This window comes from Anomaloglossus baeobatrachus, chromosome 5 (assembly GCF_048569485.1).
Source record: "Anomaloglossus baeobatrachus isolate aAnoBae1 chromosome 5, aAnoBae1.hap1, whole genome shotgun sequence".
In the NCBI taxonomy this organism is placed as follows: Eukaryota; Metazoa; Chordata; class Amphibia; order Anura; family Aromobatidae; genus Anomaloglossus; species Anomaloglossus baeobatrachus.
In genome coordinates, this window is record NC_134357.1 from 443,253,599 (window position 1) to 443,541,956 (window position 288,358).

The following is a 288,358-nucleotide window of genomic DNA, read 5'->3' on the forward strand; positions in this document are numbered from 1 at the left end:
ATACACCTACTTCACTGAGAGTGTTCTGGACTTCAGTTGATGTTGTGAACGGGTTCTTCTTCACCAAAGAAAGTATGCGGCGATCATCCACCACTGTTGTCATCCGTGGACGCCCAGGCCTTTTTGAGTTCCCAAGCTCACCAGTCAATTCCTTTTTTCTTAGAATGTACCCGACTGTTGATTTTGCTACTCCAAGCATGTCTGCTATCTCTCTGATGGATTTTTTCTTTTTTTTTCAGCCTCAGGATGTTCTGCTTCACCTCATTTGAGAGTTCCTTAGACCGCATGTTGTCTGGTCACAGCAACAGCTTCCAAATGCAAAACCACACACCTGTAATCAACCCCAGACCTTTTAACTACTTCATTGATTACACGTTAACGAAGGAGACACCTTCAGAGTTAATTGCAGCCCTTAGAGTCCCTTGTCCAATTACTTTTGGTCCCTTGAAAAAGAGAAGGCTATGCATTACAGAGCTATGATTCCTAAACCCTTTATCCGATTTGGATGTGAAAACTCTCATATTGCAGCTGGGAGTGAGCACTTTCAGCCCATATTATATATATAATTGTATTTCTGAACATGTTTTTGTAAACAGCTAAAATAACAAAACTTGTGTCACTGTCCAAATATTTCTGGCCCTGACTGTATATAAGAATATACCAGTCTAATATATAAAGCTGTGTATGTATGTCTGCTAAAGGAATACGCACAATCGCATTTACAATCACAAAGATTTTCACAGACACCCCATGTGACTCAGGGAATGTCATAGACTATGTTTTGAGAGGAAAATTTAACCCCACGCTTTACAGTTATTTGCCAAAAAACTTGTCTGCATTAAAGTTAATGGAGCTGGCCACAATACAGCCAGAACTTTAGAAGAATGTTGGCATGTCACAATGCGCAGCCAAGGAAAGAGACAGACAGACAGAAACAGACAGACAGACAAAGAGACAGACAGACACAGACAGGGAATGAGACAGACAGCGACAGACAAGAAAAGAGACAGACAGGGAAAGAGACAGACAGAGACAGACAGGGAAATATAGACAGACAGAGACAGAAACAGTCAAAGAGACAGACTCAGACCAAGTGACAGACAGGGAAAGAGACAGAGAGAGAGAGAGACATACGGAAAGAGACAGACCGACCCAGACAGAGAGAGAGAGAGAGAGACAGACAGAGGCTGGGAGAGAGACAGAGAGACAGTTACTATACCGGGCAATGCCGGGTACTACAGCTAGTATTAAATAATAATGATTGGGCTAATTTTAGGGTCCACCTTAGCTGCCTGCTATGTTGTAGAATATACGGGTTTCTCTCTCCAGGGCAGATTTATCTATATACAGTGATCTCTATAATACATGATGCCGTTTTCCTTGTATTTCTATCTCTCGGTACAATTACTGTTATGTTCTTCTCAGTCGACAGTGGAATTATCATTATGAATAGAGTGTATGGAGACACCATCCTTCTCTCCACCCTTCATTGCCCTTCATGGGGACACATTTTGGCCCCTTGCCTGGTTTTCGCTTTGTCTGGGGAGGTAGCGACTGCTGTTCGTGCTGCTCAGTCTCCACACGAGCTCTGTGTTCTTAATGCAGATGTTCTTGAGGAGATCTTTAAATATGTAGGAGCCAAAGTGTGTCTAGGCCGGGCGACTCTCTCAGCTCTATGGGCATTTAACCCATCAGTTTCCACATCCCATGGAGCCAGCTAGGAGTTAAACTCTGGAGCCGCCTGGGACTGTACAGCCTTCATTAAATAGATCCTGTGACAGTGATGGATGGGACGCCGCCTCAGCTCTGCTATATGTTTATCTGCTAAGGATTGTTCCTTTCTAATGTCCTATATTGTGAGAAGCCATTTCCATATCCGCTATTAGAAGTTGTAAGGCAGCGCCGTATTCCCAGGCAGAAGCTTTCAGCTGTAAAGTCATACAGGAATACTCTGTAGTTCAGCTGAGCAAAGGAGAATTTCCATTTGGGATCAGGCTGCCATTTTTAGATAAGCCCTTAGGTTTTGCTGACCATAGCAGTAAATGATCAACTTCTTATTTTCTCCAGTTTACAGCCGTCTGTTGTCAGGCGGTAACTTTGGGTATCAAAAACTTGGGCTTGATGCATAAAATCTGCATATTAGGGATATTATGGGCTCCGCTGAGCCGTTTAATAAATGTCAACCGAGTCTATAATTCTGCTCTAATTAATTTCTTAATATATTTATATAAGGTGTGGAGATCTGTGTTCAGATTTATGTTAAATTATTACATCCTTGCTTCCTGGAGCCACCACTAGGGGCAGCTCCCTACAGTACTAGACATAGGGGGCTTCCAGTTATGGAAAAACTAACTATGATTTTCTCACCCTTCCCAGGTCCAAGTCTCTCTCTGAAGTTCTGCACAAGTTGACAATACAAGTGGAGGTGAGTAAACTTGCAAAGGTTCGGTTTGGTTCATGTTCTTGAATTTACCTGTGCTCGCCAAAGATATTTGAACACCATTGAATTCAATGGGAGGCAAAAAATGTGTTAGTAAGAGCTAGGAGGGCTGCATAAGCAAGAAAATAAGGAATAAAGCAGGACCGACCGGGCAGATGTTAGTAAGCGCTAGGGGGCTGCATAAGGAATAAAGGAGGACCGTTATACTTACCGACCTTCCCCGCAGCTGTAACACTACTTTCCGGCCTGCTCATTAAATTCATACATATTCACGGCTTCCCTCGCCCTCCGACAGTTCAGATTTTTGTGATTGGTTGTAGTCAGATCGCGTCTCCACCCTGTGTGATTAGTTGGAACTGCAAACGCTGAGTCCATATAGCACTGTAAAAATAAATAAAACTGATGTAGGACCCCTATAATTGTGATACCCAGCAAAGATAAAGCATACAGCTACAGGCTGCAGTCCATAGCCACATGCGTTCTCTTGGCTGTGTATCAAAATATGACGGACCCCATGCGGCTTTTCTTAATTATTTAAATAAATAATTAAAAAATGAAATGCGGTCTCTCGCCCCCCAGTTTTGATACTCAGCAATAATAAATCTGGCTCGTATTTTCAGGCTAGGGAGGCCCATGGTTATTGAGCCCCCCAGCCTAAAAATAGCATCCTGCAGCCACCCAGATTTATCGCACCCATTAGATGCAATAATCCAGGTGCTTTACTTGGCTCATCCCAATTTCCCCGGTGTGATGGCATTCGGGGTAATATAATGGTTAATATAAGGGGACAGCTGTCATCAAGTCCTAGGTTAGTGATTGGATGTGTCTATGAAACCCCCCATAATTAATAATGTAAGTAAAAAGAAATAAAACACAAACATCGAAAAATCCTTTATTTGAAATAAAATACAAAACAAGCACCCTCTTTGTTCAATTTATTAATCCACCAAACACCCAGGTCCACCGTAATCCACACAAGCTTCCACAACAATCTTGGTTCTGCTACATACTGAAGTCACAGCGCACTGGCACAGTACAAAACATGACCGCCCACAGCAGCTTCAGGCAGAGACTAACTGAGCAGCAACTGTGAGCAGTGACGTCACTAGGTTTATCTACGGTCATCGATGGAGGTTCCCTCGGTACTCCACCTGTGACTGCAAGTAAACTGACCTCAGGTGAACTGATTGAACTCAATGACCTCAACTCAGGTGAACTGAATTCCATCAGATCTGCATCTCCTGCAGATGCAGATTTGGTGCAGGAATTTAGCGTATAAATTTATTGCATTTGGTGTATGAATATAAGAAAAGCAGCATGGGCTCACTTATTTTGATACACAGCCAAGATAAAGCGGATGGCTGGGGCTGCAACCTGCAGACGTATGCTTTATTTGCGCTGGGTATCAATATACTTTGAACTCAACGCTATTGATTTTATTTACTTTTACACTCCATTAGGGGACCCAGACAGCCTCAGTGAGGGCAAACAATCAGAAACGCCGCAGTCTGACTACAACCAAACCACAGTCCCTGTCACAGTGGGCAGGGGAGGCAGTGCATATGTATAAGATGTAATTTAACTTAACTTAATTGAACAGAGATTGGTAAGTAATCCCCTCATCAAACACCCAACACCCACCTCCCTCCCACTCATCATATAGCACCAATATCTTAGCCAAAGTCATAATAATGTAGAAGAAAAGCATTAATGCAACCACGAACAGTTACCGAACATTGCCAATTTTTGAGAAACGTGCTCGGGCTTCCGAACACAAATTTGAATGGGCAAGGCTCATGCCGAAATTTGAGATTGGGGAACTTTTTTCCGAACAAGTTCGCTCATCTCTAAATACAAGCTGATCAGTGCTGCTAAGCTCACTGATCAGCTTCAGTGCTATTGATGTGATGTCAGCACTGCAGACAATTTCAGACAGCGGGGGCAGTGGTGGAGACTCAGTGCTGGACCCAGCGAAGGTGAATAAAGGAATGTTTTTTCTTTTAAATTGATAGTGATTTGCAAGTATATTTGGCACTATTTGTTACTTGCATGAATATTAAGGTATTTGGTATATTTGTTACGCATCGAGTAGTTTGTTGGTTGCCTCGAGAGTTTCAAGTCCCCTTCCTGCATATTTGCTGCCTGATTTTCAGCCACTAAACATGCGGGCTGAATGCGTGACCCGATGAATAAATAATGAGGTCCAGATTTTCCCCTTTTTTTGTGACTAAACATGCGGGATTGCCTGCCAATCACCATAATACCATAGTCATTTTGAAAAAAATAACATGCTGTCCCCGGCTATTTGTGGTAACCAGCGCAGGAAAAGTAGATAACTGTGGGCTGCAGCCCCCCCCCATCTCTGTATTTTATCTTAGCTGTTTATCAAAAATAGAGGCTCCCACACAACTTTTTTTTATTATTATTATTTAAATAAATAATTAAAAAAAACATGACGTGGGTTCCTGCTCATTTTGGACAACCAACTCAGATAAAGCAGACAGCTGGAGCCTGTTCTTCTCAGGCTGGGAAGACCCATTGTTATTGGGCCCTCCCCAGCATAAAAATAGCAGTCCACAGCCACCCCACAATTGGCACATTCATTAGAGGCACCAATTGTGGCGCCTTACCCAGCTCATCCCAATTGCCCTGGTGCTGTGGCAATCAGGGTAAGATATGGGTAATGTCATCTGTGATTTGTTAAAAATCAGATCTGCCATCAAACCCTAGGTTGGAATTGGAGAGGTGTCTTTGAGTCCCCCCATTAGTAACCCTGAAAGTAAAAAGAAAGATAAACACAAAAATCATTTATTTTAAATATTATTAAAAAAAAACCTCTTTCACAAATTTATTAACCCCCCAAAACACCAATGCAAGTCTGACGTTATCCTCAACAATTCCGGCTTTGTTACATCCAGAAGCTGCAATGATGGAAAACCGATCACTGCAGCTCCTGGAACACACTGAGGGAAGTGTGGAACCCGCTGTGAGAAGCGGTGACATCAGTCAGGTAACCAAAGTTCACAGTCGCGTTCCTACAAATTGTGTGAAGACCAGTGAACCAGCTGCTGGATTGCCGGACTGCCAGATTGTGGGACATGGCAGCACAGCAGACCGGTCTCCGGAGTGCACACTCATGGACTCCCCAGCTGCCCTCAGTGAACTCAATTGAACCAGCTGCCAGATTGAGGGACTGCTGTGCGGCTGTGTCCCACAATCTGACAGTCTGGCAGCGGGTACAACTGGGGGGGGGGGAGTCCACAAGTGTGAACTCCAGTGACCTGACTGCTAGATTGCTGGACTGTCTGATTGCGGGACAAGGCAGCACAGCATTTCAACAGTTCGGTAGCTGTAAGACTCTTTAACCATAAAGGAACCGTTAAGGTACCTGGAGTTCCCAGCTGCTGGGACATCTTGAGGTTGTGAACTCTAGTAAGACTAGTGAACTCTAGTAACACTTTGGCGAGACCCGGTGGCTCTAAGCTCTAGTAACCTAATAGATTTCCAGGCCTCACAGCTACCAATCTGTCAGACTGCTTCCGCTGTGTCATGCAGACCGACAGTCCAGCACTTTGTTACCTGATGTCACATGGAGTTTTGCACAAACTTTGATGAGTGGTACGCCGGCGTCGAGCTCTGTTCACATTGCAGATTCTGACACTCTACCAGATGGTTTCTCTGGTGTCTGGGAACAACACAGGCAGACTTGGGCATCGACCTGCTGTGTGATGAATCATAGGCAGGCTAGCAAGAGTTAAGCGGGGTTTACACGCTGCGACATCGCTAGCATCGGCTAGCGATGTCGAGCACGATAACATCCGCCCCCGTCGTACGTGCGATATTGTGTGATCGCTGCCGTAGTGAACATTATCGCTATGGCAGCGTCACGCGCACATACCTGCTCTGCGACGTTGCTCTGGCCGCCGAACCGCCTCCTTTCTAAGGGGGCGGTTCGTGCGGCGTCACAGCGACGTCACACAGCAGGCGTCCAATAGAAGTGGAGGGGAGGAGATGAGCGGGACGTAACATCCCGCCCAACTCCTTCCTTCCGCATTGCCGGTGGAGGCAGGTAAGGAGATGTTCCTCGCTCCTGCGGTGTCACACACAGCGATGTTTGGTGCCACAGGAATGTAGAACAACATCGCTAATAAAAAGAAAATGATTTTTTTGTGTCAGGATGATCTCTCCGCGGCAAACGATTTTGACCACTTTTGCGATCGTTTAAGGTCGCTCATAAGTGTCACACATTGCGATATTGTTAATGACGCCGGATGTGCGTCACAAACAACGTGACCCCGACGATAAATCATTAACGATATCGTAGTGTGTAAACCCCGCTTTAATCTCTGCTAGTCTGCTTGTTTAATTCCTTTAATCACATGTGTTGGGGAGGCCAATCATATCTGCTCGCCTTCTATTTAAGCTTGATGAAATCTTCTACCCATGCCAGCTATAGTTTCCATGTTGGTCTGTGAGGTGTGTTGTCCCAGATTCTCTGGTGAAAATTGTGCTATTTGCTTTTTGCAGTTGTGAACATTTAAACCTGTTGTTTTGTAACTACCTTCCTTCACTTGTGTTTTCTCCTGAATCTCTTATTCTTTTTACCTAGGTGTGTGCGCACTGTGTGAGTTTTGGTTTTTCCCTTGTCTCTCTATATTGTGAGTCTCATTAAACTCCTGTCCCGTCCCTCACTGAATAGAGGGGGAAACAGATACCTTGCTCTCCCAGTCATCATGACACCTGAGGTCACTTCTTGTAGTTCTCTCTGTACACTCTGTGTTAGCCACCAGCTGTGATATCAGGTAAACTGAGTTCCGGATTGTCGGATTGCACTGCCGCCATGACACACAGTCTGACAGTCTGGCATTGAGTTCACCTGAGGTCACTTCTGGCGGTTCTCATGATACTCTCCGTGTAATCCGCCTACTGTGACCTCAGGAGAACTCCGTGCCAGACTGATCTGTCGTGAGACGTAATCCAACAGTCCGGCACTGACTTCACCTGAAGTCACAGTTGACAGCTCACACAGAGGATACCTTGAGAATCACCAGAAGTGACCTCAGGTGAACTCCGTGCCGGACTGTCAGACTGCACTGATGCTGTGAAACGCAATCAGACAGTCCACCACTAAGTTCACCTGAGGTCCCTTCTGGCAGCTACTATGCTGCTCTCAGAATAATCTGAACTCAAATATTTTAGTATTCGCCCGTCACTATAAATTGGTCCTTTAAAAGATAAAGTGGCTCCTCCCAATTGCCCTGCTGTAGTGGCAATCAGGGTAATATAAGGAGTTAATGACAGCTCACAGCTGCCACTAAACCCTAGATTAGTAATGGAAGGCATCTATGAGATCCCCCATTACTAATACTGTAAGTGAAAAGAAAGAAACACAAACACCGAAAAAAATCCTTTATTTGAGATAAAATACAAAAAAAGCAACCTCTTTTTCCAATTTATTGACCACAAACACCCAGTTTGTAATAATTATAATGGAATACTCAGGAATCTTTTTGTGTGGAGCAAAGACACAACTGAACCCAGTTAATAGGTGATAAAGTTTGTATTGTAACACACGGTGATAATAAGCTAAGTGCAGAGGAAAACAAACAAATCCATAAACACACGGTGAAAATATCAAATGAACCCTTTAAGGAAAGTCTCTTGAAAACCTCACAGTATTATGCAATTTAGCAGTGCCGTCTTTTAGGCTCCATAAGGAAGTCTCTGAAAGTCCAGAACAAGATGCAGAGCAGTTTATTAAAGTCCAGAACAGTCCTATGCTCTGCTACAGCATCTATTCAAATATGGAAGTGACAGACCATTTATTTAAGCAAACCAGCTTAGGCTCTGTGCGCACTGGGAAATGGAATTTTCTTGTGAAAATTCCGCATGCTCTCAAAGATTACCGCACCCGCGGTAAAAAAACGCAGGAAACCGCACCCGAAAACCGCATGCGGTTTGCCGCGGTTTGCCGTGGTTTTACCGCGGTATTATTCGCGGTATTGCCGCGGTTTTGCCGCGTGCGGGTTGGGATGTGCTTTATTGCATTCAATGCAATAAAGCACATTGAAGGAAAAAAAAAAAAAAAGTCATTTAATTCTGAGATAGTAGATAGACAGAAGAATAGATAGAGGGATAGATAGATAGACAGATAGAGGGATAGATAGAGGACAGATAGATAGAGGGATAGATAGATGACAGATCGCTGCATTTCCCACGGTCGGCAGTGAGTTCACATTACCGGCCGTGGGAAATGACCGTTAATTACCTCTGCTGTCTGCTGCATTCAGCCTGTGTCTGTGACAGTCGCGGCTGGATGTCAGCAGTGCAGGACGCAGGAGCCGGAGCTGTGGATTATGCCGGAGCTTTGCTTGGGGGGGTTAATAAAATGGTGAACGAGGCTTGTTGGTTTTATTTACAATAAAGGATTTTTCGGTGTCTGTGTTTTTTTCACTTTACTTACGGGTTGATCATGTCAGCTGTCACATAGACGCTGCCATGATCAAGCCTGGGGTTAATGGCGGTGGTCCCCCATCACCATTAACCCCTTGTATTACCTTGCCACCACTGCTACACGGTGGCAAGAAGAGCCGAGGACACGCCGGTAGTGCCGCATAATGCATGCGACAGTGCCGGGGCAGCTGCGGCTGATATTCTCGGCTGCCGGAGGGGGAGTGAGGCGGGGGACATTATCCCTGCCCCTCTCCCTCCCCAGCCTGAGAATACCGGGCCGCCGCTGTGTGCTTACCTCGGCTGGATGGTAAATATGCAGCGGAGCCCACGTTCTTTGTTTTCTATATTTCCGTTTTCTTTCTATGTGTGTTCTATGTGTCTGTGTCTATGTGTTCTATGTCTGTGATGTCTGTGTGTGTCTGTGATGTGTTTGTGTTTACTCTGCAGGGCTTCCTCTTCCTGTAATGACATCACTTCCCTGCAAAACCGCAGACAGGCGATGCACATTACCGGAGGTAAACCGCGAAATACCGCAGGGAATACCGCAGGAAAACGCAGTGAACCGCACAGAATTTGCTGCCTGCGTTATTCCCTGCGGGATTTCATGATTAACATTGAGTCAATGGAGGGAAATCCCGCAGCGATGTGCGGAAAAGAAGTGACATGCACTTGTTTTTGCTGCGGGATTCCCGCAGCAAAACATGCAGCTGTCAAATTCCGCCCAGTGCGCACAGGATTTTTTTTTCCATAGGATTTGCTGGTGATTCACTGCAGAGATGTTATGAACATTTTCTGCAGCGAAACATGCAGCAAATCCGCGGAAAATCCGCGGCAAAATCCGGTAAGTGCGCACATAGCCTTATGTGTCAGCAAAGGCAGGTCAGGCAAGAGCCGCAGCAGAGGGCAACGCAACATCAGCTGGAAACAGCAGGCAAGCTGGCAACAGGTGAAGGTAGCAGAAACTCTGCTGAGCAGCAACGGGAGCATCACACAGGAATTGTAGGAGCACAGAGAGGAACTTGAGATATCACTAGGAGCAGGACACCAGGCAGAGAACTCAAGCAGAGGACAAGAAGCAGACTGGGGTTTATAAAAGCAGGAGGGCAAAAAACACATGGAGAAAAATGAAGCAGAGAACGCCATCTTGAAAAAGGGCAAAAACGCCCTAAAGGTAGTCATAATAGTCTGAGTCCTGACACAGTTTCACTTAGGTCCAACGACGATTCCAGCGTTGCTACTTACTGAAGTTACAGTGCGTGGGCACAGAACATGACCAAACGCTGTGGCTTCAGGCAAAGACTGACTGAGCCGCAGCTGTGAGCGGTGACGTCACTCAGATTATCTGCAGTCACAGATGGACGTTCCCATGGTACCCCACCTGTGACCGCAGGTAAACTGACCTCAGGTGACCTCACTGAAATCAGTGACCTCATTTCATGTGAACTGAGTCCACAGACATGCATCTCCTGGCAGAAAATGGCTTTTTTTTTCCCAAGAGAGGCAGATTTGGTGCTGACATTTTTATACCATATTGCTGCACCAAATCTTCATCTTCTGGCAAAAAATGCAATGCGGTTTTGATGCGATTTTTTTTTTTTTTGCCAAGAGGTGCGGATTTGGTGCTGAAATTTATACATTATATTCATGCACCAAATCTGCATGTTCTAGAAAATAAAATCACATCAATACTGCATCAAAACCGCATCACATTTTGATGAGGGTTTTCTGCCAGAAGCTTCAGATTTTGTGCAGGAATATGATGTATAAATTTAAGCACCAAATCTGCATCTCTTGGCAAAAAAAACATAATTTTCTGTCAGGAGAGTCAGGTCTGATTGAACTCCGTTCGTCTGAGGTAAGGTTACGGAGTTCAATGAGGTCACCTGAGGTCAGTTTACCTGTGGCCACAGATGGGGTACCATGGGGACCTCCAGCTGTGATCGCACATAAACTAAGTGACGTCACCGCTCACAGCTGCAGCTAAGTTAGTCTCTGCCTTGAGCCGCTGCGGGCGGTCATCTTCTTTGCCCACACACTGCAACTGCAGAATGTAGCAGAGCCGGGATTTTCATGGGACCTTGTGTGGTTGTGTGATTGGACCTGGGTGTATTGGGGGTTAATAAAGGGGTGAAAGAGCATGTTTTTTTTGTATTTTATTTCATATAAAGGGTTTTGTAGGTGTTTGTGTGCTTATTTCTTATCACTTGAAGATTAGTTCACCTCCCATTACTGATCTAGGGCTTAGTGGCAGCTGTGAGCTGTCTTTAACTCCTTATATTGCACCGATTGTCACCACACCAGGGCAATTGGGATGAGCTGGAAAAAGTGTTGGGATTGTCGAATATAATGCATCAGTCAATTCTGGTTGCAGCAGGCTGCTATTTTTAGGGTGGGAGGAGCCCAAGCCATCACGCACATTGTCACACAGGGTGGGGGCATGGTCTGACTGCAACCAGAGACGTCAGGACTGCCGGTGGGTGGGGGAAGCAGTGAATATGTATGTGTGGCGTCCCTGAGGCTTCAGTCGCCTCAGGGTACTGCATCTCTTTTAAGATGTAGTACTCATCCCGGTTAAGGAGAGGTTAATTGCTGGTGATTCTCACATTTACACACCACAAACAGTTAGGTGCCTTCCCACTGAGGGAAAGGCCTGGGGTAGGCAGGGGGTTGGCCATCACGAAGCATGGGACTTTCCCGGTCACTGAGCCAGCCACCTGGGGGGCGGGCACCACTTGGGGAAAAGGGAAGGAGCATCTTCACACATAGTCAGTTAGCCCCAGGCACAGCTTGGGGTGAGACGCACACTGGGACCTCGGTCCACTCTCTTCTACCTTACATTTCTGGGAGTGACATAGGACCCGTGGCTTGGAGCATCCATCTCAGCTCGGGTTCTCTACGGGTACACGGGATTCCAGGGTCTGTGGTGACTGCAGGAAACACCCGCGACTTGTCCCATATTCCAAATACACCGGGATTGGAGAGACCCCGACCAGAAAGGACTCCCAGTGGGAACACCAACGGTGACCTTGAATTGCTCAGGATCGGCTGGGGCCCATCACAGCGGTGACCAGTACTTCTGAAGCGGCAATCGGGTTACTTAAAGAACTGTGAATAAAACACTTGGAACCCGCAGAGACTGTGTCCGCCTGTCATTCCTAGTGCGGCCGCCCTGCGACTCGGCGCCCGCTGTGGCGCCCCTGACCTGGTCAGGCACCACTGAGTACTGCACCCATGCTGGGGGCAGTACAAAACAGGTAATCCAGAAGGTTGACCGAGGTGTGACTACACAGGCGCATAGTAATCAGGTCTCACACATCCACCTTTGGGAGGACCCCTGAGAGATTCCAGGAGGGGGCGTGGCCTCCATGTCCACTCAAGGGGTGTGGTAGAGAGCCTGGTTGCTAGGTTGCGTAGGCAGGCACAGTGGGGAAAGAGGAAGAAGGAGGAACAAGAGTCTGGAGCAGAGTGTTGAGGAGTGAGGAGTCTGGAAGTGGAGCTCAGAGAGAGCAGACGTGCAGAACCCACGAGTGAGCCAGTTAGTGAGTGCAGCTCAGGGAGAGCAGTCGCATGCAGCAGACCCTGGAGTCTGTCACAAGCTGACAGCGTACACGCAGTGACTACCGTCGGGGGAGATCGGTCACCTGGTAGTGCCACCTAAAATCCACCCAAGGCTAGAGAGAGCAAAGGGGTGGCAGAGTAAGGGGACTGCCAGGGAGGTACTAGGCCCGCAGTGGTAACAGGTCCCAGTGCAGAGCTAGATTCACCTTTCTTCTGCCTTTCTTCTGCCCTTAAAGCCCACACCATACCACCACAGAGTCCGCAGCCACGTAGCAAAGAGAGGGCCCATAGTTCACAGGAGGCAAGCAGCCGGAGTGACCTGGTCCAGGCTACAAGCAAACGGGACGAAACGAGGGGAGAACAGGCAGCAGCAACTTCCCTTGGTGACCCCCGTAGGGACTTCAAGTCGGGGTCACCACAAACACAAAAGGGCTAAAGAAGGCGAGTTGGTAGTCACCCTCATCAGCCAGCCGGAAGGATTCCTGATTTCAGCCTGGTTCATCCCAGCTACGCCCGGGTTACTCACTCTGCCACCTAATGTGAGTAAAAACCCTGAAAGACATTCTGCTTGTGCGTGTGAGTCATTCTGCGACTTGTGGTTCCACACACATACACAGGGCCCTGGGGCTTGCCTCACTCTCGGGAGGCCACTACAACTGACTGCACCCACCATCAGTCCCAGGCACCCCTTAATCTGCAGTGGCGGTCACCCTGACCGCAATACCGAGAGTGGCGTCACAACAATCCTAAGAGAAGATTCCTTACCTGTGACCAGACTGTTCCATCCACGTGGAGTCCCTGAAGGTAATGCACCGACACAACAGCACCTGTGGGGCTTCACATCCATTACTACTCCCCTCATCATCCTCCCCGGGGCCCGCTCCACTTTTGGGGAGCAGAAGCACCTTGGCTGCTACTATCATCCGTCCCGGAGGACAGTGGCAGCAGCAGCGGCTAATTCCCTGGCCACATACTGCAGGTGTGTCACGAAATCAACCTCCTCCATCATCCATCACCACCCCCTCTCCCTCCATGTACACCTCGGGGTCACAAAACTGGGCAGGGCCACCCGTGACACAGGTACGTGCTGTGCAGTCCTATTTTTGCATATGTGAGGCCGCATGGCACACTTTAAATAAAAATATTGTAGTGTAGGACTGCCTCAAGAGATTTGCCGTGACGTGGGGAGGTAGCTCGAAAAATTGCAATTTTTTGCCAAAAATCTCATTTTTCAATAGTACAGTTTGGAATGTTGGTACTGTGCACACTTTGCAAAACACAATATTTTGAGTAGAGGTTGTTTTTATGCTGTTTTTCATTGTTATATAGGTTTTTGGTTGGCCACCCGTGACATCCCCTGATCCTCACCAGCCTGGTGACGAGTATTTTCCCTCGACCCCCTGGGGTGCTACATATGAGGATGAGGATAATGAGCTGACCCTGAAGTAGTGTTACAACCATGTGGGAGACTCGGTAAGTAGAACGCTTCTGCTGAACTCCCTATTTTCTTTCTTTTATCTAAAAAAAATATCTGGGTGGCCGAATCGGAATAGTTACATGGAATTCCCTGAAAACTCCATGTTTGGGGTCAGTGCACGAATACTAAATATCCAGTACGTATCCCGAATTTTACAGTCATGTTTCGTCCATCATGACTTGTGGGTACTCATGCAGTGAAGGAATATAGTGACCTAATAATAGCTCCTGCACATGCGCACTTTGATCTGCTCTGCTGAGGGCAGAGCAAAGTACTGTAATGTGCAGGTGATGAGAAAGGTCAAAGACCACCCACGCATGCGCATTACAATACTTTGATCTTCCGCATGGCAGATCAAAGTGCACTTGAGCAGGAGTACAATAGAGACCTCTTTGTCATCAACATGGAGTAGGGAAGGAGGATGTCGATGGAAGGAAGTGAGGCGGTCCCGGGCCGAGAGCAGCAACGCTCATAGGACCCAACCACCCCGCAGGTTAGTATATTAAAATCTAGGCGTTTTTTTTACATTTTACAGCGTGGCTGGGCACTTATATACAGTATTCTGGATTGCTGTGTATAAGTGCTTACTGTTGGTGGCTGCAGTTTATAAGGGACAAAACTGGTGACAGGTTCCCTTTGTCTTATTAAAGTGATCTGAAGTTTCTGGGTGGCAGTGTAACCTGTGACAGTTGGGTAAGGAGCTTTGGCTGAAGGTGATGAGCTTTTGAGTGGCCCATTACTATGAATGAGTGGTCATCTAGTGAGATAGCAAGTACTTTCACCTGTTATTCCAACAAAAGACTATGCCTTTTACACTGCAACCACAGAGCACTGTGCCTCTTCACTGAAGTGTAACCACCATGTGAGTTGTCTGCTCTTGTACCAAAATCACCAAGCTCAGTGCCTTAATTGTGACATGTAACTATCAAGATCTGTACCTGTGTAATGCTGTGTAACCATCAAGCTTGTGCCTCAAAGAGCGGTTGTAGCCGTTGTATCTGCATTCCTCAGCCTAAGTTGCTCTAGTCAACCCAACTGGTCTGCTTTTATCACTGCACCATTCTCAAACTGGGAGCCATCGTGAGAGTCCAAGGACCATACATAAATGTTAGCTTATTTACTGGCACCAGCGCTCTACACCCATAATATAGCCCCCTCGCTCTGCTTTGCGGTATTAGTAGATCATTTTATTTCTAATCTACTTATATAAGCATTGAAGCTTTGTACACAAAATGGTAGTAAATATGTGGTTTTAATTATTTGTAGAATTACATCACATTTCACGTTATATGGAGTGGAACAATTAATAAATTGCATAAGTCTACACTGCCCTTCATTAACCTTCCTTCCATCCTGTTTTGATTATTGCTTTCTTTCCCTCCCTCTTACATTGCCAATACATTCAATAGTGACGTACCAAGCATCTCATAATTAAAACAAAAATTGCTGAAAATTGCAAAGATAAACAAAGTATAATTATTGTATTTTTTTGCAATTTCCAAGTTCAATCAATCGCAAAAATATGAATCACTTTTGCCACCTAATGGACAAACAGAGAATTACATTTAATGGTCTGTCTTAGGCCCCATTCACACGTGCTGCACGGTTTGTTTTGTCCATCCGTGTGTGTTATCTGTGTGTACGTGTGTCATATCCATGTGCTATCCATGTATGTGTGTATGTCATCCATGTGCTATACATGTGCACATGTGTCATCCGTGTGTGTCATCCAAGTGCTATCCATGTGTATGTGTGTGTCATCCATGTGCTCTCTGTGTGTAATCCGTGTGCTATACATGTGTGTCATTCATGTGTACATGTGTGTCATCCGTGTGCTATCCATGTGTACGTGTCATCCATGTGCTAGCCGTGTGTGCGTGTGTGTTATCTGTATGCCATCCGTGTGACACGTAGAAGAAAATAAACAATACACGTGACACTGAAATTAATGGTTTGGATGTGCAAAAGTTGTGCATAGATAGATACATAGAGAGAGAGAGAGAGAGATAGATATACATTTTTAACCAAATAAATAAGTAATTCAAAGAAAAAAAACGATCTGGGCTTCCCCATTTTTTATGACCAGCAAAAGTACTGCAGACAGCTGCTGGCTGATATTATCAGGTTCGGAAGGTCCATAGTTACTGGGCCCTTCCCATACTAAAAATACCAGCCCGCAGCTGCCCCAGAAGTGACGCATCACATTACATGAGCCAGTTCTGAAACGTCACTTCAGCTCTTCCCAATTGTCCTGAAACGGTAACAATCAGGTTAGTACTTTTGGGATTGATGCCAGCTGTAAATTGTCTGAAAACACAGCCTGCATCAAGCCCTGGTATCACTGTGTCCATCTATCTATCCCTCTCTCTATCTATCTATCTATCCATCCCTCTATCTATCAATCTATCCCTCTATCTACCTCATATCTACCTATCCCTCTATCTCATATCTATCCCTCTATCTATCTATCTATCTATCCCTCTATATATCTATCTATCTATCTATCTATGATCTATCTATCTCATATCTTTCTATCTATCTATTATCTATCTATCTCATATCTATCTATCCCTCTATCTATCTATCCCTCTATCTCATATCTATCTATCCCTCTATATATCTATCTATCTATCATCTATCTATCTCATATCTATCTCTCTATCTCATATCTATCCCTCTATCTATCTATCTATCTATCATCTCTCTATCTCATATCTATCTATATATCTATCTATCCCTCTATCTATCTATCTAATCATCTTTGGACATCTTTAAAACATAAACTTTAATGTCTTGAATGCACTTAATTCTAGAACACGTCACACAGATGCCATCCGTGTGCTGTACGTGTTTTTCCCGGACCGATATATTTTAATTAAAAAATGGACATGTCTGTGCGGAGATCATGGACACATGGTCTGTGTGAAGGTGTGAAGATCAACAGAGATTTTAATGAGTATGCATGTGAATGTGTCACCAGTAAGTATGCTCATTCTGCCTAGTAGTAGGTTATTAAAAAAAAAAAAAAAACTTGACATAACCTGTAACAATTTTGATTACAACCAACACTCACTATTCTGCTAGTAGAGAAATTACATTACTTATCCTGTACTGATCCTGAGTTACGTCCTGTATTATACTCCAGAGCTGCGCTCATTATTCTGCTGGTGGAATCACTGTGTACATACATACATTACTTATACTGTACTGATCCTGAGTTACGTCCTGTATTATACTCCAGAGCTGCACTCACTATTCTGCTGGTGCAGTCACTGTGCACATGTGTCGCCCCCGTGCCAGCAGCCGATGCTGCTCGGATCCGGGCCTTCAGGGGTGGTGGCTCGAGGGTCTCAAGACCCGCGGGCCTCGCGGACGCGCCGAATAAAATTGGGGACGTAGATGGACGTGCCAGGCCGCAATGAGTTTGTGACGCTACCCACAGTGTGTGGTGAGGTGGGACACCACCGCTGCTGTTACGGGGCACCCAGGGGGAGATGTTGTACAGCAAGTTGTTAACCCCTCCGTGGGCAGGGATGGTAGCCCCGGTGGCTCTGGTGCAGGGGGGATGACGACTGCAGGGGGAGCTGGTGTACTCACTGTTAGTAAAACACACAAGTCTCTGGTAAACCAAGGTGGTGGTGGCCGGTGCCGCAGCTGGTTGCGTTCGGAATCCCCCACCCGGCTGGTGGTCTCTATCCTTTTCCTGCACTGTTGTGTAAGGTGGACTTTCCCAGTATAAAACTCAGGAGTCTGCTCCCGGCTGGATGTGGCCTAAGGAGCCGTGCCCACAGACTCTGGCCCGTGGGATCTATGGGCCTTGGCGGTGACCTCTTATCCCTAATCGGTGGGCTGTTGTCTTCTATGAGGGACTTTGGGTGGGACAGGACCTCTAGTCCTGGCCTCAATCGGTTAATTAACCAGTTCCACTTGTTTCTGATTCCTGGCTTCAGGGTCCGAGTACCCCCCTTTGTGCTACGGTTTCCGGGTCGGTTTCCCGTGTCGGTACCGGCGGGCTCCAACCCTGGCCCGATCCACCTCGGTTCCACCGAGCCGTCTTCCCGTCTCCTGTTGACGGAGACCACCGTCTGCCTCCTAGCCAAGGCACCAGGGCTCCTACCCTGGCACTGTTCAACTTGGACTTCACTGCTGGAGCTACCCCTAGCTCCAGCCCACACTCCTCTCCAAACTGAACTTTCAGCTTAACTAACTGTTTTTCCCGCCCCGGGCTGTCTGGACCCCTGGGTGGGCGTGTCCCAACCGCCTGGTCACGCCCACTGGTGTGTCTATCTTTCCCTAAGGGGGGTGACTAGGGTTTTCTGGTTGGCTGTTTGTTTCCTAGTGAGGGAAGGTGTTATGCAGGGGCCTATTTGTGACTACCTGGTTTTCCAGGGCGTCACACTCCCCCTTGGTTAAACACAGCCTATCCGCGGGCTGTCCGACCACCACCGGTTTATTTTTACTGCAAAGAGTTAAAACGGGTAAAACATTTTACAAATATAATAACATATTTACACTTCAAGAATATTTTTGTTTTTCTTCCCTTACGGGTGGCAGGTTGCTTAAACGTTGCACATGCATAACCGGGATGGGACGGACCAGGTCCTTTTCACTTCACCCACCCAAAATAACCTAGCCCTGGTGCTGGTGTACTCACTGTTAGTAAAACACACAAGTCTCTGGTAAACCAAGGTGGTGGTGGCTGGTGCCGCAGCCGGTTGCGTTCGGAATCCCCCACCCGGCTGGTGGTCTCTATCCTTTTCCTGCACTGTTGTGTAAGGTGGACTTTCCCAGTATAAAACTCAGGAGTCCGCTCCCGGCTGGATGTGGCCTAAGGAGCCATGCCCACAGACTCTGGCTCGTGGGATCTATGGGCCTTGGCGGTGACCTCTTATCCCTAATTGGTGGGCTGTTGTCTTTTATGAATGACTTTGGGTGGGACAGGACCTCTAGTCCTGGCCTCAATCGGTTAATTAACCAGTTCCACTTGTTTCTGGTTCCTGGCTTCAGGGTCCGAGTACCCCCCCTTTGTGCTACTGTTTCCGGGTCGGTTCCCCGTGTTGATACAGGCGGATTCCAACCCTGGCCTGATCCACCACGGTTCCACCGAGCCGTCTTCCCGTCTCCTATTGACGGAGACCACCGTCTGCCTCCTAGCCAAGGCACCAGGGCTCCTACCCTGGCACTGTTCAACTTGGACTTCACTGCTGGAGCTACCCCTAGCTCCAGCCCACACTCCTCTCCAAACTGAACTTTCAGCTTAACTGTTTTTCCCGCCCCGGGTTGTCTGGACCCCTGGGTGGGCGTGTCCCAACCGCCTGGTCACGCCCACTGGTGTGTCTATCTTTCCCTAAGGGGGAGTGACTAGGGTTTTCTGGTTGGCTGTTTGTTTCCTAGTGAGGGAAGGTGTTATGCAGGGGCCTATTTGTGACTACCTGGTTTTCCAGGGCGTCACACTCCCCCTTGGTTAAACACAGACCGTCCGCGGGCTGTCCGACCACCACCAGTTTATTTTTACTGCAAAGAGATAAAACGGGTAAAACATTTTACAAATGTAATAACATATTTACACTTCAAGAATATTTTTGTTTTTCTTCCCTTACGGGAGGCAGGTTGCTTAAACGTTGCACATACATAACCGGGATTGGACGGACCAGGTCCTTTTCACTTCACCCACCCAAAACAACCTAGCCCTGGTGCCACCACTAAAACACAGGTTGCCACCCCTTGCCGTAGTCCAGGGTAGGTCCGGGTGTTGCCCAAACGAGCCGGGTAAAAAGTTCCTTACCCGGCAGTCCTTTTTCAAGGGCCCCACATCCTGGGGACTCCTGACCCGGAGGTTAGTCACCGTTTTTTCTGGTGACAGGGCCTCGGCCGACTCTACCGCAGGCCCATCCTCCAATCAGCCTCTCCACAGACTGCGGCTTGGTGAAAAGGTTGGTCTGGGACTATTTACAAGGCCCAATAGTTTATGGGTTGGCCTGCAAGTTCTCAGCCATTGTCCTTGTTTTTAACTTTTTAACTGCAGAAACGGGAAACAGACGGTCCCAACGGGGACTGAACTTGTGGGTAGCCAGGAACCACTACCACTGCTGCATGGGCCCGCGCGGCTCCCCCAGCTGCCTGGAGATGGGCTTTCCGAACCCAGTGCAGTACATCCTGGGGCTGTAGACTTCCAAGGGGAACGGAGTTTGCGCTGCAGGGGGCACCATTTCTTCCTGGGGCCGAGCCATCCGGGGCTCCCCAGCCTCATCGGGGATAGGCTCTGTCCCCGAATGGATCAGCGGAACCAGGAGGGTCTGGGTTGCTTTATCCTGACGGGTGCTGCTGACGAAGCTGGTTTCTCGTGGGCCAACACCACCGCTATCATCCTCTGCATCTCCTCCTTCCAACCCAGCGACTGCTGCATCGATTCGACCTGCACCTGGACACAGAACCGCGCCAACTTCCGTTCTAACCAGGCAGCGGTCCACGGGGGCAAATGGTTCCACTCTGGCTCTTCCACTCCTTCGGCCGGAGCGGGAGCTGCCGCTGTCTCCTCACCTGCCACTGTCTCCTCACATGCCACATCCACGGGCGCCATTCCCGTCGTGGCCGGGCGGGCTGCCGGAGCCGACATCCTTCCTGTTGCAGGCGGGTCACCGCCAGCTGCTACACGGGGAGTCACCACCGGAGTCTCGGGGTCCGCCGCTCCTGCGACCGGAGCGGGAGCTGCAGCTTCACCAACTGCTTCATTCGAAAGCGCCGCCGCTCCCGCGGCGGGCGTTGCACCACCGTCCATATGTGGCACCGACAGCTTCCCCCTTCTCCCCCTCGGTCTGTTGCCGGCACCTCTTCATGCGGCCTGCTAGTTTCGTTTTGCGACTTCCGGCTTCACTTTCCGGCTGTGTTCCCAGGGGGCGGGGCTTTGGCTTTCGCGCCCTTTTTGTGGGGAAGAAGACGCTGAGCTGTAGTTTTTTGCACCAAAATGGCGACCAAAATGGCGATTTCTGAAAATTTGGCAAAGGTTCACCGCTGACTGTCCAATACAAGGCGTACTTCCACAAGGTAAGTGGATGGGTAAGTATCCTGTTTGTGACGCCAAGTTTCGGGGTGTGCCGCCCCCGTGCCAGCAGCCGACGCTGCTCGGATCCGGGCCTTCAGGGGCGGTGGCTCGAGGGTCTCTAGACCCGGGAGTCTCGCGGACGTGCCGAATAAAATGGGGGACGTAGATGGACGGGCCAGGCCGCAATGAGTTTGTGACGCCACCCATGGTGTGTGGTGAGGTGGGACACCACCGCTGCTGTTACGGGGCACCCGGGGGGAGATGTTGTGCAGCAAGTTGTTAACCCCTCCGTGGGCAGGGATGGTAGCCCCAGTGGCTCTGGTGCAGGGGGGGATGACGACCGCAGGGGAAGCTGATGTACTCACTGTTAGTAAAACACACAAGTCTCTGGTAAACCAAGGTGGTGGTGGCCGATGCCGCGGCCGGTTGCGTTCGGAAACCCGGCTGGTGGTCTCTATCCTTTTCCTGCACTGTTATGTATGTATGGTGGACTTTCCCGGTATAAAACTTAGGAGTCCGCTCCCGGCTGGATGTGGCCTAAGGAGCCGTGCCCGCAGACGCTGGCCTGTGGGATCTATGGGCCTTGGCGGTGACCTCTTATCCCTAATCGGTGGGCTGTTGTCTTCTATGAGGGATTTTGGGTGGGACAGGACCTCTAGTCCTGGCCTCAATCAGTTAATTAACCAGTTCCACTTGTTTCTGGTTCCTGGCTTCAGGGTCCGAGTACCCCCCCTTGTGCTACGGTTTCCGGGTTGGTTCCCAGTGTCGGTACCAGCGGGCTCCAACCCTGGCCTGGTCCACCTCGGTTCCACCGAGCCGTCTTCCCGTCTCCTGTTGAAGGAGACCACCGTCTGCCTCCTCGTCAAGGCACCAGGGCTCCTACCCTGGCACTGTTCAACTTGGACTTCACTGCTGGAGCTACCTCTAGCTCCAGCCCACACTCCTCTCCAAACTGAACTCTCAGCTTAACTGTTTTTCTCGCCCCGGGCTGTCTGGACCCCTGGGTGGGCGTGTCCCAACCGCCTGGTCACGCCCACTGGTGTGTCTATCTTTCCCTAAGGGGGGGTGACTAGGGTTTTCTGGTTGGCTGTTTGTTTCCTAGTGAGGGAAGGTGTTATGCAGGGGCCTATTTGTGACTACCTGGTTTTGCCAGGGCATCACACACATACATTACATTTCTTGTGATCCTTTCCTCTGAGGGAGAATACCGCGTAGTGAAGTCCCGTGATGCAAGTGGAATAGTGCCTGAAGTTGAGTGACCTAAGATGGTGGCCAAAAGCATGGACTGTAAAATGGTGACGGCTCGTTGATTGCAGAAGACTACACACCGTGGGTGTGAATAGCACCCGAGAGCGCTAAAGTGTGTCCAGCCCAATGGTGTGTCAGCCTGGAAGAGGGTAAGCTTTGCATCTAGGACCCGGCAACCTATTTTCAACCTATGTTACTATGTGATATCATGGCGCATGCAAACTGTGAGGCCGCAGAACTTTCTGAGTGGCCGATGGAGATTAGTGAGAACTAGGAGAAGACTGAGGAGATGACCCACCAGGAGCCGAGGTGGGAAGCTACCACCTGGAGGACACTACACAGGGTTAATCAGCGCCTGGCCAGCTTGTAGTACAATGGATCACTACTCCACAGCCAGAGGCGAGTCTGGTCATGCACGAACTCCGCATATGGTGCTGGTGCCAGAATCCAGAAGAGGAGCGGGATGGGGAGCCATTGACCATCGTATGCTGCAGAGGCAGAGATCCCGTCATCCCCAGCAAAATTAAGTGAAGTGCTTGTTGGGGAAGAAGGGGAAGTTGTCGCCCCAGAGAGAGAAGGTAATGGGAAAACTGAACTTGTCCCACCAGTAGTGCTGGATACTCCAGAGGAGCCATGGGCCATGGAGATTAATTGGGGTCGGGAATAATGGTCTCACTGCCTGAACCATTGACCAGAAGGGGGTTTTGTCGTCCATGTGGGGAGTGGGATGTGGTGGAAAAAAGGAAACTAGCTGACTCCCTGGCTTAGGAGTGCCTGGCAGACTCCAAAAGGCAGTATTTTGATGACGAGTGCATGGAAGGGCATGAGATAGATTTCAAAGTTGTCCGTGGCTTAGATTTATTGAAGAACTTGGGACTAAGCATGTGGTCTATTTTAATCTTCCAGGCTTCATAGTCTATATGTGGGAGAAACAGTGACTTCTGTGTGGTGCTGCAAGGGGTGGTTTAAGGTATGTGTGACTCGCCCCGCCACAGTGGGTGAGATGGAAGAGTGGATGAGAAAGGGGGGAGTGAGAAGGGCTACCTCACCAGTGACACTCATGGGAAGCAGGATCCCAGACACATACTTGGGCCAATCCAGCCACAAGGGAGAATTCTACCCCATCCCCACCAGTAACTGATGGGACTACTATCCACATCTCGGACAAATGGAATCCCCAAGGTATTGTGGGAGGATTCACCCAACCTCCTGATGACTCAACCCAGATTAGGTACCCTGACCAGTCCTGAAGGTGGAGAAGTCCGCTATCTCCCTAAATTGGAGCGCTGAACGGAAGCCAAATGCATGGTGGAGAAAACCCAGTTCCATTCCTGCTTTTGTCCATTTGGTCATGTTAAAAAAGGGGTTAAGTTCCGGTACACCCCTGAAGAGAGAGGCTGGGACCAGACAGGTCCGTTTGTTTTGAGTTAAAGGCGTGGGAGCCTTTGTTGGGAGGGACCGTTCATGAAAACTCTGTAGGCCGGAACAGGCCTATGTTGAATGTGGGTACTGTTTTAAGGAAGGGACTGTTTTTATGCGCCTTCTGGCCTGTTGGGCCTTTTATTTTTGTTGCGCCTGTTGCACCTTCTTCTGGCTTTAAGGTCGCGGTTATAACTGAAGGACTTTGCTCCCATAAAAGGACTTTCCCCCATATAAGTTCATGGACTATGTCCCTGTCCAGAGTACTACTGTTGGGGGGGAAATGGGGATGGAGACCCTCTGTTCCAACTGGATTAAAGAAAAGAATTAAACCTTTTGACTGAGAGGGATACTTGCTGTGTTGGCCTAAGGGCCCCTTGTTTTAAATACTTGAATTTTTGGGTTCCAGATTCCTAACCTAGTAGGACTGGGGTCCTGCTACCCAAAGAAGAAGAGGACATCACTTGCCTTCCGGAAGAAAAGACTGTTGTTTTAAGTGTGTTTTTTCATTTTGTGTGCAATGGTGTCTTGCAGGTTTCATAGATTCTCAAGAACGACCATCATTAAAGAGGGGAGGAATGTAAGGAGGTGGAGAGGCTGTTACATTCCTCCCTGAAGACATCAATTGTATTAATATAATGTTTTATGCTTGTTATGGTTGCTAGTAGTTTTAGCATGTTCATTTCTCCTATAGGCTACAGTTCCTGTTAGGTCAGGTATGACAGGGATAACTGTACGGCTGGCCATGGTGGGGAGAGGTGAGAAAGACCTGAGCAGGGAGTTCTGCGTTCAATTATTATTATGGTGAAGTGAGTGAGCAATAAAGGAGTAAAGGACACCATAAGAGAAAGAATAACAGGCGTTGGTGTGTTGGAGAATAACCAGGAAGCAATATACTACCAGTAATCTAGAGTGTGGGCTTTTCTCTTAAACAGGTGAGTGGGGGTATGCTGGGACTGAAACAGCTGTAGTGCAGCAGTAGTGTACTGGACTCTGGGGAACAGCCTTGAAGAGAAGGTGGATTCAGTTAGACCAGTGGTGCGTAGATTGCCAGCTACCAAGAGCCCCCTTATGTTAGTTTCTTAAGAATGGAATCACCACTGTAGCCAAGCTGATCATCAGTAATTTTCCTTGCAAAATCTGTTTCATTGTCAGTCACTGTTGGAAATATGCCTCTTCCTTGTGAATGGCAAGCTCACTACATGTTACTCCCTGTATTTAAGTGTGGTTATAAGTAAAAAGAACTTTGTTTTGAAAAGATGGTGTGGTTTCCTTATGTTTGGGTCCAAAGGAGTTGGCGCCGCACAAAACATGGCTGAATTGAATATTGAGGTATCCTCAACCGCAACACCAAAACACACACAGGACCAACATCTTTCTGTAGCATGATTGGGCGTAGAAGACAAGTACCCCGGCCATAGTTGCCCCCCAGAGCCACGTTACACTGATCCTTAGTTATATAACTTATTATACTCCAGAGCTAAACTCACTATTCTGCTGGTGTAGTCACTGTGTACATACATTACTCATTCTGTACTGATCTTGAATTACATCCTGTATTATACAACAAAAATGCACTCACTTTTCTGCTGGTGGAGTCACTGTGTACATACATCACATTAGGCTGCTTTCACACATTCGGTTTTTGAAGTGCGGCTCAATCCGGCTCAAAAACCTTTGCAACGGATGCGGCGAAAAAAACATCCGTTGCATAAGTTTTGCCATGCGGCCCGTCCGTTTTTTTACGGATGCAGCTTGATACTGAGCATGCGCAGTGCAAAAAACCGCATCCGGCCGCCGGATGCAGTTCTTGCCGCAGGACGCCGCATCTGGCGTCCATAGGCTTGCATTGTAAATCGCGCCGCGTCACGGCGGATCCAGTGCGATGAGGTTTTTTCGCCGCGCAAAAGAAAGTGCCAGGCAACGTTCCATCTGGCCGCCACATGGGCTAAATATGCCGCATCCGTCAAAAAACGGACGCAACGCAAGGCCATGCGGCACAATACGGCGCTAATGTAAGTCTATGCAGAAAAAAACGCAACCGGCGGCAAAAAAAAAAACGGTTGCGTTTTTTCTGCAAAGCGCCGTATTGTGCCGCTCAGCAAAAAACGGATTTGTGAAAGCAGCTTTACTTATCCTTTCTTAATCCCGAGTTACATCCTGTATTATACTCTAGAGCTGCACTCACTGTTCTGCTGATGGAGTCAGTGTGTACATATATTTATCCTGTACTGATCCTGAGTTACATCCTGTATTATACTCCAGAGCTGTATTCTCTGTTTTGTTGGTGGATTCACTATGTACTGTACATACATAACATTACTTATCCTGCACTGATCAGGTGTTACATCCTGTATTATACTCCAGAGCTGCACTCTATGTTTTGCTGGTGGGTCACTGTGTAGATAGATTACATTACTTATCCTGCACTGATCAGGTGTTACATGCTGTCTTATACTCCAGAGCTGCATTCCCTACTCTGCAGGTGGAGTCACTGTGTACACACATTACTTATCCTGCATTGATCCTGAGTCGTGTCCTGTCCATTTTCTATTTTAAAAATGAAAAACAACAATATGCTAAAAGAACAACAGACACATTATAAAACTCTCAATCAGATAAGTAAACGTCAATAAGCAAAAAAATTAAAATTGGTCCAGCCATTCCTTCTATCAGAATACACATATTTTTAATATATATTCCCATAGTATACCCTAAAAAAATATATTCAATAAAACAAATGCTACAGAATCATAAAACTACTGATGACTGCAATATGTTTCAGACTATATGGCACACCGCACTATAAGGTGCACCCGAGGTTTAGACAGAATGTTATACTTACTAATTGAAACTTTCCTGGCGGTGTAATGAAGCAGAGGGGTTAATATCTATAGTTTTGTTTTAATGCACTGGGATAGAATATAGAGGTATTAGACTTCTGTGGAGGGATCAATACAATTAACGGAAGAAAAAGGATATATATTTCTCAGAGTTTACTGCTACAGTTTTTATACTGTACTGGAAAATATAAAAGAAAACAGCGCTATATGGTGTGCGATCTCAAAAGCAAAGAGCACAAAAGACACAATGGTACTACTAACCTGAGGATGTTGCTCTATGGGGACAACACCAACTACCACGTAAAATATATACACCGCTGCCTTTTTCCAAATGTTAGGGCATCAACATAGCAGCAAAGAACATAAAAATGGCTCTAGGAACCGCGACCAAGTAAGTAACTGGCCTCTGTATTTGTCAGAGATTCGTCGAGGTTCCTTCACCATGCATTACTTAAAGAGAATCTGTCACGAGGTTTTTGCTATCTAATCTGACAGCAGCATATCGTAGGGGCAGAGACCTCGATTATAGTGATGTGTCACTTCCTGGGCTGCTCCTGCTGTTTTGATAAAATCGCTGTTTAATCAGCAGGAGATTATCATTAGAGGACTACTTGTCGTGCTGCCAGGTAATCTGGCATATTTATGAGCTCCGTGTACTACTGCAGCAGAGAAAACATTGATTTTATGAACATGACAGCAAACAGCTCAGTAAGTGACACATCGCTGGAATCAGGGTCTCTGCCCCTACATTATGCTGCTCTCAGATGACGCACCTTACTGACGGCGCGCTGTATTGCTGTTGCACAGCGCATGCACCGCTTACGGTTTCCCCACTGCTCTTATTATTGACCAGGACATCGTATTTAAGGGCACCTCCTGCCAGTGTGACGCCACGCCCCCTAACGAAGGCTGTTTGCTGAAATGTGCGTTGGGTGCGGCTGGTGCCATTCCAGCAGGAGGAGATGTTAACAGTTTAGTCTCACTATCTATTTATTGCTCTCTATTGTTGTATTAGCACATCCACTCATTTACGTTTAAACCATATATAATTGTGTTAGGCACTATTACACTGGAATTTGGATCTGGCTTTATATTTATGTTTGTACACAGTTTTTCAGTTTGGTGATTCCCCTTTTCTCCTTCCGTTGATGGGTGCTGCCATCTAATGTATCATTCTGTAATGACACTCTTTTTGCTTTGATTTACTTTAATAAAGATTATTTCTATACTATTGTTTCTGGTTCCATTTTTAAGCACTGCGGAGGGGTGGGCCGGCACGGAGGAGGGGAGGGAGGGATTTCTCTCCTCCGTAGCCGGGTATTGCGATTCTTGCTCTGCACGCGCGGTACACCAGTGTACCGCGAGTGCAGTGCGATTTTTCTCTCGCCCCATACATTTGAATGGGTGCGAGAGAAAAGAGTCTCGCATTGCACCCGCAGCATGCTGTGATAGTTTTCTCGGTCCGATTAGGGCTGAGAAAATAATCGCTCATGTGTGCTGACACACAGGCTAGAATTGGTCCGAGTGGAGTGCGATGTTTTATCGCACTCCACTCTCACCGATTTTCTCCCCGTGTGGCTTAGGCCTAACTAGTAGTGCTACATGTGAATAACATAATGTACTTAGTGCACACTATTTTGATCAAAGAGCGTAAAAGCCATTGCACTGTGACAAGGTGTACCCAGTTAGGATAGTACCTAATTCTGTTTAGGACCCAGACCCAGGGCAGGTGTAAAACAATCACCTCCAGGTCCTGCTTTGCCCCACATCCATTTTGAGGCCTGCTGGCAAGTAGCAAGGTGAATTACAATAGTTTGGGTCCATCCTGATTGGGTACACCTTGTCACGGTGGGATGGCTTTTACACTGTTTTGATCACAATAGTGTCAACTAAGTACCCTATGTTATTACTGGTAGTATTTTTATTTATTGTAGGGTATTTGCTCACTTGCTTTGATCCTAGCTTCTGTCTGGTAATTGCCCCAGTGTGAATGTGCACCTATACATTGCACTTATACCAGCATATGTGCATGCCCAGTTCTTAGGTTTTGGATGTCATTGTCGCTTGCCCTGAAGGGAACACGCTGTAAGGTAGGTCTTTTTGTTGGGCATAATCCTCCTGGCGCTTATGTAGTAGCCCCATCATTCTTTGTTCTCTGTTATCAGTAATTTCTCTAAATGTGTCCACATTTATGTTTTCCCATAAAAGGACCATTTTTGCCTTTGACAAATGTCTTTCCCTCTAGTTCTTCAATTTTACTTTTTATCCTCTTTACCTGTGCAAGGAATTGAATCTTCCTTGGCTTGGATGCTCTATTAGTTTTGGTACATCAGAGCCCGATGGACTTTCTTAATTCTTCATATTCATGGAGGTGGCTCATGACCCAGGAGCCATAGGTGGAAATTAGATTGTTAGGAGATCTACAATATCCAGGCCTCCTCAGAGAGGTCAGTCTCGATCCCATGCACATTTAGTTTTCCTCTGGACGGACTAATATCACGTGCACTTGCTGGCTTTATCTCCAAGTTAAAAGCCTTGTGACTCCTCTGAGTCTCCACAGACCCAGAACAAATAGATGCCGTGGTGGAAAGTCTCAGCCCCGAATCTTCCAGTGTGCAGATTGGTTGCTGGCTTCTCTTGCCCCCGCCAGCCTGGGTCTTCTCTCCTTTACTCTTGCCTAGAGACTCAATCCCTGCCTGGGATGGCGAGAGAGGTGGACCTTAGGTGGATAGATCTTGCTTCTCAGCAGTCAGAAGCTTCAGAAGAGGACACACTCACTATGCTGCTACTGGAATCACTGTGTACATACACTCCTCAACATTGAAATTGCAACAACAACAAGAAAAAGTCATGTAATTCTGAACATCAAAGGAACCATCACAGCATAATTCCAGAACTTTTTCTTCTTGGTGGTGCAATTTTAATGTTGAAGAGTATATATTACTTATTCTGTAGTGATCCTTAATTACATCCTGTATATACTCCGGAGCTGCACTCACTATTCTGCTGGTTGAGTCACTGTGTAAATATATTACATTATTTACCCTATACTGATCCTAAGTTAGATAATGTGTTATACTCCAGAGCTGTACTCACAAATCTGCTGGTAGAGTGTACATACATTACTTATTCTGTACAGGATGCAAAATACAGTATAAAAATTAGTATTAATATGTGACAGATGTAACAAACTAACCAATTAGTTGGCTTACTTTGTGGCAAAAATTTGTGCCAACATAGATAAAGGGAGAGTAGAGTCCAAATGAATCTGTAAGAGGTAAAGTCTACTCTCGTGTCCATGTGGGTCGAGGCAGGAGGGGGTTCTCCGAGATGTGTGATTCTGATTATAATACAAGTTTATCGACCTGTAAACTATTATTTCTTTATCGTTCCTTTGGGAGACCCAGACCATGGGTGTTTAGCTTCTGCCTCCGGAGGACACACAAAGTACTACACTTAAAAGTGTAGCTCCTCCCTCTGAGCTTATACACCCCCTGGTAGCCAGTCCTAGCCAGTTTATTGCTTTGTGTCAGGAGGCATACATCCACACATGCATTCTCATCTGATTTGTTTGACTTTTGGAAAGAGTTTGAAGAAAAGCGGGTCCATGTCTGGACTCCCGGCATGTCCCTTCTCACCCCACTGTGTCGGCGGTGTTGTTAAGGTTGATTTACAAGGCTGCAGCCTTACATGCCGCGCTCCTTCACCATCCCTTCTGGGCTCTGGCTTGAAGTGAGAGCCAGCACGGTCTCCATGCCTAGCAGGAGTCCGGTCTCCATCCACAGCCCCTTGAGGATTCTGTTGGACCGGAGCACTCATCCCCAGGGACATGGCCCTGCGTCTCAGCAGCTAAGTACCTGAGACGTTTATGTTGGGGGTCCCGGTTCTTTATTGTAAGGGGAGAGTATGCTGTATGTGATTGTTTTAACTTTTCCGGCGGGTTCTCTAGCTTTTGCCTGAGAACCGCGCCGATGGTGCCTGCTTGTCGGCCTCGCCGCTTAAATTTAGGCCCTGGCTTCGCCGGAGGCCTAGTTTCATTTTCCTGCCCTCGCATGTCACTCATGCAGAGGGACAGGTTTGGCTCCTCCCGGCGGCCGTTCTACACAGGGGAGGGACACTCCCCACTGCTGGGGCATCCCTCCTTCCCTGCAGGTCTCTATAGCCCTCCAGTTCCCGCTCTTTTATAGGAACGCCCTCTTCTCAGGCAGAGTTCACTCTGCTCTGGGACATCCTGCATTCTGCTGAGGTGCTGCGACTGGGGACCGGGCTTCGGGATCTGGAGGGCACACAACACCGCGCTCAGCGGTCTGGTAAGCCACAGCCGGTCTCCGGTTGTGGACCTCTGTATATTCTCCCTGGGGTTCATTCTCTGCAAGGCCCCCACTCCAGCAGCATGTCTCACACAAGGAGCAAGGCTCCAAAGCTTTATTCTGCATGCACTGAATGTAAGCTCCTGCTGCCTGAACCGAGCATTTATCCACATTGTGACGTCTGCTCTAACTTGGCGGTGCCACAGCCTGGAGTCTCACCCCCAGTGGTCTCTCAGGCTGCTGCTGCACCTGTGATTGAACCCCCGGCCTGGGTAGAGTCCTTTTCTAGGTCCATATCCCAGTCATTTGCTGAGTCCATGGGACTTTTGTCCAGGACTTTGATGAATATGCATCAGCCCCCCTCACAGGGTGCCTCTAATACTCTTGACAGAGGATTCCTATCCTCTGACCTCCGTCCATCGGAGCTCACGGAGGATTCATCATCTGATCCCAGACCACGTCCTTCTAAGAGAAGGCGCAGGGTTTCCTCCCCCTCCCCATCCCACGGCTCTGTCTCAAGAGCTGACTCTCAAGATGAGGAGGATGCCCTCACTGGGGGCTCGGAGGCTATGTATCCCATCGATTTCTCTGAGGGTGACTCAGATCTTAGTGATTTGATTGCTTCTATTAATTCTGTGCTGGATCTCAATCCACCAGTGTCAGAGGAGCAACTCTCTTTGGCAGAAAAACATCAGTTTACCTCGCCTAAGAGAGTGAAGAGTGTGTTCTTTAACCACTCCAGTTTTCAGGCCGCTGTGACCAAGCCCAGGGCCTGCCCTGACAAACGCTTTCCAAAGCGTGGTTCTGATGACCGGTTTCCATTTCCACCTGAGGTGGTCAAGGAGTGGTCTCACTCCCCAAAGGTAGACCCTCCGGTGTCTAGGCTATCAGCCCGGACCGTTGTGTCGGTGGCTGACGGCACCTCACTTAAGGATTCCACTGACCGTCAGATTGACCTTCTGGCCAAATCTGTGTATGAAGCTGCGGGGGCCGCGTTTTCCCCGACTTTTGCAGCAGTGTGGGCTCTCAAAGCCATCTCTGCTTCTCTAGAGGAGATGCATTCCCTCACCAAGGAATCTATGCCTGAGATGGTTACCTTAACTGCTCAGGCTTCAGCCTTTTCATCTTATGCCATGTCTGCCATGCTAGAGGCTGCTCACCGCACTGCGGTGGCTTCAGCTAATTCTCTTGTTATCCGCAGGATTTTGTGGCTTCGAGAGTGGAAGGCAGATGCTTCTTCCAAGAAGTTTCTTGCTGGGCTCCCTTTTGCTGGTTCACGGCTGTTTGGTGAACAGCTGGATGAAATCATTAAAGAAGCTACTGGCGGGAAGAGCACTTCCATGCCACAAACCAAGACCAGGAATCCCGCCCAGGGTAGGAATCAATCGAGGTTTCGTTCCTTTCGTTCCTCCAACTGGTCATCCTCTAAGCCTTCCGCCTCGTCCGCTAACTCCAAGGATCAGAAATCCAACTGGCGCCCAAAAGCGCGTCCGCAGAAGACCGCAGGAGGTTCTGCCACTAAGGCAGCTTCCTCATGACTCTCGGCCCGCTCCAGCCACGTCCTTAGTCGGTTGCAGGCTCACCCACTTTGGCGACGCTTGGTTAAAGCAAGTCTCCGATCAGTGGGTGAGAGACATCATATCTCACGGCTACAGGATAGAATTCTCTTCCAGCCCTCCAAACAGATTTTTTCTCTCAACTCCCCCTGCTCCAAGGACGCCGCCTTCTCGCAGGCCGTGGCGTCCTTGCAGGCAAACGGAGTGATTGTCCCAGTTCCCGCTCAGGAACGGTTCAGAGGTTTTTACTCAAATCTCTTCCTAGTTCCAAAAAAGGACGGTACCTTCCGGCCCATCCTGGATCTCAAGCTTCTCAACAAGCATGTCCGGGTGTGGCATTTTCGCATGGAGTCTCTGCGATCAGTCATTGCCTCTATGACCCAAGGGGAGTTCCTGGCGTCCATCGACATCAGAGATGCCTATCTACATGTGCCAATCGCAGTGTCACATCAGCGTTGGTTACGTTTTGCGATAGGAGAGGATCATTTCCAATTCGTGGCTCTCCCCTTCGGGTTAGCCACGGCCCCTTGGGTATTCACCAAGGTCATGGCGGCAGTGATTGCGATCCTGCACCTCCAGGGGTTAGCAGTGCTTCCTTATCTGGACGACCTTCTGGTCAAGGGTACATCCAGCGCAGACTGTCAGCGGAGTGTTTTGCTCACTCTCGCCACCCTGGCCCAATTCGGGTGGATTGTCAATCTTCCCAAATCCACTCTGACTCCGACCCAGAGTCTCACGTACCTAGGGATGCAGTTCGAGACTTTGACGGCACTTGTGAAGTTGCCCTTAGACAAACAGCTGTCACTCCGGTTGGCGGTGCGCTCTCTCCTGAGGCCCCGCCGTTATACCCTCAGGCGTCTGATGCAGGTGCTGGGTCAAATGGTGGCCTCCATGGAGGCGGTTCCCTTTGCCCAGTTCCATCTGCGTCCTCTGCAGCTGGACATTCTCCGCTGTTGGGACAAGCGGCCTTCCTCCTTACAGAGGTTAGTGGCTCTGTCGCCACGGACCAGGAGCTCTCTTCAGTGGTGGCTTCGACCCCTCTCCCTGTCCCAAGGGCGCTCCTTCCTGACTCCGTCCTGGGTGATTCTCACCACGGATGCCAGCCTATCCGGCTGGGGAGCGGTACATCTCCACCACAGAGCACAGGGCACTTGGACTCCGTCCGAGTCAGCCCTTTCAATCAATGTGCTGGAAACCAGAGCTGTGCTTCTAGCTCTCCTAGCCTTTCACCACCTGTTGGCGGGCAGGCACATTCGAGTCCAGTCAGACAACGCGACAGCGGTTGCCTACATCAATCACCAAGGCGGGACACGCAGCCGCCTGGCAATGTTGGAGGTCCAACGCATTCTTCAATGGGCGGAGGACTCCAAGTCCACCATATCCGCAGTCCACATCCCTGGCGTAGAAAACTGGGAGGCAGATTATCTCAGCCGTCAATCCGTGGACGGTGGCGAGTGGTCCCTGCACCCGGCAGTGTTTCAGTCAATCTGCCACAAGTGGGGCACTCCGGACGTGGACCTAATGGCATCCCATCACAACAACAAGGTTCCGGTTTACGTGGCTCGCTCCCACGATCCTAAGGCCTTCGCCGCGGACACTCTGGTTCAAGACTGGTCCCAGTTTCGTCTGTCCTACGTGTTTCCCCCTCTAGCTCTCTTGCCCAGAGTCCTGCGCAAGATCAGAATGGAGGGCCGTCGAGTCATCCTCATTGCACCGGACTGGCCCAGGCGAGCTTGGTATCCGGACCTGCTCCAACTGTCCGTGGAGATGCCGTGGCATCTTCCGGACCGTCCAGACCTGCTCTCGCAAGGTCCGTTTTTCCGCCCGAATTCTGCAGCACTCAAATTGACGGCGTGGCTCTTGAGTCCTGGATTTTGACGGCTTCTGGTATTCCTCCTGAAGTCATCTCCACTATGACTCGGGCCCGTAAGTCTTCCTCCGTCAAGATCTATTACAGGACTTGGAAAATTTTCCTGTCCTGGTGTCGCTCTTCCGGCCATTCTCCTTGGCCATTCTCGTTGCCGACCCTTCTGTCTTTTTTACAGTCCGGTCTGCAGCTAGGACTGTCCCTCAACTCTCTCAAGGGACAAGTCTCAGCTCTATCAGTGCTGTTCCAGCGGCGTCTCGCCCGGCTGGCTCAGGTCCGCACCTTCATGCAAGGTGCGTCTCACATCATTCCGCCTTATCGGCGGCCCTTGGATCCCTGGGACCTTAACTTGGTCCTCACGGTATTGCAGAAACCCCCTTTCGAGCCCCTTAGGGAGGTTTCTTTGTATCATCTTTCTCAAAAGGTGGCCTTTCTAGTTGCCATAACTTCTCTCAGGAGAGTCTCTGATTTGGCTGCGCTCTCCTCGGAGTCACCTTTTTTGGTTTTTCACCAAGACAAGGTAGTTCACCGTCCGACCCCGGACTTTATTCCTAAGGTGGTCTCTCCCTTCCACCTTAACCAGGATATTTCCTTGCCTTCCTTCTGTCCGGCCCCTGTTCATCGCTTTGAGAAAGCGCTGCATACTTTAGATCTGGTGCGTGCTCTCCGGATCTATGTGTCTCGCACCGCTGCGCTTAGGCGGTGCACCTCTTTTTTTGTGCTAACCACAGGGCGGCGCAAGGGTCTCTCTGCTTTTAAGCCGACCTTGGCCCGTTGGATTAGATCGACCATTTCGGACGCCTACCAGAGTACTCAGGTGCCTCCCCCGCCGGGGATCAAAGCACACTCGACCAGAGCTGTCGGTGCCTCTTGGGCTTTTAGGCACCAGGCTACGGCTCAACAAGTCTGTCAGGCTGCCACTTGGACTAGCCTGCATACCTTTTCGAAGCACTACCAAGTGAATGCTCATGCTTCGGCAGATGCGAGCTTGGGCAGACGCATCCTTCAGGCGGCTGTCGCCCACTTGTGAAGTTAGGCTCCGCCTACTTCTTAGTTTTTTTCTGTTTATTCCCACCCAGGGACAGCTTTGGAACGTCCCATGGTCTGGGTCTCCCAAAGGAACGATAAAGAAAAAGAGAATTTTGTTACTTACCGTAAATTCTTTTTCTTATAGTTCCGTATTGGGAGACCCAGCTCCCTCCCTGTTGGCAATTTTCTTGTTCCGTGTGTTATCACCGGCTGTTGTCGTGGACAGAGTCTCCGGTTGTTCCGGTTCTTACTCGGTTCTACTTGTGGGTGGCTATTCTCCTTCAGCTTTTGCACTAAACTGGCTAGGACTGGCTACCAGGGGGTGTATAAGCTCAGAGGGAGGAGCTACACTTTTAAGTGTAGTACTTTGTGTGTCCTCCGGAGGCAGAAGCTAAACACCCATGGTCTGGGTCTCCCAATACGGAACTATAAGAAAAAGAATTTACGGTAAGTAACAAAATTCTCTTTTTTATTTAGCCATTGTGTGTGAATCCATCCACTTTGCATTTTTCAATCCATAATGAGACAGACACAATTTTAGGCAAAACCACGTCCCACAAAGCAGTCTCTAAAATGCATAACAACAAGTCATGAATAACAATTTTTGGCTTAAATTTCACCAGAAATCTGACCCATTGGGCTTGATACTCTATTGTCACAGGAAGCATGATCTCAATCTCATGTCCTTCTGCAATCTTGCATCTTGTGGGAACACTTGGACTTACTAACCACGGTTTGGACAAAGAACTGAGAAGTTTCGAATTATTAAACTAAATTAGTAATTGGGGCTTTTGTTCTGGCCATGGCTATCAAAGTTCTTGATGTCAAAATGAATATAATTATGGGATATATGGGAGCCCCCAACTTGTAGCCATGATCCTTATCATTAAGAAGGTTTATGAGATATTTCATGACCTTAGGCTGGGGTCTTGGATGATGAGTAACCTCTTGAAGAACATCAGCTTACTCTTTTGAAAAAGTAGTTGATTACGTAGCGAATAAAGGCAAAACACAATTTCAAATGTTTTTTTTCTCCGTTCCTGACAATGTATCTCCATAGCAGACTCTCTTTTCACGGAAAGGCACTTAAGACTGTAAAATATTCCAACTGTTTTGAGGAAACCTGAAAACAAAGATCATTATGGAACTGATGGAAAGTCTGGTGCCACCAGTGGTGACTTTGTCTCTGGTCAGGAAGGGTTTAGCACTCCACCCTTTGGCATCTACCTAAGCACTCCACTCATTGTGTTGATAGTATAACATTGGTGGGACTAAATAGGTGCTATACTATAATAATGAGCAGTCTAGAGACACATTTACACTATGGTGTGCAATCTAACTAAAAGGGTGGTCCAGTTAAAATGATCGGGGAGTAAGAAATAACTTCTAGATCAGTGGTAGTCTGACCGCTGAGACTAAAGGCCCAGTCACACACAACGACTTACCAGCGATCCCGAAAACGATGCGACCTGATAGGGATCGCTGGTAAGTCGCTGGGAGGTTGCTGGTGAGATGTCACACAGTCAGACCTTACCAACGATGCAGGAACGATACAGGTCGCAGTAGCGACCTGTATAACGATCTCAGCAGTCACTCTGACCCTGTCACACAGTGTCAAACACAGCGATGTGTCCTGCCCAGCAGGACTTCGCCTTTGAAGAAAATGGCCCGGACCATTCTGCAACGACTAGAGATCTCACAGCAGGGGCCTGATCGCTGGTAGGTGTCACACATAACGAGATCGCTAACGGGATCGCTACTGCGTCACAGAAACCGTGACACAGTATCGATCTCGCTAGCGATCTCGTTATGTGTGACGGTACCTTAACATCAATCAGCAGGACGGGTTACTTTTATCCCCATTAGAATGGAACAACAGTGAGTATGCCCGAGGGCCAGTCCATTTACTCTCTAAGGGATTACCAGAGGGATGTGCTTGGTCTTCTCCGATAGCCTCGTAGGAAATAGGTGTGAAGCAGCGATCAGGCTAATGGGTATAAAAGTGCCCAGTTCGGTTTATCAGCCCAAGTCATGAGAATAACAGATCAGATAAGTAAATGTGTTTCTGAGCCAGTAATAGGATTAACACAATGTTGATATGCAGATAAGTAATATCTCCTCTTCACTGGACAACCCCTTTAGCTCAACCAGTGTAAAATAACCTCCTACAATTCTGGACACAAGTCCCAAATTTGCCAGGACTGTCTTGATTTTTCAGATACAACCAAGGCAAATTCAGGGCTCTCCAGGACTGAAGAGTGGCTGGGTTTATATAAACCCCACCTATAATTTGGTGGTGCTGCTTGTTTCGGGGCAGTCTCGGCCAGGCTGGGGAGGGACAAAAAATGCTTATTCTAGCAAATGTTGTAAAGAATGTGGTTTTATATGTATCTCTATTGGAAAAAAGTACATACGTTCTAATATTTCACAAGCTCAGATACAGAATTTGTTGTTGATGTCTGTGTATTGGAAGAGTGCGTTTCTCCTCCGGAGAGTGAAGTTTGGCACCATGTACAAGGATGGCATAGTACAGGTCTTTGTTCCCCATGTTTTCACGGTTCAGCATGCCATTACATGCCATTATCACGACTTGCTTCTTGTATCATTTCCAAGAGATAGTTTTGATATAAAAATGTAACTAGAGTTTCTTCTCTCACGATATCCATTCTATAGAATCCTATGGAGGGTATATGTTATGCTACTGACTTTTCAATAAATTGGTGTGTGTGTAAATGAGGAATAACAATATATCTAGCCAATATAGACTCGTGTACTGCATATTTTACCCATTTTCTGCTCTGCAAGTTCATATCCAATTTTCAGTTGTCCTTGAACTAGTTGGAATAGACTCGATACTATGGTATCTCCCAAAAAGAGTACACGCAGACATGAAGGATGAGGTGAGATAAAACACTTACTAGAAGCTACAACTCTTTCACAGTGCTCATCGCTCCTCCTTCACCATCCTTCATAGGGAGCTGCAATCTGACTCCTCAGTGAGCTGGTAGGTTCACATAATGAATTATGAGTAATTTGCTCATACAATTGATTTATGCCAAGTGTGTTACAAGGCTATGAACTATATAAGCAATGATGAACCGTTACTATAGACTACAGTCACCTACAACAGCTCTGGGGCTAAATAGGAGACTGTGAGTGGTTTCTGTATTGGCCCCTGGTACTTTATTGAACATTACAGCACACAAACTTTCCATGATTAACCCATCATAGTTTCATATAGGAAGAGAATGATCTGCATTTACGTCCAGGGCAGAGTCACGCATGACTGCCAGTTCTGTAAATCCCATGGCTGTCTGTCACCGATAACCTCCCTGGCCATGCGCTGTATGTCGATGAAGCCAGAATGCATATCTAATTTGGCCAGAGATATGCAAATCAGTGGATGATTTTCTCAGGGAGGGGGTTCTTCCCCTAAACTAATCATGTAGGCATACCCCTGTGGGCATGAGTAACATTTGCAAGAGCTTTTCCAAATCTCTGCTTCCCTAAAAATACACAGTAAACTGTATGTGCGCACCTAGGCTTTATCACTGCAAGCCCAAGCCGACGATAACAGCTGACTGTGTCACCGCTTCCACCCTGGCCATATTAAGTACTCCAATACAGCGGCAGTGCGTACTCCCAGCTTACTGCGCATTGTCAGGGAGGCATATATTTCCAAAGAGCTGATGTTCACTACTTTTGCAAATCCTGTTACTCACACTCACAGGGGCATGCCTACATGATTAATATGATGACTAATCCAAGCAAAAAAAGTCACCTCGACTTGTCGCCCACTGATTTGCATATCTCCAGCCAAATTAAATAAACAATGTTATGGAAGTTAAAGGGAACATGTCATGTGAAAAAAACTATACTAACATGCCGAACCTCCCCGGCACCTACACTTAAAGCCCTGCTGCTGGGGGGAAATTAACTTTATGCCTCCAGGCAGCATTCAGCATCCAGTCATAGGGATGGCACCAGTCAATCACCACTCAGTGTATAGTGAGTGGTGGCTGTAACCGCATACCCGGCATTGACTGACAGCCGGGTCTTATGCTCTCTATACACCGAGCTGTGACTGAACCCACAATGACGCCTCCCCTATGACTGGAAGCCGAATGCTGCCGGAGGAATAAAGTTACTGTATTTTTCGCTTTATAAGACGCACTTTTGTTCCCCCAAATTTTGGGGGAAAGTAGGGGGTTCGTCTTATCCGAATATACAGGGGGGGTGAGGCAGCGGCGTATATTATATCTGCCTGCGCCCTCCTTTGATCGCACATGCCCCCCTGTGTTAGATATGGCCCCCATACTGCTGCCCATAGTAAAATAAAACACTCTTTACTTACCCCCTCCAGCGCTGATCTCCCGGTCTCTTCCCTGCCGCTGTGATCATGCACGCAGAGATGATATCACTCTCCCGTGCCGATTACATGACCGGCCGAGAACCAGGAAATGCAGGAGGCAGGAGCTCAACCCCAAGGAGGGAGTCACGAGACAGGACAGTGCTGGAGAAGGTAAGGAAAGAGTTTATTTTACTAAAAACAGCAGCATGGGGCGATATCTAACACAGGGTGCTGTGTGCCAGCCACAGGGGGCCATGTGCAGCCACAGGGTGGTGTGTGCCAGCCACAGGGGGCCTTGTGCCAGCCATAGAGTACTTGTGCCAGCCATAGGGGACATGTGCATCCACAGGGGGCCATGTGCAGCCACAGTGGGCCATGTGCAGCCACAGTGGGCCGTGTGCAGCCACAGTGGGCCGTGTGCAGCCACAGTGGGCCGTGTGCCAGCCACAGGGTGCCATGTGCCAGCCACAGGGGGCCGTGTGCCAGCCACAGGGGGCCGTGTGCCGCCACAGGGGGCCGTGTGCAGCCACAGGGGGCCGTGTGCAGCCACAGTAGGCCGTGTGCAGCCACAGTGGGCCGTGGGCCAGCCACAGTGGGCCAGCCAAAGTGGGCCGTGGGCCAGCCACAGGGACCGTGTGCCAGCCACAGGGGCCGTGTGCCAGCCATAGAGGACATGTGCCAGCCATAGAGGATGTGTGCCAGCTATAGGGGACATGTGGCATCACTGGGGGACATGTGCCAGCACAAGAGGGCTATATTCAATATAAGGTGGCCATATCCAGATTAAGGGGGCTAATTTTAGGATGGGGTGCTATGAGGGACATATACCCTATATGACTTGTTAGACGGACACTGGCATTATAAGACGGACCCCATTTATTAAAAAATTCTCTATTCCTTCACCAAATTTGGGGGTGCGTCTTATAATAAGGTGCTAAATGGAAAGACAAGGCTGCACTGCTAATAGTAACAACAATTTAACACAACAATGAGGGTGCAAAGCCTACAAGGGTAATGTAAGGGAGAAAAAGAGTAGGCAAAAAAGCACTCAACTCATCAAATAGAATCAAAATATATATACAATTATTTATTGAGAACATGAAAGTGCATTGCAATGCTCCTTTAGGAGATCTATTTAGGTTACTCCAGGCCTTGTTATCCTCATTTGCCCTTCAGATTTTTGTAACATCCTGTATTATCATGTATGGATGTACCTTTTGTATGCATTAGTGCCGTATTATTGGGTCCATGGAACAGGTGTCCATGTGTTTTTAAGTGGTTTTAATGGTGTTTTGCACTTTCATGTTCTCAATAAATAATTGTATATATATTTTGATTCTATTTGATGAGTTGAGTGCTTTTTTGCCTACTCTTTTTCTCCCTTACATTATAATAAGGTGCGTCTTATAAAGCGAAAAATACGGTAATTTCCTCTTAGCAGCGGGGCTCTAAGTGTGGGCACCAGGCAGTTTCAGGACACTATTAACTTGCAGACTAACCTTATAGCTGCAGGTTAATAGCGTTTTTTTCACATGACAGGTTCCCCTTAAACAGGAAACTAAAGAAAAGGGCTTGTTGGTAAAAATATAGAGTGGGATAAAGATATGGGGCTGGTTTGTTGGATTTGGGAAAGCTGTCAGGTTCCCTTTACGTTGCACCACTTCCACCAGGTGGTCTAGATTACCCATGGACACTATAGAGATCAAAGTTCAATTTAGTAGAATCATAGCGGGTGTAACAGTACGTAAATGTGGCTATTTTATGGCCGTTCATAACCAAATTAGTAGGTAAGAATGATAGTGATTTAATACTCCCCTAGAGCTATGAGGATCGACCCATTAAAATATGCAGATATTTCAAGGAAAGTATCAAAGAGTAAAGCTTATCTTTAGATATGTCGGAGAAGTACGTTTAGAACTTTAATCATTGACAACCTGTTTCAGATCACATAATTCACGTAAATCCAGAAGTACTGAATTCAATTTATTCTTTAACAGCATACAACCCTTTTGCACAAAAGGAACCTTGCAGCAAATTGCACAGCAATGAGCAGCTGCACTCTATCTGCAAAAGGGGTTTACTTATTAATTCTCCAGCCTTTAACCACTTCCCTGCCATTGAAGCCTGCAAGGAGCTGCGTAGATGTTGCATGCATACTGGCAGTTGTAGGGTTAAGGCCGATTACTCACAAAGCATAACATAAAGGGGAGCATAGCATTAAGCCATCTCTTGCAGGCTGCAGAACATCGCAAAGGATAGCCATGCACAAGATGCAGAAAACCCAAGATGCAGGCAGTGTGGTGAAGCTAGCATGGCCCCCCTGCCCCTACGAAACCCAGAGTGGACCATATACAGTACACAGGTCTGGTGACCGGCCCAATACAGAACTGAGATTTGGAAATAAAGAAAAGAAAAGGCAATAATGTAAAAAGTTTCTTTGGAAGAGAACAAGTGCAACAAAAAGCCAAGGCAGAACTGCAAATCAATCCAGGCCAAGCCTACGTGCTAGTAGTTGTTTGGGGCAGCCACAGCAGTGGTGGCTAGTGAAAGGAGCCAGGGAGTCCCAATATAAAATAGTAGTAGAATAATTTTTCTCCTAGCTGGTCCCGACAGTCCAATTGCCAGAGACACAAGTGCATAATATGCATTCTCTCGCCCAACATAACCCTTCCTGAGCTTAATATGTGAAAGGTTCCTTTAAAGTCATCTGAAGTTCTTCCTCCAAAAAGTCGTGGAAAGGTGCAACCACATTATAAAACCGTTCTGCAATGTTCTTTATATATGGCTACAACCACAGCAACAAGTGTGGAAAGAAAATGGATTCAATTATCTCTATATAAAAAACAGCCATATTTACGAAAACATCACCCTTTTTGCCCCCTTACGGGCAAGTTGTAACATCTTCATCAACTCAACAATAGCATTCAGGTAAAACTTCTTTAATTAGGTGGGACCTAAACATTAGGAAGTTTAAATAACCTTTCAAGAAAATTTCTACCAACAAGGGATCTCCAGTTTAGAGATAGCTCTAGCTTTCTTCTATCCATGGCCTTCAAGATTTTAATGAATTGCCAAGTCTTGTTATGCACTATGTAGGAGCCTTGGGACACCACAAAAGCCAAGAAATGAACAAATGTTGAAGATGGAAATTCCCTTTAAAATAAGCCTACCTTTTGCCTACTATGTTGGCTAGATGGAACTCCATAGAAGCTAAATTTTGCCTGATTGCAGCATGAACCAACTTACAGTTGGTTGTCACCTCACTATCATTACATAGTTGTGATGGCACAATATGATTTGGGTCATCATTCCCAGATTGTGGTTCACCATGATTTGCTAAAGCCAAAGTACATACAGATTACTTGCATATCACTATAATCAGCCCTCGTTAGAAAAAGAGGTTTGCGTTTGAGATATCGTGGTCGGGTTAATTAACTGAATATAATATCAGAATTTCAAACGTAAAAACTCACTAGCGCCCCTCTAGACCACATAAAAGTGTAAGGCATCGCAATTGTACATGTATTTACATTAGATTAGGTACATTGGGGGCTGTAGTAACTAAATCTAGCCCTTTTCATGCAGGAGGTGGTGGGAATTTTAATAACTGACCTAATATAACTATCAACAGCACCAGATGAGACATCAATGTCTGTAAACTGGATGAGGCTCATTAGAAAGAAGGGAATTTTGTTTACTTACCGTAAATTCCTTTTCTTCTAGCTCCAATTGGGAGACCCAGACAATTGGGTGTATAGCTATTGCCTCTGGAGGCCACACAAAGTATTACACTTAAAAGTGTAAGGCCCCTCCCCTTCTGGCTATACACCCCCAGTGGGATCACTGGCTCACCAGTTTTAGTGCCAAAGCAAGAAGGAGGAAAGCCAATAACTGGTTTAAAGACCAATTCAATCCGAGGAAACATCGGAGAACTGAACCATACCACATGAACAACATGTGTACCCGAAAAAACAGAAAAACCCCGAGAAAACAGGGCGGGTGCTGGGTCTCCCAATTGGAGCTAGAAGAAAAGGAATTTACGGTAAGTAAACAAAATTCCCTTCTTCTTTGTCGCTCCATTGGGAGACCCAGACAATTGGGATGTCCAAAAGCAATCCCTGGGTGGGTAAAAGAATACCTCATGATAGGGCCGTCAAACGGCCCTCTCCTACAGGTGGCCAACCGCCGCCTGAATGACTTATCTACCTAGGCTGGCGTCTGCCGAAGCGTAGGTATGCATCTGATAATGCTTGGTAAAAGTAAGTAGACTCGACCAGGTGGGTGCCTGACACACCTGCTGAGCCGTAGCCTGGTGCCGTAATGCCCAGGATGCACCCACGGCTCTGGTAGAATGGGCCTTCGGCCTTGAGAGAACCAGAAGCCCAGTAGAACTGTAGGTTTCAAGAATTGGTTCCTCGATCCCCCGAGCAAGGGTGGATCTGGAAGCTTGCGACTGTTTACGCCGACCAGCGACAAGGACAAAGAGTGCATCCGGGTGGCGCAGGAGCGCCATGCGGGAAGTAGAACCTGAGTGCTCTCACCAGAACCAACAGATGCAAATCTTTCTGAAATTGATGGACTGGACGAGGACACAAAGAAGGTGAGGTGATATCCTGATTGATATGAAAATGGGATACCACCTTAGGGAGAAATTCCGGAACCGGACGCAGAACTACCCTGTCCTGGTGAAGGACCAGGAAGGGAGTTTGTATGAGAGCGTTGCTAGCTCGGAAACTCTCCTAAGAGACGAGACCGTTACTAGAAGGCCACTTCCCGTGAAAAACGGGAAGGGAGACATCCTTCAAAGGCTCGAAAGGCGGCATCTGGAGAGCAATTAGAACCTTGTTCAGATCTCAGGGCTCTAACGGCCGCTTGTACGGAGTGCTGAGAAGACAAACTCCCCGTAGGAACGTGCGTACCTGAGGAAGTCGTCGTTTCTGAAAAAATACAGATAGCGCTGAGACTTGTCCCTAAAGGGAACTGAGCGACAACCCATTTTCCTACCTAGATTGCAGGAAGGAAGGAAACATAGACGATGCAACCGGCCAGGGAGAAACACCCTGCGCCGAGCACCGAGATAAGAACATCTTCCACGTCCTGTGGTCAATCTTGGCGGACGTTGGTATGCTAGCCTGTCTCATGGTGGCAACCACGTCCAGAGGTAATCCTGACGACACTAGGTTCCAGGACTCAATGCCACACCATCCGGTTGAGGGCCGTAGAATTCAAATGGAAGAATGGCCCTTGAGACAGCCAGTCTGATTGGTCTGGTAGTGCCCCCGGTTAGCCTACCGTGAGGCACCACAGAACCGAGTACCACAACATCCTCGGCCAATTTGTAGCGACGAGGATGGCGCGGCCGCAGTCGGTCTTGATCTAGCGCAGTACTCTGGGCAACAATGCCAGAGGTGGCACCTAAGGTAGCTGGAACTGCGACCAATGCTGAACTAAGGCGTTTGCCGCCAGAGCTCGATGATTGTGAAACCGTGCCATGAAGCTGGCACATTGTTGTTGTGCCGTGACGCCATTAGATCGACGTCCGGCCTCTGTCAGCGGCGCCAGATCTCCTGAAACCCGTCCGGGTGAGGAGACCATACTCTTTCGGCCACACCTCAGCGACTTAGGAAGTCAGCTTCCTAGTTTCCACACTTGGGATGTGAATTGTGGATATGGTGGATGCCGTGTCTTCCACCCACATCAGAACCTGCCGGACTTCCTGGAAGGCTTGCCGGTTGCGCGTTCTTCCTTGGTGGTTGATGTATGCCACCGCTGTGGAGCTGTCCGACTGAAGTCGGATATGCTTGCTTTCCAGCCGCTGTTGGAAGGTTTGTAGGGCAAGATACACTGCTCTGTGTTCAAGAACATTGATCTGAAGAGTGGACTCTTGCTGAGTCCACGTACCCTGAGCGCTGTAGTGGAGAAAAACTGCTCCCCACCCTGATAGACTCGCGTCTGTCGTAACTATCGCCCAGGACGGGGATAGGAAGGACCTTCTTTTTGACCAAGAGGTGAGAAGAAGCCACCACCGTAGAGATTCCTTGGCCGCCTGAGAAAGAACGACGACTCTGTTGAGGGACGTCGACTCCTCGTCCCATTGGCGGAGAATGTCCCATTGTAGTGGACGCAGTAAAACTGCGCGAAAGGAACTGCCTCCATTGCTACCATCTTACGTAGGAAGTGCATGAGGCGTCTCAATGTGTGCGACTGGTTCTTAAAGAAGAGCTTGCAGCCCGTAGTGAATGCTGTTTGTCTAGCGGCAGCTTCACTATCGCTGAGAGAGTAAGAAACTCTATGCCTAGATATGTTATCGATAGGGTCGGGGTCGGATCTGACTTTAAAAAGTTGATGATCCACCCAAAACTCTAGAGAGTCTCCAGCGCAACGTTCGGGCAGTGTTGGCATGTTTCCTAAGAGAGTGCCTTGACAAGTAGATCGTCTAAATACGGGACCACAGAGTGACCCTGAGAGTGCAGGACTGTGACTACTGCTGCCCTGACCTTGGCGAAGACCAGTTGGACTGTCGCTAGCCGGAAGGTAGAGCTACGAACAGAAGGTGTTCGTCTCCTATAACGAAGCGTAGAAACGCTAGTGCTCTGGATCAATCGGCACGTGTGGATAAGCATCCTTGATGCCTAATGATGCTAGGAAATATCCTTGGGACCTTGAGGCGATGACATGGCGGAGGGATTCCATCCGGAACCGCCTGGTGTCCACGAGCTTGCTGAGCATTTTTAGATCCAGAACGGGACGGAACGGCCCGTTGTTATAGGTACCGCAAAGAATTTGGGGTAAACCGTGACCTTGTTCCTGAAGAGGAACGGGGGTCATCACTCTTTCTGCCTATAGAGTGCACCCTGTTTGCAGAAGAGCAGCGGCCCGGCCGGGAGGTGGAGAAATTCTGAAGAATCGAGTTGGGGGACGAGAAGTGAGCTCTATCCTGTACCCGTGAGACAGAATGTCTCACACTCAATGGTCATTGACCTATGGCAGCTAAATATCGCCAAGGCGGGAGAGCCTGCTACCGACCGAGGCCGCAAGTCATGAGGAAGCCGCCTTGGAAGCGGGTTTTCAGACTGTCGCTTTTTTGGGCGAGACTGAGCCCGCTAAGAATCTTAGCTCCTCTGATCCTTTTGAGTCCACATTGGACGAGGAAAAATGGGACCTGCCCGAGCCTCGAAAAGGCCGAAAACCCCGACTGCCTCTTGCTCTGTTGGGGTTTGTTGTGTCCGGGCTGAGGAAAGGATGAATCCTTACCCCTGGACTGTTTAATGGTTACATCCAACGCTCACCAAACAGTCGGTCAGCAGAAAAAGGCAACTGGTTAGGCAACCTTTTTTGGAAGCAGAATCTGCCTTCCATTCACTTAACGAGCAGACCAGGCTCTGCTTAAAAACACGGAGTAGTGGAGGCTACCGCCGCACGGTTCGCAGAGTCCAGGACAACCTGAATCGCGTAAGAAACAAATGCAGACATTTGAGAGGTTAAGGATGCCACCTGCGGCACAGATGTACGTGTAACCGTGTCAATCTGTGTAAGACAAGCTGAAATAGCTTGGAGTGCCCCAAGGGAGAGAATGCCGGAGCCAACGCCGACAGCCTCATAGATGGCTTTCGACCAGAGATCCATCTGTCTGTCAGTGGCATCTTTGAGTTTGCAGTTCCATCTCCCACTGCAACTATGGATCTAGCTACAAGCCTGGAGATTGGAGGATGCCGCTCGGGACACTGGGTCCAGTCCTTGACACGTCAGGGGGCAGGGATAACGTGTATCCTAAGCCGTTTGGAGAAGCGCATATCTGGATAAGCGTGGTGTTCCTGGACTGCCTCTCTGAAGGCAGAGTGGTCCAGAAAAATACGTGAAGCTGACTCCTCCACTGGAGGAGCTGTGAGAAATAACCCACATTCTATAGATGGACGCTATAAGATTATTTACTATGGCGTCACAATCAGGTGTATCCAGATTGAGAGCGGTCTCAGGATCAGAATCCTGAGCCGCTACTTCCGCCTCATTACACAGCGAGTCCTTCTGTTAGGACCCTGATGAAACCGAGGCCGCTCATAGCGAGCCCACTTAGGCTGTCTGGGACTGACGTCCGTGCAGAGCCGTGACTCTGGGATGCGTGTGACATTCCCGGAGCTGTTAGTTATTCACACTGAGGGGGGCCATGGATCAATGATTCAACAGTGCCCATATTGTGAGAGACATGTCCGGACTGCTAGGCTTCTAGTATCATAGCCATAGTCTCAGAAAAACTGTCAGTAAATACTGCAGACACCGTCCTCATCCCCTGGCCATTAGTGCATATAATGGGAGTCTATGTAACCTGCCGGCCGTATAGCCGTACATGCTGTACCAGCTGTATAGAAAAACATGTGGTTCTGCACCTTTGTTTTACACAGAGAATATGCTGATAACTCCTCCGCATAATCCAGGAGGGTATATACAACGTGCGACCAAACAGTGCAATGTATATAGTACAAGCATATCTATAAGTGCACTTCTGCACTAGTGGGGTTAGCACCACAGGTGCTGCTTAACGCCTGTTACAGCGATTGTGTGACTATCAGAATGCCAGGGTCTTCCACACTTGTCTCTGTATCGTACAGAAACTGACACTAATGGCTGCCGGCGTCCTTGTAGAGAAGGAAGCCGTGGGCGTGCCTGAGAAAGTGCGGGAATCCGGTTTCACAGTGCACACAGTGAGAGGGGTGGAGTATGCAAAACATACTCCAGCTCTCAGCGCTGCTGTGCTATGCAGCGTCACGCCCCTACCCTGACTGTCAGGCCTGTGGGCGGTAACGAAGGGAGACTAGGCCCAGAAGCCGGGGACTCGAGTTAACAGCGCGGCCGCCGTAAAAGCGCGGGCCGCGCTGAAGTCCCCGGCTGCCAGCGGCCGGCGCGACCGATTCCTGGAAGTGGCCAGCGTCCCGCCCCTCTCCTGACTGGCAGGTCTGGGGGCGGGAACGAACGGAAGCAGGCCGCAAAAGCCGGGGACTCTAGTTATCAGCGCGGCCGCCGTAAAAGCGCAGGCCGCGCTGAAGTCCCCGGCGCACTACAAGTGCCAGCCGCGCCGCAGTCCCAGCGGCCGGCGCGACCAGTTCCCATAAGTGAGCCTGCTTCAGCGAAGCTGAATGAGGCCATGGCACAGGCGCCGCAGCGCTGATGTCCCCCGGCGCACTACAACACCCAGCATGCTGCGGTGTGAGCGCCAAATGCACGGGGACACAGAGTACCTTGAGGAAGCAGGGCCATGTCCCTGATGTACTCCGCTCCATCCAGCATCTTCTCCAGGGGCTGTAGATGGAGCACGGTCTCAGTGCCTGAAGACCGGTAAATCCCACTTCACCCAGAGCCCTGTAAAAAGGGATGGGGAAGGAATCAGCATGTGGGCTCCTGCCGCCGTACCCGCAATGGGTACCTCAACCTTACAAACACCTCCGACATACAGTGGGGTGAGAAGGGAGCATGCTGGGGACACTATATGTGTCCTCTTTTCTTCCATCCGACATAGTCAGCAGCTGCTGCTGACTAAAAAGTGGAGCTATGCGTGGATGTGTTGCCTCCTTCGCACAAAGCACAAAACTGGTGAGCCAGTGATCCCACTGGGGGTGTATAGCCAGAAGGGGAGGGGCCTTACACTTTTAAGTGTAATACTTTGTGTGGCCTCCAGAGGCAATAGCTATACACCCAATTGTCTGGGTCTCCCAATGGAGCGACAAAGAAATACTGTTGTCTGACCTGTGGCTTGGCAGCTTTATTGGCAAACAGTTTGGTTAGTGAGAAAAATGGACAATTTTTAAGTTTTTTTTGACACATGCAGAAAGGAATATTAAAAAATTTGGGGATAAACAAGATGTACTAGGAGTCTATAATTTGGACGTATCATTGTTACATGCAGAAGAGACCAATGTAGATTATATGTCTCTACCAATAATTACAGTAATCCATGGTAAACAAAATTCTATCCAATGTATAATGGATCACTGTTCTACTAATGTACATCTGAAGAAAACTCCGAATGGGGGTCTTAAATATCCTGTACAGCTATATACACTGGCATTGAAAACGTGAGGTCTATAAAACTCTACAATTGAAGGAGACTTGTAATGGCAAGAGTGTGAAAATAGATGGAATAGATTTGTAATGTTCTATAAAAAACACTGTACAGTGAAGAAGATGCATGAGAGTAAGAAAACAGTCTATAAGTAGCCCAGGGGGCTTACGAAGATGTCCTATCTTCCGACAAGTCAACAGTTGTGAAGAGATGATAAACCTCGCAAGATCAACCAGTTCCAACTTATCTGCAAACTCAACAGCTAGTGAAAAATGGCCAATGAACGTAACATTCAACTATGTCAAACAGAAACATAAGGTAATAGGATTCCTGCCCCAGAATACTGGGCTGATCAACCAAACCTAAATTACCGTTAGAGGCAGCCTAACACAAGATGTCGCCATCAAAAATTCTTTGCCACATTTGCTAGTAAATACTTTTATGTGGTTGCACCTTCGGAGGAAAATGTAGATGTGGAGACCCTTTATTCTGGGCGCATTACATTAATAGCTGGTTGGTAATATCTACACATGTCCAAAAGAGCCCTAGGCAACCGTTTATTTGCTAGTTGGCCATCCCATATCACCAAATGGTCCCTCACCGGTGGCTGACCTTGGCGGTGGTCCGCAAGGAGTGCAGAGATCTGAATCTGTGTCTGACTCTCCCTCTGCAATGTAAGGACGAACTTTGTTGCTGGGACCAGGACCCGCCACTGCCCCATTGTTCAAAACGTCTAGGTTCTCCTTGGACTGAGAAATGCTGAAGCCACTGAAGGAACGCTCCAACTCTTCATGATCCACTGAAGGAATGGATATGGAGGTGTCACTATCTCTCAAGGCTGCTGTGTCTCGATGTTTGGTAGACCCTTCTTCGCCTGTCCCCATCCTGCTTCCTCCAAATGCAGAAAGTGAGCGCTCATGTGATGGGGGTGGAGGAATCCTCACCATGGAATTAGGATCACCTACTGGCGAAGAACCATGGCTATGGCGGTGGCTTGGCGGCTGTTGCTGCTGCTGCCATGATGTAGATGGAGGGCAATAAGTTGTAGTTGTTCCCTGTGTAGGAGGAGCACTATAGTTTTTTTGGCCCATGGAGCTTGTGGATCGAATAATTTTAGTGATGCAGGTGTTTCTTTCTACGGGATCTCGACTATCCTCTGGACTGTGATATGGAGGAGCAGGCTCACGGTCTTTGGTACTGAAGTAAGCCTCTGTTTCAGAGGGAGGGATTCCCATTCTTTGCATGTAGATGTTGACCAAGAAGTCAAGTTTCTTCTCCATTGACAACACCTGAAAAGACCATAGTGGTTACCACCATCATCTACACCAGGCTGAAACATATTAAAATGCCTATTGTGCAATTACTGATACGCGACAGCATCTGAGACATGTGGTGATCCTAACTCAACATAAACAAGTGTGAATGTGTTGTAAGGTTTGACAGTATATTTTAAGATTCAATCTGATATTTTAAGATTCGATACAAGACCTTAATATACATAAGCTAAATTTAACATTGTAAAATTTCTCACATACGTGTTGTCAAATTACTTACCTGTTTCTCCACTTTGCCCAAACGACCCATCATACTTGGGTCCTCAGGAATCTCAGGTTCGGATGCTCCCTTACTCCTATCCTTTTCATTAATGGAACCTCCTCTTCCAACAATCTGGTCCACTCTACCAGAAACATAAATATACCCCAGAATGCCCAAAGATTAGTCAAATGTCACAACAAATTTCCATTGTTAGTTTTCCAGTAAGCGATCCAGAAACAAACTAATTCTAGCACTGTAGCCCAGTCTACATTAGAAGCAATTTCAGCATCTAATGACTTCAATCTTTTTAGTACTCATTGGAAGCCATTAACCTAAGAAAACCAAGAATATGCCCCAGGCACTCGTGAAAAGTCTTACAAGAGTGCAATATTCACATTTCCGTTAGATTAAATTTATTATTTTGGCCTTTTGATGGTAGTAAGTACAGTTCTACATCCTTTGAACAATTGCATTGTAGTTTTTTGAGCCCCTATAAGTTCATCTTGGAAATGTAAGGGCTATAAGGTGGAAATGTCAGTGGTGTGAGTGAACATTCGCTCTTGTATAACCTTTCCAAAAGCTGATCTGGGGTGCAACATCTACAGAAACCTCCCCCGTTCTCTTTGTACTGTTCAATATGCCTGTGTCACACTTGAATGCTGAGTGGCTCCCACCAGCTGGCATGAGATGTGATGGGGACACGTGCACTAAATGAGGGTGGTGGGGGCAAAGATGGAGAGGACACAGACAAACACAGTGACAGCAGAGAAGATGGAGGGGCCAGGATACTGCAAGACAGAAAGCAACAGTCTACAAAAACTGCCTGGGATCCAGGCTTTTTTTTTTTTTTTTTGCTTTACCAACTGGGTCCCATGATTTTGGCTAGAATACATCTAGGTAATGTTTTGGATATGCTAAATTATACATGATTTTGGCTCATAAAGTATGTCATCCAAATGAAGACTGCTGAAAATGTTCATCTACAGCTTGAATTGCCAGTTTACAACAGTAGGGCTCTCCTAATGTACAGTGAAGAAGGTGTCAGTAACTTTAGATAGTCTTGTATGAGCTGAGAACTTTTATAAACCCCAATTACTTAGTTGGAAATATCTTGCTGCTCCCTACTTTAATAGTACCACCATTGATAGTCACAACAATGGGTAATTTGGCTCATACGTTCTCACTCGGTGCCACATTATGGCTCTCTACTTTGAAGAATTGCTCAGAAGATGGCCATTGTAATCATTGGTAATCCAGGTCATCTAAAGGAAAACTACAATTTTGAGAGTGGTTGTGGGCATGGCTCTCACCTGTAGCTAAAATGTCCTAAGCAGGGAAACCCCCTCTAACCAACAGCGTATGGAAAAGCCAGACAAGATGCCCATGGTTACATACCCTCAACATCTATTCAACATTGGATCCTCCCATCTAAGATCCTAATCTTTGGTGGGATCTTAAGATTATTTATTTAGAAAAAAAATACATTAAAAGAAACATAAAACTGCTGCTCATTTTCAGCCACGATGCCATCTTTGTCATGCTCCATTAGAACACATGCGTGCATGCAAAAAACAAGGTAGAACCCAGAGCAGAAAAGAAAGACTAGCAACAGATAAAACATAGGAAGATGCTTGTCTTCTCAACCTCGTTGCAGCTCAAAAATAAAAAAAGAAGAGAAATGATACCAGCAAACCCCTTTCACCCATTTATGTGATGGACACTTACCTTCTGCATGGGTCACCTCGACAACTTTGTGTCTCCCTAATCAGTGGGCACTAAGCTTCTCTAGATCTCTTCCTATAAAATCACTTTTTAATATGATAATCAAGCTATAGAACCTATATCTTAGGAACACTAAACCCAAAATAGATCCCGTCTGATACCATTTAGTACCGTAGACAGAAGTTAGCTTTATTTTCCCTTTAAAAGGACTCACACTGTTGACCCTATACCAAGTTTTAGAGGTCACTGACAATTCTGAAGCTTCTCTGAATTGAATAAATACTTATCAAGTTATCACTAAAATACAGAAACTTATGTTAAGCTCTTATACTATATTCAATACTTTGTCAACTGTGGATTAGGGCAGTTTTGGACCTTACGTATGTCTATATAAGCCAATGATCTCACAAGAATGATGGAGGTGGTTACTAAAATCCTACATAAAATATCTTGTCATTGCCCAAGGTTTTCCCAGCATCTACATGCCATCACAAACCATGGACTGGAAGAGGTTCGCCTTCAAGAAAGGAAAAAAAATGAAAGCAGTCCATACAAAGAGGCATTTTGGTGAATCCTAACCTAGGAGAGTACAAGGGAGATTCTTTGGTAGATTGCACTGATCCTTTGGTAGGGTACTTCTTATGCCGGGGTGTAGAAGGGGGTGGGGGACCCACAATCATATCTATCCTGGCAAAGTAAATAGAAAAACAAAACACCAGCAAAGATGCATAATGAAGCAACGTTGGGAAAAATTCAAAAGGGAAAATTTTTCAATAGACTGGAAATATATTCCATTCGGCTGAATTTCAGCTGTATCAATGTGTAGGTTGCTGCAAAGCCACCAGTCAAAATCTAGGATGGCTGGAATATATTTGCATGTATATATGTAGCAATATCCTGGTTGGAATACTGGATATAGATCAACATATATTCCTATGGTTCAAGGTGACAGACACAGTGTGAAAGTATAGAGAGGGTTTGTGCGTCATGATGGAGTGAAAAAAATACACAATATGAAACAAGACACATAACTGGTCACAGGAGTAGTCATCATACGTATGCAGGCCAGAGTGTAATTGGTGGTGAAATTGGAACTTATCAAAAGCTAATGCCAACCATCACCCAACTAATCAAGAGTTGACGTGATTATTGATGACCTTATATAACATCATCTCAAACTTGGCTAAGTTATCTTCAGTATCCTTGGACAAAAGTCAGGTCAACTTTTTCTTCTGATTGTCTAGAACAAGAACGGACAACTTTTTTTTACATATTTTTTGAGGATCCCACATTACGTGGTCTACTGAGAGAACATGGAAAGATTCGAGGCTCAGAGGAAGCTGTCCGAATACTGTCAATAACTGTGCACACCATTAACAATGATATTAACTGCCTGATAGTCCAACATTGAAATCTACTTGTCCCTAACCTAATATCTGCTCCACGCAGGTCTAAAAACGTGGACTCCTGATGAACGCCAAAAAGATGGCAGCTAGAATTAACTCTTTACAAGTGATTTTTACATTTTCACACATACAAATTCTTCTCATTTGCAAGGTCAAATGTTTCTAATGGTTTAATTTTTGATTAGAAAATATCAGGGGCGGAACGATCTCAGGGAATGCAACTGCGACTGGGGGTGCAGGGGGCCCGCCGGCCCCAGTTTCAGCTGGATGTGCGTCCGATGTTGCATATCCAGCTGAAATGCAACAAGGTGCAGACACCTGTCGGGTCCCTATACACAGAAGCCGGAAGCTTTCATCTATGTCACAGTGACTGAGGGCGGCACATGGAAATGACGTCATGCGTTCCAATAGCACCAACACCGATGAAAGCTGCTGGCCACTTTACACTGGCTACACAGGAGGACGCTGCGCGACATGGGAGCCAGGGACGGTGAGTACAATGTTGTTTTTTGCATTAGACAGAACGGAGACATATTTACCAGGATGGGGACATAAATATAGCAGGAGAAGGACAATAGATACCAGGAAGGGGACAGTAGATACCAGGAAGGACAGTTTATACCAGGAGGGTGACAGTATATACTAACAGGGGGACAGTATACACCAGGACGGGGACAGTAGATACCAGGAGAGGCCCAGGAAGGGGATATATACCAGGATGGTGACATATATACCAGGATGGTGTTATATATACACCAGGATGTGGGCTAGAATGGGGAACATACATTTGTGCTCAAAAGTTTACATACCCCGGCAGATTTTTTGCTTTCTTGGCCTTTTTTCAGAGAATATGAATGATAACACAAAATCTTTTTTTCCACTCATGGTTAGTGGTTGGGTGATGCCATTTATTGTCAAACTACTATGTGTTATCTTTTTAAAATCATATGACAACCAAAAACATTCAAATGACCCTGATTAAAAGTTCACATACCCCAGTTCTTAATACCATGTATTGCCCCCTCTAACATCAATGACAACTTGAAGTCTATTGTGGTAGTTGTGGATGAGGCTCTTTATTTTCTCAGATGGTAAAGCTGCCCATTCTTCTTGGCAAAAAGCCTCGAGTTCCTCTAAATACCTGGGCTTTCATGAACTGCATGCTTGAGTTCTCTCTAGAATGGCTCAATGATATTGAGGTTAGGAGACTGAGATGGCTACTCCAGAACCTTCACTTTGTTCTGATGTAGCCAATGACAGGTCGACTTGGCCTTGTGTTTTGGATCGTTTTCATGTTGGAATGTCCAAGTACGTCCCATGCACAGCTTCCGGGCTGATGAGTGCAAGTTTGCCTCCAGTATGTGCTGATAACATGCTGCATTCATCTTTCCTTCAACTTTGACTAAGTTTCCTGTGAATTGTAGCTCACACAACACCACATCATCAGCGATACACCTCCATGCTTCACAGTAGGAATGGTGCTCCTTTCATCCTAGGCCTTGTTGACGCTTCTCCAAATGTAACATGTATTGTTGTGGCCAAAAAGTCTCATCACTCCAAATTACCTTGTTCCAAAAGTTTAGAGGCTTGTCTCTGTGCTGTTTGGCATATTGTAGGCAAGATACTTTGTGGCATTTGCGCAGTAATGGCTTTCTTCTGACGACTCGACCATGCAGCCTGTTTTCTTCAAGTGCCTCCTTATTGTGCATCTTGAAACAGCCACACCGCTAGTTTTCAATGAGTCCTGTATTTCAGCTGATGTTATTTGTGGGTTTTTCTTTCATCCTGAACAATTTTCCTCGCAGTTGTGGCCGATATTTTTGTTGGTCTACCTGACCATAATTTGGTTGTTACAGAGCCCTTGACTTTCTATTTATTAATCACAGTTGAACACTGTTGACTTGCATTATCAATTCATGGATGTATTTTTGTATCCTTTTCCTGTTTTATACAGTTCAACTATCTTTTCCCGTAGATCCACTGACAATTCTTTTGCCATGACTCACAACCCAGAACCATCAGTGGCTGGATGAAAGATGCAAAGGGCTGTCTGGATCCCAGAAACTAACTCAGCTTTTATGCACACACACTGAGCAAATACGTCACTGGTGAGGATGTTACCTTTATTAGCCATTCAAACCCATTTGTGTCAACTTCTGTGCGAAAATCACCAGAGTATGTGAACTTTTGATGATGGTCATTTGGATGTTTTTGGTTGTCATTATGATTTAAAAAGAGAAAACATATATATATATATATAATATATATATATATATATATATATATATATATATATATATATAAAACCGTAAATGGCTTCACCCAACCACTAACCAAGAGTGGAAAAAAATATTTTGTGTTATCATTAATATTCTCTGAAAAAAAGGCCAAGAAAGCTAAAAATCTGCCGGGGTATGTAAACTTTTGAACACAACTGTATATACTAGGATGGGGGACATATATGTCAGGATGGGGGACACACTTACCAGGCTGGGTGGCATAAATATCAGGATGGAGAATATATTTACAAGGAAGGAGGACAGGATGGGGGACATTAGAACAGGTTGGGGGACATTACTACATAATGGGGGAGGGAGGGCAACTCGTATGTCTTTATAGGATTTAGAATGCTAAATGTATACATACATATACTGTACATACAGTTGACCAACATAAAAGAGGGAACCCAGGTCCAAATTTTGCACCAGGGCCCTTCGAACTCTAGTTATGCCACTGGAAAACATCACTGAATCTCAAGAACGAAGGCACTAGTAGGGAAGGAACCTCCTCCATGGTAACACGCATCTTTAGATGAAATCCACCTATTTTTGTTCTCAAGTGTTAACATAAGCAACAACTTTGTATTTGACTTTTAAAGGGAGTAAGTTGCTCTCTAAATAAATTTTAATTGAGCTATACAAATACTTGGCCCCTATAAAATTCATACTAACAGTATACCTGTTACTGGTACAGTATAAAGGAGAGAAGCTCCGCGTCACCGATAAAGTAGGTGCTCTAGGGTAAAAAATAGCACATGAGAAAAGAGTAACCCCGGCACACTACAACTCCCAGAAAAAAGGCAAAATGCAAAAAGTTGTATACAATATTTTTATTAACACAATAGTTCCTTGAATGCTTTTTTTCAGAAAAAATGAATATGGTCCAACAAACTGGACGTTTCGGCCGAAACGTCCAGTTTGTTGGACCATATTCATTTTTTCTGAAAAAAAGCATTCAAGGAACTATTGTGTTAATAAAAATATTGTATACAACTTTTTGCATTTTGCCTTTTTTCTGGGAGTTGTAGTGTGCCGGGGTTACTCTTTTCTCATGTTACTGGTACAGAACCTGAGAAAATAAGTTGTAATTCAAATGCAAATGCGGGGACTTAAGTGTACGCTTGAAGTGGCCAATAACTTGGTGATCATCAACTGATCCAGTGCGCTTACTAAATATTTTTGGATGCGCAGTTCATGCCTTTTTGTATAGCAGTCACAATTTTTCATAGTTAGCCTTCACTATATTTTCCAAGATATGTTACCATGAGTTTGGCCATCCAACTTTGGTCATGTATTTGATCCTAATAACCAATCAGGTGAGTTTAGAATAACTAATTTGACTATATGTCCTACCTATATCAAGGTACTTAGCATAACTCCATTCTTCATCATCCTGTTTTCATCAAAGCCACCTTCATGATCTCAGAATAACTTGGACTAATTTTCTTCCTTCTTCTTCAATCCATGTAGCTATTTCAGTTCAGAAAGCTAGTGACACCCAGGGCTTTTATCAGAGGTAATAACATCTGTGGTCAACTAAACCAATGACCAAAAATGTTATCCCCAATAACGAGCATAAAGCAGCTCTGCACCCGCCATGTTTCACCACTCGAATACACTCTGGGTTGCATGGATACACATCAGACAATGTGATAACCGTAATCTGACAATGATATCAACATTTCTACATACAAGTTCTGGAATATTTTGAGTCAATCAATGTAATATATATACTATAACTGAAGGATGAACATACTGGTGTAGTCCATATTCTCTACATGGCTCACCACATTTGACATACAATTGACTTCAGATTCTGCAGAATTTTTAAGGATCTGCTCATTAACGTGTATAATACGGTGTATATGGCAAGAAGAGAAGTTGAGAAGATTCCTTGCCTGGATTGCAGATTTTTGATACGTGCAAGCATGTCAAGGTGACCAGCTGAATACTGCTCAATCACATCCATCACGTCATATGGTCGGAGACTTTCCTTGAATTTTCGCTTTGATACCATAAATTTCATTATGCTAAGGAAACAACAGTACATAGGTCAGTCATTGAGTGATCTAGCTCCTGTTTGGGGATATATATCGGCTAAATTTGGAAAACTTACCACACGGCTCGAATTGAAGCCTTGAGACCAGGAGTCAGGTCTTCCGCGAGAAATTCACAGTTGCAGCTCCGGTTGTCCTCAGGAATTTCCTCCCCTGGGAGGCTGGCTGCTAGGTGGAGAACCCTCCAATGAATTACATCATTTATGAAAGGAGATCTTTTATTTACTTATTTTAGATAACTACGAATATAAGAACAGGTCACATAACCGAGAACAAAGATAGAAGAGTAGGGGGAGGAAATGAAGATAAACTAGTATACTATTCTTAAACATCAGTGGTCTAAATGACCTACATCTCCAGCTGCCATATTACAGCACGTAGTGGATTAAAATACAGTATATGATGTGCCTTTTTGTATACATTATCTTGTTTAAAAAAAATACCGTAATTAAACCTAGAAACAAGTATTCATGGCCAACATGGCAGCATAAATTTACCCGTTTGACAAGAGGTCACCAGGGAAGCTTGCTGTAACACTACTATTCTGTACAACCAGGAATAATGGTATTAAAGGGTTGTCCGGTTGCACATAATGCTGACCTATCCATAGCATAGCGCATCAATATGAGATCGGTGGGGGCCCGACCTTCATCAAATGCTGGATCCAAATACTTTCATCTCCATTCAATGTGTAGGTGCCGCTGCCAGGTACTGCAGAGCAGGTCTTATATGAGCTCCGTACAAAGTGTTTATATCCAGTGGCTGCCGGAGTTTGTAACAGCTGATCAGTGCCAGTGTCGGACCCCGACGATCTGATATGGATACGTCATCAATATGTGTGATCGGATGGCCCCTGTACGTCCTACACTACCTTGTACCACCGGATAAGCAGGGATATTCCCTCCACTATCATTGACCACTAGTAAAGTATGTATTGAACCTTCCTCTACTCTAAACTCCCAGAGATGTCGGCAGTCATTTCTACATTATCCTGGACCACAAGGTCATCTGCAAAGCTTAAAGGGAATATCATCACTGTTTATATCAAGTTTTTACATGACATGTTTTAAAACTTGAGTGGTTTTTTTTTTACTTTTGATAACGCAATCTATATATAATAATTTTAAAAAAGGTTTTAGAAATCTTGATATTTTTTTTATACTGGCAACTCACCAAGACTGTCCTTTGAATTGAAGCATCTAATGAGCAAAAATCAACTTGAAAGCATTAAGATTTTCCCTAGAAACTATCAGCTGATTAGTGAAAATGGCATTACACTCTTTACTACCCGTGAAGCGGGAATTACCCGTCTGATTAACCAATGGTACTGGTCCATCAATAAACGCACCTTCAGAGTTCTGCCGGGATGCTGACCCCTTGATGCGGAAAGCCTGTCTAGTCCTTCCTCGATCTCCGAAGCTCCAGCTCTTGGGCACCTTACTCGGGCTCTCCTCCATGCTTTGGTCAGCACTGGGGGAACGACGAACCCCTTGAGATTGTGGAGAACCTTTTCCTTTTGTAGCAACATTTCTTGGGCTAGAAAACACCCTCTCTTTCAAGCTCACTTTCTGGCTGCTGGATTAAAAATAAAGACGCTGACCATTAATCCACAACACTTGTAAAGAAAGAATCATAGGATGCAAAAGTTAAATATGGATGAGTAGTGCAAGATGTGCAATAAACCTCCTAGACAAGTGCAATGCAATATAAGGCACTATAAGGCCCAGCACAACTCCTTTGCCCAATGCCAACTGAGAATATATCCGTAGCAATTTTTAATCCCAGCCTGTAAATGACTCCACTGCTAAGAACTAAATCTTGTGCTTCCTGGTGCCCACCACTGATTGGCAACTTTCTGTCTACATTGTATATTGACAGAAAGATGCTAATCAGTGGTGTGGTCAGGACTCCACATTCCAAGCTCTGCTAGATCTGCCGTGGAGAAAACTGTGATTAAATCACAACTGCTACACTCAGTAAACTAAGGCTAGTTTCACCCATCCGGCATTTCGCCGGATTGCCGGATACGGCACACTCCAGTACAGTATTAATACTGTACAATGGCATCATGGCAAGCTCCGGTCACATGACAGCGTGTGACTGGAGATGCCGCAATACCATTGTACTGTATTACACTGTACTGGAGTGTGCCGGATCCAGCAAAATGCCGGATGGGTGAAACTAGCCTAAGTGATACATGGTTGGAATCAAGAACTTTGTATCTACATCATGCTGTTGTCAGGTTACATAGCAAAAACCTGTTGGCAGATTCCTTTTACATGACTACATGTGCTAAGATTATTGAAGATAAACGTTTATATAAGGTGAGTGACTGCTGTTTAACTTGTTATATGGGCCACTGGCACTTGAAATGGACAGGAATCTGCCCATGTAAACACATAGCAGATGGAATTATGAAAGCAGTCGTCTTCACTATGTGTATCCAGTCTAAAGCCCCCGTCACATTTAACGACTTACCAGCGATCCTGAAAACGATGTGACCTGATAAGGATCGCTGGTAAGTCGCTGGGAGGTCGCTGGTGAGATGTCACACAGTCAGATCTGTATAGTAGTAGCGATCAGCGACCTGTATAACGATCTCGGCGGACGTTGGGACTGTGTTAGGAGGTCGTTGGTAGGCGTCAAACACAGCGATGCGTCCTGCCCAGCAGGACATCGCCTTTGAAGAAAATGGTCCGGACCATTCGGCAACGACTAGTGATCTCACCGCAGGGGCCTGATCGCTGGTAGGTGTCACATATAATGGTTGCTGCTGCGTCACAAAATAATGGTGACGCAGCAACGATCTCGTTAGCGATCTCGATAGCGATCTCGTTGTGTGTGACGGGGCCTTAAGGCTGTCAGGATATGCATTGTTGAAGACTGATCATTAACAAATGTAAAGTGGTCAAACTCTCCCTTTAAAAGTGAAGGCTAAAGGCCCAGTCACACACAACGACTTACCAGCGATCCCGAAAACGATCTGAGCTGATAAGGATCGCAGGTAAGTCGCTGGGAGGTCGCAGGTGAGATGTCACACAGTCAGACCTTACCAACGATGCAGGAACAATACAGGTCGCAGTAGCGACCTGTATAACGATCTCAGCAGTCACTGTGACCCTGTCACACAGTGTCAAACACAGCGATGTGTCCTGCTCAGCAGGACATCGCCTTTGAAGAAAATGGCCTGGACCATTCTGCAACGACCGGCGACCTCACAGCAGGGGCCTGATCGCTGGTAGGTGTCACACATAACAAGATCGCTAACGGGATCGCTACTGCGTCACCAAAACGGTGACTCAGCAGCGATCTCGCTAGCGATCTCGTTATGTGTGACGGTACCTTAAGAATGGGTTACTTTTAAAGTGCAAAGCTGGTCATAAAGACAATTAAAGGAGTGTTCCAATATTTGTGGATTATTGGAACATTTGACAATCGTGCATTCATTGTTGTGATGATTAAAATAATGCATCATGGAAAAAAAAAAAATCACATACAAGATTGTATTTTCATGCAGGTAGCAAATAAGTGTTTGAAATACCAAAGCGTAATGTATAGGTAAGGAAGACAGAGAAGAGCGGCAAGCAGACAACTCAAGACACATGGGAATCGAGACACGATGGTGGAATGAAGAATTGTTTAGGAGGGATTAAATAATTAGTTGATGAATGAAGGTAAATTACAGGCAATGTGTATGAATTATCCTTCAGGTGCTATGTCTAAATCAGTGTATACTTTACTCAGAATGAATATTGTAAATCTCCATTACAATACATTAGCATACAAAAATATAACACTGCTCTCTATGGGCAAAAATAAAAACTACTACATTACTAGTTACAGGTACAAGAATATAACTTCTATATGCCTGCCTCCTATTTAGAAGAATTTAACTAATATTATACTGCCCCTATATACAAGAATATAACTACTATAATACTGCCCCTTATGTACAAGAATTCAGCTACTGTAATACTGCCCTCTGTATACAAGGATATAACTACTATAATACTGCCCTCTATATACAAGAACATAACAACTGTAATACTGTCTCCATAAACAAAAATATAACTACTATAATACTGCCCCTTATGTACAAGAATATTATTACTATAATACTGCACCCTATGTACAAGAATATAACTACTGCAATACTGTCCTCTATATACAAGAATATAACTACTATAATACTGTCCCCATATACAAAAATATAACTACTATAATACTGTACCTTATGTACAAGACTATAACTACTATAAGACTGCACCCTATGTACAAGAATATAACTACTATAATACTGCCCCTATGTACAAGAATATAACTACTGCAATACTGCCCTCTATATACAAGAATATAACTACTATAATACTGTCCCCATATACAAAAATATAACTACTATAATACTGTACCTTATGTACAAGACTATAACTACTATAAGACTGCACCCTAGGTACAAGAATATAACTACTATAATACTGCCCCCTATGTACAAGAATATGACTACTATAATACTGTCCCCATATACAAAAATATAACTACTATAATACTGTACCTTATGTACAAGACTATAACTACGGTACTATAAGACTGCACCCTATGTACAAGAGTACAGCTACTATAATACTGCCCCTATGTACAAGAATATGACTACTATAATACTACCCCTATGTTCAAGAATATGACCCAGTAGATTGTAATCCCGTGAAGCAGGGTTCTCTCCTCCTCTGTACCAGTCTGTCACCATTTTTTGATTCTAATTTATATATGTATTTTGCATGTAAACCCTCTTCACATGTACAGCACACTGGAATCAGTAGTGCTTTAAAAATAAATAATAATAATAACCACTATAATACTGTCTCTAAGTAAAACTTATGTAACTACTATATTACTGCATCCATGTTGAAAAATATATAGTATGGACAAACGTTTTGAGACTGACACTAATTTTTATTTTTAATTTGCTTCTTCAGTGTTTTTAGATTTCTAACTCAGATGTTTCTATGATTACTGAAGTACAATTATCAGCATTTCATAACTTTTCAAACGTTTATTAAAAACATCACGTTTCTGCATAGAATCAGTATTTACAGTTTTGACCCTTATTTTTAAAGGCTCCGGCCCTTTACCCCAAAATACTGGATATCAGCTTCTGGGCCAAATCCTGACTGATGACAGCCAATTCTTAGGGGTACTTTACACGCTGAGACATCGCTGCCGATATATCATCGGGGTCACGTCATTAGTGACGCACATCCAGCGCCGGTAGCGACATCGCAGCGTGTAGAACAAATGAGCGACGATCAACGAGCACAAAAACGTGCAAAATCGTTGCTCGTTGACACGTTCATTTCCATAATATCGGTGCTGCTGCAGGTACGATGTAGTTTGTCGTTCCTGCGGCAGCACACATCGCTATGTGTGACACCGCAGGAATGACGAACATCTCCTTACCTGCGTCCACCGGCAATGCGGAAGATAGGAGGTGGACGGCATGTTCCGGCCGCTCATCTCCTCCCCTCCTTTTCTATTTGGCGGCGGTTCAGTGATGCTGTTGTGACGTCGCTATGACGCTGAACGAACCACCCCCTTAAAAAAAGAGGCGGTTTGCCGGTCACAGCGATGTCGCAGAGCAGGTATGTGCATGTGACGCTGCCGTAGCGATAATGTTCGCTACGGCAGCAATCACCACCTATCGGCCGTGCGACGGGGGCGGGTGCTATCGCGCTCCACATCGCTAGCAATTGCTAGCGATGTCACAGCGTGTAAAGCCCACCTTACCTAATCAGTGCTTTGAGATTATCACAATTTCTGTACTTTGTTTGTAGGACACTGTTTAAAAAGGTCTGTGGCTTCTTTAATGAGGTTGTCCCAGAAAGTACATTTTAATCAATAGATGTTGGAATAATAATAAGTTCCATAATTGGATGTGGTAAATTTTTTTGCCTGTGCTGAGATATCTTATATATGTGCACCTGATTCTTTCTGTGTGGTAAAACATGTTTAAAAACAGGCATAGAAATGTTTTTCCTCACAGAAAGAAGCTGTGATCCCATGATGTACTACTCTTTTACTTCCTCCCCTGTGCAGGAGATGTGGTATGATCAGACTATGGTCAGACACAGCACATAGCAGGAACACATAAATACAGTATAAGATTATCTCAGCACAGGAACAGGTTTTTGTAACTTTATCTCATTAATTTTCATTTAAATAGTTCTAATTAAAGATAGAGCCACTACTCAAATGGCCTATAGTCAAAATCGGATATTATTTTGTGTATACAGCACCTATGTAAACTTATGGGTCCACATCGCTACATTACAGACTTTATACCCTGTGCTTTCTGATCCTGTGGTTATAGGGTAGCCCATTTTCTCTCCCATTCTTTCTTCCGTAAATAGCGTAGCAAAATGACAGAGCACAGTGAATGTCTTACCAGGAAAGTGAACACTTAGGCTACACATCCGGCTGTAGCAGTGCGGCACAATCCGGCGCTCTGCTGAAAAAAACGAAACCGTTTTTTTTTTTGCCGCCGGTTTCGTTTTTTCCAGCATTGACTTGCATTGGCGCCGCATTGTGCCGCATGGGCTTGCGTTCCGTCCGGTTTTTGCCGCATGCGGCAGATTTAGCCGATGCGACGGCCGGATGAAACGTTCCCTGGCACGTTTTTTGCTCCGGCAAAAAAAACGCATCGTGCCGCATCTGGCCGCTGCGGCGCAATTTTCAATGCATGTTTATGGACGCCGGATGTGGCGCGATGCGGCAAAAACCGCATCCGGCCGCCGCATTCGGTTTCTTCCACTGCGCATGCTCAGTAGCGTGCCGCAACCGGAAAAAAACAGACGGGCCGCATGTAAAAACTTATGCAAAGGATGCGGTGTTTTCGCCGCATCCGTTGCATAGGTTTCACAGCCAGATTGAGCCGCAGAGCTCAAACCGGATGTGTGAAAGTAGCCTTAGATTAATTGTCTCCAAATACGCACGAGTACAGACATGAACGGTTACAAATATGCAGCACAATGCAACTGGGTGAGAGTATCGACATCTTGCTACATACAACACACGGACCCTTGACCTCTTAAGGGAGCCCTCTCCAAGGCCACGTGCACACCTGGAGTATTTGGTGAGTTTTTTTATCTTAGTATTTGTAGTCAATACCAGGAGTTGGTAATAATACAGAAGTGGTGACTTGTTTCTATTTATACTTTTCCTCTGATTGTTCCACTCCTGTCAGGGCCCCCCATAGCTATGTAGCATGGGGGACACATGGTCGCACAGACCCCCTCATTTAGCTTTAGTTTATAGGTTACTTATATTTATTGCTTGGCTATGGGTTTGTCAGGGTTAATAATTTTTAGTCAGCTGTGGTATTTTTTTCCACGAGCAGGTTTTATCCAGTTTATGCCGGTTTGAATTGAGCGGGCTTTTCTGGGCTTTTCATTGGCTGTCAGTAAAAAGTGCGGGAAAGAAGACACTATTTAAATAGCTGCTTTGCGGCGTCAGCTGTTATGCGGGCGTCACACGGTACGATCTATCGTGCGATTGCACGAGCTATCGTACCCGCCCCCGTCGTTTGTGCGTCACGGTCAAATCGCTGCCCGTGTCGCATAAAGTTGTCAAACCGCCGTCACACGCACTTACCTGCTGAGCGACCTCGCTGTGGGCGGCGAACATCCTCTTCCTGAAGGGGGAGGGACATTCGGCGTCACAGCGACGTCACACGGCAGGCGGCCAATAGAAGCGGAGGGGCGGAGATGAGCGGGACGTAAACATCCCACCTCCTTCCTTCCGCATAGCCGGCGGGTGCCGCAGGACGCAGGTAAGCTGTATTCATTGTTCCCGGGGTGTCACACGGAGCGATGTGTGCTGCTCCGGGTACGATGAACAACCGGCGCAAAGAAAAATAAACGATTTTTTAAAAATGAGCGACGAGTGACAGATAAACGATTTGCACATGATTTGCAAACGTTTAGCGTCGCTCGTAGGTGTCACACGAGACGATGTCGCAAACTATGCCGGATGTGCGTCACAAAAACCGTGACCCCGACAATGCATCGCACGATAGATCGTCTCGTGTGACGCCCGCATTAGTTGCCGCAAGATCAAGAAGGAAGAAACACTCGCCCTCCCGCCCTTTGGATTGGACTGTTAGGTGTTTTCGTGTTGTTAATAAGTAATAATAATCGCCCAGCTAGTTGCTGGGTGGATTTGGTCAACATTTATGGTAATGGTCATTGTTTTATATGGAAATATTTATTTTTTTAATTAGATTTATTGGAATTTTTAGTAATCCCTTAATAAACACCACGGCCTATTTCTTCCAACATTATTCTGTGTTTTGTGTCATTTTTAGATAAATGGGAGTAGGTCTTGTGCTACCATGGTTTTGTCTACAAATACTGAGGTAAAGAACTCACCAAATACTTACCGTGTGCACGTGGTCGATTACTTTGAGGCCACGTACACACGTTGAGTATTTGGTGAGTTTTTTGTACCCCAGTATTTGTAGCCAAAGCAAGGAGTGGAACAACCAGAGGAAAAGTACAATAGAAATACGAGCACCACGTCTGCATTTTTTGCCCACTCCTGGTTTTAGCTACATATACTGAGGAAAAAAACTCACCAAATACTCAATGTGTACACGTGGCCACAAAGCTATCAGGTATGATGGCATAGCCATAGGGCCACGTGCACATGTTTAGTATTTGATGAGTTTTTTTACCTCAGTATTTGTGGCCAAAGCAAAAAAAAAAAAGTGGTGCCGTTTCTATTATATGTTTCCGCTGATCGTTCCACTCCTGGTTTTGGCTACAAATACTGAGGTATAAAGGTCACCAATACTCAACATGTACATGTGGCCTAACGAAGAATGCAAGACTTATCAGGCAGTATCTGGTGAACGGTTAGAAAATGATAGATATTAGATGACTTACAGTATATCACAATCTGTAATAAAGCTAAAAAATTAGAAATCCTGCAATTTTCACACAGGCCACTGGGCCCTTTCTAAATTCATAGGCCCAGATTTATCAAAACTGGCGATTTTCCCACTGGTCTTGATGAGGTAATGTGTTGGAGACAGACACTTCTGATTTATTAAGAGGCACAAGATTTTGTACACCTCACCACAAAACTTACTCCAGTCAGAGACTAGAGTAAGATCTGTCACGTAAGGAATGACATAGATATGATGAGCTAGGATTGTCATGACGCCATCCCAGTGCTGTCCACTTTGTTAGAGTTGGTCAAAATTAATGTGAAAATGCCAATAGCTACAAAATTTTGGGGCAGCCTTTTGGTGTAAAAGATTTGATAAAGTGTGGCCATAGTTCCTGTGTCAGGTAATCCATATGTACATTAGCAGCAATAGACTAATTTAGATTCTATCTTGTGTATAAAATCATCTAATGCACAAGTACCAAGGTCATTGTGAAGGGAAGGGAAGGAGGGTCAGTTGTGGCTATTGTGATTAGTGGATCCTGTGTTATCAACTATGTAAAAGCGACTACCTGTCATTGTAATGATGCCTCTGATGATAAGGAGTCTGCAGAAAATTCAGGCCCCAATGACAAGTGTAAATTTTGCAAGAGTTCTAATTTATTTTTTTTTTTTAATACAGATTATGATATTTATTAAAAAAAACACTACTAAAGTGTTTTAAACAAATACATGCAACATTATGTTAACTATAGAAAACTATATTATATAGTACACGTCTGATGACACAGCTGCGTACACTGTGCAGCTCAGTTCCTTTTCACTTGAATAGGTCATCAATATCATTTGGCCTGACAACACCTTTAACAGAAGAGCAGTCCGCACTTCTCACACACACGTCCTATACTAATGGACTGGACAGGTAAATAATAGCTGCTGATCATGCACGTGTCCTGGCAGAAGAGCAGTCCGCACTTCTCACACACAGGTCCTATACTAATGGACTGGACAGGTGAATAATAGATTCTGATCATGCACGTGTCCTGGCAGAAGAGCAGTCCACACTTCTCACACGCACGTCCTATACTAATGGACTGGACAGGTGAATAATAGCTGCTGATCATGCATGTGTCCTGACAGAAGAGCAGTCCCCACTTCTCACACACACATCCTATACTAATGGACTGGACAGGTGAATAATAGCTGCTGATCCTGCACGTGTCCTGGCAGAAGAGCAGTCCGCACTTCTCACACACAGGTCCTATACTAATGGACCGGACAGGTGAATAATAGCTACTGATCATGCATGTGTCCTGGCAGAAGAGCAGTCCGCACTTCTCACACACACATCCTATACTAATGGACTGGACAGGTGAATAATAGCTACTGATCATGCATGTGTCCTGGCAGAAGAGGAGTCCGCACTTCTCACACACACATCCTATACTAATGGACTGGACAGGTGAATAATAGCTACTGATCATGCATGTGTCCTGGCAGAAGAGCAGTCCGCACTTCTCACACACACATCCTATACTAATGGACTGGACAGGTGAATAATAGCTGCTGATCCTGCACGTGTCCTGGCAGAAGAGCAGTCCGCACTTCTCACACACAGGTCCTATACTAATTGACCGGACAGGTGAATAATAGCTACTAATCATGCATGTGTCCTGGCAGAAGAGGAGTCCGCTCTTCTCACGCACACATCCTATACTAATGGACTGAACAGGTGAATAATAGCTGCTGATCCTGCACGTGTCCTGGCAGAAGAGGAGTCCGCACTTCTCACACACACATCCTATACTAATGGACTGGACAGGTGAATAATAGCTACTGATCATGCATGTGTCCTGGCAGAAGAGGAGTCCGCACTTCTCACACACAGGTCCTATACTAATGGACTGGACAGGTGAATAATAGCTACTGATCATGCATGTGTCCTGGCAGAAGAGCAGTCCGCACTTCTCACACACACATCCTATACTAATGGACTGGACAGGTGAATAATAGCTACTGATCATGCATGTGTCCTGGCAGAAGAGCAGTCCGCACTTCTCACACACACATCCTATACTAATGGACTGAACAGGTGAATAATAGCTGCTGATCCTGCACGTGTCCTGGCAGAAGAGCAGTCCGCACTTCTCACACACACTGATCATGCTCGTGCCCTGGCAGCAATGTGCTGACGCTCATCAGCATCACTCACCATCTGTAGAAGTGAGTGGCAGCAGACAACTTTTTAAGACCCCCATATACATTAGATTAAAGAGTTGCAAAATTGCTGATTTCAGCAGAACTGCCCAACATCTAATGTCTAATACTGGAAAAGTGCAGTGTTTTACAACAGCAGCAAAATAAATGAGATGTCTAAAATCCTATTCACAAAGCGCATTTTCTTCCCTTGCGTTTTATCGAGCAGCATTGTGTTTTGTTCTTTTTCTAAACCACAGCATATAAATATTTTCAGCGTTCTTGCTGGTTTTACCCATTCAGCTGAATACATAAAAATAACATATAAAAAAACGAGTAATGTAGACGAAGGGAATTTTGTTACTTACCGTAAATTCCTTTTCTTCTAGCTCTTATTGGGAGACCCAGACGATTGGGGTATAGCTACTGCCCTCTGGAGGCCACACAAAGCACTACATTAAAAGTGCAAGGCCCCTCCCCCTCTGGCTATACCCCCCCCGTGGTATCACGGGTTCTCCAGTTTTAGTGCCAAAGCAAGAAGGAGGAAGCCAATAACTGGTTTAAACAAATTAACTCCGAATAACATCGGAGAACTGAAAAACCGTTCAACATGAACAACATGTGTACCCGCAAACAACAAAAAAACATCCCGAAGGACAACAGGGCGGGTGCTGGGTCTCCCAATAAGAGCTAGAAGAAAAGGAATTTACGGTAAGTAACAAAATTCCCTTCTTCTTCAGCGCTCTATTGGGAGACCCAGACGATTGGGACGTCCAAAAGCTGTCCCTGGGTGGGTAAATAAATACCTCATGTTAGAGCTGCAAAACAGCCCTCCCCTACGGGGGTGTCACTGCCGCCTGCAGGACTCTTCTACCTAAGCTGGCATCCGCCGAAGCATAGGTATGCACCTGATAATGCTTGGTGAAAGTGTGCAGACTGGACCAGGTAGCCGCCTGGCACACCTGTTGAGCCGAAGCCTGGTGACGTAATGCCCAGGACGCACCCACGGCTCTGGTGGAGTGGGCTTTTAGCCCTGAAGGAACCGGAAGCCCCGCAGAACGGTAGGCCTCTAGAATTGGTTCTTTGATCCATCGAGCCAGGGTGGCTTTAGAAGCCTGCAACCCCTTGCGCGGACCAGCGACAAGGACGAAAAGTGCATCGGCACGGCGTATGGGCGCCGTGCGGGAAATGTAGATTCTGAGTGCTCTCACCAGATCTAGCAAACGTAAGGCCTTTTCATACCGGTGAACCGGATGAGGGCAAAAAGAAGGCAAGGAAATATCCTGATTAAGATGAAAAGAGGATACGACCTTAGGAAGAAACTCCGGAATGGGGCGCAGCACAACCTTGTCCTGGTGGAACACCAGGAAGGGAGCCTTAGATGACAGAGCTGCCAGCTCAGACACTCGCCGAAGCGATGTGATCGCAACAAGAAACGCCACTTTCTGCGACAGCCGAGAAAAGGAAACTTCCTTCAGAGGCTCGAAGGGCGGCTTCTGGAGAGCAACTAGTACCCTGTTCAGATCCCATGGATCTAACGGTCGCTTGTACGGGGGCACAATATGACAGACCCCCTGCAGGAACGTGCGCACCTTAGGAAGACGTGCTAGACGCTTCTGAAAAAACACGGATAGTGCCGAAACTTGCCCTTTAAGGGAGCTGAGCGACAAGCCCTTTTCTAACCCCGATTGCAGGAAGGAAAGAAACTTGGGCAATGCAAATGGCCAGGGAGACACTCCCTGAGCAGAGCACCAGGACAAGAAAATCTTCCACGTTCTGTGGTAGATCTTAGCCGAATTCGACTTTCTAGCTTGTCTCATTGTGGCAACGACTCCCTGAGATAATCCAGCAGATGCTAGGATCCAGGACTCAATGGCCACACAGTCAGGTTCAGGGCCGCAGAATTCTGATGGAAAAACGGCCCTTGGGACAGTAAGTCTGGTCGGTCTGGCAGTGACCACGGTCGACCGATCGTGAGATGCCACAGATCCGGATACCACGACCTCCTCGGCCAGTCTGGAGCGACGAGTATGACGCGGCTGCACTCGGATCTGATCTTGCGTAGCACTCTGGGCAAGAGCGCCAGAGGCGGAAACACGTATGGGAGCTGAAACTGCGACCAATCTTGAACCAAGGCGTCTGCCGCCAGAGCTCTTTGATCGCGCGACCTCGCCATGAATGCCGGGACCTTGTTGTTGTGCCGGGATGCCATTAGGTCGACGTCCGGCACTCCCCAGCGGCGACAGATTTCCTGAAACACGTCCGGGTGAAGGGACCATTCCCCTGCGTCCATGCCCTGGCGACTGAGGAAGTCTGCTTCCCAGTTTTCTACGCCTGGGATGTGAACCGCGGATATGGTGGATGCTCTGTCCTCCACCCACATTAGAATGCGCCGGACTTCTTGGAAGGCTTGCCGACTGCGCGTCCCTCCTTGGTGGTTGATGTATGCCACCGCTGTGGAGTTGTCCGATTGGATTCGGATCTGCTTTCCTTCCAGCCACTGTTGGAAGGCCAGTAGAGCAAGATACACTGCTCTGATCTCCAGAACATTGATCTGAAGGGTGGACTCCTGCGGAGTCCACGTCCCCTGAGCCCTGTGGTGGAGAAATACTGCTCCCCACCCTGACAGACTCGCATCTGTCGTGACTACTGCCCAGGATGGGGGCAGGAAGGATCTTCCCTGAGACAATGAGGTGGGAAGGAGCCACCATTGTAGAGAGTCCTTGGCCGTCTGGGAAAGCGAGACTTTCCTGTCCAGGGACGTTGACTTCCCGTCCCATTGGCGGAGAATGTCCCATTGAAGTGGACGCAGATGAAACTGCGCAAAGGGAACTGCTTCCATGGCTGCCACCATCTTCCCTAGGAAATGCATGAGGCGCCGCAAGGGATGCAACTGGCCCTGCAGAAGAGATTGCACCCCTGTCTGTAGTGACCGCTGCTTGTCCAGCGGAAGCTTCACTATCGCTGCTAGAGTATGAAACTCCATGCCAAGATACGTTAGTGACTGAGTCGGTGATAGGATCGACTTTGGAAAGTTGATGATCCATCCGAAAGACTGTAGAGTCTCCAGCGTAGCATTCAGGCTGTGCTGACATGCCTCCTGAGAGGGAGCTTTGACCAATAAGTCGTCTAGGTAAGGGATCACCGAGTGTCCCTGAGAGTGCAAGACTGCTACCACCGCCGCCATGACCTTGGTGAAGACCCGTGGGGCTGTCGCCAGACCAAATGGAAGAGCTACGAACTGAAAATGGTCGTCTCCTATCACAAAACGTAGAAAACGTTGATGTTCTGTAGCAATTGGCACGTGGAGATAAGCATCTTTGATGTCTATTGAGGCAAGGAAGTCTCCTCTGGACATTGAGGCAATGACAGAGCGGAGGGTTTCCATCCGGAACCTCCTGGCGTGCACATGTTTGTTGAGCCGTTTTAGGTCCAGAACAGGACGGAACGAGCCGTCCTTTTTTGGAACCACAAAGAGATTGGAGTAAAACCCTTGCCCTTGTTCCTGAGGAGGGACTGGGATAACCACTCCTTCCGCTTTTAGGGAATCCACCGCCTGCAGCAGAGCATCTGCTCGGTCTGGACGTGGGGAGGTTCTGAAGAACCGAGCTGGAGGACGAGAATTGAACTCGATTCTGTACCCGCGAGACAAAATGTCCGTCACCCACCGGTCTTTGACCTGTGACATCCAAATGCCGGAAAAGCGGGAGAGCCTGCCCCCGACCGGCGATGCGGAGGGGGGGGGCTGGAAGTCATGAGGTAGCCGCTTTGGAAGCGGTACCTCCATTTGCTTTTTTGGGACGTGTGTGAGTCCGCCACGAATCTGAGTTTCTTTGCGTCCTCTGAGTCCCTTTGGACGAGGTAAATGGTGTCTTGCCCGAACCTCGAAAGGACTGAAACCTCTGCTGCCACTTTTTCTGCTGAGGTTTGGATGTTCTGGGTTGTGGTAAAGAGGAGTCTTTACCCTTGGACTGCTTAATGATGTCAGCCAATGGCTCGCCAAACAGTCTATCTCTAGACAAAGGCAAACTGGTTAAACATTTTTTGGAACCAGCATCTGCTTTCCAGTCCTTTAACCACAAGGCTCTGCGCAAAACTACCGAATTGGCGGACGCCATTGAGGTGCGACTGGTAGATTCTAGGACCGCATTGATAGCGTAAGACGCAAACGCCGACATCTGCGTGGTAAGGTGCGCCACTTGCGGCACTGCTGGATGCATGATAGCATCCACTTTTGCTAAGCCAGCTGAAATAGCCTGGAGTGCCCATACGGCTGCGAATGCCGGAGCAAACGACGCGCCGATAGCTTCATAGACAGATTTTAACCAAAGGTCCATCTGTCTGTCATTGGCATCTTTAAGTGAAGCGCCATCCTCCACTGCAACTATGGATCTAGCTGCAAGTTTGGAAATCGGGGGGTCTACCTTTGGACACTGTGTCCAGCGCTTGACCACCTCAGGGGGGAAAGGGAAACGCGTATCTTTAGATCGTTTAGAGAAACGCCTTTCTGGGTGAGCGTCGTGCTTCTGGATTGATTCTCTGAAGTCAGAGTGATCTAACAAAGCACTCAATTTACGCTTGGGATAAAGGAAACGAAACTTTTCCTGCTCCGCAGCCGCCTCTTCTGCTGAAGGGGCTGGGGGAGAAATATCCAACAGCCTATTGATGGCTGAGATAAGGTCGTTTACCATGGCATCCCCATCCGGGGTATCCAGGTTGAGAGGGGTTCCAGGAGTGGATTCCTGATCACTCTCATCAGACACATCACAGGGAGACTGATTGCGCTGAGACCCTGAGCAGTGTGAAGACGTCGAGGGTCTTTCCCAGCGAGCTCGCTTAGGGTGGCTGGGGCCATCATCTGAGTCATAATCCTCGGCCTGTGAAGCCGGGGACCCCCCTGTGGGCTGGATACATTCCAAGTAAGGGGGACCTGAGGACAGAGGCCTCGCCGTGCCCAGGGACTGAGCCCCATGCATAGATTGCAAGGTTTCAAGGATTTTTGCCATAGATACAGACATGTTATCTGCAAAAACTGCAAAGTCCGTCCCTGTCACCGGGGCAGAACTTACAAGCGTCTCAGCCTGGGTCGCTACCTCTCCCGACTCCGGCTGGCGAAGCAGCACCGGGTCGGAGCATTGCACACAATGGGGGTCATCGGAGCCTGCTGGTAGATTAGCCCCACATGCAGCACACGCAGTATACACAGCCCTTTTTGCCTTGGCCGCCTTGCGTTTTGAGGATGACATGTTGCTGCTTCCACAGAGCGATCTGGGATATGCAGCCAGAAGCGCACCTCACAGTGCAAGAAATACAATATCTATATATCTGTACCCAGTACACTGATACACAGTGAGGCACTAGAGGGACCAGCACAGAAAAATCGCTTACCGCCCGCTTAAAAAGCGGGTGTGTGGTCGCCAGATAGCCCCTAGTCCAGGTCTCCCAGAGCCTTGCGTCCTTCCTCCAGCCAGGCATGCATGTAATGGCTGCCGGCGTCTCGAGAGAGGAAGGGGGGCGGGCCCTGGGCGTTCCTGGCCAAGAGCGGGAAGCCTGCTTCCCTCTGTGCCAAGTGAGAGGGCTGGAGCATGTAAAACAGGCTCCAGCCCTCGTCGCTGCTAGCGAACAGCGTCTCTCCCCTACCCTGAATGACAGGGTGGGGGCGGGAACGAAACGGAGCTGCCGGCGTCCTAGGCCCAAAAAGCCGGGGACTAAATTTATAACCGCCGCCGCCGTAAAAGCGCGGACGGCGGATCCCCGGCGCACCACAAGTCACAGCAGCGCCGCCCGGTCCAGAGGGGGTCGGCGCTGCGTTCCCAAACACAAACAATCCCCCAGTAATCTGTAGGGACACCAACTCCACGTTGCGGTCCCCGGCGCACTACAACACCCAGCCAGCCCGGAGTGTGTCTGTGCCTGCCGGGGACACAGAGTACCTGTATGATGCAGGGCCTGTCCCTGATCGTACTCCTGCTCCGTCTCCATCAGGTTCTAATGGGTCTGTGGATGGAGCCCGGCATCAGAGCTGAGAGGCCGGCAGGATCCCACTTCCACAGAGCCCTACCAGGGGATGTGGAAGGAAAACAGCATGTCAGGCTCCAGCCCTGTACCAGCAATAGGTACCTCAACCTTACAACACCATCCAGGGGTGAGAAGGGAGCATGCTGGGGACACTATATGTGTCCTCTTTTCTTCCATCCGAAACAGTCAGCAGCTACTGCTGACTAAAATCTGTGGAGCTATGCATGGAATGTCTGACCTCCTTCGCACACAAAGCTAAAACTGGAGAACCCGTGATACCACGGGGGGGGTATAGCCAGAGGGGGAGGGGCCTTGCACTTTTAATGTAGTGCTTTGTGTGGCCTCCAGAGGGCAGTAGCTATACCCCAATCGTCTGGGTCTCCCAATAGAGCGCTGAAGAAAGTGTTTTTCCTGCCAAGGTCTCCTTCACACGTCAGTGATTCTGGTACGTATGACGTCTGTTTTAATACGTATCGGTGACACCGTCTGTGCACACCTCTGTGTCTTCACAAAGACTGTGCGTCCATATGGCGCACACTTCTGTCCGTGTGTTCCGCAAGGAGACAAGTCCGTTTTTCTCTGGCAGCACGGGTGTTACACGGAGCACACACTGATGTGATCCGTGTGACGTCAGTGTGACATGTACCGAAGAAAATACGGGTCTTTGAAAGAAAATGATTTTCTATACTCACCTGTCTCCAGCAATGCTGACTTTGGCGCTCTTGTCACTTGCTTTTGGGCCCGCTCATTATGTTCATGAATAGTCACTGCACTGTGGACCCAGAAGCAGTAGCAGCACTGGAGACATCAGTGCCAGGGACAGCAGCACCGGGAACAGGTGAGTATAGAAGTTCCTGCTGTCCATTTGCTATCACAGATGGCACACGGACAGCACATGCTGAACACACATGCTGAATGCAGATTTAGTGCAGAAATAACAGCAACCAAATACTCAACGTGCATAAAGCCAAAGTGTCCTAAGTATAGTCTTCCGATATCACAATCCCAGAAAAAAACCTTTAAATTAGTGATCCACTTTTTCTTTTTACATCATTTAAGGAAAAGTGTATGGAACCATGAAAAGTCCAGAAAAAAATTGCATACATGGAATAATTAGATGGATAAATGTAGTTTCAGCATTTTAGCCGGGTTACTGTAGGTCTAGGCTGCAAAAGGAGGAGAAGCGGAAACATCAAGGTTAGAGGGTTGCCATGTTAGTTTAAAGCTCAGCAGAGTTTCCACAAGTCACCTGTGGCCAAGATGAACATTTTGGGCTAATGGAGTGAGTACACTCATTCATGAGTCCTATCTACACGTACAAATGCTATCTGTGATTTTCATGGATGGTACTCGCACCTGTGATAGTCTATGAAGTCATTCATACAACCGTGATTTTTCATGGACCGATAGGTCAGCGAAAAGTCGCGGCGACTTCGATCCGACAGTGGTATCAAAATCGGCAATGGAACTCTATGCGTCCCCGAATAAATCGGGCTGCACTCAGACGACATCCGAGTGTGGTCCGATTTTGACAGACAGTCAGAATAGAGGTGGTGGAGAATTGTTGTATTATTATTTCTCCACGTACAAGAAAATCCGATGGCACTCGGCCCACACTCTGATCCAAGTCTGATCAGAAAAATGAGTCAATTTTTCTCGTATGTCCGAACTAGCACTAATTCTGTTTGACCGTAGATGATCCAGAGAGCTGGGACTTGTGGAAACTACTGAGATATTAGATGGTTAGAAAACCGATCACAGGGGCAGGACGTGCAGCTCGGAGGGTCCTAGTGGTGGTTTCTCACGGTACCTATTTTCCCCCGTGCAGCAGCTGCAGAGAGTTTTGCCTTTACTGAAAATCAGGGGAAAGTAAAAAATTAGTCTCAAAGACATGCAATGTTATGGAACAAAGACAAGACTCTGAGGAACCTCCAAGATCTCCCTGGGACTATGAAAAATAGGGCATTAGGCACAAGTAATGAGCAAAATTCACACATCCATCGAGGAAGGTCCACTTTTAAAGAATCTTGCACTTAAAAGATTGATTCATCTTGTAATAATCTAGGGCTAGGTCTTACTCCTGTTATATGCAGAGCTGAATTCAAAATTCTGCTGTCACATGGAATCCTATGTGCCCACGCTAGAATGTCCCTGCGGATTTTTTTGCCTGAAAATCCGCGACTTTCGCGGCAAATCCGCACCCGCGGATTTGCCGCGGATTTACCGCGGATTTGCCGCGGATTTTGATGCGGATTTTTTTTTCCCCATTCAAAGCCAAAAATCCGCACCAAATCTGCACCAAACAATTGACATGCTGCAGATTTTTCCGGATCAAAATCCGCGGCAAATCCGCCGCGGAAAAATCCGCAGCATGGGCACAGCATTTCCAAAATGCCATTGAAATGGCTTGGAAGTGCTGCTGCTGCAGATTTTCGGCAAATCCGTGGTAAATCCGCGGCAAAATCCGCGGTAAATCCTGTAGCGTGGGCACATAGCCTTAATATATTGCAGGAGGGCAATCAACAAGGTGAAAACCTAACCCAAGACCTGAAACCTGGCAGCTCTACAACCACTATCATCCTGATGGAGCGGGGAGATGTTTGCTCCATTAATTTGGCCTTGTAGGAATTATTGCAGACGGGTGAGTGGAGGATACGCCGTATACTGAATTGACATGAAGCTAACGATGAGGTTGGAGAATTCTGAAGCCCTTTGTACACAGCAGCGTATACCCTAAGGCTGCTTTACATGGTACGACCGATTGTACGATCTCACAATCGATTGTACCCGCCCCCGTCCTTTTTGCGTCACGGGCAAATCGCTGCCCGTGGCGCACAAAGTCGGTAACCCCCATCACACATACTTACCTCTCGTGCGACCACGCTGTGGGCGGCAAACGTCCACTTCCTGGAGTGGGAGGGACATTCGGCGTCACAGCGACGTCACACGGCCGCTGACCAATAGAAGCGGAGGGGCGGAGATGAGCAGGATGTAAACATCCCGCCCACCTCCTTCCTTCCACATAGAGCCGGCGGCTGACGCGGGAGGCAGGTACGCGATGTTCATCGCTCCCGTGGTGTCACACAGAGCGTCGTGTGATGCCACGGGAACGATGAACAACCGGCGCCCGATTTCAGAACCGATATTATGGAACCTAGCGACCAGTACACGACTCACGATTTGTGAGCGATACTGCGTCGCTAGGAGGTGTCACACAGGCCGGCATCGCCAGCGATGCCGGATGTGCGTCACAAAAACCGTGACCCCGACGATCTATCGCACGATAGATTGTCTTGTGTAAAGCAGCCTCTACAGTAAAGGCAACACCACACCACAATGTGCCTCACCAGGACATGTGCAGACGCTGAACCAGCAGGGGAGGAGAATTTTGAATATAGCTTTACTGTATAAAAGGATAAGATGCTACCAAGATCAGCACAAGACGAGTGAAGCATACTGTATCCACAGTAACATGGACATTCGCTTGTGAAATGTTTAGAAGTAGAGTGTTATCGGAGTATAAACATGAGGAGAAAAGGATTCTTCAGAAAGACTGAACATATCTAATTGCACCTCTAATCTGAAAATTAAACACTGACGCCCCCTCCTTGTCAGGGTATACAATTTGCCTTTCCCATGGTGAGGGCTTATTGTCCCGCGATTCCGTGCCATATCCATTGATCCACTACCTTATTACATATGCTATAAGTGTACAGGTTCATTGCCAATCTGCGTTATTTTCTCCATTAGAAGTGTCACCTTAGAGGGGTCTCCTCTGTAATTAGTGGTGTCGGGCTCAGACTGGACATATTCACATATACAATGGGTCATTCATTAATAGGACTAGAAGACAGTGTCAAAAAAATCGCAAGTCAGACATTATAGTTTAGAAAAGGAAATAATTCTTATACAGGTCACTATCTTCCACAAGATCAACACACTAATCTTCTGCAGTGTTCAGCTTCATTACTGAGCATTCTGTGCCTGGCAAACACCGCTATATTTCTACTATGTAAGGAGTAGACAGGTCACTTACTCGTGCAAGATCAGCACGCTCATCTTCTCCTATAGTATACAAATTAAATACTGAGAGTTATTCTTATTCCCAATGTCTAACACTGCCCCTGTCTTAGGCCTCTTTCACACGTCAGTGATTCTGGTATGTATGCAGCGTCGGACTGGCTACCGGAGGAATCTCCAGTAATGCCAGGCCTGGATTCAGGTACCTGCATTGCACTCCGGAGCTCTCACCTGGGCTCCAGAGTGCAGCCTAGACTGTACCGAAAGCGCCGAGTGATTGATTCTCTGGCGCTTGCGGTTCAGTTCATGACAGCTGCAGACAGGCCGGGCTGCTCTCCGGAGTTCAGGTGAGAGCACCGGAGATCAGCCCGGCCTGTCTGCAGCTGACATGAACCGCAAGAGCCGGGGAATCAATCACTCGGCGCTCGCGGTACAGTCTAGGCTGCACTCTGGAGCTCAGGTGAAAGCTCCGGAGTGCAATGTGGGTACCTGAATCCAGGCCTGGCATTACTGGAGATTCCTCCGGTAGCCAGTCCGACGTTGTATGTATGTGACAGTTTTTATACATACCAGAATCATGGACATACGCAGACCCATTAAAATCAATGGGTCTGCTCACATATCAGTGATTTTTCACTGACCGTGTTTCCGTGTGGTGTACACGCGTGTCCGTGTTTCCGCACAGGGAGACATGTCCGTTTTTTTCTGGCATCCCTGATGTACCACAGACCACACTATGGTGTGATCAGTGAAACACGTACCATAAAATAAACATCTTTGAAATAAAAAGCTTTTTATACTCTTCTCCAGCAACGCTGCTATCTGCTGCTTCCTAGCCAGCTATTACTCTCATTAATATCCACTGCACAGCCGACCTGGAAGTAGCAGCAGCAGTGACACAGCAGAGTGTGTCAGCACCACGGACAGCAGGAGCGGGACAGTTGAGTTTGGAGTACCTGATCTACATGTGCTATCACTGATCATGAATAGCACATGGAGAACACACATGCCATGACTCACGGCACACGGAGGGACATATGCGTTTTTAACACGTCAGTGAAAAATGTCTGTGTTTTTCACGGACGTGTGAAACAGGCCTTATACAGCTATATTCCTTCTAGCATAAGAAGAAGCCACTTTACATTCTCCTGAAGGATCAATATGTTCGTCTTCTATTGCTATATTTAGATTAACTACTGAGAGTTCTGCTCCTGCCAACTTATAACACTGACCCTTCCTTATAAAGCTATGTCCTTATCAGTATAAGGAGTAGATAGGTCACTTTCTTGTACAAGATCAACACGCTGATGATCTGCTATAGTATTCAGATAAACTAATGAGAGTTCTTCTTGTGCCCCTGCCTCTTACAGCTACGTTCCTGCTAGCATACATAGTAGCCACTTCACTTTCTCCTGTAAGATAAATATGTTCATTCACTATTGCAGTATTAATATTACAAAAATTCTGCTCCAGCTAATTCTACAGTATAACACTGCCCCTGCTTTATACAGCTATGTTCTTGCTAGCATAAGGAGTGGAAAATTCACTTTCTTCTGCAAGATCAACACGTTCATCTTCTGCTGCTGTATACGGATTAGTTACTGAGAGTTCTACTTTATCCAACTGTACAGTATAACACTGCCCCTGCCTTATACACCTATGTTTTTGCTAGCATAAGGAGTAGAAAAGTCACTTTCTCCTGTAAAATCAACATGTTTATCTTCTGCTGCTGTATTCACATTAACTACTGAGAGGTCTGCTCCTGCCAACTGGACAGCACTATCCATGCTACCTACAGCTATGTCCTTACCAGCATAGGAAGCATACAGGCCAATGCTTCTACAAGGTTTGCACAATACTTTCCTAAAATACTTGAAACAATGACTTTGAACCCCCTTCAGATCAAGAACACGCTTCATCACATTTAACATGGTAACTGCAAATATCATCAAATTACTGCCTTACATTAGTAGTGCCTTTAATGTAGTAAGTAGGGGAAAGACTCCTCACCGGCACTAAGTATTTCAGGGGCTGCAGACAGTGACATGTCCAAATATGTAGTAGTATTATAATGGACACTGCAGTATGTGACAGGGAATAGAATAAAGACCAGCTGGAGCCCATAGACTAAGAGTGAAATAGTGAAAGGACATATTTCCAGCGGCACAGAGTATTTCAGGAGAGCAAGCCACAGGCCTTTTTACAAGATGTATGACAATCAAAAAGACTGCTGGAACACCATTGCAAATGTGAACAGGGTGCTAGCTAAAACATACACAATTTATATACAGTGGAACCTCGCTTAATGAGTAACCCACTTAACGAGAATTTCGCTTAACAAGCAAAGCTTTCTGTAAATTTGTAACCCGCTTTACGAGAAAGCTTTGTTGTGCGAGCGAAATCCTCACCGCACACACTTCCGGTTCCGTCCATCCACCGTGCACTGACCTGCACTTGCAGTCCACACAAACACACACATGTACGCACAAACACACACAAACACACACACACGCACGCACACACATACAGTATTATGCTCACCTTACCTTCCGTTCCACCGCTGGGCTCATGGTTCTTGTAGTTCCCGGGTACATCGCGGCGAACTACAAGTACCATGAGGCCGGCGGGGAAACGGAAGGTAAGGTGAGCATATAATATCTGTACCTTCCGTTTCATTGCCGGCCTCCTGGGTCCTGTAGTGCGCCGCTCCGCTCCACTCCAGGCATCTGCATCCATAGCAACGAAGCAGGAACTGCCTGGTTCCTGTCACCGCTTGTCAAAGGCAGCGCGCTGGCCAATCAGAGGCAAGCGGCTCTGCCTTTGACGTCAGCGCTCTGGCAGGAAGTTCCGCCCTTGTTGTTATAGTTACCTGATACACAGCTCGCACCGGAGAACAGCAAGTCCCAGGAGACCGGCGATGGAACGGAAGGTAAGGTGAGCATATAATATGTGCGTGCGTGTGCGTGCGTGCTTGTGTGTGTTTGTGTGAGTTTGTGTATGTTTGTACGTGTTTGTGTGTGTTTGTGCATGTGTGCAATGATAGAATAGGGGACCAGGATGGGACATTTAACACGTTGTGGAAGGAATTGTCAGCATTGCAATGATTTCCTATGGGAAATCTTGCTTTGCTGAACGAGTAACTTGGTTAACAAGATCACTCCCAGAACGGATTGTTCTCGTTAAGCAAGGTACCACTGTAAAGTGAAAGCTGCACACCAAATTCAGAGAAATATGGACAAGCATAACTGCTTTATAATACATAAAGAAATAAAAAATACAACTAGCTATATGAGAAATTGAAAAAAATGAAAATGTGACATTGCATAACTGCTGAGGATTTTTGGAAAAAAAGAGATATTTTGCTAATTTATTGATCAATTCATTACTGCCCCATGACCACGTCATGGTTATGGGTATGGTCATGGACGTGGTTATGGGGCAGTAATGAATTGATCAATACATTAGCAAAATATCTCTTTTTTTTTTTCAAATAATCCCCAGCAGTCATGCAATGTCACATTTTCAATGTTTCATATGGCTAGTTGTATTTTTCATTCCTTATGTATTATAAAGCAGTTATGCTTGTCCATATTTCTCTGAATTTGGTGTGCAGCTTTCACTTCATATAGATTGTGTATTTTTTGGCTAGCACCCTGTTCACATTTACAATGGTATTCCAGCAGTCTTTTTGATTGTTATGCAGTTTTTTTCTGTCTGGGAACCCAGTCCCGCGCTTCAGCCATGTTTATTCAATTTCCTATATAGCCAGGTCCCTGGCTTCCCATACACAAGCAGGTTTTAACCGCACATAGAGGTAATATTTGGTTAGGGATCCGATAAATAAGAGATTACTGTGACGTGGTTATCGGGCAGTAATGAATTGATCAATATATTAGCAAAATCGCTCTTTTTTTTTTAAATAATCCTTAGCACTGATGCAATGTCACATTTTCCATTTTTCCAATTTCTCATATGGCTAATTGTATTTTGAATTTCTTTATGTATTATAGAGCAGTTATACTTATTCATATTTCTCTGAATTTGGTGTGCAGCTTTCACTTTATATACATTTTTACAAGATGTAACCTGTATATATCTACATTAAAGTTAGTGAAAACAGAGTTGCTAGTGATGGGGCAATCTCATAATACAGTGACGGCCTTATCCTTAGTAACACCATTATATACGTGGACAGGTTACTGCCTTCCACAAAATCAACACATTCCTCAACTGAAATTCTCTGCTCTGCTGATGATTCTACCCTTCACATGAGATGGAGACAAGTGGGAGACCACAGACTGAAAAATTCCTGTGAATTGTAGTCCTTTTCCACTATCATCCCGTAAGGTCACTGCCGCCACATGATCAGCACACTCTTCCTCATCTGCTATATACTGTATGTGAAATAATTGGCTACAGTGCAATTACTCACACATAATGAACCCTTTATACAAAGTCTTTTCAAAGGAGCACATTTATCCATTTGTCCTGCAGACTGGGTGAACATTCATCTCTGGCCATGAAGACTGCAATGTGGACACCTCAGCCATAAAACAGTCTCCTGATATCACCTCCCTGGTAGAAATTTGCCGGTTAAAGACATCACTGCACCGTGGCGTTCTGCCATAATTAGATGATTTACAGAGGCTCAGAGCTGCCCTTGTCCAGTAAAATTATCAGGACATTTCCGTATTACAGAGGCGGATATACCGCCTTATGGAGGGGTGGCTCCACGACTGGAAACTTCTATGCCAGCCCAGATTGAGGAGACATAATCTGGCCAGAAGGTGGCAACATCACAAAGTAATAGCTCTTAAAGGGAATCTGTCAGATGATTTTGCAGTACAATACTAATGTTATCTTTACATAGGGCTTAAGGAGACCTTTCAGGATCAGTAAGTTTTATAGCTCAATGTTATCTTGTTATCCTGTTTTAAGCTCTGTAGAATTCAGTGTGATGTAGTAACTAGTTAAGCATATGTAAAAACAAACTGCATATTCACTGCTCTCCCTCCCACCTCTTAAGGTACCTTCACACTTAGCGATGCAGCAGCGATCCGACCAGCGATCTGACCTGGTCAGGATCGCTGCTGCATCGCTACATGGTCGCTGGTGAGCTGTCAAACAGGCAGATCTCACCAGCGACCAGTGAACAGCCCCCAGCCAGCAGCGACGTGTAAGCGACGCTGCGCTTGCACGGAGCCGCCGTCTGGAAGCTGCGGAGACTGGTAACTAAGGTAAACATCGGGTATGGTTACCCGATGTTTACATTAGTTACCAGTGTGAGCAGGGAGCAGGGAGCCGCGCACACTGAGCGCTGGCGCCTTGCTCTCCTAGCTACAGTACACATCGGGTTAATTAACCCGATGTGTAATGCAGCTACATGTGCAGAGAGCAGGGAGCCGCGCACACTGAGCGCTGGCTCCTTGCTCTCCTAGCTGCTGTACACATCGGGTTAATTAACCCGATGTGTACAGCAGCTACATGTGCAGAGAGCCGGAGCCGGCAGCACAGGCAGCGTGAGAGCTGCAGAGGCTGGTAACTAAGGTAAATATCGGGTAACCACCTTGGTTACCCGATGTTTATCTTGGATACAGCTTACCTCAGCTGTCAGACGCCGGCTCCTGCTCCCTGCTCGCTTCATTTGTCGCTCTCTTGCTGTCACACACAGCGATCTGTGTGTCACAGCAGGAGAGCGGCTTTGAAGAAAACGAACCAGGGCTGTGTGTAACGAGCAGCGATCTCGCAGCAGGGGCCAGATCGCTGCTCATTGTCACACACAGCGAGATCGCTAATGATGTCACTGCTGCGTCACAAAAAGCGTGACTCAGCAGCGATCTCGGCAGCGAGCTCGCTGTGTGTGAAGCACCCCTTAGTGCTGGAGGGAAGGAAGAAAGGATGCAAGGAAGGAAGGAAGGATGATGAGAGGTAGGAGTAACTGTAAACTGAATTTGCAAGGCTGCCCCCACCCATACTCCCTCCCACCTCTCAGCAGTGACAGTGAGTGCACTGGGAGGGGGAGCAGTGAATATGCAGTTTGTATTTACATATGCTTGACTAGCTACTCCATTACACTGAATACTATGGAGCTTCCAACAAGACAACAGGAAGAGGCAGAGCAATAAAAAAGTTACTGATTCTGAAAGGTCTCCTATTGAAAGATAATTATAATTATTAATCATATAATTATGATTAGTATTGTACTACAAAATCACCTGACAGATTCCCTTTAAAGGAGTTGCCTACTTTAAAAATACTTAAAGGGGTTGGCTACTTTGCAAATATGAATGTGATATGGCCTTATAAGAAAAATAAAAAAAATACATAACTTCTAGGATGTCTGCAGAAATGGTCTGATACTGACTTATGGACAATGTAAGGAATAGCCGCACGATGACCGTACATGTCATGTAATTTCTAGTGTCCTTAAATTCAGATAATGTAAATGAACGGTCACATCACGTGGGTCTATAAATGAGCAACATAACAGAAGCTCTTTAGGTACCATAGAAACAAATCCAAAACAGAGGTGCCGATCACAATGGGCTGCACTGCCAACTGATATTGGGGATGTAACAGAGACCAATCTAACGTCACCGTTATGGGACTTTGTCATCATATTACCCATAACACTAGATTAAAGATGCATATAACAGAACTGCAGTGTAAAGCATGGGGGGGTGACAGAGCAGCAGGTGGGTTTTGGATTTCAAATAATACAGTTAAATATAGCTATGAGAGTAGAAGGCAGGTAAGAAAGCCATGGAGCTAGCGTGCCCAAACTGCAACAGACTGGTACCACCACTCCTAACTGGAGGTATGTAGGTTTCCCCTCTGACAATTATCCAGGAACAGTAAAAGAAAAAAAAAATCTACGGGTTGAGATTCGAGAAGATACATTATCTGTAATTTTGTAGTTTAACATAATCATAATGTATTGTATTATATGATTATTGATTATATGTTTTTGTTATTAAAATCTAATAAAAAGAAGGTTAAAAAAAAAATAAAAAAATCCAAAACTTGAAAAACAAACCTCAGTCCCCAAGAGTGTTAGGGAATATAAACATGAGCAGTGCTGCCATCATGTGGCCGGTCTGATGAACTACATAAACAGAATATAATTGCACACACAAATCAAGTTTTGTAGTACCTGAGGCACCCATATGCTACAATATAAAATCCAAATAATCCAGCTGCAATATAATCACACATGGCACGGTCAATTATTCACTTTTATTTCTAAGCCACAGATAATTGTTAGTACCCTGTATACTGCAGGCCAAATACATAGCTCTTTATAGCCAAGTAATACTCTATATGGGGATTGAGAGAAGGAAAGGAAATAGGAAGGAAGGAAAGATGGAGGGAAGGAAGGAAGAAAAGAATAAAGGATTGAAGGAAGGGAAGAAGAAGGCAAGGAAGGAAGTATGATGAGAGGTAGGAATATATACAGAACAAAAATATAAACACTAGTTTTTGCTCCTATTTTTCATGTGCTGGACTCAAAGGTCTAAGACTTTTTCTTGGTACAAAAGGCCTTTTTCTCTCAAATATTGTTCACAAATTTGTCTAAATCTGTTAGTGAGCACCTCTCCTTTGCCGAGGTAATCGATTCACCTCACAGGTGTGACATATCAAGATGCTGACTAGACAGCATGATTATCGCACAGGTGTGCCTTAGGCTGGCCACAATAACAGGTCACTCTAAAATGTGCAGTTTTACAGTATTGGGAGGGTCCGGTGGGGTGTCATAAAACCAGTCAGCATCTGGGGGGACCACTGCTTGCCAGTCTGCCCTGTACAGTGAAAGCCGGGATTCATCCGTTAAGAGAGCACCTCTCCAAAGTTCTAGACACCATCAAACGTGAGCATTTGCCCACTTAAGTAGGTGACGATGATGAACTGCAGTCAGGTGTAGACCCTAATGAGGTTGACAAGCAGCAGATACGCTTCCCTGAGACGCTTTCTGATAGTTCGTGCAGAAATTGCAGCCATTGTCCGGGTGGCTGATCTCAGACGATCCTGGAGGTGAAGATGCTGGATGTTGAGATCCTGGGCTGGTGTGGTTACACCAGGTCTGTGGGTGTGAGAAGCCGGTTGGATGTACTGCCCAATTCTCTGAAATACCTTTGGAGCTGACGTATGGTAGAGAAATGGACATTCAATTTATGGACAACTGTTCTGGAGGACATTCCTGTAGTCAGCATGCCAATTGCACGCTCCCTCAAAACTTGTGCCATCTGTGGCATTGTGCTGTGTAATAAAACTGCACATTTTAAAGTGGCCAGCCTAAGGCACACCTGTGCAATAATCATGGTGTCTAATCAGCATACTGTAATGCCTCACATGTGAGGTGGATGGATTATTTCAGCAATGGAGAAGTGCTCACTAAAAGATTTAGACAAATTTGTGAACAATATTTGACAGAAAAAGGTGTTTTGTGTTAATAGAAAAAGTCTTAGATGTTTGAAAAAAAGGGAGCAAAACAAAAATGTTGTGTTTATATTTTTGTTCAGTATAATAACAGATAATAATTAGAGATGAGCAGACCCATTGAAGTTTGGACTTTAAGTAAAGTTCGGTGTGTGACCCAGACTTGACTTGAACCCCAATAGAAGTCATTAATTGGGCAGTTCAGGTCTTTGCCCCAATACAGTCAGGCATAAACAGATCACTTTTGGGGGCAGGTTGGGCGGGGTTTTTCCATTTTTCTTTGGTGCACACTCCCTCTGATCGCGTTGTTGTTACCCCCAATGTGAGTCGTTTAAACACTGCTAGTGGCTCACTCTGGGCTGAGCACCGAGTGTACCAGAGCACAGTGAAAGCACCCCAACTCCGAACCTGAACTCATTTTTCTTTATTTTTTTTTTAAAGTCTGTGCTTGGTACAAACACCGAACCTCGGGTTCAGTCATCTCTAACAAATTAAAATGTTCCAGTTAATTTCTTCCCAACCACCAACTAACTGTAGATGTCACAGCGTAGCCTGTCAGGAAGGCGGTGTCCATGCAGGGTGACAGCCTGTGTTAGTATGGACATGACTTTATAATGATAAATCTTTATTATGTATGGAGTGATCACAGGGGAGCGTTACCTCTGCACCTGCTACTTACAGGACAGGCAGTCACAACGCAGAAAGAAACAAAATGTCACCTATTAATTCACTACTAAACAATGTTATTACTAGGGCGAACTTTTTTCAATAATATATTACTGTAAGGCTTGGTTCCACTTGCGCAGAGCTTCTGATGCGAGAGCATTGTAAGCGATATGCTAATGACCCTCTGCTGTGAGCGTCAGCCGAGGGTCATGTGACTGTGATCCGATCTTGAGATCGGATCACAGCTGCGGAGAAGAGGGAGCACTTTCTCCCCATCTCCTCTCCCTGACCTGTCTCTGCGTATATTGCACTGTACTCGGATGACATGCGAGTGCAGTGCAATGTTTCACATGAATCCATAGACTTGTATAGGAGCATGTGAGCCAATACTCACTGCCAAATGCAGCATGCTGTGATTCATTTCTCATGCCAATATGGTATAAGAAATCAATTGCAAATGGACGCTGCCCCATGGTTTTGCACTAGAGTGACAGCAATCCACTGTTTTATCAGATTGCACTCGTCCGTACAAAATGCAAGTGGAACAGAGGCCTAAAGCGTAGCCTGTATATTCTTTGCTATTAGAGACCTGGTTCTAAGAAGTGGTGACATCAAGAATCCATCTTGTGATGTCAACGGCTCCTAGTGAATACCATGGCTGCCTTCAGAGGAGCCTATATACAAATGCCTGTATACAAACGCACGTATATAACTAGCCTAAAGGCGACCCATGACTACCAAAGGCTTTCACTAAATCTATAGAATCCTAAATCCTTATAGAATGAGATATTTATAGATCCCAGTAGGCCAAAATCTTTGAGCCAAACAGGAATGCTGTAGTTTTAGACAGGAGGATTAAATAGTAGGTGGCCACCTTAGCAACATCGATTTCTAGGGAGCACAAAACAAGATGAGCCGAATACTGGCATTCTTCTCATGCCCCAAAAACGGAGGCCTTTCAGCTGTTTAAACTAGTAGAAAGGACCCCTAGTCGGAATATATGTGGTAATCTATTCCCAGCCTATGACTGCCACTTCTATCCCATCCCTTTACGAAGGGAAGAGAGGTCTTATGGGATTAAACCCTTCCTCTATGCACAGTCCAAAATGTTGAAGCAGAATTATGTGGTTTGAGTAGGTTCATGGGTGGTCTCATAACTCAGACCCTAGAGACAATGAACCAAAAAAGGCCCAATTTTTTTTTTATTTTTTTTTTTAAATCAGTTTTTTCTCACTTTTTGTTGAAAAGCCCCATGCTGTATGTAGGCGACAGGTGCAGTGAGCGGTTAGTGACATTAGTGAGTCCACGTATCGCAGGATGGTGCGGGCACTGGAGAATACATGAGGAAGGTAATGAGGCCACAGAAGCTGGAGGTTGCGTGTCAGTAAGGGTTACCATGAATGAGGGGGACACACAGTATGGCGACATGACACGTCTGGGTACCAACCTGGGTGGCGGCTCAGCCTGCTGCTCTTTCCTTAAAACAAGAAGCAATATTATGTTAGCCGTAATGCAATGATAAAATGAGGCATTCTCTGTTAATTCTCAGCTACCATCTGCCTGGGACACAAGCGAGACACAAGCAAGCGAAGGACATGGCTGCAGACGGGAAGGGAATGAGGAGAAATTTAAAATAAATGTCTTCTCTACCACAAATAATGAAGACTAAACCAAAATCCAGAAAATTCTATCTTTGCTATGTCATAATGATAAATGTTCTGTTGTGACATTGTGTGGTATCACTAGGGGGCACTATCCCATTTAACCCATAAGGTAAAACACGTCTAAACACTATTCCATAGTATATCCAATGGCTTGGAAACATTTTTGGACACTTCTCCTTACAGATAACTTTTAACAATAAGATCCCTTTGCTGTGTTGTAAGCTGTTTACAGACTTGTGCTGGAAAATGCGACTAAGAAAATGTGATGAAAATCCTACTAGAACAGCTAAACTGTATATGGGGTTAATCCCAATCCCTGTAAATATGTCAGCTGTGTACAGACTACTATGTAACATGAGGTTAAATCTCAACATAGAACAGCGCAGATATAAATGATTCTATCACCTGCTAGGGCCCTGGGGTATTTCGAGACCTATCCATCTGTCCTGCACATGCGCAGTGGCAAGTCTACACAACAAAATACTGGAGTAATAATTTGTTTCTCTGTATGTAGGACCCGATATATGTCAATGGGTGCCATGCTGGGACTTTGTACAACTGAGAACTTGTACAACAATGTAATATGACCATTAGTTGCTATACTTGCTAAGGTCTAAAGGGGGCTTTACACGCTACGATATCGTTAATGTTTTATCGTCGGGGTCACGTCGTTAGTGACGCACATCCGGCGTCATTAACGATATCGTAGCGTGTAACAGTTTTGTGCAATCTAAAACGATCGCAAAAGCGGCACAAATCGTTTCCTGCGGAGAGCTCGTCCTAAAACCAAAAATCGTTCTCTGCTTATTAGCGATGTTATTCCTCGTTCCTGCGGCACCACACATCGCTGTGTGTGACACCGCAGGAGCGAGGAACATCTCATTACCTGCCTGCACCGCTAATGCAGAATGAAGGAGGTGGGCGGGATGTTTACGTCCTGCTCATCTCAGCCCCTCCGCTTCTATTGGATGGCTGCCGTGTGACGTCGCTGTGACGCCGTACGACCCGCCCCCTTAGAAAGGAGCGATATGCCCATGACGCACAAACGAAGGGGTGGGTACGCACAATAGCGATATCGTCACCGATATCACTACCGTGTAAAGCCCCCTTTAGTCAAAGGTCAGCATAACCAAAGTCAAATAAATTACTTTGCAAATGTTTTAGGCTAATGTGGAAGAAAATGCTGCAAATTAAGAATGCTTTCACAAATAGCAGTAGTAATAGTTTCTTTTTAGCAATTAAAATGCAAAGTTTCAAAATACACAGTTTTTGAAGGAACTTGGCAGAGAGATTGTTCCAAACATCATGGAGAACTAACCACAAGTCCTCTATGGATGTAGAATTGTACAAATCTTTTTGTCTCTTTGTGTAACATGCATATCTCTACTCGATCCTTCCACTTCTATATGTAGCCAGGCCGTGCTGCAACTTCATTGAGACAGAAGCGGGGTAATAACGGAGTAGTTCTTTTTAGCATCCTGGGACTTGTGGTATCATGCATACAGGAAGCTTCTGGATTAATTCCTCCACCCTATTATATAGTTAACTCCCTGCCATAAGCCTTGTGGGGGACTTTCAGTTGCCAGTTATAGGTATTTCTGACCCTGGTTCACTTCTGATGTAGTTTGCTATTCCTCTCCTTGACTTTGGCTTGTGTTTTGACTAACCTACTACCTTACATTTTTGTTGCTAATCCTGACCTCTTGGTATTGATCTGGATTCCTGACTATCCTCTGCCAATCCACTCGCCAATCTGTGAACTCAACCCATGGGGCCATATTAATTGTAGATGCCTGTATAGAAGTTAAAGGATGAAGGCTATGGTTCCCCTGGGACTTGCTGGACAGACTGGTTTACGCAAAGCAGGTCCGTGGAAACCCTTTTCAGAGCTGCCAGGGTTCCACTGACAGTGCTCTCTTACACCCCGACAGCCTTGAAAGTGTTGAGATCAGGACTCTTTGATGCTATAACATGACTTGTTCTTCTTTCATATTAATGGTCATCACCATGACAAGATTGAGCACAACAACAAGTCACAAAGTAGTTACAGTATACTGTATTAGTAAAGTCTCGTGTAGGCATATATTTTCAAGCAGCCTGGGGTTTCAAGATGTGATATTCAATCTCTTGTGAAGAAGCACCAAGAAGAAGGGAATTTTGTTTACTTACCGTAAATTCCTTTTCTTCTAGCTCCAATTGGGAGACCCAGACAATTGGGTGTATAGGCTATGCCTCCGGAGGCCGCACAAAGTATTACACTAAAAGTGTAAAGCCCCTCCCCTTCTGCCTATACACCCCCCGTGCTCCCACGGGCTCCTCAGTTTTGGTGCAAAAGCAAGAAGGAGGAAAAAAATTATAAACTGGTTTAAAGTAAATTCAATCCGAAGGAATATCGGAGAACTGAAACCATTCAACATGAACAACATGTGTACACAAAAAAACAGGGGCGGGTGCTGGGTCTCCCAATTGGAGCTAGAAGAAAAGGAATTTACGGTAAGTAAACAAAATTCCCTTCTTCTTTGTCGCTCCATGGGGAGACCCAGACAATTGGGACGTCCAAAAGCAGTCCCTGGGTGGGTAAAATAATACCTCGTAATAGAGCCATAAAACGGCCCCTTCCTACAGGTGGGCAACCGCCGCCTGAAGGACTCGTCTACCTAGGCTGGCATCCGCCGAAGCATAGGTATGCACCTGATAGTGTTTCGTGAAAGTGTGCAGGCTCGACCAGGTAGCCGCCTGACACACCTGCTGAGCCGTAGCCTGGTGCCTCAAAGCCCAGGACGCGCCCACGGCTCTGGTAGAATGGGCCTTCAGCCCTGAGGGAACCGGAAGCCCGGCAGAACGGTAAGCTTCGAGAATTGGCTCCTTGATCCACCGAGCCAGGGTTGATTTGGAAGCCTGTGACCCTTTACGCTGGCCAGCGACAAGGACAAAGAGTGCATCCGAGCGGCGCAGGGGCGCCGTACGAGAAATGTAGAGTCTGAGTGCTCTCACCAGATCTAACAAGTGCAAATCCTTTTCACATTGGTGAACTGGATGAGGACAAAAAGAGGGTAAGGAGATATCCGGATTGAGATGAAAGGGGGATACCACCTTGGGGAGAAATTCCGGAACCGGACGCAGAACCACCTTGTCCTGGTGAAACACCAGGAAAGGGGCCTTGCACGACAACGCTGCTAGCTCAGACACTCTCCGAAGAGAAGTGACTGCTACTAGGAAAACCACTTTCTGCGAAAGGCGTGAGAGAGAAATATCCCTCATTGGCTCGAATGGTGGTTTCTGAAGAACCATCAGCACCCTGTTCAGATCCCAGGGTTCTAACGGCCGCTTGTAAGGAGGAACAATGTGACAAACCCCCTGCAGGAACGTGCGTACCTGTGGAAGTCTGGCTAGGCGCTTCTGGAAAAACACAGAGAGCGCTGAGACTTGTCCCTTAAGTGAGCCGAGCGACAAACCCTTTTCCAGTCCAGATTGAAGGAAGGACAGAAAAGTGGGCAAGGCAAAAGGCCAGGGAGAAAAACCCTGAGCAGAGCACCATGACAGGAAAATTTTCCATGTCCTGTGGTAGATCTTGGCGGATGTTGGTTTCCTAGCCTGTCTCATAGTGGCAATGACCTCTTGAGATAATCCTGAAGACGCTAGGATCTAGGACTCAATGGCCACACAGTCAGGTTGAGGGCCGCAGAATTCAGATGGAAAAACGGCCCTTTTGACAGCAAGTCTGGTCGGTCTGGTAGTGCCCACGGTTGGCCGACCGTGAGATGCCACAGATCCGGGTACCACGACCTCCTCGGCCAGTCTGGAGCGACGAGGATGACGCGGCGGCAGTCGGCCCTGATCTTGCGTAACACTCTGGGCAACAGTGCCAGCGGAGGAAACACATAAGGGAGCTGAAACTGCGACCAATCCTGAACTAAGGCGTCTGCCGCCATAGCTCTGGGATCTTGAGACCGTGCCATGAACGTCAGTACCTTGTTATTGTGCCGGGACGCCATGAGGTCGACGTCCGGCACCCCCCAGCGGCAACAGATCTCCTGAAACACGTCCGGGTGAAGGGACCATTCCCCTGCGTCCATGCCCTGGCGACTGAGATAATCTGCTTCCCAGTTTTCCACGCCTGGGATGTGAACTGCAGAGATGGTGGAAGCCGTGGCTTCCACCCACATCAAAATCCGCCGGACTTCCTGGAAGGCTTGCCGACTGCGTGTGCCGCCTTGGTGGTTGATGTATGCCACCGCTGTGGAATTGTCCGACTGAATTCGGATCTGCTTGCCTTCCAGCCACTGCTGGAACGCTTTCAGGGCAAGGTACACTGCCCGTATTTCCAGAACATTGATCTGAAGTGAGGACTCTTGCTGGGTCCACGTACCCTGAGCCCTGTGGTGGAGAAAAACCGCTCCCCACCCTGACAGACTCGCGTCCGTCGTGACCACCTCCCAGGATGGGGGCAGGAAGGATTTCCCCTTCGATAATGAAGTGGGAAGAAGCCACCACCGAAGGGAAGCTTTGGTCGCCTGAGAGAGAGAGACGTTCCTGTCGAGGGACGTCGGCTTCCTGTCCCATTTGCGTAGGATGTCCCATTGAAGAGGACGCAGGTGAAACTGCGCGAAAGGGACTGCCTCCATTGCTGCCACCATCTTCCCCAGGAAGTGCATGAGGCGCCTCAAGGGGTGTGCCTGACCTTGAAGGAGAGATTGTACCCCTTTCTGTAGTGAACGCTGCTTGATCAGCGGAAGCTTCACTATCGCTGAGAGGGTATGAAACTCCATGCCAAGATATGTCAGCGATTGGGCCGGTGTCAGATTTGACTTTGGAAAATTGATGAGCCACCCGAAACTCTGGAGAGTCTCCAGAGTAGCGTCGAGGCTGTGTTGGCATGCCTCTTGAGAGGGTGCCTTGATCAGCAGATCGTCCAAGTAAGGGATCACCGAGTGACCCTGAGAGTGGAGGACCGCTACTACAGTAGCCATAACCTTGGTGAAAACCCGTGGGGCTGTTGCCAGGCCGAACGGCAGTGCCACGAACTGCAGGTGTTCGTCTCCTATGGCGAAGCGCAAGAAGCGCTGGTGCTCTGGAGCAATCGGTACGTGGAGATAAGCATCTTTGATATCGATCGATGCAAGGAAATCTCCTTGGGACATTGAGGCGATGACGGAGCGGAGGGATTCCATCCGGAACCGCCTGGTCTTTACATGGTTGTTGAGCAGTTTCAGGTCCAGGACAGGACGGAAAGACCCGTCCTTCTTTGGGACCACAAACAGGTTGGAGTAAAAACCGTGACCCTGTTGCTGAAGAGGAACAGGGACCACCACTCCTTCTGCCTTCAGAGTGCTCAGCGCCTGCAGAAGAGCCACGGCTCGCTCGGGAGGCGGAGATGACCTGAAGAATCGAGTCGGGGGACGAGAGGTGAACTCTATCTTGTAACCGTGAGACAGAATGTCTCTCACCCAACGGTCTTTTACCCGTGGCAGCCAGGTGTCGCAAAAGCGGGAGAGCCTGCCACCGACCGAGGATGCGGATTGAGGAGGCCGAAAGTCATGAGGAAGCCGCTTTGGTAGCGGCACCTCCGGTGGTCTTTTTAGGACGTGACTTAGACCGCCATGAATCAGAGTTCCTTTGATCTTTCTGAGGCCTTTTGGACGAGGAGAATTGGGACCTGCCCGCGCCCCGAAAGGACCGAAACCTCGACTGCCCCCTCCTCTGTTGGGGTATCTTCGGTTTGGGCTGGGGTAAGGATGTATCCTTTCCCTTGGATTGTTTGATGATTTCATCCAAACGCTCGCCAAACAATCGGTCGCCAGAAATTGGCAAACTGGTTAAGCGCTTTTTGGAAGCAGAATCTGCCTTCGATTCCCGTAGCCACAAGGCCCTGCGGAGTACCACCGAATTGGCGGATGCAACCGCCGTACGGCTCGCAGAGTCCAGGACAGCATTAATAGCGTAAGACGCAAATGCCGACGTCTGAGCGGTTATGGACGCCACCTGCGGCGCGGAAGTGCGTGTGGCTGCGTCAATTTGCGCTTGACCTGCCGATATAGCTTGTAGCGCCCATACGGCTGCGAATGCTGGGGCAAAAGAAGCGCCGATAGCTTCATAGATGGATTTCAACCAGAGCTCCATCTGCCTGTCAGTGGCATCTTTGAGTGAAGCCCCATCTTCCACTGCAAGTATGGATCTAGCCGCCAGTCTGGAGATTGGAGGATCCACCTTGGGACACTGAGTCCAACCTTTGACCACGTCAGGGGGAAAGGGATAACGTGTATCCTTAAGGTGCTTAGAAAAACGCTTATCTGGACAATCGTGGTGACTGCCTCTCTGAAATCAGAGTGGTCCAGAAACATACTCGGTGTACGCTTGGGAAACCTGAAACGGAATTTCTCCTGCTGAGAAGCTGACTCCTCCACCGGAGGAGCTGAGGGAGAAATATCCAACATTTGATTGATGGACGCAATAAGATCGTTCACTATGGCGTCCCCGTCCGGAGTATTTAGATTGAGAGTGGCCTCAGGATCAGAATCCTGATCAGCTGTCTCCGCGTCATCAACCAGAGATTCCCCCCGCTGAGACCCTGAACAATATGATGATGTCGAGGGAATTTCCAAGCGAGCTCGCTTAATCAGTCTGGGGCTGGGGTCCGTGTCAGAGCCCCCAGCCTGGGATCTATGAGATACCCCGGGGGGACATTGTTGGTCCAAATGAGGGGGGCCAGGGAACAATGATTCAACAGTGTCCCTGTGCTGAGATACCGGTCTGGACTGCAAGGCTTCTAGTATCTTAGCCATAGTTTCAGAGAGTTTATCCTTAAAGACTGCAAACTCCGTCCCTGTCACCTGGATAGTGTCAGCAGGTGGCTCCCCCTGGGCCCCTCTTAGCAGAGGCTCCAGCTGAGCAAGTGCAGCAGGGGCCGAGCAGAGCACACAATGAGGGTCAGTGGAACCTGCCGGTAGCGGCGTCGTACATGCGGCGCAGGCAGCATAGTAAGCCTGTGTTTTGGCACCCCTGCCTTTTGTGGGCGCCATGCTATTGTCTTCCCTGAGCAACACAATAGGGTATATAGCCAGAATCAACTGTGCACCATACAGTGTAAAGTATATACTATAAACATATAATTTATAATTACACTTCTGCCCAATGGGGCTAGCACCACAGGTGCTGCTTACCACCCGCTTAAAGCGGTTGTGAGGCCACCAGAATCCCTGCCTGGGTCTCCCAGAATTTGTCCCCCTCTGCAGCGTCCGAGGAGCTGACAGGAATGGCTGCCGGCGTCCTGAGGAGAGGAGGGAGCCGTGGGCGTGACCCAGAAAGTGCGGGAACTGGTGCCCCACTGTGCACAGTGAGGGGGATGGAGTATGCAAAGCATGCTCCAGCCCTCATTGCTGCTCGTCTGTACAGCGTCCCGCCCTTCCCCTGCCTGTCAGGGCTGGGGGCGGGAGGAAAAAAGACTAGGCCGCAAAAGCCGGGGACTCGAGTAATAAGCGCGGCCGCCGTATAAGCGCGGCCGGCGCGGAAGTCCACGGCGCACTACAAGTCCCAGCCGCGCCGCAGTGTTAACCATGGCAGCGGCGGTCAGCGCGGTAGTCCCCATACACAAACACACTCAGCGACGCTGAGTGTGTAATGGCACATTTAACCCGGTCAGCGCCGCGGTCCCCGGTGCACTAGCACACCCAGCAATGCTGGAGTGTTGCTGTGCGCGGTCCCTACGGGGACACAGAGTACCTCCAAGTAGCAGGGCCATGTCCCTGAACGATACCCGGCTCCTATCCAGCAGGCTCCTCTGGAGTTGTGGATGAAGCACGGTCTCAGTGCCTGGAGACCGATAGGATCCCACTTCACCCAGAGCCCTAAGGGGGATGGGGAAGGAAAACAGCATGTGGGCTCCAGCCTCCGTACCCGCAATGGATACCTCAACCTTAACAACACCGCCAACAAGAGTGGGGTGAGAAGGGAGCATGCTGGGGGCCCTATATGGGCCCACTTTTCTTCCATCCGACATAGTCAGCAGCTGCTGCTGACCAATCTGTGGAGCTGTGCGTGCATGTCTGCCTCCTTCGCACAAAGCATAAAAACTGAGGAGCCCGTGGGAGCACGGGGGGTGTATAGGCAGAAGGGGAGGGGCTTTACACTTTTAGTGTAATACTTTGTGCGGCCTCCGGAGGCATAGCCTATACACCCAATTGTCTGGGTCTCCCAATGGAGCGACAAAGAAATAAGCAATACTGAGGAGGACTGTAGACACGGTGGTCGGCCAAGGAAACTTCGTACAATAGATGAAAGACACATTATGCTTAATTCCCTTCGAAATCAGAAGATGTCCAGCAGCACCATTAAGCTCAGAACTGGCAGCAACCAGTGGGACCCAGCTATACTCATCTACTGTTTGGACAACTCTGGTCAGAAGCGGTCTTCAAAAATCCATACGTTTGACATGGAAACAAGGCCACGTGACTCGACTATGCTATGCATGAAAACAGAGGAACTAGGGTGCAGCAGAAAAATGGCCGCGGGTGCTCAGGACTGACGAGTCAAAATGTAAAATATTTGGCTATAACAAAAAAGAGTTCACCAAAGGGTTGGACAGCAGTACAATGAGTGTCTCCAGGAACAGTGCAGCATGGTGGAGGGTGCTTGCAAATATGGGGCTGCATTTCAGCAAATGGAGTTGGAAATTTGGTCAGGATTAATGGTGTCCTCAAAACTGCAAAATACGTAGCTAATTAAACATCTGGCAATACAATCCGGGAGGCGTCTGATTCGATCCAAATTTATTCTGCAGTAGAACCACTTCAAACGTCATTCAGAACAATCTTCTGTGTAAAGAAGAACAAGGAGTCCAGGAGGTGATGATATGGCCCACACAGAGCACTGATCTCAATATCATCAGGTATGGTGGGCGGCACGGTGGCTCAGTGGTTAGCACTGCAGTCTTGCAGCACTGGATTCAAATGCCCCCAAGGACAACATCTGCAAGGAGTTTGTATGTTCTCCTTGTGTTTGTGTGGGTTTCCTCCGGGTACTCCGGTTTCCTCCCACACTCCAAAAACATACCGATAGGGAATTTAGATTGTGAGCCCAATGGGGACAGTGTTGCCAATGTATGTAAAGCGCTGTGGAACTAATGGTGCTATATAAGTGAATAAATATTATTATGTCTAGGATTACATGAAGAAATAAGGACAGGCCACAGCTACAGAAGATCTGAGGTTGGTTCTCCAAGATGTTTGTAAAAACCTCCGAGTTCCTTCAGTATCTGTGTAAGTGACCGGAGGAGAACTGATGGTGTTTTCAAGGCAAAATGCGGTCACAGCAAATAGAGATGGGATGTACATTTCTCTTTTGTTCATTCACTTTGTATTCTATTTATTGCTAAAGATAAACTAATTAACACTTCTATTTTTGAAAGCATTGTTAATTTGGAATATTTTCACCACACCTACCTAAAAGTTCTGCACAGTACTGTATATGTAAAAAAAAAAGTTAATACAAAGAAAACAAAAATGTGTAAAGGTATATTAAATTGTGATCATATTTTCGGCAGTCTCGCTTTATTACGATAAGGGGGGAGGTGGGGTAAGAAAACAGCAGGGGGTTACATGTGCAAAATGTTCCAATTCCTCAACAACCACTGACACTTAAACAAGAGAGGGGTGAGAGGGGACCCTATATCTGCGTTTTCCTGGGTCATCGGGGAGTCCTGGTGCCGTTCTCCTCGCATGCATCGAATGTGAGGATGACTCACAGGAGGAGAGGGAGATGTTGGCATGGTAACCGCACTCGCCCGTAGCCATGGAAACCGCATACTGATCGCCTTGGAAGCTGAACACAAACTTGGCCGTGCTTTAAGAAGAAAAAAAAAAAGCTAAAACTGACCCGATGTCACCCAGTAAATAATTCACCAAAAAATTCTCAGCATGATCGAGCCTGGACGCAGGGCATCAAAAGCAAATCCGGGATGGTTCTTGCTGAATATTTCAGGATGAATTAATATTTATACCCCAATTCTTCTTCGTTTTTGTCGGCACATTGTAATTCATGTCACGGCCGTTAATGGGTTAAACTGGATTCACACACACGGCTTTGTCAGTCTGACCTCCGAGGTGATTCTTGCAGTCGTTGGATGTCCCCATGCAATAAATGAGGAAACCGGCATGCAAAAGGCTCCTAACACAAAGTGCAAAAGAACCCCTGACCCATCTGGGACATTTACGGTATACCAATGTATCCATCTGGAAAACAGCGACCCGGAGTCATCTCAAGGAACAAGTCGGTGGCCGCGTGTGCAGAATTTTCTCCATTCATGTGTATGGGAGCAGTAAAGAGCTGATCCCCACGCCCCATAGCCAGATGTGTTTTGTTTGTTTTTTAAAATTGCCACAAGGTTTTGCAATCAACTTTTTTGATGGTGCAGATTACTGTATATAAGAGCCCAGGACGCTCTGTATAATGTAAAAAACACTGTTATAATACTCACCTGGTGGTGGGCCGGTCCCATGGGTGTCGTTGCTCTCCGGTACGGCGCCTCCTCTCTCCAGTTTGGTGCCTCCTCTCTGCTGTGATTTCTGTCCTCCTTCTATCCAGCCCAGGCTGACACTGTGTCCTGCGCAGGCACATTTTGATCTGCCCTGCAGAGAGCAGATCAAAGTACTGTAATGCGCAAACGCGAGAAAAGGTTAAAGACCGCACATGTGCACTACAATACTATGATTTGCCCTGAAAATGGCAGATCAAAGTGTGCCTGCACAGAACCTCAATGCCTGCTCTTGTGCGTTACGTAGGATGGGTCATGCACATGGGCCTCAGAAGAAGGAGGATGGCGATCGTGGCACAGAGAAGGCACCGGACCGGAGAGCAGGGACACCCATCAGACCGGACCCCCCCCCAGGTATTATAAAAAATGGGGGGCTTTTTACGTTCTACAGCGAGGCCTGGGCTCTTATATACAGTATTCTGGAATGCCGTATATAAGAGCTCAGTGGTGGTGGCGCCAAATCTGGCGACAGGTTCCTTTTAAGTGATAAAACTGGACTCTGATATGACACGTCACATGTAGACGGACGGAATGCAAAGCTAGACTACCGCAACCAACATTGGTAATGTCACTATGACGATGACCCTAACATAGATACACAATCATTGCAGGATAGGTAATCGAGTTTGGGCACAACTGGTTAGACATGACCATGGTTGGGGGTGTTAAGGCACCACATAGCTCAGACCCTCATTAAAATTATCAGACTTTGTAAAAAAAATGCTTAGATTTATTGACCAACCCCCATGAAAACTCCCCACTGGCACATCTGACCTGAATGTTAGTCCCGATTTGCTCTTCAGGTTCCTTAGAAGGTCCAGTTGATTCAGTGGTGGGATCAGCCTTAAAAGGGATACAGAAGGTAGGATGTCAGTAAAGTATAATAATCAAAAAGTTTTATTACTGTTGTTGAGTTGTTAATTTTTTGTTTCGCTCTTTTTTGACGTTGTCTGTACAGATGAGTTTTCAAAGAGTTAAATGATTCCTACTGATTATTATTATTACCAATGAAATATGATGATGTATGGCAACCTTCCATTATGGTGGGGCAGAGCGGTAAATATTTTTCAAAATGTTACATGAACAAGTAGGAATGAATGGGCTAGAGGCACAATCTTTCTATGGGTCACCAACTGGCTAAAGGATTTCACTGAATGGTGAACATCTTAAAATCTGGTTTACTAAGTTCATGAAGATGTATAAAAAAATTCACAGAACATATAAAATGTATTCTGGCTGGGAACATATTGTCAAAATGGCAGCATGATCCCCCTCTACAGTATATAAAGATGGGCCAAAGTAGTCAAAGAATGAACTCCTACAAGAGAATGACCTGAGTGTCAACACAAAATGGTTAACTATCAAATTTTCCGGCATCTAAGACGACCCCCAACTTTTCCAGTTAAAATCTAGAGTTTGTGATATACCGCATATAAGCCTACCCGAGTAATGTGCCCATTGTTTAGTAATGTCCCCTGCAGTAATGGGCCCATTGTTTAGTAATGTGCTCATCCTTGTCCCCAATTATAGTAATGAGCCCATGCTTTAGTAATGCCCACCTACCTTCTTGTCCCCTATTATGCCGTTGTTTACACACAAAAAACATTATTCTCACCTCTCCTCCATTCCCGCAGTGACCTCAGCTGCTTCTTGGAGACCGCAAGGCACATAGACCCCTCCGTGATAGCGCCTGATGCACGGGGCTGCTGTCTGCCGTCATGGCTTTACTGCAGTTGAATGCTTTGTGGTGCCATAAAGCATTCATGTGCAGTAAAGCACTGACAGCAGCAGCCCCGTGTATGGGATGCGATCATGGAGGAGTGCTTCTTGCGGACCGCAGTCCCATAGACCCCTCCATGATCGTATCCTGTACACAGGGCCGCCACTACTGTCAGTGCTTTACTGCAGTTGAATGTCTTATGGCACTGCAAAGCATTCAACTGCAGTAAATCCATGATGGCAGCGGCGGAAGCCCCGTGTACAGGACACGATCGCGGAGAGGTCTATGGGCCTGCAGTCTGCAAGAAGAAGCTGAAGGCACCGTGGGAAGGGAGGACAGGTGAGAATAATGTTTATTGTGTGTAAGAAGGGGACCGGTAGAAGGGCATTACCAATCAATGGGCTCATGCAGCACCGTACACCGTCGTGTAAGACGACACTCGGCATATAAGACGACCCTCTACTTTTGAGAGGACTTTCAGGGGTTAAAAAGTCGTCTTATACGCCGGAAAATAATGTATATTCTAAATAGTTCTTGGATTCTGATCCTCTGAATTGTAAAGCACTGCGGAATATGTTGGGGATATAGAAATAAAGATTAGTGAAAATACAAAATAGTATTGCTTTAAATACACAATATAGAATAACAATGAGCAATGAACCTCTTTTGGATTTGCTTTCACTCCCCTTGATGAAGCAAATGCGAAACGCGCATTGAAATTCTTCCCTGGTCTTGGCATCAGCATTTTTTCCACTATGGGTAAGCTATTTCATTGATTTACTGTACTTGTATTCAGGTTTTCCTCTATTTGGATTGATTGAGGACTTTCCCAGCCTTATCTGTAACTACATATTACCATTGAAGCTGCCCTTACATGGTTATTCTATTCTATTGTTTATTTAATCACACTGTCATCTACTTTGAATGGTCTTTATGTTTCATGTATAGCTACTTCCACACATTACATGGTGTGTTTCATCTACTTTGACTACTAGCTATCGTGTTGAAATCAATTATTTTAATGCCTAAGACACACAACGAGAAAAACGGTGCGAGTGGAGTACGATAAAAAATTGTATTCAACTCGGACCAATATTAGCCAGTGTATCAGCGCACAGGAGCGATTATTTTCTCAGCCCTAATCAGACTGATGCTGCGATTGTAATGCGATCATTGTTTCTCTCGCACCCATTCAAGTCAATGGGGCGAGAGAAAAATCGCACTGTATTCGCGGTACACCGGTGTACCGTGAATGCAGTGCAAGAATGGCAGGCAATAGCCGGCAACTGAGGAGAGAGGGAGCTAAATCCCTCCCTCCCCTCCTCAGTGCCGGCCCTCCCCCTGCAGCTGGGGTCCTCTCACACAATCAGACCTCAGTCCCAGGGACACTCGCATGACACTCGGCTATGCTGTACTGCCAGCACGAGCCGAGTGTCATGCGAGGGGATCGCAGTAATCTCCGTGTGGCCCCAGCCTAATCATATAACTCTGAACCTGCATTATATATGTGTTCATATACATCTCAATAAATTAGAATATCAAAACGTTAATTTATTTCAGTAATTCAATACAAAAGTGAAACACATATATTATATAGAGTCATTACACACAGAGTGATCTATTCTATATATTATATAGTGTCATTACACACAGAGTGATCTATTCTATATATTATATAGAGTCATTACACACATAGTGATCTATTCTATATATTATGTAGTGTCATTACACACAGAGTGATCTATTCATATATATGTTATATAGAGTCATTACACACAGAGTGATCTATTCATATATATATTATATAGAGTCATTACACACAGAGTGATCTATTCTATATATTATATAGAGTCATTACACACAGAGTGATCTATTCTATATATTATATAGTGTCATTACACACAGAATGATCTATTCATATATATATTATATAGAGTCATTACACACAGAGTGATCTATTCTATATATTATATAGTGTCATTACACACAGAGTGATCTATTCTATATATTATATAGAGTCATTATACACAGAGTGATCTATTCTATATATTATATAGTGTCATTACGCACAGAGTGATCTATTCATATATATATATATTATATAGAGTCATTACACACAGAGTGATCTATTCTATATATTATATAGTGTCATTACACAGAGAGTGATCTATTCATATATATATTATATAGAGTCATTACACACAGAGTGATCTATTCTATATATTATATAGTGTCATTACACACAGAGTGATCTATTCTATATATTATATAGAGTCATTACACACAGAGTGATCTATTCTATATTATAGTGTCATTACACACAAAGTGATCTATTCTATATATTATATAGAGTCATTATACATAGAGTGATCTATTCTATATATTATATAGTGTCATTACACACAGAGTGATCTAGTCATATATATATTATATAGAGTCATTACACACAGAGTGATCTATTCTATATATTATATAGTGTTATTACACACAGAGTGATCTATTCCTATTTATTATTTAGTCATTACACACAGAGTGATCTATTCTATATATTATATAGTGTCATTACACACAGAGTTATCTATTCCTGATCTATTCCTATATCTTATATAGAGTCATTACACACAGAGTGATCTATTTCACGTGTTTATTTCTGTTAATGTTGATGACTATGGCTTACAGCCAATGAAAACCCAAAAGTCATTATCTCAGAAAATTAGAATATTGTATAACACCAACTGAAAAAAATTATTTAAACTCATAAATGTTGGAGCCTACAGAAAGGTATGTACAGTAAATGCCTCAATACTTGGTCAGGGCTCCTTTTGCAAGAATTACTCCATCAATGCGGCGTGGTATGGAGGTGATCAGCCTGTGGCACTGCTGAGGTGATATGGAAGTCCTAGTTGCTTTAATAGTGGCCTTCAGCTTGTCTGTATTGTTGGGTCTGGTGTCTCTCATCTTCCGCTTGACGATACACCATAGGTCTATGAGGTTTAGGTCAGGCGAGTTTGCTGGCCTATCAAGCACAGTGATACTGTGGTTAGTAAACCAGGTATTGGTACTTTTAGCAGAGTGGACAGGTGCCAAGTGCTGCTGGAAAATGAAATTTCCATATCCAAAAAGCTTGTCGGCATAGGGAAGCATGAAGTGATGTAAAGTTTCCTGGTAGAAGGCTGTGCTGACTTGGTCTTGTGGACCTACACCAGCAGATGACATGGCTCCCCAAACCATCACTGATTGTGGAAACTTCACACCAGACCTCAAGCAGCTTGGATTGTGGCCTCTCCACTCTTCCTCCAGACTCTGGGACTTAGATTTCCAAATTAAATGCAAAATTTACTTTCATCTGAAAACAACACCTTGGACCACTGAGCAACAGTCCACTTCTTTTTCCACTTGGCCCAGGTAAGACGCTTCTGGCGTTGTCTATTGGTCATGAGTGGCTTGACAAACTGAATGTGACAGTTGTAGCCCATGTCCTGGATACGTCTGTGTGTGGTGGCACTTGAAGCACTGACTCCAGCAGCAGTCCACTCCTTGTGAATCTCCCCCAATTTTTTGAATGGCCTTTTCTTAACAATCCTATCAATGTTGCAGTTGTCCTGGTTGCTTGTGCACCTTTTTCTACCACGCTTTTTCCTTCCACTCAACTTTCCATTAATATGCAAGCACTGTGTAAACAGCCAGTTTCTTTAACAATGACCTTTTGTGGCTTACCCTCCTTGTGGAGTGTGTCAATGACTGCCTTCTGGACATCTGTCAAGTCAGCAGTCTTGCCCATGATTATGTAGCCTACTGAACCAGACCATTGTAAACGCTTAGGAAGCCTTTGCAGGTGTTTTGTGGTAATTATTCTAATTTTCTGACATAATGACTTACAGTTTTTATTGACATCAACATTAACAGAAATAAACACTAGAAATATACTGTTTGTAGTGACTCTAAATAATTTATGCATTTCCCTTGTTGTATTGAATTACTGAAATATATTAACTTTTTGATGATATTCTAATTTATTGAGATGCACCTGTACATCTTTGAACGTTGAGTGATACATCTCCATATTGAAATATATTAACTTTTTGATGATATTCTAATTTATTGAGATGCACCTGTACATCTTTGAACGTTGAGTGATACATCTCCATATATATATTATATAGAGTCATTACACACAGAGTGATCTATTCTATATATTATATAGAGTCATTACACACAGAGTGATCTATTCTATATATTATATAGTGTCATTACACACAGAATGATCTATTCATATATATATTATATAGAGTCATTACACACAGAGTGATCTATTCTATATATTATATAGTGTCATTACACACAGAGTGATCTATTCTATATATTATATAGAGTCAGATGTTTACCCAGATGTTTTGGATTTCTCCTTGGTATTCCTCTTTTTGAATCATTTTTATTGCTCATTGTCATTCTATATTGTGCATTTATAAAATTTTGAACATGTCAAAGAAAACAATTCAAGATATCCCAGAGAAAATTCCTTATTTTTAGGATACAAAGCTTGTTTGTTGTGCCCTCCCGCTTTTTCATCTTTAGTATGATACACTTTAATACTCAATGGACAGAGCCATCATAAACGAATCCCAGAATGTTCAATGACTATTAGCAAAAATATCTCTCAGGGTATCCAAGCCCCCAATAGTTGAGGGCTACTATTCCAATGTGTTAAATTGAGTAGTGCATTAGGGATGGTAACACAGAACTAAAAGAACCAGACTACATGGGTCATCAACTGGAAAAGTCCTTGACTAATTCACCAGAAGTTGTGAAATGGAAGAACATTCCAAAATTTGGCCTATCAAGACATGAGATTTGCTTTGTGATGAATAGTGAACATCTGCCAACCTCAGTCTAGAGGAAAGAGGATGTGCCAGTTATACCAGGTCTAATACAGTTGACTCCTAGGGCTAGACCAAATTCAGACATCAATGAACTATGGCCTTTGTATAGACCGTGCTGCACAGACTGCCCACGGGTCTACTGACCTGAACTAGCAGTCAAGTTTTTGTCAGGACACCTATGACCAGACCATGCATCGCAGTCTGTACCAACCCAAGTGAGGCTTAAGGCTGAGGACAGTGTCCAATCACACAAGGCAAAAAGGTGCCTGTTCAGTTGTTCCATCTCAAATGAATTCAACTCAATGCCAATGATTAGGCTGGCAAATTGGCCATCTCATCCTGGGCTAATACTACTGATCGACACATCACCATATCTTGGGGTGTTGAATTTTCTTTGGCTACATTTTTTGTTCCACTATGTTGAGTTGTTTGTAACGATCGGTCCTTGCCTCCCTCCCCACCCAAGAAATGGTAACTGTAAGACAAAGCATGACAGATCTGGCACCCAAAAGAGGCATAATTATGGAAAGACAACCTGCAAGCCACAAACACAAAGCAACAAATGGGTAAAAATATTGCACAATCACAAGATATCTCATGACTGATGTAGACACAACAAAAATTTACGGGAATAGAGAAGAGTGCCAGGTTATGCTTAAAAAGGAGAACTCTTCCCCCAGTGGCATATGGTATGGAGCTAGAGTCTAAGTGAATAATGGTTTAGTCTACAAAATGGCACTTTTTTTTTTTAAACGGCTTTCAGTTCGATCTCAAGCCATGGCGACTCGATAGATGAACGATCTGTAGGAAGATAGATCTTGTGCAGCCTAGATAGGTCCACCAGGGTCTTCTCTGTCATTATCTTGATAGTATCAAGCTATCGGGATGCTGGTCTTCCTCTTCGCCTTGTTCCTTCTTTTCCCCCGACCATGATGTCCTTCTCCAGTGATTGATCTCTTCATATGATGTGTCCAAAGTAGACAAGTCGTAGCTTAGTGATCCTTGCTTCGAGTGATATGTCTGGCTTGATTTATTCCAAGATTGATTTGTTTGTTCTTCTTACCATCCATGGTATTGATAACATCCTTCTCCAGCACCACATTTCAAAGGCGTTGATTCTTCTTCTGTCTTGGTTCTTTATCATCCATGTTTTGCATCCATAGGTTACTACAGAAAAGACCAGACTATGTACGGTCTGTGTCTTCGTCAACAGTGAACTGTTCCTCGATTTGAGGATCTTGTCTAGTGACTTCATTGTTTATTTGCCCATAGCTATTCTCCTATTGACTTTCACTGTTGCTGCTGTATCTTAAGTGATTATTGATCCAAATAGGTTGAAGTCCTTTACAACTTCCATTTTGTCTCTGTCCATCTTGAATTTGTCCCAATTGTACGTGGTAGTAGTCAACATCTTTGTCTTCTTTGTATTGAGTAGGAGTCCCAAGTTTGAGCTTTCCATCTTGACACTCGGTAATAAGTCCTTCATTCCATTTACACTTGTTGCTATCAATGTTGTATTGTCTGTTTATTTAACATTTTTGATGGTTCGTAGAGCAATTTTAACTTCTTCATTTTCGGAAAGTCAAGACTCCCTGGCAATAGCGTCTGCATATAAATTGAAGAGAAATAGTGACAAGATGCAGCCTTGTCCGACGCCTCGCTCTACTTTGAACCATGCTGTGTCACCATATTCCATCATTCAACCTTCATGGTATTCCAAATTGGTATTACAAAATGGCACTAAACAGCCATATTGCAGCCTGAACCAGCACATCTTATTACCTTAGGGGACATTAGGATGTGCTCTCATATGGCACAACCTGGCCACCTTCAGGAAGGTAAGATGTATTGTAACCATTAAACAAATTTAGATAAAAATACTCCCTCATTCCCGTGAGAGTCACCAAAACCAATTTTTTTAATGCACACACAAGGTCACCACAAAACGGTCACAGAGATTTCACAGTCACTGGGGTACACAAACCACAGCTAAAATGGCAAACCAACAGCACAATGCCAAGGGAAGGGTGGAAGACAGTACGCTCCACATATATCTTTGCCATACCTGGAAGCGCCGTATGATTGAGAGCTGCTCGTCAAACAGCAAAGAAGGGGAGAAAAGCAAAAAAGATCAAGTATTTTGCTGGTGTGCTAGAACCGAGGGGGAAATATGTGGGCAAAACACTTTAGGGATTGCCAGAGTGTAGCAAGCACTATATTCATACTGTATGGATGGGATCTTTACTATACATAGTCTAGGCTCTCATAATTTTGGTAAATAACTAAAGACCCCCAATACCCGGACCAATGGGATCAAGTTTTCATATTAACAACCTGCTTGTCTAAGGGAACTCTAATTTCTATCCAATTAATACCTGATTAATCTGCCAAAAATGGGCAGCACTGCTTCTATTTTTGAGCAATGTATGGAGTACCATCACGGGCAAGCACAGATGTAACTAGTCTATATACCATTTTATGGCCATGCTGGAATTTGCAGTCCTGCACACCTGAATTTAGAATCCCTACCATGATATGTTAGTCTCCTATTTCAGGTTTTACCCACACCCGTACCCCAGAACATGGTGAAGAGTTACCTAGTGTCTTCGGATGCAAGAGCCGTCTTCATACGTTCATATGACACAACAAAAGTCTACTGATAATGGAAGGGGTGAGGGGATCAAATGAGAAAACAAAAAAAAACAAACTAAAATTAAAAAAATGCACAAAAACAAAGAGAAGAATAAAATTAATAATCCCAACAAAATCATAAAGATACAAAAATGTGAAATATAAATAAAAATCAAACCCAAAAATACTCGGAACATGTGAGGGGGAGGGGGATGAGCCTTGTTTGGGGGTGGCACATGGCTAGAACTTCTACCTGTACATTGGCACGGACACAGTGCGTTCATAATAATGCCACGTGGAGTGCAGGTCTATGCGGGATAGATTTGTGGCGTAGAATCTCCAGGACGCCTAGAGAAAAGGAAAGGTGGGTTACAAATTTGTGTTGGACATGTCTTTTCGGACAGGAATGTATCAACAATCTTGTTAATGATTCATAGGAGGGATACAACTTTTGGGCTCCATGTTCCAGCTGAGTCACCACTAAAGTGATTGTCCCACATTAAAGGGAAGAGTACCACACTAACCCTCCCTGTCCCCTTACAAGTAATTTTATGTGTAATAGTGAATCATGTAGGGTTTTTGCACGTGTGGCAGAACCGCCAGATCCTGACGGTGTTTTTCCTGGATGCCAGGTTGTAGGAGTAGGTGTCAGTCGGAGGGGGCGATGTCCTTTGAGCGCCCTGCTGACGTGACTAACAAAAGCTGCCCCAATCCTGAAGACAGTAGGTGCATTTTTAATAGCGGGTGCTTGTTGTCAAATATGGGAGCCTTGAGGCACCTGGCAAATAAAAAGACCCGCTGTGAGCACAAACAAGTCTACTACTGAGACAGCCATCAAAGATGGCGTCTGAAAGAGTGTGACGAAGCAGAGTCATGGTCCAGACCGGTGGCTATAAGAGGACCCGGTGTATCATGGACCTGATGGATCATGGGTGAGAGTGGGTGAATACGTGCCAACAGTCTACAGATCAGGAATGGATTCCTTGTAGGTCAGCGGTGTATAATGGACCTGATGGATCATGTGTGGGTGTGGGTGCATACTTGCCAACAGCCTACAGATCAGGAAAAGATTCCTTGTAGGGGACCGCTGACAATTCATTTTATTAGAGGACTGCTGATTTTGTTGAGCTCCACAGACAGGTGACAGCGGAGGATACTCCCTAATAGGCCATCATCTCTGCTTACCGCCAATAGACAGGAAAGTTCTCTATAATGCACAGAAAATCTAGAAAAAAACCATGGATCCAACATATTTTTTTTTTCCACGGTGCAAGATTTTTCATGTCACGACTTACTGGGATTTGTGGTTCCAGATTAGTTCTAGGGAAACAGCTTGTTCCATTATGGCTCTGCCTCAGTTCGTAAGCTTTACTTCACCCAGGAGAGATTTACATGTGGATGTTCATTCTACATTTAGTTATTCCTCACCTTTCCCTAAAAACTCCCTTGGTGCCATCTGTTCCAGCGCTGGAGCTGGCTGCCGCACAGGATGACGTCTGTGCTTTGACAACAATGGGCAGATTTATGATGCAGAGATTACACCTCCCACACACGATCTAAAACTGGTCCCAGCGCTGGGACTAGGGGAACCGAGGACAGTCATGGGTTACCTGAATCAGTCCGGCCGCAGGATTACGCCGCTTCTCAAAGTGCTTCTGTCTGTGCTGTTCTTGGACTTTCAAGGCAAATCCAGATCCGAGGATCCCCTGAAGACAAGACATTACTTTAACATACCTGAACTGTGGAAACCCCCTTTATGTGCTCACCAGCACTCAGCAGTGATCTGCAGAGGAACCTGGCATCAGATGCTTGATTTTACTACAGCACCCCCATATTAGAAATAAAGTATTGCATGGTGCCCAATTATATCATTCTGCTGTATGTGTCATGCATGGGAATCCAGAGAGAAAAGATGGTGCTTGGAAATACTTACTGGGCAACATCCTACTCTTCAATTGGGTATTTGAAATTCGACTGCCTAAACTAATCAACACATTTCATTAGTCATGTACTTACAGCAGGAAGGGCGAAGAATGAGACTCCAATCAGAGTAAAGGTGGCAGCGAGGAGACGACCGTTCCAGGTTTGTGGATACTTATCTCCATAACCGATGGTGGTCAGAGTGATCTGAGGAAAGACAAGAAAATCCCTACAGGTAAATCACTGCCACTTCATAATGAGTTCAAGGGTATGCCAAACATTATAAATGGGTATTGTTAGATGGTGCTTGTAAACACCTGCAATTTACTGCTTATTAATACTTGTTCTTCTTGCACTTTTCTTTTGGAGACCGACTCTTGCTAGCCAGCAGAACATGAAAAGTGTGTTACGATTCCTCTGTGCGGAGCATCTTGCAAACAGATGATGCTCTGCTGCACTACAGAGCCGGCAGTGATATTACTCCTTTGTGCAGAGCATTGTGCACACAGGTGATGTTCTCATAAGCTTTCCTGAACTACAGAGACAGCAGTGACATGTTTCCTTTGTGCAGAGCATTTTGCATATTTGGAGATGCTCTGCTGTGTTTCTCTGAGTACTTGCTGGCGGGTTGATTCCATGCAGGTTCTCGGAGGTGCTGATTACTCAGGTGTTCCACCGTTCTGGTAATTGCTCTATTTCATTACTGATCATGCTCTCCCAGAACCTCGCCAGTCGTACTTTCTGGTTCTGCAGTTGTGCTCTTGCCTTGTGTTTGTGCTCGTGTTCTGATCTAAGTTTCTTGACCCCAGACCGTTGACTGACCCCTCTCTGTTTTTGTCGTTACATCCTGGCTTTCGACCTTGGACCGCTCCCTGACCACGTCTCTGTCTGCTCCCTGAATCTATATGTACTCTCCTGGAATTCTGACCCTTGGCCTATGACTTGACTGCGCTTCTGTTTACTCCCTGTGTCCTGACATGTCCTTCTTACTACTACTGTCCTAGCTGTCCCCGGCTATTTGACTCCTCTTCCGTCTATAGTATCCGTAAGTAGTGACTAGTGTAGCGCCCCACGGGGCAGGTGTTTTAACTTACTCGTTGTGGTGCCCGCACCAGTGGTTGTCTTAGCAACTGGGGAAGTCCCATGCTTCGTGATGGCTGGCTCCCCTGTCTGCCCTAGTCCAATCCCCTGTGAGTAAGAACCTGCTGTTGTGTGTGTGTGTGTGTTTTGTGGTGAAGGCACTGGCAGGTTAACCCCCTCCTGACCCGGGATAGATATTACCCCTGAAAAGTGGTGTAATACCCTGTGGTGCCTGAAGCCCAGGGGCACCATACTAGCATCACAATGTGCTTACAAACTCTTCTCTATGGAGCTTATAAAAACATTTCAAGCTGGACAAGATTGCTGGAGCGCGTTGTTACCTCCTAATTCTGACCACAAGCTTACAAGCTAGACAGCAGTGGTGGTCAGTTTCCTAGGTAACAAGTTGTAAACAAAACAATAGTAATAATATTTTATGAACGGATGCAAACTTTAATAAGCTGTAAATTGAAAAAGTGTGTGTTTTTAGAAGTACTGTCCATCAATATCTGTCTAATTAGATTGGAAATAACCCTTGAAGTACCATGTGACTCAATCAGCACATACAAATGTCATAAAAGAGCCATTAAGAGGGACAATAGAGTATGAGACAATTGCTTCCACAAATCTGTTATTTTAGTGACTGGTCATACATGTGATTTTCTGCTATAAAAATTATAGCAATTATGTCCTCAATATTCAGAATAATCATTTAGAAGGATGAAGAAAATGAATAATACCAGGATCTGTGACTTTCTGTGGATGTCAAACCAAATTAAATAAAGGCCGCTTTACACGCTGCGATATCGGTACCGATATCGCTAGCGTGGGTACCCGCCCCCATCTGTTGTGCGACACGGGCAAATCGCTGCCCGTGCCGCACAACATCGCCCAGACCTGTCACACATACTTACCTGCCTGGCGACGTCGCTGTGACCGGCGAACCGCCTCCTTACTAAGGGGGCGGTTCTTTCAGCGTCACAGCGACGTCACAGCTGCGTCACTGAACCGCCGCCCAATAGAAACGGAGGGGCAGAGATGAGTGGGACGTAACATCCCGCCCACCTCCTTCCTTCGCATAGCGGCCGGGAGGCAGGTAAGGAGAGCTTCCTCGTTCCTGCGGTGTCACACGGAGCGATGTGTGCTGCCGCAGGAACGACGAACTACATTGTTACTGCTGCAGTAACAAAAATTGAGAATGGACCCCCATGTCACCGATGAGCGATTTTGCACGTATTTGCGACGTTGCAAAATCGCTCATAGGTGTCACACGAAACCAGGGCTGTGGAGTCGGAGTCGGAGTCGTGGAGTCGGAGTCGGAGTCGGAGCTCATTTTGGTGGAGTCGGAGTCAGAGTCGGAGTCGGTATAAAATGCACCGACTCCGACTCCTAAAATATATAATAAAGTGGGGACAGGAGTGCAATGCAGAATGTGCTGAATATTTTACTAAATAACAACATTTAGTATAATGCTTATATTTAAGTGAAAAATTTATTGTAGTACAATGTGAACATCAGACATTTAATTGTTTTTATGATACAATAATCAAGATATTTGGATAGAACATAAAATATTTATTGGAATACAACTTTAGAACACAAAAAAACTAATAAATTGTAAATATGTAATATATATAATATATATATATATACAGTGTATATACACACACACAAGATATATATGTAATCTACTGTATATTACATAGTGTATTACATATTTACAATTTATTACAGTTTTTTGTGTTCTAAAGTTGTATTCCAATAAATATATTTTATGTTCTATCCAAATATCTTGATTATTGTATCATAAAAATTATTAAATGTCTGATGTTCACATACACATATTCATGTACTACAATAAATTTTTCACCTAACTATAAGCAATATATGTAGGAGTCGGAGTCGGAGTCGGAGTCGGAGTCGGAGCCGGAGCCGGAGCCGGAGTCGGAGCCGGAGTCGGAGTCGGTGCAAGAGAATTTGAGGAGTCGGAGTCGGAGTCGAAGGTTTGGCTTACCGACTCCACAGCCCTGCACGAAACACCATCGCTAAAGCGACCGGATGTGCGTCACAAATTCCGTGACCCCAACAACTTCACATTAGCGATATCGTAGCGTGTAAAGCCCCCTTTACTCATAATTATATTTGGAGCAAAGCAGAACATGAACTGCACGTGTGCCTTATCAATCCAAAGGGCAAGCACATTTATTAGTAATGGTTGTCCACATCTACAGGAAAACACTTAGGGGATTCATCAAGACATTTTCACCATTCTGTCTAATAGAAAACAGTTGGAAATGTTGCAAATTGTTTGCGCAACTCTGCACAAAAATTATGCAACTTGTTTTTACACAAGACCTGACCAACTCAGCCAACTTTCTGAAAAGTGATCAGACCTTGGCCAAGAAGCGGCATCGCAGAGCGCATGACAAAGTCATCATTAATTATGTCCAAAAAGTAGCAAGTAGCATACATTACACCGTGTGCAGAATTATTAGGCAAGTTGTATTTTAGAGGATTTTTTTTCATTATTGATCAGCAACTATGTTCTCAATCAACCCAAAAGACTCATAAATATCAAAGCTTAATATTTTTGGAAGTTGGAGTGTATTTTTTTTAGACTTGGCTACAGTAGGAGGATATCTGTTTGTGCAGGTAACCATTACTGTGCAGAATTATTAGGCAACTTAATAAAAATCAAATATATTCCCATGACACTTGTTTATTTTCACCAGGTAAACCAATATAACTACACAACATTTAGAAATAAACATTTCTGACATGCAAAAATAAAACCCCAAAAAATTAGTGACCAATATAGCCACCTTTCTTTATGATGTCACTCAACAGCCTACCATCCATAGATTCTGTCAGTTGCTTGATCTGTTTGCGATCAACATTGCATGCAGCAGCCACCACAGTCTCCCTGACACTGTTCCGAGAGGTGTACTGTTTCCCTCCCTGTAGATCTTACATTTTATGAGGAACCACAGGTTCTCTATGGGGTTCAGATCAGGTGAACAAGGGGGCCATGTCATTATTTTTTCATCTTTTAGACCTTTACTGGCCAGCCACGCTGTGGAGTAGTTGGATGCATGTGACAAAGCATTGTCCTGCATGAAAATCATGTTTTTCTTGAACGATACCGACTTCTTCCTGTACCACTGCTTGAAGAAGTTGTCTTCCAGAAACTGGCAGTAGGTCTGGGAGTTGAGCTTCACTCCACCCTCAACCCGAAAATGTCCCACAAGTTCATCTTTGATGATACCAGCCCATACCAGTACCCCACCTCCACCTTGCTGGTGTCGGAGTGGAGCTCTCTGCCCTTTTACTGATCCAGCCTCTCCCCCATCCATCTGGCCCATCAAGAGTCACTCTCATTTCATAAGTCCATAAAACCTTTGAAAAATCAGTCTTCAGATATCTCTTGGCCCAATCTTGATGTTTTATCTTATGTTTCTTGTTCAAAGGTGGTCGTTTTTCAGCCTCTCTTACCTTGGCCATGTCCCTGAGTATGGCACACCTTGTTCTTTTTGATACTCCAGTAACGTTGCAGCTCTGAAATATGGCCAAACTGATGGCAAATGGCATCTTGGCAGCTTCACGCTTGATTTTCCTCAATTCATGGGCAGTTATTTTGCGCCTTTTTTGGCCAACATGCTTCTTGTGACCCTGTTGGCTATTTGGCATGAAACGCTTGATTGTTCGGTGATCACGCTTCAAAACTTTGGCAATTTCAAGACTGCTGCATCCCTCTGCAAGACATCTCACAATTTTGGACTTTTCAGAGCCCGTCAAATCTCTCTTCTGACCCATTTTGCCAAATGAAAGGAAGTTGCCTAATAATTAAGCACACCTTATATAGGGTGTTTGTCATTACACCACACCCCTCCTCATTACAGAGATGCACATCACCTGATTTACTTAATTGCTAGTTGGCTCTCAAGCCTATACAGCTTGGAGTAGGACAACATGTATAAAAAGTATCATGTGATCAAAATACTCATTTGCCTAATAATTCTGCACACAGTGTACATAAAAAAAAAACCTTGCTAAAAAAACGGGCTTCAAAAGACTCTTCCTATTCATTTCAGTGTTTTTAGCATTTTTTTCCCCTTCAGGGTAAATTGCTTGGGAACTTTGAGGAGGTTCTTAATGGACTCCACACCAAAATAGGGATTGACCATTTGGAAGGCTGCAAAAAAGCAGGAAGAAAACTCTCCCAAAAAGTTTGAAAAACTTTGCAGACCTGCTCCAGGAAACTAAAAACCTTCAAAGTCTCCCCCAAAAAGCTTTTCCCACTGGAAAACTCATTGTTTTTCACCGACACAAAAAATGCTGTGAATTTAAAAAAATACTTGTCACTCCCAAGGAAGAAAAAATGTTCACATTTTATTGTAAAGCAATCCAAATAGTATAGTGACAATTCGGTCCTGTATATTGCACCTTCATCAGTCACAGATTGCTGTCTTCCATGTAGAATATGACTATAATAATACTGTATTCATGTACAAACATATAACTATAATAATGCTGCCCCCTATGTATTAGAATATAAATACTGTAATTCTGCCAATAAATACTGTACAAGAATATACCTACTATAATGCTGCTCCTATGTACAAGAATATACCTACTATAATGCTGCTCCTATGTACAAGAATATACCTACTATAATGCTGCTCCTATGTACAAGAATATACCTACTATAATGCTGCTCCTATGTACAAGAATATACCTACTATAATGCTGCTCCTAAGGAACAAGAATATACCTACTATAATGCTGCTGCTATGTACAAGAATATACCTACTATAATACTGCCTTCTATGTACAAGAATATACCTACTATAATGATGCTCCAATGTACAACAATATACCTACTATAATACTGCCCCCTATGTACAAGAATATACCTACTATAATGCTGCTGCTATGTACAAGAATATAACTACTATAATGCTGCTCCTATGTACAAGAATATACCAACTATAATAATACTGCCCCCTACGTATTAGAATATAAATACTGTAATTCTGCCAATAAATACTGTACAAGAATATACCTACTATAATGCTGCCCCTATGTACAAGAATATACCTACTATAATGCTGCTCCTATGTACAAGAATATACCTACTATAATGCTGCCCCTATGTACAAGAATATACCTACTATAATGCTGCTCCTATGTACAAGAATATACCTACTATAATGCTGCTGCTATGTACAAGAATATACCTACTATAATACTGCCTTCTATGTACAAGAATATACCTAGTATAATGATGCTCCAATGTACAAGAATATACCTACTATAATACTGCCCCCTATGTATAAGAATATACCTACTATAATGCTGCTCCTATGTACAAGAATATACCTACTATAATGCTGCTCCTATGTACAAGAATATAACTACTATAATACTGCCCCTATGTCCAAGAATATACCTACTATAATACTGCCCCCTATGTACAAGAATACAACTACTATAATGCTGCCCCCTATGTACAAGAATATACCTACTATAATACTGCCCCCTATGTACAAGAATACAACTACTATAATGCTGCTCCTATGTACAAGAATATACCTACTATAATGCTGCTGCTATGTACAAGAATATACCTACTATAATACTGCCCCCTATGTACAAGAATACAACTACTATAATGCTGCTCCTATGTACAAGAATATACCTACTATAATGCTGCTGCTATGTACAAGAATATACCTACTATAATGCTGCTCCTATGTACAAGAATATACCTAGTATAATGCTGCTGCTATGTACAAGAATATACCTACTATAATGCTGCTCCTATGTACAAAAATATACCTACTATAATGCTGCCCCCTATGTACAAGAATATACCTACTATAATGCTGCTCCTATGTACAAGAATATACCTACTATAATGCTGCTCCTATGTACAAGACTATACCTACTATAATGCTGCTCCTATGTACAAGAATATACCTACTATAATGCTGCTCCTATGTACAAGAATATAACTACTATAATACTGCTCCTATGTATAAGAATATAACTACTATAATACTTCTCCTATGTAGAAGAATATACCTACTATAATACTGCCCCTATGTACAAGAATATAACTACTATAATGCTGCTCCTATGTACAAGAATATAACTACTATAATGCGGCCCCTATGTACAAGAATATAACTACTACAATACTGCTTCTATGTACAAGAATATAACTACTATAATACTGCCCCTATGTACAAGAATATAACTACTATAATGCTGCCCCTATGTACAAGAATATACCTACTATAATACTGCTCCTATGTACAAGAATATAGCTACTATAATACTGCCCCTATGTACAAGACTATAACTACTACAATACTGCTTCTATGTACAAGAATATAACTACTATAATACTGCCCCTATGTACAAGAATATAACTACTATAATGCTGCCCCTATGTACAAGAATATACCTACTATAATACTGCTCCTATGTACAAGAATATAGCTACTATAATACTGCCCCTATGTACAAGACTATAACTACTACAATACAGCTTCTATGTACAAGAATATAACTACTATAATACTGCCCCTATGTACAAGAATATAACTACTATAATGCTGCTCCTATGTACAAGAATATACCTACTATAACACTGCCCCTATGTTCAAGAATATAACTACTATAATACTGCCCCTATGTACAAGAATATTAGTATAATACTAAAGAATATAACCCGGGGTGTAACAATCACAGAGGTCGCTCTCCGACGCCAGTGTGTGCTTCAGTTGGATGTGCTTCGGTGAGAGCAAATCCAGCTGAAATGCAGCACGGCAAAGAGAGCGGTAGGGTCACTGCGCTGCAATATCATCTGTTGACTGGCACCTGATGTCAGTGGTATTTTGACTGGGGGCGCAAGACAGTGATGTCATGTGCCATGGCGCACAGTCCAGTGTCAGCTGCCTGCCACTACTCGCTGGCTACAGAGGACGCTGTGCAATGTGGGAGCAGAGAGAGGTGAGTAGGGGTTTGAGTTTTGGGGTTTTTTTATGCGTTAAAGACAGAACTGGCACTGTATATACCAGGAAGGGGCCAAGGATAATGTCATATATACCAGGATGGGCTCACAATGGGGACCATATTTACCAGGATGGGAACATATATAGCAGGATAGGCCCAGGATGGGGGACATATATACCAGAATGGGGGACCTATATACCAGGATTAAACATAAATACCAGGATGGGGACCAGAATGAGGACATATACACCAGGATGGGCCCAGAATAAGAACATACAGTCAGGGCCAGAAATATTTGGACAGTGACACAAGTTTTGTTATTTTAGCTGTTTACAAAAACATGTTCAGAAATACAATTATATATATAATATGGGCTGAAAGTGCACACTCCCAGCTGCAATATGAGAGTTTTCACATCCAAATCGGAGAAAGGGTTTAGGAATCATAGCTCTGTAATGCATAGCCTCCTCTTTTTCAAGGGACCAAAAGTAATTGGACAAGGGACTCTAAGGGCTGCAATTAACTCTGAAGGCGTCTCCCTCGTTAACCTGTAATCAATGAAGTAGTTAAAAGGTCTGGGGTTGATTACAGGTGTGTGGTTTTGCATTTGGAAGCTGTTGCTGTGACCAGACAACATGCGGTCTAAGGAACTCTCAATTGAGGTGAAGCAGAACATCCTGAGGCTGAAAAAAAAGAAAAAATCCATCAGAGAGATAGCAGACATGCTTGGAGCAGCAAAATCAACAGTCGGGTACATTCTGAGAAAAAAGGAATTGACTGGTGAGCTTGGGAACTCAAAAGAGGCCTGGGCGTCCACGGATGACAACAGTGGTGGATGATCGCCGCATACTTTCTTTGGTGAAGAAGAACCCATTCACAACATCAACTGAAGTCCAGAACACTCTCAGTGAAGTAGGTGTATCTGTCTCTAAGTCAACAGTAAAGAGAAGACTCCATGAAAGTAAATACAAAGGGTTCACATCTAGATGCAAACCATTCATCAATTCCAAAAATAGACAGGCCAGAGTTAAATTTGCTGAAAAACACCTCATGAAGCCAGCTCAGTTCTGGAAAAGTATTCTATGGACAGATGAGACCAAGATCAACCTGTACCAGAATGATGGGAAGAAAAAAGTTTGGAGAAGAAAGGGAACGGCACATGATCCAAGGCACACCACATCCTCTGTAAAACATGGTGGAGGCAACGTGATGGCATGGGCATGCATGGCTTTCAATGGCACTGGGTCACTTGTGTTTATTGATGACATAACAGCAGACAAGAGTAGTCGGATGAATTCTGAAGTGTACAGGGATATACTTTCAGCCCAGATTCAGCCAAATGCCGCAAAGTTGATCGGACGGCGCTTCATAGTACAGATGGACAATGACCCCAAGCATACAGCCAAACCTACCCAGGAGTTCATGAGTGCAAAAAAGTGGAACATTCTGCAATGGCCAAGTCAATCACCAGATCTTAACCCAATTGAGCATGCATTTCACTTGCTCAAATCCAGACTTAAGACGGAAAGACCCACAAACAAGCAAGACCTAAAGGCTGCGGCTGTAAAGGCCTGGCAAAGCATTAAGAAGGAGGAAACCCAGCGTTTGGTGATGTCCATGGGTTCCAGACTTAAGGCAGTGATTGCCTCCAAAGGATTCGCAACAAAATATTGAAAATAAAAATATTTTGTTTGGGTTTGGTTTATTTGTCCAATTACTTTTGACCTCCTAAAATGTGGAGTGTTTGTAAAGAAATGTGTACAATTCCTACAATTTCTATCAAATATTTTTGTTCAAACCTTCAAATTAAACGTTACAATCTGCACTTGAATTCTGTTGTAGAGGTTTCATTTCAAATCCAATGTGGTGGCATGCAGAGCCCAACTCGCGAAAATTGTGTCACTGTCCAAATATTTCTGGACCTAACTATACACACCAGAATAGAGACCAGAATGGGGACACATATACCAGGATAGGAAACTTATATATCAGAAAGGAGGACATATATACCTACTATGATACTGTCCCTTTGTACAAAAATAACTAATTTTACAGCTATTATAATACTATTATACTATAATTATTAATTATTTGGAATTTCTATTATAATACTGTATGTACAATAATATCGCTACAATAATAAATCCCCTTATATACAAGAATATACTATAATACTTTCCTGTATATGCAAGAATAAAATTAAGCATAATACTGCTTCTATATACAACAATATATACAGAAGGACGAGAACAGATTGGAGAACCTTCATCTGAAATTTGAGTATCTCTTTATTGCCTTTAACAGCATTATTCTTGGAAGGAGGATTTCACTTTGTCGTCAAATATTAATGAACTGCATGTTCCATCCGAGCTGTGAAGCCGCTTCTCGTATTGTCGGTACTTTACATAGCAGGTAAGATTTCAGACCAATTTTGGCTCTTAGTTTATTCAAATTGATCCGAGTATTCCTTTTTTTTCTGTTGTTTATTTTTTAAATCAACCATACAGTTCAGAGATTTGGGCTTTTATTGTTTGGTGCTAGACCTTGGTTAATGTCCATTTAGAGAATAAAGGGGGCTTTACACGTTGCGACATCGCTTCCGAAATATCGTCGGGGTCACGTCGTTAGTGACGCACATCCGGCGCCGGTAACGACATCGCAACGTGTAAATCCTAGATGCGCCGATAAACGATCGCAAAAGCGTCGAACATCGGTGATCTGTGTAGCGTCGGTCATTTTCATAATGTTGGGTCGACCGCAGGTACGATGTTGTTTGTCGTTCCTGTAGCTCCACACATCGCTGTGTGTGACACCGCAGGAGCGACAAACATCACCTTACCTGCGTCCCGACGGCAATGCGGAAGGGAGAAGGTGGGCAGGATGTTATGTTCCGCTTATCTCCGCCTCTCCGCTTCTATTGGCCGGCCGATTAGTGACGTCGCTGTGACGCCGAACACACCTCCTCCTTGAAGGAGGGATATTTCGGCAGTCACAGCGACGTTGCCGACCAGGTATGTGCATGTGAAGCTGCCGCAATTGCGGCAGCAATCACCACATATTGCCTGTGCGACAGGGGCGGGTACTATCGTGCTGGACTTCGCTAGCCGATGCTAGCGATGTCGCAACGTGTAAAGTACCCCTAAGGGGTGCACAGCCACTTAATAATCATAAATGGGAGTGCAGGCTCCTGTGTAGAGAGTTAAATGTCAATTGGGGGGAGAAAGACTACACAAAGTAGAGGCGCACATCCAAAATATATGTCTAGACAGCGTAACACGTTGGGCTTCCCAATGACCTCTCTTACTGAGGTACATTTTGCCTCCCTCCATGGCTGCAATTTTCTTTTACTCTTTTTTCACCATCTAATCCAGTTCACATACTTGCCTTAAGCCCGCTGTACACGTGTCCATATGTCGTGCAATCGCATTTGCGATCACACCCGCCCCCATCGTTTGTGCGGCACGGGCAATTTTTTGGCCGTGGCGCACAAAGTCATAATCCCCCGTCACACGTACTTACCTTCCAAAAGACCTCGCTGTGGGCGGCGAACATCCACTTCCTGAAGGGGGAGGGATGTTTGGTGTCACAGCGACGTCACACAGCGGCCGGCCAATAGAAGCGGAGGGGCGGAGATGAGCGGGACGTAACATCCCGCCCACCTCCTTCCTTCCGCATTGCCGGCGGGACACAGGTAAATTTCAGTTCATTGTTCCCGGGGTGTCACACGGAGCGATGTGTGCTGCCCCGGGAACGATGAACAACCGGCACGCAGAAGGACGGTCGATTTTTAGAAAATGAGCAACATGTCAACGAGCAACGATAAGGTGAGTATTTTTGCTCGATTACGGACACTCATAGCTGTCACACGCTACGATATGTATAACTGAATCCGTGACCTCGATGACATATCGTTAGATATATCATAGCGTGTAGCGTGCCCTTTACAGCTGTCCACTGCTGAGAAACCGGGCCCGGTTGGTAAATATGTGCAAACGGGGTGTATAGGAGAATTTATACCCTGGCTGAATTGCCTTAACCCTTTAACCCTTTCCTATATTCTGCTTCAGTGATAACCCTAATCTTGGTATCTAAGGCTGCTTTCACACTACGTCTTTTTAACATGCGTCCTGAACGTTTTTTAACGCAGAAACGGATCCAGTACAAATGCGTTTTCATTTCAATGCATTTGCAATGGACTCGCGTTAACATGCATTCACCTGCGTTTGCGTGCGTTATAGTAAGGATCCAGCGACTTGCAGTTTTTAAACATCTTTCAAAAACGCTACTTGTAGCGTTTTTGAGCTGCGTCCAACTTCTGCAAATTGCTGGATCCTGACTAAACAGCATGCAAAAGCATGTGAACGCTGGCGTGCTGATAGACAGGATCCTGCTTGCTCTACTGAGCATGCCCAGAAGCCAGCCTCTGTGATCAGTCTATCTCTCTCCTCCCTCTGTCTCTCTCCCCCTCTCTCTCCTCCCTCTCTCTCTGTCTCTCCTCCCTCCCTCTCCCCCACCTGAGAGCTGCGGACACTCGTAACCAAGGTAAATATCGGGTAACCACTTATCTTAGTTACCCGATGTTTACGTTGGTAACGTGTGCAGGGAGCCCGGCTCCTAGCAGATGCAGACGCTTGTAACCAAAGTAAATATCGGGTATCCAAGCAAGTATACCCGATGTTTACCTTGGTTACGAGGCTCGCAGCTGTCAGATGCCGGCTCCCAGTCTGGCACGTTTAGTTCCCATCACTCCCGATCACATGACTCCAATGCCCGCCCCTAAACATCCAGTGACAGGATCCTGCAAAGTAACACATGCGTTTGCATGCGTTTTTTGCTGTAAAAGCAGGATCCCCTTTTGCAGCAAAAAAACGTTCAGGACGCATGTTAAAAAGACGTAGTGTGAAAGCAGCCTTAGCATTCAGTATATATGTACTGTGTATTATAATTCTATCTGGGTGACTAAATCATTCTGCTTTGTAGTATAATATGATTATAGGATTGGGCTTTCTATGAAAACTTACAGCATTAATTTCAATTTATTGTGGGCTGATGATCTTCTATTTTTGAATTGATCATAAGTGATATGTGATAATTATGTGGGTTGGAACTTCCATTATTGAAATGTATGTATATTTATACATGTATGGATAGTTAATGTTGGAAAATATCACATGAGGAAACTTTGCACTTATGGTGCTCTCAGGTTATATCCCGCTATTACTATGAACTAGGTTATTATTAACTACCCGTGATTGAATTGTACCATTTATTTGTTCCTACCACATTTATTCTATGCATTGGTACTTGTTTATTCAAGCCATGGTTATATTATATGGAGGTCGTTTTGTATCTTGTGTGTGTTTTTAATGTTTTTAATTGTTTGGTGTCTCATGGATTTAATAAAATTCTAGTACTTTTTCATATATTTTGGATGTGCACCTCTACTTGGTGTAGTCTTTCTCCTGCCAATGGACCCTCGTTAATGTGACCACAATCTTAGGCTATGTTCACACAGGGTGTTTTTGCAGTGTTTTTTAGCTGCAGATTTGCCTTGGTTTTATGCAAATCCATGCTAATAAAACGCTGCTTTTTACATTCCCAGCAAAGTCTGAGATTTCTGAAATCTCATGCACACACACACACACACACACAGACACACACAAACACACACACACACATGCACACACACATGCACACACACACATACACACACACACACACACACACACACCTGCAGAATTTTCCTGACTGTTTTGTCAAATACCTGCGTTTTTGCGGCAAATTTCAAAGAATGAGCATGTCAATTCTTTGCAACGTTTTTCCATTGATACAACCCATTTTTTGGAAAAAAACACACCAAAAATGCACCAAAAGCGCAGATGACTCAAAGGAGATTTCCTGCCACAAGATCAGGTTTTTGTTAGGAAAAAAAACCTACCAAAAAAAGCCCTATGTGAACATAGCCTAATACTAGACTGTATCTAATTATTCAAATACCATAGCCGCAGCAAATTCGCAACAGGGTAAGTATAGACAAATAACCTCAAAAGCACCCAAAAAAACCCCTGTTAAAAATTAACTTAATTTAAAAAGCCCACAAAAAGGACACACATAAGTTTAAAAATAGATAGTAGGTACCTAAATAGGTCTGGGGGCCGTCACTTATGATATAGTAAATACTATCAACAAGGCGGTAACAGGGGAAGGACACTAATAATCAAGTACACGAGTCCATCCCTGTAGTGCCACTGAGAAAAGTAGTTTTGCTGAACAGTTTTCAAATTTGGTGATACCACTCATAAGATAGGTACTCAAAAATAAATCCTCAAGAAACTGACCCTGATAGGCCCTAGAGGTCCCTACCTATCAATGGAGGGTATGACACCATAACTGTTTTGGGCGCCCCCATTCACCGTCATGAAGCCCTAGAGCAACCCTATGATGACCCTACTAAATCAAACCACCAAAAACCAGACAAAATAACAGGTACTTAGCTAATTGGTCGCATACAAGATGTCACTGGGCGACCAGTCGTGCAGCGTCCCAATGCGTTTCTCCCAAGTAATCCTCATGGGTTCATCAGGGGACATACACCACAAGGGTCCCAGGTCCACGGACTCCCAAGAGAAGGCTGTACCAACGTTTGAGGATGATACAAGTATGTGGTGTATGTCCCCTGATGAACCCGGAAGGATTACTTGGGAGAAACGTGTCGGGACGCTGCATGACTGGTGACATCTTGGATGCGACCAATTAGCTACCGTAAGTACCTGTTATTTTGTTTGGTGGTTTGATTTAGTAGGGACATCATAGTGTTGCTCTAGGGATTCCCAACGGTGAATGGGGGCGCCCAAACCAGTTCCGGTATCATACCCTCCATTGATAGGTAGGGACCTCTAGGGCCTGTCAGGGTCAGTTTCTCGAGGACTCATTTTTGAGTACCTATCTTATGAGTGGTATCACCAAATTTGAAAACTGTTCAGCAAAACTACTTTTTTCAGTGGCACTACAGGGATGGACTCGTGTATTTGATTATTAGTGTCCTTCCCCTGTTACCGCCTTATTGATAGTATTTACTATATCATAAGCGACGGCCCACGGACCTATTTAGGTACCTACTATCTATTTTTAAACTTATGTGTGTCCTTTTTTTTTAAAGTAAATTTTTAACAGGTTTTTTTGGGTGCTTTTGAGGTTTTTTGACTGTATCTAACTATACATAAAGAATAAAAACGAAAGAATTTCCTAAACGTTTCCCACGATTCTTCAGTATGCCTTGTGGATGATGCCAGTTTCAGAGCTCAGACACTCACCAGTCCCCACCACAAGGCGTCGGCATAAGTTTTAAACATTTCGCTGTTGTTATCTTTCTCTGCCAGATATACCAGGAACGATGCCAAGATGAGGCACAGGAAGCCGATGTACCAGGCTGTTATCAGTTCCTAAAAGTAAAAACAGTTACAGTCAAAAATATTCTCCTTAAAGGGATCCTGCACATAAAGTATTTGCCAGCCCCATTTATTGTACAGCATAATGCAAGCTATTACTCTCTGCTATCAGTCATTTCTTGTATCGGTTACAATATGGTCCAGTATTTGGTATTGCTTATCATCCAGACTTCCCAGAAATAAATAGGATGACTCTAAATTCAGCGATTGTTTAAGGGGATAACACTCTCACCTATGTTGTGCAGTAATTGCTTGTAGCCTGTAGGTGGCATCACTTCTATAGGAAGTCATTTATTTATAATAACTGAGATCATAAATACACTGAGCGGGGGCTTAAATTCTCCAAAGGTACAGTAATCAGTAAGTATGGGGTGGGGCGTGTTATAGGATACCATATAAGATATATAGTGTGTCCACCCATATCCTGTCTACCGCCATTAACTTGAGAACGGTGGCAGCTATAGGCATAGAAGTGGTGTCTAGGTATAGTAAAGTAGCCATGCGCTACACAATGAAACCACCTATAGCGCCACCTGGTGGAAAACAACGGAGTTACATTTTTATCTCGAAAACGGAACGAGATAGAGAAAAAAAGTGAATTAAAAAATTGTAGGGCATCATCAATTCAATACGAATCGACACCTTGCATACAGAAATGCTATGATATGAAACCCATGACCCCCCCAAAAACATTGAATGCTGGTCACGCATATGGCGCTCATTTAACTTTGATGCTCAAAGTGGCCACCGTCAGCTGCAATGCGCATCTGGACTCTGGACAGCATACTGTATCTTGCTGCACATTGTGCAATATGGTAGGTGACACGTTTCCACAAGCATCTGTGATACATCGTTGTAGCTCCTGCAATGTTGGTGGAGGGGTCGCATACACCTGCTGTTTGATGTGACCTCACAGAAATAAGTCCAATGGGGTCAGGGCAGATGAGCGTGGAGGCCACTCCATGCAGCCACCATACCCAATGACTTGTAGGAAGGTCTCCATGAGGTATCGCTTCACGTCCGCAGCCTTGTGAGTTTTACACGTTCTAATCATAGCATTTCTGTATGCAAGGTGTCGATTCGTATTGAATTGATGATGTCCTACAACTTTGTAATTCACTTTTTTTCTCTATCTCATTCTGTTTTCGAGATAAAAATGCTAACTCCGTTATTTAACACCAGGTGGCGCTATAGGTGTTTTCATTGCGTAGCGCATGGATACTTTACTATACCTAGACACCACTTCTATGCCTATAGCTGCCGCCGTTCTCAAGTTAATGGCGGTGGACAGGATATGGGTGGACACACTGTATATGGATATGTCTAATAAGGAGGTGATCAGTACAACACAGTCATAATGTACAGTCAAATACCTTGCTGTGCGCGTATACCACAGAACCAAGTAGTTTCCATGTTCCTCCTCTCCGGTCCATACGGATCATACGCAGAATCTGCAAGAATCTCAAGCTTCTGAGAGCTGAGGTAGCAAACACATTACCCTGCGATCCGGCGGACAGGACCGCTATGGACGCTATCAACACCAGGATGTCTGGAAGGAGAAGAAAGAAAAGGGGATGATCTTCTCAGCTGAGGGCCAAAGGATCTGTACCCCCAAAATATTCCAGCTATGCAGGCAATGCAGCGGCTACAACCAATACTAGAAATGAGCTCATTAAAGATCTAAAAAAAAACACATCTTTAATGTTATAGGGTCCCTATGCTATATAATTATAAAGACCAACATGTTAGTGGGGACTGTTGTGTCATCACATCTAGGGGCAACGACAACCTCTGCACCAGCAATTGTTATGGCATTATGATAGAGCACCTTGGCGATTAAGATTGTGTGGTTCCAACCTGGGTACTGAACGTTTTGTATACTTATATAAGTATTACTTTTCTATATCTCACCCTTATATCTTATCTACACAGTGACAGAATGTAAATCCGGGAAGGGGTACATTTTAGTGACAAAGTACCAGCTGATTATTATAGATAATGAGCAGGTGACTATTGAGGTCCTTTACTTATTATCCTTTAAAAAAAAAAAAGAATATCCCCTTAAGGAAAGAATAAGCGAAACGTACGTCGGGGAGCCGTGAAACGTACGTTGGGGAGCCGTGAAACGTACGTTGGGGAGAAGTCATTCCTGTGGTATCTAGTGTAGTTATATAATATTCATCATATTTGTGATCATGTCATGGTTATTATGCTTGATGTATGGAGTTCTATTTTTGCACATGCACTTTCAGTAGATGGACATTGTCACGTCCCTTGTACATATTGAATTAATTATTGACGTTCTATTGTGAACACGTATTATGCTCTCATCTCAGTATGTCCATTCTTTTTGTATTTCCTTGATATCTTCTAATTGATATTTTTATGTAATATTTTTAAATAATTCCAATAAATTACTACATTTTATTCATTTAAGCGTGACATTAATTTAGTAGGGAAAGTTGAGGGAAAAGAAAAAAAAAAAAGGTTTGCTGGAATGGTCTCACCAATGACACAGAATGGCTTGCGAGCAAACTTCAGCCGTCCTCTCCATCCTCTGTAACGGCAGCAGCACCCAGCAGCCCAAATCCGAACAAAATACTCCACTCCGAAGACAACAATGGTGACAATTTCCTGCAGGAAAGAAAACAATTCTGATTTTAAAGCAAACAACAATAGAATAGAAAGAAGAGATTAAAAGGGATATTCTAAACATCAGAGTTTACTAAATGAAGCATGGAAAGAATTAAATAGAAAAACTGATTGAGATGAGAACTCTGGAAGCCCAGGTTAGCATCACTTTAAGGCCCTGTCCACACACTGCGTTTTTACCCGCTTTTTTTGTGTTTTTGCTGCAGAATTTCTTGAGAAAATGGTTGCAACCTTTCTGTAGACATTCCCCAGCAAAACCTATGGAAAAAAAAATAGCTGTGCGCACCCTGCGTTTTTTTCTCAAGAACATTCTTTCTGCAGAATTTCTTGAGAAAAAGAATGAGCATGTCACTTCTTTTCTGCAGGTACCTGTGTTTTTTGCCATAGATAATAGTAAAAAAATTCAGGGACCAACCTGCGGGAAAAACGCATCAAAAACGCACAAAAGCACGGTAAAAACGCATGCATTTTTCGGTGCGTTATTGGTGCGTTCTTTTTACCGCAAGTGTGCTAATCTTTCAGACGCTCAAGAATTTTCTTGAGGAAAATCCTTTTTCTAGTGTGAACAGAGCCTTAAAGCGGATCTTACAGTAGGTACATTTTCTAGTATTATATACAGTGCCTACAAGTAGTATTCAACCCCCTGCAGATTTAGCAGGTTTACACATTCGGAATTAACTTGGCATTGTGACATTGGGACTGTAGATCAGCCTGGAAGTGTGAAATGCACTGCAGCAAAAAAGAATGTTATTTCTTTTTTTATTTTTTTTTTTTTAAATTGTGAAAAGTTTATTCAGAGGGTCATTTATTATTCAACCCCTCAAACCACAAGAATTCTGTTTGGTTCCCCTAAAGAGTATTAAGAAGTATTTCAGGCACAAAGACCGATGAGCTTCACATGTTTGGATTAATTATCTCTTTTTCCAGCCTCTTTTGACTAATTAAGACCCTCCCCAAACTTGTGAACAGCACTCATACTTGGTCAACATGGGAAAGACAAAGGAGCATTCCAAGGCCATCAGACACAAGATCGTGGAGGGTCACAAGGCTGGCAAGGGGTACAAAACCCTTTCCAAGGAGTTGGGCCTACCTGTCTCCACTGCTGGGGGAGCATCATCCGGAAGTGGAAGGCTTATGGAACTACTTTTAGCCTGGACAGCCTTTGAAAGTTTCCACCCGTGCCGAGGCCAGGCTTGTCCGAAGAGTCAAGGCTAACCCAAGGACAACAAGGAAGGAGCTCCGGGAAGATCTCATGGCAGTGGGGACATTGGTTTTAGTCAATACCATAAGTAACGTACTCCACCGCAATGGTCTCCGTTCCAGACGAGCCCATAAGGTACCTTTACTTTCAAAGCGTCATGTCAAGGCTCGTCTAAAGTTTGCTCATGATCACTTGGAGGACTCTGAGACAGACTGGTTCAAGGTTCTCTGGTCTGATGAGACCAAGATCGAGATCTTTGGTGCCAACCACACACGTGACGTTTGGAGACTGGATGGCACTGCATACGACCCCAAGAATACCATCCCTACAGTCAAGCATGGTGGTGGCAGCATCATGCTGTGGGGCTGTTTCTCAGCCAAGGGGCCTGGCCATCTGGTCCGCATCCATGGGAAGATGGATAGCATGGCCTACCTGGAGATTTTGGCCAAGAACCTCCTCTCCTCCATCAAGGATCTTAAGATGGGTCATCATTTCATCTTCCAACAAGACAACGACCCAAAGCACACAGCCAAGAAAACCAAGGCCAGGTTCAAGAGGGAAAAAATCAAGGTGTTGCAGTGGCCTAGTCAGTCTCCTGACCTTAACCCAATTGAAAACTTGTGGAAGGAGCTCAAGATTAAAGTCCACATGAGACACCCAAAGAACCTAGATAACTTGGAGAAGATCTGCATGGAGGAGTGGGCCAAGATAACTCCAGAGACCTGTGCCGGCCTGATCAGGTCTTATAAAAGACGATTATTAGCTGTAATTGCAAACAAGTGTTATCCCACATAAAATTAAACCTAGGGGTTGAATAATAATTGACCCACACTTTTATGTTGAAAATTTATTAAAATTTAAAGGAGCAACATAACTTGTTGGTTTGTAAGATTTATGCATCTGTTATTAAATCCTGCTCTTGTTTGAAGTTTGCAGGCTCTAACTTATTTGCATCTTATCAAACCTGCTAAATCTGCAGGGGGTTTAATACTACTTGTAGGCACGGTATTATATGCAATGCACATATCAAAAAAAGAGAATTTTGTATACTTACCGTAAATTCTTTTTCTTATAGTTCCGTATTGGGAGACCCAGACATTGGGTGTATAGCTTCTGCCTCCGGAGGACACACAAAGTACTACACTCAAAAGTGTAGCTCCTCCCTCTGAGCTTATACACCCCCTGGAGAACCAGATCTAGCCAGTTTAGTGCAAAAGCTGAAGGAGAATAGCCACCCACAAGTAAAAACAGAGCAAGAACCGGAACAACCGGAGACTCTGTCCACGACAACAGCCGGTGATAACACGTGGAACAAGAAACTGCCAACAGGCAACAGGGAGGGTGCTGGGTCTCCCAATACGGAACTATAAGAAAAAGAATTTATGGTAAGTAAACAAAATCCTCTTTTTCTTTATCGTTCCTGTGAGGTAAATCCGGAGATATGACGATAAATCATGATATTCAAGTATGTCAGGAAGCCCTCTCCTGGTGTCACCCCCCCTTTCCTTCACACAACTGGTTTAGCAACAAACTCCATGGCCATGTCCTGTGATATGGAAATTAGGTGGCTTTAGGACAAAGGACACAGGATGACTCCCTGCCGTCACCCTGTAACAAGAGTTGTATCTCATTAGCAAGGCTATGGAACTAGCAGACAGAACGACTCCAGTAAAAAATGGTTCATATCTCGCAAGCCATATTTCCGATAAATATGGCAACCATAAAAATGGTGTCTCCGCATGTGGACGATGCCGGCACCCCCTTTTTATGGGAGCAGGACATTGGGAAATGCCCCAGGCGTGATATCAGCCAATGGGGAACTGGCAGACAGGTCATGAGTCCCCTCGTTCTGTAGCTAAATTCATAACTGTCACAATGAGAGCATTGGCGTCCGCCTACGACGCTCCCAGGCAAAGTTATGGCCAATATCCCCTTTGCTGGATAATTCTGATCCATGCAGGGGGAGTGGCAGTGCTTCCCTGTGAGGTCACTAAGGTAGGAGGGGACCTGGATCTGCCCAGGTTGATAACCCTACTTCGGCCATTTTCCAGTGTTCTTCTGCTCGGGGGCCTGGTTGGGAAAGACCTGTGAGGGAGTTCCTGGAAACCTGGTCTACAGCGCCCCCCTGTGGCCAGACGCAACAAGGTAACTGCTGGAACTGTGTATGCCTGTTTGTAACCCATGCTTTGATTGTAACTGTACTCTGACATATGTATATTCTGTAGATTCCCTATTGTATATATTGTAGTTTCTAGTGTGCTTTAGGCTGATTAAATTATATAATTAATCTTGGGCTGTTCTGTTATCTCGATCTTGAATCCCATGTCTGTGTGTTCGGCTAATAGTTACCGTAAATCGGTTGGTGGCAGCGAATTGTGCCAAGGATTATTGTGGGGAGGCCAGTGAGATTCGGGGAGATTTTATATATTCCGCCCGCGGAGGTCGGGGGAATATATACCTTACTCTCACCGGGGACCCTTCAATAATCGGCATAAGTAGTATAGCGGCCTCCTTGCTTATGGTCGGGCAATTCCATAATTGGCCTGACTATAAGAGGGGCGCTAGAGAGCGCGTCACGTGCTCTGTCTGTCGGTCGGGAGGTATAAAGGAGGGGTGACCCCCACTTGTTACCCCCCGATTGTGACGTACTGGTAGCCAGCGCGGGGGATTTCTGAGTGACCCCCCCGGTGGTTTGTGACATATTGGTGGCATAGCGGTGGGATCGAGATAATAGTGTGTGTGAGTGTGAGACCCATACTCCCAGACACTAAAGACTGCCTGCAGCAGCTGTGGCTGCTGGGGTCTTCAGACTAGCTCAACACTAGAGTGTCAGAGTGCAGATACTGTAAGGTGTGTGGAGGCATCAGGTGTCAGTTCTGTGTCAGTGACCAAAAGTCTGCAAGAATGATTGATGGCACCAGGAGCAGAGCTATGCAACTGGCCAATGCTAAGGCAGGAGCCGAAGAGAGGGAGGACGGTGCTGTGGACAGCAATGAGGAGGTTGCCCACGAGTCCTCCAGGAGCTCGACGCCAGAAAACCGTTCTGCCGAGGACATTGCGCAACCTGGCACTGCTGGACAAGATGAGGAGGAGCTCACCCAAGGTTCCTCAACGAGCCAGATGCCAGCCCTCCGCTCTGAAAGGGACAGTGAATCACCAGGCTCCGCAGCGTGCCGCAGATCACCACGTGCCATTCCACCGAGCCTGGGAGGCTCGGATAGCCTTCTTCAAATGGCTATGGCCCTTCTCCAGGCTGGAGACCAGAAGGGCTACAAGGAACTCCTGGCAGAGCGCAGGGCAGAGCGGCACGCAGAGCGTGAGGCTGCGGAGCGAGAGCGGCAGGCAGCGCGTGAAGAGCGAGAGCGAGAGCGACAGGCAGACCGTGACTACCAGCTGCAGCTAGCTCAGCTCCGGCCCTCATCAACCACATGTGACCTTCAAAACACCAAACTTCCAAAGGTCCGTGTTGAGGACTTCCCAGTGCTGGAGAAGGATGGAGACTTGGACTCTTTCCTGACTGCTTTTGAACGGACTTGCTTGCAGCACCATCTGAACAAGGACCAGTGGGCCAAATACCTGACCCCCCGTTTAAGGGGTAAGGCCCTGGATGTCCTTGGGGACTTGCCTGCTGAGGCAGATCAGGGCTACGACACCATCAAGCGGGCCCTGATCCAACAGTACAACCTCACTCCAGAGTCCTACCGCAAGAAGTTCCGGAGCCTACAGAAGGGACCAAAGGACTCCTGGGCTGACCACCGGCGGGCACTTGCCCGAGCTGCCGACCACTGGACCCAAGGCCTGCAGCTTTCCACCGGACCGGAGATCCTGGACTTGTTCATCACGGAGCAACTCTTGTGGAACTGCCCTGAGGATCTCCGCCAGTTCATCCGAGACCAGAAGCCAAAGGGGTCCACGGCTACAGCTGCCCTTGCCGATGACTACACCAACAACCGGGCCCCTGAGGCCAGGAGAGCGGCCACCAGCAGCACCTGGAGAGGGGGTAAGATGAATTCTGCGACTGCCCCACCTGCCCCTAGACTGCAGGGGGTGTCCCCCTCAACTCCCCTCTCCAGGCCCGTGGCAGAACCAAGACGGTGCCACCAGTGCAACCTACCTGGACACTTCAAGGCCATGTGCCCTCAGCGTCCCAAGGCCCCGGCTCCGTCCCCGTCCCAAGGGCCGCCCAAGGTGTATTGTGTGGGTGGGGGTGGTGGTAGGTCCCTGGACAGCTTCCAACCTGTCACCGTCGGCCGGTCTGTGACCATAGGACTGCGAGACAGCGCCTCGGAGGTGACTCTGGTGCGGCCTGAGATGGTGTCCCCCCAAGACTTGATCCCTGGAAAAACCCTCGCTGTCTCCGGGATTGGAGGCACTGACCCGGCGCTGCCTGTTGCTGACATTTATGTGGACTGGGGCGCAGGGCGAGGGGTGAGGGAGGTGGGGGTAACTGATCGGATCCCCGCAAACGTGCTACTTGGGACAGATTTGGGGCAGATAACCTCCCAGTTTGGGCCCCAACCAAGGGCTGAACCTTCAGCCAGTACTGACATGCCTCCGGACAATGTTAATGTGTTATCTATGAATGATGTAAGGGAGGAGGGAGTGAACTCTGATATTTCTGCTTGCATAGACACCATAGACACACACTCAGCTGCAGCTGCGACAGGGGAGGGGGTCAGAGAAAGGTGTGACAATGCCTCTACAAGTAACCAGCCTGTGAGCTGGGATCTGTTGCCCTCTGCAGGGATAAGCAGAGAGCAGGGTGCTGCAGGGGGAGGACCAGTGTGTGGGGTGGGGGCTACCACAGCAAATGTGGGGTCCCCAGAAATTTCACAGCGGGGTTCTGTTGCTGCAGGAGGGGAACAGGCAGGTGAGATTGGGGCCGGTCCAGGAGCGGAAGTGCTCCCAGGTAAGATCTCGGTGCATGGTTCCCCCACAACCGGGGTGTCAGGAAGCCAGGTAGGTCTGCCTGAACCGGCGACTTGGTCAGGAACGGAGGAGGAGCAGGCACGACCCACGGTCGCAGCGGCTGTGGCCGCTGTCACCCGCAGTGGGAGTGCTGGGAGCCAAGGGGCCTCCCGGAGGTCCGATAGCTCTTCCCCTTCTGACCAAGTGGCAGCCGAGTCAGGTGGAGGCCAGGACACAGGTCCCGGGGTACTGACTGAAGATGTGACAGTCTCGTCGATTCTGGCCACATCTAGTCAGGGGTTTCAGGCAGCGTTAGAAGCTGACGACAGCTTGAAAGCTCTTAAGGAGCAGGCGGCACAGCCTCCCTCGGACTCGGACCCGGAGCGAGTGGTCTGGGACCAAGGACGGCTGTACCGGGCCACGGTCCAGCAGGGTTCACCGGAGGCGTGGCCCAGGGACCGACAGTTGGTGGTACCCTATCCGTTCCGGACGGAGTTGTTGCGGATCGCACATGAGATTCCGATGGCCGGACACCTAGGGATCGCTAAGACCAAGGCCAGGTTAAACCAGCATTTCTACTGGCCAAAAATGGGGGCCGATGTGGCTGCCTACTGCCGTTCGTGTGAAACCTGTCAGAGAGTGGGGAAGGCGGGGCCACACCCCAAAGCCCCACTAGTATCTCTGCCAATCATCGATGAGCCTTTCAGGAGGGTGGCTGTGGATCTGGTCGGCCCGCTGGCCATCCCCAGCAGCTCCGGGAAACGCTTCCTACTGACGGTAGTGGACTATGCCACCCGGTACCCAGAAGCAGTGGCCTTGTCGTCCATTCGGGCTGACAAGGTGGCCACCGCATTGCTGGAGATTTTCTCCCGAGTGGGTTTTCCCCAGGAAATGCTCACTGACCGGGGGACCCAATTCATGTCCCAGCTGATGGAGGCCCTCTGTAAGCAAGTCCAGGTGCGACATCTGGTGGCCAGCCCGTACCATCCACAGACTAATGGCCTGTGCGAGCGGTTCAATGGCACCTTAAAGCAGATGCTTAAGATGTTGGTCGACTCCCATGGGCGTGACTGGGAGCGGTATCTCCCACACCTGTTATTTGCTTACCGGGAGGTTCCACAGGCCTCAACAGGATTCTCACCGTTTGAGCTCCTGTACGGGCGACGTGTGCGGGGCCCCCTGGCTCTGGTGAAAGAGGCTTGGGAAGGGGATTTGGCCACCCCTGGAGTGTCGGTTATCGAGTATGTCATGCGCTTCCGGGACAAAATGCAGGCCTTGACGCAACTGGTACACGACAATATGGCTCAAGCCCAGGCCGATCAGAAGCGTTGGTACGACCAGAACGCTTGTGAGAGGACCTACCAAGTGGGTCAAAAGGTGTGGGTACTGGTCCCCGTACCACAGGACAAGCTTCAGGCAGCCTGGGAAGGCCCATACCTCGTGTACCAGCAGCTCAACCCTGTAACGTACCTGGTCACCCTGGACCCTGCCCGTGGAAGGCGGAAGCCCTTCCATGTGAACATGATGAAGGCACATCATGAGCGGGAGGCATGTGCGCTCCCCGTGTGCAACCTGCCCGAGGAGGGAGAAGCGGAAACCCTCTTGGATATGCTAGCCCAGGTTAGGGCAGGCGGATCCATTGAGGATGTGGAGGTTGGCCACCAGCTCTTGGAAGACCAACGGTCCCAGCTGTGGGCCACCCTCCTCCCCTTCCGGGGGTTGTTTACCAACCAGCCCGGAAGGACTGACTTGGCTGTCCATCACGTGGACACTGGGGATCATCCCCCGATCCGGCGTTCAGCATATCGGGTCTCCCTGGAGGTGCAGCAACACATGCGCCAGGAGATTGACGAGATGCTGAAGCTGGGGGTGATCCAGGCATCCAACAGCGCTTGGGCCTCGCCTGTAGTCCTCGTCCCTAAGAAGGACCGAACCACTCGGTTCTGCGTGGACTACAGGGGGCTCAATGCGGTCACGGTCGCCGATGCGTACCCAATGCCACGCATCGATGACCTGCTCGATCAGTTGGCCGGGGCTCAGTACCTGACCATCATGGATCTGAGCCGGGGATATTGGCAGATCCCCCTGACTCGCAAGGCCAGGGAACGCTCTGCCTTTATTACCCCATTTGGACTGTACGAGTCCACGGTGATGCCATTCGGGATGAGGAATGCCCCTGCCACTTTCCAGCGGATGGTCAACACCCTGCTCAAGGGACTTGAAGGGTACGCGGCCGCGTACCTGGATGACATTGCCGTCTTCAGTCCCACCTGGGAAGATCACCTAGAGCATCTAGCACAGGTGCTCAGGCGGGTCCACCGGGCAGGTTTGACCATCAAGCCGGGCAAGTGTCAGCTGGCCATGAGCGAGGTCCAGTACCTCGGTCACCGGGTAGGCGGGGGAACACTGAAGCCCGAGCCTGAGAAAGTGGAAGCCATCGCATCCTGGCCCACCCCCAGGACCAAGAAGCAGGTGATGTCCTTCTTGGGGACCGCGGGGTACTATAGGAGGTTTGTTCCATGCTATAGTAGCCTGGCAAAGCCCTTGACGGACCTCACCAAGAAGAAGCTGCCCTCTGCAGTCGATTGGACAATGGACTGCGAGACAGCCTTCCGGCCCCTAAAGGACGCCCTGTCCAGCCCGCCCGTGCTACAGGCAGCCGACTTCACGCGGCCGTTTGTAGTACAGACCGACGCCAGTGACTTCGGCCTCGGTGCGGTGCTCAGCCAGGTGGACTCTGCGAGCCAAGAGCACCCAGTCTTGTACCTGAGCAGGAAGCTGTTACCAAGGGAAGTTGCCTATTCCACGATGGAGAAGGAGTGCCTGGCCATAGTGTGGGCCCTGCAGCGTCTGCAACCCTATCTATACGGGCGCCACTTCATCGTGGAGACGGACCACAATCCCCTCAGCTGGTTGCACACCGTCTCTGGGACGAATGGGCGATTGTTGCGATGGAGCCTTGCGCTCCAGCAATACAACTTCACCATTCGCCACAAAAGGGGCCGTGACCACGGTAACGCAGACGGGCTGTCCCGACAAGGAGAGGTCGCGGACGGGCGCACGGGGGAACACCGGAGTGTGCTGCCCCCTAGCGCCCTCAAAAGGGGGGAGGTGTGAGGTAAATCCGGAGATATGACGATAAATCATGATATTCAAGTATGTCAGGAAGCCCTCTCCTGGTGTCACCCCCCCTTTCCTTCACACAACTGGTTTAGCAACAAACTCCATGGCCATGTCCTGTGATATGGAAATTAGGTGGCTTTAGGACAAAGGACACAGGATGACTCCCTGCCGTCACCCTGTAACAAGAGTTGTATCTCATTAGCAAGGCTATGGAACTAGCAGACAGAACGACTCCAGTAAAAAATGGTTCATATCTCGCAAGCCATATTTCCGATAAATATGGCAACCATAAAAATGGTGTCTCCGCATGTGGACGATGCCGGCACCCCCTTTTTATGGGAGCAGGACATTGGGAAATGCCCCAGGCGTGATATCAGCCAATGGGGAACTGGCAGACAGGTCATGAGTCCCCTCGTTCTGTAGCTAAATTCATAACTGTCACAATGAGAGCATTGGCGTCCGCCTACGACGCTCCCAGGCAAAGTTATGGCCAATATCCCCTTTGCTGGATAATTCTGATCCATGCAGGGGGAGTGGCAGTGCTTCCCTGTGAGGTCACTAAGGTAGGAGGGGACCTGGATCTGCCCAGGTTGATAACCCTACTTCGGCCATTTTCCAGTGTTCTTCTGCTCGGGGGCCTGGTTGGGAAAGACCTGTGAGGGAGTTCCTGGAAACCTGGTCTACAGCGCCCCCCTGTGGCCAGACGCAACAAGGTAACTGCTGGAACTGTGTATGCCTGTTTGTAACCCATGCTTTGATTGTAACTGTACTCTGACATATGTATATTCTGTAGATTCCCTATTGTATATATTGTAGTTTCTAGTGTGCTTTAGGCTGATTAAATTATATAATTAATCTTGGGCTGTTCTGTTATCTCGATCTTGAATCCCACGTCTGTGTGTTCGGCTAATAGTTACCGTAAATCGGTTGGTGGCAGCGAATTGTGCCAAGGATTATTGTGGGGAGGCCAGTGAGATTCGGGGAGATTTTATATATTCCGCCCGCGGAGGTCGGGGGAATATATACCTTACTCTCACCGGGGACCCTTCAATAATCGGCATAAGTAGTATAGCGGCCTCCTTGCTTATGGTCGGGCAATTCCATAATTGGCCTGACTATAAGAGGGGCGCTAGAGAGCGCGTCACGTGCTCTGTCTGTCGGTCGGGAGGTATAAAGGAGGGGTGACCCCCACTTGTTACCCCCCGATTGTGACGTACTGGTAGCCAGCGCGGGGGATTTCTGAGTGACCCCCCCGGTGGTTTGTGACAGTTCCTATGGGAGACCCAGACATTAGGACGTCTCAAAGCAGTCCATGGGTGGGAATAAACAGAAAAACTGAGAAGTAGGCGGAGCCTAACTTCACAAATGGGCGACAGCCGCCTGAAGGATGCGTCTGCCCAAGCTCGCATCTGCCGAAGCATGAGCATGCACTTGATAGTGCTTTGAAAAGGTATGCAGGCTAGTCCAAGTGGCAGCCTGACAGACTTGCTGAGCCGTAGCCTGGTGCCTGAAAGCCCAAGAGGCACCGACAGCTCTGGTCGAGTGTGCCTTGATCCCCGGCGGGAGAGGCACCTGAGAACACTGGTAGGCATCCGAAATGGTCGACCTAATCCAACGGGCTAAGGTCGGCTTAGAAGCAGAGAGGCCCTTACGCCGACCTGTGGTTAGCACAAAAAGAGAGGTGCACCGCCTAAGAGCAGCGGTGCGAGACACATAGATCCGGAGCGCCCGCACCAGATCCAGAGTATGCAACGCTTTCTCAAAGCGATGAACAGGAGCCGGACAAAAGGAAGGTAGGGTAATGTCCTGGTTAAGGTGGAAAGGAGAAACCACCTTAGGGAGAAAGTCCGGAGTCGGACGGAGAACCACCTTGTCTTGATGAAAAAACAAAAAAGGTGACTCCGAAGAGAGCGCAGCCAAATCTGAGACTCTCCTGAGGGAAGTTATGGCTACTAGAAAGACCACTTTCTGTGAAAGACGAAACAAAGAAACCTCCCTAAGAGGCTCAAAGGGGGTTTCTGCAAAACCGTGAGAACCAAATTGAGGTCCCAGGGATCCAAGGGCCGCCGGTAAGGCGGAATGATGTGAGACGCACCTTGCATGAAGGTGCGGACCTGAGCCAGCCGGGCGAGACGCCGCTGGAACAGCACTGACAGAGCCGAGACTTGTCCCTTGAGAGAGTTGAGGGAGAGTCCCAGCTGCAGACCGGACTGTAGAAAAGACAGAAGGGTCGGCAGGAAAAAAGGCCAAGGAGAATGGCCGGAAGAGTGACACCAGGACAGGAAAATTTTCCAAGTCCTGTGATAGATCTTGGCAGAGGACGACTTACGGGCCCGAGTCATAGTGGAGATGACCTCAGGGGGGATACCGGAAGCCGTCAAGATCCAGGACTCAAGAGCCACGCCGTCAACCTGAGAGCCGCAGAATTCTGGCGGAAAAACGGACCTTGTGAGAGAAGGTCTGGACGGTCCGGAAGATGCCACGGCACCTCTACGGACAGATGGAGCAGGTCTGGGTACCAAGCTCGCCTGGGCCAGTCCGGAGCAATGAGGATGACTCGAAGGCCCTCCATTCTGATCTTGCGCAGAACTCTGGGCAAGAGAGCTAGAGGGGGAAACACGTAGGACAGACGAAACTGGGACCAGTCTTGAACCAGAACGTCCGCGGCGAAGGCCTGAGGATCGTGGGAGCGAGCCACGTAAACCGGAACCTTGTTGTTGTGACGGGACGCCATTAGGTCCACTTCCGGAGTGCCCCACTTGCGGCAGATTGACTGAAACACTGCCGGGTGCAGGGACCACTCGCCACTGTCCACGGTTTGACGGCTGAGATAATCTGCTTCCCAGTTTTCCACGCCTGGGATGTGGACAGCGGATATGGTGGACTTGGAGTCCTCTGCCCATTGAAGGATGCGTTGTACCTCCAACATTGCCAGGCGGCTGCGTGTCCCGCCTTGGTGATTGATGTAGGCAACCGCTGTTGCGTTGTCTGACTGGACTCGGATGTGCTTGCCCGCCAATAGGTGGTGAAAAGCTAGGAGAGCCAGAAGCACGGCTCTGGTTTCCAGCACATTGATCGAGAGGGCTGACTCGGACGGAGTCCAAGTGCCCTGCGCTCGGTGGTGGAGACATACCGCTCCCCAGCCGGATAGACTGGCATCCGTGGTGAGGATCACCCAGGACGGGGCCAGGAAGGAGCGCCCCTGAGACAGAGAGAGGGGCCGAAGCCACCACTGAAGAGAGCTCCTGGTCTGTGGCGACAGAGCCACTAACCTCTGTAAGGAGGAAGGCCGCTTGTCCCAACAGCGGAGAATGTCCAGCTGCAGAGGACGCAGATGGAACTGAGCAAAGGGAACAGCCTCCATTGACGCCACCATCTGACCCAGCACCTGCATCAGGTGCCTGATGGAATAACGGCGGGGCCTCAGCAGAGGGCGCACCGCCAGTTGGAGGGACTGCTGTTTGATTAAGGGCAACTTCACAAGTGCCGGCAGAGTCTCGAACTGCATCCCTAGGTACGTGAGCCTCTGGGTCGGAGTCAGAGTGGATTTGGGCAGATTGACAAGCCACCCGAATTGGGCTAGAGTGGCGAGAGTGAGCGAGACACTCCGCTGACAGTCTGCGCTGGATGAGGCCTTGACTAGAAGGTCGTCCAGGTAAGGAATCACTGCCAACCCCTGGAGGTGCAGAACCGCAACCACTGCTGCCATGACCTTGGTGAATACCCGAGGGGCCGTGGCTAACCCGAAGGGGAGAGCCACGAATTGGAAATGTTCCTCTCCGATTGCAAAACGTAGCCAACGCTGGTGTGAAACTGCAATTGGCACATGCAGATAGGCATCTCTGATGTCGATGGATGCCAGGAAATCCCCTTGGGTCATTGAGGCAATGACTGACCGCAGAGACTCCATGCGAAAATGCCGCACCTGAACATGCTTGTTGAGAAGCTTGAGATCCAGGATGGGCCGGAAGGAACCGTCCTTTTTGGGGACTAGGAAGAGATTTGAGTAGAAACCTCTGAACCGTTCCCGGGTGGGAACCGGTACAATTACCCCGTTGGCCTGCAAGGATGCCACGGCCTGAGAGAAGGCGGCGGCCTTGGAGCAGGGGGGAGTTGACAGAAAAAATCTGTTTGGCGGGCTGGAAGAGAATTCTATCCTGTAGCCGTGGGAGATGATATCCCGCACCCACTGATCGGAGACGTGTTGAAACCACACGTCGCCAAAGCGGGAGAGCTTGCCACCGACTAAGGACGTTGCTGGCGCGGACAGATAGTCAAGAGGAGGCTGCCTTAGTGGCAGCAGCTCCTGCGGTCTTCTGTGGACGCACTTTTGTGCGCCAGTTGGATTTTTGGTCCTTAGCTGAGTTAGTGGACGAGGCCGAGGGCTTAGAGGACGACCAGTTGGAGGAACGAAAGGAACGAAACCTCAACTGATTCCTACCCTGGACAGGTTTCCTGGTTTTGGTTTGTGGCATGGAAGTACTCTTCCCGCCAGTAGCCTCCTTAATAATTTCATCCACCTGTTCACCGAACAGCCTGGACCCAGCAAAAGGGAGTCCAGCAAGGAACTTCTTTGAGGAAGCATCTGCCTTCCACTCTCGAAGCCACAAGATCCTGCGGATAGCGAGGGAATTAGCCGAAGCCACCGCAGTGCGGTGAGAAGCCTCCAGCATGGCAGACATGGCATAGGATGAAAAAGCTGAAGCTTGGGAAGTTAAGGTAACCAGTTCGGGCATAGATTCCCTGGTGAGGGAATGCATCTCCTCTAGAGAAGCAGAGATGGCTTTGAGAGCCCACACTGCTGCAAAAGTTGGGGAGAACGAGGCCCCTGCCGCCTCATATACAGATTTGGCCAGAAGGTCAACCTGGCGGTCAGTGGAATCCTTAAGAGAGGTGCCATCAGCCACTGAAACAACGGTCCGGGCTGAGAGTCTAGACACCGGGGGGTCTACCTTTGGTGAATGAGCCCACTCCTTAACCACCTCAGGTGGAAAGGGAAAACGGTCATCAGAACTACGCTTTGGGAAGCGTTTGTCAGGACAGGCCCTAGGTTTGGTCACAGCGGCCTGAAAACTGGAGTGGTTAAAGAACACACTCTTTGTCCTCTTAGGCGAGGTAAACTGGTGCTTTTCTGCCAGAGAGGGTTGCTCCTCTGATACTGGCGGATTGAGATCCAGTACAGAATTAATGGACGCAATCAAATCACTAACATCTGAGTCACTTTCAGACAGATCAATGTGGCACATGGAGTTAGCCTCCAAGCCCCCTGCAAAGGCATCCTCCTCGTCCTGCGAGTCAGGTTCTGAAACAGAGCCGCGGGACGAGGAAGAAGAGGGAGCCCTGCGTCTCTTCTAAGGAGGACGGGGTCTGGGACCAGATGAGGAATCCTCTGTGAGCTCCGCTGAGAGAGCCCTAGCAGCAGAGGCACCCTGTGAAGGGGGCTGATGCATGTTCAGCAAAGTCCTGGACAGCTGTCCCATGGAGTCGGCAAAAGACTGGGAGATAGACCTAGAAAAGGATTCTACCCAAGCCGGGGGTTCAGCCACAGGAGCCGGAGCAGCCGGAGAGACCACTGGGGGTGCGATTCCAGGCTGAGGCATCGCCAGGTTAGAGCAGGCATCACAATGTGGATAGGTGCTCGGTTCAGGCAGTAGGAGCTTACATGCAGTGCATACTGAATACAGCTTTGGAGCCTTGTTCCTCGTGTGAGACATGCTGCTGGAGTGGGGGCTTGCCAGAATGACCCCCAGAGAGTATATACAGAGGTCCACAACCAGAGGTTGTGGCTTACCAGACCGCTGGAGCGGTGTTGTGTGCCCTCCAGATCCCGAAGCCCGGACCCCCAAGCACCTCAGCAGGGATGCTGCAGCCAGTGCTGATCGCAGAGAAAACGCTGAGAAAATGGCGCCGGAGCGAAGAGAGGGGGCGGGACCTACTCTGAGAGCGGGATCTGGAGGGCCATAGAGACTTACAGGGGAGGAGACATGTACCCAGTGAGGAGTGTCCCTCCCCTGTGCAGAACGGCCGCTGGGCGGAGCCGCACTGTCCCTCTGCATGAATGACATGCGAGGGCAGTGAAACCGAAAGTAGGCCTCCGGCGAAGCCGGGGCCTAAATTTGAGCGATGCGGCCGGCGCGCAGGCACCATCGGCGCGGTTCTCAGGCGACAGCCAGAGAACCCGCCGGAAATGTCACAAAAATCACTCAGCACACTCTCCCACCACAATAAAGTACAGGGACCCCCAATAAATAAACGTCTCAGGTACTTAGCTTGCTGAGACGCAGGGGTTCCAAGTCCCTGGGGATGGGTGCTCCGGTCCAGCAGGATCCTGAAGGGCTGCGGATGGAGACCGGTCTCCTGCCAAGCATGGAGAACCGTGCTGGCTCCCACTTCAAGCCAGAGCCCAGGAGGGATGGTGAAGGAGCACGGCATGTAAGGCTCCAGCCTTGGAATCAACCTTAACAGCACCGCCGACACAGTGGGGTGAGAAGGGACATGCCGGGGGTCCAGGCTTGGACCCGCTTTTCTTCAAACTCTTTCCAAAAATGAAAAATCAGATGAGAATGCATGTGTGGATGTATGCCTCCTGAACACAAAGTGATAAACTGGCTAGATCTGGTTCTCTAGGGGGTGTATAAGCTCAGAGGGAGGAGCTACACTTTTGAGTGTAGTACTTTGTGTGTCCTCCGGAGGCAGAAGCTATACACCCAATGTCTGGGTCTCCCATAGGAACGATAAAGAAAACACATAATTGAAGTCAATATCACACATGTCTACTTCAAAGAGCAAAAAGCTAACAATCTATTTGTTTCTGTACATACCAGTATGTAGAGAGCCCCCTCAGACTTCTCCTCATACTCATCAATGGTGGAAAAGACAGAAAGAACAAGACAGGAAAAGACAAGCAGGAACCTGAGGATAAAAAGAAGAAGGACTTATAATTACATGAAAGAATATAACTACTATAATACTACCCTAGAATAAAGCTGCCCCATGCACAAAGGTATAACTAATATAATAATGCCCCCTATGTACAAGAATATAACTACTATAATACTGCCCCCTATGTACAAGAATATAACTACTATAGTACTGCCCCCTATGTACAAGAATATAACTGCTATAATAGTGCCCTAGAATAAAACTGCCCCATGCACAAAAGTATAACTAATATAATAATGCCACCTATGTACAAGAATATAACTACTATAATGCTGCCCCCTATGTACAAGAATACAACTACTATAATACTTCTCCCTATGTACAAGAATATAACTACTTTAGTACTGCCCCCTATGTACAAGAATATAATTGCTATAATACTGCCCCCTATGTACAAGAATATAACTACTATAATACTGTCCCCTATGTACAAGAATATAACTACTATAGTACTGCCCCCTTTGTACAAAAATATAACTACTTTAGTACTGCCCCCTATGTACAAGAATATAACTACTAAAATACTGCCCCCTATGTACAAGAATGTAATTAGTATAATACTGCCCATTATGTACAAGAATATGACTACTAAAATACTGCTTTCCATATACAAGTATATAACTCCTATCATACAGCCCCTGCATAACTACTATAATACTGTCCTTATGTACAAGAATATAACTACAATACAGCTCCTATGTACAAGAATATAATTACTATCATACTGTCCACTATCTACAAGAATATAAGTACTATAATTCTGCAACTATGTATGAGAATATATTTACTATCATACTGTCCCTATGTACAAGAATATAACTACTATAATACTGCCCCTATGTAAAAACTATAACTAACTGTAACTGTAAAACCGCCTCCTATATACAAGAATATAACTACTATAATAATGCCCTAGAATAAAACTGCCCCATGCACAAAAATATAACTGATATAATACTTCCCCCTATGTTCAAGAATATAACTACTATATTTACTGCCTCTCATCAATAAGAACATAACTACTATAATACTGCTCCCCATGTACAAGTAACATTTATATGGATACACCTAAATAAAATGGGAATGGTTGGTGATATCAACTTCCTGTTTGTGTCTAATTAGTGTATGGGGGGGGGGGACTTTTCAACATGGGTGGTGACCATGGCGGCCATTTTAGATCCAATTTTATTTTTTCCAATGGGAAGAGGGTCATGTAACACATCAAATATATTGAGAATTTAACAAGAAAAACAATGGTGTGCTTTGTTTTAACATAACTTTATTCGTTCATTGGTTATTTACAATTTTATGACCACTTATAAAGTGTGTTCGAAGTGCTGCCCATTGTGTCGGATTGTTAATGTAGCCCTCTTATCCCACTCTTGACACACTGATAGTAACACCATAGAAGAAATGCTAGCTCAGGCTTCCCGTATCCGTTTCTTCAGATGCTGCACATCTTGTATGTTCACAGCATAGACAATTGCCTTCAGATGACCCCAAAAATAAAAGTCTAAGGGGGGGTCACATTGGGAGACCTTGGTGGCCATTCAACTGGCCCACGATGACCAATCCACTATCCAGGACACTGTTCATGTAGGAATGCTCGGACCTGACAGTCATAATGTGGTGGTGGATTTGATGCTGTTCCAGGAGGAGGGAACATCACAGATGAGGATACTTTTTTAAAACCCGACACCTTTTTCTCTGACTTGTGTGGAGATCTCATGGTGTTGTTTCGTTAGTGGTGCCTCTTGCATAATGGTGTTGCAGCCATTGTGGCCTTTCAGAGAAGGTGTGTATATATGCATAGGCCACGGGAAACTTAGATTGCACACAGGACTGGACTTTCTCTCACTAAGCATGCGATGCATGAAAGTAATTGCTTACACGAGGGACTTCATAGCAAAAGGTATGAATACATATGCACATGGCAATTTGTATTTATTTTATCCCATAAATTTAATTTTTGCCTATATTTTTCTCACTTTACTTCCCTAACTTAGGTCCTGTGCGCACTAGAAAATGGAATTTTAAGAAAATTTTGCACCCTTTGAAAGATTACCGCACCTGTGGCAAAAAAACGCAGCAAAATGCACCCGAAAACAGCTTTTACCACGGTTTTTCAGCGGGTTGGTACCTGTGGTTTTATGCCTTCAATGCAATAAAGCACATTGAAAAAAAAATATGTGTGTTGTCATTTCCTTCTTCTGAGATAGATAGATAATGGATGGATGGATAGATAGATAGATAGATAGATGGATAGATAGAGGGATAGATAGATAATGGATAGCTAGAGGGATAGATAGATAGATAGAGGGATAGATAGATAGATAGATAGATAATGGATGGATGGATAGATAGATAGATAGATAGATGGATAGATAGAGGGATAGATAGATAATGGATAGCTAGAGGGATAGATAGATAGATAGATAATGGATAGATAGAGAGATAGATAGATGATAGATAATGGATAGATAGCTAGAGGGATCGATAGATAGAGGGATAGATAGATAATGGATGGATGGATAGATAGATAGATAGATGGATAGATAGAGGGATAGATAGATAATGGATAGCTAGAGGGATAGATAGATAGATAGATAGATAGATAATGGATAGATAGAGAGATAGATAGATGATAGATAATGGATAGATAGCTAGAGGGATCGATAGATAGAGGGTTAGATAGATAATGGATGGATGGATAGATAGATAGATGACAGATAGATAGATAATGAATGGATGGATAGATAGATAGATGTGTACCGCCCTGAGAGGGGCCCGGCCGCTTCTCCGCTTGTTCGGGCCGAGCCGCTCGAGGTCTGGGCTCGGGTTGTCGGTGGCACGAGCGCCTCCGGACCAGGGGCCACGTCGCTCTGTTGAAAGGGGGAGGCAGTAGGGTGGTGGTGGTGCAGGACGAGGCGCGCAGCCGGGCGGGCTGCGTTGTCGTCCTACGGGTTGTGACGCCACCCACGGGTCGTGGTGATGGGATGCACCACCGCTGCAGCTGGAGTGAAGGGTGGGCTCTTCCGGGAACGGTGTTGCGGCCACAGCCTAGATGTTAGCCCCTCCGTGGGTAGGGGCGGTGTGTCCCGGGGCCCGGTGGGGAGTACTGATGGCGACGGTGTTGTTGTCGGGGTGCAGGGTGCCGTGCTGCGGTGCAGTGTCGTGTCCGGATGGCACTGGTATACTCACGATTAATTCACACTCAGAGTCACTGGTAAACCAAAGTTCGGGTATGGTCGGGTCCCGCAGCCGGCTGCTGGTGTCCCCTGTGAGGTTGATGGTGGCCCCTTTCCATTGCACCTCTTGTGTGGTTTTTCGGCTCCCCTGCCTGGGCAGTGGTAGCCCGCTCTCCGGCGTTGAGCTGCCAGAGGAGCCCTCGGTTGCCCGCAGGCACTGGCCTGTCGGGTGTTTGGCCCTTGGCGGTGGCACTCACCCGGAATCGGTGGGCTTTTGCCTTCTTTCGGGACTTTGGGTGTGGATGAACCCGTGAGGTCCAGCCAGAAATCAGTCAATTTGCCTAAACTCAGTGGCTTCTAAGCTAGGACGGGGTCTGAGTACCCGGTTTCTGGTGCTCCGGTACACGGTTGACTCCCCGGTTCAGGGCCGGCGGGCTCCAACCCTGGCCCGGTCCCTACGGTTCCGCCGGTTGCTGTACCGGTACTCCTGCAGGCGGCCACCACCGTCTGCCTGTCTGACGGTTCAAGAGTCCCAGGCTCCTACCCGGGCACCTGACAGCTCTGCAACTTCACTCCTCTCACTGTCACACTCTAAACTTAACTGTTTTGTGTTTCCTGCCTCAGGCCAGTAGTCTCCTCGGTGGGCGTGCCTTTCCGCCTGACTCCGCCCACCTGGTGTGCCCTACTGGCCCTGAGGGAGGCATCAGGTCTCCCTTTCGGGTGACGGGTGTGTCCTCACAGGAGATGGGGGGGGGGGTGTAATGTGGTAGGTGTTACCTGTGACCCCTGGGGTCCAGGGCGTCACAGATGACAGATAGATAATGGATAGATAGATAGATAGATAGACAGATAGATAATGGATGGATGGATAGATAGATAGATATAGGGATGGATGGATAGATAGCGGGATGGATAGATAGATATAGATAATGGATAGATAGTAGATAGATGACATATAGATAGATAGATAGATAGATAGATAATGGATGGATAGATAGACAGATAGTTAGAGGGATGGATGGATAGATAGCGGGATAGATAGATAGAGGAATAGATAGATAATGGATAGATAAATTAGATAATGGATAGATGGATAGATAGATGATGGAAATGGTTGATAGATATTACAGCTTTTATTTGTGATGTATGTGTTTCCCCCCCTAACAGTATTTGTGATAGAGCAGTGACCCTGTGGGACCTTGGGTCTGAGTTCTCGCAGGGCCACTGCCGGTCGGTGACGTCACTCTATAACCGCTTGTGAGGCCCTGAAGTTCTCATGAGCGGTCATCTATTGACATCACCGACCGTGAGAAATGACCTGTAGTTACCCCTGCAGCATCGCTCACGGAACGAGGCTGCATTGAGTACTATGTCTCAGACGTCGCTGGATCAGTGTGCAAGCGTTGTGGGACCTCGTGTGGATTACGCTGGACCTGGAGGGGTATTTTTGGGATTAATTAAGTGGAGAAAGAGGGGGATTTTTTGTGTTTTATTTCAAATAAAGGATTTTTTGGTGTGTGTTTATTTACTGCTACTTACAGAATAGTGATGGTGTGTCATAGACGCTGCCATTACTAATCTTGGACTTAGTGGCAGCTGTGGGCTGCTATTAACTCCTTATTACCCAGATTGCCACCACATCACGGTAATCGGGAAGAGCTGGTAACACGGCGCGACTGGGGGGCAATAACCATGGCCCTCGCCCTCCCCAGCCTGAGAATACCGGGCCCATGCTGTGTGCTTACCTTGGCTGGACGGTAAAAATATGGCGGAGCCCACGATTTTTTTTTTGTTTTTTATTTTTAATATGTACGTTTCTGATTTCTATGTGCATTATATATGTATATGTCTGTGTGTGAGTGTGATGTGTGTGTGTGTGTGTGTGAGTGTGATGTGTGTGTGTGTGTGAGTGTGATCTGTGTGTTTACGCTCTGATCCGCTTCCTCTTCCTGTCATAATGACATCACTCCCCTGAAAAACACAGGGTAGTGATGAACATTATGTCCCGAAAAATGCGAAATACCGCAGGAATAACGCAGGAAAACACAATTAAACACATAATTTGCTACCTGCGTTATTCCCTGCGCTATTTCATGATTACATTGCAGTCAATGGGGTAAAATACTGCAGGTACCTGCGGAAAAGAAGTGACATGCTCATTCTTTTTGCTGCGGAACCTGTTGGTGAAAAAACGCAGTGTGCGCACAGCATTTTTTTTTTTTACCATAGGTTTTGCTGGGGAAGGACTGCAGTAGGTTATGAACATTTTCCGCAGCAAAACATGCAGCAAAACCGCGGAAAAAAACTGCAGCGTGCGCACAGAGCCTTAGACTATTTAATGCGGATGCATCACATACAAATCGGATAACAACAATATTTAAACACCGGTTGTAATGTAACGAAATAGATAAAAAGTGCTGTATGTACAAGAATTTGACTACTATAAGGCCGGAGTCACATTTGTGAGTTACTCGCGCAAGAGTGACAGGCCGTACCGGGTAATGCGATGCGAGTCGCCCGCAAATGTCACTCTGGCCTAATACTACTCCTATGTGCAAGAATATAACTACTATAATACTGCCCCTCTATGTACAAGAATATAACTACTATAATACTGCCCCTATGTACAAGAATATACCTACTATAATACTGCCCCCTATGTACAAGAATATAACTACTATAATACTGCCCCTATGTACAAGAATATAACTACTATAATACTGCACCTATGTACAAGAATATAACTATTATAATACTGCACCTATGTACAAGAATATAACTACTATAATACTGCCCCTATGTACAAGAATATACCTACTATAATACTGCCCTCTATATACAAGAATATAACTACTATAATACTGTCCCCTATGTACAAAATATAACTGCTATAATACTGTCCCCTACACCGTGTGCAGAATTATTAGGCAAATGAGTATTTTGATCACATGATACTTTTTATACATGTTGTCCTACTCCAAGCTGTATAGGTTTGAGAGCCAACTACCAATTAAGTAAAACAGGTGATGTGCATGTCTGTAAGGCTACATGCGCACGCTGCATCTTTTTGTGTTCAAAAACTGCAGCCAAAACTGCACCTTGTCAGAGAGAGCCTGGAAATGTCACAAAAAACGCATGTAATTTTAGGTGCGTTTTTGGTGCGTTTTTCACACCCTGCGTTTTTGCTGCGTTTTTGTGACAAATGTTGACAAAAACGCAGGAAGAATGAACATGCTGCATTTTATTTGTCACAAACCTTTGACAAGTAAAACGCTGACAAATAAACTGCAATGTGCGCATGACAAATCTGACTTCTCATAGACTTTGCTGGGAAGTCAAATGTCAGAAAGTTCTGACAACAAAACTGCAGCCAAAAAAGCAGCAAAAAAGCAGGAAAAAAAGCAGCGTGCGCATGTAGCCTAATGAGGAGGGGTGTGGTGTAATGACATCAACACCCTATAAAGGTGTGCTTAATTATTAGGCATCTTCCTTTCCTTTGGCAAAATGGGTCAGAAGAGAGATTTGACGGGCTCTGAAAAGTCCAAAATTGTGAGATGTCTTGCAGAGGGATGCAGCAGTCTTGAAATTGCCAAACTTTTGAAGCGTGATCACCGAACAATCAAGCGTTTCATGCCAAATAGCCAACAGGGTCGCAAGAAGCGTGTTGGACAAAAAAGACGCAAAATAACTGCCCATGAATTGAGGAAAATCAAGCGTGAAGCTGCCAAGATGCCATTTGCCACCAGTTTGGCCATATTTTAGAACTGCAACGTTACTGGAGTATCAAAAAGCACAATGTGTGCCATACTCAGGAACATGGCCAAGGTAAGGAAGGCTGAAAAACAACCACCTTTGAACAAGAAACATAAGATAAAACATCAAGACTGGGCCAAGAAATATCTTAAGACTGATTTTTTAAGACTAATGGACTGATGAAATGAGAGTGACTCTTGATGGGCCAGACGGATGGGCCAGAGGCTGCATCAGTAAAGGGCAGAGAGCTCCACTCCGACTCAGACGCCTGCAAGGTGGAGGTGGGGCACTGGTACGGGCTGGTATCATCAAAGATGAACTTGTGGGACCTTTTCGGGTTGAGGATGGAGTGAAGCTCAACTCCCAGATCTACTGCCAGTTTCTGGAAGACAACTTCTTCAAGACGTGGTACAGGAAGAAGTCAGTATCGTTCAAGAAAAACATGATTTTCATGCAGGACAATGCTCCATCACATGCATACAACTACTCCACAGCGTGGCTGGCCAGTAAAGGTCTAAAAGATGAAAAAATAAGGACATGGCCCCTTTGTTCACCTGATCTGAACCCCATAGAGAACCTGTGGTTCCTCATAAAATGTAAGATCTACAGGGAGGGAAAACAGTACACCTCTCGGAACAGTGTCTGGGAGGCTGTGGTGGCTGCTGCATGCAATGTTGATCGTAAACAGATCAAGCAACTGACAGAATCTATGGATGGTAGGCTGTTGAGTGTCATCATAAAGAAAGGTAGCTATATTGGTCACTCATTTTTTGGGGTTTTGTTTTTGCATGTCAGAAATGTTTATTTCTAAATTTTGTGCAGTTATATTGGTTTACCTGGTGAAAATAAACAAGTGAGATGGGAATATATTTGGTTTTTATTAAGTTGCCTAATAATTCTGCACAGTAATAGTTACCTGCACAAACAGATATCCTCCTAAGATAGCCAAATCTAAAAAACCCCACTCCAACTTCCAAAAATATTAAGCTTTGATATTTATGAGTCTTATGGGTTGATTGAGAACATAGTTGCTGATCAATAATAAAAAAAAATCCTCTAAAATACAACTTGCCTAATAATTCTGCACACGGTGTATATACAAGAATCTAACTGCTATAATACCGCTCCCTATGTACAAGAATATAACTACTATAATACTGCGCCTATGTACAAGAATATAACTACTATAATACTGCCCCCATGTACAAGAATATAACTACTATAATATTACCTCTATGTACAAGAAAATAACTACTATAATACTGCCCCCTATGTACAAGAATATAACTACTATAATACTGCCGCCTATGTACAAGAATATAACTACTATAATACTGCCCCTATGTACAAGAATATAATTACTATAATACTGCCCCTATGTACAAGAATACAACTACTATAATACTGCCCCTATGTACAAGAATATAACTACTATACTACTGCCCCTATGTACAAGAATATAACTACTATACTACTGCCCCTATGTACAAGAATATAACTAGTATAATACTGCCCCTATGTACAAGAATATAACTACTATAATACTTCCCCTATGTACAAGAATATAACTACTATACTACTGCCCCTATGTACAAGAATATAACTACTATAATACTGCCCCTATGTACAAGAATATAACTACTATACTACTGCCCCTATGTACAAGAATATAACTAGTATATACTGCCCCTATGTACAAGAATATAACTACTATAATACTGCCCCTATGTACAAGAATATAACTACTATAATACTGCCTTCTATGTACAAGAATATAACTACTATAATACTGCCCCCTATACACAAGAATATAACTACTATAATACTGCCCCCTTTCAGGGATAAAAGACGTTTTACACCACTTAGCTCTTTAAGGATTACAGACATAAATGTCATATTTCCAGTTAAGGCCATTTTTAGGAAGCCCCCTCCTCCCCATCACTTGCTCTCTGCAGTGATACAAAGCATTATATCTAATGTTCCTGTTCTCCAGCCTCCTACGTGACATGTGAGAATATCACACCTACAGAAATTACATGGCTCTGTTAATTGCAGAGGAAGAAGGGGCTGATGGACGGGCTCCCAGGAGAGGTGCAAGGTACAGCAAACCAAGACACAATGATTGTCGGGGAGGGGGTCCCATTCTCCAGTCCTGGGGGGGGAGCTCAAATTTAGTGAACAGAGCAATATCCAGTCAATAACGTGACTTCAGCAGTTCCTTGTGGTTTCCCCACAGTCAGCACCTCGGCCTCCGCCCCGGTCCCAGGGGCAATGCACCTCCATTGTGTAAGCACTCGGCCGCCTATCTACAGACGGATGGATGGCTGCGCAGCAGAAATATCTAGCAATATCTCATTAGCCAGAGCTGGTATCATTTGATAATGAGAAGGAAAATTAATTTGCGGTTTTAGAAGAAAATACATTTTATAAAATTGTTTTCTATAAACAAGACCTGAAAGCAGCGAACTACTCGGATTATTATCATAGGGACCGGCTCATTTACAATGAGGTGGGAGATTTTGGGAGGAATGACCTTGACCTGGGGACCTCACCATCATCATCATCATCATCAACGGTTAATGCAATCTAAAAGATCAGCAAACTCTTCTTCTGAAATACTCTGTGCTGCTCTATATGACCTCCCCCTTTCATCACTGGGATCCTCCATCCGAACATTACCCCTTTCACTTACACCCCTGTCCTCACTAACACAATCAGATGAGAAGCTAGGTACCCGCCCCCCCCAAAAATCAGCACACTACCCTTCTGAAACACTCTGCACTGCTAGTAGTGTACCGCCCCGCGGGCTCGGCTGCGACCGCCTAGCCGCTCGGATCTGTGCTCATACTGCGGGTGGTGGCTCGAGCCTCTCACGGACCCGGGTCACGTCGCTCTGCAAGGGAGTTGGCACTACACGCAGGGACTTGGGTGAAGATGTTCCACGGCCGGGGCCGCGGTGGTTTGATTTGGGATGTAAGTTCGTGACGCCACCCACGGGTTGTGGTGATTGTAGACACTACTGCTGCGGTGAAGGTATGGGGGCTCCCGGGAGCGGTGTAATGGCGCAGCTAGGTGTTGACCCCTCCGTGGGTAGGGGGTGTTGGTCCCGGGGCCCGGTAGGCGAGGGCCGGGGTGCAGGGTGAAGTGTTGCAGTGCAGTGCGGTGCGGTGCCTGATGGCACTGTTGTACTCACTCTGACACAACACACTGGAGTCTCTGGTAAACCAAACGGAGTGATGAACGGGGCCCGCAGTCGGCTGTAGCTTCTCCCAGAATAGGTTGGTGGTTTCCGCCTTTCTCCTGCACCTCTGTATGTAAATGTTTGACTCCTATGCCTAGACACCGGTAGTCCGCTCCCCGACTTGTATATGCCGTAGGAGCCTGTTTTCCCGCAGACGCTGGCCCTTTGGGTCTCTATGCCTTGGCGGTGGCGTTACCCGGTATGGTTGGGCTGTTGTCTTCTAACAGGTCTTGTGTGGGGTAGGTCCTTAAGTCCAGTCCGCAATCAGTTGATTTGACTCGGCCCTGTCGGTTCAGGGCTTTGTACTGGGTCTGAGTACCCCTCCCGGTGTTCCGGTTTCCAATCGGTTCCCCGGTTCGGTACCGGTGGGCCACCACCCGACCCCGGTCCCTACGGTTCCACTGGCTGTAATCCCAGCTCCTGCAGGCGGCCATCACCGTCTGCCTCCTTGCCAATGGCGACTGGGCTCCAACCCAGCCACCTGGTAGTCTCTTGGCAGCCTGGACACAGGACTACCCGTGAACTTGACTGCTCTCTCCCTCCTCTAGACTTGTTGTGTGTTTTCCCGGCTCCAGGCCTGTGAACTCCTCGGTGGGTGGAGCCAACTGCCTGGCTCCGCCCCCCTGGTTTGGACATCAAACCCGGAGGGTGTGACAAGGTTTTTAGTTTGACTGATGTTACCTAATCGGGAGGGGGTGTGGTGTTGTGTTTGACTACCTGGGACGACCTGACTAGTCCAGGGAGTCACAGTAGTATCTAACATTCATTATGCACGCTACCACTGCCGAGAATCAAACACTTATTAGTCACCTTAAAGGGAATCTGTCACCAGGTTTTTGCAATTTAGTCTGAGAGCAGCATAGAGTTAAAGACCCTGATTCCAGCAATGTGTCACTTAGGCTGCTTTCACGCATCCGGCTTGAGCTCTGCGGCTCAATCCGGCTGTGCAAGCTATGCAACGGATGCGGTGAAAACACCGCATCCTTTGCATAAGTTTTTCCTTTGCGGCCAGTCCGGTTTTTGCCGCTTGCGGCATGCTACAGAGCATGCGCAGTGGCAAAAACCGCATGCGGCGGCCGGATGCGGTTATTGCCGCATCGCGCTGCATCCGGCCGCCATAGGCATGCATTGAAAAATGCGCCGCATCGGCTGAATGCGGCGCGATGCGGTTTTTTTTGCCGCACGAAAAAACGTGCTAGGCAACGTTCCATCCGGCCGCCGCATCGGCTAAATCTGCCGCATGCGTCAAAAACCGGATGGAACGCAAGGCCATGCGGCACAATGCGGCACTGATTAAAGTCTATGCAGAAAAAACGCAACCGGCAGCAAAAAAAAAACGGTTGCGATTTTCCTGCAAAGTGCCGGAGTGTGCTGCATTGCAGAAACCGGAGGTGTGAAAGCAGCCTTACTGGGTTACTTGCTGTAGTTTTGATAAAATCACAGTTTAATCAGTATATTATCACTACAGGACTAGTAAACCTGCTGCCATGTAGTCCACCATATTCATGACTTTGTAAATCCCCGTCCACATCAATGATGGACAGCTTTCTGCCGATGCACAATGTACACAGAAAGTTGCCAATCAGTAGTATGAGCGGGGGTTTAGAGCTCAGCATTCAGAGAATTAGCAGATCTGCAGCAGAAAAAACTGTGATTTTATCAAAACTACAACAAGCGATACAACACTGGAATCAGGGTCTCTGTCCCTACACCAAGCTGTTCTTAAGGGGGCTTTACACGCTACGATATCGTTAATGTTTTATCGTCGGGGTCACGTTGTTAGTGACGCACATCCGGCGTCATTAACGATATCGCAGCGTGTAATACTTACCAGCGACCGTAAGCGACCTCAAAAATGGTGAAAATCGTTCACCATGGAGAGGTCGTCCCAAACTCAAAAATCGGTAAGGGTTGTTTAGCATTGTGGTTCATCGCTCATGTGGCGCCCCTGACCTGGTCAGGCACCACTGAGTACTGCACCCATGCTGGGGACAGTACAATACAGGTAATCCAGAAGGCTGACTGGGGTGTGGAACACAGGCGCATAGTGATCAGGTCTCACACATGTACCCATGAGAGGACCCCTGGGGATCCCAGGAGGGGGCAAGCCTTCACCTTCACTGGAATAGTGGAGGGGGTAGAGCCTCCATCTCCTCTCAAGGGGTGTGGTGGAGAGTCTGGTTGCTAGGTGGCGTAGGCAAGAACAGGAGAGGAGGAGCAGTGAGTCAGTTAGAGCGGAGAACTCCATAGGGCTCAGTGAGGAGCAGACCTGTGGGGCTGTTGCTGTCTAACAGCGCCCGCGCAGTGGCTACTGACGGGGGAGAACGGTCAACTAGGAGTGCTGCCTGAAAGCCAGCTTCAGCTAGAGAGTGCACGGAGTGGGAAGTAAGGAGACTGCTAGAGAGAACCAGGCCCAACCGGGCGGCAGATCCCGAAGCGGAGATAGATTCAACTTTCTTCTGCTAAACCTGCCGGTGTGGGGCTCTTAAAGCCCACACCACAACACCACAAAAGCCGCAGCCACGTAACCACAAGTTAGGGCCCATAGGTCATAGGAGGCAAGAGGCTGGAGTGGCCTGGTCCGGGGAACAAGCAAACGGCAAACAAGAAGGGGAGAGAGGCTTGGAGCATCTTCCCTGGGTGACCCCCATAGGGACTCAAAGTCGGGGTCACCCCAAACCACCAAGGGCTAAGGAAGGCGAGTCAGTAGTCACCCTCATAAAGTCAGCCTGAAGGATACCTGGTTCCCACCTGGTTCATCCCAGCTACGCCCGGGCTACTCACCCTGCCATCAAATGTGAGTAAAGCCCTTGAAAGACATTCCTGCCTGTGTGGTTATTCTGCGACTTGTGGTACTACAAACCTACACAGGGCTCTGGGGCTTGCCTCACTCTCAGGAGGCTACTACATCCGACTGCACCCACCATCAGCCCCAGGCGTCCCCTAACCTGCAGTGGCGGTCCCCACTGACCGCAATACTGAGAGTGGCGTCACGATCAAACAAGAAGATTTCCTACCAGTGACGGAGATCCAGCAACGTGGAGTCCCTGAAGGTAATGCACCGACACTGACACCGCACCTGCGGGGCTTCACATCTGGCGTCACGAACAGGATAAGGACTAGACCTGTTCAGACAGGTGACCATGTGCCTGGGCGGTCCGCTTGAAAAATTGGAAGCGCCGCCATATTGCCACCATGAAAAGCGCGCTGAAAAACAACAGCAGCCCGCGCTGGAAGAAGTTACCGCCCACGAAGAGGTGTGGCTACCCAGAGATCCCCTGATGAGTTCTGAGCTTGCCAGCTATGAGAGTGGAAGCGTCGAGAAACGGCGGAACAGAAAGGGAGCCACAAGCCTGCTGCTGGGAGAGGAGCTGCTGAAAGAGGCAGAGCAGAAACTGGACAGCTTGTTACAGGAGGCAGCGAAGAGTCCACTGCTGGGAGATCGTGCAGAAGACGGCGCAGAAGAAATGGCGTCTGACCGCAGGAACCCAGAACCAGGCTCCGCTGCCTGGTGGTATCGGGAGCTGGCCCAGTTCTGTGACCGACTGGAGACCCGGGTCATAGAGCAGATCAGAGAAGAACGCACGGAGCTCCTGGAGATGGCTGCGGCGGTACGGACCTACGAGGAGGGAGCCGCGCGACGCCTGCCAGACCGAGCGGCGACGACGCAGACCCCGGTGCTGCTACCGGTGGGTGAGTCCAGAGATGCCCCGGCCAGCGCAAGTGCCCCGACCCCTGCTGCCACGCCCGCGGTCCCAGAAGAGGCGCCCGGCGCGGCGACGCTGGACCAGGCCGCAGCCACGCTAGAAGCGGCCCGCCAAATCCAGGCTGCTGCAGCCATGCCCCGCCTGTCCCGCAGGGCTCCGACCACCACGGCAGTGCTCATCCGTGCTGCAGGTGTGACGCTGACCCAGGCTGCCACCCTGCTGAACCCGGTCCGCCAAGACCCCAACGCCGCAGCGACGCTCGTCCGCGCCGCAAGTGATATGCTGAACCAGGCCGCAGCCCCGCCAGGTGCGGCCCGCCAAGCTACGGTCACTGCAGCGACGCCCGGCTCAGCCTGCACGGACCCCATCGAGGCTGCGACGCTAATTGAGACCGCGGCTGCAATGCCCAGTCCGGCCCGCCAGGAACCGGCCGCAGTGGTGATGCCCACTGCAACGCAAGCTGCAACCGCGATGCTGGACCAGGCCGCCGCCATACAGGGCGCGGCCCGCCAAGACCAGGCCGCCGCCATACAGGGCGCGGCCCGCCAAGAAAAGACTACCTCATCATTTACCCCGGCCTGTAAGGCCAGAGCAGACACCGCTCCCCGGTCCACAGAGGTCCCTGCTAGGCAGCCCACGGTGGGTGAAGACCCTGCATATTGGCAGATGAGGGCTGACATAGAGGCCAAATTTCCACAATGGTTGGTGAGCCAGTACATACCCCCTCCGCATACCCCAAAGAGTCTCCTGATAACTCCTGCAGCAGCTACACCAAAGAGTCCCCCACCTGGGCCGGCTGAAGAGCATCCATCCCCGGCACTGCCACAGCCGGAGTGCCAAGAAGAACTAAGGGGGAGAGGAGGCCAGGAAGCAGAAGGGTTGACTCCGACTCCAGTGCCACCCGCAGCAGATGTGTATTCAGAGCCGGAAATGCTGCCATACTCCCGCTGGGATGAGGAAGACCTGACACCGTCTGCTGACGAAGATCAGCCCCAAGACCTCACCTGGGAGTTTGTGAGCTGCCCTCTACAGAACCCAGCCCGCAAGACACGGCGCCACAGAACACAGTGTGCTCCAGCCCCACAGTCTCCAGAGCAGAAGGAAGTCACCGCCAGAGACCTACAGGAGAAACGGTCCCTGAGAAGGGCCAAAAGCCAGGCTAGAGGACCCCTGTGTTATGGCGTAGTGGAAGACTTTAATCTGAGAAGCGGCTATGGATTTATTGTAGCACCTGGCATCAAAAAGGGAATATTTGTTAACAGGAGAGATGTCAGCGCACACCTGCCTAGAGGACATTCAGGCAGAAATTTGAAAATTGGGGACTTAGTACAGTTCACCTTGCATCAAGGAGAAAGGGGCTACTATGCCTTAGACGTAGCACCATGTCCCAGACAAGAAAGACAAGAAAGACAAGAAAGACAAGAAAGACAAGACAGAGATAAAGAAACAGATGAAGACCAAGAAAGGAAAGATAAAGATCCTACAGATGCAACAACCACAGACAAAGATCCTACAGATGAAACAACCACGGACGACGACGGAGAGCAAGAAAGTCACAGGTGCCGGTGCCCTACATGCCCACGCCCTGGTGAAAAAGAGGAGTAAAAGTAAAGTAAGAAGAGAAGTTACCAGTTAAAGTTTTGAAAAGTTTTGTTTTGCAACGTTTAAGCATGTGCCCACAAAAACTATTGTGAGAAATAAACTTTAAGGCTATGAACTTGCTATAGCCACAAACTCTCGCAGTGTAAATAGTTACACCAGTGGCACCACCACCAGGGCCAGCCTGTTTAGGGGCTTGGCTCGTCTGCAACCAGGGGGGCCCGTCCGTAGAAAAGGGCCTTGGCTCACCTGCGACCAGAGAGCACGCCTGTTTATGGGGCCTTGGCTCACCACCACAAAGAGGGTACCTGGTCAGCACCAACTGTGGAGGCCGCCTCTGCATCCTGCCAGAAGAGGCTGACGGCGCGGATCCACCAGGCCAGGTATACCCTGAAACCACCAGCCCATGAAAGCCGCCTCTACATCCTGCCAGAAGTGGCTGAAGTCGCGGCCAACGGGAGAGGAAGATTGGAGGAAAGGTCTGGGGAAGTAGATGGCCCAGATCTGGTTACCAACAGGACCGGTGACCTGCCTCCTGAGAGGGTTTTGGGTGGGTTAACGGACTTGTGGGTGGAGGGTGGTGATGTCTGATACCTGGTGCTTTTAAATGTTTTACATGTTTTAACGTTTTATGCATTTTAAAATGTTGTCTTGCAGCCCGAGGACGTGCTGGTGATAACTAAGGGGGAATGTGGCGCCCCTGACCTGGTCAGGCACCACTGAGTACTGCACCCATGCTGGGGACAGTACAATACAGGTAATCCAGAAGGCTGACTGGGGTGTGGAACACAGGCGCATAGTGATCAGGTCTCACACATGTACCCATGAGAGGACCCCTGGGGATCCCAGGAGGGGGCAAGCCTTCACCTTCACTGGAATAGTGGAGGGGGTAGAGCCTCCATCTCCTCTCAAGGGGTGTGGTGGAGAGTCTGGTTGCTAGGTGGCGTAGGCAAGAACAGGAGAGGAGGAGCAGTGAGTCAGTTAGAGCGGAGAACTCCATAGGGCTCAGTGAGGAGCAGACCTGTGGGGCTGTTGCTGTCTAACAGCGCCCGCGCAGTGGCTACTGACGGGGGAGAACGGTCAACTAGGAGTGCTGCCTGAAAGCCAGCTTCAGCTAGAGAGTGCACGGAGTGGGAAGTAAGGAGACTGCTAGAGAGAACCAGGCCCAACCGGGCGGCAGATCCCGAAGCGGAGATAGATTCAACTTTCTTCTGCTAAACCTGCCGGTGTGGGGCTCTTAAAGCCCACACCACAACACCACAAAAGCCGCAGCCACGTAACCACAAGTTAGGGCCCATAGGTCATAGGAGGCAAGAGGCTGGAGTGGCCTGGTCCGGGGAACAAGCAAACGGCAAACAAGAAGGGGAGAGAGGCTTGGAGCATCTTCCCTGGGTGACCCCCATAGGGACTCAAAGTCGGGGTCACCCCAAACCACCAAGGGCTAAGGAAGGCGAGTCAGTAGTCACCCTCATAAAGTCAGCCTGAAGGATACCTGGTTCCCACCTGGTTCATCCCAGCTACGCCCGGGCTACTCACCCTGCCATCAAATGTGAGTAAAGCCCTTGAAAGACATTCCTGCCTGTGTGGTTATTCTGCGACTTGTGGTACTACAAACCTACACAGGGCTCTGGGGCTTGCCTCACTCTCAGGAGGCTACTACATCCGACTGCACCCACCATCAGCCCCAGGCGTCCCCTAACCTGCAGTGGCGGTCCCCACTGACCGCAATACTGAGAGTGGCGTCACGATCAAACAAGAAGATTTCCTACCAGTGACGGAGATCCAGCAACGTGGAGTCCCTGAAGGTAATGCACCGACACTGACACCGCACCTGCGGGGCTTCACACTCATGCGGCAGCACACATCGCTATGTGTAACACCGCAGGAGCGAGGAACGTCTCCTTACCCGCCGCCGGCCGCAATGCAGAAGGAAGAGGTGGGCGGGATGTTTACATCACGCTCATCTCCGCCCCTCCGCTTTCATTGGCCGGCCGCTTAGTGACGTTGCGGTGACGTCGCTGTGATGCCGAACGTCCCTTCCCCTTGAAGGAGAGATTATTCGGCAGTCACAGCGACGACGACGACCAGGTAAGTATGTGTGACGCTGCGTAGCAATAATGTTCGCTACGGCAGCGATCACAAACAATCGCATGCGCGACGGGGGCGGGTTCTTACACGCTCGCTATCGCTAGAAATTGCTAGCGATATCGCTACTGTGTAAAGCCCCCTTTAGAATTGGCGACAGATTCCCTTTAACAATTGTCTTAATTTCCCTGTGACATGCATCTTTTTTCCTCACTAGCATTATAAGATTAGTGAGATGGAGCCCTTAGGGGTACTTTGCACACTATGACATCGCAAGCCGATGCTGCGATGTCGAGTGCGATAGTCCCTGCCCCCGTCGCAGCTGCGATATCTTGTGATATCTGCCGTAGCGAACATTATCGCTACGGCAGCTTTACACGCACTCACCTGCTTTGCGACGTCGCTCTGGCCGGCGACCCGCCTCCTTATTAAGGGGGCGGGTCGTGCGGCGTCACAGCGACGTCACACGGCAGGCGGCCAATAGAAGTGGAGGGGCGGAGATGAGCGGGACGTAAACATCCCGCCCATCTCCTTCCTTCTGTATTGCAGCCGGGACGCAGGTAGGAGATGTTCCTCGCTCCTGCGGCTTCACACACAGCGATGTGTGCTGCCGCAGGAACGAGGAACAACATCGGACCGTCGCTGCACCGGCATTATAAAAATGTCGGAGACTACACCGATGATACGATAACGACGCTTTTGCGCTCGTTCATTGTATCAAAAAGGTTTTTCACACTACGACATCGCAAGTGACGCCGGATGTGCGTCACTTTCGATTTGACCCCACCGACATCGCACCTGCGATGTCATAGTGTGCAAAGCCCGCCTTACACATGATCTGCATACTCAAATCCTGAAATACTCTGTGCTGGTGAAGTTCTGCCCTTTATACTCTATTTTTGTAACCAATGATACTGTCCCTTTCACATACAGCCTCCATTATCTGTATACTCACATCCTGAAATACTCTGTGCTGCTGGGGTTCTGCCCTTACTTTTTTTTTTGCAACCAATGATACTGTCCCTTTCACAGTTAGTTATCCTCTCCTGAAATACTCTGTGCTGCAGGTAACACTGCGAATAGCGAACGCTCATTCTGCATCCTCACATGTACCCCGATTTCCGGCCCCACATCATGGCAACCTGCCATCACATGCAGATCTGTGGACAAGTCGATGCCCCCCTCAATCAGAACCCCTTCTATTTGCATTTGATCCTGGGCATCTGATTTTCTATCCTTCTTGGTACCAGTTTTTCAGGATGTGTAATGTGTGCTTGTCGTCCGTCCATGTGAACATTCGTTTATATCCAGAGGATAAAAACTGGTCCAGACGTGCTGCCGGTCACAGCAGAGGGTTCGCACGCGTCTTCCCATTTACACCAGGATTTCTGGAAGAGATCTTGAACATTCCTGCCCACGGGCACATGTCTGCCCACATCTAATTCAAGCGAGGCCTCAGAGTATAACTTGTACTCTGCATTTATGGAGACAGGTCTGTGCCAGCGCAGAGCCCCCTCACCCATCCCCCACCCCGGGAATCATTGGTGCCAGGGCACAGACAATACTATATTATTGACCCAATACAACGGCTGGAGACACCAAACACCAGAGCGGCCGGTCAGGAAATCAATCCCCACATCGAGTATTATCCTGAAATGGCAAATGCAAGCCTACAGTGTCCGAAATTACACACAGATATAGCAGAGGTAAATTTGTCATTCAGGTCTTTGGGGGCTTGAATACCGTATAACAGATCACATATAGCGATCAGATAATGCCAGGTTCTCCTGCAGTCCTATGTAAAGCCATAGATAACACAAAGACTGTATCAGCTCTCTGGGTCTGACATAAAGAGAATAAACTCAGCTCTGCTACATCCAAAGGAAACTGGTCTCTAGTGGAGCCGAAAAAAAACCCCTCATCTCTGCTCGATCCGTAACATCTGTGTGACCAGCACCAGGAATAAACTCATGATACAGAAAGGAATGGTTTTTTATGTGTAAAAGATGTGCAAAGCTAGAAACATGATAGATGGATAAATGATAGATAATAGACACAGTAGATAGACATACAGACAGATAGAATGATAGATAGATAGATAGATAGATAGATAGATAGATAGATAGATAGATAGATAGATAGAGGGATAGATACATGGATAGATATACTGTGTGCAGAATTATTAGGCAAGTTGTATTTTAGAGGATTTTTTTTTATTATTGATCAACAACTATGTTCTCAATCAACCCAAAAGACTCATAAATATCAAAGCTTAATATTTTTGGAAGTTGGAGTGTTTTTTTTTAGATATGGCTATCTTAGGAGGATATCTGTTTGTGCAGGTAACTATTACTGTGCAGAATTATTAGGCAACTTAATAAAAACCAAATATATTCCCATCTCATTAGTTTATTTTCACAATGTAAACCAATATAATGGCACAAAATTTAGAAATAAACATTTCTGGCATGCAAAAACAAAACGCCAAAAAATTAGTGACCAATATAGCCAGCTTTCTTTATGATGACACTCAACAGCCTACCATCCATAGATTCTCTCAGTTGCTTGATCTGTTTACGATCAACATTGCGTGCAGCAGCCACCACAGCCTCCCAGACACTGTTCCGAGAGGTGTACTGTTTTCCCTCCCTGTAGATCTCACATTTTATGAGGGACCACAGGTTCTCTATGGGGTTCAGATCAGGTGAACAAGGGGGCCATGTCATTATTTTTTCCTCTTTTAGACCTTTACTGGCCAGCCACGCTATGGAGTAGTTGGATGCATGTGATAGAGCATTGTCCTGCATGAAAATCATGTTTTTCTTGAACGATACCGACTTCTTCTTGTACCACTGCTTGAAGAAGTTGTCTTCCAGAAACTGGCAGTAGGTCTGGGAGTTGAGCTTCACTCCATCCTCAACCCGAAAAGGTCCCACAAGTTCATCTTTGATGATACCAGCCCATACCAGTACCCACCTCCACCTTGCAGGCGTCTGAGTCGGAGTGGAGCTCTCTGCCCTTTACTGATCCAGCCTCTGGCCCACCAAGAGTCACTCTCATTTCATCAGTCCATAAAACCTTTGAAAAATCAGTCTTAAAGGGAACCTGTCAGCAGAAATTTTGCACTAAACCTAAAAGATTCCCCCTCTGCAGCTCCTGGGCTGCATTCTAGCAATGTTCCTGTTGTTATTGTGCCCCCTTTTAGACCAAAATAAATACTTTATAAAGTGGTACCTTTTTGTATGCAAATCTTGTTAATTGTACATGGAGGCGGGCTGTCTGTTGTCCGTTATTCCGCCTCCTGCTGCTTTACGCCGTCCCCCATCGCTCAATTTCATACCTCAGGAGGCCGCCCAGTGCGTCCGAGGTCTTGCGCATGCACCGTGCCACTCTCGCGGGACTGTGCTCTGTTCACAGTGTGACCGCTGGTGACGTGTTGCACAGGCGTGAGATTATGGACGGCACTGTGATTTTTATCAGCAAGTAGCCGCCCATAATCTCGTGCCCATGCTTTCCCCCTCTGCCTCCACCGTTCTGCAGAGCGCTGGCCAGATGAACCCACGTCACCTCTTACCAAGCGCTGGCCAGATGAACCCACGTCACCTCTTACCAAGCGCTGGCCAGATGAACACACGGCACCTCTTACCAAGCGCTGGCCAGATGAACCCACATCACCTCTTACCAAGGTAAGAGGTGATATGGGTTCATCTGGCCAGCGCTTGCGCAGAACGGTGGAGGCAGAGTGGAAAGCACGGGCACAAGATTATGGGTGGGTACTTGCTGATGAAAATCACAGCGCCGTCCATAATCTCACGCCCACGCAACACGTCACCAGCGGTCACACTGTGCACAGTGCACAGTCCCGCTAGAGTGGCACGGCGCATGCGCGAGACCTCGGGCGCACTGGGCGGCGTTCTGAGGTATGAAATTGAGCGATGGGGACGGCGTAAAGCAGCAGGAGGCGGAATAACGGACAACAGACAGCCCGCCTCTGTGTACGATTAACAAGATTTGCATACAAAAAGGTTCCACTTTAGAAAGTATTTATTTTGGTCTAAAAGGGGGCACAATAACAACAGGAACCTTGCTAGAATGCAGCCCAGGAGCTGCAGAGGGGGAATCTTTTAGGTTTAGTGCAAAATTTCTGCTGACAGGTTCCCTTTAAGATATTTCTTGGCCCAGTCTTGATGTTTTATCTTATGTTTCTTGTTCAAAGGTGGTCGTTTTTCAGCTTTCCTTACCTTGGCCATGTCCCTGAGTATGGCACACCTTGTGCTTTTTGATACTTCAGTAACGTTGCAGCTCTGAAATATGGCCAAACTGGTGGCAAATGGCATCTTGCCAGCTTCACCCTTCATTTTCCTCAATTCATGGGCAGTTATTTTGCGCCTTTTTTGCCCAACACGCTTCTTGCGACCCTGTTGGCTATTTGACATGAAACTCTGGATTGTTCGGTGATCACACTTCAAAAGTTTGGCAATTTCAAGACTGCTGCATCCCTCTGCAAGACATCTCACAATTTTGGACTTTTCAGAGCTCGTCAAATCTCTCTTCTGACCCATTTTGTCAAAGGAAAGGAAGTTGCCTAATAATTAAGCACACCTTATATAGGGTGTTGATGTCATTACACCACACCCCTCCTCATTACAGAGATGCACATCACCTGATTTACTTAATTGGTAGTTGGCTCTCAAGCCTATACAGCTGGAGTAGGACAACATGTATAAAAAGTATCATGTGAACAAAATACTCATTTGCCTAATAATTCTGCACACAGTGTAGATAGAATGTACAGCTAGTTAACAGAAGAACCAAAATGACATGGAGTCCCCCTAAATTTTCATAACCAGAATAGATAAAGCATATAATTGCAGGTTGCAACCCTCATCTGTCAGCTTTACCTTGGCTGGTTAACAAAAATAGAGGGGATCGTACGATTTTTTTAAATAAATAATTAAAAAAAAAAAGAGAATGCATTAGATACCTCCTTTTTCATATCCAGCCAAGGTAAAACAGACAGCTGAGGGTTGATATTATAAAGCTGGGAAGGTCCATGTCTATTGGGCCTTTCCCAGTCAAGAATTAGCAGCCTGCAGTACCCTTAGAAGTGGCACATCCATTAGATGCGCAATTTTTTGCGCAGTACCCGGCTCTTTCTGATTTGCCCTATTGCGGTTTCAATTAGGGTACTGATTCATGGGGTTGATGCCATCTGTGAATTCACAGCTGGCATGAAACTCTGCTGTTAGTAATGGGTGGGCATCTATCAGTCACCCCCGTTACTAATCCAGTAGATGTAAATAGAAAAAAGAACACCAAAATATATTTTATTTCAAAGAACACCCCCCGACTCAAACCATCATTTACCAAATTATTTCTAAAAAAGCATTAAAAAAAAAAAAGATATTTTGCCACAATCCACATCGAGATGCCACGACATTCCACAACTCAGTGGCCCAGCCTATGAAGAACGTTCAGCAAATGAGCTCCATAAGCTGGATCAGCAGCCACTGCCGGCTCTCACGCTGTGCTGTGTGAGAACTGCCACTGGCAGGGAACTGCGGTGACCTCATGACACCACCACAGTTCACTGCATCGGGGACACACAGTAGAGTGAGAACCGCCGGAGGCTGTGACAAGTGGTAACATCATGAGGCCACCATATTTCACTGCCTGCGGTGGTTCTCACAGAAATAAACCCATGTGGATTACGGCGGACCTATTAGTTTGTTTTTTTAATAAATTGGTGGACAAGGGACTGTGCCCTGTCTTTAATTCTCGCTTTTCATGTCTTTCAGGTTTGCATTCATGGAACATTATGGGGACTCCTTGTGGATTACGGCAGAACTACAAGGACCTTTAAAAAAAAAAAAATAAATAATAAATTGGTGATTGAGGGCTGTAGTCGGGGGGGGAAGGTGTTTTTATTTTTTACAGAAATTTTAATATTTACATCTACTGGGTAAATAATGAGGAGTCTGATAGTAGCCCACTGATTACTAACACCAGGGCTTGATGCCAGCTGTCAAATCACAGCTGGCATCAGCACCATGGACCATTACTCTGACTGCTGCCACAGCAGGGCATCGCGTAGGGAAAGGTACAGCGCCAGAATTGGTGCATCTAATGGATGCGCTATTTCTGGGGAGGCTGTGGGCTGCTATTTTTAGGCTGTGAAGGGCTAAATAATCATACCCATTTGCACCCTAGTAATATCAGCCCCCAGTTTTCTGCTGTACCTTGGCTGGTTTTAAAAATGGGGGGGACCTCACACTTTTTTTTTTAAAGGTTTATTTAAATAATTAAAAAAAAATACATGGATTTCACACAGAAGCCATCAGTATGATGTCCGTATTTGACTCCTGGTTCCAGAAAAAAATGGACTTGTCTCCGTGTGAATCACAAGGTCTGTGTGAAAATATTGAGTTGAATTATTATGCGTGTAAACGTGTCTCCAGTAAGTGTGAAAATGGACACTAGACGTATTGGAGATATAAAGGGGTGACAGATGCCTCAAAGAAACTCTGCTCCATCTCAAAGAAACTGTACTCTGCTGCATCTGAAAGAAACTTGGCTCTGCTGAATCAGCAAGGAACTCAACTCTGCTGCATCCTAAAGAAACTAATCTCTGCTGCATCTGAAAGAAATTCAGCTCTGCTGCATCAGCAAGTAACTCACCTATGCAGTATCCGACAGAAACTCTGAACTGTTGAAACTGTTAGAAATATGCTACAAAGAGAACAAACTCGTCTCTGCTGTGTATGACTGAAACTCAGTCCTGCTACCTTTGGGTAGTCTTGGTCGAGTTCATACATGGATTCGTATATCACTGAAACATGATACAACCCAATAAAATGGTGCATGCAGAGGCGTAACTACAATAAGTGCAAGGGCTGGAACAGCACATGGGCCCTGGTGCCTAGGGGGCGTGAAAAGTCTTTGTGATGTATATGAAAAGGCTAATGTTATTAAAGACTTGTAATAATTGGGGGCCACTTTGGAGCTTTTGCACTGGACCCATGAGCTTCAAGTTACGGCACTGGGCACAGAGTGTGCAGAAGACGCCTTACACAGTGATGGTGGCACGGGTGGGCCAATATCTAAGGCCTCTTTCACACGTCCGTGAAAATCAAGTACGTTTTCACGAACATGTCAAAGGTGCGTATTGTCCTCCATGTGCCGTGTTTATGGCACACGTGTTCTCCGTGTCTTATCCACGATAACACACGGAGAACGGGAACTTTCTGCTCACCTGTCCCTGGCGTTGCTGTCAGTGGTGCTGTTCTTCGGTCTCCGGTCCTGCCGACTCCCCGCTGCTGCTGCTTCCGGACCGCAGTGGAGTGAATATGCAATGAGTATAATGAGCAGAGGTCGGAAGCAAGTGACAGCAGCGGCAGAGACAGCAGGGCTGGAGAAGGGGAGTATAAAAGTTATTTTTATTTCACAGACACGTGTGTTTTCTCCGGTGCGTGTCACACAGGTCACATCCGTGCGGTCCTCGTGCGGTCCGCGTGACACCCGTAATGCTGGAGAAAAACGGACATGTGTACGTGTGGAGCACACGGGCACATATATGCTCCACAGGGACACACGGTCCATGGTAAAACACGGACGTGAGCGCAGACCCATTGATTTTAATGGGTCTACGTGTGCCCGTGTCTCTGGCACGTGACAAAACGGACCAAACACGTACCGGAGACACAGACGTGTGAAGGAAGCCTAACACAATAAATGACAAAGTGCTAGTGAAAAAAAGAGGCCTCCATGATCTCACTAGGACATAGCAAATTCCTAGGCTGATCCCTTTTGGCTTACTAGATATTGATGGCCGCTGGCCTGCCCTGACACTGCACGTGGGCATTGTTCAGGCGATTATACTGGGAGATTGCACACAATTGTGCAGGAGAAACAAGCAGGTAACACAAATCAGCAGCAATAAAACCACTTTTCATTTACTTAAAGCTTTTAACCGATGAAACTGGACCCCGGCAGCATCAGGAGGAGCCGGATCCAGGTCCACTTCTGCTGACGTGACGCTTTCCCTTGGCAGACTGAAAGAAGTCTGGGCTTAACCTATTCACTGCCAGGGCAAAGATATTTACTGGAAGTATCCAAACGAGGTTTTATACTTAATGAATGAAAATATTCTGCAGAGACTGAAATTGTGCACAGATCTTTACAATTTGTGCCCAGCCTAGACAATCCCTGTCAGCTAAATCCACCGGCAGCGCTTTTCCTCCCAGCTGTCAGTAAAAGGAAACATTTCAGAGGCTATGTGCGCAAGTTGCCCTTTTTTTGTGACCACAAAGATGCAGCGTTTTCGGCCGCAAAAAACGCACAAAAACAGTCGCGGCAAAAACGCAGCCGTTTTTGGCTGCGTTTTTGGTCACTGCGTTTTGCTGCGTTTTTTCAATGTATTGCATGGGTGGAAAAACGCAGAAAAACGCAGAAAAGAATTGACACGTTGCTTTTTTTTTCACCTCAAAAACACAGCTAAAAAAAAAAAGCACTGTGCGGACAGAAAAAAATGAAATCTCATAGACTTTGTTGGGGAAGCAAAGTCATGCAGTTTTCTGACCAAAAACGCACTCTAAAACGCGCAAAAATGCCGCAAAAAAACTCATCGTGCGCACATAGCTTACACCAGTTGTGGCCTAGTTCTGCTCACACAGCAGATAAGATTTTGACAATGTATTCTGTTAGCGACATACACCACAGCACTATTCTGCTACAATGTATCAGTGCAGTACAATATATTACTATAAGGCCGGACTCACACTTGCGAGTGACTAGGCGAGTCTCTCATCGGCATCACCCGGCATGGCCGCACATTCTCTGGACAGGAGCATCTAAGCTGCATAGAAGTACATGCAGCCGACCCGCTCCTGCCAGGAGAGTGGGCGGCCATGCTGAGTATGCCGATGAGAGACTCGCCGAGTCACTCGCAAGTGTGACTCTGGCCTAATGCCTTCACGCTGATAGCCGGGAGCAGTTGTGATCAGCTGTGCAGATTTTTAGTAACTGGATAAAAAAAAAAATGGTAGTGCACTGACAGCAAGCAGAGATCTTATAACACTAACAGCATATTCAAGCATATAAGACCATTTGTTGCCCCTATCTGGTATGTGGTCACATACTTACACTCCATAGGTTTTTATCTAGTTACTATAGACAGTTGTCCAGAATATTTTTGTCCTCTAGCAATAGTGTGACGCCCTGGCCGGGCCAGGTAGTCACAGATAGGGCCCCGCATTACACCTGTCCCTCATAGGTAACATACAGCCAAACACTTTAAACCCTAGTCACCCCCCTCAGGGGTTGATAGACACACCAGGGGGCGGAACCAGGAGGTTGGAAGACGCCCACAGAGGAGTTCAGAGAGCCTGGGGCGGGAAAAGTAAACAGATAAGGTAGAGAGTTCAAGTTGGAGAGGTGTGTGGGCTGGAGCAGTGTGCAGCTCCAGCAGAGGAGTGAACCCAATTTGAGCAGGTGCCGGGGTAGGAGCCTTGGTACCTTTGGCTAGGAGGCAGACTGCGGTCTCCGTCTGCAGGAGCCGGGAAGACGGCTCGGTGGAACCGAGGTGGACCGGGACAGGGTTGTAGCCCGCCGGTACCGACCCGGGGAGCCGACTAGGAAACCGGAGCACAAAGGGGGTACTCAGACCCTGAAGCTAGGTCCAGAAGCCACTGGGAGCTAGCTAATTAACTGATTGCGGCCAGGACTAGAGGTTGTGTCCTACCCAAAGTCCCGACTGAAGGCAACAGCCCAACGAGGGGGATAAACGGCCACCGCCACGGCTCAGAGATCCCACAGGCCAGCGTCTGCGGGCAAAGGGCTCCTTAGGCGACTACAAGCCGGGAGCGGACTCCTGAAGTTGCAAGCACAGGCAGTCCACCATCTTAGGCTACTTTCACACATCAGTTTTTTGCCATCAGGTTCATTCCGGAAAAAAACGGGTAAAACGGATCCGGTACCGCATCCGGTTTTTCCCCATAGACTTGCATTGTTGCCGGATTGTACCGGATGGCTTTGCGTTGCATCCGTTTTTTTCCGGATGCGGCAAAATAATTGAATGCGGCGGCCGGATAGAACATATCATGTAACGTTTTTTGTCCCCTTAAAAAAACCGCATTCTGCCGGATCCGGCGCAATACGGCATTGTATACAATGGGTGTCTATGCATGCCGGATCCGGCGCAATGCGGTTTAAACCGGATGCGGTGACCGCATCCGGTTTGGTAAACAGAGCATGCGCAAATTTTTTTTTTCATCATCACAAAACTTATAAAAGGATCCAGCACATTCTACACACTTCCTGCCGGATCCTGACTTCAACTTCTGCTGTCCTCCAGTCCAGTGCTCCAGGGAAGAGGTAATGTCCACAGTACTGTCCACAGATCACTGCTGTGAGCTGCGTACATGTACTTAGAAATTTTTTTTTCTTTTTTTGCAGGTGCAGTGTTGCCGTTAACGTTTGGCCCATCAAGTTGTTGTGCGTGGTCTATTGAGTACAAGTGCGGATTTGGAGAAGAGAGTGTTCCTGAGGTAATGTCCACAGTACTGTCCACAGATCACTGCTGTGAGCTGCGTACATGTACTTAGACATTTTTTTTTCTTTTTTTGCAGGTGCAGTGTTGCCGTTAACGTTTGGCCCATCAAGTTGTTGTGCGTGGTCTATTGAGTACAAGTGCGGATTTGGAGAAGAGAGTGTTCCTGAGGTAATGTCCACAGTACTGTCCACAGATCACTGCTGTGAGCTGCGTACATGTACTTAGACATTTTTTTTTCTTTTTTTGCAGGTGCAGTGTTGCCGTTAACGTTTGGCCCATCAAGTTGTTGTGCGTGGTCTATTGAGTACAAGTGCGGATTTGGAGAAGAGAGTGTTCCTGAGGTAATGTCCACAGTACTGTCCACAGATCACTGCTGTGAGCTGCGTACATGTACTTAGACATTTTTTTTTCTTTTTTTGCAGGTGCAGTGTTGCCGTTAACGTTTGGCCCATCAAGTTGTTGTGCGTGGTCTATTGAGTACAAGTGCGGATTTGGAGAAGAGAGTGTTCCTGAGGTAATGTCCACAGTACTGTCCACAGATCACTGCTGTGAGCTGCGTACATGTACTTAGACATTTTTTTTTCTTTTTTTGCAGGTGCAGTGTTGCCGTTAACGTTTGGCCCATCAAGTTGTTGTGCGTGGTCTATTGAGTACAAGTGCGGATTTGGAGAAGAGAGTGTTCCTGAGGTAATGTCCACAGTACTGTCCACAGATCACTGCTGTGAGCTGCGTACATGTACTTAGACATTTTTTTTTCTTTTTTTGCAGGTGCAGTGTTGCCGTTAACGTTTGGCCCATCAAGTTGTTGTGCGTGGTCTATTGAGTACAAGTGCGGATTTGGAGAAGAGAGTGTTCCTGAGGTAATGTCCACAGTACTGTCCACAGATCACTGCTGTGAGCTGCGTACATGTACTTAGACATTTTTTTTTCTTTTTTTGCAGGTGCAGTGTTGCCGTTAACGTTTGGCCCATCAAGTTGTTGTGCGTGGTCTATTGAGTACAAGTGCGGATTTGGAGAAGAGAGTGTTCCTGAGGTAATGTCCACAGTACTGTCCACAGATCACTGCTGTGAGCTGCGTACATGTACTTAGACATTTTTTTTTCTTTTTTTGCAGGTGCAGTGTTGCCGTTAACGTTTGGCCCATCAAGTTGTTGTGCGTGGCCTGTATTAAAAAAAATATGTCGTCTTCTGGTAGCCCGTCCTTCGGTTCACAAACTGAGGTATTTTATTTTTTTTGGTGTTATATTTTTAAAAAAAAAAAAAAAAAATTTTTAAATAAACGACATTTACACAGGTGGCCGAAACATCACAGGAGATGCTGCCAGAAGACGACGGAAGGGGTGGAGAAATACACGGAGCGGGCGGTCATAGTGTAAGTTTCATACAGGAATTGTTTACCACAGCACACCAAACACATAAGTAAATAATGTTTTTTTTTTTTTCTTCACTAAAGGCTTCAACTTCTAGGGCTCACGATAGAGCTCCCCCAAGACCGTCCCAGGGTCGTCGTCGAGGTGGCGGTGGTCATAGTGTAAGTTATTTTTTTTTTTTTTTTTTTTTGGTCATGTCAGTGTGAATTTTTGTCTATTTTTTTTTTTAATATCTTTTTTCTTTCTTTGAACAGGCATCACAGCGTGCTCCCGATTCTGACGGTGAGGAGGCCGGATTTATCAACATCGACCTCCTCATCGATGAAGTTAGAGAAAGGGAGCCGCTGTGGAACATGGCTGACCGCCGCCACGCTGATTCGATCGTAACCCGTCGACTCTGGGACGAGGTATGCCACGCAGCGGTAGAAGGTTGGGGGGAGCTCAATTCTCGTGGCCAGAAGAAACAGCGTAAGTATTCACAGTTCAGTAGGTTATGCTGCATGATGTAATGTGTTGTATACTAACCACTTTCTGCTTTCCACTTTCAGGTGACAAACTTCAGAAGCGGTGGCGGTCTATCAGGGATCGCTTCAAAAAGGAGTTGAATCAAGAGATGCAGGCCCCGAGTGGATCCGGAGGACGCAGATCGAAGTACCGTTACTTTCGAGCGTTGTCGTTCCTCCGGACAACTATGGTGTGCAGAAGGTAAATATTCCCCACAATATGTACAAAGTATAATATTTTATGTCTGATTTTTTTTGCCTTTTTTTTTTTAGTCAGTGCCAATGTATAGCAATTAAATTAATTATTGTTTTGTTTTTCCTCTTTTTAACAGCACCGTCTGCAGCACTCAGGAGCCTGCATCGAACCCGACAGGAGCGATCCCTGAACAGTCCGCCACTGGGGAACACAGGCACAGACCCCACCCATCTGAACCTTCCCTTCCATCTACATCTGTCCCATCCACCTGCGCTGGAGCTTCCCGTGAGACTTCATTACCTGAAGCTGCTGGTGATGAGATAGCTTTTCCCCTACCCCACCCCTCTGACACTGCTGCCCTCAGTAGAACACCTTTGGGTTCTGGGCGTCAGCGTCATAGGGGTCAGGAAAAGAGCTATGCGCCCGAGTTCTTGCATCTAAATGCAGCCTTCCAGAACGCCATTCAATTATTAGCCGAACAAAATCGTTCATCTTTTAGCTTAATAAATGCCAATATGGAAAAAAATACGCACGAATTGTGCACGCGTCTGGACAGGCTGCATTTAGATGCAAGTAAATCACCCAATCATTGTTTTTTTCAAGCCGTACTAGAGCGCATGGAAAAGCTATCTCTTGACCATCAGATGCATGTAATGCAAGCCACACGGCAGGCTCTGGCGCAGGTTGACTCCCAACCACCTCCACCCACCCCTCCAAGACCACCTGCCCCCCCTCCAGCCATTGTCCCTACTCCCCCTACTGCCCAGTACCAGCCTGCTGCCCAGTACCAGCCTGCTGCCCAGTACCAGCCTGCAGCCCAGTACCAGCCTGCAGCCCAGTACCAGCCTGCAGCCCAGTACCAGCTCCCAACCACATCTGCCCCTACACTTCCTACCCACTACCACATCTCGCCTTCCACACCCATCATGACCACAACTCAAGCCACTAATTCACCAGCCACCTCTTCTGTCTCCCAATCCCTCCACTCCACCCCTCAATCCTTACCAAATCCCATCCCATCTCCTGGTTTCCCTCTTGGTTTCTCAAGCACACCTTCACCTTCTGTTACTTCCCCACCACCACCACCAACACCACTTTCCACCCTCAATACTCCAACTGTGCGTGTGTTCCCACCTGTCAGCCCCTCCAGTACTATCTCCACCCCAAGCCCAAGATATACCAATTTATAATTTATGTTTGTAATAAAAATAAAAGTTTTTTGTTGAAAAGTATTTATTTGTTCTTGTTTTTTTTGGGGGGGAATATTATTTTGCAAGTTAAGTAAATAAAAAGGTAATACAAAAACATAACATGTTGTAATTTGACGGTGTAAAAATTACAAATTTTTAAAGCGAGTGAAAGCTTAAAATTAACAAGGTTAACAAGATATTTTTTAATTTATTTTTAACTATTTTTATTTGTTATAAAACTAAACAAAAATCTTACACCATTTGATCTTGCCAATCTACTCTACCTTCTGGGGACACAAAATAGTCAGCATATTTGTCACGGATTGTTGAACAGGCAACACTACTCCTAAATCCAGGACTGGTGTAGTCAGTCAAAGAGGTGGATTCCAAACTCTGGTCATCCAAGGACAAAGGTTCCTTTGTTAAAACAAAATTGTGCAGTACCACACATGCTTTCACAATTTCATCCACAGTTTCAATGTTTAAATTAATGGCTGTTAACAACACTCGCCATTTGCTGGTTAGTATCCCAAAGGAGCATTCCACCATTCTTCTGGCTCTGGATAATCTGTAATTATATATTTTTTGTGTTTGCGTCAATCCACGGCTTGCATATGGCTTCAATAGATGTTGGGAGAGTTGAAAGGCTTCGTCGGCCACAAAAACAAAGGGCATTGGGGGCTCACATGTGCCAGGAAGAGGTCTTGCAGGAGGGAAATCAAAAGTATTCCCATAGATTCGCCGCCCCATTGGGGACATTTTAAAGACCTGAGAGTCATTGGATCTCCCATATGCGCCAATGTCCACTGAGATGAATTTGTAGTCCGCATCCGTTATTGCCATTAGGACAATTGAGAAATATTTTTTATAATTGTAGTATTCTGACCCCGAAGCAGCTGGTTTCACAATTCTTATATGTTTGCCGTCCACTGAGCCAAGGCAATTTGGAAACTGACAAATGTTATAGTATTGTTCAGCAATTGCAAGCCATCTGTCCCTGGTGGGCTGGGGGATGAAATCATCATGGAGGCAATCCCACAAGGCTTGGCAAGTGTCTCTAATGATTCCCGAGATGGTGGAAATTCCTAGTCGAAACTGGTAGTGGAGGGATGAAAGCGACTCTCCAGTTGCAAGGAATCTGTAAAGGAAAGACAATAATTATAAAAAAATAATAGCAAACACATTACAGTTAAAAGTCAATTTACAGGAGGATACAATTTAAAAAAAAAAAACTTACCTAAGCGTAACCAGCAAACGCTCCTCGGGTGTTATAGAGAACCGGCTGTAGGTGTCCGTTTTACGGATGTTGTCCGCAACAAGGCCAAGGAGGACGTCAAAATTAATCACTGACATCCGGACATAGCTTGTGAATTTTTCATGGTTTCCACGGAGCTCCAGGTATAGGGTTGAAAACACCCCACGTGTCAGTCTCTGTGCAGTCAGGGGATGGATCCAAAAGCGTCGATGTCGCTGACGCCTCAGTCGCTGTCGCTCCTTTTCTCTGACGATGATAGCCAAGCGATTTGCCTCAAATATAAAATCTGCAGCGATCTTTGTGTAATTTGCAAGAATAGCATCCATGGTTTCTGCTTGCCTCTGTCTTCATTCTGTCATATATGCTTCAAAATACTGTATATATACTATATGTTCCCAATAGCCAATCAGAATACGGAACTCGTTAATTGTTTGTTTAGTGTTTAAAAAACGGATCCGTCAAAAAACGGACATAACGGATGCAAAACGGATGCAAACCGGACCTACCGGATCCGTTTTTTAACGGATCCGTCCTAAACGGATCCGCTTAAAAACGGATCCGGTAGGTCCGGTTTGCTCCGGTTTGCACAACAAAAACGGAAACGTTGGATACGGCAAAAAAAAGGACTGTGCCTGAATACAGAAAACTGATGTGTGAAAGTAGCCTTACACACAGGTGCAGGAGAAAGACAGAGACCACCAACCTGGTGGGGGACCAGTCTGCAGCCGGCTGCGGGCACCGACCACCATCACCTTGGTTTACCAGAGACTCGTGTGTTTACTAATAGTGAGTACATCAGCACCCTCCGGTCGCCCATCTCCCTGCACCGCCAAACACCCCCAACGGGTCCCGGGGCCACCATCCCTGCCCACGGAGGGGTTAACAACTTGCTGCCAAACATCTCCCCCGGGTGCCCCGTAACTGCAGCGGTGGTGTCCACCTTCACCACAATCCGTGGGTGGCGTCACGAACTTAACACGGCTCCAGCCGTACATCTACGTCCCCAAACCACAACCCATTTTTCAGTTGAAGTGACCGCGAGACCCCCGGGTCCGGAGACCCTCGAGCCACCCACTGAAGGTCCGGATCCGAGTGGCTTGGCTGCTGAGCACGGGGTGGTACACCTCAATTTCTGGCGTCATGAACAGGATACTTACCCATCCACTTACCTTGTGGAAGTGCGTCTTGTAGTGAAGTCAGCGGTGATCCGTTGCAAAATTTTCAGAATCCGCCATCTTGTCGGCACAAAAATTCCCGCCCAAGGTCTCCTTCCCCGAGAAAAAGCACAAAGCTGAAGCCCCGCCCCCTGGGAACACGGCCGGAAAGCAAAGCTGGAAGTTGGAAAACGAAACTTACCGGCCGGCTAGTGGAGTGCCACGAAAAGACCAAGGGGGAAAAGCGGGACGATGTCCGCGCCTAGCCCTGCCGGCGGAGCTCCGAAGTGGTAGAGGCGGAGTGGCCTTTGATGCGGAGGAGCGGAGCTCGAATCTGCTACCGACAGGGACCGCTGCCTGGCTGGAGCAGGAGCTATCCAGATTCTGCGTCCGGGTGAGAGCCCAAACACTGCAGCAGGTGCTCGACTGGAAAGTGGAGGTCCGCAGGATGGTTGCCGTGGTGTGGGCCCGTGAAGAGAGGCCGCCTCAGCTGTGCCACGCCAGGATAAAGCTACGCAGACCCCCATGTCGTCCTTCATTAGCTGGGAGCTGGAGCCTGCCAGTACCGCGACAAGTGAGTCCCGTGTAGCGCAGCTCCTGGAGGAAGCGGTGCCGTCCACGATTCCACCATCGTTCCCGTTGGAGTTCCAGAGTCCTGGGATGCATTGCACCTGGATGGGGAGCCCGATATCCCGGCCGAGGATGGAGCAGTACGGCCCTCTGCAGTGGTAACAGCACCCTGTAAGTTATCCCCCAGTTTACACGTTTTAAAGTGGAAACGTTTTAAACAAAGGACCCGCTCCAGTCATACTTCTGACCTTTGTTGAACGTCTCCAAGTTCCGGGAGACGCCATCCAGCACACGGGGTGGAAGGGAAGGAGGATCTTGTCTGACTTGTTGAACGCCACTGCGGTTGAAGCCTCAGAGGGCGCCATCAGGGGTCGGAGCCCCGGTGGAGGACGACAAGATGAGTTGGAGTGAGGACAATCCCGTTTGCAGAGTCCGGTGTGGAGGAGTAACCATACCCGGCAGTGGAAGATGGGGTTTTTATGGACAGTGTCGCCCGTGGAATATGGTGGCATTGGGGACCCGTGCTGCCCTGTGGTGGACTGTGGGAAAGTTGCCAGAAGAAGTCATACCTGCAGTGAGTTAAGTGTTTTACCTTGACCACACTTTTCATAGTCCTGCAGTCTCCGGAGAGGCTGGTTGGAGGAAGGGCCTGCGGGAAATTGTAGGCCGAGGTCCTGTCACTAGTGAGACCGGTGACGACCCTCCGGGTCAGGGGTCCCCTGGACGTGGGGCCTCTGAGAGAGACTGCCGGGTAAGCAACTTATTACCCGACCCTTGAGGGCAACACCCGGACCCGAACACGTTTCCTGGACTGGGGAAAAGTGGTGCTGACCTGGTTTTTAGAGGCAGCATCAGGCCTAGGTTTGCTTGGATGGGCAAAAATGAAAAGGACCCGGTCCCGTCCCGTTCCCGGTTAATAAAAATGTTTTAATGCAACGTTTAAGTAAACTGCCTCCCATAAGGGAAGAAAACAATAATATGCTTAATTGTACAAAAGTTATTATACTTGTAAACATGTTTTATCTTTTACAGTTCAAAAAGCAAAATAAACCGGTGGTGGTCGGACAGCCCGCGGACGGTCTGTGGTTAACCAAGGGGGAGTGTGACGCCCTGGCTGGGCCAGGTAGTCACAGATAGGGCCCCGCATTACACCTGTCCCTCATAGGTAACATACAGCCAAACACTTAAACCCTAGTCAACCCCCCCCCTCAGGGCTTGATGGACACACCAGGGGGCGGAACCAGGAGGTTGGAAGACGCCCACCGAGGAGTTCAGACAGCCTGGGGCGGGAAAGTAAACAGTACAGTTTCAGTGTTCAAGTTGGAGAGGTGTGTGGGCTGGAGCTGTGTGCAGCTCCAGTAGAGGAATGAACCCAATTTGAGCAGGTGCCGGGGTAGGATCACTGGTACCTTTGGCTAGGAGGCAGACGGCGGTCTCCGTCTGCAGGAGCCGGGAAGACGGCTCGGTGGAACCGAGGTGGACCGGGACAGGGTTGAAGCCCGCCGGTACTGACCCGGGGAGCAGACTCGGAAACCGGAGCACAAAGGGGGGTACTCAGACCCTGAAGCTAGGTCCAGAAGCCACTGGGGGCTAGCTAATTAACTGATTGCGGCCAGGACTAGAGGTCCTGTCCCACCCAAAGTCCCGACTGAAGGCAACAGCCCAATGAGGGGGATAAACGGCCACCGCCACGGCTCAGAGATCCCACGGGCCAGCATCTGCGGGCAAAGGGCTCCTTAGGCGACCACAAGCCGGGAGCAGACTCCTGAGGTTGCAAGCACAGGCAGTCTACCATTTTACACAGGTGCAAGAGAAAGACAGAGACCACCAGCCGGGTAGGGGACCAGACTGCAGCCGGCTGCGGGCACCGACGACCATCACCTTGGTTTACCAGAGACTCGTGTGTTTGCTAATAGTGAGTACATCAGCACCCTCCGGTCGCCCATCTCCCTGCAACGCCAAACACCCCCAATGGGTCCCGGGGGTCACCATCCCTGCCTACGGAGGGGTTAACAACTTGCTGCCAAACATCTCCCCCGGGTGCCCGGTAACTGCAGCGGTGGTGTCCACCTTCACCACATCCCGTGGGTGGCGTCACAAACTTAACACGGCTCCGGCCGTACATCTATGTCCCCAAACCACAACCCCCCTTTCAGTTGCAGTGACCGCGAGACCCCCGGGTCCGGAGACCCTCGAGCCACCCACTGAAGGTCCGGATCCGAGCCGCTCGGCTGCTGAACACGGGGCGGTACAATAGCCCCATTCAGCCATATGTTGTGTCTGGTATTGTGGTATTCAAGAGCATGAAGCTGAGGGGCAATAATAGGTTCAAGCCATGAACAACACTAGTGCTATTAGCATTTACAGCCAATGTGCAGCCTAAAAACATCCAAATGTTGCAAAGAAATATCTTTATAGATCCAGTGTCATGTCAGTGAATACATCAACCACATGTCTAGGAACCATAATCAACCACATGTCTAGGAACCATAAGGCCACGTGCACACGTTGAGTATTTGGTTAGTTTTTTTACCTCAGTATTTGTAGCCAAAGTAAGGAGTGGAACAACCAGAGGAAAAGTATAATAGAAACACGTCACCACTTTTTTTTGGCTTTGGGTACAAATACTGAGGTAAAAAACTCACCAAATACTAAACATGTACATGTGGCCCTATGGTTACGCCATCATACCTGATAACTTTGAAGCCACATGTACACTTTGAGTATTTGGTGAGTTTTTTACCTCAGTATTTGTAGCCAAAACTAGGAGTGCGCAAAAATTGCAGACGTGATGCCCGTGGTTCACTCCTTGTTTTGGCTACAAATACTGAGGTAAAAAAACTCACCAAATACTCAATGTGTGCACGCGGCCTTAAAGTTATCGACCGCGTGCACACGGCGAGTATTTGGTGAGTGTTTCATCTCAGTATTTGTAGCCAAATCAAAAAAAAGTGGTGCCCGTGTTCCTATAAGGGTATGTGCCCATGATTAGGTCTCACTGCATTCTGGACGCAGCGAGTCCTGACCTCCGGGTCCGCGAGTCTCCTCCGCAGGAGACCGCAGCTGCTTGTACCCACGATAAGGGTTCAGTGCGTTGCAGTCTCCTCGCTGTGTTCTCCCTAGGGAGGACACATGCGAATCCGCAGCAAACATTTGACATTCTGCAGACTCCATGACCTGCGGTGCATGTTCCAAATCTAAAACATGTCTAAAATGACCCTGAGCCTTATGTGCAGATTTTTCCCATAGCCTTGCATTGGATGCCCAAAACCCGCAAATAAAAAATTAACAAAAAAAGCTTGTATTCCGCACATTAGTATTTCAATAAAGCTCCGTCAAAAAGCAATGAAAATATGCAAGTAACCTAATTTACTTAATAGGTGCAGAAAATCTGCAGCACCAAAAATTCACCAAAAGCTCTTTGTGGAAATGTAGTCTTAGGGCGGCTTTGCACGTTGCGACATCGCACGTGCGATGTCGATGGGGTCAAATCGAAAGTGACGCACATCCGGCGTCGCAGTCGATATCGCAACGTGTAAAACCTTTTTGATACGATGAACGACCGCAAAAGCGTCGTTATCGTATCATCGCTGCAGCCTCCGACATTTCCATAATGCCGGTGCAGCGACAGGTGCGATGTTGTTCCTCGCTCCTGCGGCAGGAGAAGGACGGAGGTGGGCGGGATGTATACATCCTGCTCATCTCCGCCCCTCCGCTTCAATTGGCCGCCTGCCGTGTGACGTCGCTGTGACGCCACACGACCCGCCCCCTTAGGAAGGAGGCAGGTCGCCGGCCAGAGGGACGTCGCACGGCAGGTATGTGCGTGTGAAGCTGCCGTAGCGATAATAATCGCTACGGCAGCTTTCACTAGATATCGCACGTGCGACGGGGGCGGGACTATCGCTGCAGCATCGGTAACACATTGTTACCGATGTCGCAGCGTGCAAAGCCCGCCTTAGGCTATGTGCGCACTTTGCGTTTTTACCTGCGTTTCAGATGCGTTTTGAACTGCAGCATTTTCATGCCAAAATGCTTGCGTTCTGCTTTTCAAGCAAAGTCAATGGGACATTGTGCTTTCTTGTGCGCACTTTGCTTTTCTAAACGCAGCATTTAATTTGCATAAATTTGGGCAAAAACTCAGCGTTCAAAGAAGCAGCATGTCAATTGTTTTTGCCATTTGGGCTGTGTTTTGATAACATTGAAGTCAATGAGAAAAGTGAAAACGCAAACAAAATCAAAATATATGCCTTTTACATGCTTTTTTGATGCAGAAAACATGCGTTTTAGGCAAAATAAATGCATGCGTTTTGGGCATTATATTAATGACATGATATGTCCCTTTACAGACACACCTAGTCCGACAATTAAAATAATGAAAATACATAATTAAATGTAATTTTATCCATAAATATTACAAAACAGTTATAATTTTAATAAAATTTACTATTTTAAGCTTATTTTTAATAATATTTTTTTCTCATAGCAGTGTCTTTGTGTTCAAAACGCACCTGTCTTTATGCAATGAAAACGCATGTAAAAAGCACTAAAAACGCGGCTAAAACGCACGCGTATTTATAGCGTTTTGAAGGTCAAAATCAACTTTGGCAAAAGCAATTTCTGCCAGAGGATGCGTTTAGAACTGCAACTACCTCGACGCAAAGTGCGCACATAGCCTAAAGGTGGCTGTACATGTTACGACATCGCTAAAGCGATGTCGTTGGGGTCACGGATTTTGTGACGCACATCCGGCCATGTTAGCGATGTCGTTGTGTGTGACACCAATTAGCGATTTTGAATCGTTGCAAAAACGTTCAAAATCGTTAATCAGTGACATCTGTGGTAGCACACATCGCTACGTGTGACACCGCAGGAACGAGGAACCTCTCCTTACCTGCGTCCCGCCAGCAATGAGGAAGGAAGAAGGTGGACGGGATGTTCGTCCCGCTCATCTCCGCCCCTCCGCTTTGATTGGGTGGCCGCTTAGTGACATCACTGTGACGTCGCCGTGACGACGAACGCACCTCGCCTTGAGGGAGGGATTGTTTGGCAGTCATAGCGATGTCGCAGAGCAGGTATGTGCGTGTGACACTGCCGTAGCGATAATGTTCGCTACGGCAGCGATCACCACATATCGTTACAACGACGGGGGCGGGTGCTATCTCGCTCGACATCGCTAGCAATTGCTAGCGATGTCGTAGCATCTAAAGCGGCCCTAAGGCGGGCTTTACACGTTGCGACATTGGTAACGACATATCGTCGGGGTCACGTCGTTAGTATCGCACATCCGGCGCCATTACCGACATCACAGCGTGTAAACCCTAGGAGCGACGATCACCGATCGCAAAAACGTCAAAAATTGTTGATCGGTGACATGTCGCTCCTTTTCATAATATCGCTTCTGCTGTCGGTACGATGTTGTTTGTCGTTCCTGCAGCACCACACATCGCTGTGTGTAAACCCGCAGGAGCGACAAACATCTCCTTACCTGCGTCCACCGACAATGCGGAAGGAAGGAGGTGGGCGGGATGTTATCTCCCGCTCATCTCCGCCCCTATTGGCCGGCCGCTTAGTGACGTTGCGGTTGTGAGGTAAATCCGGAGATATGACGATAAATCATGATATTCAAGTTATGTCAGGAAGCCCTCTCCTGGTGTCACCCCCCCTTTCCTTCACACAACTTGTTTAGCAACCCATCCCATGGCCATCTCCTGTGATATGGAAATTAGGTGATGTGGGAACAAAGGACACAGGATGACTCCCTGCCGTCACCCTGTAACAAGAGTTGTATCTCATTATAAGGCTCTGGAACTAGCCAGACAGAACGACTCCAGTAAAAAATGGTTCATATCTCGCAAGCCATATTTCCGATAAATACGGCAACCATAAAAATGGTGTTTTCGCATGCGGACGATGCTGGCACACCTTTTTTATGGGAGCGGGAGCTTGGGAAATACCCCAGGCGTGATATCAGCCAATGTGGAACTAGTAGACAAGTCATGAAACCTCTCATTCTGTAGCTAAATTCATAACTGTCACAATGAGAGCATTGGCGTCCGCCTACGACGCTCCCAGGCCAAGTTATGGCCATATTCCATGTTGTGGATTTTGTCCATAACTCCAGCCAGGGGTGGAGCAGTGCTCCCTCTGAGGTCACGAAGGTAGGAGGGGACCTGGATTTGCCCAGGTTGATAACCCTACTTCGGCCATTTTCCAGTGTTCTTTCGCTGGGGGTCACGTGTGAGAAACATCTGTGGGAGTTCCTGGAAACCTGGTCTACAGCGCCCCCCTGTGGCCAGACGCACAAGGTAACTGAGTGAATTGCATACCTGTTTGTAAACCATGCTTTGTCTGTAACTGTACTCTGACATATGTATATTCTGTAGATTCCCTATTGTATATATTGTAGTTTCTAGTGTGCTTTAGGCTGATTAAATTATATAATTAATCTTGGGCTGTTCTGTTATCTCGATCTTGAATCCCACGTCTGTGTGTTCGGCTAATAGTTACCGTGAAGCGGTTGGTGGCAGCGAGTTGTGCCAAGGATTATTGTGGGGAGGCCAGTGAGATTCGGGGAGATTTTATATATTCCGCCCGCGGAGGTCGGGGGAATATATACCCTACTCTCACCGGGGACCCTTCAATAATCGGCATAAGTAGTATAGTGGCCTCCTTGCTTATTGTCGGGCAATTCCATAATTGGCCTGACTATAAGAGGGGCGCTAGAGAGCGCGTCACGTGCTCTGTCTGTCGGTCGGGAGGTATAAAGGAGGGGTGACCCCCACTTGTTACCCCCCGATTGTGACGTACTGGTAGCCAGCGCGGGGGATTTCTGAGTGACCCCCCCGGTGGTTTGTGACATATTGGTGGCATAGCGGTGGGATCGAGATAATAGTGTGTGTGAGTGTGAGACCCATACTCCCAGACACTAAAGACTGCCTGCAGCAGCTGTGGCTGCTGGGGTCTTCAGACTAGCTCAACACTAGAGTGTCAGAGTGCAGATACTGTAAGGTGTGTGGAGGCATCAGGTGTCAGTTCTGTGTCAGTGACCAAAGTCTGCAAGAATGGCTGAGAGCACCAGGAGCAAAGCCAAAGGAATGGCCGATGCTCAGGCCAGAGACGATGAGGAGGTTGTCCACGAGCCCTCCAAGAGCCCGACGCCAGAGAACAGCTCTGCAGAGGACATCGCACAACCTGGCACTGCTGGACAAGATGAGGAGCAGCTCACCCAAGGGTCCTCAACGAGCCAGATGCCAGCCCTCCGCTCTGCAAGGGACAGTGAAGCACCAGGCTCCGCAGCGGGCCGCAGATCACCACGTGCCATTCCACCGAGCCTGGGAGGCTCGGATAGCCTTCTCCAAATGGCTATGGCCCTTCTCCAGGCGGGAGACCGGGATACCTACGAGATACTCATGGCAGAGCGCAGGGCAGAGCGGCAGGCAGCGCGTGATGCTGAGGCTGCGGAGCGGCAAGCAGCGCGTGAAGAGCGCCAGGCAGAGCGTGAGGCTGCGGAGCGACAGGCAGACCGTGACTACCAGCTGCATCTAGCTCAGCTCCGGCCCTCATCAGCCACACGTGACCTTCAAGACACCAAACTTCCAAAGGTCCGTGTTGAGGACTTCCCAGTGCTGGAGAAGGATGGAGACTTGGACTCTTTCCTGACTGCTTTTGAACGGACTTGCTTGCAGCACCATCTGGACAAGGACCAGTGGGCCAAATACCTGACCCCCCGTTTAAGGGGTAAGGCCCTGGATATCCTTGGGGACTTGCCTGCTGAGGCAGATCAGGGCTACGACACCATCAAGCGGGCCCTGATCCAACAGTACAACCTCACTCCAGAGTCCTACCGCAAGAAGTTCCGGAGCCTACAGAAGGGACCAAAGGACTCCTGGGCTGACCACAGGCGGGCACTTGCCCGAGCTGCCGACCACTGGACCCAAGGCCTGCAGCTTTCCACCGGACCGGAGATCCTGGACTTGTTCATCACGGAGCAACTCTTGTGGAACTGCCCTGAGGATCTCCGCCAGTTCATCCGAGACCAGAAGCCAAAGTGGTCCACGGCTACAGCTGCCCTGGCCGATGACTACACCAACAATCGGGCTCCTGAAGCCAGGAGAGCAGCCACCAGCAGCACCTGGAGAGGGGGTAAGATGAATTCTGCGACTGCCCCACCTGCCCCTAGACTGCAGGGGGTGTCCCCCTCAACTCCCCTCTCCAGGCCCGTGGCAGAGCCAAGACGGTGCCACCAGTGCAACCTACCTGGACACTTCAAGGCCATGTGCCCTCAGCGTCCCAAGGCCCCGGCTCCGTCCCCGTCCCAAGGGCCGCCCAAGGTGTATTGTGTGGGTGGGGGTGGTGGTAGGTCCCTGGACAGCTTCCAACCTGTCACCGTCGGCCGGTCTGTGACCATGGGACTGCGAGACAGCGCCTCGGAGGTGACTCTGGTGCGGCCTGAGATGGTGTCCCCCCAAGACTTGATCCCTGGAAAAACCCTCGCTGTCTCCGGGATTGGAGGCATTGACCCGGCGCTGCCTGTTGCTGACATTTATGTGGACTGGGGCGCAGGGCGAGGGGTGAGGGAGGTGGGGGTAACTGATCGGATCCCCGCAAACGTGCTACTTGGGACAGATTTGGGGCAGATAACCTCCCAGTTTGGGCCCCCCCCCAAGGGCTGAACCTTCAGCCCGTACTGACATGACTCCTAACAATGTTAATGTGTTATCTATGAATGATGTAAGGGAGGAGGGAGTGAACTCTGATATTTCTGCTTGCATAGACACCATAGACACACACACAGCTGCAGCTGTGACAGGGGAGGGGGTCAGAGAAAGGTGTGACAATGCCTCTACAAGTAATCAGCCTGTGAGCTGGGATCTGTTGCCCTCTGCAGGGATAAGCAGAGAGCAGGGTGCTGCAGGGGGAGGACCAGTGTGTGGGGTGGGGGCTACCACAGCAAATGTGGGGTCCCCAGAGATTTCACAGCGGGGTTCTGTTGCTGCAGGAGGGGAACAGGCAGGTGAGATTGGGGCCGGTCCAGGAGCGGAAGTGCTCCCAGGTAAGATCTCGGTGCATGGTTCCCCCACAACCGGGGTGTCAGGAAGCCAGGTCGGTCTGCCTGAACCGGCGACTTGGTCAGGAACGGAGGAGGAGCAGGCACGACCCACGGTCGCAGCGGCTGTGGCCGCTGTCACCCGCAGTGGGAGTGCTGGAAGCCAAGGGGCCTCCCGGAGGTCCGATAGCTCTTCCCCTTCTGACCAAGTGGCAGCCGAGTCAGGTGGAGGCCAGGACACAGGTCCCGGGGTACTGACCGAAGATGTGACAGTCTCGTCGATTCTGGCCACATCTAGTCAGGGGTTTCAGGCAGCGTTAGAAGCTGACGACAGCCTGAAAGCTCTTAAGGAGCAGGCGGCACAGCCTCCCTCGGACTCGGACCCGGAGCGAGTGGTCTGGGACCAAGGACGGCTGTACCGGGCCACGGTCCAGCAGGGTTCACCGGAGGCGTGGCCCAGGGACCGACAGTTGGTGGTACCCTATCCGTTCCGGACGGAGTTGTTGCGGATCGCACATGAGATTCCGATGGCCGGACACCTAGGGATCGCTAAGACCAAGGCCAGGTTAAACCAGCATTTCTACTGGCCAAAAATGGGGGCCGATGTGGCTGCCTACTGCCGTTCGTGTGAAACCTGTCAGAGAGTGGGGAAGGCGGGGCCACACCCCAAAGCCCCACTAGTATCTCTGCCAATCATCGATGAGCCTTTCAGGAGGGTGGCTGTGGATCTGGTCGGCCCGCTGGCCATCCCCAGCAGCTCCGGGAAACGCTTCATACTGACGGTAGTGGACTATGCCACCCGGTACCCGGAAGCAGTGGCCTTGTCGTCCATTCGGGCTGACAAGGTGGCCACCGCATTGCTGGAGATTTTCTCCCGAGTGGGTTTCCCCCAGGAAATGCTCACTGACCGGGGGACCCAATTCATGTCCCAGCTGATGGAGGCCCTCTGTAAGCAAGTCCAGGTGCGACATCTGGTGGCCAGCCCGTACCATCCACAGACTAATGGCCTGTGCGAGCGGTTCAATGGCACCTTAAAGCAGATGCTTAAGATGTTGGTCGACTCCCACGGGCGTGACTGGGAGCGGTATCTCCCACACCTGTTATTTGCTTACCGGGAGGTTCCACAGGCCTCAACAGGATTCTCACCGTTTGAGCTCCTGTACGGGCGACGTGTGCGGGGCCCCCTGGCTCTGGTGAAAGAGGCTTGGGAAGGGGATTTGGCCACCCCTGGAGTGTCGGTTATCGAGTATGTCATGCGCTTCCGGGACAAAATGCAGGCCTTGACGCAACTGGTACACGACAATATGGCTCAAGCCCAGGCCGATCAGAAGCGTTGGTACGACCAGAACGCTTGTGAGAGGACCTACCAAGTGGGTCAAAAGGTGTGGGTACTGGTCCCCGTACCACAGGACAAGCTTCAGGCAGCCTGGGAAGGCCCATACCTCGTGTACCAGCAGCTCAACCCTGTGACGTACCTGGTCACCCTGGACCCTGCCCGTGGAAGGCGGAAGCCCTTCCATGTGAACATGATGAAGGCACATCATGAGCGGGAGGCATGTGCGCTCCCCGTGTGCAACCTGCCCGAGGAGGGAGAAGCGGAAACCCTCTTGGATATGCTAGCCCAGGTTAGGGCAGGCGGATCCATTGAGGATGTGGAGGTTGGCCACCAGCTCTTGGAGGACCAACGGTCCCAGCTGTGGGCCACCCTCCTCCCCTTCCGGGGGTTGTTTACCAACCAGCCCGGAAGGACTGACTTGGCTGTCCATCACGTGGACACTGGGGATCATCCCCCGATCCGGCGTTCAGCATATCGGGTCTCCCTGGAGGTGCAGCAACACATGCGCCAGGAGATTGACGAGATGCTGAAGCTGGGGGTGATCCAGGCATCCAACAGCGCTTGGGCCTCGCCTGTAGTCCTCGTCCCTAAGAAGGACAGAACCACTCGGTTCTGCGTGGACTACAGGGGGCTCAATGCTGTCACGGTCGCCGATGCGTACCCAATGCCACGCATCGATGACCTGCTCGATCAGTTGGCCGGGGCTCAGTACCTGACCATCATGGATCTGAGCCGGGGATATTGGCAGATCCCCCTGACTCGCAAGGCCATGGAACGCTGTGCCTTTATTACCCCATTTGGACTGTACGAGTCCACGGTGATGCCATTCGGGATGAGGAATGCCCCTGCCACTTTCCAGCGGATGGTCAACACCCTGCTCAAGGGACTTGAAGGGTACGCGGCCGCGTACCTGGATGACATTGCCGTCTTCAGTCCCACCTGGGAAGATCACCTAGAGCATCTAGCACAGGTGCTCAGGCGGGTCCACCGGGCAGGTTTGACCATCAAGCCGGGCAAGTGTCAGCTGGCCATGAGCGAGGTCCAGTACCTCGGTCACCGGGTAGGCGGGGGAACACTGAAGCCCGAGCCTGAGAAAGTGGAGGCCATCGCATCCTGGCCCACCCCCAGGACCAAGAAGCAGGTGATGTCCTTCTTGGGGACCGCTGGGTACTATAGGAGGTTTGTTCCATGCTATAGTAGCCTGGCAAAGCCCCTGACGGACCTCACCAAGTAGAAGCTGCCCTCTGCAGTCGATTGGACAATGGACTGCGAGACAGCCTTCCGGGCCCTAAAGGACGCCCTGTCCAGCCCGCCCGTGCTACAGGCAGCCGACTTCACGCGGCCGTTTGTAGTACAGACCGACGCCAGTGACTTCGGCCTCGGTGCGGTGCTCAGCCAGGTGGACTCTGCGAGCCAAGAGCACCCAGTCTTGTACCTGAGCAGGAAGCTGTTACCGAGGGAAGTGGCCTATTCCACAATGGAGAAGGAGTGCCTGGCCATAGTGTGGGCCCTGCAGCGTCTGCAACCCTATCTATACGGGCGCCACTTCATCGTGGAGACGGACCACAACCCCCTCAGCTGGTTGCACACCGTCTCTGGGACGAATGGGCGACTGTTGCGATGGAGCCTTGCGCTCCAGCAATACAACTTCACCATTCGCCACAAAAGGGGCCGTGACCACGGTAACGCAGACGGGCTGTCCCGACAAGGAGAGGTCGCGGACGGGCGCACGGGGGAACACCGGAGTGTGCTGCCCCCTAGCCCCCTCATAAGGGGGGAGGTGTGAGGTAAATCCGGAGATATGACGATAAATCATGATATTCAAGTTATGTCAGGAAGCCCTCTCCTGGTGTCACCCCCCCTTTCCTTCACACAACTTGTTTAGCAACCCATCCCATGGCCATCTCCTGTGATATGGAAATTAGGTGATGTGGGAACAAAGGACACAGGATGACTCCCTGCCGTCACCCTGTAACAAGAGTTGTATCTCATTATAAGGCTCTGGAACTAGCCAGACAGAACGACTCCAGTAAAAAATGGTTCATATCTCGCAAGCCATATTTCCGATAAATACGGCAACCATAAAAATGGTGTTTTCGCATGCGGACGATGCTGGCACACCTTTTTTATGGGAGCGGGAGCTTGGGAAATACCCCAGGCGTGATATCAGCCAATGTGGAACTAGTAGACAAGTCATGAAACCTCTCATTCTGTAGCTAAATTCATAACTGTCACAATGAGAGCATTGGCGTCCGCCTACGACGCTCCCAGGCCAAGTTATGGCCATATTCCATGTTGTGGATTTTGTCCATAACTCCAGCCAGGGGTGGAGCAGTGCTCCCTCTGAGGTCACGAAGGTAGGAGGGGACCTGGATTTGCCCAGGTTGATAACCCTACTTCGGCCATTTTCCAGTGTTCTTTCGCTGGGGGTCACGTGTGAGAAACATCTGTGGGAGTTCCTGGAAACCTGGTCTACAGCGCCCCCCTGTGGCCAGACGCACAAGGTAACTGAGTGAATTGCATACCTGTTTGTAAACCATGCTTTGTCTGTAACTGTACTCTGACATATGTATATTCTGTAGATTCCCTATTGTATATATTGTAGTTTCTAGTGTGCTTTAGGCTGATTAAATTATATAATTAATCTTGGGCTGTTCTGTTATCTCGATCTTGAATCCCACGTCTGTGTGTTCGGCTAATAGTTACCGTGAAGCGGTTGGTGGCAGCGAGTTGTGCCAAGGATTATTGTGGGGAGGCCAGTGAGATTCGGGGAGATTTTATATATTCCGCCCGCGGAGGTCGGGGGAATATATACCCTACTCTCACCGGGGACCCTTCAATAATCGGCATAAGTAGTATAGCGGCCTCCTTGCTTATTGTCGGGCAATTCCATAATTGGCCTGACTATAAGAGGGGCGCTAGAGAGCGCGTCACGTGCTCTGTCTGTCGGTCGGGAGGTATAAAGGAGGGGTGACCCCCACTTGTTACCCCCCGATTGTGACGTACTGGTAGCCAGCGCGGGGGATTTCTGAGTGACCCCCCCGGTGGTTTGTGACAGCGGTGACGTCGCTGTGACGCCGAACGTACCTCCCCCTTGAAGGAGATATTGTTCGGTGGTCACAACGACGTCGCCGACCAGGTATGTGCGTGTGAAGCTGCCGTAGCGATAATGTTCGCTATGGCAGCAATCACCACATATTGCATGTACGACGGCGGCGGGTGCTATCGCGCTCGACATCACTATCAATTGCTAGCGATGTCGCAGCATGTAAAGCCCGCCTTAGGCTATGTTCACATGGGACAATTTTGCTGCTTTTTTCAACAGCAAAACCTGACCTATTCATAGTAAAAAAAAGCTGCGTTTTTTGCTGCCTTTTCGCCACTTTTTTTGCTGCGCTTTTGGTGTGTCATTTGTCCTTCACCAAAAAAGCAGCAAATATGCAGCAAAAAACAGAGCTGCATTTTTTTACTCAGCAGCAAAAATGCTGAAGGAATAGATATGCTGCATCTTTCAAAAATGCAACAGTTTGCCATTTCAGTCAGGAAAGAAAACTTGTGTGTGTGCATGAGGTATCTGAAATCTCAGGTTTTTATTAGCTTTTCATTAGCATGGATTTACATAAAACCAATGAAAAAAACATGCAAAAAATACCCATAGTAAAAACGCAATGTGCGAACATAGCCTACACCTGCACAGGGGGCGTATTTGGTGAGATTTTTACCTCAGTATTTGTAAATCAAAACCAGGAGTGGAACAATCAGAGGAAAAGTATAATAGAAACACGGACACCACTTCTGTATTATTAGGCTAGGTTCACATTTCCGTTGTTTTGCATCAGTCACGTGCGTTGCTTGACGCTTGTGACTGATGCGTTGTACAACGGAATTCATTGTCGGACTACGTTATAAAAGAGAGAACGATCAGCTGATCGCTCACAGGAGCCGGCCGCCGGGTGATCAGCTGATCGCTCACAGGTTCCGGCCGCCAGGTGATCAGCTGATCGTTTGGCCGCCGAGAATGTGTGCGGGGGTCGGAGTGCGGGGTGGGTGGAGCTGAGTGGGGCCATGGCGCTGAGGACGTCAGTGCCGGTGACTGCATGGCTTGGGACTGGTGAGTGTGAGTGTGTACATGCGGAGTGCGGGAGGGGGCGAGGCCGAGCGGGGAAGTGTTGGGCTCCCTGCACACGTAGCCAGGGTAAATATCGGGTAACTATGCAAAGCACTTTGCTTGGTTATCCGATATTTACCTTGGTTATGTGTGCAGGGAGCCAGAGAGAGCATGCGCAGCGAAATCCTACGGATTGCGCTGCTCAAAGAACGTTACATGCTGCGTTTCTCCCGCCCGGCGGTCAGTCATTCCATGACTGATCAGTCGGGCGGAGGATGCAACGCAGCATCATCAGTCCCAATCCGACGCTCATACAAGTCTATGGGAACAACGGAATTCGCCAAACGGATTCCGTTGTTTACCAGAGCCGTGGATTGTGACTGATAGAAATAAACGGAAATGTGAACCTAGCCTTACCCACTTCTGGTTTTGGTACAAATACTGAGGTAAAAAACTCACCAAATACTCAACATGTGCACATGGCCTAGGGAGAAGTCCCACTGATGGGTTTTTGAACCTGCGCATTTTCACTGAACAAAACATGCAACGTTCCAGCAAATCTGCAGGTAACAAAATGCATATGCTGTACAATCGCACTAAAACCACGTTACCCGCACATGACAGTATCAATAAAGTTTTGTCAAAGCCAAGTACCAGGATGCATCAAAAACAAAGCACTTTTATTTGAAAGGGAACCTGTCACCTACTCACCTGCGGTGCCGATGTTGGTCGCTGGTCTTGATCGAGCGCCTCCTTTCTTCTTGTGATCACTGTCCTCTTTCCCTGCTTCATGTGGATGAGGCGCCCTACTTCATCCATATAGTGGCCTTCATTGCGCTCCTTCGCACTTCTCTTTGCCCTGCTGAGGCCCAAGTAAAGTATTGTAGTGCACTATTCAACCTTTCACCTTTCCTCGCACCTGCGCATTACAATACTTTACTCTTCCTGCATGCGTGCGCAGAAGCGAAATGGAGGCCTCTGTGTGGATGATGTAGGATGCGTCATCGACGCAAAGCCGGTAAGGAGGACGGTGATCGCAAAAAGAGAGGAGGCAGCAGGCCAAGCCCATCTACGCCCATTGGACCGGACTGCCCCGGTGAGCAGTTTCCCTTTAAAATATGACATACCAAAAACACAATAAAACCACAGGTAACCTAATTAAGCTAAAATGTGCAGAAATACCACAGGAAATCTGCAAAATAAAATAATCAATGTGGGAACTTAGCCTAAATGAGCGCTACAGACCTCTGTAAAGCATAAATCTGAGGCCAGAGACCACCACAAGAAACGCAGAGGAAGATGACTGTACTTACACTAGAATTATACAAGCTTAAGACCAGGCAGCAAAAGAAAGCTTACAGACCTGTTAAAACCCTTCTATGTTCCAGAGCTTTATTCCAATGAGGAAAAAGGTAAAATGGTTCCAGAGCACAAAAAAAACCTAACAAAACAAAATGAAGAGGAGGGAGATACTAGAACGGTGAGGGAAAACAAGACACAAAGTACTGAAAAAGCTACAAACAAGATTAAGGTTTAAGAGCATTAAAAAAAATATGGAACAAGAGAAAAATCCTAAAGCGCTGAATAAAATTAAACATACACTAGGATGAGTGGCCTAAATCAATGAAGAACCAAATGCTCCACAAAGCTCTAGAGCACAGAACAAAATCTTAAAAGACCCTAGCCTATAGTATCAGGGCCGCCATCAGGGCATTACTGCCATTACGGTACTAGTTTATAGGGCTCAGGGGTGCAGGGGGCCCACCAATTCCAGCACCCTCTTCAGTTGGATGTGCGTCCGAGGGTGCATGTCCAGCTGTAATGCATTGCCGCACAGAGACCCGTCGGGTCCCTGCTCTGCAATACACGCTGCCGGACGAACAGTGGCTAGCAGCTTATGTTGGCACGGAGGTGACTGAGTGCGGGGCATGACATCACTGTCATGCTGCTCACTGTGATGTCAGCTGCCTTCCAATGCACGCTGGCTAAGGAGGAGGCCACTTGAATAGCGAGAAATATCCTAAAGCATTAAAGAATATATTAACGAACAGGATGAAGATTCTAGAGCACTAAAAAAGCCCACCATGGAATGAGAAAAAGATGCGGGAGCACTGAAGAAGCCAAATCTGGAACTAGGTAAATGACAGCACTTAATATCATAAAACATGGCACAAAATAAGGATCCTAGAGATTTGAAGAAACAAAATACATCATAGAACAAAAGATCTAAGACAACATGAAAAACTAAGTCTGATACAAGAGAGAGAAGAAAGACCCACATGGGAGAAGACCCTAGAGAAGGCCCAACAAAAGAATGAAAATTCGAGAGCCATTAAATTAGCAAGATGGGCTGCAGTGTGTACATCCCCCAGGCCAAAAACTAGTACTCTACCAGGATACAGCTAAACCCCCACTAAAGTGGAAGCATCACAGGTGCAGGAGAAGCAAATCACACACATACCTCCATAGAATTAAGGGGGGCGATTGCTGGATGATAAAACTGCACACTAGTGGCTTGCATAGAGCTCTGTTTACACATGCGGATAACACAGTTACAAACCCGTAGCCTATTTGATGACGCCCATACTATTAGATCAGGCGGGCCGCCAAGCCGTACCCCACCTGTGTATCATGCACGGACAGACACTCTACAATGCAAGGCCCAACAGAAAGGGGCCCGGCTGTATCCTGTGTTGGTATTTATGGCCATAAAACGTAAGCCTACAACCCTCGTCATGAGACCTCATGCTTGTAGGTCCCTACACTAAATATAAAAATAGCAAAAAAAAGAGGAAAATATCCTCCAAAAATTAAGTATTACTTACAGCAAGATGGGCTGCAGTGTGTACATCGCCCAGGCCAAAAACTAATACTCTACCAGGATACAGCTAAACCCCCGCTAAATGGAGGCATCACAGGTGCAGGAAACAGCCGGATACGCCCTAATAGTATGGGCGTCACCTAATAGGCTGCGGGTTTGTGACTGTGTAAGGCTAGCTTCACATCAGCGTTTTTTTGCCTTAAGGCAAAAAAAACGCAAACTGCATGTGACTGGATCCTTTTTTTTTTGGAGTCCAACGCATGCCACCGCAAGTGATCTGATCGTTTTTTTATTGGATCCAGTGAACGGATCCAGCAAAAAAACTGACCGTTCACTTGCGTTTGGGTCCTGTTTTCCTGCTTAGTTTTGACGGATCCGTTTCTTCTATGTCATCTGCCATTCAGCTCTGCTACATGGCCGGTGACAGCAGCCACAGACAGAGCCATGTAGCAGAGCTGAATAGCCGCTGACAGCAGACACAGACAGGGCCGCACGATCAGAATGAAGTCGGATGCACTTCACCCGTCTTCATTGTCATCCCGCGGCTCTGTCTGTGTGGCATGGCCTGATTTTCGGTCACCGGTGAAGGTCTCACCGGTGACCGAAAATCCCATGAGTGACCGCAGTGATCAGCGCTATCAGCGGTGCCGTAACTCAGGTTACCCGCGGCCACAGCTGAAGTCCTCCTGCTGAGATCTGTGGCCGCGGGTAACCTCAGTGACAGCTCCGCTGATAGCGCGACTCACTTCAGTCGCTGCGGGGAGCTCACAGAGAGCGGTCATGGTCTGTGACCGCTCTCTGTCAGCTTCCGATGTAGCAGAGCTGACAGCGTTGTGGGACCTTTTTGGATTACGTCAGACATGGAAGGGTATTTGGGGACTTTAATAAAGTGGTGAAAGAGGTTGTTGTTTTTTATCATTTATTACAAATAAAGGAATTTTTGGATGTGTGTTTTTATTTTCTTAAACTAACAGGTTAATCATGGAAGGTATCGTGGTGAGACATCTGCCATGATTAACCTAGGACTTAGTGGCAGCTATGGTCTGCTGCCATTAACGCCTTATTACCTCGATTGCCACCGCACCAGGGCAATTCGGGATGAGCCGGGTACAGTCCCGGGACAGTCGCATCTCATGGCGGCTCCAGGCTGACATTTTTAGGGTGGGGGGTTCCCCATAACGTGGAGCTCCCCATCCTGAGAATACCAGCCTGCAGCCGTGTGGCTTTACCCTGGCTGATATTAAAATTGGGGGGAACCGCACGCCGTTTTTTGAAAAATATTTATTTATTTTACTTCATAATATAGACCCACCCACCGTCAGCTGTGATTGGTTGCAGTGAGACAGATGTCAAACATCGTGGGCGCGTGTCTGACTGCAACCAATCATAGGCGCCGGTGGGCGGCGAAAGCAGGGAATACCAGATTGTTTAATGAGCGGTCGGCTTTTTCAAAAGTGAAGAAGCCGCCACAGCAGTGTGAACGCCGTGCTTGGGATCAGGGATCGGTGAGTATGAGAGAGGGGGGGGAAGAGATAGCCCGGCATGGACAGAAAGAGAGAAAGAGACAGAGGAAGAGACCGAACGTCCGACCGACCGTCAGAGTGATAACGACAGACCGACAGTTAATGAATATAGACTTGTTAAAAAATTTTATTTAAAAAAAAAAAAATTATTCACATTAAGATCAGTATGAACTTTAATAATATAACATTGTGATTGTGTTTTATTTTATATTGACTTGATAATATTTGACAAAAATAAACATTTGCAAAAACAATTACTATGTCATTTGGCAACGTGGTCATATGTAAAATATATCTTTAAAAAAATAGGAAGATGGAAGAATCATTTTGAAGAACATATTTTAATATTTCTGTGACAACTATTCATACCAAGAATCAGCAAAAACATTAGTGCATGCCCTCATCATCCCCCGCCTCGACTACTGCAACCTCCTGCTCTCTGGCCTCCCTTCCAACACTCTTGCACCCCTCCAATCTATCCTAAACTCTGCGGCCCGCTTAATCCACCTCTCCCCTCGCTATTCCCCAGCCTCGCCACTCTGCCAAACCCTTCACTGGCTTCCCATCACCCAACGACTCCAGTTCAAAACACTAACCATGACATACAAAGCCATGCACAACCTGTCTCCTCCCTACATCTGTGACCTAGTCTCCCGGTACCTACCTGCACGCAACCTCACATCCTCACAAGATCTCCTTCTCTGCTCCTCCCTTATCTCCTCTTCCCGCAATCGCGTACAAGATTTCTCCCGTGCATCCTCCATACTCTGGAACGCTCTACCTCAGCACATCAGACTCTCCCCTACCGTGGAAAGCTTCAAGAGGAACCTCAAGACCCACCTCTTCCAACAAGCCTACAACCTACAATAGTCCTCAGTCCAGTAGACCACTGCGCAACCAGCTCTGTCCTCACCTATTGTACCATCACCCATTCCCTGTAGACTGTGAGCCCTCGCGGGCAGGGTCCTCTCTCCTCCTATACCAGTCTGTTATGTACTGTTAATAATTGTTGTACGAATACCCTTTCACTTGTAAAGCGCCATGGAATAAATGGCGCTATAATAATAAATAATAATAATAATACCAAAAAGCAAAATGTAAACAAAACATTAAGGAAAATGCCAAAAGATAATGAGAAACTGACACATTGAGGTTTATTCTCCAAAAAAAAAAAGAATGACAACATGATCCAAAGGTCTCAAAGGAGCATCCCTGCCGCAATAAAATGCTAATGTGAAAACTTTATCCGTCTATCATTGCCTTACATTGCAGCTACTGCTGCAATGTACAGGATCTGGTGAGTTGCAGTTTTATGTTCAAGGGAAAAAACGCTGCATGTTGCGTTTTGGAAACATGGTAGAAAACTGCATCTCACAGGATCCAGACAATGTCGCATCCAAACGGATGCAAACGCATGTTACCGCAAGTAACGGATCCAGCAACATGCGCTTTCAGTTTTTCTGCCGACCGGCAGATGAACGCTAATGTGAAGCTAGCCTTATCTGCATGTGTGACCAGCGCTCTATGCAAGCCACTAGTGTGCAGTTTTATCATCTAGCCATCACCCCCTCCATTCCATGGAGGTGTGTGTGTGATTTGCTCCTCCTGCACCTGTGATGCTTCCACTTTAGTGGGGGTTTAGCTGTATCCTGCTAGAGTACTAGTTTTTGGCCTGGGCGATGTACACACTGCAGCCCATCTAATTTTTGGAGGATATTTTCCTATTTTTGTTGCTATTTTTATAGCCATTAAATTAGGCTGGTGCCACACGGGGATTACTGCGATCCCCTCGCATGACACTCGGCTCACGCTGGCAGTACAGCAGGAGCCGAGTGTCATGTGAGTGTCCCTGTGACTGAGGTCCGTTCGTGCGAGTGGACCTCAGCTGCAGGGGGCGGGCCGGCGCTGTGGAGGAGAGGGAGGGTTTATCTCCCTCTCTCCTCCGTAGCCGGCTACTGCCATTCTCGCTCTGCACTCGCAGTACACCGGTGTAACGCGAGTGCAGTGCGATTTTTCTCTCGCCCCCATAGACTTGAATGGGTGCGAGAGATGATGATAATGATCGCATTACAGTCGCAGCATGCTGCGATTTTCTCGGTCCGATTAGGGCTGAGAAAATAATTGCTCATGTTAGCTGACACACAGGCTAATATTGGTGTTAATGGAATGCGATGTTTTATCGCACTCCACTCGCACCGATGTGTCATAGGCCTTAGGGGTACTTTGCACGTTGCGACATCGCTACTATTATGTCATTGGGGTCAAATCGAAAGTGACGCACATCCGGCGCCAATAACGACGTCGTAACGTGTAAAGCCTAGATGCACCGATAAACGATCGCAACAGCGTCGGAAATCGGTGATCTGTGTAGTGTCGGTCATTTCCATAATTTCACTGCAGCGACACGTACGATGTTGTTCCTCGTTCCTGCGGCAGCACACATCGCTATGTATGAAGCCGCAGGAGCGAGGAACTTCTCCTTACCTGCCTCCACTGGCTATGCGGAAGGAAGGAGGTGGGCGGAATGTTTACGTCCCGCTCATCTCCGCCCCTCTGCTTCTATTGACCGCCTGCTGCGTGACGTCGCTGTGACGCCGCACGACTCGCCCCCTTAGGAAGGAGGCAGGTCGCCGGCCAGAGCGACGTCGCAGGGCAGGTAAGTGCGTGTGAAGCTGCCGTAGCGATAATGTTCGCTACGGCAGCTATCACAAGATATCGCAGCTGCAATGAGGGCGGGTACTATCGCGCTCGACATCGCTAAAAATCGGCTAGCGATGTCGCAACGTGCAAAGTACCCCTTAGAGTCATTATTCTAGAGCAACTAAGAAGCCCACCATCGAATGAACCTAGCCACCTAGCTTTCCTGTGGTCAGACACTGCTAAGAAATGGCAAAAAAAATTATGGTGAATGTCAGTGATTCTCCTTAACCCAATGCAATCACCGGGCCACAGAAAATAGTGTCAGTAAAGACAGCGATATACAAGTCCATCTCCTAGCCTAATGTATCACCACTGGGACCTGAAAATCCATAGCCAGGGCCTGGAGCGCAAGTGCCTGGCTTTTAGCATGAAATACAGTAACCTCTGAGCCCTTTCATCAGTGAATCACTGTCCACATCCGGGAATTTACAAGCTGCAATTTTGTGCCCTAACCCTGCCCCTCCCCCGACACCGGACCCCCTGGCGCAATTTCTCATGCTGCTGACGTAGTTGCAGTCATATCCACACCTCCCGAGAAATAATGACAAATTATCACAGGTTTATTGCCAGAGCTAATTAAATAAGAATGGCGCAGGAGCCTGGCACACTGTTCCTCATGGCAGTAGAGTTCATTTACAGCCGCTGAATAACAGGCCTCCTCTGCTTGCTGTAATCTGGTTATACAGCAAATGAGAAATCAATGGAGGAAAATTGGGGGACGTCTGAGTTTAATACTGACTGATTGCGGGGGAGTTCTGTTCTGGTTTCTGTAATTAGTGCAGTGTTTAACTCCGACCAGGTGTATTGGGGGCCACAGAGGAGGGAGGGGTGCCACTTAAGGGGAATCTGTCTGCGGGTTTTTGCTACCTCACCTGAGAGCAGCATGATATTGGCAAAGAGAATCTGAATCCAACGATGTATCACTTAGATTACTGGGTGTAGCCATTCTGATATAATGAGGTTTGATATTTAGCAATGCAGCAGAGCTGAGAGAGTGGCCCCTGCCCACACCAGGCTCTCAATAGAGATTGTACAATGACAGTGAGGTTCTAATCACAGCAGGGGATAACATGGCAGGAGCCAGCTAGTCAGGCAATGATAATCACAAAGTGATAAAGCCATTAATTTAAGTAAACAATAGAATGGAGCCTGAAAAGAGAGGCATAGTTGATATTTGTTTTTTAACCCCTACAGCGTGCTGTCCTCAGATTACATAGCAAAAAACCTGCTCCCTATAACTCCCTACAAGTACAACTCACACTAACGCCCTATATTCTAGTAACCCCCACTAATTACACTAATGATTCTTCAATCCAGTGCCCCCTCCGAAGCCCATGAATGCCCTAACACTGGCCAAAAAAGTCCTTTTATGAATTTGCATAAAGCCGGTGTCCCACTTGCGAGTGCCTCGCGTGTATCTCGCGCGAGTTTCTCGGTGCATCACCCGGCACGGACTCACACTCTGCTCACAGGAGCGTAGAGATTCATACAACCGATCTGCTCCTGTGAGTCCGTGACGGGGGATGCACCGCGAAACTCGTGCGAGATACACGCGAGGCACTCGCAAGTGGGACACCGGCCTAAGGAGAAGTCTTCTGCTGACCAACTAACTGACATGAGGAATTTATTGAGAAATCATTGACAAATCCAGTCTATTTTTGTAGCATCTCCTGTTCAAGGGTTATTACCAACTTTTATAGTTATCCAACTGCTGGCAGCCCCACCAATCCTAAAAAGGCTTTGAAATGCTTCGATGAAAAAGACACCTGGCTATTTAGCAATGAGACTGCTGGATATAGCCAAGTACAGCGCTAGGCTTTTACTGGTAGTCCCATAAAGAATGGATGGAGCTGTGGTGCTCATGTGCGGCTCCCGATCCACTCCGATGGGTCATCTCAGAGATCTCATTCTTGGGATTTTGGTAGTCGCAGTAGTCAGACCCCATAGATCTGCAAGTAAAGGGTTGCTCACCTCTGTGTGTAAAAAATTGCTCTAATTCTTATGCAGAAAAGTGGGACGAGTGTCAAGTATATGCCATTCCGTATGTTATACGAGTGTGCGAATTTCTTTTTGCATATCATCCATATGATATGAGTATGACATTCATATGCAATGCGCCTTTTTCTCAACAGAATGGTATCCATAAACAACAGCGATATGCGGATAATCCATGTACCGTCCGTTTTTTTTCTTGAACCCATAAACTTGCATTGGCGAGTCTCGTCCCATTACCCGACCATAAGCAGCATGCTGCGATTTTTTTCATGAGGGCAATTACAGGTGAGTACAGAGCAGATTCATTGAATAAAATGAGTCCGAGTGCAATGCACAGGTCTGTTTTATACACAAGTGGGAGCGTACCTTTACTCTGTGAATAACCCCTTATTCTGAGGTGTATCAACACTACAGACACATTGTCATGTAAACTGTTGAAGGGTCTTCACCCCCCTCATTTCCACCATCAGCTACAGATCGTCATGACGATTATCTGATTGGCCTGGAAGCTTAAGGTATTTACGACATGGGTGATGGAAGATCTACAGAAAAAGTAGATGCAGAGAAAGACAATCCTTTGTGCTATTTGGCGGGAAAACTTCCAAAGCAGGTTTTAAGTGCTGCTTTAATGCTAGAAAAATGAAAAACATATTGCCAGAATCCCTGTTTCGTGCGGAACCCAGCGCACCGTCTCGCCCGACGGGGAGATCGCCGGAATCACGACCAATTAGTATTGGCCAGTAAAATTGTACTAGAGGCGTTGTGTTTGGTATCAATGTAACTGTAAAATCGAGATAGAAAAAATATGACGCTAATATCTTTCACCTGTGTGACCCAGGAGCAAAGATATGAAAAACCCTAGAATTATGGAACTTTGTGAACATCGGAGCACAGCCCACAAGTGACTGTAAAATGATGTCACAGAGAAAGGGGGGTTAACTAAGGCATAATAGGAACTAGCTCCTTTCTGGGGGGTCAGTCAGTACTTTGGAGGGCATCAGAAGGGTGATGCTGGCCGTTCTTCTACCATCTTGGAGTTCCCTCCCTCCCTAAGCTTGGACGTCACTTCTAGGGCACGAGTTTAGTAAGTTTCACTTTTATACCTTTTATTTTAATGTAACTGTCTATGCCGTAATGTGTATTGTTCCCTTTTGTAAATTCTTGTATATTTTTTTTAAACACCGCCTATTTTCTGATTAAATATATAAAAATTTAATAGTTTCTTCCTCATGTTTTATGAACGAATCCAATAAACCCGAAGGGCCTTATGCTATCTGAAACGGGTCCCCAGCTACCTGTAGAAAGTCTGGGTAGTGGCAGCGTAATTGTTATTGCATAGAATTATTGGAGTGCTATCATTAAGGGTACGGAGGTGTATATATATATTGCATTAGCGGGAATCGGTGATATATACATTTACCCGTGCTGTGAGACCGCCAATATTTGGCATTATTAGCTCAGCAGCCTCATCTTATGCATTGTCCTGCAGTACCAAAAGTGGCCTGCAGACAAGGGGGGGCGCTGTGCTAGAGAGTAGTCGTGTGTAACAAATCAGTGAACAGCTGCGGATTTCTGAGTGACTTCCCTGCCTGTTCATGACACACATCATCAATTATTAGTTGGATCTACCATAAATATCTCACGTCTATAGTAAGCTTTATTTCTGAGAAAGCCAGGTTACACAAATGCTATGCTATTCCACCACTGATTCATCTACAAGTCAAACATGCCTTTGAAAGGTTACTCCTATATTCAGAGATGAATACTGTCGAATAGTGCTTGTCATAACAAGTACTTTTGCAATTTACTGCTTATTAATAATTGGAGCAGTTCTTGAGATATTAACAGTTTTATTTTGTTTACAGATTGTTGCCTAGGAAACTGACCACCATTGCTATCTGGATTTTGCTGCGACTCGAGCACAACATCTTGTACAAGAGAGATTTGACGGGCTCTGAAAAGTCCAAAATTGGGAGATGTCTTGCAGAGGGATGCAGCAGTCCTGAGATTGCCAAACCTTTGACGCGTGATCACCGAACAAGCAAGTGTTTCACAACAAATAGCTAACAGGGTCTCAAGAAGCGTGTTGGGCAAAAAAGGTGCAAAATAACTGCCCATGAATTGAGGAAAATCAAGCGTGAAGCTGCCAAGATGCCATTTGCCACCAGTTTGGCCATATTTCAGAGCTGCAACGTTACTGGAGTATCAAAAAGCACAAGGTGTGCCATACTCAGGGACAAGGCCAAGGTAAGGAAGGCTGAAAAACGACCACCTTTGAACAAGAAACATAAGATAAAACGTCAAGCCTGGGCCAAGAAATGTCTTAAGACTGATTTTTCAAAGGTTTTATGGACTGATGAAATGAGAGTGACTCTTGATGGGCCAGATGGATGGGCCAGAGGCTGGATCAGTAAAGGGCAAAGAGCTCCACTCCGACTCAGACACCAGCAAGGTGGAGGTGGGGTACTGGTATGGACTGGTATCATCAATGAGGAACTTGTGGGACCTTTTCGGGTTGAGATGGAGTGAAGCTCAACTCCCAGACCTACTGCCAGTTTCTGGAAGGCAATTTCTTCAAGAAGTGGTACAGGAAGAAGTCAGTATCGTTCAAGAAAAACATGATTTTCATGCAGGACAATGCTCCATCACATTCATCCAACTGCTCCACAGCGTGGCTGGCCAGTAAAGGTCTAAAAGATGAAAAAATAAGGACATGGCCCCCTTGTTCACCTGATCTGAACCCCATAGAGAACCTGTGGTCCCTCATAAAATGTAAGCTCTACAGGGAGGGAAAACAGTACACCTCTTGGAACAGTGTCTGGGAGGCTGTGTTGGCTGCTGCATGCAATGTTGATTGTAAAGAGATCAAGCAACTGACAGAATCTATGGATGGTAGGCTGTTGAGTGTCATCATAAAGAAAGGTGGCTATATTGGTCACTAATTTTTGGGGGGTTTGTTTTTGCATGTCAGAAATGTTTATTTCTAAATTTTGTGCAGTTCTATTGGTTTACCTGGTGAAAATAAGTAAGTGAGATGGGAATATATTTCGTTTTTATTAAGTTGCCTAATAATTCTGCACAGTAATAGTTACCTGCACAGTCAGATATCCTCCTAAGATTGCCAAATCTAAAAAAAAAAACACTCCAAGTTCCAAAAATATTAAGCTTTGATATTTATGAGTCTTTTGGGTTGATTGAGAACATAGTTGTTGATCAATAATAAAAAAATCCTCTAAAATACAATTTGCTTAATAATTCTGCACACAGTGTATAGCACTGTACAGTATGTACTATATAGCATATCTATCAATTTGCATTTGTGGATACAGTATTGTACTTTCTTTCTGCTAACTAGTACAGCACATTGCTTGTACTGTACCTCCCGCACACCAACAATTTTATTGTAAGCTAAAGTGCAGTTTAATTTGCTTTATATGATCTTTACTGCACTGGACAGTATTTTGTATTAGTGCACTGTAATCATTTTATATGAATACAATAAATTAGTTTGTATTACTGTAATAAGCTTGTATAAATACAGTAAATATTTTTGGGTTGTGGAACGAACTGTCTGCGTTTCAATTATTTCCTATGGGTAAATTTGCTTTGATATTAGAGTAACTTGGTTTAAGAGCACACTCCCGGAACCAAGTATGCTCGTAATCCAAGGTTCCACTGTATTTTATTAATTAAAATCCCTGGTGTTTGTATAAATGAGTCCAGTGGGCGGGCCTACTAGTGATTGACAGTCTTCCCTGTATGACTGTGCAGGAGATAGCTGTCAATCGCTAGTAGGCCCGCCCACTGGACTCATACACCTACAAACACTAGGGATTTCAATGACTAAAATCTAAGTTATTCTGAATCTTTTGCAACAAATCTATATATCATTCTGCTCAGCTTCTCCTTTTCACCATACTGGCCAAAGGTGAGCCTGCAAGTACAACAGGTAGGTCAGGAAGGTATTGGGGAGTGGGGGATTTCCTGACAATTTGATGAGGGGGGAGAAATTAAACTATATACTGTAAAGCCTTCTTTACACGTTGCAATTTCGCATATGATATCGTATGCGATTTGCAACGCCCCCATCGTATGTGTGGCACGTTCAATTTGTTGAACGTGCCGCACAAACGATTAACCCCCGTCATACGTACTTACCCGTCCATACGACCTCGATATGGGCGGTGACCATCCACTTCCTGGAGTGGGAGGGACGTTCGGCGTCACATCGACGTCACGCGGCAGCCGGCCAATAGAAGCGGAGGGGCGGAGATGAGCGGGATGTAAACATTCCGCCCACCTCCTTCCTTCCACATTGCCGGCTGGAGCTGCGGGACGCTGGTAAGATCTGTTCAATGTTCCCGGGGTGTCACACACTGCAATGTGTGCTGCCTCGGGAACATTGAACAACCCGACGTGCAATTGGTCTTTATTCAAGGACGTGTATGCGTTGAACGTTTTAACGTTCAATCGCAATGGCACGTACCTGTCACACACTACAATGTACCTTACGATGCCGGATGTGCGTCACTTACGTCGTGACCCCGCCGACACATCGTAAGATATATTGTAGCGTGTAAAGCGGGCTTTAGGCTTTGCCTGTCAGATCAGTTGTTCCTGACGGAGGGTTAAGGATGCAGTCCTTTTTTTAAGACATTAAGGAAGTTTTGCAGGATTTTTTTCCATGGTTATGTGGAACAAGGTGGCTCCACATTTGTGAAGTTGGGCACCAAAACCAGATGTAATCGATGGACAGGAATAACACTGTTTTTGAAAGAAAGCAGCCATGTTTTTCACATTCAGGATGACCCCTTTAAATTTACTCACCCTGGAGACACAGAGTATTTAAGCAGTGAAGAAATGAAGACACAGTGACCGTTGTTATAGGGAAATCAGACTTTCTGCCCCACCAACAAAGGAAGCGGTGAAAAGAATCAATGATGTACATCAGGCTTTCAGTATGAAATGGTGGAAAATAATCCTGAAGAACCACAGTCAGTCCCGGCTCCTCGGCCAGGAAGAATGATTTATGGATCGGCAGACCTGATGACTGGTATCTGGTTTAAGATAAGGAAAGTTCCGGAGGATGCGGCCTAATGAAGATTCCCTAATGACCAGCAGTCGACTTGGTCTCCTAACTGCAAAATTCTGCTCTTATTACTCCTGACCACCATGCAGCCTTCAGCAACACATCGCCATATAATGACCAATTAACATGAAGATTCTGGAAGTGCTCACTTCCATCAACACTTCATTAGGTGAGGGTTTTACAGCTGACCACCTTGATACTTGTAAGCTGCTTGTGTGCAGACCTCTGTATCTCCATGGTGACAGACTACAAACAAAGCTTGTAGTCTGATCCTGCAGCCATGTCTTCACTCCACCTTCTTCTTGTATCTTGTAGTGTAAGTGGAGTATCGCAGGGTCAGTCTACTCAGAATATGTAATCTGTCACAATGGAAACACATCAGTCTGCATAGGAGGTGTATGTAGAGCAGATTACTGTATAATACAAAGCCTCATTAATATTTTATTCATGTAAGATACTCTGGATCTTGCTCTGTTTAAAGAGTGTAATATGGATAATTCCTGTTATTACTGTGTCAATGAATAAAATCAATTCTCTGGGGAACCGGTCCATTAAATTCATCAATTCTCTGCGTCACCATGTTTGCCAGTAACAAGAGATGAAGGAATTAATGTGTCTAATATTTTACATAGGGCCCTTTAAGGGTTGTAAATTTCTTGCAATTTACCAGATTTAAGAGTTACGATAATTATAGTTTATAACATGTATATTCATACAAACATATAATTTCCATTAAAAGTTGAGTTGTTTTGTAAAAACCCATAACTAGTATTGAACCTGAGTTATATCCTGTATTATACTCCACAGCTGCACTCACTATTCTGCTAGTGGAGTCACTGTGTACATACATTACATTAATTCTCCTATACTCATCCTGAGGTACATGCTGTATTATACTCCAGAGCTGTACTCAGTATTCTGCTGGTGGAGTCACTGTGTACATGCATTACTTATCCTGTACTGATCCTGAGTCACATCATTTATTACACTCCAGAGCTGCACTCACTGTTCTGCTGGTGGAATCACTGTGTACATACATTACATTACTTATCCTGTACTGATCCTGGCTTACATTATGTATTATACTCCAGAGCTGCACTCACTATTCTGCTGTTGGAGTCACTGTGTACATACATTAGCTCCAAGCCCTATAAAGCACTACTATGGCTTGTATTCACCATATCATACCAGCAGATTTCCCTTGAGACGTATATGTGGTCTGTGTCAGTTATGGGAAGAGCCAAGTAAGCAGCATTCTCATCCATCTATAACTCTATAGACTTTAATAGAGAAAGCAGCCGCCATAAATTGACAAGCAGGAATTATGGGAGCTCAGTTCTCCCCCATAGGTACTGTAATGGCCCCAGAGCTTGTTCCTGCACACATCAGGTACTAATAGCAAGGCAACAAGACATAAGGCAAATAAGGAGTTCATGAATGTGTGTCGCCCTGGGCAAGCCAGGGGACACAGATAACAACACCACTACACCCCACACTCCAGGTAGGCACACCTGCTAACCAGAAATCCTTGTTGCCTCCCTCCAGGAGTCTGTGATGCACACCAGGGGGTGGGCCAGGCGGTTGGCTCCGCCCACCAAGGAGCTCACAACTCTGGAGGCAGGAAGTTACCAGGCAGAACTGTCAGGGACATGAAGGAGTGAACAGCAGTTTAGCCCGGGCAGGGCAAGAGTGCAGATTAGCCCAGGCAGGGCTTGAGTAAAGAAGCAGAGTAGCCCAGGCAGGGGGCTAGAGGAAACAACCAGAAGTGAAAGTGAAGGAAAGGAAAGTGGAAAAGGAGGAAAGCAAGAAGTGGTGACAGAGCAGAGAGAAGGAGAAGCCTGAGAGCCCAGCTGTGTGTAGGGCTAGAACAGCAAGGTCAGCGACGGCGGTGACTGTCCGGAGGGGGACCGTTTGGAAGTTCCTGGAAGGACCCCGTTGGCTGTGTGCCCGGTGGTCTGGAGCAGTGTTCCGAAGGACAGTCAGCACCAGGGCAGGGGCCTCTCGGACCCCGGCAAGGCTAGGAGTCGCCCAATTTGCCGAATCCGTCAGTGAAGGGGACGCAGATCCCCCAGCAACAAAGTCCCGATTGACGGCAACAGCCCGACCATTACCGGGGAGACACCGCCACCGCCAAGGCACCAGTTTCCCCAGGGCCAGCGCCTGCGGGCAAAGTGTAGAGCTCCTCCGGCCCAGATTGCAGTCGGGGAGCGGGTAACCGGAGGGAATCCACCGCTACCATCAGTCAAACAGGTGCAAGGAAGAGAGACGTCACCGTCACCTACCGGGAGTGCAGGTGCAACCGTCTGTGGGACCGTCCTACCAGCCGTTGGTTTACCGTACAAACTGTGTCCGTGTCTCAGGCTGAGTGAGTACCACAGTGCCGCAAGGCACAGCGCTGCCCCCGCGTCCCTGCGCCCTCCAGGCCCTACACTTCACATCTCTTCACCGGGCCCCGGGATCACCAACCCCTACCCACGGAGGGGCAACACAGCACCTGGCTGCTCCCATCACCATCCCCGGGACCCTCACACTGAGCAGCGGTGGTGCCATCACCACAACCGTGGGTGGCGTCACGAACTATAATCCCAACAAACACCCCCCTTTTCACTCACGGGCGAGGAGTGTCGCTCGAGACACCCCGGGATCCGGCCCGCAGCTCGAGCCACCAGGAGCAACTGCCGGACCCGAGCAGAAGGGGTGAGCGCGGTGTGCTGACACCCTCCTCCCCGCCCGCGACAACTTGGCATCACGAACAGGATCTTACCGCTCTGCCGTCAGGTAGAGGTGCGCCTTGTTACCGCCGGAGGTATCCGGCAGAAAAATTTCAGAAGCCGCCATCTTTGGCGCGAAAAGTTCCCGCTCGAGCGTCTTCTCGAGCAGTAGAGGCGCGAAGGCCAAAACCCCGCCCCGAGAGAGGAGGGGCCGGAAAGAGCTAAGGGGGACGGAAACAAGATGTCTGCGCCCGACGAAGCCGCTGGAGGAGCGGTGGTCGCAGCCGCAGCGGCACCCGCGGATGGGAATGGGCCTGCCCAGGTCCCGGCCGTACTGGCGGGAGGTGCCGCGGCCCCCGCGCTTGCTCGGGTCATGCCGTTTTCCTTGCCCTATGCGCCCGGAGCTGCCTGGCTACCGCAGTATGACGGGAAACCGGATGCCTTGCAGGCCTTCCGGAAAAAGCTTAACCCGTTGCTAGAGCTGTACCCCCTGACTGATAAGCAACGTGCAGCGATAGTGCTAGGCCAGCTAACCGGTGCGGCGGAGCAGGAAGCGGAGACCTGGGCCGAGGGGGACCGGCTCTCTGTAGCCACCATCTTCGAGAAGCTACAGACTGCCTTCGAGACCCGGACTGAAGCTGAGCTGAGGATGCAGTTTTACCAGTGCCGGCAACGAGCTGGGGATAGCATTCGGGACTATGCTCTACGTCTGCAGGCCGCCCTCCGCACGCTAAAGCGGGTGAACGCTATTAATGAGGCGGATAGCAATAAGATGTTAGTGGAGCAATTTGCGCAGGGGATGAGGTCCCCTGAGGATCGTAAACAACTCCGGCTGTGGGCCCTGGAACAGCCTGATGTGGACTTCGCTGTGTTAAAGGAGCGGGCTATCAAAGCACTACAGCCCCCAGCTGCTGAAGCTCTGGAACCCGTCCTGTGGCCCGTCGAGACAGCTCCCGTTGTGGCGACCCCAGCCAAACCAACCTCCTTACTACTCGCAGCCTCGAGCAGCACAGTGGAAGAACTGGCAGCCCAGGTCCGTCGCCTGGACGGAGACCTTGCCAAAATCCTTGCTGCGCTTCAACCTCTGACCAGATCTCAGCCCCCAGCGCAGATACAGCTTGCTGACAGTCCCGAAGATGTTCCCTGGATGCAGCAGAGAAGCGCTAACAACCCGCGGAGCAGACCTCCAATCTGCTACAAGTGCCGTAAGCCGGGCCATGTTTACCGACAGTGCCCGTTAAACGAGCAACCCCTGGGGCCCCGGGCCAATCCTCAGGAGTAGAACACCGTGGCCCCCCGGACTGGCGAGACCGATACGTCGGGGCCCGCCCTATCATCCCTGTGGCTGTGGACGGCATACCCGTGATGGCTCTCTTGGACACTGGATCACAGGTAACGACCATACCGTACACATTGTATCAGCGATATTGGGCCACAGACGAGCTAGCGCCTCCAGACAATAGTATAAATTTGATTGCCGCTAATGGACTTCCATTGACCCAGGTGGGGTATAAAGAGGTGGCTATGACAGTGGGGCAAGCTGAACTGCAACACCAGGGTATGATTGTGATCATGAATGAGCCTAGTGATCATAACCCGAAAATAGTGTTGGGAACCAATGTGATGGAACACTGCATGGCTGATGTGCTGAACCTTTTGCAGCAGCTAGCCGCCACGGCGGCGGGGAGCCGGCAGAGGGCTGTGCAGCGTGAGATCCGCGCCCTGATGTACCGCCAGCATGTAAGCTCAACCGGAGGGGAGATTGGTGGAGTGCGAGTGATGGATGTTGCTCCATTGACTGTGCCCCCTAGGAGTGAGATGATGATCTGGTGTAGGGCAGCAGTAGGGCCTCAGGGGCGTGACTACCCTGCGATGATGGAGCCCATGCCTTCCGAGCACTGGCCCACTGTAGTGGCCGCCCGAGGGGTGGTAGATGTGAAGAAAGGGAGAGTGCCTGTGAGAGTGTTGAACTGTGGGGAGGAAGAAGTCAGGCTCCCCCGGTATGCCACCATTGCCAAGCTGCTCACCCTGGACCCTCACACTATCCAGGAAGCCCGTCCACCCACACTCCCACCTACCACCAGCACTTCCCCACCCCAGGGGGACACCAAGGAGTGGCACCAACAGCTACATGTGGGCACTGATGATACCCCTACACATCACAGGGCAGGGGTACACAGGGTAGTGCAGGAGTACGAACAGGTTTTCAGTAAGCACCCCCTAGACTTTGGGCAGATCAAGGGGGTCCAACACCACATTCCCACGGGTGAACACCCCCCTATCAAAGAGAGGTACAGACCTATTCCCCCTGCACATTATCAGTGTGCCAAGGATATGTTGAAGAATATGAAGGAGGCAGGGGTTATTCGGGACAGTTGTAGTCCCTGGGCCGCTCCGTTGGTACTGGTCAAGAAGAAGGATGGTACCATGCGGATGTGTGTGGACTACCGGAAGATCAACCAGATAACCCATAAAGATGCCTATCCATTGCCTCGTATTGAAGAATCTTTGGCTGCACTGAGAACTGCAAACTACTTCTCGACCCTTGACCTCACCAGCGGATACTGGCAAGTGGCCGTGGCCCCCGAGGACCGGGAGAAGACCGCCTTCACCACCCCGATGGGGCTATGCGAATTCAATAGCATGCCGTTTGGGCTGTGCAATGCCCCCGGGACTTTCCAACGGTTGATGGAGTGCTGTCTGGGACATTTAAACTTCGAGACCGTCCTGCTGTATTTGGATGATGTGATTGTTTATTCCCAGACGTATGAGGCCCATCTGGAGCACCTGGCCGAGGTGTTCGCGTCCCTTGCCAAGTTCGGGATGAAGTTGAAGCCCTCGAAGTGCCATCTGCTGAAACCCAGGGTGCAGTATCTAGGACACGTGGTGAGTGCGGATGGTGTCGCCCCCGACCCTGAGAAGATCACTGCCATCCAGAGCTGGCCGAGACCAACCACAGTGAGGGAAGTAAGGCAGTTCCTGGGTCTGGTGGGGTACTATCGGCGCTTTATAAAGGGGTACACGAAGATGGCTGCCCCCATGCAAGATCTCCTCGTGGGACAGACCAAAGGTGGTAGACCTATTGGAGCCCCACTGTTGTGGGAGGACAAGCATGAGGAGTCCTTTGGCCAGTTGAAGGCGGCCTTGACCGGAGAAGAGGTCTTGGCGTACCCTGATTATGGGCGCCCGTTCATCCTCCACACGGACGCCAGTAACGTGGGGCTAGGAGCGGTCTTGTCCCAGGTCCAGGATGGGAAGGAGAAGGTGATTGCCTACGCCAGCCGAAAACTCCGGCCGACCGAAAGGAACCCTGAGAACTATAGCTCCTTCAAGCTCGAGCTATTGGCGTTGGTGTGGGCTATCACAGAGCGGTTCCGCCACTACCTGGCGGCGGCGAAATTCACCGCGTTTACGGACAACAATCCGCTAACTCACCTGGACACGGCCAAGTTGGGCGCGCTGGAGCAGCGGTGGGTAGCCCGGTTAGCCAACTATGATTTCACCATAAAGTACCGAGCTGGTCGTGTCAACATCAATGCAGATGCACTCTCCCGGATGCCCCATTTGTCAGAAGAGGGGTGTGAGGATGACGACCTCAAGGAGATTGAGTTGCCTGCGTTTCACCAGCCGCCTACTAAGAGGGTACAAGTATGTCAGCAACGGGCGGACCTGGAACCGCGGCCCAGTCAAGAGTGGCAGGACGCTCAGGACCAAGCACCGGCTGTCCGCCTTGTCAAGACCCTGGTGGAGCAAGGTGCTATGGGAATAGACCCTGCCGCTCCAGCCGAAGCCCAACGCTTGTGGAAAGAACGAAAACGGCTCTACCTACACCAAGGGAGGCTGTACCGTGAGCTGATCAACCCAAAGACCCATGAGAAAATATGCCAGTTGATCGTTCCTCAAGCTGAGGTTGCTACCGTCCTGCGGGCATACCATGATGGTGCTGGCCACTTCGGGTGGAAGAAGCTGGAGATGCTGTTGCGGGAGCGGTTCTATTGGAGTGGGATGCGTGAATCGGTGGAAGCCTGGTGCCGAGAGTGCGGTCCTTGTACACTGAGGAGAAAGGACGAGACTAGCCAGAGGGCACCGTTACATCCCATAGTCACCCATCAGCCGCTGGAGCTGGTCGCCCTGGACCATGTCAAACTCACCCCTAGCCGAAGTGGGTACACCTACGCGTTGACCATGGTAGACCACTACTCAAGATTCATGGTGGTAGTCCCCGTTAAGGACTTGACTGGTCGAACCGCTGCCCGAGCGTTCCAGGCCTATTTTTGCCGACTCCATGGGTACCCCGAGAAGGTGCTGACTGACCAAGGCCCGGCTTTTGAAGCAGAAGTGTTTCACGAATTCTGCCAGTTGTACGGCTCCAAGAAGATCCGGACCACTCCGTACCACGCCCAAACCAACGGCATGTGCGAGAAAATGAATCACTTGGTCCTGGGGCTCCTCAAGACGCTACCGCTGGAAGAACGGAACATGTGGCCGGAAAAGTTACCCGACTTGGTCGACATGTACAATAATATCCCATCCAGCTCGACGAAGTGCACCCCAGCGTATCTGATGAGGGCCCGGCCTGGCCGCCTGCCGGTGGATCTGGAGATGGGGTTGGAGGCTCCGGAAGCACTCCCTTCAACGGCAGAGTGGGAAAGTCGGAGGAGGGCCCAGTACCGGCAAATCCAGGAGTATGTGGAGAAAAACCTCAGTCGAAGTCGAGAACAGCAAGAGCACCGGTTCAACCAGAAGGCGCCTGCAGGTCCTTTCCAGCCAGGAGATGTGGTGCTGAAACGAAAGAGAAAAGCCCACAAACTGGATGACCAGTGGGAGCAAGTCCCTTACGTCGTACAACCCACCGAGTGGGACAATGGGAAGACCTACCAGATCAGTCGTGACCAAGGGGGCACCCTGGCCACAGTTTCTCGGGACCATCTAAAGAAATGCCCCCCAGCGTTAAAAGCAGAGGCTGAAGTACCGGTTCCTCCACCAGTGGAAAAGGCAGCAGAGGTAATCCACACTGTAATGGGTGACTTCCCAGCAAACTGGCCTACACAGAACGGCGCGGTGATACTTCCAGTGATACTGTTCCCACAACCCGTGGATGAAGAAGTAGTGGAAGCGGTTAACCGTGAGCCAGAACCAGTGCCAGTGCCCAGGGATGAACCTGTACCCAGCCCCCCTGCACCTCCGCCTGCCCCACACTGTAGCAGGGAGGAGGAACCGATTGTTCCCTCTACCCCACTGTCTAGCACCACTGACACCGGGCCCCGAAGGTCCACCCGTTCCAACCTAGGTAGACCCCCACTTAGGTACAGGGAGACCGTTCTATGAGTAAGAGGGGCCCGCAAATGTAAAAGAGTGTTGTGTTTTGTTTGAAAGTTTGTTTGAAAAAGTTAAAAGTTGGAAAGTTCTGCAAAGATAATGAAAATGATTACCCGAGAAGTCACCTGATTTATTTTGTTGATTAGCAACCGGCAGGAGCCGGCACCGTTGTCCCCGTGGGGACCGTTAAAAGTTTAAAAATGCATGGGAACTAGCCATGGACAAGCCCGTGAACTCTGCAGGGCAACCACAAACGTTAGTGGCTTGTAAATATGTTGGGTACCGTTACCGTTTCCGCAATGCCGCCTCCGGAGAGGCAGGTTGGAGGGAGGGCCCTGAGCAGAGCAGGCCAGGGCCCAGCCACCAAAGGGACCGGTGGCTACCCTCTGGAGGGAAGGACAGATCCCGCTCGGGTGACTTGTGCTGGACTGTGGGTCAAGGGGTGCTGCCTGGGTTTTAGGGGCAGCATCAGGGCCAGGTTGCTTGGGTGGGAGAGAGCGGAAACCGTGACCGTACACCGTTGAAACGTTAAAAGTAAAATGTGCCTCCCGTCTTGGGAAGAGTTGATTGAAAATGCTTATGTTATGTTTAACCCTGTTATCCCCTTTTTACAGAAAAATAAAACCGGTGTAGGACGGCAGCCCGCGGACGGTCTGCATTTTGCTAAGGGGAAATGTGTCGCCCTGGGCAAGCCAGGGGACACAGATAACAACACCACTACACCCCACACTCCAGGTAGGCACACCTGCTAACCAGAAATCCTTGTTGCCTCCCTCCAGGAGTCTGTGATGCACACCAGGGGGTGGGCCAGGCGGTTGGCTCCGCCCACCAAGGAGCTCACAACTCTGGAGGCAGGAAGTTACCAGGCAGAACTGTCAGGGACATGAAGGAGTGAACAGCAGTTTAGCCCGGGCAGGGCAAGAGTGCAGATTAGCCCAGGCAGGGCTTGAGTAAAGAAGCAGAGTAGCCCAGGCAGGGGGCTAGAGGAAACAACCAGAAGTGAAAGTGAAGGAAAGGAAAGTGGAAAAGGAGGAAAGCAAGAAGTGGTGACAGAGCAGAGAGAAGGAGAAGCCTGAGAGCCCAGCTGTGTGTAGGGCTAGAACAGCAAGGTCAGCGACGGCGGTGACTGTCCGGAGGGGGACCGTTTGGAAGTTCCTGGAAGGACCCCGTTGGCTGTGTGCCCGGTGGTCTGGAGCAGTGTTCCGAAGGACAGTCAGCACCAGGGCAGGGGCCTCTCGGACCCCGGCAAGGCTAGGAGTCGCCCAATTTGCCGAATCCGTCAGTGAAGGGGACGCAGATCCCCCAGCAACAAAGTCCCGATTGACGGCAACAGCCCGACCATTACCGGGGAGACACCGCCACCGCCAAGGCACCAGTTTCCCCAGGGCCAGCGCCTGCGGGCAAAGTGTAGAGCTCCTCCGGCCCAGATTGCAGTCGGGGAGCGGGTAACCGGAGGGAATCCACCGCTACCATCAGTCAAACAGGTGCAAGGAAGAGAGACGTCACCGTCACCTACCGGGAGTGCAGGTGCAACCGTCTGTGGGACCGTCCTACCAGCCGTTGGTTTACCGTACAAACTGTGTCCGTGTCTCAGGCTGAATGAGTACCACAGTGCCGCAAGGCACAGCGCTGCCCCCGCGTCCCTGCGCCCTCCAGGCCCTACACTTCACATCTCTTCACCGGGCCCCGGGATCACCAACCCCTACCCACGGAGGGGCAACACAACACCTGGCTGCTCCCATCACCATCCCCGGGACCCTCACACTGAGCAGCGGTGGTGCCATCACCACAACCGTGGGTGGCGTCACGAACTATAATCCCAACAAACACCCCCCTTTTCACTCACGGGCGAGGAGTGTCGCTCGAGACACCCCGGGATCCGGCCCGCAGCTCGAGCCACCAGGAGCAACTGCCGGACCCGAGCAGAAGGGGTGAGCGCGGTGTGCTGACACCCTCCTCCCCGCCCGCGACAAATGTCGCAAGGATGTGTGAAGGTGCGGTGTATGCCATTCTTAGGGACACTTCTTGTATCCAGAAACATAACATGATCACAGCAATCTTTGTCATTCGCTAGTGTGGTCTACCCGTGGTCTGAAGGAGCTTCAAGAGCATAAATCATTTCCATTTCAGTGGACCCAATAAGACAGGGTACGCGGCCATTTTGTAAGCTGTACCAAGATTCAAAGGAACAATATCCCTCAAGCCGACACTAACCTCTATAAAGGCCCCGTTACACGCATTGCTTTATCGTGCGATCGCACCCGCCCCCATCGTTTGTGCGCTACGGGCAACAAATTGCCCGTGTCGCACAAAGTCAGTAACCTCCGTCACACGTACTTACCTTCCAAACGACCTCGCTGTGGGCGGCGAACATCCTCTTCCTGAAGGGGGAGGGACGTTCAGCGTCACAGCGACGTCACTCAGCGGCCGCCCAATAGAAGCGGAGGGGCGGAGATGACCGGGACGTAACATCCCGCCCACCTCCTTCCTTCCACATTGCCGGTGGACGCAGGTAAGCTGTAGTTCGTCGTTCCCGAGGTGTCACACATAGCGATGTGTGGTGCCTCGGGAACGATGAACAACCTGCGTCCTCCTCAATCAACAATTTTTTTAAAATGAACGTGTCAACGATGGACGATAAGGTATTTTCCATCGTTAATGCTCGTTCGTTGGTGTCACACGCAACGACGTCGCTAACGATGCCGGATGTGTGTCACGGAACCCGTGACCCCGGCGATATATCGTTAGATACGTCGCTGTGTGTAACGGGACCTTAAAGGCCCCGTAACACGCTACGATATATCGGGCGATATGTCGTCGGGGTCACAGATTCCGTGACACACATCTGGCATCGTTTGACATATCGTAGCGTGTGACAGCTACGAGCGACTGTTAACGAGTAAAAATACTCACCTTATCGTTGCTCGTTGACACGTTGTTCATTTTCAAAATATCGGTCACATTCCTGGATGCAGGTTGTTCGTTGTTCCTGAGGCAGCAGACATCGCTCCATGTGACACCTCGGGAACGACGAACACAGCTTACCTGCGTCCCACTGGTAATGAGAAAGGAAGGAGGTGGGCGGGATGTTACGTCCCGCTCATCTCCGCCCCTCCGCTTCTATTAGGCGGCCGCTGTGTGACGTCGCTGTGACGCCGATCGCACGATAAATTGACGCGTGTAACAGGGCCTTAAGACTGTGTCCCACTAATTCAGCCATGATAAATCATAAGGAACCGTTGTCCACTCCTAAAATAATAATTAATGCCACCATAACATACAGCTCCACCTGAGAACCTCATCAGAAGCTTATAGAAAATTTGGTGCTGCCCATAGAAATCCACTTAATGACAGCTGCCTTATTTAGCCAAATGGCTAATGTTGTTCTAATATTTATTTGGACCAAAAAGTGCCCACTGAACAGAATGGATACAATGGGCACCCTAAGAAGATTCACTCTCCTACTGGTGGCAATTGAATGATAGGGGCTCTTTGCAGGAAAGAAAAAGGGTTATTTTGTAGAGGAGAAAAGGCCACAGAGAAAAATATAAAATAAACAATTTCCACCACCATAAGCCCCTATTCATATTTCACCTCAGAGATATAGCATTAAGCTCCTGGGCCTCCTGCAAAAGCTCCAGTGCCCCCATATGCCATGGATATACCGTAATAATGGTGTGTTTTTTTGAGGTGGTACTGGTATCTCTGCGCCCACAATAGCTACTCCTCAAACTGACCTCCCTCTTTTTATTTCTTGAGCAGAATGACCCACATACAGTAGGTTCCTCCCTATTTCAATTAAGGTGCAGGAGAAGATGCATGGGTTCAACCTGACCTGAGTCCCAAAACTTCACTTGCTCCGTAGTATCAACAAGGGCTTCCCCATTGTGATAAGTGGCCTTGGTTTCAATGTTACTCCTTGAGGATTTAAAGACTTCTTGCCTAGAAGTTCATACTTAAAGAGGTTGTCTACTACTTTTACATTGATGGCCTATCTTTAGGATAGGCCATCAGTCTCTCTTTGGCCATCTGGTCCCAGTGGCGGCAGCAAGCAGCTGGAAATGCTCAGTTCCGAAGCTGCCCCATCTTCTGATAGTGGCCGAGTACTGCGCATCCGCCTACTATTGATTTGAATAGGAAGCGGATGTGCAGTACTCGGCCGCTATCAGTTGACGGGGCAGCTCCAGAACTCAGCATTTCCGGCCACAGCCAGAACCGAGACAGATGATTGGTGTGCTGGATATCGGGCTCCAGCCGATCAGACATTGATGTCCTAACCTAAGTACGGGCCATCAACATTAAAGAAGTGGCCAACATCTTTAAATTCAGAATGTCAGCATTAGGTACAATGTCTCTACAGCCAGCACATTAAGATTAGCTTTGAGATTAGGAAATCCCCAATCTAAAAGACAACGAGTCAAGATTCTTAAAAGAGAGTTAGGACCCCTCTATTCTAGTGCTATGTGGTGATCCTTTATTCCACGACCCTTAAGCACGCCATACAACTTAGATAGGTGGAGGAACAGTGGTTTCTCTGTTCTCTATGAGAGAGCTGCTCTTAGACATATCTGCTGGTGACTAATTTCAGGGAGAACAAAAAGATCAGCAGTTCAGAATTGGACAGTGCCAGATCCTTTTCTCCCACTGCCATCATCTGTCAGGAGCCCACATACACATTAGACTGTTGGCTGAACCTAACGATATCGGTGGGTTGGTATAATGTGTATTGCAATTTTACCACTTGATACCTCTGGAGATATCTATGTCCATCCATAGGCCAAAAAATATCTCAACTTGGACCTATAATTTGTTCTGCATTTTCCATTTTCAAAAAATTTTACAAAACTGAAATATATTAAAAATAATAGTATTCTCCAGGTCAACTTTTTTTTAGTTCTTTATGGAATAATTATAAGCTCATGTCTATGAGAGAGGCAGGATATCGCACCTTCGTGAGTGGTTTCACACCACATGACGCTCTGCAATGAACTCCATTGATTAATGCTTGTGAATTAGGGTCTAATGTACCTTTCTGGTCTATGAAAACCACATAAAGCTGATCGTCTGCTAAAGAGATCTCCTAGTGAGATGACTCTCATGGTCCTTCCAAGCCAAGGAATGTTCTGTAATGTAAAGGCTGATGGACAGGAAGATGGCTAAGGCTCCACATGACTCCTCGCGAGGACAGATGCTGCATGTACTCTTTACACTGGAACACGTCTTCAGCTTTCTCGGCACACAGAAGAGATCCAGCTGTGACGTTGTGGATATTTTCAATGGAACGTTCCCCCCTTTTGTGTCTACAAATTGTGGGATGGACCAAATTCACAGACAATATTGCCTCCTACTCTCCCTCTACTGCTCATGAATCTGATGAAAAGCTCACTTCCAGGCTTAAGTCACAGCAAGAAGCAACCATTGTATGGTCCATTGTGATAGAATAAACGTTACATGAGGAACAGTAACGACGGCAGGCTCATAATGGATTGCAGACTGTAAGGAAGGATGAAGACTTATGTTATCCAACTTGAGGAAGACATTGTTGGGGTGTGGTAATCAAGAGGCATATAGATGATAGATAAGGAATGAAACGTACTATGGAAGGTAGGAAAATATCCACAGTCTCCCCAAAAAAATCAGAAAGGCAATATTTATAGCTATGTAGGATAATGGAAAAACTCAGTATGGTCTCACTACTAAATAACGTAAGAAGTGCAATATACAAACCAGCACAGACTCGGTTAAATCTTCTAGTAAAAAAATAATCAGAACTGAACATGAGCTAAGACAGACTATGGTCACACATATATATGTATGGAGGTAGATATCTGATGGAAGCCAAAGCTGAGTGAACCGCAAGATAAGACAAGGTCCTCAATCTGAGTGACCACCACACTATAAAGCTCAAAGCCGTGAACAATGCAGTGAAATCCAAACCCTATTCAGTTAACTCCCATGACTGCATCTTCTACTTGTACTATGATGGCACTTGACCATCAGTGGTCGTTGGCCTGGTCCTCAAGTTTCCATTGAACATAATAAACAAGTATATATAAGCAGGTTTAGGTTGGAAATATACAGTAGCAAGGAAATAGAAGCTAAAGACCCCCCCATCGTATACAATTTATGTGTTCTGTTAGTACCCCAATTTGGCATCTAGTAATACAAGTGGCTACTTGGGGGCCTCCATGAGCCAACATGGTTCCCTGATGAATAAGGGTTTTATGGAACCTGTCAGGTGTTCTGGATGGATGCTAATAACTATAAGGTTTACGACGATATGGACCGGACAGGAATCTGCTGGACCTCACAACGTCCAGATCTCATTGTCTACTGAATCCCAGTTCCAGTTAACACAGATCTAAGTCTAGTGTTATGTATGAACAGCTGGTGCCCAATATTTCTATAGAAGTATTTTATACCACAAAATATGACACTCTATATCTCCGACTTTCTAGGACCATGGCAGGCCCCATGACTTCCATACTGAACCCACGATTTGGTTGCCAGATTTCCTAAATTATACCCCTAAACTTACACATGAAAATATAATAATTATTAACTGAAACCCAAATTTTGTTCTCAAACTACAGAATCCTCAATCATAACGCTGGTATAGATCTAGGATGTGGTGGAAACTCTTTTAATCCAATCCATCCCAAAAATAAGACATTAATCTTAGAAGACCACTCCTTTGTCTATAGATTCAGGGTTTCATCACTGCTGCTCCTACCACTTATGTGACAATAGAGTTGTATCCCATTTTTTGTCTGCACTAGATCTTCTTCCCTTTCACAATTATATTAGATTTGGGGCTTTAAAGCCACAGTCATATGGACCTGTGAATGTTCCTTACCCCAATAATGGGCAGGCCTCCCTATTTGTCATACTTTCTATACTGATATATTCATAGGTGCAGCCCAACTGTTCGCCCTAAAATGTTTAATCAAACCTATCCAAAGGACCGGCCCTCTATCTGTAGCCTTCATATCCATATCTTCTGTGCCCTGATTACAGAACTGCAGTCTATTGCTGGGTGTATCCCATTAGTAAGTGCCCCTCATTTTCCACTTTTAATGGATTGTAATCTCCTAATGTACCCCAATGATGTTCTGGACCCCTGTGCCCCTTACTGTGTGTTCCCTGGTGTATTGTACCTCAATGAAACACTGGACCCCTGTGCCCCTTGCTGTGTGTTCCCCGCTGTATTGTACCCCACTGATGTACTGGACCCCTGTGCTCCTTGCTGTGTGTTCCCCGCTGTATTGTACCCCAATGAAGGACTGGACCCCTGTGCCCCTTGCTGTGTGTTCCCCACTGTATTGTACCCAATAAAGCACTGGACCCTTGTACCCCTTGCTTTGTGCTCCCTGCTGTATTATACCCCAGTGAAGCACTGGACCCCTGTGCCCCTTGCTGAGTGCACCCGGTTGTATTGTATTGGGCCCCTGTGCCCCTTGCTATGTGTTCCCCGCTGTGTTGTATCCCACTGATGTACTGGACCCTTGTGCCCCTTGCTGTGTGCTCCCCGCTGTATTGTACTGGACCACTTTGCCCCTTGCTTTGTGCTACCCAATGTATTGTAGTGGACCCCTGTGCCCCTTGCTGTATGTTCCCGCTGTATTGTATCCCACTGATGTACTGGACCCTGTGCCCCCTGCTGTGTGCTCCCCGCTGTATTGTACTGGACCCCTGTGACCCTTGCTTTGTGCTCCCCGCTGTATTGTAGTGGACCCTTGTGCCTCTTGCTGTGTGTTCCCCGCTGTATTGTACCCCACTCATGTACTGGACCACTGTGCTCCTTGCTGTGTGCACCCCGCTATATTGTAGTGGACCCCTGTGCCCCTTACTGTGTGTGTCCCGCTGTATTGTACCCCACTGATGTACTGGACCCCTGTGCCCCTTGCTGTGTGTTCCCCACTGTATTGTAGTGGACCCCTCTGCCTCTTGCTGTGTGTTGCCCGCTGTATTGTACCCCACTGATGTACTGGACCCCTGTGCCCCTTCCTGAGTGCTCCCCGCTGTATTGTAGTGGTTCCCTGTGCCTCTTGCTGTGTGCTCCCCGCTGTATTGTACCCCACTCATGTACTGGACCCCTGTACCCCTTGCTGCGTGCTCCCCGCTGTATTGTAGTGGACCCCTGTACCCCTTGCTATGTGTTCACCGCTGTATTGTACCCCACTGATGTACTGGACCCCTGTACCCCTTGCTGCGTGCTCCCCGCTGTATTGTACCCCACTGATGTACTGGACCCCTGTACCCCTTGCTGCGTGCTCCCCGCTGTATTGTACCCCACCCATGTACTGGACCCCTGTACCCCTTGCTGCGTGCTCCCCGCTGTATTGTAGTGGACCCCTGTACCCCTTGCTATGTGTTCACCGCTGTATTGTACCCCACTGATGTACTGGACCCCTGTACCCCTTGCTGTGTGTTCACCGCTGTATTGTATCCCACTGATGTACTGGACCCCTGTTCCCCTTGCTGTGTGCTCCCCGATCCCCTGTACCCCTTGCTGTGTACTCACACATAGGCATGGTATATGAAGGTCCAGCCCCGGGGTCTCTCCAGCACATTGTACAGGAAATTCTGCAGCTTGCGGTAGAAGGCGTTGCGTTTCGGGGGCTTCCCGGTCCCGGGCACTGCTGAGCGGCTCTTACTGCTGAGGATGCTGCTTCTCTTGGTGTTGTGGTCGGAGCCGTCAATGAGCAGCGCTCCATCCCTGCTGCTCTCCGGGGCCCCCGGGTCCAGACCCACGAAGCCCACCTTTAGCTTCTTCTCCCCGGTGGGGCCGGGGTAGACCCCCCCATTGCGGGATTTCTGCACCATGGTCAGTGAATGGGGTCTCACCGGGGCTCCATGCTGAGTGGGGGGCAGAGCGCGGGGGTCTCTCCTGGTGGGGGGCTCATATCCCTGGTATATTGGGGAGGTGGGGGTGAGGATGAGTGCAGCTGCTGAATGCTCAGTGTTGGACACGGAATCTCTGCAATCCGCTCCGGAGCCCAGGCTCCTCCTAGACTGGCAGCCGCTCACCTCCCTGATTAACCCCTTCTACCTGCTCCAGTACAGACTGCACACCACAGCCAGGCATCATTATTTATTACCAGAGGGAGGAGCTTCCCAGTAATGTAGCCCACCCCAGTGCCAGGGCTGCCATCAGAGCTGCAGCTGCTGCAGAAACTCTCAAGCTCCCAATCATCTCCTATGTCTGCAAGCTGTCAAGCATCGACTATGGCAGTCATCCACTATATCTGCATACAATCATCCCTATATCTGCAAGCTGTCAATCATCCCTTACATCTCCAAGCTGTCAATCATCCCTTACATCTCCAAGCTGTCAATCATTCCTTACATCTCCAAGCTGTCAATCATCCCCTATGGCAGTCAGTCATCCACTATATCTGCATACAATCATCCCTTACATCTCCAAGCTGTCAATCATCCCCAATATCTCCAAACTGTCAATCATCCCGTATATTTCCAAGCTGTCAATCATCCCCTATATCTCCAAGCTGTCAATCATCCCCTATAATTCCAAGCTGTCAATCATCCCTATATCTGCAAGCTGTCAATTATCTCCTATGTCTCCAAGCTGTCAATCATCTTCAACATCTCCAAGCTGTCAATCATCCCCACTATCTCCAAGTTGTCAATAATCCCCTATCTGTAAGCTGTCAGTTATCCCCTATATATTCAAGCTGTCAATCATTTCCAATATCTCCAAGCTGTAATTCATCCCCTATATTTCCAAGCTGTCAATCATCCTCTATATCTGCAAGCTGTCAATTATCCCCTATTTCTCCAAGCTGTCAATCATCCCCTATATATTCAAGGTGTCAATCATCCCCTATATCTGCAAGCTGTCCATCATTCCCTATATTGGCAAGCTGTCAATCATCCCCAATATCTGCAAGCTGTCAATCATCCCCAATATCTCCAAGCTGTCAATCATCCCCTATATTACCAAGCTGTCAATCATCCCCAATATCTGCAAGCTGTTAATCATCCCATACAGTTGCAAGTTGCATTCTTCCCATAAGTATGGAAGCTGTCAATCATCCCATAAGTCTGCAAGCTGTCTGCCATGCACAATAGTTGTGACCTCAATCACCTCCTATATCTACAAGCTGTCAATCATCCTTTGTATCTGCACATTATCAATCATCCCTTACAGCTGTCAATCGTTCCTTGTATCTGCATACTATCAATCATCCCTTTTAAACCTCCAAGCTGTCAATCATCCCCTATATCTGCAAGCTGTCAATCATCCCCTATATCTGCAAGCTGTCTGCCATGCACAATAGTTGTGAACTCAATCATTTCCTATATATACAATCTGTCAATCATTCCCTATGACTGTCAATCATCCCCTGTATCTGCATACTATCCATCGTCCCATGTAAACCGCCAATCTATTAATTATGCACTATAGCTGCAACTTGTCAATCATCCCCTGTATATGCATACTATCAATCATCCCCAAATGTTCAAGCTGTCAATCATCTCCTATATCTGCAAGCTGTCAATCTGCAAAAATCATCCTTTGTATCTGCATATTATCTGTCATCCCTACAGCTGTCAATCATTCCTTGTATCTGCATACTATCAATCATCCGTTTTAAACATCCAAGCTATCAATTATCTCAGAAATCTGGAAGCTCTCAATCATCCCCAGTGTCAGTGTCAAATAAATCTGCAAGCTGTCAATCATCCCCAGTGACTGCAAGTTGTCAATCATTCACCTTTCACGTTCTATAGATGTCAATGTGATTTTCCAGCTGAATAACAATAGTGTCCCCTTTTGCTTTTAAAGGGAGTTACTCTGATAACACACAGTATAGCAGCACTATGTGAGCACAATATGGTGGCTTTACTTAGGCAATGTACAGCTGTCTTGTTTTGGGGCAGCATTATGATACTATCACACCTTCAAGAAAACTAAATGATGTCTCCAACAAAATCATTTTTGCCCAGGAACTTCCACACCCCTTGCCTTCTAGGCCATGCTAGCTCGACTTCTGTCCTCTGATTACTAGAATAATACAGAAGGTAATTGTGGAGTTAGGGTGTAGGAGTTTGATCACTGTGTGGCAGCATCACTCTTTTGCAAATGTGATGCCCTGGGCAAGCCAGGGGTCACAGGTCATCACACCACCACACCCTACACCCCAGTTAGGAACACCCAAGCTACCAAAATCCTTGTTGCCTTCCTCCAGGGGCTGATGTTCACACCAGGGGGTGGGCCAGGCGGTTGGCTCCGCCCACCGAGGAGTACACAGCCCTGGAGGCGGGAGGAACCAGGCAGATAGAGTTTGGAGGAGGAAGTGAGAGGAGTTGAAGCCAGACTAGAGTCTGAGGAGGAGTAAAGAGTAGAGTCCAGTGAAGTGAAGTGGAAGGAAGTAGTAGGTGAGCTAAAGAGAAAAGCTGAAGTGACAGAAAAGTGAGAGTAGTAAAGCCTGAAGTTGGTCCGGCTGTGTGCCCCGGACTGTGACAGCAAGGTCAGCAGACGGCGGTGACTGTCTGCAGGGGTGACTGCTCGGAGGTTGCTGGAAGGACCGCGGACGGGTAGTGGCCCGGCGGTCTGGAGCAGTATACGAAGAACAGTCAGCACCAGGGCAGGGGCCTTTCGGATCCCGGCAAGGCTAGGAGTCGCCATAATTTGCCAAATCCGTCAGTGAAGGGGACGTCTGTCTCCAAACAACCAAGTTCCGATTGAAGGCAACAGTCCGACCATTACGGAGAGACACCGCCACCGCCAGGGCACCAGTTTCTCAGGGCCAGTGCCTGCGGGCAAAGTAGGGCTCCTCCGGCCCATATCCAAGCCGGGGAGCGGGTTACCGGTGGGAACCCATCGCAACCATCATCAACTTAGGTGCAGGACAGAGGGACCGTCACCGTCACCTACTGGGGAAAGCAAGTGCAGCCGTCCATGGGAACCGTCTTTCCAGCCGTGTGTTTTACCGAAAACTGTGTCAACGTCTCAGGCTGAGTGAGTACCACAGTGCCGCAAGGCACAGCGCTGCCCCCGCGTCCCTGCACCCCACCAAGCCCTGCATCACCTACCTAATCACTGGGCCCCGGGATCACCAACCCCTACCCACGGAGGGGCAACACAACAACTGGCTGCTCCATACCATCCTTCCCGGGATTCCCATACAGAGCAGCGGTGGTGTCAACAAATCACCACAACCGTGGGTGGCGTCACGGACAATAAAAAATCCCCACACCCAAAATCCCCTTTCACTCACGGACGAGGAGCGCCGCTAGAGTCCCCGGGATCCGGCCCATCGCTCGAGCCACCGAGCAGCAGCAGGGCGCAGCAGCCGCGGCAGCCGGACCCGAGCAGTGGGAGAGCGCGGCGTCCCCTCCTCCGCCCGCGACACATACAGTGTGGTGCCCATACTGGCAGCATTATGCTGGGCACCTGAATTAGCCATGTCTAGAGGTTCCCACAAGATAAGATGATGCTCCTCAGAGTTTTTGGCCATACTAACAATGGATGGAGGAGCAGAGGCCCCTGACTCTAGAAGAGTAAAGGGGGAATCATCTGAAAAATGTCAGCGCAGCAAATTCTAGTGCCAATCTCCAAGTACAGTAGGTCATTTAGGAATCACGAGTATGATGGTATAGTCCAAGAGTCTCATGTCTAGTCATCAGTAATGTGCTGTTCTGGATTATTCATCCTGAAATGGAGCCAATGTGGTGACTTCAGGTAGTCGCACAATCCAGAAAGTCATCAATATTCACAGCAATATGAGAAATACTGCACTAAGAAATCACCCCACAATTCAGGGCCTTCTCATCGGTCCATCAGCAAATCACCAGGAAGAAAGAGGAGTAAATTATACAAAATATTCCTTCCTTACCCATTAACTGCCACATCCCCCTCAACAAGCAGCAAGAGTTTCATCAGTACCCATTGTTAGGTGACACTTAAGTCTGAGATCACGATTGTCCTCTACCTCAATTGTCAGTATCAGTTTCTTGCATCCCAAGTGTCAGTTTCATTGTCCTGTACCCCAAGTGTCAATGTCATTATCCTGTACCCCAAGTGTCAGTGTCATTATCCTGTCCCCCAAGTGTCAGTGTTATTGTCCTGTACCCCGAGTGTCAGTGTCATTATCGTGTCCCCCAAGTGTCAGTATCATTATCCTGTATCCCAAGTGTCAGTGTCATTATCCTGTACCCCAAGTGTCAGTGTCATTGTCCTGTCCCCCAAGTGTCAGTGTCATTGTCCTGTTCCCCAAGTATTAGTGTCATTATGCTGTCCCCCAAGTATCAGTGTCATTATCCTATCCCCCAAGTATTAGTGTCATTATCCTGTCCCCCAATTATTGGTGTCATTATGCTGTCCCCCCAAGTATTAGTGTCATCATCCTGTCCCCCAAGTATTAGTGTCATTATCCTGTCCCCCAATTATTGGTGTCATTATGCTGTCCCCCCAAGTATTAGTGTCATCATCCTGTCCCCCAAGTATTAGTGTCAATATCCTGTCCCCCAATTATTGGTGTCATTATGCTGTCTCCCCAAGTATAAGGCCGGGGCCACACGGGGACTACTGCGATCCCCTTGCATGAGACTCGGCTCGTGCTGGCAGTACAGCAGAGCCGAGTCTCATGCTTGTGTCCTTGCAACTGAGGTCCGTTCGTGCGAGCAGACCTCAGCTGCGGGGGGCGGGCCGGCACTCAGGAGGGGAGGGAGGGATTTCTCCCCCTCTCTCCTGCGTAGCCGGCTATAGCCATTCTTGCACTGCACTAGCAGTACACCGGTGTACCGCGAGTGCAGTGCGATTTTTCTCTCGCCCCATTCACTTGAATGGGTGCGAGAGAAAGAGTCTCAGCTTACAATCGCAGCATGCTGCGATTGTTTTCTCGGTCCGATTAGGGCTGAGAAAATAATCGCTCATGTGTGCTGTCACACAGGCTAGAATTGGTCCGAGGGGAATGCGATGTTTTATCGCACTCCACTCGCACCGATTTTCTCGCCGTGTGGCTTAGGCCTTAGTGTCATCATCCTGTACCCCAAATGTCATTGTCATTATCCTGTCTCCCAAGTGTCAGTGTCATTATCCTGTCCCCCAAGTGTCAGTGTCATTATGCTGTCTCCCCAAGTATTAGTGTCATCATCCTGTCCCCCAAGTGTCAGTCTCGTTATCCTGTACCCCAAATGTCATTGTCATTATCCTGTCCCCCAAGTGTCAGTGTCATTATGCTGTCCCCCAAGTATCAGTGTCATAATCCTGTCCCCCAAGTGTCAGTGTCATTATGCTGTTCCCCAAGTGTCAGTGTCTGACTGACTATTGTACCATCAAACCTTTGAATTCCAATTGGATATTGTGAAAGGTTATTGGAAAGAGGTTACCGCAAACGACAAATCTATAGTTATTTAAGAGCAAAAAAGACACACACACACAGAAATGACCCTTTATACAAAAAGGATGATCAAACGAGATGTAATGAAGAAAAAGTATGGTTAATTACAACCTACAATAAACAATGGGAACAATATCTTGAGGTTATTAAAAAACAATTGGTGTATCCCGCGAAGTGATCCCATCTTGAAAAATTTTCTCCCAGCCACACCTGCGGTAACTGCACAAAGATCAAAAAACATCAAAGATTTTCTGGTCCATTGCCTTTTTGAGCCATCAAGGGATTTTATCCATGCGGACATTGTGTAGCAGGCCCCAATATGGCCAATTTAGAAATTTCAGCTCAACCAAATTATTTATCATTAGGCAACATTTATCTTGTAAGTCTAGAGGGGTTATCTATTATGCAGAATGCCCTTCCAAAAATCTGTATGTGGGGCTTAACGTCCAGAGAACGAATGCGGGAACATGTGAGAGATATAGAAACAGGAAAAAATTGTGAAGATCCTACAGAATTGAAAAGAATAGCCAGACATTTCTACCGATCCCACCAGAGTGACTCCAGATTCCTCAAAGTCAAAGGTATCAATATGGTGTCTTTGGGGATTAGGGGAAGGAACCTGGGCAGAGCTTTAGCCCAGTTAGAAAGTGAGTGGATTTATGGATTCAATGATATTATAATGGAGGTATTTTTAATTGTGTCTGTCGCGCCCCGGGGCAGCCGAGCTGTTCGGATCCAGACAGTTTGTGGCTGGAGGGGTCCCGGATCCGGGGGCACCGTCGATCAGTTTTAAATAAAAGAAAAATAATAAAAATAGTCCGACTATGCCACTCGCTGTGCGCGGCCAGGGATGGTATGGCCGCCACTGCCGGTCCACTCTGGGGATGATGGATGGGGAAGCGTGGATGGTGAAGCCCTCTGCAAGTAGGGCTTTCCCCCAGGGTTAGGTAGGGGTTAACGTGGAGGTGCAGGGAAATAACTCAGTCCAGACAGGGAGTGCAGTTTGGTCGCTTTTACTTACAGCTGGGTTCGCACCCTGGGGACGTGCTGGATCCCAGGTGTGCCCGAGTCCTGTGTCCCTGTGCCACCCGACCTGGTGCCACTCACCCACCGATGCACTCATGTGTGTGTGAGGGTCCTCCCTGGCGTGGAGCTCCTGGAGGTCCGTCTGGTGTCTGGGTCCTGCCGCAGGCAGCTTGGACTATTTAAGGGAATATGTCCCGGTCCTCCCTATGCTGCTGATGCCTCGGACGTTATTGGTGGCAGATCAGTTCTGGAAACCCACCCGCCTGGCAGAGTTAACAGAAGGCTTAAAGTCCCGTTCTGTTCTTGGATCTGCACTCCGTGCATTCAAAGTACTGGGAGCCCTGGATTTCCACCCCCACAGGATTCCATTGTCCCTGGAGCTTGATCTCTCACTCTCCAGATACTTTCTCCCCTGAATGGATGATGTTTCTCCTCAGGTCCTGGCGGTGTCTTTACTACTACTCCACCGACTATCTTACTCCTCACTCTCCTTTCAGTTTCCTTCTCTTTCTCTGTGTCTCAAGATTCCTTTGTCTGTCTTGACACCTTTGCTGTCAACTATCTCTTTCTTACTACTGCTCACTTCACTCTCCTCTCAACCACCTTCTCCCTTCTCTCTCTCCTTTTTCACTCTCTACCCACACCTCCCAGGCCACTCGCTCCTTCCCCAGGTGGCTGCCTATCGCTCACAGTGCCCGGGCCTGTCACCTGTTTCTAAGTGCAAGTGTCCTGGCATGCTGGTGTGTGTACTGACTGGCACAGTTATGTAGGACCCGAGCTGTTCCAGTGGTGTTACCTTGTTTTGTGACACCTGGTTACCGCAGGGGCATCACATGTCTGTTTATCTAGTCTGTTTATCTAGCCAGTCAGATAGCTATTCTACCTGTCAACTAGCCAGCCAGCCACCTAGCTAGCCAGGCAGCCTGATTTACAGACAGAGGAGGGGTCGCATTGTGTGATCAGCGGGCATTGTAACACAACAGTGTCCCTAGCATGGCGTGACGCCATGATGACACGCTGTTCTATGATGTCAGCTGGATCTGCATTGTGACACGGCAGTGTTCCGTCTACAGACACTGACTGCCCAATAATAATAATAATCATAATAATAATGTAAAAAATATATATACAGTGCCTACAAGTAGTATTCAACCCCCTGCAGATTTAGCAGGTTTACACATTCGGAATTAACTTGGCATTGTGACATTTGGACTGTAGATCAGCCTGGAAGTGTGAAATGCACTGCAGCAAAAAAGAATGTTATTTCTTTTTTTATTTTTTTTTTAAATTGTGAAAAGTTTATTCAGAGGGTCATTTATTATTCAACCCCTCAAACCACAAGAATTCTGTTTGGTTCCCCTAAAGTATTAAGAAGTATTTCAGGCACAAAGAACAATGAGCTTCACATGTTTGGATTAATTATCTCTTTTTCCAGCCTTTTCTGACTAATTAAGACCCTCCCCAAACTTGTGAACAGCACTCATACTTGGTCAACATGGGAAAGACAAAGGAGCATTCCAAGGCCATCAGAGACAAGATTGTGGAGGGTCACAAGGCTGGCAAGGGGTACAAAACCCTTTCCAAGGAGTTGGGCCTACCTGTCTCCACTGTTAGGAGCATCATCCGGAAGTGGAAGGCTTATGGAACTACTGTTAGCCTTCCACGGCCTGGACAGCCTTTGAATGTTTCCACCTGTGCCGAGGCCAGGCTTGTCCGAAGAGTCAAGCCTAACCCAAGGACAACAAGGAAGGAGCTACGGGAAGATCTCATGGCAGTGGGGACATTGGTTTCAGTCAATACCATAAGTAACGTACTCCACCGCAATGGTCTCTGTTCCAGACGAGCCCGTAAGGTACCTTTACTTTCAAAGCGTCATGTCAAGGCTTGTCTACAGTTTGCTCATGATCACTTGGAGGACTCTGAGACAGACTGGTTCAAGGTTCTCTGGTCTGATGAGACCAATATCGAGATCTTTGGTGCCAACCACACACGAGACGTTTGGAGACTGGATGGCACTGCATATGACCCTAAGAATACCATCCCTACAGTCAAGCATGGTGGTGGCAGCATCATGCTGTGGGGCTGTTTCTCAGCCAAGGGGCCTGGCCATCTGGTCCGCATCCATGGGAAGATGGATAGCACGGCCTACCTGGAGATTTTGGCCAAGAACCTCCGCTCCTCCATCAAGGATCTTAAGATGGGTCATCATTTCATCTTCCAACAAGACAAAGACCCAAAGCACACAGCCAAGAAAACCAAGGCCTGGTTGAAGAGGGAAAAAATCAAGGTGTTGCAGTGGCCTAGTCAGTCTCCTGACCTTAACCCAATTGAAAACTTGTGGAAGGAGCTCAAGATTAAAGTCCACATGAGACACCCAAAGAACCTAGATAACTTGGAGAAGATCTGCATGGAGGAGTGGGCCAAGATAACTCCAGAGACCTGTGCCGGCCTGATCAGGTCTTATAAAAGACGATTATTAGCTGTAATTGCAAACAAGGGTTATTCCACAAAATATTAAACCTAGGGGTTGAATAATAATTGACCCACACTTTTATGTTGAAAATTTATTAAAATTTAACTGAGCAACATAACTTGTTGGTTTGTAAGATTTATGCATCTGTTAATAAATCCTGCTCTTGTTTGAAGTTTGCAGGCTCTAACTTATTTGCATCTTATCAAACCTGCTAAATCTGCAGGGGGTTGAATACTACTTGTAGGCACTGTATATACTTTTTTTCTCCCAATCTTTTGTTCACCCACATCCCAACCCCCACCACTACCTCTTTTCCTCCCACTCCATCTGTTGTTTCCAATTTCACTCCGCCCCAACAGTCTCCCACCATTCCTCCTTCCCTTGCTACTTCCCGCATTTCCATTCCTCCTCTCTCCTACTCTCCCCGTCTCTCCTCTACCTCCCTCTCTCACTCTCACCCACCTCTCCTGCCAGCCAGCTAGCTATCCAGCAAACCAACCAGCCAGATAGCCAGCTGCCCAACCAGCCAGCGAGCTAGCCAGTTAACTAGCTAGCCTGCAAGCCATCCAACTAGGTAGCTAGTCAGCCTGCTAGGTAGCTAGTCAGCCAGCAGCCAACCACATAGCTAGCCAGTCATCTAGCCAATCAGCCAGCTAGATAGGCAATCAGGTAGCCAGCCAGACAGTTAGCTAGCCAGCCAGCTAGCTAGCCAATAAGGAAGCCAGCCCGCTACCCAGCAAGATAGCCAGCCAGGTAGCTAGCCAACTAGCTAGCCAACCAGTCAGCTAGTCAGTCAGTCAGCTAGCTAGCCAGACAGATAGGTAACTTGCCGGTCAGCTAGCAAGCTAACTAGCTAGCTAACCAGCTAGATAGCTTGCAAGCCAGTCAGTCACCAGTCAGCTAACCAGCCAGCCGGCTAAACAGTCAGCCAGACAGCAAGCTAGCCAGCCAACTAGCCAACCAGACTGGCTAGCCAACTGCCTAGCAAGTAAGATAGCTAGCCAGCCATCTAGATAGCCTGCCAGCGAGCTAACCAGCAAAGTAGCTAGCCTGCGAGCCAGTCAGCTAGCCAGCCTTCTAGCCAGCCACCCAACCAGCTAGCAAGCCAGCCATGCATCTAGCCAGCCAGGTAGCCAACCAGACAGCTTGCCAGCCAGTGAGCCACCTAGCCAGCTAACTAGCCAGACAGGTAGCTGGCTAGCCTGCCATAAGGTTTGCTAGCCTGCCAGCCATTTACCTAGCTAGCAAGCCTGCTAGTCAGCAAGCCAGCCAGCTAGTGAGCCAGCTAGATAGCTAGCTAGCCAGCAAGCCAGCCAATCAGCTAGCCAGCTAAGTAGCCAGTCAGCTAGCCAAGCAGCCAGCTTTATAGCCAGCCACACAGTTAGCTAGCCAGCTAGCCTATCAGGCAGTCAGCTAGCCAACCATTCTGCTAGCTAGACAACTAGCTAGCCAGCCAGTCAGCTAGATAGCTAGCCAGCCAACCAGTCAGCCACTCTGCTTGCCAGCCAGTCAGCTAGCCACCCAGTCAGCCCGTTAGCTAGCCAGCCAGCTAGCTAGCCAGCCAGACAGGTAGCTTGCCAGCCATCTATATAGCTAACCAACCAGCCAACATGCACAAATACTGCCAGGCAGCCAGATTTATAGGCAGAGGTCACATTGTGAGGTCAGTGGGCATTGTGACACAACAGTGTCCCTAGCAAGGTGTGGCGCAATGATGACACGTTAGTGTTTTTGTGATCCCAGGTGGATCCGCATTGTGACACACCAGTGTTCCGAGCAAGGCATGGCACATTGATGACACGCTAGTGTTCCATGGTGGAGGGTGGATCAGCACCGTGACACTGACTGCCCAATGAATAATAATAAATAAAAACTATAAAAATATAATAATAATGATAATATACAGTACAGATCAAAAGTTTGGACACACCTCATTCAAAGAGTTTTCTTTATTTTCATGACTCTGAAAATTGTAGATTCATGTTGAAGGCATCAACACTATGAATTAACACATGTGGAATGAAATACTTAACAAAAAGTGTGAAACAACTGAAAATATGTCATATTCTATGCTCTTCAAAGTAGCCACCTTTTGCTTTGATTACTGCTTTGCACACTCTTGGCATTCTCTTGATGAGCTTCAAGAGGTAGTCACCGGAAATGGTTTCACTTCACAGGTGTGCCCTGTGAGGTTTAATAAGTGGGATTTCTTGCCTTATAAATGGGGTTGGGACCATCAGTTGTGTTGTGCAGAAGTCTGGTGGATACACAGCTGATAGTCCTGCTGAATAGACTGTTAGAATTTGCATTATAGCAAGAAAAAAGCAGTAAAGAAAAACGAGTGGCCATCATTACTTTAAGAAATTAAGGTCAGTCAGTCCGAAAAATTGGGAAAACTTTGAAAGTGTCCTCAAGTGCAGTGGCAAAAACCATCAAATGCTACAAAGAAACTTGCTCACATGAGGACCGCGTCAGGAAAGGAAGACCAAGAGTCACCTCTGCTGGGGAGGATAAGTTTATCCGAGTCACCAGGCTCAGAAATCGCAGGTTAACCCTGGAACGCGCAACCATAGAAATCTACCATGAAAACAAGTGACCTAGCAGGCCTGCGAGGCCCCAGGTATGTCTTCTAGGGTTAACAGCAGCTCAGATTTGAGACCAGATCAATGCCACACAGAGTTCTAGCAGCAGACACATCTCTAGAACAACTGTTAAGAGGAGACTTTGTGCAGCAGGCCTTCATGGTAAAATAGCTGCTAGGAAACCACTGCTAAGGACAGGCAACAAGCAGAAGAGACTTGTTTGGGCTAAAGAACACAAGGAATGGACATTAGACCAGTGGAAATCTGTGCTTTGGTCTGATGAGTCCAAATTTGAGATCTTTGGATCCAACCACCGTGTCTTTGTGCGACGCAGAAAAGGTGAACGGATGGACTCTACATGCCTGGTTCCCACCGTGAAGCATGGAGGAGGAGGTGTGATGGTGTGGGGGTGCTTTGCTGGTGACACTGTTGGGGATTTATTCAAAATTGAAGGCATACAGAACCAGCATGGCTACCACAGCATCTTGCAGCGGCATGCTATTCCATCCGGTTTGCGTTTAGTTGGACCATCATTTATTTTTCAACAGGACAATAACCCTAAACACACCTCTAGGCTGTGTAAGGGCTATTTGACTAAGAAGGAGAGTGATGGGGTGCTACCCCAGATGACCTGGCCTCCACAGTCACTAGACCAGAACCCAATCGAGATGGTTTGGGGTGAGCTGGACCGCAGAGTGAAGGCAAAAGGGCCAACAAGTGCTAAGCATCTCTGGGAACTCCTTCAAGACCATTTCCGGTGACTACTTCTTGAAACTCATCAAGAGAATGCGAAGAGTGTGCAAAGCAGTAATCAAAGCAAAAGGTGGCTACTTTGAAGAACCTAGAATATAAGACATATTTTCAGTCGTTTCACACTTTTTTAAGTATTTCATTCCACATGTGTTAATTCATAGTTTTGATGCCTTCAATGTGAATCTACAATTTTTAGAGTCATGAAAATAAAGAAAACTCTTTGAATGAAAAGGTAGGTCCAAACTTTTGGTCTGTACTGTATATAATAATAATGTAACCATTATTATTATATTTTTATATTTTTTATTTATTATTCTTCATTGGGCAGTCAGTGTCAGTAGACGGAACACTGCCATGTCACGGTGCTGATCCACCCTGCACCACGGAACACTATATGGCAATTGACTGGCTGACTGGTCGGCTGGCTAGCTATGTAGCTGACTGGCTGGCTAACTAGTTGGCTAGCTAGCAGAATGGTTGGCTAGCTGACTGCCTGATTGGCTAGCTACCTGGATGGCTAGCTACCTGTCTGGCTGGCTATAAAGCTGGCTGGTTGGCTAGCTGACTGAAAAGCTAGCTGAAAATAAAGAAAACGTTAGCCAGATAGCTAGCCAGTCAGCCAGACAGTCAGCCAGCTAGCTTGACAGACAGCCATATTGATATCCTGCCAGCTGGTCAGCCAACCAGCCAGCCAGGAATATACCTAGCTAGCCAGCTAGGTAGCTAGCCATCCAGCTAGCTAGCAAGCCAGCCATACATCAAGCTAGCTAGCCACTAGCTAGTCAGCCATGTAGCTAGTCAGGCAGCTAGTTAACTAGACAGCCACCCAGCTAGCTAGCTAGCCATCCACTCAGCTAACCAGTCAACTAGCCAGCCTGCTATCCAGACAGGCAAGCAGTTAGCCAGACTACCAGCCAGCTAGCTATCGAGCCAGCCAGCCAACTGGCACAGCTACTGCCAGGCAGCCAGATTTCTAGCCAGAGGTCACATTGTGAGGTCAGTGGGCGTAGTGACACAACAGTGTACCCAGCAATGCATGGCGGCATGATGACGTGCTAATGTTTTGTGATACCAGGTGGATCTGGATCGACACATACCACTGTTACGTGCAAGGCATGGCCGCATTGATGACACGCATTGGTGACACATAGTGTTCCATGATGCCAGGTGGATCCGCTTTGTGACACAGCAGTGTTCCGTCCACTGACACTAAATTGACTCGCCCACCCCAGGGCTATGGGACACCCGGTGCCGGGCCGGACTAGTCCGGTGGTAGTCAGTGGTGGCTGGGCCCGGCTCCGTGGCCCTGGTGGGTGTCAGTTGTAAATATGGCTTGTTTGAAAGTGGTTGTGTTCGTGACGCCACCTGTGGTATGCGGCTAATAAGCCGCCGCTGCTGTGTGAGGCCACCGGGATGATGTGATGGCAGCTATGGTGGTACTGCTCCCCACAGGTGGAGCAATGCCCGGGGCACAGTTGGTGCTTGTAAGTGTCTATGCAGATGGAATAACAGAGACGAGTCCAAAGGTGCAGTTCCAGTTCTTTTACTCACAGTTTCCGTCACAGTTGCAGGGACCCTCAGACTGCTGGGACCACTGTCAGGGACCTCCGTCAGTTCTGGATGATTCAGAGCGTGAAATCCGGTTCCCTCTCTTTAGTGTCACTTTTTCTGCTGTCTTCACTAGCCTTGCCTTAGGTAGATGGACTTGGCTTGGCCTCCATTACAGCCTCCAGGCTGGGGGGTCACCTGTCGGCTGATTACCCCTTTTCTGAAGGTCTGCTCTGGGTTCTGGCCCTGGGAGCTTGCAATTCCCTGGGCCTCGGTTTTTACTGTCTGGAGACTGTCTTTTCACTCCTTCAGTGTCTAGGGACCGTCCCCTGTCGCAGCTGGTCGCTCCACCGTTGTCACTGTGGAACAGGCCACCGCAGCCTGCAGCTACCCGTAGCGCCTCTGGGCCCTCGGCAGCGGTACCCAACAAGGACTGCTCGTGGTACCTTACAGGACTACCCGCGGCCCTGCGACCCTTTCTTTCCTTCTCTTCTTTCTCCTCCTTGCCTGCCTCAGCAGGCCTCCTCCTCCCTCCTTTCTCCCGTGCTTCTCCTCCAACTACATGCTGCTTCTCTCACTCCCTGAGGTAAACTGAAACTAACTTGACCTTCCTTTCTCTATCTGCTCTCTGGTCTCCTCCCACCTCCCCAGTTGCTAAGCTACCACCCTATGGGAGCAGGGATGGGTCTTACAGCCCCTCTCAGCATGCAGCATGGGAGGGTTGCCTGCCACTTTCCCTGGTCCTGTGTGTCCCTAGCAATGGGTGTAGTGTGGATTTACCAGGGGACCGGAGTTCACTCTCTTCCTCTCCCAGAATGGGGCATCACACCGCTGATGGGGTGCAATGACCTGTGGCGGCGGAAGCCTCAGGGGCGCCACAGACTGCCAAATGAAAATAATAATAATAAAAATAATAATAATATAAAATATATAGCTGTTTTCTCCAAATCTTTTTCACCCACATCCCAACCACCGTTAACTCCCTCTTACCCTCCAACACCCCCCAACACTTACTCACTCACACCCCCTCTCCCCTCTCCCCTTCCCTCTCTCCCTCCTCTCCAAACCGCTCCCACCATTACTCCTTCCCTTGCTGCTTCCTTCCCTCCCATTCCTCCTCTCTCCTTCATTACCTCTCTCTCTCATACTATCCCACTCTGCCCCCTGCCAGCCAGACAGCTAGTCAGCCAGCAAACTAGCCAGCTAGCCAGCGTGCTAAAAAGCTAGAAAGCCAGCATACTAGCCAGCCAAACAGTTAGCCAGCTAGCCAGCCAGATAGCTATCCAGCCAGCCAGCTATACAACCTATTAGCTGGTCAGCCAACTAGCCAGTCAGTCAGTTAGCTAGATATCCAGCCATACACCTAGCTAGTGTAGTGGGTGGGCCTACCCCCTACTAGTTTAGCATAGTTACCCGGCATTGTGATTATTAAAAGTGTTGAATTTTATATTGTTATGTGATGTGTTAGGGCACCCCCTAGTGGCCGGGTGGGACGGCTGTTGCCACCGGGGAGGAGGAGTCGGCCGGATATCTAGGCAAGGTCTGAATGTGTGTGGAGAGAGAGGATCCGGGTCAGCGGAGTGTGAACATCTGGAGCGGCAAGTGCGATTGTGTGAGCGGAACATCAGGGGACACCGGAGATAAGGAGGTGGACGCAACCTCAAAGCCTATTCTGCCGGTGTGGGTCCGGTGTATGCTTGGCTGAAGAGTGGGAGTCCAGTGGCGCAACCTCAAAGCCTATTCTGCCGGTGTGGGTCCGGTGTATGCTTGGCTGAAGAGTGGGAGTCCAGTGGCGCAACCTTGAAGCCTATTCTGCCGGTGTGGGTCCGGTGTATGCTTGGCTGAAGAGTGGGAGGAGTACTCTGGGCATATCCCCATCAGAGGGTGCGTTTGGGCAGGTTGTCCCCAGCTCCACTAATATTGCCGAAATCCGCTGACCGGAGTGTTTTTTTCTCTTTATCGTTGTGAATAAATGTCGATTTTATTGCATCTGGACTGTTGCCTGCAGCCTCTTTGTGCATCGGCCGATAAAGATACAGACATACACTCTCTCAACATTAAAGAAGTGATGGAGTCAGGGATGTGCCTTGAAAATAGTGCTGCCATGACTACACAGCCAGAGGCCTCCCTGGCTAGTCACTTCACTAGCCTGCTAGGGAGATAGCTATCCAGCTAGATAGCCTGCAACCCAGCCAGCCAGCTGGATTGTCCTGTACTCCAAGTGTCAGTATCATTGTGCTGTTGCCCAAGTGTCAGTGTCATTATCCTATCCCGTAAGTATCAGTGTCATTGTCCTATACCCCAAGTGTCAGTGTTATTATCCTGTACCCTCCGTCAATGTCATTATCCTGTCCCCTAAGTGTCAGTGTAATTGTCCTATACCCCAAGTATCAGTGTTATTTTCCTGTTCCCTAAGTGTCAGTGTCATTGTCCTATACCTCAAGTATCAGTGTCATTATCCTGTCCCCTAAGTGTCAGTGTCATTGTCCTGTACCCTAAGTGTGATGCCCTGGACTAGCCAGGTAGTCACAGGTAGACCCCCTGCACAAACACCAGCCGCTAAAAAGGTGTAACCAGCCACCTTAAAAAAAACGTGAGTCACTCCTCTCAGGTCTTGACGTTCAAACCAGGGGGCGGAGCCAGGCGGTTGGCCACGCCCTCCAAGGAGTTTGGATAGCCTGAGGCGGGAAAAACACAAACAGATGAGTTAGGGAGTGGAGGAGAGTAGTAGCACAGTGTCGACGTCTGTCAGGGATCTGGGTAGGAGCCCAGATATCCTGTGACCAGGAGGCATACGGTGATTGCCGCCTGCAGGAGCTGGGAAGACGGCTGGGGGAACCGTAAGGGACCGGGACAGGGTAGTGGCCAGCCGGTACCGAACTGGGGAGCCAACTGGAAATCGGAGCACCAGGAGGGAAAAGTATTCTGTGGACAGATGAGACAAAGATCAACCTGTACCAGAATGATGGGAAGAAAAAAGTTTGGAGAAGAAAGGGAACGGCACATGATCCAAGGCACACCACATCCTCTGTAAAACATGGTGGAGGCAACACTCAGACCCAGAACAAGATCCAGAAGCCACTGGACCACGTCGAATTCACTGATTGAGGTCTGGACCTTAGGTCCTTTCCTGTCCCAAGACCCGAAAGACGGCAACAGCCCACCGAGGGGGATAGAAAGCTACCGCACAGACAGAGAGATCCCACGGGCCAGCGCCTGCGGGCAAACGGGTTCCCCGACACACATAAAGCCGGGGAGCGGACTACCATTGCTGAAGCATAGGCAGTCAAGTTCTACCACAGAGGTACAGGAGAAAGGCAGGAACCACCAACCTGAGAAAGGGGCAAAGCGCAGCCGGCTGCGGGCACCGACCACCATCCTTTTTGGTTTACCAGAGACTCCGGTGTATCTGTCATAGTGAGTACAACAGTGCCCAACTTGCGATGCAATCACAGCGCCGCCCATAATCTCGTGCCTGCGACACACGTGACCAGCAGTCCTCGCGTGCGCGGCACCTCGGGCGCAGTGGGCGGCGTCCTGAAGTATGCGATGGGGGACGGCCTAAAGCGACAGGAGGCAGACTAACGGCCACCAGAGAGCCCGCCCCCGTGTACCATTATCAAGATTTCAATACAAAAGGTACCACTTTATAAAGTCTTTATTTTGGTCAGAAAGGGGGCACATAAACAACAGGAACATTGCTAGAATGCAGCCCAGGAGCTGCAGAGGGGGAAACGTTTAGGTTTCAAGCTAAATTTCTGATGACAAGTTCCCTTTAAACTCCATGGCCTCTGCCGTGAACCTTCCCCACCGAAATCCCTACACGTAGTGCCAGCTTCCCTTCAGAGCGACGTGACCCCCGGGACCGGGAGGAGCTCGAGTCACCCACCGACGAGCACGGACCCGAGCGGCTCGGCAGCCGGCCGAGCCCCGGGGCGGTACATAAGCATCCCATGTAAGGGAGGTTGCCTTGTCGCAGGCAGATAACCTACACACTTGGATTAAAATGTATGCCGCAAAGACACCCGAAAATATGCTTGTATCGCTTGTGGAGTTCAGAGTTCATCATTGCATCATTATGTTTTCATTTGCTTTGTAGCCATATTATAATGTATCATGTGACGCCCTGGACCCCTGGGGTCACAGGTAACAACACCCACCACACAACACACATACCCCCATCCCTTGTGAGGACACACCCGTCACCCGAAAGGGAGACCTGATGCCTCCCTCAGGGCCAGTAGGGCACACCAGGTGGGTGGAGTCAGGCGGAAAGGCAAGCCCACCGAGGAGACTACTGTCCTGAGGCAGGAAATACAAACAGTTTTTAGTCAGAGAGTGACAGCGACAAGAGGTGTGAGGTGCAGAGCTGTCAGGAACCCGGGTTGGAGCCTTGGATCCCCGTAACATCAGGCAGGTAGACGGTGGTGGCCGCCTGCAGGAGTACAGGTACAGCAACCGGCGGAACCGTAGGGACCGGGCCAGGGTTGGAGCCCGCCGGCCCTGAACCGGGGAGTCAACCGTTTACCGGAGCACCAGAAACCGGGTACTCAGACCCCGTCCTAGCTTAGAAACCACTGAGTTTAGGCAAAATAACTGATTGCAGTCTGGACCTCAAGGGGTTCATCCTCACCCAAAGTTCCGAAAGAAGGCAACAGCCCACTAATACCGGGTGAGAGCCACCGCCAAGGGCCAAACATCCGACGGGCCAGCGCCTGCGGGCAACCGAGGGCTCTTCCGGCAGCTAAACGTCAGGGAGTGGGCTACCACTGCCCAGGCAGGGGAGCCGAAAACCACAACAAGAGGTGCAAGGGAAAGGGGCCACCATCAGCCTCACAAGGGACACAAGCAGCCGGCTGCGGGACCCGACCATACCCGAACTTTGGTTTACCAGTGACTCTGAGTGTGAATTAATAGTGAGTACACCAGTGCCATTCGGGCACAACACCATACCGCAGTACGGCACCTTGCACACCGACAACATCATCGCCCGTCCCACCGGGCCCCAGGACACACCGCCTCTACCCACGGAGGGGCTAACATCCAGGCTGCGCCTTCAACACCGATCCCGGGAGCCCCCTTCACTCCAGCCGCAGCGGTGGTGCATCCCGTCGTCACGACCCGCACAACGACAACGCGGCCCCCGGCTGCGAACCTCGTCCCACACCACCACCCCACTGCCTCCCCTTAACAGAGCGATGTGGCCCCCGGTCCGGAGGCGCTCAAGCCACCAACTACCCGAGCCCGGACCTCGAGCGGCTCGGCCCGGCAAGGGAGCGGCCGAGCCCCTCTCAGGGCTGTACAATCACGTATAGAGTGCCATCATATTCAGCAGTGCTTTTCAGAGATTATGATCACTGTCCCCATTGGGGCTCATAATCTAAATTTTATGGGAGGAAACTGGGGAACATGGAGGAAACCCATGAAAACACGGGGAAAGCATATGCGCACCTGGTTATTAATCTGGTTCAATAAGAAGTATTAGTTTAGTTTTTCAGCAGGACGCCAGTTTCCCGGAGCAGGCGCCCCCATGAATTTAATGCACACTTCTGCCGATTTCTCAAGTATGAGGAGGCTTCAGTTGATCCATTTGTTCTGGGATAAGATACATTTTATTACTTATTATGAAGGGGCTATATTACCTATAGGGGCACTGTTAGGCTAGGGTTATATAGCGCCCCTGAGCCACTCAGGGCACTACAAGAAACTGCATCCTTTTGGGGATGCAGGATCTACCCTCTTGTACCTGGAGTACCAGTGCCGATACCACCAAAGCACAACCAAAATCCTAGTTCTCCACTCCACTCCGGGTATTGAGGGTTAACCATGTAAAGGGATGGTCGCCATGGAAAGAACGAGTCCCAGGATTAGCCAGCCTGGTGGGAGGGGTCAGCGGTCAGTCTAGAGAAGTGAAGCGCACAGAGAGGTGTGCGGACGTGTCAGAGCTGGGTCCGTGCAGTGGTGAATCCAGGGGCATGGGAGAGGGGTCGCCAGGGCGGGTACGGGCAAGTACCGCTGAGACCGGAGCACGCATGGGGCGCGGGGCCCTAGATCAGGCTCCAGTTCTACATGGCTTGATAAATACCTGCCCAGTGTTGACACCTTCATGGACTTCACCGAACCAAATAATCCAGGGGCATCAGCAGTAAACTAGGATCGGGGTTCGGACACTTACCTCCCCACAGGGTCCGCATTGCCCGCCGTACAGAGAAGGAGACTGTACCCCCAAAGGAACAGTCGGGCCCCAAACCCTCCACGCTACCGGGACCCAACCAACAGAGAGTGCCGGGGTCAGAGCAACCTGGGTCACTACATTGGCACTGATACTCCAAGGGACCTGAACCAGTAATCCAAGGGCCTGAGTGAGTAGAGACTGTTCAGGACAACCTGGTGTGGTCTCTGTTGTTACCCTGTTACATCTCCCAGACACGGCACTACCTGCGGAGGGCCTAACACCATTGCTGCAACCACCACCAGCTCTGGGAGTACCCCCATTCAACGGCGGCGGTTCTCCATAATTAACCGCAACCCGCTGATGACGTCACGAACATTAAGGGGTACTTTGCACACTACGACATCGCAGGTGCGATGTCGGTGGGGTCAAATCTAAAGTGACGCACATCCGGCGTCGCTGTCGACATCGTAGTGTGTAAATCATTTTTGATACAATTAACGAGCGCAAAAGCGTTGAAATCGTATCATCGGTCATTTCCATAATTTCGGAAGGACCGATGGTACGATGTTGTTCCTTGTTCCTGTGGCACCAAACATCGCTGTGTGTGAAGCCGCAGGACTGAGGAACATCACCTTACCTGCGTCCCAGCTGCAATGAGGAAGGAAGGAGGTGGGCGGGATGTTTACGTCCCGCTCATCTCCGCCCCTCTGCTTCTATTGGCCGCCTGCCGCGTGACGTCGCTGTGACGCCGCACGACCCGCCCCTTTAGGAAGGAGGTGGGTCGCCGGCCAGGTAAGTGCATGTGAAGCTGGCGTAGCGATAATGTTCGCTACGGCAGCTATCACAAAATATCGCAGCTGCGACGGGGGGCGGGGACTATCGCGCTCGGCAGCGACGTCGTAGTGTGCAAAGTACCCCTAACTCTTTTCTCCCCTGTAAATACCCCTTTTACAAAAGGAGCCCCAGGGCACGGGACTGGGCACCGGCCACCAGAGTGACATACCCATTTGCAACCGCCCAGAACCGAGTACTCCCTTTCCTGGGCGACACAGTTACACTGTGACGTGTCACATGGCAGCAGATCTTTTAGAGCTGTGATTTTGCAGAAGAAAAATTGGCAAAAGCGTAGACATGTGGAATGAGTGACTTGCATTGAAGTCTATGGGAAGTGAGTTGCATACGTGGTGTGACCAGCTACAGACAATCCAACACATTTGGAATCGTGTTATAGTCTTCAAAGGTCGCTCTTCGCAATATGACATCATATGTGTTGTCCAAACTTCATAGGTTTTTCTGGTACGTGAAAAAAAAAGTCAGTTAAGAAAATCATACTACACTGGAATGGCACTGGAGTGTCTACGGACTCATACTGTAGACTTGCATGGCCGATTTTGATCAGAGACTCACAAAAAATTGTGGACATATATCACTACTATAGGTACGAGTGCAATCGCACACAAAAACTGGACATATACAGTCATGGCTGAAAGTGTTGTCACCCTTGAAATTGTTCTAGAAAATGAAGTATTGCTCCCAGACATGTATTCCAATAACACGTTTTGTTATACACGTTAATTTCCTTTGTGTATTGAAACAACACAAAAAAATTGTAGGTAAACAACTTTGTTTCAAACATGTGATGGTCGTTAAAACTCACCTGTAGCAAGTAACAGGTGTGGGCAATATGAAAATCACACCTGAAACCAGATAAAAAGGGGAGAAGATTGACTCAATCTTTGATTTGTGTGTGCCACACTAAGCATGGAAAACAGAAAGAGGAGACAAGAACTGTCTGAGGACTTGAGAACCAACATTGTTAAAAAAAAATCAACAATCTCAAGGTTACAAGTTAATTTCCAGAGATCTTGATGTTCCTTTTCCCACAGTGCGCAACATAATAAAGAAGTTTACAATCCACGGCAAACTAGCTAACCACTCTGAGTGTGAACGTCAGTTAAAATTATGAAAGGTTGCAGTGCAGGATAGTATGGATGGAGGATAACCCACCCAAAACAAGTTCCAAAGAGTCCTGAAGTGGCAAGCAATGTGGCATGATGTGACTGTAGGATAACGAGGGACAAAGGGCTCCTATGCTGTCCCTCATTCTAGGGAACCCTAAGCTATCCCTAACCTCCAAATTAACCCGTGATGGTGGAGATGCTGGAGTCCCGTGCCTAACTATTCTCCTGACCAGAGCTAATCTGTTCATCCCCCCCTCTTCAGCGAAAGAAGGTGCAAGAGTGTGATGGCAACACAGATTAAGGCCTCTGTTACATGTTTGTGCCTCCGGTACGTGTTTGTCATTTTTTTCACGTACCGGAGACACGTACACACGTAGACCTATGTATTCCTAATTTATTGGACACACGTAAGTATTTTTGAACGGAACGTGTGTCTGTGTCGCCCTGGACAAGCCAGGGGCCACAGAGCACAACACCTACACACCCCACACTCCCTGCAGGCACATCAAGGTCAGACACAAAACCCTTGTTGCCTTCCTCCAGGGGCTGATGTCCACACCAGGGGGTGGAGCCAGGCGGTTGGTCTCCACCCACCAAGGAGTTCACAGTCCTGGAGGAGGGAAAAGGAGCAGTTCAGTTTTGACAGTGAAAGTGGAAGGAGGAAAAGTGAGCAGCAGTGAAGTGGCAAGAGAGCAGACTGAAGTGAGTCCGGGTGTGTGGCCCGGACGGAGCAGCAAGGTTGGCAGACGGTGGTGACCGTCTGCAGCAGTGGCCTATCGGAGTTTGCCGTAAGGACCGTGGACGGGCGGTGGCCCGGCAGTACCGGACCGGTACACAAGGAGAAGCCAGCACCATTGGCAGGAGCTTTTCGGACCCCGGCAAGGCTAGGAGTCACCGTGAAGTTGCCGAATCCGTTAGTGAAGGGGACCTCCGGGTTTCCAAACAGTCAAGTCCCGACAGAAGGCAACCGTCCAACCGTGAAGGGGAGACACCGCCACCGCCAAGGGCAACCGTTTCCCAGGGCCAGCGCCTGCGGGCAAAAGGGGCTCCTCTGGCCCACATCCAGGTCGGGGAGCGGGTTACCGGTGGGAACCCATCGGAATCAACATAGAACATAGGTGCAGGGAGAGACAGTCATCACTAACCTGCAGGGAACAACAACACCGCAGCCGTCCGATCGACCTGTCCATCCAGCCGCTTGTTTTACCGTGAACTGTGTCATCATCATTGGGCTGAGTGAGTACCTCCGTGCCGTGTGGCACAGCGCTGCCCCTGCGACCCTGCACCTCACCAGGCCCCGCAACCCGCCTGCCATCCACTCCTACCCCATCACCGGGCCCCGGGACAACCAACCCCCTACCCACGGAGGGGAGAAATAACAACAAAGCTGCTCCCTGTCACTGCTCCCGGGATCCCCGTCCAGAGCAGCGGGGGTGTCCACACAATAACCACAACCGCGGGTGGCATCACGGATAATATCCCCAACACCAAACCACCCCTTTTTACTCACGGGCGAGGAGCGCCGCTCGAGTCCCCGGGATCCGGCCCATCGCTCGAGCCACCGAGCAGCAGCAGCCGCAGAGCAGCGGCAGCCGGACCCGAGCAGTGGGAGAGCGCAGCGTCCCCTCCTCCGCCCGCGACATGTCCGTTACGTACTTACGTGTGTCCGTGAGTTTCTCACGCTGACATGTCCGTTTTTCTCCAGCATCACGGGTGTCACACGGCCCGCACCCGTACCACACGGATGTAGTGTGGATGCGGTCCTGTTTGACACGCGCAGGAGAAAACACACGTGTCAGAGAAAAAAATAATAAATCTTTACTCACCTTCTCCTGCCCTCCTGTCTCTGCCGCTGCTGTCACTTGCTTCTGACCGCCGCTCATTATGTTCATTTAATATTCACTTCACTGCGGCCGGAAGCAGCAGCAGAGGGAAGTCGTCAGGGCTGGAGACCGAAGATCAGCACCACGGACAGCAGCAAGGACCACATGAGTATGCAAATTACCAGTTCTCCGTGTGTTATCACGGATAACACACGGAGAACACACGTGGCCCGCACGTACCGGAGACACGTACTTACCTAACGCAACACACAAGGAAAATATGTGTCTCGCGGCACGTGCGTGATTTTCACGTGTGTGTGGCACAGGCCTAAGGCAATCAGGGAAAAAATCAAAAGTCAGACACACTGCAAAATCATAGGAACAGACAGTAAGGCCCCTTTCACATGTCAGTGATTCTGGTACGTTTGTGCTTTTTTTTAAACGTACCAGAATTACTGACATACGCAGACCCATTATAATGAATGGGTCTGCTCACACGTCAGTGATTTTTCACTGCTCGTGTCTCCGTGCGGCGTACCTGCGTGTCCGTGATTGCCGCACGGAGACATGTCCATTTTTTTCTGGCATCACTGATGTCCCACGGACCACGCAGTGGTGTGGTCCGTGAAACACGTGCCAGAAAAAAACGTGCTTTTAAAATAAAAAACATTTTTACTCACTCGGCGTCCAGCGATGTCCTCTGCAGCCCGTTCTCCCTGCTGCTTCTAAGCCGGCTCATTATTGTCGCGCATATTCATTATGCGTGACACAGCCGACCCCGGAAGCAGCTGCTGCGGGGGTCACCGCCGGCCGGATGCTGCACCGCGGGAGCGATCAGCACCATGGACAGCGGGAGCACGCACAGGTGAGTTGTTTTCTAAGTGCAATCACGGGCGACGGAGAACGGAGCCCGGATTGCACTTAGACAACCCACGTGTGCCGTGATTCACGGCACACGAAGGGACATATGCGTGTTTTAAACGCCAGTGAAAAACGTCTGTGTTTTTCACTGACGTGTGAAACGGGCCTTAAGGTGGCTTTACACACTGCAACATCGCAAACGACATCGCTGTAACGTCACCGGTTTTGTGACGTTATAGCGACCTCCCCAGCGACATTGCAGTGTGTGAAACACATCAGCGACCTGGCCCCTGCTGTGAAGTTGTGATCGCTACAAATCCTTCAGGACCATTCTTTGGTCCTTTGTTTCCCGCTGTGCAGCAAAGTTTTAGTGTGTAAAGGGGACTTTACAGCGACTTCGTTAGCGACTTCCCTTTCAAAAAGCTGCTTTACAACGTACCCAATGACTAGCTAGGTCGTTCTGCAGGTCCGGATCACTGTTGCGTCGTTGGCCAGGTCTGCCTGTTTGACAGCTCACCAGAGATTTTGTAGCGATCCCGGCCAGGTTGGGATCGCTGGTGGGATCGCTAGAAAGTTTCAGTGTGTAAAGGGGCCTTAAGACACTATGAAGAAAAGCAAGAGAAGTAAGGAAGCAAGTATATGAGGAGAGCAAATGTGACTGGCTCCCATGATCAAAGGAACAAACATGCAACCCATCAGAGATTAAAGCGGGCTTTACACGCTGTGACATCGCTAGCATCAGCTAGCGATGTCGAGCGCGATAGCACCCGCCCCCGTCGTACGTGCGACATTGTATGATCGCTGCCGTAGCGAACATTATCGCTACGGCAGCGTCACACGCACATACCTGGTCAGCGACGTCGCTCTGGCCAGCAAACTGTCTCCTTTCTAAGGAAACGGCAGGCGATCAGACTGCTGATCCTTATAGTCCCCTAGGGGAACTAGTAACATTAAAAGAAAAAAAGTTTTAAAAAATAAAAAAAAAATAAAAGTTCAAATCACCCCCCTTTTCTCCATTGAAAATGAAAGGGTTAGAAAAATAAAAAGACATTTCAGCAACAAATTTGCATCAACTGGCAGAAAACTGCACCGATACGGCGTCAAAACCGTTTTTGTGTGGGTTTTTTTGCCAGACGATGCAGATTTAGTGCTGAAATTTATACACCATATTCCTACATCAAATCTGCATCTTCTTGCAAAAAATTGCATCAAAACACGCTATGATCAGGAGACGCAATTGGAGTGTACAGCATAAAGTTCCCTAGGGGAACTAGTAAAATGAATAAAATATGTAAAAAAAGTTTAAAAAAATTAAAAAATAACCCTAAAAGTTCAAATCACCCCCCTTTTGCCCCATTGAAAATAAAACAATAACAATCAAATATAAAATACATATTATTATTATTATTATTATTATTTTAGCACCATTTATTCCATGGCGCTTTACAAGTGAAAAAGGGTATACATAAAAACTAGCACAACAATCATTAACAGTACAAAACAGACTGGTACAGGAGGAGAGAAGACCCTGACCGCGAGGGCTCACAGTCTATAGGGAATGGGTGAGGTTAACAATAGGTGAGGACAGAGCTGGTTGCGCAGTAGTGTACTGGACTGAGGGTTATTGTAGGTTGTAGGCTTGTCGGAAGAGGTGGGTCTTCAGGTTCCTCTTGAAGCTTTTCATGGTAGGAGAGAGTCTGATATGCTGGGGTAGAGCGTTCCAGAGTATGGGGGAGGCACGGGAGACATCTTGTATGCAATTGTGGGAAGAGGAGATAAGAGAGGAGTAGAGAAGGAGATCTTGTGAGGATCTGAGCTGGCATGCAGGTAGGTACCGGGAGACTAGGTCACAGATGTAAGGAGGAGACAGGTTGTGGATGTGTGATGCCCCTGGACTATTAGGTCGTCACAGGGTACTGCACGCTCTTTCTCTTCTGTGCAATATTTAAATCCCTCATGGTTCTGGGTCCCCATCTTACAGTGCTGCCTCCAACTGCAAATCAAATACTAGATACACCCTGCACCACACCCACCAGGCACACCAGTGGGTGGCTTAAACAAAATAGGGTCGCCCACCTAGGGGTCAGGAAGGGGAGGTGAGGAGTGTCAGAGTAGAGAAGAGAGAGTAGTGTGCTGGAGTAGTGAAGTGGAGGAGGCAGGGAGCGGTGGCTTCCGAGAGTAGCTGCCTAGGTTGCAGACGGTGGTGGACCTGGAGGAGTCGGACCCCCGGTCACAGGGGATTGAGGCAAGGTGCCTGGACCTGTTAAAGAGTACGATCAGCAGCCTGGTCCTATCACCGGTCCGAGACCGTAGGCATGGCGGGGTACACAGACCCATGGTCACGGAGAAGCTTCAGGCAGCCCGGCGATTAACCTGCGGAGAACGGAGCTTTCATGGACTGTTCCCACTAGCTCCAGAATCGGAGCACTAGCACAACGAGGGGGATAGGGCCTTCCATATAAGCAGCCCACTAAATTCCCAAGCATGAGCCCTGAGTGCAGGTTCCCACACTTAGCCATAGGGGGGAGCGGGGCTTGGCAAGTTCCAGACTACCGGGCCACTACGGTTAATTTAAACTTTGTGCCAGGAGGCAGGTCACGGACCATCAGGCAGCAGTGCAGGGGACGGGACCCGGACGAGCTTCCCTTGAACGTCAGCGGCACCCAGAGACTTGGTTTACCCTGGTTGTCAGCGTCTGGTTACTGGCAGAGTGTGTACATGAGTGATCTCCCAGTCACGGCACGCAGTATCATCATCCAGAGTCCCGGGGCATACCCCTACCCGTGGAGGGTAACAACACCTTGCTGCCCCATTCCATCACCCCGGGTACTCCCAACGGCAGCAGCGGTACTCCCAGTTACCGCACACCACAGGTGGCATTACGAACTATAACTCCCCTGTAAATATCCCCCGTTACTTTAGAGTGTGGCCCCTAAGCCCCGGGGTCCGGAGACCCTCAGGACCATCAGGCATAAGAACACATCAAATCTCACTCATTTGTTGTTCTTATGCCTGATGGTCCTGAGGAAGGGAGCTGAGACTCCAGAAACGCGTAGACCTTTTAAAGGATGGGTGTGATCGAAGCATGTTTAAAGCATGAAGGGAATACACCAGTTGATAGTGATAGGTTGAAGAGATGGGTTAGGGCTGGTATGAGGACTGCGGTGATGTTGGGGATGAGGTGCGACGGGAGCGGGTCAAGTGCACAGGTGGTTTGATGTGATCTTGAGAGAGTGGAAAGATGATCTTCTGTCATGGGGGGAAGCTGGATTTGGAGGAAGAGGGCTGAGTAGCTATGATAAGGGGCTGTGGGGATTGCGAGCCAAAGCTTGCTCTGATGTTGTCAATCTTCTCCTTGAAGAAAGAGGCAAAGTCTTCAGCTGTGATGAGAGGAGAGGGAAGTGGTGCTGGGAGACGGAGGAGAGAATTGAAAGTGTTGAATAGCTGTTTAGGGTTGTGAGATAGAGAGGATATGAGGGATGAGAAGTAGGTTTGTTTTGCAGCAGTGAGTGCAAACTTGAAAGTGGTGAGGGACTCTTTATATGCAACGAATTGCATATAATTGCACCTAGCAAAATATAAAATCAATTAATCTGATCGGCATACGGTGTAGCTAGAAAAAAATTGCAAACACCAAAATTAAGTTTTTCTGGTCACCACACCACTGCGTTAAGATGCAATAACAGGAGATATAAAAACATCACATCTATGCAAAAATTGATTCATTTAAAACACCAGCTCAAGACGCAAAAAATACACCATCAGTGAGCCCCAGATACCGAAAACTGGAGACAAAAGTGCAATTGTTTTTGTTTTTGTTTTTTTTTTTACAAATTTCTGATTTTTTTTACTACTTGGCTAAAACTAAAACTATCAAAAAAAAAACCCAAGATAAATGCAGCAATCCCAAACGATAAAAAATTCCAAAACTTTATTTCACATTTTAAAATTCCATGGTTAGGACTCCATTAAAAGAGAATCAGATTATGCGTTTCGGATCCAACAGATCCTTACTGAGATATGAGTAAGTATCGGTTGGCTCTGAAACGCGTCATCTGTTTTCTTTTTAATGGAGTCCTAACCATGGAATTTTAAAATGTGAAATAAAGTTTTGGAATGTTTTATCGTTTGGGATTGCTGGATTTTCCTTGGATTGTTTTGGATTGCTTCTTCTGGTGACCAGCTGGACTCTGATCCGTGCATCCCTTTCTCTATACCAGGAATTGCAGATGGTGGTGGAGTGGCTGATAAGTACCGTATTTGTTTTCTTGTTAAAAGTAAAACTATACATGTTTGGTATCTACAAACTTGTACCTATGTGGGGAATCATAATGCCAGGTCAGTTTTCAAAATAGTGAACACGGTAATTAAAAAAAACTCAAAGCAATCATGCAATTGCATTTTTTTTTTTTTTACAATTTCACCGCAATTTGATTTTTTTCCTGTTTTCCAGTACAATATGGGGCAGATGAATAGTGTCATTCAAAAGAACAACTCGTCCCTCAAAAAACAAGCCCTCAAAACATGTCTTTATAGGGTTTAGGAAGAAGTCTTGTTGTTATATTATAGGGTCATGCCTTTTGATTGAGCACTCCTGCTCTTCAGCCTTATGCGGGCGTCACACGGTACGATATATCGGGCGATATGTTTTCGGGGTCACGTCGTTTGTGACTCACATCCGGCATCGTCAGACATATCGTACCGTGTGACACCTCTGAAAAACTGTGAATGAGCAAAAATACTTACCTTATCGTTGCTCGTTGACACGTCGTTCATTTTCAAAAAGTCGTTCCTCCTTCTGTGCTCCAGTTGTTCTTCGTTCCCGTGGCAGCACACATCACTCCGTGTGACACCACGGGAACGACGAACACAGCTTACCTGCGTCCCGCCGGCAATGCGGAAGGAAGGAGGAGGACGGGATGTTTACGTCCCAGTAATCTCCAACCCTCCGCTTCTATTGGCCGGCCGCTGTGTGACGTCGCTGTGACGCCGAACGTCCCTCCCCCTTCAGGAAGAGGATGTTCGCCGCCCACAGCGAGGTCGTCCGGCAGGTAAGTACGTGTGACGGGGGTAAACGACTTTGTGCGCCACGGGCAACTAATTGCCCATGACGCACAAACGACGGGGGCGGGTGCGATCCCTTATGCGATCGCACGATTTATTGTCCCGTGTGACGCCCGCATTAGGCTATGTGCCCACGGGGAAAGTGTCCTGAGGTTATATCTGCAGGACATTCTGCAGGAGCTCCCAGAAAACCGCAGCACAACTTTGTCTGTTTCAATGCTGCGTTTTTTTTTGCGGAATGTCCTGCGGATATGGTGCGGGCCTTCTGCAGTGAGGATACAGTACCATGGCTTCGGCACTGCATCCTCAATGCAGAACAAGTGCTGAGTGATCAGCATTCATACTTACCTCCATCACACAGCACTTCACTCCGGCCGTGTCACTCTGTCAGCGTCTGCACTGTGCAGGAGAAGGTGGGCGGGCTTGAACTAGCTTCGGCTGTCACATGACCGGAGCTCGTGTAGGCCCCGTCCACCTCCTGCTTCCTGCTCCTAGCTCCACTGCCATCCTCTCCAGCGAGGGAAAGTGACCGGGTGTCTGCTATCAAGGCAGGTAAGTATGGGACCAAGGCAGATTTCCGCAGGTAAATCCGCAGGAATAATTGACATGCAGTTATGTGCGGCTGCGGGACATCCGCAGCATATTCCGCAGCCGCACATTCCGCAACGTGGACACAGACACTCCCCATGTCCCATAGGATAACATGGAGGAGTGTCTGTACTTGCTGAAACCTGCGGATTTATCTGGAAAAATCCAGATAAATCCGCAGGTTTTCCGTGGCAAAATGCACAGGAGCAAGCTCCCGTGGGCACATAGCCTTAGGCATTTTTAATTCTCCTTTTGCAGGATCCTGTCCACCCATAAATTGTAGGGTTTTTTTTAACCCAAAGAGAGGCATTAGTTTCATAGGGACCTAACAATAAGAGATCAATTTGGCATTGACTGTTGGGCTCACATAAAACTGGCCATTTTTGTGTGCTAAGTACCGTATATGCCGGCGTATAAGACGACTGGGCGTATAAGACGACCCCCAACTTCTGCCCTAAAAATATAGAATTTGGGATATACTCACTGTATAAGACTACCCCGCTCCCAAATGAAAAAAAGTCTGCTTTGATTGCAACATGTTAATTTTAATTCCGCGAGAGCCGTACAATATGTTTTTAAAGGGCCATTGACAGATCAATCGCTCCAATGTTCACTTAGTACAGCAAGGAATGCTCCTCCCTGCTGTATAAAGCCACAACTGGACTGAAACAATGGTACTACACTCTGCTACAAACAGACACACACAACTCTGCTACAAACAGACAAACACACACAACTCTGCTACAAACAGACAAACACACACAACTCTGCTACAAACAGACAAACACACACAACTCTGCTACATACAGACAAACACATACAACTCTGCTACATACAGACAAACACATACAACTCTGCTACATACAGGCAAACACATACAACTCTGCTACATACAGACAAACACATACAACTCTGCTACATACAGACAAACACATACAACTCTGCTACATACAGACAAACACATACAACTCTGCTACATACAGACAAATACACACAACTCTGCTGCTCTGTGGGGCCTGCACCCGCGGCTCGGCGGGTACAGCACCCGCGGCATCGGCGGGGGGGGGGGATTGGCAGGGCATACATCTGGGGGGTTAGAAGCAGCTCACCGGGGCCCATAATGGGGAGGCGGGGAGGGCATTTACCCGATTAGGTCACGGTGGAGAGGGGGCCCACACAGCGCCGGACAGAAGCTCGCCTCCTTCATCTGTGGGACTGAGAAAGGCGGTAGCTCCGCCCACAGATGAAATTCAAAACAGGATTTCTGCGCGCCTTAAAGTGACGGCGCCGCAGATTGCTGCCGAGGACTGCGGTCCCCGGAACTCGGCCGGGGGCAGCAGAACTATAAAGGCGAGTGGGCCCCGGCCAAGGGACAGGAGAACTGACGAGGCCGAGTGGGCCCCCCCGGCTCTCCAGGGCCCCGGCATTTGCCCATAGACAGGTAGGAGCCCTGTCTGCGAGCCAGATACGGCCATCAAAAGAGCCATATCTGGCTCGCGAGCCATAGGTTCCCGACCCCTGCTGTATGATATATACCGTATTTTTCACTTTATAAGACGCACCTGATTATAAGACGCACCCCCAAATTTGGTGAAGGAAAAGAGAATTTTTTTTTTTTAATGTTAAATGGGGTCCATCTTATAATGCCAGTGTCCCTCTAACAAATCATATAGGGTATATGTCCCTCATAGCCCCCCATCCTAAAATTAGCCCCCTTAATCTGGATATGGCCCCCTTATATTGAATATAGCCCCCTTGTGATGGCACACGTTCCCCTGTGCTGCCTATGGTCCCCTATGGATTGCACACGTTCCCGTGTTAGATAACGCCCCCATGCTGCTGCCCATGGCCCCTATAGATCGCACAAGTCCCCCTGTGTTAGATATCGCCCCCATAGTGCTGCCCATGGCTCCTATATAGATCGCACAAGTCCCCCTGTGTTATATATTGCCCCCATAGTGCTGCCCATGGTCCCTATAGATCGCACAAGTCCCCCTGTGTTAGATATCGCCCCCATAGTGCTGCCCATGGCTCCTATATAGATCGCACAAGTCCCCCTGTGTTAGATATCGCCCCCATAGTGCTGCCCATGGTCCCTATAGATCGCACAAGTCCCCCTGTGTTAGATATCGCCCCCATAGTGCTGCCCATGGCCCCTATATAGATCGCACAAGTCCCCCTGTGTTAGATATCGCCCCCATAGTGCTGCCCATGGCCCCTATATAGATCGCACAAGTCCCCCTGTGTTAGATATCGCCCCCATAGTGCTGCCCATGGCCCCTATATAGATCGCACAAGTCCCCCTGTGTTAGATATCTCCCCCATAGTGCTGCCCATGGTCCCTATAGATCGCACAAGTCCCCCTGTGTTAGATATCGCCCCCATAGTGCTGCCCATGGTCCCTATATAGATCGCACAAGTCCCCCTGTGTTAGATATCGCCCCCATAGTGCTGCCCATGGCCCCTATATAGATCGCACAAGTCCCCCTGTGTTAGATATCGCCCCCATAGTGCTGCCCATGGCCCCTATATAGATCGCACAAGTCCCCCTGTGTTAGATATCTCCCCCATAGTGCTGCCCATGGTCCCTATAGATCGCACAAGTCCCCCTGTGTTAGATATCGCCCCCATAGTGCTGCCCATGGCCCCTATATAGATCGCACAAGTCCCCCTGTGTTAGATATCTCCCCCATAGTGCTGCCCATGGCCCCTATATAGATCGCACAAGTCCCCCTGTGTTAGATATCTCCCCCATAGTGCTGCCCATGGCCCCTATAGATCGCACAAGTCCCCCTGTGTTAGATATCTCCCCCATAGTGCTGCCCATGGTCCCTATAGATCGCACAAGTCCCCCTGTGTTAGATATCGCCCCCATAGTGCTGCCCATGGCCCCTATAGATCGCACAAGTCCCCCTGTGTCAGAAATGGCCCCTAGGCTGCTGCCCAAAGTAAAATAAAACCCTCTTTCCTTACCTCCTCCAGCGCTGAGCTCCCTCCTGTCTGGCTCCGTGCTTCTGTTCTTCCACTTCCTGGTTCTCAGTGCGGTCATGTGATCGGCACAGCAGGCTGAGCTCTCTGCCTGATCACAGTGGAAGCAGGGACACGGGGAGAAACGCTGCAGGGGTAAGTAAAGCTTTTTTATTTTAGAATGAGCAGCAGCCTGGGGGCCAAATCTAACACAGGGGGGGCATGTGCGATCACACTGGGACGCAGGCTCATATAATATGCACCGCTGCCCCAGCCCCTCACTGCGTGCGATTTCAGCACCATTGGAGATGGACAGCGGCTGTGCATATTATATGAGCGGGTGCAGGAGATCAAAGGCTGCAGCCCGCAGCGTTCCCCTGTGCTCCAGAGCTGCTGCCCCCACCTCCCCTGGACGCTGCAGTGTACATACACACCCCACACCCCCCCCCCCCCCCGTATATCCGGCGTATAAGACGACCCCCCACTGTAGCCATTATTTTAAGGGGGTAAAAAGTCGTCTTATACGCCAGTATAGGTATATAGTATAGGTATCTCAATTTTTATTTTTTTCACAGCAGTATTGTATGTCTGTATTTCTATATTTATTGTTACACATATCTTAGCATTACATAGTGCAACTGTCTCTTTTTTTGTTTACAGGCTTTAGAATTCTACAATGGCCCATATTTCTGACCAACATACAGGGGGAGGGTCCACATTTTGCAGCGGCGCCCATTAGACTCCAGTTACACCACTGACTGTCAGTACAATATTTCAGTATTTGTGGTTCTAGTTTTATTTAATTTGTACTGCTACTCTTTGTCTAAAATCAGGTCTGGTTCTATTACTGTAAACTGTAGTGATCGTCCTGTGCCAGTCAGTGTCATAATTCTGTACCCCAAGTATCATGTCATTATCCTGTGCCCCAAATTTAATTGTGTAATTGTTCTGTACCTCAGGTGCCAGGGTAATTGGCATGTACCTCAAATGTCAGTGTGTCATATTCCTGCAGCCCCACTGTCAATGTTTATTATCCCATACCACAAGTGTCAGCATATCATTATCCTTTATCTCAAGTGTCATACAATTACCCTGTACCTCAAGTGTCAGAGTCATTGTCCTGTATCCTGTCAGTGTCATTTTCTATTTACCCCAGATATTTGTGTCATTGTCCTGTACCTCAAGTGTCATTGCTATTATCCTGAACCCAAAGTGTCATGTCATTGTTGCGATCCTCAATAGTGGAATAAAAATGTTTAACAACAGGTTCCCTGTTTGTGTTAAGAAAAAAAATGCCCATTTAAAAAGTCACGCCCTTTTGAATGTCACATCCAAATCTGACCTCAGCAGCTACAAGCCAAATATATGTGATATACCACCACACCATGATCAGACAGCATATTATCACCATATAGTGACCAAATAATACCATATACAAGGGAGAAATACCACCGCTCCATACCAGACCACATATTACCACCACATAGTGACAGAATTCAGTACTGCAATACTGATCATTAATAAAAACCACAATACTAATATTACCATCGGTGCCATTATACACAGGAGCTCTGTATATAGTGTATAGTGTACAAGTAATACAGTGGTAACCGGTGACATTGTATACAGGAGCTCTGTAAAAAGTATATACAGTAGTATGTGGGTACATGTAATACACTTACCAGTGACATCTCTAGGTGAAGTCATTCAGCTTTGCTTTTGTTCTTCATCCAGCACAGACAGTTATCACCTCTTCCAGCTGGGACTCATCTCTGCAGAAATTAACACACAGACTCTTATAGCTCATCACTTCTAGAACACATTCTCACTTTTCTCTGACTTCTACACTGCACCATATGAAGAAAAAAGTGGCATGGTACTGCCCTGCACAATAACAGGACCTCCTTCCCCTTATTGAAATTACTATCCTTAAAAGTAAAAGTTATTACAGCAGTAATAAAGTCCTTTTAGTAATTATGTCCCCCACTTGCTACCATAAACTAATAATGTATGTTCCTGATTCTGGCCCTCATACAACAAATTATGTCACGCATCCTGGCCCCTTCAATAGTATGTCTCTCTCCTGGGCCCTTTCTGTAATAATCTCCCCATCCTAGTCCCTATATGTACTCTGTCCTGGTCCCCATACGTGCTCCATCCTGGTCCCCATATTTGCTCCATCCTGGTTCCAAAATGTGTCTCATTCAGGTCCCCATATGTCTGCCATCTTGGTACCCATATGTGTTCCATCTTGGTCCCTATATGTTTCACATCCTGTTTGCCATATGTCTCCCGCCCTTGTCACCATATGTCTCCCTTCCTAGTTCCCATATGCACTCCATCCTGGTCCCCATACATTTCCCATCCTGACCCCATGTATCATTTGGGTCCTCATATGTGCTCCATCCTGTCCCAAAATGTCTCTCAATTAGGTCCCCATATGTTTTTTATTATGCGTCTCCATGTCTCCCATCCTGGTCCCCATATGTCTCCCTTCCTGGTCCACCCCATACGTGTTTCATTCTGGTCATCATGTTTCCCATCCTGGTCAACAAATTTCTCTCATCTTGGCCCCCTTATCTCACCCATCCTGCTCCCCATATGTCTCCCATCTTGGTCCCCATATATTTTCCATCCTGGTCCACATATGTCTCCCATCCTGATCTCCAAATGACCACTCTTTTGTACTAAAAAAAATTTTAAATTCTACTTACCTGTCTGCGATCCAGCAGTGTCCTCTTCCTGCTGCATACGCGGCGCGGGCAGGCTGGTGCAAGGCAGTGACATCATATACCGAAACTGGGATCTGGGGCCTGCGTCTTGCCGCTTCAGTGGACTGGCTGCAATTTTGATAATTTATTCCCCTGAGACAGAGAGATTAGGCTGAATCCCACCCCTGCTGTACCCCAAGTGTCAGTGTCATTATGCTGAACACTAGACATAATTGTCTTGTACCCCAAGTGTCAGCGTGTCATTACCCTGTATCCTAAGTTTCAAGGTGTCAGCTTGTCATTAACCTGTAACCCCAAGTTTCAGTGTCCTGAACCACAAGTGTCAGTATGTCATTGTCCTGTATCCAAAATGTCAGAGTTACTGTCCTGTATCCCAAGTGTCAATGTGTCCTTCTCACATACAAAGTGACCTAAAGGGGGCATCTTTCTAGTTTCAACAATTCCAAGAACAGATATGTTTTCATACAGGGATTGTTATTAAATGTCTGTATCAATGCATATATTATAATAGGTGACCTACAATCCAGGAGCCAACACCCAAAATCGGTATCAGTCCCTGCCCATTCAGCGCCATGTTACAATAAACACCGCCTGCTCAATGATAGTCATTTTTCAGGCCCATTGCTTGTGCAAGGAACAATAACGTATTTTCTTGTTCAGAAAACCACTACCCTCATCATTTCTGACTCTAGCAGTCCATCTACAGAGCTCCCTGTACTGGGAATAACTACTGACGCCATTTTTTGTGCAAACATATATAAGACCGGACAGGCTTTTGTCATTTCTGCCATTTATAGCCTTTTCATGGCTATTTAAGTTATATGTAGTGTGATGGCTTCAGGGCTAGAGCCAGAAAGCACTATGAAGCTATATTTTTTTTACATATTTCAAACACAGTATATATATATATATATATATATATATATATGTATATATATACATATATTTATAGGTATATATATATATATATATATATATCTATATCTATATATATATATATATATATATATATATATATATTATATATATATATATAAAACGTATATATAAGCATTTTTTTATACTTTGGTGATTATATTAATTTCTTAATATAACATATTATTATTGGATTAATATATATAGAAAATTATATTTCTATATATACTGTATGTTTACTCTACATATATATATGTTTGATAGAGCCCACAAAATATCACAGTGAAACTAGTGCCTCTAGTGGTCATGTTCTACAATTGCCAACATTATATTTCGACTTCTTCAGTATAAAATAATATTTTTTCACTATATATATGGAAATATTCAATTAAAATAGTTTGCATTAAAAAAAACAAACAAACAATAGAAAACATTTTTTTTTTGGGGGGGGTAGTTTTTAAGTTTATAAATCTTTTTCACAATACATCTGGGTCTTCACTTTGGTAATCGCTCACATTAGTCTTCATTCCCTGGAGATTTCATTTAAAAGCTGATATAAAGGAAAATACTTTCTCATACATTCTTAACACGTTCATCCCTGGACGACTTCTGCTCCTTGCAAGAACCATAATTCGTGTCTGAGTGTGTGTAACAACAGGCCGGAAATATTTATCTGGCAGCACTAATAAATAATTTCCATTTATTTTTAGGTGGAATTTTCTCTTTTCCGTATTTTTTTTTCTTTGACATTTCTTTACCATTTACCGATTGCATTTGTTGCTGTTTTCTTTCATTTTTTTAATTATATTTTTAAATCATTTACTATATATTTTTTTCAGAGTGCCAGTCTACTGAAAAAAAATCCAAAATTAAATTGAGAAAATAATAGTGCAAAACAATATAAATCTATAAAAAAAAAAAACTTACCAATCCAATAGACGTCAATAGTATCTATGAGCATTTATTGGGATCTGTTTAAGATCCACCAAAGTTGATCAACAATTGAAGGGTTTTTTGTAAGGGGTACACCATGCCACTAGAACAGTGATTTACAAAAGATCCTAAGTTTATCAACATAAATTTATTTTCCCCAAAACGTGATGCTCATAATTAGAGAACAACAATTAGTGTAGCACAGAGAAAGATTTTAACTAAATTTTCTGAAGGTAACAACCATCACCAATCAGTAGTTAGTGTACAGTCATGGCCAAAAGTTTTGAGAATGACACCAAAATGATATTTTCACATGATCTGTTGCCCTCTGGTTTTTAATTGTGTTTGTCTGATGTTTACATCACATACAGAAATATAATTGCAATCATATTATGAGTACCAAAAGGTTATATTGACAGTTAGAATGAGTTAATGCAGCAAGTCAATATTTGCAGTGTTGACCCTTCTTCTTCAAGACCTCTGCAATTCTCCCTGGCATGCTCTCAATCAACTTCTGGACCAAATCCTGACTGATAGCTGTCCATTCTTGCATAAGCAATGTTTGCATTTTGCCAGAATTTGTTGGTTTTTGTTTGTCCACCCGTCTCTTGATGATTGCCCACAAGTTCTCAATGGGATTAAGATCTGGGGAGTTTCCAGGCCATGGACCCAAAATCTCTATGTTTTGTTCCATGAGCCATTTAGTGATCACCTTTGCTTTATGGCAAGGAGCTCCACCATGCTGGAAAAGGCATTGTTGGGCGCCAAATTGCTCTTGGACAGTTGGGAGAAGTTGCTCTTGGAGGACATTCTGGTACCATTCTTTATTCATGGCTGTGTTTTTAGGAAAGACTGTGAGTGAGCCGATTCCCTGGGCTGAGAAGCAACTCCACACATGAATCGTTTCAGGATGCTTAACAGTTGGCATGAGACAAGACTGGTGGTAGCGCTCACCTCTTCTTCTCCTAATAAGCTGTTTTCCAGATGTCCCAAACAATCGAAAAGGGGATTCATCTGAGAAAATGACTTTACCCCAGTCCTCAGCAGTCCACTCCCTGTACCTTTTGCAGAATATCAGTCGGTCCCTGATGTTTTTTCTGGAGAGAAGTGGCTTCTTTGCGGCCCTCCTTAAAACCAGGCCTTGCTCAAAGAGTCTCCGCCTCACAGTGCGTGCAGAAGCACTCACACCAGCCTGCTGCCATTGCTGAGCTAGCTCGGCACTACTGGTAGTCCGATCCCGCAGCTGAAACAGTTTTAAGATACAGTCCTGCCATTTGCTGGTCCTTCTTGGGCGCCCTGGAGCCTTTTTGGCAACAATGGAAGCTCTCTCCTTGAAGTTCTTGATGATGCGATAGATTGTTGACTGAGGTGTAATCTTTGTAGCTGCGATACTCTTCCCTGTTAGGCCATTTTTGTGCAGAGCAATGATGGCTGCACGTGTTTCTTTAGAGATAACCATGGATAACTGAAGAGAAACAATGATACCAAGCACCAGCCTCCTTTTAAAGTGTCCAGTGATGTCATTCTTACTTAATCATGACTGATTGATCACCAGCCCTGTCCTCATCAACACCCACACCTGTGTTAATGGAACAATCACTAAAACAATGTTAGCTGCTCCTTTTAAGGCAGGAATACAATGATGTTGAAATGTGTTTTGGGGGTTAAAGTTCATTTTCTTAGCCAATATTGACTTTGCAAGTAATTGCTGTTAGGCTGATCACTCTTTATGACATTCTGGAGTATATGCAAATTGTCATTAGAAAAACTTAAGCAGTAGACTGTGTAAAAATTAATATTTGTAGCATTCTCAAAACTTTTGGCAATGACTGTACAGGCCTTTGCTTTGAATGATTTTAGCCCATGGTCTAACTAGAGTCTGATGGGCCCCGGTGCAGTGTTTGAGCCTGGGCCCCTCCCCATATGTTCATCAGATGTATGAACCATTCTAGCATTCTAAATCCTATAAGACATATAAGTTGCCCCCCCTTCACCCTTCATTGTGTAGTAATGTCCCCCATCCTGTACTAATGTCCCCCATCCTGGGCCACTTCTTGGTAAATATGTCCCACATCCTGGTAAATATGGCCTCCATCTTGGTAAAAATCCCCATCATGACCCCATCATGGTGTATGATCCCCATTATGTCTATATCCTGGTATATATGGCCCCATCCTGGTGTATGTACCCACCATGGCCCTATCCTGGTGTATGACCCATATCATAGTTATATCGTGGTATATATGGCCCCATCCTGGTATATATGGCCCTATCCTGGTATATATGGCCCTATCATTGCCCCATCCTGGTATATAGTCACCCATCATGGCCCCATGCTGGTATATATGTTCTCATCATGGCCCCATCCTGGTATATATGTTTCCATCATGGCCTCATTCTGGAATATATGTTCTCATCATGACCCCATCATGGTATATATGCTCCCATCATGTCCCCTTACTGGTTTATATGGCCCCATCTGGGTATATGTCCCAAGTTTGTCCCCATCCTGAAATATAGCCCCCTCATCCTGGTAAATAGCCCCCTCATCCTGGTATATAGCCCCCTCATCCTGGTATATAACCCCCTGCCAAACCTTACACAGTAAAACAAATAATAATAAACGATTGTACTCACCTACCCTGTGCTTCTCCCGGCCTCCTCCAATGATGCTGGCATGCCAGAAATTGACCAGCATGTAAGCGGTACAGCGCATGACGTCACTGTCATTCGTGGTCACTTAGAACACCGGCAGATGTCAGCATAGTCTCTGCTCCCCATGCCCAGGATTGTGTGCCTGGGGAGCAATGAATATTCATGGCCTTAATCGGTGGGTCTCTGTACTGTGATGTATTTCAGCTGGATGCGTACCCTCTAATACACATTCATCTGAATCAGGGGCTAGGGCAGGCAGCCCCCCTGCACCCCCGGGCCTGGTTGCAGCTGTGACCACGGTCATTATGCCCCTGACTTTAGCACATCTGCGGTCACAGGACATCACTAGTCTCTCACACTTCTCTGGTGTGATTTTGGTCCACTCTTCTTCCAGTCTCTTCCATAGTTCTTTGACTGTTGTGGGTTTGTTGGCCATAACTTTGTCACCTAGTATTTTCCAGCAGTTTTCTATTGGGTTTAGATCAGGACTCTGGGATGGCCATTTTCATTGTTTCATTGTTTTTTGTTTCAAGGACCTGCTTTACTCGTTTTGATGTGTGACAGAGGGTATTGTCCTGCATGAAAATTGCTGGCTGAGTGATCAATGCAAGTAAGGAACCTTGTGTTGTTGAAAACGGTTCAGATACACACTGGCAATCAATCTGCCATGTAGTTGTATGAAAGGTCCAACTCCTGCTGCAGGAAACATTCCCCAAAACATGACACTTCCTCCTCCTTCATACTTTGGGTTCAGTCTTTCCCCAGTTTGTCGATGAACATAATGTTTCCCATTAGACCCAAATAAATTAAACTTGGTTTCATTACTAAAATGAACTGTGGACCACTTCCCCTCTGTCCTCACAATATGCTCCTCACAAAAGGTGAGTCTAGCCTTTTGATTCTTTTTGCTAATGATAGGTTTGATCACTGCAGAGTGGGTTTTCAGTCCAAATGCTATTAAACGTCGTGACACTGTATGACGAAACAGATTCTTACTCTGTTCAGTGTTGAACTGGAGCCATAGAGATTCTTCACATTATCCTATCTTCTCTTGCATTTGTTTTTCGAGGGCGACCAGCCTTCTTGGGGGACTTAAAAGAGTTTATGATTTTGTAAAGGTGCAACATTCTTGAAATCACAGACTTGGAAAGACCAACTTCTCTTGCTATGGCTGATAAAGCGACCCCTTTGGCCTTCATCTGGACTACTAGCTGCTGGAGGGTTTCAGTCATGTTGGAACGGCACACCATTTTTGAAAAATCAGTGCAAACTGGAAAGTTAGGCTGCCAGTTACATAGGGTTTGTCAGATAATTAAGCAAATTAGCACAAGGAGCCAGATTAACACCAGTAACTTGTAGGTATCTGAAAATGTTCTCTAATTTTGATCAGTTGTTTTTGTTTTTTGTTGTTGTTTTTTTTTTCATTTATCTCATTTACATTTTTATTATGTGGTTTTGAATAAATTCAATTTATAAAATATACTGCTAGTTTACTCATGTTATGATATAATAACATAGGTCTACACAATGACCTTAACATTTAGGAAATTGTGTGTTGTTCTCTAATTTTGATGTCCAGTGTATATAAGAGAATCCAAGTCTTTGTTGCAACCTTCTCCAAAACAATGTCCGTCTTCTGAATAGGTTCAATTACTGACGCCCATGTCACTTTTTTCTCTATGTGCAAACTCCACTTTTGGTCCATATGTTTCACATGTAAAGCACCATGGAATAAATAATAATAAATAATAATAAATATGTATTTCTCCTGAAAAAAAATTCTAAGCTTCTTCTTTCGACTAAAGGCCGCTTTACACGCAACGATATCGGTAGCGATCTCGTTAGCGATGTGACACGCCAAGATCATTGCTATGATTTGCCGAGATCGCTCATCGGTCGTTTTGTAGCGGTCACACATACCCATCTCACAAAAAACGCTACATTGTTCAGCGATATATTGTTTGACCAAGGCGGTCGTGTGGACACCGTCACACAGCATTCCTCCCAACGATTCCGGCAATGTCAGAGGCGTATAATTGTCCATAGCATACACCCTGGAGTGACACCAATCAGAGCGGAGGAGGCGTGGAGCATTGCTCGTAACAACACGACCACGTCGCTGATAACGGATGCACTAACGATGTTGTTCGTCGTTGGCAGGGTGTCAAACGTAGCAATATGTCTGCTGCGTTCACTACAATGAACAATATTTTGAAAATGAACGACGTGTCAACGATCAACGATTTTCGCTACTTTTACGATCGTTCGGAGTCGCTCGTAGGTGTCACACGCAACGACATCGCTAACGATGACGGAAGTGACTCACGAAAACCGTGACCCCGACGACATATCGTTAGATAAATCGTAGCGTGTAATGGGGCCTTTAGTAGTGAAAAAAGATGGCACTCGGATGACACATGGATAGCATCTGAGTGATATCTGTGTTTTTTTTCTTGAATGGACAATTTTGATCCAAAAATTGGTGAAACTGGGACATCTCTATTCTCTCCAAAATAGGAGACATGTTCTAGTTTGATCCGATTTCCGGATTGAAGTTGTGACTATACCAATTTTCAAATTAAAAAAAATCGGACCTAACACATACGTTAAAACCTGGCACGTGAAGGAGGCCGAATACTGACAATTTTCATTGATGATCTCCACCATTTCTCGAGTAGCTGCGGCCCTTTTGCTGCGCTCGCTGAGTTCATCCCATGTGTGTAGGTGCATTATTAATGAATTTCCTCCACTTATGTTACCTGCAAGAAAGCGCCCAGCTCCCTGCTTTCTGCTCCTAATGCACTGTCCTACTTTCTTACACAAACCTATCACATTTCCTCAGCCACTGCAGTAATCAAAACCCAGCACCGTCACTCCCACAGCGAGACCGGCGCTGCACTTGGCTCAGGCTGCTGTCTTCCAAGTATCGGATTGTGCTGTCACTGAGATAGAAATCTACTTCTGTTAATGAGCAATGCGACAGAGGAGGATGAATGGCTCTGTTCTAAGCGTCCATTACCATACGCAGAGCCTTCATGTAGATAAAGCTGGGGGATGTGTAGAGCCCATATATCTAAGAATTCTCATCTAAGAATCTGTTTTCCTTCATGTCTGAAATCGACAAAAGCATATTCTGCAATGTAGACATAGGCCCCGATTCAGCAAGCCTGGTGTTCTGTGCTCCAGTCTTGATGAAGAATGCCGGGTATAAAGATTTGCTAAATTCATGAAGCGGTGCATACTTCAACTGCCATGTGCATCTGCAATATACGTAATCAAGTAGATTTCTGAATTTGTCCACATCAAACTGAATTTGTCAAAAAATTGACAGAGATTAGTGTAAAAATGCCAAAAGTCAAACAATGTTTGTACATTTATTGTTGGTCTACAGAAAACTGGCCTAGGATATAAAAAGATTACAAACACCCTGAAACTGACCTGCAGCACAATGGCCAAGACCATACAGCAGTTTAACAAGACAGGTTCTACTCAGAACAGGCCTCGCCATGGTCAACCAAGAAATAAGTACGCGTGCTCAGCGTCATATCTAGAGGATGTATTTTCAGGATAGACATATGACTACTGCCAGCATTGATGCAGAGGTTAAAAGGATGGATAGTTTGCATGTCAGTGCTCAGACCATAAGCCGCACACTGCATCAAATTGGTCTGCATGGCTGTTGTCCCAGAAGGAAGCTTCTTCTAAAGATGACGCACAAGAAAGCCCTCAAATAGTTTTCTAAAGACAAGCAGACTAAGGACATCGATTATTCGAACTTTGTCCTGTGGTCTGATGAGACCAAGATAAACTTATTTGGTTAAGATGGTGTCAAACGTGTGTGGTAGCAACCAGGTGAGGAGCACAAAGACAAGCAGGTCTTGCCTACAGTCACGCATGGTGGTAGGAGTGTCATAGATTGGGGCTGTGTGGTGATTTCTTTTCCTGAGGAAGGTGACGGAGATGTCTCTGAAACGCGTAGAACTGTGAAATAAAGGAAATCTCTTTATCTACAGCATCTGTGGTTTTTAGCGCGGCATTTAAAACCGGTTTTCTATTTGATTTATATGATAGATTGGGACTGCATGAGTGCTACAATTCATTGAGGGAACGAACCATGAATGCCAACATGTATTGTGAGATACTGAAGCAGAGCATGATCCCCTCCTTTCAGAAACTGGGCCACAGACAGTAAGCTACCAGGGGGGCAGAGAGTGAGGGTGTCCCGGGCCCTGTACTCATCAGGGGCCCATCCGGTGCTACAATACTGTTAAGTATATCGGCATGCATACAGTTAATCTCTTTGGTAGTGCTGAGAGACACAATCTCCCTGCATTGCCACTGATAACAGCACACACGCAGGATATCAGAGTCCCAGCGTAGTGACGTCATCGCAAAGCGCCGAGACTCTGATGTCTTGTGCGTGTGATGACCTGCCTGCGCTGCCCCCATCAGGACCTGCTGGATTAGGTGAGTTTATAATTTTTTTTAATGCACAACAGGATACATATATACCAGGCTGGAGGATATATATACCAGGATGGGGCCTAGGCTGGGAGACATATAGACCAAGATGGGGACCAGGCTGGGAGACATATATATCAGGATGGGGCCCAGGCTGGGAGACATATATACCAGGATGGGGCCCAGGCTGGGAGACATAAATACCAGGCGGGCAGACATATATACCTGGATGTGGCCCAGGGTGGGAGACTAATATACCAGGATGGTGCCCAGGCCGGGAGACATATATACCAGGATAGGGCCCAGGCTGGGGGACATATATATACCAGGATGAGGCCTAGCCTGGGATACATATATATCAGCATGGGGCCCTTGCTGCAAGACATTTATACCCGGATGAGAGACATATATGTGGTGCCCCTGAGGCTTCAGTCGCCACAGTGTATTGCATCTGACTTAAACTGCAGTACTCATCCTGGGTAAGGAAGAGGTTAACCACTGGTGTTCACTTACACAACACACAGCTAAGGTGCTTTCACACTGGAACTGAGCTAAAGGTGGTCACCCTAACAATGGGTTTTTCCCAGCAACCAGTGAGTCATCAGGAAGGTGGGGGCAGTACAAGGGAAGTGAGAGAACACACAGCTTTTACCTCAGAATAGTCTGAGACTCAAAACAACACGGTCACTGTGGAGAGTGCTTCAGAGCTTCCACAGTTAGGACCGGGCAGACTGGAAGGAGCAGGAGATGACCAGTGGAACTGGTGAGACAAAGGAGCAACATGGTAGCTGGAGGTAGAGTTCAATAGCTCCCTCAGCAACAGCGCAGAAAGGGTGCAGAACCCTACGGTAGCATACACTCCACGTTGCGCCATCAGAATCTGCAGGGAAGGGGGATTTCATGTCCCATTGCCCACCACAAAGGTCCCGGGGCACAGCAGCATATAGAGTCAGGAATCAAGACCACGGTCAGCCCCACAATTGATTTGCGCTGCCTGCGGACGGGACGGGAACTAAACCCAAGGACACTGGAGTTCCTAAGTAGCTTCACGCCATGGGCATCCACACTACAGAGCGCAAGGAAGGAAGGTCTCACACGCCACAACACTGGTGGTGGCTTCTGGAGTACCCGGGATCGGCTGGGGCCCATCACGGCGGAAACCGGCACTTCAAGGGTGACAACTGAACTGTGAGTAAAAGACCTTGAACCGCAACCACTGTGTCAGTCCATCATTGCCAACGGCCACTACCACCCTCTTCATCCTCCCTGGGGCCTTGCTCTACCTGTGGGGAGCTGAACCATCCCGGCTGCGATACCATCCACCCCAGAGGACGACACCCGCAGCGGCGGCTAATCCCTGGCCGCATACCACAGGTGGTGCTGTGACGCCCTGGACTAGCCAAGATGGTCACAGATAGACCCCTGCATAACACCTGTCCCCCAAAAAGGTGTCATCAGCCAACCATTAAAACCTAGTCACCTCCCTCAGTGCTTGATGAACACACCAGGGGGCGGAGCCAGGTGGTTGGCCACGCCCACGAGGAGTTCAGAGGGCCTGAGGCAGGAAACAGGCAGATGAGTTTGAGTGTTGAGCAGTGGAGTGAAGGAGTCTGACAGGTGCCGGGGTTGGAGCCCGGGCACCTTTGGCTAGGAGGCAAACGGTGGCCTTAGCCTGCAGGAGCCGGGAAGATGGCTCGGTGGAACCGTGGAGGACCGGGACAGGGTAGTGGCCCGCAGGTACGGACCCGGGGAACCGACTCGCAAACCGGAGCACACAGGGGGGTACTCAGACCCTGAAACAAGGTCCAGAATCCACTGGACTGAGTTAATTAACTGATTGCGGTCTGGACTATAGGTCCTTTGCCACCCAAGTCCCGACTGAAGACAACAGCCCACCAAGGGGGATAGAAAGCCACCGCACAGGCAGAGAGATCCCACGGGCCAGCATTTGCGGGCAAAAGGGCTCTCCCGACATACACAAAGCCGGGGAGCGAACTCCCATCGCTGAAGCGTAGGCAGTCCACAGTTACACAACACGGTGCAGGAGAAAGGCCAAGACCACCGCACCGGGTGGGGGACCAGATGCAGCCGGCTGTGGTCACCGACCACCATCAACTTGGTTTACCAGAGACTTGTGTTTGTCAATAACAGTGAGTACAACAGTGCCATCCGGCAGTGCACCGCCCTGCACCGTCCAGCTACCCCCAACGGGTCCCGGGCCACCATCCCTGCCCACGGAGGGGTTAACAACTTGCTGCATAAACATCTTCCCCGGGTGCCCCATAACTGCAGCGGTGGTGTCTACCTTCACCACATCTCGTGGGTGGCGTCACGAACTCAAGCGCGGCTCTGGCTGTGCACCTACCTAACCCCCACCAAAAGTGCCAGCATCCCCTTTCAGAGCGAAGTGACCCCGGGTCCGGAGGCGCTCGAGCCACCCACCAACGAGCCCGGATACGAGCGGCTCGGCTGCAGCCGAGAGCGGGGCGGTACACATCGACTCTTCTGGCGTCACGAATAGGCTACTTACCTATTCACTTACCTAGTGAAGTGCGCCTTGAAGTGAAGTGAGCGGTGATCCGTTGCAAAGTTTTCAGAATCCGCTAACTTGCCGCCATCTTTTGGTGCGAAGATTCCCAACAGAGTTTTCTTCCCCGCAGAAAGGGCGTGAAAGCCGAAGCCCCGCCCCCTGGGAACATGGCGGTGCAGCAAAGCGCGCTGTCGAAAAGCGAAACTACCCAGCAAAAGAAGGGAGTGCCGTGAAAAGACCAAGGGGGAGAAGCGGGAAGAGCTGATGTAACCGCGGCTGATAAGTGCAGGGACGCCAGGACTCTGCAGAAACCCGTTCCTGGACAACAACGCGGCAGGATGTGTCGAGTATCCATATGGGGAGATAAGGTATGCACACCAGTGACTATGTAAGGGGAATACATGAAATAGCAGAAACTGCTGTGTGAATACTGACTTGAAAAATCCAATAGCTATATGTAAGAGTGAAAATGTGAAAAATGGAATCTGCATTACTGCCATGAACATATGAATCAAGAGAAATTTAGCTGCTGAATTGATCAATGCAATAGAGCCCCAACACTACGCCAAAGTATTTCTCTACGTTGGGGTCCCTAGCTTGTGTACTGCTCATGCAGTTAAAAAACTTACCGTGTATGGGAAGCTGAGACCCAGGCTATTTATGCGTATGATACGCATAAAGCAGTAAGCAGTGACCCACGCCCCTATGCTCCCCAGAAACCGGCCATTCCGGCTGAGGGGCCCGGCCTGCTCCCGTCCGCCACGCCGTTTCCCTCATCGCCCGTGCCCGCAGCCAACGCCCCAACGGCCCGTGCCATCTACGGGGGAGGACCCAGCTGCTGGGCCCTCAGGCCTTACCGTCACCATCGCTCCAGCACCGCCGATGACATCCCATCCGGCCCCGAGCATGGCTGCAACAGAGATGACGACGGCTCCGGCAGTCCGGCCGGCCGCAACGGAGGCGATCCTCGCCCAGAAGTCGACCGCAGCAGCGATGCTGGTCGCTCCCAGGTACCCAGTCCCGGCTGTGGAGCAGCCGGAGTGCCCCTGCAGAGAGGAGGAGCAGGCCACTGAGCAGTGGGGACCACGGCAGAATGTGAGTCCGGTCGTAGCTGGCGCTGGGGGCATCCGAGTGAGCCTGGCTCCTGGGCAGGAAGAGGAGCACGGAGCCCGTGCCCTGTACTGGGAGTGGCAGCAACGGCAGCTGCGCCAAGAAATTGCTGTTTAAAGAAGAAAGTTGAAAAAGTTGAAAAAGGTAGCGGTTCCCGGCTACCAGACTGCCTGTCTTCATTGGGACTTGTTTGATCCCCGTTAAATACCCCGTTTTACAAATATGAACATGAGTGAGAACTTGCAGGCCACCCAATAACTTCGGTTTTTAAATAGTCCCGGACCACCTTTCCCGTCCTACGGTCTCCGGAGAGGTTAGCTGGAAGGGCCTGCGGCAGAGGAGGCCGAGGTCCCGTCACCATGCAGTCCGGTGGCTACCCTCCGGACCAGGGGTCCCCTGGACGTGGGGCCCCTGAGACACTGCCGGGAACTTTTTACCAGGCCCGTGTGGGCAATACCCGGACCTGAACTCAGCTGTAAGACACTATCTATATCTGAAAGTGCAAGAAAAAGTCCTCAGCTCACCTTCACCCGTTGAAGATCTATTGCACAGACACTGTGATGCCAGACAGAGCAAAATGGTGAAAAAAGTGGGAATCCAGCAGCCGACCTTTTAAAAATGCTAAATTTTATTATCTAAATATTAAAAGTAATCCTTAGACGATAGTAGTCAAAAACGGCTTATCTGTTTTTTTTTGTACTACGTCTATGGATTACTTTTAATATTTGGATAATAACATTTTGCATTTTTAGAAGGTCGGTTGCTGGATTCCCACTTTTTTCTCCATTTTGCACCATCTACAGTATATCTGCACTGTAATCTCTTGTATGTGCTGCAGGATTGATATCTACTACTATATGGTCATCGTATGGCGGTAATATCGGTGTCATCTGCTGAGGTTCCCCTATACCCACGATTAGTCTGTGCCATAGTTATCATGGTTAACTGGTTAGAGGCCAACTCAGATGTTTCCCCTCCCCCTCCCTTAGCTTAATTTCTAGCTACACCTCTGGTCATAGAGAAGTATTTCAACATGGTGACAATCCTAAACACACCTCCAAGACAACCACTTGTTGCTAAATAAATTGAGGAAAAACTGGCAAAGCATGTCTCCAGACCTAAACCTTATTGTGCATCTGTGGGGCCTCCTCACATGGAAGGTGGAAGAACACGAGGTCTCTAATATCCACCATCTCCATGATGTCATCCTGGAGGATGGAAGAGGATCCAGTGGCTCCTGTGAAGCTCTAGTGAACTCCATGCCCAAGAGCGTTAAGGCAGTGCTTGAAAATAATGGTGATCACACTAAATATTCACACTTTGGGCATAATTTGGCCATTATCACTTAGGGGTGTACTCACTATTGTTGTCAGCAGTTTAGACATTAATGGCTGTGAGTTGAGTTATTTAGAGAGCACTACATTTACACTGTTATACAAGCTGTGTACTGACTACTGTACATTGTTTCAAATTGTATTCTTCAGTGTTGTCCCAAGAAAGGATATATTAAAATACAAAAATATGAGTGGTGTACTCAGTTTTGTGATATAGTGTATAGTCTTGTACATAGGAGGCAGTATTATAGTAGTTACAGTTAGGTCCAGAAATATTTGGACAGTGACACAATTTTCGCGAGTTGGGCTCTGCATGCCACCATATTGGATTTGAAATGAAACCTCTACAACAGAATTCAAGTGCAGATTGTAACGTTTAATTTGAAGGTTTGAACAAAAATATCTGATAGAAATTGTAGGAATTGTACTCATTTCTTTACAAACACTCCACATTTTAGGAGGTCAAAAGTAATTGGACAAATAAACCAAACCCAAACAAAATATTTTTATTTTCAATATTTTGTTGCGAATCCTTTGGAGGCAATCACTGCCTTAAGTCTGGAACCCATGGACATCACCAAACGCTGGGTTTCCTCCTTCTTAATGCTTTGCCAGGCCTTTACAGCCGCAGCCTTCAGGTCTTGCTTGTTTGTGGGTCTTTCCGTCTTAAGTCTGGATTTGAGCAAGTGAAATGCATGCTCAATTGGGTTAAGATCTGGTGATTGACTTGGCCATTGCAGAATGTTCCACTTTTTTGCACTCATGAACTCCTGGGTAGCTTTGGCTGTATGCTTGGGGTCATTGTCCATCTGTACTATGAAGCGGCGTCCGATCAACTTTGCGGCATTTGGCTGAATCTGGGCTGAAAGTATATCCCGGTACACTTCAGAATTCATCCGGCTACTCTTGTCTGCTGTTATGTCATCAATAAACACAAGTGACCCAGTGCCATTGAAAGCCATGCATGCCCATGCCATCACGTTGCCTCCACCATGTTTTACAGAGGATGTGGTGTGCCTTGGATCATGTGCCGTTCCCTTTCTTCTCCAAACTTTTTTCTTCCCATCATTCTGGTACAGGTTGATCTTTGTCTCATCTGTCCATAGAATACTTTTCCAGAACTGAGCTGGCTTCATGAGGTGTTTTTCAGCAAATTTAACTCTGGCCTGTCTATTTTTGAATTTGATGAATGGTTTGCATCTAGATGTGAACCCTTTGTATTTACTTTCATGGAGTCTTCTCTTTACTGTTGACTTAGAGACAGATACACCTACTTCACTGAGAGTGTTCTGGACTTCAGTTGATGTTGTGAACGGATTCTTCTTCATCAAAGAAAGTATGCGGCGATCATCCACCACTGTTGTCATCCGTGGACGCCCAGGCCTTTTTGAGTTCCCAAGCTCACCAGTCAATTCCTTTTTTCTCAGAATGTACCCGACTGTTGATTTTGCTACTCCAAGCATGTCTGCTATCTCTCTGATGGATTTTTTCTTTTTTTCAGCCTCAGGATGTTCTGCTTCACCTCAATTGAGAGTTCCTTAGACCGCATGTTGTCTGGTCACAGCAACAGCTTCCAAATGCAAAACCACACACCTGTAATCAACCCCAGACCTTTTAACTACTTCATTGATTACAGGTTAACGAGGGAGACGCCTTCAGAGTTAATTGCAGCCCTTAGAGTCCCTTGTCCAATTACTTTTGGTCCCTTTAAAAAGAGGAGGCTATGCATTACAGAGCTATGATTCCTAAACCCTTTCTCCGATTTGGATGTGAAAACTCTCATATTGCAGCTGGGAGTGTGCACTTTCAGCCCATATTATATATATAATTGTATTTCTGAACATGTTTTTGTAAACAGCTAAAATAACAAAACTTGTGTCACTGTCCAAATATTTCTGGACCTAACTGTATATCCTTGTACATAGGGGCAGTATTATATCATTATTGTTATACATGTTGGCAAGGTATGTTCACACAGGGTGTTTTTGGTGCGTTTTTTTTTCTGCAGCAAAATCTTATCTTGTGGCAGTAAGTCTCCTGGTGGTTTTCTATGTTTTTAGTGTGGTTTTGTAGGGGGACGACCGGTGCACTGCAGCCCCCTTGAAGACGTCATGGTTACTTTGTGTATTTATGTATGGAAAATGTTATATGTGTGTGCTCCCTGGTCCCTTAGCTTGGGGTTGGTATGGAGAACAGGACTGAAGCAGTTAAAGGTTAAATCTGCCCAGCAACAGTGAGATGACAGATAGGGACATGCTGAGTAGAGAGAAGAAGTTGTACCTGGGGGAGGTATAGTTAGAGAAGCCAAGAATATTTTGGCCAGACCCTCAGGATCACCCCAGGAAAGTGGACAAAGGAAACTCTTCAGTAACCGGGTGCAGAAATGGGCACGGAGCGGTCCTGAAGTTGTGCCTCTTGATTCTAGTGGAATTTCCGGGAAGTAACTGACTCTAATATGACCGATCTTGGCGTCAGGTAACATAGACCTGGGTGACGGGTCGTCACAGAGACAGTGGTGAAAGAACTCCGTCCGATGGTGTATGACATCCCTGTGGGAGGGGACGCAATTAGATCCAGGTGTTGAGGAGGACCTTTACATCAAATACTTAATTAACCTTTTGACAAGGGATTGTGGGAAATATATCGATTTGCCTTACATAATTCAGGTTTCAGATCATATACATGACACAGATATAAAGATGGCCACCATTTCCTGTTATCCACACCCTGCTTGGAATGCAAGGAATGTCCAGATGAAAGAAGACCCCTGGTCAAGCTAGAAGACATCACAGACCAAACCATCAGCATGGATGCACCAGATGACGTCCCTCCCATCGTCATGGTTTCATCCACTGGAGTCAGACCTGCCCATCAACAGCAACACGGATCTCCCCATTCGCTAGCCCATGAACTGTCCCACTAAATGGGCATATCTGAACTTGTGTACGCCCCTAGCCTATATCAAGAGGATGCATGAGTCTCCTCTGTCTGTTTGGTGCCATCTTTACTGTGACCAAGAAGAGACTTCATATCCGACTGTGTCTGGTGTGAATTCTTTTATGCATGCACTTGGTATATACCAATTCGGCCAGGCAGTAGGCAACTAGTGATCTCTGGTTAAGAGTTCACCTTAACATTATTGGCGCCCAACGTGGGGCCAATAGACGGAGACACCTGAAATCCTGATGAACCGGCAACTGGAATGGCATGACGTGCTGGACACCCCAGGAAACTGATCACTTCCTAACGAGAGTATGGTAAGTCTGCTGATTTTTCATAATCTGTAGTCTTCCCGTGGTCTCGGTGGGGTGTGTGGCACTGATTGCCTGACTGTGTCCGGTTTGTTGGGGTATCTGTTGACGGGCAGACGGGTCTCACGGCTATTGGCCATATTTGATTGCGGAAGAACCGTCACATATTCAGTTGCCTGCTGTCTCTTCTGTATTTGTCTAGAGGGGAGATTGACTGGTAGTTAGGATAGCAAGTGAGTTTTTGAGCGGTGTTTGGAAACGTGGAGGACACTCCATGTAGTACGGTTTTTGGTTGTTGCCTGTCATATGTTTTGCAGTTCTGGTGGAGATTTAAATAGAATTGTGGCTCGAGGCCTAGAGTGAATGACTCGGCGAGAGGCCTAGAGATAAAGCGCAAGTTTTAATTGGTCAGGTTAGGCACGTGTTTTTCACGAGCTCTCAAATTTGTTAATGGGAGCCGGTGTTATAGAGGCTAGTTAACATGTCCTCCAAGAGAGGCAGGTTAACGGAAGTCTGTGTTGTAGAGGCTAGTTAACATGTCCTCCAAGAGAGGCAGGTTAACGGAAGTCTGTGTTATAGAGGCTAGTTAACATGTCCTCGAAGAGAGGCAGGTTAACGGAAGTCTGTGTTGTAGAGGCTAGTTAACATGTCCTCCAAGAGAGGCAGGTTAACGGAAGTCTGTGTTGTAGAGGCTAGTTAACATGTCCTCCAAGAGAGGCAGGTTAACGGAAGTCTGTGTTATAGAGGCTAGTTATAAGTCCTCCAAGAGAGGCGAATCGGCCGGTATAGACACCTTGTAGTCAGGGGTGATACTACGTATTTTTTTGTATATTACGGAACGCAGAAATCAGACAGGGACCACGTGGCAGTATAAGGAAGGATTTGGAAGTGTGTGCTGCAAACTGTAGGTTTTCTTTAGTGTTTCAGTTATTTGTCATCTCCCCCGTCTTTTTGTTTGTCTGTTTTTATCTGGTATGCATAGAGAAAGATTGCTTGTTTGGTGTTGTTTATCTTGAGAGAAAGATGGAGAAATTGATGAAGTTGTGTGTAGTTGTGGTCGGAAAAAATCCGGATGAGTGGACTGTGTTGAGATGTGGGGACTCTAGGCCGCAATCCTGTGATAAACCATGTGCTAGTCATGGAGGCAGACATTTTAGGTCACATTTCAAAATGGTGGACGAAGCACATGGCTGAGGCATGATTGAAACAAAGACAGGAAGTGAGGGGGGGGTGTGTGAAGACCATGTGCTCTGTAAATGTTTGAACAAAGACTGGATGGAGTACTATATACTTAGACAGAAACATGAGTGCTTTTTACTGTAGTTGGATCAGGACTATAGACATCTGAATGTGTGTATATGAGATATATAAATGTATGTGTGGTGTGTATGTATAAAATCCAGACTATAGAATATAGGGGGAAATAGTTGAGAAAAAAAAAAAGTTTACCTTCCCCTCCCCCCACATGATGTTGCAATCCCAACAAAGAGAAGGAAATCACGTGCTGTGGGGCCATTTTCTATAGGCCTCAGTGGAGCTGAAAAAACTGCAGCCACTGAATAACACGAAGTGTTAGTAAATGTTTATAGCACTAAAAGATGGAATATTGAATGATTGGGTAGTTGTGGAAGACACTTAATATAGATCCAGTGTGCAGGTTGGATTGAGTCAGGACAGTCACAAGGAACAATATCTTATTAATTAATAAGCAATAAAAGAATAAGAGAAAAACCTTAAAATAAACGTACCTTTGCGGCAGATGTCATGATAAATAATACATATTCCAATTACGAATGTGGCGAATAATCCTGAGAGTTGAATGTTTTAAAAAAATAAATAGATAAATATATCCATGGGATATCCATGTCTTGCAGAAAGGAAAATAAATAAATAAATAATAATAAGAAAATCCAACAATCCTTCGTGTCCAGGGAAAATGAACAGTGTGCTTTTGGCTTTTGGGGGAAGTAGCAACTTTTAGAAAAAAAAAAACCTGTAGGGCAGGCTTTTCATCTCACCTTCGATCTATTGTGAGAGCAGCCCAAGAGGAAAAAAAAAGGGGGCTTCCTGCATTTAATTCATTGCAAATTATATTGGAAAAAGGTCATTGACAATAGTTTTATTTTACTAATTTTATCCCAAAGAAATAATAGTCAACTGTGGACATGTTTAGATTCATTGATAGCTTTTCAAGCATAGAAGTCTGTTAGATAATTTTTCTATGGCAAATCAACATTTTGTTTTCCCACATGGGCAGTTTATTTGTTCTAGATTCTTTTATCCCTTCAAGTTATAGGACAGTATCACAGAGATTCTGATAATGTCCTCAATGTTTCAAATATGAACGCCCCTACATCCAATATCCAAAGGTTGTGCTACATTATTATAGTTATTATTATTATTAATAATAATAATAATAATATCATCATTTATTAACATATTTATTAATAATTACAATAATTTGATTTAAGGAATGTGGATGATTTATGGAATTCTGTGTTTTATATTTAATGTATTGAATAATCTGCTTTCTTTTTATAGAAAGAATGATTGCAATGCAGATTTCTGTGGTCCAAGCAAAGGTTATAAAAGCCATTGAAAGGGTTTTCCATTATTACGTTACAGATAAAAACAATATTTCTGGTGTTCCCGATTAGGTACAATCTATACAATGTGACTTTCATGCCTAAATGTAGAGCTCCGGGGCCACACACTTTTTGAATCTAATTATGTTTTGGATAATAGATTCATAAAGGGGGGGAGATGATGTGGAAAGTCACACGTATTATTTAAGGTTTTAATTTGTTCATCGATTGGGTTTTTCTATTAAGCGTTCTTTATATTTTTATCTGTAAGGAGGATACAGCAGACAGACATATATCTCATGATTGCTCTGATGTAACAAGAATCGTCAGGTTTTGAACATGTCTCAGATGAGCCCATTGCTAATGCAGATTTTGAGTTTTTCTGTAGATGGATCCAGATACCAAGATGCTGGTTGATTCTGCACTGGATATGCTGAGGTTACACAACATGAGGTATTAAAAATCAAACCACTCCTCTCTCATCGGAATAGGAGAATGAGATGAAGATTTGCGATCACTGTGGTTCGTAGAGCGGAAAGGGGTAAGATAGTCAAAATGTGGATATAGGCAGCAGCCGGAGGAGATGCTCGCACAGGTGCACAACAAAGAAGCAGTGAATTGGCCTAGAGTTGAGAGTCCAATGCAGACCAGTACCTCGGTGGCTCCTGTCACGTCGTCCGTGACATTGGTCACTCCTTGTGTTCTTAAATCCTTACAGGAACAAGCGATTCAGCAAGGAACGGAGTGTGAGACGCAGGGAGCCAGTGACTGAGGAAGGTCTGTGGATAAAGGGCGGTAAGCTTTCTCTGCCATGAGCGTTCTACTCAATAATGGCCCAGGTAACCCATGTGACAAAGGTGTTGGGATGGACAAGATATGGGCGGCACCACTGCTCAGTACCCAGGTGGCGAGACACCTCCAGTCTTGTAAGATGTGTGCCTATTAAGGTAGAAAAACTGTAAAGACCTCGTAGAAACACCCCCCTCATCCGCTCTACTGCTCCGGTGATTTCAGATTAGTCATATACATCTACCATGAGTAGGTTTATATGAGTTTTGTGCGTGTTGTGTGAATTTCTTTTCAGGCCTGCTCTGAAACATATCCAGTGTGGAAAACATTACTGTTGAAAAACTCATGGTGCTGGTGGTATGTAAAGATGGAGTTCCTAAAAAGTGGTAAAAGAACATATTCTATAGCAGAGGTCACTATAGAGATCAGTACCTGATGAACCCATCTGCCACTGTGAAGAGGGGAGAAATGCGTTGGGCTTCTTTCATGCTAAGTCTCTGACAAATATGTGTTTATTTTATTAGCCTGAGTGTGAATTGTACAGTGGAGGGCCTGTGATCGGACAAGATCTCCTCATGACTTTACCTGGCCTTATTATTATATTGATACAGTGGGTACATGTTATACATGTGAGATATTTAACTTATTTTAGGGTTTGGTCCTTCAATTTTGCTGTATCATATTGATTTAAGCTACCAAACAGCTATGTAAAATACAGAGTGTGAATATTTAATCTTTGGGAATGAATTGGATATATATAATTGCATATTGACGCCTCTTTATCCCCTGTATCTCACGGTTTCTATATTCCCTCACTGACATTAGCAGCACGTATTAGCTTAGCAGTGTAGGGATAGGGAGGGTGAGCCGTCGGTGAGCGGGGGCGCCAATTCGCCTATAGGGTGCCGACCTCCGCTGCGAGGTAGGGAGAGTTTAGGGCTATTGCCCCAATCCCTGCCCCCTCCTTTATTGGAATATTTAATTGTGTCTATACTTACATGGGTGTATGTTGTTTGGCATTTTAATGATTATAACATAAACATGTAACGATCCACAAGATAATGGTGAACGCTGCAAATCATGTAACAAATGTTTGTTTTCCTTTAATAATTAGATCTTTATATAAGGTATTTTTTTTTTAACTATATTTTTATTCAAATTTTTCAATAACATAACATTGGCATAAGCGAATTCAGCATTGTAAATTCAACATTACATTGTCATGTTTGATCATCCCAAATTCCATACCAATTTTTAAAATCAATAACCATAACATGGCAAGATAAAGCAAAGGAAAGCAGCGACCCCTTAACCCATCATTCTTATCATTCCCCCCATTGAACCCTTGTGAACATGGTAATGACATACAATAAAGAAGTCCCACTCAAATCGGTTATTTCCCCCTCTCCTTTTAGTCACCTTTCGGCATTTCCTCCCCCACCTCCAAGCCATCCAATGTATCCTTCAATTTTTCAGTATGATACCAGACTGTGTCTTTGAAAGGTGACATAATCCTGACTATCTCCTCCCGAGTACAATAGGCCAGTATGAATTTCTTCCATTTGTTAAAGTGCTGTCGTATTCTATCCGCCCTCCTTTCTGCATCCAATCCTTCTATTTCAAGAAGATGCATGAGCTGACCCAAGATCTCTTCAATCGCGGGGACCCTAGACTCCAACCAATTTTTTAGTATCGCTCTCTTGGCTGCCAGAAGTATCACATGTATAAGTCTGGGTGGGTTAGTCATCTTCCCTTTGGTATCGTTCCCCTCCTCCCAATGGTGAAAAATAGCGAACCCAGGTGAGAGCCGAACTTCAAGACCCCACACCTTTTGTATACAACTTTTGATCTGTGACCATAATGGACTCAAATGGGGGCAGGACCACAACCCGTGAAGGAGATCAGTTCCACTACTCTTACACTTAGGGCAATACGTAAGCCTGTCTGGCTTTGTTGCTGATGGAGGGAGATTAAAACCATAAATTGCCTTGTGCATAATTCTAAATTGGGTTTCTCGCCAATTCTCATTTAAAATTGATTTACGAAGAGCATTCCACCCTCCCCTAATTTTTACCCCCATAGACGGGTCCTCAAATTGTTTTTCCCAAGATTTAAATAAACCTTCCGGGTGCTGTCCTATTAATAGATCACGCATGGCTCCATAAAGAAAAGAGATAGATGATGAAGTTATTGAGTTCTTTACCAGACAATCAAAAGAGTTAAATACTACCTCCTGGGTCACATCATGCAACTGAGTCATAATACTATATCTCACTTGGTCATATTGGATTACTTGGTTAGTCCCCAGGCCATACTGCGCTATAATTTCGTCTCTACTCAACCATCTAGGCTCTGAGGTGTGCAAGAGATGAGCAACAGTCCTTATACCCCGCACCTTCCACTCTTCAAACAGCTTATTGCTTGTCCCCTGCACAAACTCTGGATTCCCCCATATAGGCAAGTATTTGGATATTTTATGGGGAAGTTTGTAGTTTTTCCTCAACGCCTTCCACGCTGCAATCGTGTCTTTAAATAAGGAAGAGTGCTTGATTTTCACTGGGAGATTAGCCTGCCTAGTATGAAGCAATGCCACCAGATCCCAAGGTTGTGCATAGTCTCTCTCAAGCTCCAACGCTGAATAATGCCTAGAGCCTTTAATCCAATCCAATATATATCTAGTCAAACAGGCTATATTGCAACCCCGAATGTTCGGCAAACTCAGACCTCCATGAACCTTAGATGCCATCAGCTTCTTAAGCCCTATACGAGGGCGTTTCCCCCTCCAAATGAAGTGTGAAAAAGCTCTATTTAGCTGGACAATATCTTTATGCTTGAGAAGCAGGGGAAGTGTTTGAAGATGATACATTAATTTTGATATCGACATCATCTTAATTAGGTGGACTCTACCAATTATGTTCAATGGAAGGTCGTGCCATCTTTTAAGATCTTGCTCTATTTGGCTCAGAAGGGGTGGATAGTTTAGACTATAAAGGGTTGCCGGAACCTTACCTATTTTAACTCCCAGGTATGTGATATATGACTTAGCCACTGTAATTCCTTCAAAAGGGTTCTGCTCCCGTGTTTGAACATTTGTCCCTCCCAGGTATAGGAGCTCGCACTTTGACGCATTAATCTTGAAGCCTGAGTACGCTCCAAACTCTCGCAAAATTTGTAAAATCTCGGGGACCTGCTGAGCTGGATTCGAAAGGAAAAGCAAAATGTCATCCGCAAAAAAAGCTGACTGAATTTGTCTATTATTTACAGAAATACCCTGGAAGGTGCTATGTGTAGATAACATATTCTAAAGTGCCTGCAGGCAAATGGCAGCGCTTAACCCTGAAAAAAAAAAAAAAAAAACCTGCTATATTCTTGCAGCTTGGTTCTATTGGCAAAGACACCCCTTTACTTAGCCAGGTTTTAATAAATTATATAAGGGATTTTATACAAAAAATCCACAAAGAACCAGCGCTAGATGGGTTTTTTTATATATAATTTTATTAAAGAAAATACTGCTATCCTTGTTCCAAGGCAGGGTATTTACTAGTACACAATACACTAAAAAATTTTCTTAGAACCACATATACCAGAAAAAACACAATATAAATAAGTCAGAATTGAAAATACAAATAAAAATGAAGATAGAAATAAAAATATTAATAATAATAAAAATATGAAAGATAAATCAAAAACCACACAAAGGGTTTTGGTATAAACCCGTTTCCTCAGAGGTGATCCGATATTCACAATAATTAATTTCTAACTCAGCTATCGTAATGCCCCGGCCGGTGGCATATACTTGATTTAGTAAAATATTGTGACTGATAGCATATAGGTGTACCACACCACCTCTGACTAATTTGCAAGCCTATTTTGCACACATCAAGCTTTGCACAAAATGTTGTAGAAATCAGAAACCCTCAATCCCCAATGTGATGTCAGTGGGATTTGCCAGCAGATTTTGATCTGTAGTAATATAGACCTGATTCCTCCGTTAGATAAACTGAAGTTGTTGTCAATGCAGGATTAACTTGTTAAATTTTCCAAGCACCTACTTGGAAGCATGTGGTCGTGAACAATACAGGTTGTGGAGGAGATGTCAGGTTACCACAAACCCCTTAGTTAGAGTCTCTAGACCACTTTACGGTGCCACAACTAAGCGGTCCCGTATTGTCCCAGTTCCCCAGCAGCTAGGTACAGTCGCTGGAAGCACCGATTATTTGCTGCAAATATAATGTGTGATCAGCAGTTTTACTCAACCTCTCCAGCGGGCAGTCCGATCTGTGTCCAGTGTGAGCTGAATGTGTCCACACACCGAGGGAGTTTACTTGGCAAGCTGTCACTACACAGGTAAAGCAGACAGTGCAAGATTCCAATCCAGTCCACTTCCAATGTGAACAATGAGTAGCCGTAGAGGGCACCACTGGAGGATGGTTGCAAGCAAGAATAACAGCGGTAACTTCTCAACCTTTTCAGCAGACAGTCCGGACCGTGTCCTTTAGAGGCTGACTAGTGCTGCACAAGGGAGAGGTTGTTTGACAGAGTATCACCACACAGGTGGAGTAGGCAAAGCAGAGTCTTAATCCGACGCGCGTTTCGGGGGCGTGCACCGGCCCCCTTCCTCAAGGATCCTGCAGCAAATAATCGGTGCTTCCAGCGACTGTACCTAGCTGCTGGGGAACTGGGACAATACGGGACCGCTTAGTTGTGGCACCGTAAAGTGGTCTAGAGACTCTAACTAAGGGGTTTGTGGTAACCTGACATCTCCTCCACAACCTGTATTGTTCACGACCACATGCTTCCAAGTAGGTGCTTGGAAAATTTAACAAGTTAATCCTGCATTGACAACAACTTCAGTTTATCTAACGGAGGAATCAGGTCTATATTACTACAGATCAAAATCTGCTGGCAAATCCCACTGACATCACATTGGGGATTGAGGGTTTCTGATTTCTACAACATTTTGTGCAAAGCTTGATGTGTGCAAAATAGGCTTGCAAATTAGTCAGAGGTGGTGTGGTACACCTATATGCTATCAGTCACAATATTTTACTAAATCAAGTATATGCCACCGGCCGGGGCATTACGATAGCTGAGTTAGAAATTAATTATTGTGAATATCGGATCACCTCTGAGGAAACGGGTTTATACCAAAACCCTTTGTGTGGTTTTTGATTTATCTTTCATATCTTTATTATTATTAATATTTTTATTTCTATCTTCATTTT

General features: G+C 47.4%; 1 protein-coding gene across 10 annotated transcripts; it reads right to left on the bottom strand.

Annotated features, from left to right (window-relative positions):
* Nucleotides 1-49,232: 49,232 nt before the first annotated feature.
* Nucleotides 49,233-226,698, bottom strand: KCNQ2 (potassium voltage-gated channel subfamily Q member 2). Of its 10 annotated transcripts, none has more exons than XM_075350437.1 (17): nucleotides 226,173-226,698; nucleotides 146,520-146,610; nucleotides 130,322-130,448; nucleotides 129,188-129,363; nucleotides 127,680-127,808; nucleotides 112,363-112,473; nucleotides 111,957-112,052; nucleotides 110,600-110,694; nucleotides 109,781-109,804; nucleotides 101,890-101,958; nucleotides 90,371-90,400; nucleotides 59,996-60,219; nucleotides 58,707-58,815; nucleotides 58,489-58,620; nucleotides 53,485-53,592; nucleotides 51,202-51,325; nucleotides 49,234-50,936 (listed from the first exon to the last, which is right to left on the bottom strand). In XM_075350437.1, exons 1-17 carry the CDS (start codon nucleotides 226,472-226,474, stop codon nucleotides 50,205-50,207), a joined length of 2,679 nt encoding a protein of 892 aa, XP_075206552.1. In that variant the 5' UTR covers nucleotides 226,475-226,698; the 3' UTR covers nucleotides 49,234-50,204. The 10 variants fall into 10 exon arrangements, with proteins under 10 accessions (XP_075206558.1, XP_075206552.1, XP_075206556.1 ...); XM_075350435.1 differs by having other exon boundaries at nucleotides 49,236-50,936; nucleotides 59,996-60,222; nucleotides 226,173-226,697; XM_075350438.1 differs by having other exon boundaries at nucleotides 49,238-50,936; nucleotides 58,707-58,812; nucleotides 226,173-226,697.
* Between the last annotated feature and the right edge of the window lie 61,660 nt (nucleotides 226,699-288,358).

Coding starts and splice junctions, on each gene's coding strand:
- KCNQ2 (XM_075350435.1), bottom strand. CDS start 226,474: ATGGTGCAGAAATCCCGCAATGGGGGGGTCTACCCCGGCCCCACCGGG. Junction 58,816..59,995: donor ATCCCGGCAGAACTCTGAAG/GTGCGTTTATTG, acceptor TTCTCCACCTAG/CAGCCAGCCTCCCAGGGGAG. Junction 50,937..51,201: donor TGGGCAAAGTGGAGAAACAG/GTAAGTAATTTG, acceptor TGGTCTTTTCAG/GTGTTGTCAATGGAGAAGAA.